This window comes from Peromyscus maniculatus, chromosome 2, assembly GCF_049852395.1.
Source record: "Peromyscus maniculatus bairdii isolate BWxNUB_F1_BW_parent chromosome 2, HU_Pman_BW_mat_3.1, whole genome shotgun sequence".
Lineage (NCBI taxonomy): Eukaryota > Metazoa > Chordata > Mammalia > Rodentia > Cricetidae > Peromyscus > Peromyscus maniculatus.
In genome coordinates this window covers 173408032-173660881 of record NC_134853.1, presented here as the reverse complement: position 1 = coordinate 173660881, position 252850 = coordinate 173408032, and the positions used below count along the sequence as shown (strand labels likewise).

The 252850-nt window shown below is 46.4% G+C and overlaps 9 protein-coding genes, 2 long non-coding RNA genes and 1 pseudogene across 49 annotated transcripts; 7 read left to right on the top strand and 5 right to left on the bottom strand.

Annotated features, from left to right (window-relative positions):
- The first annotated feature begins 18095 nt into the window (after positions 1-18095).
- On the top strand, positions 18096-37454 carry Samd11 (sterile alpha motif domain containing 11). Of its 8 annotated transcripts, none has more exons than XR_001576026.3 (14): positions 18098-19121; positions 20152-20243; positions 23213-23394; positions 23995-24045; positions 27747-27871; positions 32397-32486; positions 32653-32787; positions 34267-34426; positions 35276-35391; positions 35508-35586; positions 35663-36171; positions 36331-36439; positions 36605-36715; positions 36834-37454. XR_001576026.3 is itself a non-coding variant. In XM_006992327.4 (14 exons), the coding sequence occupies exons 1-14, from the start codon at positions 18605-18607 to the stop codon at positions 37074-37076; spliced, it is 2529 nt and encodes an 842-aa protein (XP_006992389.1). In that variant the 5' UTR covers positions 18098-18604; the 3' UTR covers positions 37077-37454. The 8 variants fall into 8 exon arrangements, 7 of the variants coding, with proteins under 7 accessions (XP_076422058.1, XP_006992389.1, XP_076422057.1 ...); XM_006992327.4 differs by having other exon boundaries at positions 36331-36449; XM_015985994.3 differs by having other exon boundaries at positions 18116-19121; positions 27780-27871; positions 36331-36449.
- Positions 37176-51059, bottom strand: Noc2l (NOC2 like nucleolar associated transcriptional repressor). Of its 2 annotated transcripts, XM_006992330.4 has the most exons (19): positions 50923-51059; positions 50657-50815; positions 49558-49732; positions 49347-49475; positions 45808-45928; positions 45630-45720; positions 45339-45417; positions 44944-45054; positions 44558-44671; positions 43498-43686; positions 43195-43334; positions 42319-42430; positions 41242-41355; positions 40730-40831; positions 39452-39595; positions 39219-39332; positions 38804-38942; positions 37858-37947; positions 37176-37606 (listed from the first exon to the last, which is right to left on the bottom strand). In XM_006992330.4, exons 1-19 carry the CDS (start codon positions 50946-50948, stop codon positions 37506-37508), a joined length of 2250 nt encoding a protein of 749 aa, XP_006992392.1. In that variant the 5' UTR covers positions 50949-51059; the 3' UTR covers positions 37176-37505. The 2 variants fall into 2 exon arrangements, with proteins under 2 accessions (XP_006992392.1, XP_076422059.1); XM_076565944.1 differs by lacking the exon at positions 49558-49732 and having other exon boundaries at positions 50923-50982.
- A 1875-nt stretch (positions 51060-52934) lies between these two features.
- On the top strand, positions 52935-58476 carry Klhl17 (kelch like family member 17). 3 transcript variants are annotated; one of them, XM_006992331.4, is made up of 12 exons: positions 52935-53173; positions 53744-54003; positions 54092-54213; positions 54360-54581; positions 55060-55176; positions 55406-55619; positions 55852-55996; positions 56081-56248; positions 56643-56731; positions 56846-56919; positions 57132-57313; positions 57555-58476. In XM_006992331.4, the coding sequence occupies exons 1-12, from the start codon at positions 53073-53075 to the stop codon at positions 57781-57783; spliced, it is 1923 nt and encodes a 640-aa protein (XP_006992393.1). In that variant the 5' UTR covers positions 52935-53072; the 3' UTR covers positions 57784-58476. The 3 variants fall into 3 exon arrangements, with proteins under 3 accessions (XP_006992393.1, XP_042128308.1, XP_042128309.1); XM_042272374.2 differs by having other exon boundaries at positions 55030-55176; XM_042272375.2 differs by having other exon boundaries at positions 55030-55176; positions 57132-57336; positions 57555-57780.
- A 150-nt stretch (positions 58477-58626) lies between these two features.
- Positions 58627-66340, top strand: Plekhn1 (pleckstrin homology domain containing N1). 6 transcript variants are annotated; one of them, XM_015986004.3, is made up of 16 exons: positions 58627-59448; positions 59541-59640; positions 62358-62504; positions 62607-62687; positions 62768-62840; positions 62993-63120; positions 63201-63314; positions 63421-63501; positions 64105-64180; positions 64329-64477; positions 64598-64738; positions 64951-65097; positions 65254-65394; positions 65547-65759; positions 65986-66034; positions 66119-66340. In XM_015986004.3, exons 1-16 carry the CDS (start codon positions 59366-59368, stop codon positions 66220-66222), a joined length of 1827 nt encoding a protein of 608 aa, XP_015841490.1. In that variant the 5' UTR covers positions 58627-59365; the 3' UTR covers positions 66223-66340. The 6 variants fall into 6 exon arrangements, with proteins under 6 accessions (XP_015841490.1, XP_042128312.1, XP_076422054.1 ...); XM_042272378.2 differs by having other exon boundaries at positions 65544-65759; XM_076565939.1 differs by lacking the exon at positions 64598-64738.
- A 397-nt stretch (positions 66341-66737) lies between these two features.
- Positions 66738-72958, bottom strand: Perm1 (PPARGC1 and ESRR induced regulator, muscle 1). Its single transcript, XM_006992333.4, has 4 exons — positions 72194-72958; positions 68951-71377; positions 68237-68362; positions 66738-67998 (listed from the first exon to the last, which is right to left on the bottom strand). Exons 2-4 carry the CDS (start codon positions 71091-71093, stop codon positions 67886-67888), a joined length of 2382 nt encoding a protein of 793 aa, XP_006992395.3. The 5' UTR covers positions 71094-71377; positions 72194-72958; the 3' UTR covers positions 66738-67885.
- Positions 72959-106509: 33551 nt separating this feature from the next.
- Positions 106510-107821, top strand: Isg15 (ISG15 ubiquitin like modifier). Its single transcript, XM_006992334.4, has 2 exons — positions 106510-106636; positions 107280-107821. Exons 1-2 carry the CDS (start codon positions 106634-106636, stop codon positions 107769-107771), a joined length of 495 nt encoding a protein of 164 aa, XP_006992396.1. The 5' UTR covers positions 106510-106633; the 3' UTR covers positions 107772-107821.
- Positions 107822-109356: 1535 nt separating this feature from the next.
- On the top strand, positions 109357-142275 carry Agrn (agrin). 10 transcript variants are annotated; one of them, XM_015985985.3, is made up of 39 exons: positions 109357-109894; positions 111693-111954; positions 122060-122107; positions 127563-127778; positions 127854-128078; positions 128172-128396; positions 128564-128770; positions 129755-129973; positions 130046-130240; positions 130325-130525; positions 130608-130756; positions 130842-130947; positions 131956-132072; positions 132154-132318; positions 132447-132590; positions 132680-132804; positions 132882-132987; positions 133075-133407; positions 133512-133649; positions 134078-134205; positions 134320-134434; positions 134514-134633; positions 134747-135070; positions 135169-135361; positions 135540-135755; positions 136145-136374; positions 136465-136599; positions 136768-136867; positions 136952-137116; positions 137294-137405; positions 137619-137630; positions 137856-137972; positions 138088-138280; positions 138364-138451; positions 138636-138659; positions 139398-139430; positions 139705-139929; positions 140204-140307; positions 140580-142275. In XM_015985985.3, exons 1-39 carry the CDS (start codon positions 109688-109690, stop codon positions 140735-140737), a joined length of 6180 nt encoding a protein of 2059 aa, XP_015841471.1. In that variant the 5' UTR covers positions 109357-109687; the 3' UTR covers positions 140738-142275. The 10 variants fall into 10 exon arrangements, with proteins under 10 accessions (XP_015841471.1, XP_042128300.1, XP_042128301.1 ...); XM_042272366.2 differs by lacking the exon at positions 137619-137630 and having other exon boundaries at positions 109607-109894; XM_042272367.2 differs by lacking the exon at positions 138636-138659 and having other exon boundaries at positions 109607-109894.
- LOC107399410 (uncharacterized) lies at positions 116447-121147 on the bottom strand. The gene is made up of 3 exons (XR_006069765.2): positions 120884-121147; positions 117199-117413; positions 116447-116777 (listed from the first exon to the last, which is right to left on the bottom strand). It is a non-coding gene; the product is annotated as an uncharacterized LOC107399410 (long non-coding RNA).
- Positions 142276-142465: 190 nt separating the features above from the next.
- Positions 142466-146527, top strand: LOC143272086 (single-stranded DNA-binding protein 2 pseudogene; annotated as a pseudogene). Its single transcript, XR_013049537.1, has one exon. The product of XR_013049537.1 is annotated as a single-stranded DNA-binding protein 2 pseudogene (transcript).
- Positions 146528-161305: 14778 nt separating this feature from the next.
- Positions 161306-162946, bottom strand: Rnf223 (ring finger protein 223). Its single transcript, XM_076565930.1, has one exon. The coding sequence runs from the start codon at positions 162944-162946 to the stop codon at positions 162179-162181; it is 768 nt and encodes a 255-aa protein (XP_076422045.1). The 3' UTR covers positions 161306-162178.
- A 5-nt stretch (positions 162947-162951) lies between these two features.
- LOC143272085 (uncharacterized) lies at positions 162952-174322 on the top strand. Its single transcript, XR_013049536.1, has 2 exons — positions 162952-164322; positions 171976-174322. It is a non-coding gene; the product is annotated as an uncharacterized LOC143272085 (long non-coding RNA).
- On the bottom strand, positions 169415-192530 carry C2H1orf159 (chromosome 2 C1orf159 homolog). Of its 14 annotated transcripts, none has more exons than XM_076565932.1 (13): positions 192384-192494; positions 183434-183545; positions 183034-183169; positions 182809-182911; positions 182177-182275; positions 180359-180452; positions 178024-178099; positions 174051-174146; positions 173665-173730; positions 171959-172093; positions 171596-171621; positions 171474-171504; positions 169415-170153 (listed from the first exon to the last, which is right to left on the bottom strand). In XM_076565932.1, the coding sequence occupies exons 5-13, from the start codon at positions 182209-182211 to the stop codon at positions 170056-170058; spliced, it is 657 nt and encodes a 218-aa protein (XP_076422047.1). In that variant the 5' UTR covers positions 182212-182275; positions 182809-182911; positions 183034-183169; positions 183434-183545; positions 192384-192494; the 3' UTR covers positions 169415-170055. The 14 variants fall into 14 exon arrangements, with proteins under 14 accessions (XP_076422047.1, XP_076422046.1, XP_042128292.1 ...); XM_076565931.1 differs by lacking the exon at positions 192384-192494 and adding an exon at positions 192201-192290; XM_042272358.2 differs by lacking the exon at positions 183034-183169.
- Between the last annotated feature and the right edge of the window lie 60320 nt (positions 192531-252850).

The window sequence follows — 252850 nt, the reverse complement described above, 5'->3', positions numbered from 1 at the left end:
AAATTAACTGAATAAACAGGAAGCTTCAAACAGAAGAAATATGTAGTAATATTGGCCAGAGTCACAAACTTATGATTTTCTGAATCAAAACTCCACAAATAGGTTCATAATTCTAGAAGGATATAACTATAGAAATTTGGTCTTGACCCATGCTCCAAACCCCTACCTCCTATTCAAAGAAGAGGACTTGTAGGCCTATAGACCTACAGTACAAAGTACAGATCTGGTCGTTTGTGGCTGTCTGATGACCTGCTTAGTTCTCAAGACCCAGTTATGCTGGGGAGAGCAGTAATGAATGAAGTGGGGCCTTTGGTATCAGCCACTTCTCTTCCTTGCTTGTTCAATGGCACAAAGCGTAGGCCCAGCCTTTCCAGGCTGCCTTGTAATACTCTGCACTGGTGTGAATCTTGTTCCAGTCCCTTCTCACCAGTAAACAGCACCTTTAAAAGACTACAAATGATGGAGAGAAACACAGAAAAATGTTAGGTACTTTACCACATCAATTGGAATTAAAACCACAATCTTAGGCCAGAGACCTAATTCCAGAGTTTATAACATTGTCAGAACTGGCCACTCACCAACAAAACAAGAATAATATTGAAAAGTTGGGAAAGAATTTTAATCAACATAGCAATGTTGAAAGGTATCTTAGGGTTTCTTTTGCTGTGAAGAAACACTATGACCATGGCAACTCTTATAAAGAAAAAACATTTAATTGGGGTGGCTTACATTTTCAGAGGTTTAGTCCATTATCATCATGGTGCAACATGGTGGCATGCAGGCAGACATGGTGCTGGAGAAGGAGCTGAGTGTCCTACATCTTGACTTGCAGGAAACAGGAAGTGGTCTGACTCATAGAGGGTGGCTTCGGCATATATGAGACTTCAAAGCCCACTTCCAAAGTGACCCACTTCCTCCAACAAGACCACACCTATTCCAGCTAGGCCCCACCTTCTAATAGTGACACTCCCTTTGGGGGTCATTTCCTTTCAAATCACCACAAAAGGATAAACATTTTAGCACATCTTCAGAATGCTTTATGTTTAAATAGAAGAAATGGGACAGGGGACAAAGGGTATGCATAATTAAGCAGTCTTGGTCCATATATGATCTGGTTGACCATTATGTCAGTTCTGCTTTTGCAGAGGTTTAAACGTCTTTATTTCTTATTTTTTTCTTTTATTTTTATTTGATTGATTGATTGATTGAGTTTGCTTTTTGAGACAGGGTTTCTCTGTGTAGCCTAGGCTATCCTAGAACTCAATCTAGAGACCATTCTGGCCTCAAACTCAGAGATCCACTTGCCCTTGCCTCCAAGTCCTGGGACTAAAGGCATACACCACCACCACCCAGCTAGAATTTCTTTATTTCTTAAGAGAACAATAAGTTCCTGAGAGATGCTTTTTTGTTCATGTTGGGGAGTGGTCTTATCATGGGGTGATCTGTGAGGTTGTGCTATTTCTGGAATTCAGAGTGACTCCAGGTTTGAGACATGACTAAAAACTTTCAGGTAGGTGCCTTTTAGGAGTCATTGTAAAGAAATATATTGTAAAACCTGACAGTAAGATGCTTCAGTTAGTCTTTTCTTTATGTCTACAGCCTTGAAAGGGAGTGAGAGTGATTAGTTACCAATGATTTTTAGATAGATATTCCTGGAGTGATTAACATGCCTATGTACAGAGTTACATAGGCGTGAGACCCAATTGAAAGGCGACAGACACAAATCGAAGGCAAAGATATTGGCCTTTTATCCTGCTCTCAGTCACCTTTTGGATCCCAGGGAGGAGTCATCGCTTTTTTGCAAAAGCAGTGGCTTTTTTGGTGGTGTATTGAGAGTCTCATGTACCACAGACTGGCCTCAAATCAAATCAAAGATGGCTTCAATCTTCTTATCTTCCTGCTTCTACCTCTGGACTTTTAGGATTACAGGCAAGCAGATCTGGTCTGCCTGATTTTATGCCATATTGGTGTAAGTGTAAACTTTCTACTAACACAAATGGGTATAATTAAAAAGGAAAATAATGGGTGTTGATGAGAGTATGGAGAAGTTTGAACCTCATACTGATACAATTGTAAAATATGACAAAGGCAGATCTTCAAAATATTAAACACAGAATAATCACCCAACCCAGAAATTCTACTCCTAAACATCTGTCCTAAAAGAATTGGAAAATAATATTAAACAGATGCCTGTTCATAAATGTTTGTTGCAACACACATACCAGAAGCCAGAAAGAGGAAACAGCCCAAATGATAAAGTCACAGCACAGCCACACAATGGTATCTGTGGCACACGCCTTTAATCCTAGTGCTCTGGAGGCAGAGGCAAGCAGATCTCTGTGAGAGGCCACAGAGCTAGTTTGAGGACAGCCAGAGCTATACAAAGAAATCCTATCTCAAAGAAAAAGAAAGGAGGGAGGGAGAGAGGGAGGGAGGGAGGGAGGGAGGGAGGGAGGGAGGGAGAGAGAGAGAGAGAGAGAGAGAGAGAGAGAGAGAGAGAGAGAGAGAGAGAGAGAGAGAAGTTTTGACATACTCTACAACATGAATAAACCCTGAAAAAAAGACCCTGTTGGCTGTCTTCACATCAGACCATGCATCTTAGGTTGTTGCAAATGATTTTCCAACCCCTTCACCTACAGTCTCCTAACATTCCTGTCCAGGATTTCCTATCACCTCATGTGTCTTCACCCAGATGCCACCTATAACAACCACAGCACCACCACCCCAACTCCATCTCCTACACATCAAGCACCACTTCCTAAATACATACTGTGACTTTAGTTACTTTGCATCACACTGAACCATTAATAGGAAACCCCAGACAATCCAGGCAGTACTCTTGTGAGTACTTTTGTCTTTGGCCTGATGTTACTGGGCCCTCCTCTCATCTAAGGCTGTTTTGGGCAACCCATATGAATCTTCATTCCCTACATCTAAAGCAAACTCTCAGTCCTAGAACATGTTTAGTTTCTACACAGTGAGGCTAGATACCAATTTTCCCAAGCCCAAACTTTTTCTCTACTTTGGCTCCCTGACTTTTTGGTCAGACCTCCAGGGACAGCAGCTGTTAAATGCATGAATCCTATGTCTTCTCTAGGAGTATATTCCATGAAGCCTTCTGCTTCAGTAGACCCCTCCTGAACAAAACACTCTTGCTAGTTCTAGGAATGACCTGCAGCAGTATAGCATGTCCCCAGTAATCTGACCTTTTTACAGGCTTGATATAAAGCCTGGACAATGACAACAGCTGTTCTGCAAAGCCTATCAAGATTGAGTGCCAGTGAAGGGGTCAATCCCAAGGCTCAGAAGTTCTAGCACAGACTTCAAGTACCTGCCTGGTTGTCTCCATTAATATGTCAGGGTATTGAGTGCTTAGCTTCAGTTCCTGGCCTCAGGGCAAATGCCTGGCCTTGGCTGAGGATTTGGCCCTATTTAGATCTTGGGCTGTGGTGGTATTGTGTTCCCCACAATATTGTGCACCCTAATAAACTTATCTGGGGTCAGAAACAGAACAGCCACTAGTTACAAAGGTGTCACTCACACCTTTAATCCTAGCATTCCAGAGGTAGAAATCCCTCTGGATCTCTGTGACTTCAAGGCCACATTTGAAACAGCCAGGCATGGTGACACACGCCTTTAATTCCAAGAAGTGAGCCTTTAATCCCAGGGAGTGATGGCAAAAACAGAAAGATATATAAGGCGTGGAGACCAGAAACTAGAAGCATTTTGGCTGGTTAAGCTTTTAGGCTTTGAGCAACACAGTTCAGCTGAGATTCAGACTGGAAGCTTCTCAGAGGCTTCCAGTCTGAGGAAACAGGATCAGCTGAGGAACTGGTGAGGTGAGGTGGCTGTAGCCTGTTCTGTCTCTCTGATCTTCCAGCGTTCATCCCAATAACTGGCTCAGGTTTTTATTTTATTAATAAGACCATTTAAGATTCCTGCTACATTGGGCTATCTGCTCTACTTTTCACTGTGCTGTCTCCTGTGGCAGAAGGTGGTTGTATTCAACACAAATGCTCACTGCATTCAACAGCCTGTTTATCATCCTGTTCTTTAACTAAAACAGGGGTCCTTAGGTCAACAATCCCTATCCTTCAACTGAGATGGCCTCTGGGATCAGACAGAGATAGTTGGGAACACACTGGAAATGTAGCTTAGTTCTTAACTTCACACCCCAGCCATCACCTAACTGCAATGCACAGGAATATGGAATGGTATGAGGTTGTCTTACAGAGAGCTATAGTAAGACCACAAGAGTCCACAAGAATCTTTGCCTTGCCCTGCAGACAATACCGGTGCTGAACTCTCTCCAGTGCAGATGAAATAGCCAGTGTCAGAGTGGAAGCCACAGTCTATCACACATGCTTCAGTCCCTGACACCTAGTCCCAAGTCTTGGAGAATCCTACATTAACACATTTTGTTTTCCCTATCCCTAGTGAAATCTGCAGCTTCAATCCAGTATAATCATGTTGTTGTTTGTTTGAGACAGGGTTTCTCTGTATAGCTCTGGCTGTCCTGGAACGAACTCTGTAGACCAGGCTGGCCTCAAACTCTGCCTTTCTCTGCCTCCAGAGTTCTGGGATTAAAGATTTGTGCCACCACTGCTCGGTTCATTATAATTGTCTTTTTAAAAAAGCTGTGCTTGGTGGCACATGCCTTTAATCTCAGCACTTGGGACAAAGAGATAGGCAAATCGCTGTAAGTTCAAAACCAGCCTGGTCTACATAGCAAGTTCCAAAACAAGAAAAAAAAAATAATTTTAAGATGCAGTTTAGGGCTGGAGAGATAGTTCAGTGGGTAGGCCAAGTCTGAATACCTGAGTTTGATCCCTGAGACTCACATGGTGGAAGGAGAGATATGACTCGGAAAGTTGTCCTCTGACTTCCATTAAATCTTGTAATACTTGTGTACACCCATGCACTCCCCTGAAATACACACATGAATAAATGTAATAAATATTATTTAGAATAATTTTTTAAAGTCTATAATTAGGGGGTTGGGGATTTAGCTCAGTGGTAGAGTGCTTGCCTAGCAAGCGGAAGGCCCTGGGTTCGGTCCTCAGCTCAAAAAAAAAAAAAAAGTCTATAATTAGAATGCTGGTCCTGGTCTGGTGTGGTGGCACATGCCTTTGATCCCAGCACTCAGGAGGCAGAGGCAGGTGGATCTGTGTGTTTGAGGCCAACCTGGTCTGCATAGAGAGTATCAGGACATCCAGGACTACATAGAGAGACCCTGTCTCAAAAATTTTTAAAAAGTTGGGGGTGCTGTGATAGTTCAGTCTGGCTTTTTAGTAGACAAGAGAAGTATGATTCACTGTGAGTCTCTCAAAGGTCCACTAAGTGCTTTGGGACATTTCTCTGGAGTTTGTGTTTGGACTTGATTCTTCACCCATGGCATCCATGATCTGCATGCTCTTTTCTGGCAATTCTAAGGTCAAGTACCTCCACAAACCAAGTCACTTCCCTGTACAATCTGCTTGGGGGAAGAGGACATTTGGGGAAGAAGCATTAACCCTGTAGCAAGAGGCAAAATATAACTAGTCTCTCTGCAAAGGCTATACCCATGTCATGACTTCTGAAGCTTCAGTGTCCTGAAATGGCAGTGGACATTGGCTTCAGTATTTGTGAAGACACCAGTGGGGAGCCCAGCCCATTAATAATTGAAGCAGAAATCAGGAGTTACCAGTTAATCATTGAATTCTTCTGCCACAATAAGAAAGGGGAAGGCCTGGCTATAGGGGAAAGGGGAGGAATGACAGTGTCCTCAATGAAAAAGACCTATGTTCCTGCAGTTTCTACAGCTGTCTCTGGCTGCAACTGTAAATAGGGTATCTGCCTGATACCCACTCAAACAACCTTCCTGCAACCAGAAGTGAATGGGTTAATCTGCTGTGGCAAAGAGGTAGCTTGGGAGAGTAACTCACTGAGGCAGGCATAGGGGCAGCTGTGGGCAGGCAGTGGCCCAGACTTCTCGGATGTGCCTGGCGCCTCAGCTGAGTCAGCAGCAGCCTCAGGGGAAGCTGCGCAGCTGCCTAGGGACAGCTCCACTCCTGTACCAGCATCCCCTTACACCACTCCCAGCCTTCTTTCTGAGACTCATCAACCAAGATGACAGTATTGTTGGCTATCAGCTCCACTGGGCACTCACCAGACACACAAGAAACAACAGAATCACTCCTGCAGGACTGAATCTGTCTGACCCTGTGACTAGCCAAGGGATCAGCTTCCTGGCTACATGGAACTGGTGTTGAAAGGCTTTACTTTGGTAGAAATGGGACTGGGGTTGGCTGACCACACCTGAGAACTTGGACTTGTTTACTAAGGGTAGGCAGGATCTACTTAATCATCTAGACCCCAGGAAACTCACAGGCCAGAAACAGATTAGAAGCTTGTTCTTTGGTTATTATGTGACCTTGAGTCTGCTTAGTCCCTTCCTGGTCACTATTGTTTGAGTCTTAGGGGACAGGCTAGCCCCCATGGCCACTGGCCATAGGTAGGTTCCCTAACTGAATAAATGGAAGAGGCTCCAGGAGCCAAATGCATCCACATCCAAAGGTTAAGGCAGATATGACAAAGTATTATATGACTTTGGCTAGTATTGATGAGATAGTGAAATAGACATTATCACATCAATTTGTGAAGAAACAGAAGAAAAAGAGACACATGTGAAAACATCCTCAAGTTTTTTGTATCTGGGCATAAAAAACACACCTGTTTGTTCCTCATCCTCTGCCTCTGGACCTTGGCCCTGGGCATATTTGTGAGACAGCCATGTCCCCTACCTAGTCAGGACCTGACTCATGACATGCCCCTCTGGGACCCTGGCAGGGAGACTAGGTCCATGTCTCTTGTCTCCCCGACTTCTAAAGCCTTCCCAAACAACATACTGAAGCTCTTTCTCCTCATCCTCCCTCTCTTGTTCCATCGTCTTCCCTCTATACAAGGCAGGGGGCCCCCTTTGAGCATCCCTCTTAAAGCAAGAGGTAGCCAGGCAATCAGCTGCTCTGGCTCCCTCATCTATCACCTTGAACTGTGTTTCATGATAAAATTACTCATACTCAGTCAGTGATAAATGAAATCAGTCTCAAGGCTACCACACAGAGTGTGAGTGGGAACTCCTCATTCAGGATCACCAGGATAAGTGAGGGAAATCCAGGTGAATTGTTTTTGTGTTAATGCACAGCCAGGGCCATATTAATGGATCTGTATACATCTGCTATGTGTCCTTTGTGTCATTGCTGGCATGTGTGTATGTTTGTGGAGGCTGGGGGTCCAACCCTGGAAGAAAAGCCATACAAGATATATAGGTATGGTAGCCATGGAGGGGCTAGTCTGTCCCTCCCATGAAAAGTGAAGTCTGAATCCATAGAGAGGAGGCTGAATCATCCAGATAAGGAGGCCAAACATCAAAGTAAGACTGACCCTCTGAGAGCCCCAGCTGATATCCAGGGAGAAAAGAAGGCAACTCTCAGGCACCTAGATGGGTGGCAGAGACCCGTGTCTTTGGTAAGAAAGAAGACAGAGGAATCCTTAACACATTCAAAAATTAACAGGACCCTTGCATTCCATCTAGAGCCTTGGGACCTAAGGAGTTCAGAGATCAGGCACCCTTGGTGACCAACAGATCTTGTGTATCACAGATCCCCTACTTCTGCTTTCAGTCAAGGAATCAGATGCAGTCCATTTGAGTGCCAATGAGCCTAGGACAAAAATGAGACTGTATTAGACTAGTGAGAAACAGCAGGGACAGAGAAGGGCTGATCAACCAGTAAACAGAGAAGACAGGAGCTCTCTCAGGAGTAGGAACTTTCTTTGACAAGCAGTAACACCTCAGAGGGGACTCCTGTATGCAGATATATAGGTCTGTGTTGATTCTATATTTGAAGACAATGACTAGAAGGCAAGGGATCCAAGGAGCCAACAAGGACTCCAAGTTACATCAGAGGTGGCTAGAGGTAGCATACCCCACATAGGCCTTCAGCTAGGAGTTTCCAGGGATCTGCTGATAGCTGGGTTAAGGATGAGTGGCTTTCATTTCCTTCTTTTTTCCCCTCTCCTCCCTGTTTTTTGTTTGTTTGTTTGTTTTTGTTTGTTTTTTTGCAATGCTTGGAATGAAACCCAGGACTTCATACATGCTAAGCAATTACTTTAGCCCTGAGCTACTGCATCCCAATCCAAACAGGTGATAACTTTAACAAGGCCATTTCCTTCAGAGACTCTATTGGAAATAGTCTTACCAGGTTAGAAATATAGCTCAATAGTAGAGTATTTGCATAACATGTGCAAAGAACTAGGTCTAACTCCCAGCGCAAGTGCATGCATGTAAGCATCCACACACAAACACGAAGTCACTCCACAGATGCCTGTCCACTGATGGCTTTGGGTGCAAGCTGCCTATCAAACTGAAGAAACAATGTAGGAGCTCAAGACTCAGGAGCATCTCACACTCCTGCATTCTGCCTGCCTCTGTCCCTACATCTGGCTCTTGGATGCCCCATTCCTGACCTTCTGCTTGTCTATCTATACAACTGGGAGCAAAAGCCAGAATCCAGCTGAAGGTCCCAATCTCATTCCAGCCTGTACACCTGAGTACTTCTTTACCAAAGGGATACCATAGAAATCCTAGATCCTCCAATACCAGCAGTAACCTTCATTGTCACCACAGGCAATGTTTCAGTTTCCAGAGACAAACCACTCACCAGGTCTTATGTGCAGCTAGCTGTATGCCCTTCTGTAGCACACATGGATGTTCAGTCTCAAAAGCTTCCCTGTAGCCTACAGAGACCCCACTTCTAGGGGAAATATAGATCCAGCATCAGCAGGCTTCATGCCCTATGAGGACATTTCTAAGATTATCTTCTCACAATGGGACACTAGTAATTGAATGGAAAAAAAAAGAAATAAAAAAGAAAGGACATGACTGCTCCTAGGTATGATGGAGGAGAAAGTTTATTATAGATATGTGGGAGAGTATAGCCAGAGGCAGGGATATCTGGGAAAGTCCACAGTGAGAATGACCAGACTGAGCTGTGCCTTGTGAGGGGAGGGGGTAGGAGAGAGGGGAGAGAGGAGAACCAGGTACAGCAGCCAGGTTGGCTGGTTTGGCCAGAGGCCCAAACAGAGTAGACAAAAAGGACCAGGTAATCAAAATGGTTGAATTATATAGGGAAGGGCGAATAGGAGAGGGCAGCCCAGCCCCTAGGCTTGAGAAGTTTAGGGTAGGAGTGGGGTATGCCAGCCAGGAGGGCCCTGTAACAGTTAGAGACTGAGAAATGAAGGGATAACCTGACAGCCAGCATCCACTTTGATATGTTAAATAGACACTTCAGCCATTGGTCCCAGTTTGAAACCCAACAGTAATGAGTCCTTTTCAAGGACAGGACCCTGGTCCAGGGCCAACACGAGTCTGCTGCTTTCATTATGAAGCAGTCTCACCCCCAATCACAGTTAGTATGCTTCAGCAAACTTGTTCCTCCTAGTTCTGCAATAAACCCTAACCCTTCATGTACATCAGGGTCAGCCTGAGGTCCTGTAGATAGGGAACAGTGCCAAGCTGAGGCACTGCAGGTGCTGGAGCTGGCAGTGGAGTCCCTCTGACACACTCCTTGGGTGAGACTTAGGTAAGATTTGCCTAACCAAGAGAAAACTAGACAGCTGATGAGTCAGTGATCTGCTGCACTACACATTGCAGGAACCATAGGGACTATCCATGTAGTACAACCCAGACACATTCAGAAAAGACTTTCAAGAAGCTCCTTTGTGCCAGGTTGTACTCCTAGTGTACAGTGACACTAGAAATACCAGTCAGGAAGAACAAGGAGCCTAAGTAGTGATACAAATGTTGAGCCCTGACTCAAGAGTCTCCAGGTTATAGTACCAAAAGAAAGACCCAGAGTAGTTTGGAAGGTCTCTCAAGGGGTAAGAGACAGAACTGGGAGTCCTACTACCATCAGCAAGCCAAGATCAGAGATGGCAATACTGAAGGGCCAGAGACAATCAAACATAAGGATAAAAGAGAGTCCTGTCAGGAACTATGGAGCTTCCACAGACAATGTATAGAACTTTAGCCCACAAAAAGGACAAAGCAGGGCCTTAACACAGCGATATAGGACAGAGTTCAACCTAGATGAAATGCTCTTCTGGTCTCCCAGCAAGGCTTCAAAAGCAAAACACAACAGGACCAAATGGTTTACAAGTGACTTCTTAATATCCAGAGTAAACTGAAAAAAAATTTTTTTAAATAGTACACATTAAACAAAATCCACTGTTCTTATTCCCAATCAAAACTCACCAGGTAGATGAGGCAACAGGCAAACACAAATCAAAAAGAGAAGGAAAACCAGTCAATTGGAGATGAACCAGAAACAATAAAAAACGGTAAGATCATAGACACACAAGTTACAGTACTTGTTCTTGCCACCGCATTCAGATGGTTAGGTACTTGGTGAGGGCTTGATGGGATGTGGCAAGTAGGAACATTCTGAAACTGTGCTGTGAGAAATGGGAAATCATGTGACCCAGAGGGTATGTGCTGGGCTGTCTACACACCATGGCATATCTGGAACCTGTACACCTCACCAAACACCAGTTTTGCCTCCTTTAATACTTAGTCCCATTTTACAGATAGAACTGAAGGGTAGGGTTGAATGCCTTTCCAAAGCCACACAGCCAGAAAGTGATAGACAAACAGCCCTGGGCATCTTAGCTCCAGGCCTCTGTGCCATACAACATTGGCCACCAGATAACACCATCCTTACAAATGCAAGGCAGTCCTCACACCAGGAATAAAAGGCTGAAACAGAGAGGAGTTTAGGTCTAACAATATTCCCTGGCAGGAAGCAGAGGCTATCACTACCCTTCCTTCTTTCCATACCTACTTCTAGCTTTCCAACCTTGTTGGAAACTTCCATAGTTTGAAGGTGGAAACAAAGATTTGCCCCAGGCAGGCTAGGATCCTGCCCTGCCATACTTTTGTCATGCCCTAAGGCTAGAGCTCTCTTATCTGTAGCCTTTGAGTTCAACCATCTACCTCAGCCATCTCAGCCCCTGCATCTCAGAATGCAAACAAAAAGCCTAAGAACAGAACTCTTGAAAGATACCAAGGGGTTGGGGATTTAGCTCAGTGGTAGAGTGCTTGCCTAGCAAGCACAAGGCCCTGGGCTCTGTCCTTAGATCCGGAACAAAAAAAAAAAAAAAAAAGATACCAGAACCACAGAAGGCTCCTGTTAAACCCGCTCTTCATGGGTAACCAAGGCCTCCAAATAGCACCAATCCCAGAGTGGGGCACTTTACTCAATGCCCCCAGACCAGGAGCTGGTCCAGGAAGACAGACAGACATTCCCTGCAGATATGGAAAAGCAAATACAGGTGCTCTGAGCCACCACCAAGCCATGCCTCCCTGCGCTCCCCCCCCCCCCCCCCCCCCCCGCACGCCGCCAGCATGAAGACACAAGGCTAGACAACTTGGACACGAGTGGTCTGTGAGATTCTGTAATGAGAACATAGTGACGAAAAAAACTGTCTTTTACTGAGCAGGTGTGTGCCTGGGCTTTGGGCTTTACAAATGGAGGGTTTGTTTTCACTCAGCAAGGGTTGGAGGTTCAGGGAACAAAAAACAAAGCCACACCCTATAGTAGCCGCAGCTCTAACTCTGGGGTCACAGACTGAGGCACTAAGATGTTGGTTGGAGTGACAAAGGGCACCATCCAGAGATTCCAGGACTAGCAGTTGCTCAAAGCAGATTCTCAGTAGGACCTCTCCCAACCCCCATCAGACCTTGGCAGCATGAGCTATAGCAGCCCAAGCGATAAGAAACTAATAATTTATGTTTCCAGCTTCCACTGCTGGCGCCAAGGGACGGCTGAGCCACAGCCTCCCCCTCACTGGAACAGCCTCAATCCTTTATTGCACAAATTATTAACGACCAGAAAATGAATGATTGTAATCAGATCAGGGCTGCCAGCACTCTCTATTTCATTTATTTGTATAAATCCTGAAGTCGAGGTCTGCCCTAAGCTCAAAGACCCGGCCTCCTAATGGCTAGGCACCCATGACAGGACCCTCTCTACAACCCTCCCCTAGTGGTGGAGGGCATAAAAAGACTAGGGAGCTAACCTGAACCCACAGCAACCTCATTTGAAGATGAACCCTGAGGATCCAAACCACGTTCAAGCCTGATCTCTAAGCTAGAACTACCAGTAGTGGGGTGGTATGGGGCCAAAAGGATGGGCTTCCCATCCCAGAGTGATAGATCACCTCAGCACCATTATCATCTTCATCTTCAACGTGAATGGTTATCATCCTAAACAGGGGATGGTCTAGGCCAGCTCTCCTCCTGTTTATCCTTTTCTGTACATACTTCTCCAACAGAGTCTCACCTGTCCTTCCCACTGTCTTTCTGCTGGGCCATCACTCCCTTGGAGCAAGAATCAGGATGTGAGGATTTCTGTGCAGCATTACTCTGAGCGAGCCTTCAATGGTCCTCTTACAAGTCCACTTTCAATCTCATTGACCTCTTGTTATACTATGGTGTGTAAATTTAGATTTGGAGATCTTATGTTCCATCATAAATTGGGCTGGCAGACTTCCGATCAACAAGATAAAGCTGTCTCCTTTGAGGTGAGTATTTTATTAGTCTTAACCTCACTTCTGCAGCAGGGTTTGGGTGGGGAATGGAATCTCTGCTCTGGAGTCCTCCTGCATTGTAAGGGACTAAATGGTGCTCAGAATAAAAGGGAACTGGGCTACTGGACTCAGGGTTAGGGTTACCCAAAAACTTCATCTCAGTATCAGAGAAACCTTGCTCTCCATGAAAGCAGCCATGCTCCAGGTTGAGAACCCAAGGGATCCCCATGGGCAATGGTCTTAATTTAAAACCCATGTACTTGTAGACACCTGAGTATGTGCTGTGAACATGTATGCCTTTCTGCCCATAGTAAACTGGTGGAAACCAGACCACAGGCTTTTGTGTACATTTTGTGCAGGGCCTCCACACACTCCTTTCTGGGGTTGCAGTGCATGACTCCAGAGTTACATTGCACAGACTTTCTTTCCATTGATATACAACAGTATCAAAGGATAGCCTATTGTGGCCCCTTGGCACAACTCAGGAAAAAGAGATGAACCCTGGTGGCTTGGTCCTGACACCCAGGTATTCCTCACAGGATATCAAGACATCAGTGCACTCCAAAAGCACCCACCAGAGAATGGGGCCCATTGGCAATGGGAGCCCACCAGTAGCCCTAGATATTTCCACCATCATGCCAAGTATTATATGTAAGGTAGTGTGCTCTATGTCATGCCATGTTACATGTCCTGACTCTATTACTATTCTGCAACACGCTTTTTCCAAACACTACTGTTCTATATCATATGACTGAATCTTGCCCTGTGACCACAATAGGGCAAGGGCATATGACACACATGGTGATCTTGGTTGTTCTGGAATCTGCCCCTGGGATATTGCACCTTGATCATTATATCAGGCTCTCTTGAGCTTGTACTGCCTTCCTGCAAGTGGCCATTAGTTTCTTCCTGCTCAGTGGACATTACTCAGCCAATGCTGTTACCAGTTAACTCTAGCTTGTTTTATTTGTCTTGAGGTTCCATTCTAGAGACCCAGAAAGCAAAACTGCCACAAAAATTTACTGCACACAGGAAGCCTGTGGTAGATGAAACTTAGTCAGCATCAAGAGACCTCAGTCAAACACCTAGAACTTGGAATGCAGGATCTTACACCAACCTGATTTGCCCTTAGTCATGTTCTTGAATGCTTATGTACCACCGTGTCAGGCCCTCAGATAAGAGTACCACACATATCCCACACACCCCTGGACTACCAATCTAGGCAGTGTCTGCTAATGGCAATAATGTCAACCCTGACTATGCCAGAATTTTCTCCAAGGTATGTCTTTTTTTTTATGAAGAGGGTAACTGTAACCAAACTCTTAATAATATTCTGAAGACAAGAAGGTATGTAAATTCTCACCAGGACAAGTGGCAGAAGGGATCAGGTAGGCAATGGGGCAACCACAACACTGGGAAAGCTGCCATAAGGCAGTGACTAACCCATCCCTATGGTGGCCAGGTATCCCTGCCATGCTCAAAGGAAAGGGTTGAGCATGCAGACCAAATAGTAAGAGTAGATTCCAGCCAATGATACCAGATCAGAATCTAGGTGTTGTGTTGGGGTCACTGCATGTGTTAGCATACATGAACATGGTCAGTGAATGTCAATGCACAGTTTGGGACTGCATGCCCCTGTAGGCACCTACTGGAGTGCATCTAGTAAACAGTGCTGCCCATGCATCCATAGGAGTGGTACCAGTCTGAACTCAGGCTCATCTCCATTTCTTTAGTGAAAAAGGTGAAAGTCAGTAGACAGCCCAGTCTCAGAAATATCCTCCTTCCTCCTGAGAGACATAACATGCCCTATAGCCAGCTCATAACAAGTCCCAAGTCAGGCATGTCCCAGCAGGGCAGCTCCTCTCAATCTGACCAGGACCAGAAGCAGATACATTCCTAGAGGGTCTGGTCCTTTGGAAAAAAATGTCTGAGGGAGCCCTAGATAATTTACCACAAACCTCTGACCTTGAAAGTTAACTCTACCTTTCAGTCCAACAGCACTACCAACTAGACACTTGGACCAAACATGCTGTCCTAGCAGAAGAACATGTGGAACAGAGTCTATCTAGTAGTAGTGACTGCAGGTCTGGTATTTTGTGTACAGGTTTTAGCATACCTGTGATTTGTCTGTGATGTTTGTGGTGAAACAGCCTGCTTTGTGTGAACATTGGAGGGGATGCCTATGCATTGTGCACCATCCTGCACATTCAAGTTCAGGAACTTTAGAAGCAATAATGTAGATGAAGGCTGTGACCCACCTATGTTTACTTTGTGCTTTGAGCATGCATACATTTGCTAGTGGTTAAACAGGAGTGCTTCCTCACAGCTCTATGTCCACTGAAGATTGAGCCTACATTTGTAAGCCTATATATCTGAACTTGTCTGTCTCTATACTCTGGGAGGGAAGAGGCCTGAATGGCATACAGCCCATTACCATAAGCAGGCAGACAGCCTAAGGGGTGGACTAAGACTTTGTTCACAGTACCTCCTCTGATCACATCTGTGGTCTCACACATTTCTCTTCCAAAGGATTCTACCACATCTGGGCTTAGTAAACAGGTAAGTGATAGACAGAATAAAGGGGCTCTAAGAGGAGGCAATCTTAAATTGACAGGCAAGCCTGCTTGGGACAGAGGGGTCTGACCAGACCAGCCCCTCCTATATATCTCAGGTCACAGCTACTAGGGTTATTTATGACTCTCCTCCCCCTCCTGCAGTGGCACTCTAGCCTCAGCCTGAAGCAGAGGGCCCCCAAACAGGGGGCCCAGGAGCAGCGACCAGGCCATGCCAAAGCCAGAGGGTGGGGCCTCCTGGGTGGAGGAGGGGTTGTACTGTATGTGTAGGCAGCCTGGATGATTCTAGTGCAAAACTGCTTCCCTCTAGCTTCTGTTCCATTCTAAGGAGTACAGCGGAAGGTATGGCCAAGGTGTTGCAGCCTAGGATACAGGTATAGCAAGTATAATGTCCCCAAAGAGGAAGCATCGCCCCCCCGCCCCCCGACAGTGATCTTCATCTCAGGAAAAGGAGTAAGTATAGTGGAACTTCCTTGCCAAGCCCTGGAATGGCACAATGGACAAAGGGAAGAGTCTTCCAGCCTTGGACCTAAGCCAGAGTCTTTCTTTTCAGGAAAAGATCCTAGTACTCCAGGTGTGACAAGACTGGCATGAGGTTAGGTTGGGTATTTTGGGTAGCCCTCTATTCTTTCTGATCAGTGGCCTTGACCTCTTCTGAATGGTTTCTATGAATAAGCATGATAAGATATGGTAAGCAGGGCTAGAAGAGAAGAATGGATAAACACACACACACACACACACACACACACACACACACACACACACACACTAAATAGTGGTCTTCTCAGATCTAAGCCTGTGCTTTTCAATTCCTCAGAAGGCCTTGAAGCCAAAAACTCTACACACACACAGGTGCAGATTAACATGAGAAGCTCTAGGCTGAGGGGATGTCTTTAGAAGCAAGATTGGGGGTTATGTTCAGGCAGTGAACACATGAGTTCCAACTCTTGGTCTTAATCAGAAGCCCTAATGGTCTCTCCATGTGTGCCACAACTACTCATTAACATTATGGCCTCTCTAAGGCAAAGAATCACAGGCAGCACCTATATGCATTAGACATGGAAGCATCATACCTTAGACAAGATACAGGCCATAGAGAGAGAGAAGAGGAAGGGTTATTGTCTGTCAGGGACATACTAGTGTCCAGGAGCCAGGCAAGGTAATGGAGCCAAAGTTGGTAAAGAAAGGAGTGGTCGGGGCTGGAAAGATGGCTCAGTGGTTAAGAGCACTGACTGCTCTTCCAAAGGACCTGGGTTCAATTCCCAGCACTCAAATGACAGCTCACAACTATCTGTAACTCCAGGATCCAGCACCTTCACACAGATATACATGCAGCCAAAAACACCAATGCACACAAAATAAAAATAAATAAATTATGAAAGAAAGGAAGGAAGGAAGGAAGGAAGGAAGGAAGGAAGGAAGGAGTGGTCACCTACTTCCATCTATCCCCCGAGGCACCAACAGACCATTATATGAAGAATAGTATTATTAGAAAGAGTGCAAGAGGCTGGGCTGTGGTAGCGCATGCCTTTAATCCCAGCACTTGGGAGGCAGAGACAGACAGATCTCTGAGTTTGAGGCCAGGCTGGTCTACAGAGCAAGTTCCAGGACAACTAGAGCTACCCACAGAGAAATCCTGTCTAAAAAAAAAAAAAAAAAAACCAAACAAACAAAAAAAAAAGAAAGAAAGAAAGAAAAAGAAAGAAAAAGAATAGAGTGCAAGGGCTTTCCAGACTCCTAGCACATGCCTCATGTGAGCAGAGCATGTACAGATCTCACTCTCCAAGACAACTTGGGAATGGATGAAGCAGGCCCATGGTTGGTGAGAAAAGAAGACTTGCCCCAGTTACAAGCTTCATACCAGTTGGTGCTGGGTCACTAGAGGAGGTGGCAAGAGGCAGGTTCACTCCAGGCCCTACCTTGAAGAAGGTTATTTGTACAGAAAAGCTTGTGACCCATCTCAGACCCACAGGACAAAGTCAGAGGATGCCAGGTGCATTTCAGAAGACAGAGAGGAAAAATGGGCCACTTTCTAGTGTATTCAACAGATATGCCTCTCTCACAAACTAATACCAATGCCACAAGCTATCTCAGTTTCTCTTCATGCTGATCTTGATTCCACACAAACATGAAGGAGAGAGAGTCAGGAACCAGTCATCCAGCTAATCTGCTCCCTCCAAAATATCAAGGTGAACATAGATAGAGCAGGTCCCTCTTTCCCAGATTTGCAGCTCTTGAGGATAGGAATACGTTGGTGCACACATTTGCTGAGCCAACTGTCACCATCCCCTACTCCCACCCCGATTCTATTAATGCCTCCTTGTCCCATTCCATGACTCTGACTCTGCTTGCCCTGGAGGTAGGCATCATAAACAGCTGTGTGTCATTCAAAAACTGCTTAACCTATCTCAAGTTCTCATCTGCAAAATGAGAATATGCAATAAGTGATCCAGTGTACCAACTTGGTGAGAAACCGTAGTGAAAGAAAACTGACAGAAAAGTGATGTTCTTACTTATGAACAGAACTCAAACACTCCACAATCCAGCCCCTGCAGATACATAGAGGTAGTCTAAGGGGAAGGGGAGCAAGCTCACACTCAAGGGAAAATGGGACCATCCCAGCTCCATTTTCAGCAGAAGCCCACTCACCTATCCTGCAGGTTACTCTACTTTCCCTTAGGCCAGAGCTGGGGTCTTGCACTCAGTACCCACACCCCAGGGTCTCCTTTCATCCTCCCCACTGGGGAGAAGCCAGTGGCTGCAGCCCTGTCCCGCGACGTCCATGTCATCGGAGTCCAGTCGGCCTTCACGCACCCCCCGCCGGAGCCCGCGCCTGCCCGCCGCGCCAGGGCGGTTTAAATGGGCCAAGTTGTGGCGGCGGCGGCGGCGGCGGCGGCGGCGGCGGCGGCGGCGGCGGCGGCGGCGGCGGCGGGTCTTCCAAGTCCTCCAGTGAACGCCGTGTGCGGCGGGGCAGCTGGGGGGCGGGGGAAGGCGGGGCTGAGGCTAAGAACCCCTAGCTGGACTACGAGCAGGACTGGCGATTCCGCAACTTCTCACTGCCCGGCTCAGCATAGCTCTGGCTAGTGTTGAGGCAAGGACTGGCCCTGGGCATGAGTGCAGTTGGACTTGTGACGCTCTGCAGAACCTAGGACCAAGGAGCTGTGGCCAAGATCTTAGGCAGTTCCAGGAGCACCATGCCTCAGGCGATCGAGGCCCAGCTAACCATCCAGACAACTGTCCAGGGAAACCCGGCGGCCAGCAAGGCGGCTGCATCAGCGGCGAGCACTGAGGCACAGTAGCCCGACGAGTGAGTGCGTAGTCAGGCTCTATCTAGGGCTTCCCGGTCCAAGACTCAACTCCAACCAAAATAAATTGAGCAGGCAACAGAAAACCTCCATCTGAGTGCCATGCCAGCAGTGAAAAAGGAGCTCCAGGGCCGCGAGGACCTGGCCCTGGCCCTGGCTACCTTCCACCCGACCCTGGCCGCGCTGCCGCTACCACCACTGCCCGCCTACTTGGCGCCACTGCCCGCTGCAGCAGCCCTGCCCCCGGCCGCCTCGCTGCCCGCCTCAGCTTTGGGCTACGAGGCACTGCTGGCTCCTTCACTCCGCCCCCCGCGCGCTTACCTTAACCTGCACGAGGCCGCGCCTCGCCTCTACTTGGCCAGAGACCCGCTGGCCTTGGAGCGCTTCTCAGCTACTGCAGCCGCAGCACCGGATTTCCAGCCGCTGCTAGACAACGGTGAGCCGTGTATCGAGGTGGAGTGCGGCGCTAACCGCGCACTGCTCTACGTACGCAAACTCTGCCAGGGCAGCAAGGGCCCGTCTATCCGCCACCGGGGCGAGTGGCTCACACCGAACGAGTTCCAGTTCGTCAGCGGCCGCGAGACGGCCAAAGACTGGAAGCGCAGCATCCGCCACAAAGGTGCGGCCGCGGTGGGGGCTCCAGGCGCCGCTGTCCCTCTTCTTCGGTTCCCCAGGTTCCTCATTCTGCCACTTGGGACACCTAGCGTTAGCCTAGAGGGGGCGCTGCCGCTCCAGGGCTAGTGCTAGAGATACCCTTCTTCCACCCCACCCTAAGCTCCGTCAGTCCACCCACCCACGCACGGGCGACACAGCAGTGGTTTCTCAGCCTCCTGGATCCCTTCAGCCCAGGCCAAAGCGCTCTAGGGTTCCGGGTCTGCGAGGCCTGAAGGCAAGGGAAGTTTACCGGAACTCGGGAGAGGCCAACGGGAGGGATGCCTCTTCTCCCTAGGCGCCTAGCCAGCGGTTCCTAACAGGAGTGGTGGGGCGCACTTGCCGCAAGGGTAGGAGTGCGCACTAGTGGAGGTTGTGTGGGCAGGTGGGGGCAACGGAACCTAACAACGCTGGCGATACTGTCAGCCACTGCCTGTTTGGATCGTGGGTCCAAAGGTGCGATGTGGAGGCTCCTGAACCGGGTTCAGTAAGCGCTAGCGCTGCACCAGGAGTTAAAAAGTTAGGGACCTGAATGCGTTCCGTTTAGGGAGTCACGCCCCCTGTGAAGGCTGCCTCTTCCAGGGAGGTAGGAAGAAGCAGGCCAGATCCCCTTCTCACCTCTCACCTCATCAGGGCTCAACCTACCTAGCCTCTGCCATGAGTTCCCTTGGGACCAGTTTGAAGAGGGTGGAGTGCTGGAGGAGGGCCACGGGGGAGGGGGGAGTAATCCCTTGGTCAGGCAGGGGCACTCGCTCAGAATTTGAGTTTCAGAGTCCCCTCATTTCTCAAACAGCTGCTGCAAGGGTAAGACAGAATTCCAGATGAGAGGTTGGACACGGTGGATTTGAAAGATCATTGTGAATTTCGTGCACAGTTTGCGGGGGGGGGGGGGGGGGGGGAGGAGGGAGATCTGGCCTTGCAGCTATGCCCCTGAAAAGCATGCAAATGCTATCTGCACCTGGCCTCTCTCTCAAGTGTTCTGCTTGGTCTCCTGGCAGGGAAAAGTCTGAAGACGCTTATGTCCAAGGGGATCCTGCAAGTGCACCCCCCGATCTGCGATTGTCCAGGCTGTAGAATATCCTCGCCCGTGGTGAGATATGAGATAAGCTGGAGCTTGTTGGGCAGAAGGGCTGGGTTTCTGCTTCAAAACTGGTGACTATGTTGTCTGGGAATGAAAATCCTAACCTCAACCCTGCTGATGTGCTAGAGGAATCTGAGAAAAGTAAATAGGCCACTGGGTTACTTGGCACTCTCCCAGACTGTACCTGGGAAAGAGAAGGAATCCCAGGTACAGAAGTCATTTCCAGGTTGGATACAGGGTGAGTTGTTGTTGTTTTATGTGTATGTCTGTTTCATGCATGTCTGGTGCCTATGAAGCCAGAGAGGGAGTCAGAAGCCCTGGAACTAGAGTTAAGGATGGCATTAAGTTGCCATGTGGATACTTAGAACCAAACCCAGGTCCTCTGCAAGAGCAGCAAGTGTTGTTGTGGTGGTGGTTTGGGTTTTTGTTTTTTGTTTTTGTTTTTTTGAGACAAGCTTTCTCTGTGTAACCACCTTGGCCATCCTGGAACTCACTCTGTAGAGCAGGCTGACCTCGAATTCGAAGCAAGTGTTCTTAAACACTGAGTTACTTCTTTCCAGTTCTTCCACCCTTGGAACTGTTTCTACTCAAATCATGGGAATGGTCCATAGTCTTTTTCCTGGATCATGTCATTCCACTTGGGCTTTGGGACTCTCTTTGGACCAGATCTGGAGGTCACCAAATCCTCTGGCACACATGAGAGTGATGGTGATTGTGGGGTTGGGCTCATTCTGAGGCATGACAGTACTGATTTGCTTTGACTGTGATCTGGGGTAGTCCCAGGCTGGAGGGTGAGCAACCTGTGTCTCTGGGGTGCTGAGTTGGAATCCTGCCCAGCATGTGCCTAAATGTCTGAGTGTCCTGATGGAATAGGACAGGTCAGGGCAGTCTGTATAGGTATCTAGTAAGCTGAAGTTGGGGACTGGTTAGAGAATCCCACCAAAGGTAGACAATGTTTTGAAAACATGAAGAACAGGAGAGTTTAGGAATCAAACATGCATGCCTTTATGAAACAAGAGTTTGAGGGATTCATTTGAAAAGGAGATTACCTCAGGAGAGCCCCTGGGGGAGGGCAATAAGGATCTTGATGTTGAACTAGGGCTGGACCTGTCTTTACCCAGCATCCCTTCTGCAGGGGATTGAGTGAGGCAGAGATGCCATGATAGGACCCAATTGGCCACCTTAAGTTTGTTTTATTTGGGCTAGTGGTCAGGCATCCTTATGGGCCCTGAGGGGCATGCTGAGAAACCACAAACTTGTGAATGTGGGGCAGGTGAAGGGGAGCCACATGCCTACCCTGCCAGATCTAATACAGGCCAAAAGCCTCAGGCTAACACACATACTAGCTTCACAAAACATGTAGGTGAATACAGACATCATTAGCTGCTGGAACCAGAGGCCAAAGTCTCTCCACTGCTGCACCCTGCAGGTAGCTGGTGCGAGAGGGGTCCTCATTAGGTTTATAGGGCTCTATTTTCTGTTTGGATAGGAGGAATCATGCTTACAAACCAATGCCTGTTGAGTAACCCTACAAGACTGGGGAACAAGTAGCCATGTGCCTCTCTCACTTCAAGTGGGAAATATCAGCTCAGAGAGGGATGGGCCTGCTGTTTGTCTGGGGCTCCCAATCCCTACCATGGGTAGGAGACAACTCAGACCTGAGGCCAACTTTCCTAAGCCTGGTTCCTTCTTAGAAAGACCTTCTCACCTTTCCCATACTGGAGCTGTCTCCTGTACCCCACAATCAGGACCACAAGTATGTATCAGTATCATAGATATTCTAGTAGTTGAATACAATGTGCACATAAATCAGAGGCCCTGAACAATGGCACCCCTCCCGCTATATGAAGAGGGCTAGATCTTGGTTAGGTTTTCAGATATGTTTTCAAGTTTTCAGATATGTTAAGCAGCAGGGCTGGCTGACATTTCCAGTACATAAAGGACTGTACTATATTCTCAGTCCTTGGGTATGATCAAGATAGCCATCTGAGTCCTTGGTACCATTTCTCATGGGTCATCCCCCAGCTACCACCCAAGATCCAATCCGTGGTACCCTCAGAGTGTGGAAGGTGCAAGTAGGTCACTTTTCCCAGCTGTATATGTCATGGGGTTGAGGCTGGCAATAGCCAACTGGCTCTGGCTCCTTTCCAAGTGACAGTCTCATGGCCCTTGTGCCCCTTTCTTCCCATTGTATGGGAGAAAAAAATTGTTTCTTTCTGTTATTGAGAGAAAAGCAAGAGCTCATAGAAATGATTTCCCAAGCCTGTGGAATGACAGAGGCCTGGGACACCAACTTGGTAGGTATAGTGTCTGTAGGATAAATCCCATACATAATGAATGGTTTCCCCCTCTGCAGCCTTACCTTCACTCTGCTGTTCCTAGAACAGTGCAGAATAAAAGTCAAGAAGATCTTAAAGGGGGGCATAAAAATAACCCTCTTGTCCTGAGGCCAGCCCTCAGGCCATAGTGATTCACACCACTGACTTGGTACTACAGGGTCCATGTCACCTACTCTGGAAAGTAACCAAATTCAGGCCCCAAAAGACTCCTGAGGGCAGATGCAGCAGAGACTGTGGCTCACAGAGCCCAGAGTGGTACACTGTTTAGACAGCAGAACACTTGCCTAGCATGCCCAGTATCTCAGAAATGGGGGTGGGGTGGGGTGGAGAGAAAGAAATAAAAGAAAAATAACTGCTGATTGATGTTTCTGTTTGACAATGAATAGAGAGAATGGGAATAGAACCCTGCCCCAGGTTGCATACATATCCCAGCAGATTCCAGACCCTTGAAAGGAAATGGTGTTAAAAGGCATTGTATGGTGAGCCATCACTGAGGCTGAGCCTACAGAGAAGAATTGGACTGGAGCCTGTGGGTTCCCACTATCATCCTTGTGTGCTGGTCTACAGCAATGGGGCTTCTGTACCTTTGGCCCAGGCCCTGGACACTGAAGGCCTGACCTCCTCTTCCCACCTTCTTAGAACCGGGGACGGCTGGCTGACAAGAGAACAGTCACTTTGCCCCCTACACATGCCCTAAAGAAAGAAAGAACCACCAGTTTCTCAGCCAGCGATGGTGACAGTGATGGAACTGGCCCAGCCTGTAGGCAGCAGCCAGGCCTGAAGCAGGAGGATGATCCACATGTACATATCATGAAGAGAAGGTACTTGTTCCATGGCCAGGCCAGGAGGCTACCTTGGGGGTGGGGTATCAAAGTCAAGGGTCTGCAAACACTGTGAGTTAGGTACAGGCAGGAACCTTTCTTGACATTCAAGCACTTTACTTCTGTGCAGGGGTCATTTTAGGGAATGGGTTGGTGACAGTTGGGGCCCAGAAGCCTGTACCAACCTGGGCTGATGCTCCAAGTCTCCTTCAGGTGGCTGCTATGAGGTTTCTCCTTGGTGTGATCTCACACTGGGTAAAACACCTCCAGCAACTAGAAATTTGATTTCAGTAGAATAAGCATCATGTAGAGGAAGCCTCAGTACATTGTATTCCCTCTCCAACTATGCAGCCAGGCTACTTTAGGTGCCCAAAGTGAAGAGAGGTCAGGACTGTTGTCCTCATTCATTTCTGGTAAATACAGAAGCTGACTCTGGACTGGCCAGTGGGAACTGAAGCACATTTAACTTGGCATGGGGCACTGCCTCTTAGCCGCTGCCCTAACTACTGGTACAGCAGATGCTAGAATCAGATTCATGTATACCCTTCTGTCCAGGTGTATTCCTGGAGCCATGCTGACCCTCTGTTTTTCCCTTTTCAGAATCCACACACACTGGGATGTGAATATTTCCTTCAGAGAAACATCCTGCAGGTAGGAGTCCAACTTTGTGAGGCTTATACACACATCACAGGCAACAAGGAGTTTTATTGCTGTGCCTGATTATAAGTTCTATGCTGCCTGCCTTTTCTCTCTCCTCTGTCTATAGACTCCTGTCTTATTCATTATTCTGACCAATATGAACCAACGTGATCTGAGTGTCCACCAGGTTTTCTATGTGTTTTGCACAACCTGGGAGGTGGGTGGCAGGATCCCACCTTAGCCAAGCACATCCCATATACCAAGTAGCACAGGCAGAGGTTCTGAGCAGAGCACACCTAGACCTTGAGTATATGCTGTCCCTGATGGACTGTCCATTTGTATCCATCTGCTCAAAGATGAGACTGTAATATTCTCTGCTTACCTTCCCAGAAATGGATCAGAAGGTGAGAATGGTGATATGTGAATGGTGTCTTGAAGAAAGTATGAGAATTCACTGGGGCAAAGGGGTTCTGCAAAGTTGTGTTAGAATGAGGGAAGAAGATATGAGGGCAGGTTTGGCCAGATGGAGGCTAAAGATCTGGGCCTTGAATGCTAGACCTATTAGGTTTTGTCTTCAAGAAAGAAGGCACAGAAAGCTTTTCACCAAGGAAGCATGTTTTGAAAGGGTCCTTTCAGAGAAACCCCCACCTATCAGGTCGGGTGTTTTCTTAGGAACACATGGATTTGTGATATGGAAGCATGGTGGGGGCTGCAAATGCAGGATGTAGCAAGAAGATGAAAATGAAGTCACCAGATAAGGAAGCTCCAGTGTTAGGAAGATCCAGTCTCCCAGTTCCTGATGAGTATGCCCAGCTGTGGCTTCTGGCTAGTGGGGTCCAGTCTTACCCCAGGGCCTACAAGGGGGATACATCAGGAAAAGTACAACAGTGAGTTGTGGTCTCAGGACTAGCCTCCTGTGGCCAGAGCTGTGGTAGCCAGGCCCCAGGCCAGTCACATTTAAATGCCTATTCTGGTGTCTTTCAGATGTATTATTATTTGTGTGATTGACAACACCTGCATTCTGGGGTTGTATTACAATAAAAGCATCTTTAAAACTTATTTCCAGCCGGGCGTTGGTGGCGCACGCCTTTAATCCCAGCACTCGGGAGGCAGAGGCAGGCGGATCTCTGTGAGTTCGAGGCCAGCCTGGGCTACCAAGTGAGCTCCAGGAAAGGCGCAAAGCTACACAGAGAAACCCTGTCTCAAAAAACAAAAAAAAACAAAACAAAAAAAAAAAAAAAAAACAAAAAAAAAAAAACAAAAAAAAAAAACTTATTTCCATCTAATTTTGGAGTTGCCAGCTCAGTTGATCATTTTTTATGAATCATCATGAATACTGATGACATTTTATGAGCCTTTTACTTTACATGCTGCAGGATAAATTTATCAGCAAGGCCAGTAGGGAAGTCGGTGGCCATGCCTCTCCTCCAGGAGCAGTTCTTACCTTCTGTGGTCCTCCTCACATTCACAAGGCTTTAGGGAGGATGTGCCCATATAAGTTTGTCACAGTGTCAACAACTGCAGCCTGGTGCCCCTCAAGAAGCCCCTCAGTCCCAAGAGCCAGGATTCTATTGAAACGGAGAAGACAGAAGGCCAGGAGTACTGACAGCCTTTAGCTTACCTACTGGTGGATCCAGCGTCTAGAAAGGAAGGGCTGCAGGTGGCCAAGACCAGCTTCCTTGTGCCATCCCCACCTGGCTCTTTGTTTTGCCTTGTTGGCCTGTCTACTCATTCTTCTGTCTCTAGTTTCCTGTCTATGAACCCATCCTTGTGTGTCACTCTCCACTTGTTTGTTCACGTGTTCCACTGATCCGTCTGTCCATTGTCTTTGATCCTCCGACAAACCTTGCAGTGAACCACCTGCCTGCTTGGATCAAGCAAGAGTCATAACTCCCCCTTATGTCTGTGAAGCCTTGGGCAGCATAGCCTCTGGCCCCTCATTATCCCTAAACTGACAGAGAGGGGAACAAGTCTTTATTTCATGATAACAACAAAGGAACAGGGTGGAGACCCCAGAAGGCATACAAGGCCAATCTTTTTCTCTTTTTGGCCTCCTCATGATCCTCCCCCTGCAGCATTCTGATTCTTCCATGACCATCTGTCTCTTCATCCATGCCTCAACCTCCTGAGATACTCCCGGGCTTGGTCCATAACATGTAGTAGGATGCAGTGGGAAGCTGAGGGTGAGTTGTGGCTTCAAGAACCTCATGCCATAATGCTAAGGGCGTAATTAATATATTTTAGCCATGTATGTGTGGAATTTTTTCAGATCTGTATAAAATGAGCATAATTTGTTCAGTGAATGACCAAGCTATAGGAACACATTTTCAGAATGGGTCACCTTTGGGAACACAGAACAAACTACCAAGGCTGAATGGGAGGTGGATGCTAAATTCAAGTCCTGTTCTGACCAGATATCACTCCATGGAATCATGCTATCCAGTGCCTAGTGACTCTGATTTTTGTCACCAGGCTTTTTCAGATACAGGTGCAGGTGCATTTTCCAGATGCAGGAGACCTCACTTTCCTTCTGTGGGCCAGGCTGTATTCACAGAGAACAGACTTTCTGCCCATTCCCTGGAGTCTCTAGAAACTGGTTCACTTCCTAACTAGAAGGAAATCCCCATGGGAACCACTCTGTAGCTGTTTCAACCTGTGCCTAGCCAGCCCTCAACCCCCTCCTCATGCTGAGATAGCAGTTCTCTCTGACACCCCCACACTGATGAGGATGCAGGGGATGAGCCTCATGCCAATTAATCCTATAACATACTTACACCCCCACCTGCCCTCTGGGCCTACAGTGCTGGGATGGGAAGAACACATCTGGGCCTCTAGGCTGGGGCCCTCTGGGATGTCTGCTGATGAAACTGATCTGCTTAGGTGCCAGCCCTGGATTAGCCCAGCTCCAGTCACCCTGGTCAGGGGCTGGGAGCTATTTAATGAGGTTCAGAGTTGATTCCTAGGTCACTTCATAGAGGCTCTGCCAGAATCTGAGGCTGCTCTGTCACAGGTGGGCCATGGAGGGCACGTGCTGAGCACTGGGAACCACTGCTCCTGCCCTGGCTTTGGCTTCCTGTTTCTTTCTTCTCTACTGATGTGGGGGTGCTTACAGAACTCCAGGGTAAGGTATTCCTACTTACACATCCTCTCCTCTATGGGGCTCTGTGGATGAGGATTCAGCTGACTCAGCAGGAGAGAGAAACACAGAAAACAAGCTAAATGCTGTTATACCAAGTCCCAGACCCACCCCGGCTGGTGTGTCACCTACGCCTGGTGGCACTCTGCTAATGAGCATGAGTTTTGTCAGTTATAGAGCTCTGGTCAGAACTTCAGTTTCCTTATTTAAAAGAGCTAGACACTAAGGAGTATGTGCCATGTTCTTGCTGCCAGAGCTGGCAGTATATATGACAGCTTACCCTCTCTTCAGGCTGCCCTCCAGGGCAGGTAGGGGTACACTTTTCTCTGCAAAGAAGTATAGCTGGAGGGGCTGCCCTAGAACTGCAATTGGGTCTAAGTGCCAGGTCCTGGCTTCTCCTTGGTCTGTTTAGAGGGCATACACATGTGTACTGTTAGTGGTCTCACACAGAGGTGTGCAGCTGGGTTTGTATACTTGGTGCATACTGTTCACAAGTCATGTACCCTCATACTGACAATGTGCCAGACTTCCAACCCATGAGGCAGCTCATGGCTTGGTCTGTATTGCTCTGCTGCAGCCAGGACAACAACCTCCCCACCCTTATATCCAGCGTACATCGAAGCCACCACCTCGTTATGCCTGAGCATCCAAGCCACTGTGACTTCCAGAGAGGCAACGTGGAGATTGGCCTTGGACCTGCAGGTGAGAAATCCAAGAGATCCCAAGGGTAGAGTGGGGCTCTGGGCCACAGCTATCCTGACTGAAGAATGTCCTCCCCAAGTCTCTAATCAGCAGCTCTGGGCACTGAGCACTTTGGCTGGCAGCCAGAGGCCAGCAGAGTTGGGGGGAGGGGAAGGCTGGTTTTCCCCTGGGGCTACATGTGATGGTAATTGTGTTAATCCCAGACAGCCAGGCAGACAGGGCTACAGCAGAGACTGCTCCATTGTGGCTTTTGGTGGAGTGTGTTTAAAATGGCTGAGACCCTCCAACCCTTCATCAAAGGGGCAGATACCATGTAAGCCTCTCCTAAACTCAGAACTGCCCGATGCAGAATGGTTCATGTAGCAGAAGCGTGCTCACTCCTCCTACCCACAGAACATGTGCAGCCTGGGTTCTGCCTTCCTGAGGTCCTGAACCGGAGCAAGGTTCCCAGAACCACCAAGGAAGCTGACTGATGAAAGTCACAGGAGTTCAGAGAGGCAGCCTGAAGAGATCATGGCACCCCTCAGTAAAGCGGGCCATAAGGCTGAAGTGAGGGTGCACCTGAGTTTCGGGAGCCTTAAGGGACCTTTCTCTCTTGGGCTTCTAGGAATGTTTCTGGTAGTAGCTGCAGTGCTTGGAAAGACTTGGGTGTGGTACACCACAGTGGACATCTTTAGCAAAGCCCCATCTGCTTGAATGGCTTTGTGGGCTAGTAGGGGGCTGCTTCTGGAACAGCTAGGGACCTGATGGAGGCCTAGCTGGGTGGAAGCAGCTGAGCAAGTGGCTGATAAAATCTAATTGCCCCATTGATCGGGTAGATCCAAGGGAATCTATAATGATTGAGATGTTCTGAGCTCACAGGCCCTCCCCTGTTCTTGCACATGGAGAGAGACCTCCTTGGATACACATGTGTGTGTGTGTGTGTGTGTGTGTGTGTGTGTGTGTGTGTGTGTGTGTACTTCCTCCCAACCAGGGCCATCATAATGCTTGCCATGATGTCTGTGTACTACACATACATATCTCTCTGTGATGTTTAGTCATCTGTCTGGCCACTCCTCCCTTTGCACTGCATGCAGGGGTTCATAGAGTGCACAACTATGGGAGTGTGTATTGTGCCCAGGTTTCACTTATGCATTCTCTTAGGGTCCTGTCCCTACTTCCTAGGGGCTTTCAGTTTCTGTAGAGGTTCAGTCTTTCACTGTGCCACTGCTCCCTTTGTGCATCTCCCCACAGTTACACTGCCTGCCTGCTGTTAGCAGCACCCTGGTGTGCTGAGAGTGAATGTGGCTTCATTAAGTCTGCCACAGGACTAGGTCTTATTTGAGGTGCCTCTACTCCATGATTATCTCCACCAGGTTGTTACCCTAACTCCAGAAATTGAATCAATCTCAATCTCTCTCTCTCTCTCTCTCTCTCTCTCTCTCTCTCTCAGCTTGCAGGTACCCACTATTAAAGTAGGGACAGACTGCTGTGAAAAGCACCCTTGCCTAACCCTTAAGGGGATGTGTGGGTTGGGATAAGAACAACAGGTACAGAGTGAGTGAGACCAGTCCAAACAGACCTAAGGGACCCTCCTCCCTGCCTAGATCAGCTGCTGTCCCTCCTGCCCACTGGTCTCTGATACACTATTGGTGGCCCCAGGTGCAGCCAGATACCCTTCATCAGTCTGCTGGATCCATCTGTCTTGAGATATTATGGGTGAAACTCTTGTCCAAACAGTGGGTGCTGTCCCTCTCTTTGGAAGAGGAAGAGGCTGAGATGGCCAGGTAGACCAGTGGCAGTGAAGTAGTTGAGATCAGTAAGTTATTAGCACCATTCTGTCAGCCATAATGTGGAGATTGATTGGCATTTTTGTTGCCACACTTCCCCAGTTTGATAAAAATGGCAGATTAAGGAAATTTTTAAAAAATGAAATTCAGCTTTGGTGCTGGTGGTAGAGCTTTGGTGGACACACCTTCTGGTGGACACACCTGTGAAAACAGCACTTGCTGGGCATCATGGAGATTTTGGATCCCCCAAGGAATTGTTCTTTCACACTCCCCTAGCTGCTGAGGATAAGGAGGGCAAAGACAGCAACATTTAGCCTGGAATCATGATGGCATGGGCTGTTCAGCAAATACCCCAGCCTCATGGCAGGAGCTCAGGAGGAAGCTGGGTAGCAGTGTTTAGAGGTTTGGCATGTGGGGTATGATCTTTGGGTCCTACAGGGGATATTGGAAGCTGAGGCTGGGCCTAGCCTGATGCAGACATAGCACATATAGGCTATGCACTATGGGGTGAATTGTTCAGGAGTCCCCTCAAGGGCCTAGAGCCTGGATGAGCAAGTGGGCAGATACTGCCAAGGAGACAAGGGCTTCCTTTCTGTGTCACAAGTGTAGCAGAAAGTCTACTCGGGGAAGAACTTGAGCTCCTGGTGGCAGGGTTGGATCTTGTATAATATTAAAAGGACCAGCCTTAATATTATACTTCCCAGGGCTCAGAAAACTATGAACAGCGAGAATTATTTGGTAAATGAATCTAAGTACACCAAGCTCTTTGTCTGTCTACTTGATTCCTCTGAGATAAAATCCCATCTACACAGCTTCAGTTCTGTTCTCGTGCCTAGCTCCTTTCTTGCCTGATTTCTCTCTTCCTTTATCTACTGTTCCCTCTAAGTTCTATCTTAATTCTCTCGTCTTAATTCTGCCTCATCTAGGTCCTTCTCATCTTGTTCTTACCTATCTAGTACTTTCCTGTCTGGCTCTTCCTCATCTTCCATCCTGACCTCCAGTTCTCTAGTCAAAAATTCTCTCCAGCCAAAATCCTCACTATCCTCTCTTCATTCTCCTTATACCTCTAGCCCCTTCTCTGAAAATAAAACTGCCTTTTTTATCTCTTTGACCCTTATCTCTCCAAGCTATCTTTGCTCCTGCCATTTCTGGCAAGTATGCTCCGTCTAGGCAACTTGGCTAGGCAACCTCTGTCACAGCTAGATGTACCTGTAAGTTGGAACCCTTTAGTTCTGAGTTAATTGGTTTTTTTTTTGTTGTTGTTGTTTGTTTGTTTTTTTTGTTTGAGACAGGGTTTCTCTGTGTAGCTTTGTGCCTTTCCTGGATCTCGCTCTGTAGACCAGGCTGGCCTTGAACTCTGAGTTAATTGTTAAGGGTGGATATACAACTAGAGATAAGACTTTGGAAAGGAGAAAGTTAAGCTTAATTGGCACATCCACCAGGCGTTCTCAAACAGGCAGTCTGGATGCTTAAGTCTGTTCTAGAGAGTACAGAGGTATCTCTGATATGGTACTTTCCTCTGTCTGGGGATGGACCTGGCCAGATTGCCAATGATGATAATTACAGGGAGGCTTGAACCGGAGTTCTAGCTGTGCATAGCTGTCAGTGCAGAAGGTTATCTAAATATTCCTAGAAGTGGCCAGGTAAGGAGTTAGAGGTCTATAAAGTTAGTAAGGCTGTAAGAGAAGGAGGGTCCCCATGGGAGACCTTGCCTTGGAGCGGGTGGGAATGAGGGGTGGATCGTGGGGGAGGACTGGCGGATGGGAGAAGGGAGGACAGGGGAATCTGTGGTTGGTATGTAAAATCAATAGAAAATATCTTAATAATTTTTTTTGTTTAAAAAAAAAAGAAAAGAAAAGGAGGGTCCAAGCTAAATTGTGCAAAGCTATTACTTAAGGTCCACCTGACCTAGGCGGTGTTTCCATGTGGAATTTACCTTAATTTCAGGAGACTTATTATGTGGTGATTTGAACTGTTATTCCTGTTAGTCCTTGAATGTGGCTAAGGGAGGTATCTGATTCCAGCACTAAAAGGATAAGAAACGGATGGGCCTGAGGGAAGCAAGTCTTCCCTGAGGTTGTTCTCCAAATACCTCAAACATATATGTCCAAATAGCAATTAGTCCACACTGTTAGTAATTCTTAGGAAAAAAGCAATTGGGAAAGCTATGAAGGCACACATGATTTTCATAACAGAAGACAGCTGATATATAACAAGCCAAATAACTCCAAATGCTCCCTTGGAATTTGGCTTCCTCTGAAGGAATTCCTTGATCCCTTCAGGTAGTGGTTTTGCTATAACCAGCTGAGTTCTTATAATATATTCCTGTGGCCTATAGCAGTTCGGAAGATCCAAAATGAAGTAGGCTGGGATTTTAAGTATGCCTTCTGGACTTGCCTCCCCCACATCTGCACAGTAGCCTATCCTAGGAGACAAAGGCAAGCCATTCAATTCCTCCAAAGTGGGGCTGGGGATGCACATGAACTTACAGGAGACTGCCTGGTGAAACACTGGTGTGAACTTCTCATTACTTCTATTTACATGCCCAGGGCCAGCATCAGGATTGCTTTGTGTCCTTGTAATGTGCACATCCACCTGTCATGGTGTCCTCTGGCCTGGAATACCAGGTTGGGCAAGGCCTTAACTGCCAGGGAGAACATGGTGGTGGTGGTTGGGGTTCCAAGCTGAGCTAAGGTAGAGGTAGCTTTTCCTCCAACCCATGAAGCACTGGGTGGGGCTCACTCCATTCTCTACAGGTGACCTGTTGGGCAAGAGACTGGGCTGCTCCTCCTACATTACCAGTGACTGCTCTTCAGAGAAGAAGGTTCGAAGCAAGTCCCCCCAAGGTGAGTGCTTGACCAAGGAAAGGGAGGCAGGTCATAGGAAAGGGGAGGGAGCAATGAGTTCCTGCATCTTGAAAGGTTCTTCAGACCTTGGGTAGAAACCATAAGAGAGGCCTTGACTTTTCCTTGGCACTATCCAGACGCACTTACCATGTGCTCCTTCCAATAGAGACTCTGCTGCTGCCAGAGCTGGAGTCTACAATGGCTCCTGAGGACCACTATCATCGGCTCATGTCAGCCTTAAGTGAGGCTGGCCCTTTTGAGGAAACTCAACGTCTCTACCAACTGGGCATCCCCAGCCATGGTATGTGCTACCACCACCTTCAGCACTCCCACCTCAGATGTGCCGACCCTCTGTTATCTTTCCGTCCTGTGTACTAGGGTTACAAGAAAAGGACCTAGATGTTTGGAGGTCAACACCAAGACCAGTACTGGATACCTAGGAGGGCCTCCAGATAGTGATATAGCCTAGCTACCTCAGTCCTCCACTGCTCATCCCTGAGTGGGAGAGGAGAGCACAGGTGAGGGTGAGACACAGGAGAGATGTGGGTTCTGTGGCCTATGCTAGATTCTCCTCACTCCCAGAGCAGTGCAATACCACAAATCTGTGGTCATGCTGATACTATGTCAGACCTTTCCAAGGTTTCTGTTGTTGGGGGGCAGACAAGGCAGGAAGGCAGCCCAGAAAAAGGAAGCTGTACCACAGGTGGGATGTGGCTACTAGTTCCTCAGGTTGCTTGAAAGAAGCTCAGCCTGAGGCACTACTCTTGCTACCTAGGAATAGTAAGACACCCTGTGCAGCTGCAACATTGGAGAATCTTGTCTTTTCTGGCAGAAGGGAAGGGAGTAGAATTTTCGATTCTTACAGAAGGCACTGTCCCCCAGGGAAGCTCAGGCACCAAGAACCTGAATAATTCAGTAAACGTTAATAATTTAAAAATCCCTCTTTTTAATTGCTTTCCCAGCTCTACTGGTCTGTGTAGAAGAGGGTGTACAGGCAAGCTGGTTGTCAATCACCATTGCACAGAGCATGGCTGGTGTGGGGTGGGGGTGGGCCTGGCTTCAAGCCCTGGTCAGACCAACCTCCCCTTTTTTAGGCTATTAATTTATAAACAGGCAGCAGTGGAGCAGTAGAAAAGTAGAGCTTGAACTAGGGGGACTAAAGGGGCTACAAGTGTCCCTCCCACCCCCATCCTGAGTGTAATGGGGCACATATCACAATCATGCTGGACTGTGACCATGTGTTACTGCTAGTTAAGTGTCTGCTATCATGGCCATGTGTACTATGTATTGCTTAATGAGTGACTAGTTCATACTACCTGTTGTCTCCTATCTATAAAGAAGTCACCTAGGCAGCTTTCTATTTGAGGTCCCCTCCTAACTTTTGTCCCACTGACCTCCCAGAAAAGCGCTGTGCCCTTACACTCTGACTTTTGCACAGCCCATCTTTGTGAAGGTTCCAGCCTCTATCACATCAACACCAATACGCAAAACACCAAGTTATCTACCTGGAGCCCTTCCCTCCCAGCTCGTTTTGATTACTGACCTACTCATACCCCTTTCCAAGTTCACTTGCCCAGGTGTACCTGTAGGTCCTATTGCAAACTGTCTCCCCTGCTGATCCTCCTCCAGCCCCAGTGACACAAAACAGGGCTCAGGACATGTGAAAGTCTCCTCCTCCCATTCTGTCCTTGGCTTCACTGGGTCAATGCCCCACAACCTAGAAAGGGGAAATCCTAGGGGAGCTTAACATCTGGGTCACTGTTGTTGCCTCCATTCCCAGATCTGATAAGGGTCCGGCAAGAAGTGGCAACTGCAACTTTGAGGAGTCCAAGCAGCTTGGAAGTACACCTGCCCTCATCTACAGCAGGTCGACGGAAGCAAGGCTTATTTCAGCACCGGGAGGGAACAGTTCCAGCTGCTACCCCATCCTTCTCTGAAAGGTACTAAGGTGGTAGTGTTTCAGCAAGGCCCCATATTCTTTGTGCTTGTAACTTGAGAAGGTCAAGGCCACATCCTGGACCTTTCCCTTGAGTCCCCTATCACATATGTGTGGGTACTGCATGCACTGAGTTCAAGGTCCACTGCAAGAGGGTGGTAACACCAGCTGTTCTGAGCAAGAAAATGTTTCTGGGAAAGAATATGCAGGAATGCCCACCCTTGGCAGGAGTGGCAAGGACCATTCCACTTCCCTTGTTGAGCAATTGGGGACCAGCCTAGCAGAGGTGCCCTGAGATAGTAGTGGTGGTGTGTTGAGGAAGGCAAGGAGTAAGCAATTTACTGTCTGGAATTTGAAGAGTTGAGTACAGAAGGGGCCGGGACTACAACTCTGTAGAGACTGTCTCCACAGCGGACTATTGGAACCAAGGAAAGCTCTGGGCAGGGGCCCCAGGTTTCCTAAACACTCCCCATTCCATCCCACTGGCCACAGACCGCAGCATCTACAGCTGCCTGCCACCATCTCCAGACTGTGGCTAATTACCCCATCGTGTGCCCCTCCCCGCCTGCCCAGGATGGCTCAGGATGAGAGGTGCCCCCCCTCCCCCAGTAATTACCGCTGCAGCCGCCTCCACCCACAGGGTCAGCGCCTCCGCGCCGCCGGGGAGATTAATTGGCGCCGCCAGCTTGGACAGGGGCAGTGCACGACCCGAAGCCATAACCAGCGACTCAACGACCGCCTGTGGGGTCGGCAATTAGAGGCGGCGGCAGGGGGTGCACCCGGAGGCGGTTACAGGAAAGCGGGGGGTGCACAAATAGAACTGGTCATGTGTTCACTGTTCTGCTGTCCACAGGGAGCTGTCACAGCCACCGCCTTTGCTGTCACCCCAGAATGCCCCCCACATCGCCCTGGGCTCCCACCTCCGACCTCCATTTTTTGGGGTGCCCACAGCTCTGTGTCAGACCCCAGGTGAGAAACAGGCGGGTATGTAAGCCCTTTGTGTCCTTGTAGGCCCTCTTTAGGAGCAGAAGGCAGATAGATAAAGGAAGCGCTGAGGGTCCAGCTTGAATGTTCTTTTCTCCCAGGCTACAGCTTCCTGCCCGCTGCCCAGGCTGAGATGTTAGCTCGGCAGCAGGAGCTTCTTCGGAAGCAGAGCTTAGCTCGGTAAGCACCAGGAGTCCAGTGGGAGTCATTTTAAGAATGCCCAGGCTGACTCCCGCTGTCTGCCCTTTTGGTCCAGGCTGGAGATGTCGGAGTTGCTTAGGCAGAAAGAACTGAGCAGCACTCACCGCCCACAGCTACTGGCACCAGAAGTGGCCTTGCGTATCCCTGAGGGCCCAGATGAGCTCCAGCGACGCGGCTCCATGCTGGTTTTGAAACACAGCTCAGCACCACTACTGGCACTGCCACCCCAGGGACCCCCAGGCCCAGGACCCCCTATCCCACCCAAGGAGTCTGCCCGAAGCCGGCCCCAAAAGGGGAGTCTTGGTGCTGCCTCAGGCCGGCCAAGCGAATCTAAGGAGACGACAGGAACTGGCCTCTGGGCTCAAGAGGTCTCTGAGGAACCATCCAAGGACTCAGATGGAGAGGACCCTGAGATAGCAGCTGTGAGGGGCGGGGCCTCCACTCCCAGCCAAGCCTCAGCAGGAGGGACCAGAGAAGGAAAGGGGCCTCTCTCAGGGTCAACAATGCCCCCTCCACTGCCCCTGGGATTCCCCTGTGGGGCAGTCAGCCCCTACTTCCACACAGGTGGGCAACCCTAGCAGCCCACTGACGGGTTCCATGGGGAGAAAAATTCTTTGTCATTGAACCAAGAACTTTAAACAATTAAAAGGAAGGCCATCCCATGGGGAAGGATGCTTAGGAATAGAAAAGTCCAAGCCCTAGTGACATACTTTCCATCTCTAGGCACCATGGGGGGACTCTTCACTGATGAAACCACAGCCCCTGAGGATGTCAACAAATGGACTGTAGAGGATGTCTGCAACTTCGTGGGGGGCCTGTCTGGCTGTGGCGAGTATGCCAGGGTGAGGGGAGTGGCAGGTCCCTGGGGCTAGGCTGGGAGGTCCTGTTCTGAGCAACTTCCCAGTCTCCATACTCAACATAAAGGGCCATTCCTTTTGCTGAATCATTTTTCATGGAAGACATACAACTCTATTCTGTGGGCATATCTTGTCCCCAGGTATTCAGAGAACAAGGAATAGATGGAGAGACTTTGCCTCTACTTACAGAAGAGCACCTTCTGAATACTATGGGACTGAAGCTAGGGCCTGCCCTCAAGATCAGAGCACAAGTAAGTATGGCCATTGCTTTCATCAATCTAGAGAGGGCATAAAGGCTCTTTGTGACTGGAGATGGTCTCCCAGTCCACTTTATCTGGCAGGTATTCACCCAGCTTCATCTCTTTGTAGGTGGCCAAGCGCCTGGGCCGTGTCTTCTATATGGCCAGCTTCCCTGTGGCCCTGCCACTGCAGCCACCAAACCTGCAAGCCCCTGAGCTCAGCCCAGGACAGCAACTCCTGTCCCCTGCAACCACCACCTCCCCATATGAGGGGGCCCACCTGCCCACAGGCAGAGCCTCACCCAAGCAGGAGAATGGGTCAGGGACCATAGCTCTGCTCCCAGGAGCCTCAGATCCTTCCCAGCTTCTCTAATGATCTAGCAGGCAACATCACACTCCCTGATACCCATGAAATTGTCCATATCCTGGAGTATTTTTCCTTTTGGTTTTAGATGCAAAAAAACACCAAGAATATTTTAAAAGGAAAGCATGTGGCTTAAGAGGAAAGTAATGAATTTACAAAAAACGTTCTAGGGGTAACCGCAGAGGTCTGCAGACAAACCAAAGACAGACAAAGTGGAGAGGCTGTGGAGCCACCATCCCCGCTGTGAACTGGGACTACTCTGTAGGTCAGGGTTAGCCTCCTGCTGGGGTAACAGAAGGCTATGCAGAACCAGTTCCCTTTCAGGGCAAAATGGCTCTTAGTACACTTGTTCTGTTGTGCTGTAACAATAAAGCCCTGTCTATTGCCCTCTTGCTGCACGTTGTTGGCCTCGAGCCTCCAAGACCTGTAAGGAGACCCTCAGTCCTCTTCTGAGAGCTGAAGATCCTCCAGCTCATCCTGTGGCCCCTGAGCCAGCTGCCACAGTTCACTTGGGTCCACCCCTGTGTCTGGGTCTTCATCTACAGAGAAAAAAGAAGCTACATAAATTCTGCTATATCATGAAGAAGCTAGCCTTAGCAGTTATTCATCACTAATTAATCACAGCATTAATTAAATTTATCAATGCGCTATAGCTGGCTGCTAGAGTCTTTGAGTATATAGTAGCTGGTACCCCAGGGAGGGGCACAGACCTGGGTTAGAGCTGTCTTCTCATGGCCTCACCTCCACACAGACTCCAGGGCCAGTCTATTTCACAACATAAACAACTTACCCTCTGAATTGCTGGCACCCTCTTCTTCATTATCTTCCTCCTGGTCTTCCTCTTTCACTCCTTGGTGAGCTTCCAGGAGCCCAGGTATTCCTGCAGATGAAGAACCACGTGCTTCACACGGACATAAACACACACACACAACACCAGATGCAGCAGCAAGGCAACAGCTACACGGGAGAGTTGGCTAGCCCTGTAGCCCTGTCTGGACAGCCACCAGGGCCACAGGTCTCAGCAGCAGCAAGGGACCACTAACCCTTTCTGCCACCTATATGGAGGTCCCAGCATGGTGACAACTACCAATAATGAATCTCCAGCTCAAAAAGGATGGCACCAATGAGTGGTATAAGAAATAGGTCTGGAGAGCCAGACAGTGGAGCTGTACATCTTTAATAACAGCACTTGAGAGGCAGATGCAGGAGGATCTCTGTGAGTTGGAGGCCAGCCTGGTCTATCGAGCGATTTCCAGGACTACACAGAGAAACTCTGACTAAAAGAAGAAAAAAAAAAGGGTCTGGAGGCTAGAGAGCTCATTGGTTTAAGGACCTGGGTTTGACTCTCAGCACCTACATAGTGGCTCGCAACTGTCTCTAACTCCAGTCCCAAAGGATCTGACATTCTTTTCTGACCTCTGTGGGCACCAGGCACACATGTGATACACATACATGTAGGTAAAACAGACATAAAAATGTAAAAACAAAGCCGGTCGGTGGTGGCACATGCCTTTAATCCCAGCACTTGGGAGGCAGAGGCAGGAGGATCTCTGTGAGTTCAAGGCCAGCCTGGGCTACAGAAAGAGTTCCAGGACAGGCTCCAAAGTTACACGGAGAAACCCTGACTCGAAAAAAAAATGTATTAAAAACAAAACACAACACAGGTCTGCCCACCAGCCAGACATAAAACACCTCCCCTGATACACAGCTCCTAACCACTCCCACCTCAGGCTCACCTCTCTGGGAGAAGTCTGTGCTGTCCTCTCCCTCAGAACTGTCCAACTCAAATAGGTCTTTTAATTCCTTTCTGTCTTCATCCTTCCTGTCTTCTTCCACTTTCCGCCTTTTGATCTCAGGGAAGTTCAGGTCTTCTAGCTTCAGGGATCAGAAACAGAAAAACAGATGGGGGTAGGGAGAGGCCAAGAGAACTGAGTTGAGCTTAGTTTAGCACAGCCCTACCTCAGGTACCACCTACAGCCATACATGGAACTCAGATGCCCTGGAGGTAAACAGCAGTTTTACAGGCTTCACTCATTCCTTTTTCCCTCCTGCTGTTGTTTCCTTTTCCAACTTCACTCCAACCCAGACCCCTTTACAAGTAATCTGCTTCCCCGCTTTCTACTAGGTCACCTTCCCAGATCCCAGCCATACCCGTTCTTTGCCACTGATCTCCAGCTGGATCTCACGGTCCCTCAGCTTCCTCCAGTGGCTGTAGTACCTGGTGAGAGGGGTCCCCTCTTCTCGGACCTGCTTCTCCCAAGCATCCTAAGGATTGGGTAAATTCAAGACCATGCTCACCCCAGAAAACCCTCAAACATCTATCACACCCTAACTGGTGACTTCAGGCAGTATCATTCCAGTCCAGATGCCAAGTCCCAACCCACCACTGCCACTTGGTCAGAAACGCTGAAGGTCACTCTCTGGCGAAGGCTCTGGATATGTTCTGCGTTCTCCTGCACCTTCTCCAGTAGCTGGCGCACCTGCCGGCAGTAGTTAGCTACTTTGCACTCGCGGAGAAAAGATTTCAGCTGCAGAAAAGAAGGATGCAGTATAGCTCCAGTGACAGGACTACTCCCCACCTCACAGGGGGTCCAGGCAGTGAAAAGCCATGTGGCAATCACAAGGAGACACAAGGGCCTACTATCAATCTGTTAATTAGGTCTCACAGGCATAAGGCTCCTTTACTCATGTGCTTCTCTGAGTGCTCCTGCAGCAGCCTGAGAGGTAAGCAGCTGAAGAGCTGTGAGGAGCCACAAAACCATAAACTTTTTTTGCTATTTGGATCTTAACTGAAAAACATCTGCTGACCCCTATTCTAGACCTACACATCCATCTACTTGGACCTTTAGCAAAAAAGTAAATGTGTCCCAATTACCTGACATCATCAGCTAAGAAGACATAGGGGGAGGCCACTGCCACATTATACAACCAACAGGGACCAAGCACATGTGCACAGCTGTGTATGTAACTCCTGCCTTCACACATATACCTGTGTCTATATGAGCCTGAGCCAGGTATAGCTCAGGTATGAGCAGTGCCCCCACCCCAACAAGCCCATGGGTAATAGAGTTAATTCCCTACCAGTACCAGACTGGGACAGCAATAGTCCCCTCCTATGAGAAGTGCCTAAGATGGGAAATAGTTGAGTTGAGCAAACAGACTCTCATGAAGGGCACAGAAAGAGCTGAAAAGAGGGAGAACTACACTTCACCCCCAGGACCACCTAGGAAAGTAGAATGGGCATCAGACCAACCCAAGCTTTAGACTTCCACAGGTAGCCCTAAACCACAGAAGGCTCCAGCCAGCCTGGGGAAAGGCCTATAAATTCTTGAGATCCTGGTTAAGTTACTGAGGCCTGACCCAACTTTGTCAGTGGCTGATAATCCTTCACAAGTTAACTCCACAGTCCCCAGAGAGAAGCTCTTCAAGCTACCAAGCCAAATGATCACTCTCCCCCTGCAATGGCCCCAATGGATCTGGCTGCTAGGCAGTTGGATAAGCATGGCTTTGCTACTGGACTTGTAGGACTAGATTAAGGAAGCTTCCCCTTTGTTCCTTTACACAAGGGGAAGACAAACCTACTAAAAGATTGTTCAACTTAGCCACAAAGAGGCTATCAAGGGGTCTGGCCAGGGAAGGGGAGTGAAGTGTTGAGCACATACCTGTAGGACAGTGGGCAGCACCAACTCTGGGAAGGCAATGCAATGGGCCTGGGTGTGCAAGTATTCCAGGATAAGGTCATACAGCTGCTCCAAAAGGCCATCCTGAAGGGGCAGGCCCAAACTCATCAGATGGTGAAGCCCAGGAGTTCATGATCTTATATTTCACCCTAACTCTGCTCAATCTCCAAGATGGGGGCTATAACACAGTACTTACAGCCTCCCCAAGCAATACCCAGATTCACAGGGCCTAGAATTACAGAGTCATTTGGCCTATGATGACAGAAACCCCTTGAACCCAGCACTTGAGAGGTAGATCTCTGTGAGTTCAAGGCCAGTCTGATCTACACAACAACTTCCAGGACAGCCAGGGCTACGTAATTGAGATCCTGTCTCAAAAGAAACCACAAATGTTGCACAATGCCAATCCCTCTCTTATACCTCAATAGCCTCTGAAGTCCTTGTGAGCCAACTAAAACAAGGCCCTTTTCCAGAAGGCCTTAAGCCAGCCTTACCCGGTATGCCTTTTCCTGCAGGTTGGTACTGGACAGTTTCAAGATCACAGAGAAGTTGATGGGTCTGGAGCTCATGCGGCCTGGACGCCTATTGAAGTCCACCTGTTGGAAAATCTACCCACAGGGTGTCAGCCCAACACAATGAGATCCCTCAAGACAAGGCTGTACAACTAAAGACAGCCTCAAAGCCCACAGAGCCTCCAGATGTTGACCACCTTCCAGAGCTCTGAGCCTCTTGACAGGCAACCATAGGACTTCTGTGTACATTGAACCACCTTTGGAGATAGTGGGTATATGGGCCTGGGCCTGAAATAGCTGCATCCCAGGCATTGTGGGTACAACTAGCAACAAAGAAATACAGAGAAGAGAGAGACAGGTCTCAGAGGAGGGACTGTTTCCCATACCTCACTAGTCTTTGCAGGCTATGCACTTTGGCCTTCCCAAGAAAAGAGGGTAGTGGGAGCCTAGCCTGATCCAAGGATACCTCCCCAACTACTAGGAGACCCCACACATAGAGCAGGTAAACCAAGAAGGTACAATGTACATACATGAAGAAGCATAGAGAGGGAAGGTTCTATAGGAAAGCCCCTGACAAGAGAATTCACGTAGCAGAATACTGCTGGCAGCTGAACTAGCTATGATTAATGACAAACTGGGGGTGGAAAACGTTCTTTCTCTAGTCTGAGCAAAAGATGCTAACTAGTATATTGGGCTGATCTCAATACCCCCTTTTACCCTACTCATAAGTTAAAGAATGGGCAGTGACCCCCTGTCAGCAGAGAGCTTGATTTCAACCTTTGTGGGTCATTTTCTCAGGAAACCTGCACCTGGTTTGAACAGCCCAAAGCCAGGAACAGTGAACCAAAGTAGAGGTCAGAATGAAGGCTATCCAGGAAAACAAGAAAGGTGTCATATTAAGTGTAAGATTAAATGCAGGAGATCTGCAAGATGTGCCTAGACAAAGGGGCCACAGGGTTACAGTCAAAACCTATACTGGCACCACTGACAGACACAGAGAAGATGTGGTTTCCAAATGACATTTGTGAGTCCAACCCAAGTTGTACCTAGCACAGTTACCTCGAGAATGAAGGGCAGAACAGGGATGAAGGTGCTGATGGTCTGGGACAGCAGCGTCAGGGCACGCACACAATGCATGCGCAATGGATAAAAGCGGGCAGTGGGCAACAACCTGAAGCAGGAAAGAGCAGAGCCTAGTCAGGTAGCCAGCCCACTGCCTCTGACCCCTCCCTATTCACAAGCTCCAACTACAGGAGGGTCCTAGTCACTCCTACAGGGTAAGTACTCAGGGTAGCACTAATGGGAAATAGTAATTTAATAGTTACCATACATAACAAAATGCTTGGACTTAGGTACTGCCCCACTGCTCAGCTGAGGGACTGAGAGACACCATCCAGCTTTAATTTGGTTTCATTCACTCCTACCTCCCTTTCTTCTCCACCTTCTGCTTTTGGGTTTTCTTGTACCATCTGCCCTTTTCCCTTCCTTCAGTCTTCAGTGTCAGAAGAAAGCTCAAAAGGACATAGAAGCCAAGGCCCCCTCCTGGCAGAGGTATACAGCACATTCACAGCATACCAAAAGTTCTAAGAACCCTTCAACTGCATAAGAGCCCAAGCAGGCCTCAGAACACATGGGTGTTGCATTGTGGGCAGCTAACCTACTTACCTAAGTGGAGGCTGACTGCAAAGCCCATCTGCCTAAAATCTACAACCAGTTCATCTTCTCAGACCCTTTGGCAGAAACCTCCAAAACCCAGACACAAAAGCTCTAATATTTAAGGTGTGCCCACCCAAGAAAATTCTTTGTACAACGTGGCCCACTAAAGCTGACAGATTAGAAACTTCTGCCCTATACCAAGAGTACTGCCAATATCCCGAGGAACTCACTGCCCCCAACCCCCAGGACAATCTAACACAGACCTGCCCTTGAACTCACTTGATGCAGCCAATGATGATCTGTGAGAGAGGGTAGAGCAGGGGCTGTAGAACCTCACTGGAACCAAGTGTCCTCAGGACTCGGCACCACAAGTAGAGGCAGTGCACATACTGCCAGTTGTACACAGACTGGTACGTCTCCTGGTGAAAGTGGAGTCCACTCCTAAGGCTCACCCTTCCCTGCCAGAATCACCCAAAGCTTCTCCCCAGAGTGTGAGCTATTTCCCCCATAGAAGGTGGCATCCAGCATGCCCAAGGCTCCAGCTGGGTGGGGCTACTTGTTTGGAAGGGTCTGACTGTGTACCTTCTTGCCTGTGGTCATGGCATTACGCAGGTGGACTGCAAGCTGGCGGATGTAGAGGAAGGCATGTTGATAGGAGATGCTGAGGTCCAAGGCAAGTAGTTCAGTCAGTGTCCGCTGCATGAAGCTTATGAGGGGTAGGGTACTGGGAGAGGTGAACTTGCAGTTTCTCACATACATGATGTACATTTGCTGACAGACAAACCAAAGTTAAGAGCCACCTGAGCAACCACTACTCCATTCCAAGCCACCTGCCACTACCTAGGACTTTCCACCATAACTGCTATTCCAAACAGCCTGACCACACAGCTGCAGACTCCTTTCTTGTATGGTTCCCAGCACTCCAAGACTGATCTTTCTCAGCTAACATACTTCCACCCACCAGCCTCAGGCATATAAAAGATATGCAGAAGAGAGGAAGGTGTATGATAAGAGAGAGGTAAGCTGAGGAATAGGCAAGGACAGGACTAAAGAACTAGGAAGTAAAAGATATGTTCTGCTTCATGCTAATGCTGTACAGTAGGGACTCCAGGGGATCTCCATGTGCAGAAGGGCCACCCTGGGCTTGGAGCTGGACAGCAGGGTCTGATCCTGGTTGTGGCCTGAGACCTAATCCTATTTTCTAGATATAACATTCTTTTTTTGAGGGGTGGGGGTGGGGGGTGTTCAAGACAGGGTTTCTCGACAGGGTTTCTCTGGGTGGTTTTGGTGCCTGTCCTGGATCTTGCTCTGTAGACCAGGCTGGCCTTGAACTCACAGAGATCCTAAGTGCTGGGATTAAAGGTGTGTGCCACCACTGCCCGGCTAGATATAACATTCTTATCCCTAGGGGAAAAGAGCCCCCTTGTCCCTCCCAAAACTCCTAGTTAGTGTATCAGAGCCCAGGTAGAACCCAGAAGAGCATGGATTCGTATTTCCATCACCACCCTATTTTCTAGTAAGAAAACTGATCTATGGGCCCATCAGCCCAGAGTTTGGTGTCAGCTCTACACACACTGTCTGCCAGGCACTCAGGCTGATTCCCAACACAGATCTTAATGAACAGATAGAAAATCCACATTACCTTCAGGATGGGACCAAGGAAGGATTCCTTCTTGTGCCGACAGACTCTAATGAGTACCAAGAAGGCCAGGACCCGCAGAGATTCTTCACCCGTGCTCCACAGAACCACCATCCTCTGAGAAAGAGATCCATCATTGCTTTTCCTGGCCTAGAACCCTCCATGGCTAGCTGGCATGCCTCAGTGGAGCCTAGTCTCACATTACTAAGCTATGCTGCCCTGAAAGGACAGAGAGCTTCCTGAGACTGGGACCCTTGGTGGGGTATAGAGAAAACAGCAGGACCAAATATAGTCATAAATGCTGCCTCTGCCCTAGCCAAGAGCAGGACAAGAAAGGCAACCATATGCATTATCTAGCTACAACAACAGAGAAGGATGGGCTAACACACCTTGAGTAACATTCGGCACTGCTTAGGGAAAGTCAGGTAGTAAGGAACCAAGCTGCTGACATGCTTCAGGACAGCTGCAGACACTGTGGCTTCAGCCAGACAGGTTACCAGCTAAAGAAGCAGAAGAGAACAATAAGGCTCAAACTCATTCAAGTCTGGAGTAAAAGAGAGCACCAGACTACCAGACATGACCAAGCCTCCTAGGATTTTTTTCTTTCAGTTTTTCGAGGCAGGGTTTCTCTGTGTAGCCTTGGCTATCCTGGAACTCGTTCTGTAGACCAGGCTGGACTCAAACTCAGAGATCCACCTGCCTCTACCTCCCAAGCGCTGGGATTAAAAGCATGCACCACCACCACCTACCTCCTCCTGGGATTCTTTATCCACCAAAACAGTACCTGTACAACTGCACTCAGGTATGTCTTCACATCCACACGGAGCTTCCCCCAGAGTGGGCTACTAGATGGCAGCAGCATCCTGCAGGAACCACACCCACCCCATTCCTGCAATTCAGACACAAGTCTACCCAGGCACAAGGGCATATAATCTGGTCCCATACACAAAAGCTAAGGGGCCCCTTATAGCTGGTTGATACAGAGGCTTATCAGGACCTTCTTGAGCACAGCTCAGACAGACACCTGCAAGCAACACCCGCCCCTTACATAGGTCACCAGCTTTCATCCCCTCACCTGCTGGTATCCTTTAGTGCCTTTCCAAACAGCAGCTTCTGAAGGCAACCAAAGAGATCTCTAATGCAGAAAGTAACCAGAGCATTGAACACTGTAAGAAACAAAAGTGTCATTCACCCATCTAACAAACGTACATATCACAATGGAGCCCAACACAGGTATCCTGGCCCCAGCTTACCAGCACTATCTGTGACTTGGAACCTGCAAATCTCAGCAGCTTCTTGGTCTCCTTGGGTGGTGGCTACAGCTGCTCGGAATGCCTGCACAACTTCATGGAACAGCTTGGGAGTAAGGTGGTGCTGAAGGGGCAAGAGATCGAGATCACTAGGAGAGTAGTACACAGTACCTGGCTCCAGGAACCTGCTCCAAGTTGAAAAGGTGTTCCTTAATCACGATCTCAAGCCCAGGGCAATAGTGGGACTAAGATCACTGGACCACAGCCAACAACAAAAAGGAATTGAGCCTTTAACCCACTTGAATAGGAAGTCTGCCTCAGGAGTCGGAGGAGGAAGGGGTGAGAATCATATATTACAGATATGCTCCAGAAAGTATATGGAAATTCTCCCTTTTCACTCCCTTCATTGGAGAAACCAATGTAAGAGCTAAGCATGATAGCTGATGTCTATACCAGCATTGGAAAAGCAAAGCATGAAGACTGCTATAAGTTTAAGACCAAACTGCTCTACACAGAGTTCAAGGTCAGCCACTAGGGTTACATAATGATATCCTGTTGCCAGAAGAATGGATGGAAAAAATGTGGTACATATACACAATGGAGTACTACTCAGCAGAGAAAAACAATGAAAGCATGAAGTTTGCAGGATGGAACTAGAAAAAAATCATCCTGAGTGAGGTAACCCAAACCCAGAAAGACAGTCATGGTATGTACTCACTCATAAGTGGATTCTAGATATAAAATAAAGAACAATCAGACCACAGCCCATAGAACCATAGAGGCTATATATATAGTATGGAGGTCCCTAGGATGACTGTGGCTTATAATGAATTTCGGTTTTACTCAATTATTGAAAAAAAATAGCCAAATGAATGGAAACACATGAACTATGAACCAAAGGCTGAGGGGCCCCCAGCTGGATCAGGCCCTCTGAATAGGTGAGACAGTTGAATGGCTTGATCAGTTTGGGAGGCAACTAGGCAGTGGGACCAAGTCCTCTGCTCATTGTATGAGCTGGCTGTTTGAAACCTGGAGCTTATGCAGGGATACTTAGCTCACTCTGGGAGGAAGGGACTGGACCTGCCTGGACTGAGTCTACCAGGTTGATTGCAGTCCTCGGGGGAGGATTTGCCCTGGAGGAGGTGGGAATGGGGGGTAGGCTGGGGGTAAGGGGAGGGTGTGGGAGGGGGGAGAATAGGAGAACCCGTGGCTGATATGTAGAACTGAATGGTATTATAAAATAAAATTTAAAAAAAAAATGATATCCTGTTGCAAAAATCTCAAAAGCAGGGGCTGGAGAGATGGCTCAGAGGTTAAGAGCACGACTGCTCTTCCAGAGGTCCTGAGTTCAATTCCCAGCAACCACATGGTGGCTCACAACCATCTGTAATGAGATTTGGCACCCTCTTCTGTATACATAATAAATAAATAAACCTTAAAAAAAAAAAAAAAGAAAACCAGTCTGTTTAAATATATATATATTAAAAAAAAAAATCTCGCCGGGCAGTGGTGGCGCATGCCTTTAATCCCAGCACTCGGGAGGCAGAGCCAGGTGGATCTCTGTGAGTTCGAGGACAGCCTGGTCTACAGAGCGAGATCCAGGAAAGGTGCAAAGCTACACAGAGAAACCCTGTCTCGAAAAACAACAAACAAAAAACAAAAACAAAAAAAAACAAAAAAAAAATCTCAAAAGCTCTAAATTAAATATGAAGTTGTTGAAAGGACACTGACTTCATTTCTCACTCCTCAGTGAACAAATAATGCTAAAAGTCTGACTATGTCCCTAAAAGCTTATGTAGTAGAAATCCAATATCTAAATTTATATGGTGGTATTTGGAAATAGAGTCTTTGGAAAGCAATCAAGATTACAAGAAATGAGGAGGTTCAGGATCCCATGAGGGCATTAACAGACTTTTAAGACAAATATATGGGACAAGTGTGGTGGTGTACACCTTTAATCCCAGCACTCAGGAGGTAGAGACAGGTCTACATAGCTCCAGGATAGCCAGAACTACATAACGACACCCTGCCTCAAAAACAAAACAACAAAAAAAGACAGAAGCCAGGAGTGGTGGCGCACGCCTTTAATCCCAGCACTCAGGAGACAGAGCCAGGTGGATCTCTGTGAGTTCAAGGTCAGCCTGGGCTACAGAGTGAGTTCCAGGACAGCCAGGGGTATTACACAGAGAAACCCTGTCTCTAAAAACAAACAAACAACAGACATAGGGCTCAGGATAGCACACTTGCCTAGAATGTACAAGTTCCTAGGTTTGATATCTAACAACCCAAAAGAGAGAGATCTGAAGAAGTATCACGACACAAGGCCTTTACTAAAGACCATCACCATACTCTTAGATCTGTCAACCTCTAGCAATGTGAGTCAATTAAGTTCCCTTACAAATTACCCAGTCTAGGGCTGGAGAGATGGCTTGGCAGTTAAGAGTACTGATTGAGGCCGGGCGGTGGTGGCACACCTTTAATCCCAGCACTCGGGAGGCAGAGGCAGGTGGATCTTTGTGAGTTCCAGGCCAGCCTGGTCTACAGAGTGAGATCCAGGAAAGGCGCAAAGCTACACAGAAAAACCCTGTCTCGAGAGAAAAAAAAAAGTACTGATTGTTCTTCCACATGACCCAAGTTTAATTTCCAGTACCCACATGGTAGTTCACAACCATCTATGCATGTGGTACACCTACATACATACAGGTGAAATGCTGTGGGATGTTCTGTATGTCCTGTGGGAGCCCGTTCTCGGGTTCCTCGTGGCTTTACCCAGCAGGTCCACATAGAGGATGATTAGAACCACGGGCCTGAGTGCAGGTGTCTGAGATGGTCTGCACTTGGCTGTGCTGTGGGATGGTCTGTATGTCAAGTTGCTCTGATTGGTCAATAAATAAAACACTAATTGGCCTGTGGCTAGGCAGGAAGTATAGGCAGGACTAACAGAGAGGAGAAATAAAAGAATAGGAAGGCAGAAGGAGTCACTGCCAGCCGCCACCCTGACAAGCAGCATGAAAAGATGCCGGTAAGCCACGAGCCCCGTGGCAAGATATAGATTTGTGGAAATGGATTAATTTAAGCTATAAGAACAGTTAGCAAGAAGCCTGCCACAGCCATACAGTTTGTAAGCAATACAAGTCTCTGTGTTTACTTGGTTGGGTCTGAGCGGCTGTGGGACTGGCAGGTGTGAGTGATTTGTCTTGACTGTGGGCCAGGCAGGAAAACTCTAGCTACAGTGAAACACAATAAGTAAGTAAAAATTAAAACAATAACAACAAAAACTGCCCAGTGTGTGGTATCCCATTACAGCAACAGAAAAGGAAACAAATGCCCAACCCTAACCCTAATAGATTGAGAAGAAGAAATTGGGCAGGACTATGCACTGTAACTAAGGAGATGCAGTTGGAAGACGCTGGCACTCAGAACGACCCTTATCGTGCACTTCCCAGAAACACACTCTTCCTACACAGTGATGCCTCAAATGAGGTAAGGACAGAGATTCCTGCCTGTGGAGATCCAGCCACCCAGCTTATATTGCCTCTCACCATTGCCCCCTGTTTCCATCTCTCCATCATAGTAAGGGTAACTGGTACAGGCTCATTCTTCTTCCTTTGTAATCCTCTGGGGAATGTGTCACTGTCCTCTCCTCCATCCTCCTCAGTCTCACTTGCTTCCTGTACCAGATACAAGAGGACAAATTTGGGGCAGGGTATAGAGATCACAGGTACCCCACTGCTCAGGTCTGCCAGTTTTCACCTCCAGCATGTCTGGCAGGGAGTGGAATTGCTCTTCCTCCTCCTCAGAGCTGTCAGAGTCACTGAAGTCTAGTAGGCTCTGGTCATTCTCCTGCAGGAACTTGTAGAACTCAGGGTCTCTGTCCTTCAGTCGAGAGAGCTGGTCTTTGTGCTCAGAAGCACATCCCTTATGTGGGCTGAGAATGTGGGTGTCAGTAAGGCCAGTGAAAAACCAAAAGGGAAGGAGTTCCTTGTCCTTCCACACAGCCAGCTTGCTTGTTGCCTCAATGAGGCCGTGATATTACTATGTTCCCTTCGCAGTAGGTACCAATGACCAAACAGGAAGATTTTCCATAGATAAATCATCAGGCTCATCTGTCTTCCATACTAACACACACAGCACCTCTGATATTGTTTCAACATAATCATTTCAAATGTAACATATAATCAGGGTTCTTCCAGACCAGCCATGCACCCACCATGTTCACCCCATTGTTGTAAAGTTATTAGCTCTCCTACAGCAACACTTCCAAACTATGTGTGAGCTTCCCCCTCAAAACTCTCCATTTCCAACCTTGCAACTCACAACTCTTCCAATTACAATCATCTGAGACACCCCCACCCCCGTTACCTAATGTCGTTTTACTGCTCAACCCTGGGACAGCTTCCCATTTTACCAAGAGATCTTACAGAATCAGGCTCCCTCATTGTAACTCATCGCTTGCTACTTTCCTGGGTCTGTTGTTCCGCCACAGCCACACTCTAATTCTAAAGGCTGTTCACTTTAAGTACTTTGCAGTTCCCGCTCAAGTTGCCATCATTTAATATCAAGCCCTGCCCCCACCTCTGCATCCCACCCAGAGACGTTCTGCAAACACGTCCTCCGGTATCCGGTTTTCCCTTCCACCCATAGCACGTTTCCTCCAACACATGCCAACCACTGATTTATCCAGGACCAAGTGCGTTTCTTGGTTTAAGAAACAAAACAAAAAGCCTTCTACACTGCGGGTCTCGGCGCAAAGACGGCTGACCCACGGTTCTGTGCAACAGCGCGGGACCAAAGAACTACTGGAAGTAGATCGCCGTGCGGCGAAGCCGGGGATAGTAGTGCAGGCTCTCACCTGGGTGAGGTGCGCGTGCCCGGTTGCTCCGGGCTAGGGAAGACTCTTCGCCTTTTTTTCTCCCGCGCCGCAACCTCCACGACGTCCTCCAGCTCCGATTCGGACTCGGACTCAAAGCCGGAAGCCAAGAACTCGTCCACTGTCAGCTCCGCAAGTCGCCTGAGGGTTATATCAGGTCACAACCTCTGTCAGCCCTCTAGCCTTAGAAACAGAACCCTGGGAGGGACTGCCTGCCAGGGATCCGGCAGTTCACTTATTCAACTCACCTCCTGGGAGCACGAGACACGGCCATGATGTCCAAAACAGCGTGCGCTACGCTTCCGGGCCCAGAATGCCGCGCGCCGCCACACTTCCTCTCGAGAGCCCCGCCCGTCCTACCATGCTGGTGGCTTTAGGGTTCTCGAATGGTACTGCTGGCGTCCCCAGGCGGGAGGGCACCTTCGTCCTATTGGCTCAGCAGACGTGCTAAGCAGTGACTTCTGCACGAATTCACTTGCGCTCACAGCTCAATGCCTTCATAAAATGCAGTAACAACGGTTCCACCCGGGAAACACAAGGCTGGAAATCCGGACAGCCCTACCTTCAGCTCATCTGTACTGTGTGTGCAGTGCAGTGCCTATGACAGCTGATCCTCCTATACAAACAGTGCTTACAAACCAATAACGTAAGAAGTGGCTCTAGTGAGAAAAACAAAAAACAAAAGAGGGCCTAAACGGCAACACAGACGCTGGCAGTTAATAAAAAATCAGAAGAGGGGCTGGAGAGATGGCTCAGCAGTTAAGAGCACTTGCTACTTTTGCCGAGGACCCAGGCTCTATTTCCAGCACCCACAAGGTGGCTCACAGCTATCTGTAACTCTGGTTTAAAGAGATTGAATAATGTCCTCTTCTGGCTTCCATGAGTACTGCAGAGGAATGATGCATTTAGAGTAAAAAACTCTCTCTCTCTCTCTCTCTCTCTCTCTCTCTCTCTCTCTCTCTCTCTCTCTTTCTACACACACACACACACACACGAATAAATATTTGTTTTGTTTTCTAGACAGTGTTTCTCTGTGTAGTCCAATCCCCCCAACCCAAAATTATTTTTTAATTTTAAACCAGGGGCTGGCTGGGCTGTGGGAGCCCATTTTCAGGTTCCTAGTGGCTTTACCCGGCAGGTCCGCATAGAGAGGATGATTAGACCACTGGCATGAGTGCAGGTGTCTGAGATGGTCTGCACTTGGCTGTGCTGGGGGCAGGTCTTTTGCTTCACTCCTTGGCATTTCTATGAATACCCTAGGGCAGAGACAGTCAGGGCCCATTGGAATAGGTTCCAGGCCCTCTCGAGGCTATCCTGTATTTTCTGTTTATCTCCATACTCTAAATCCTTCTAATATTTCCTGCTGCTTGAACTCAAGAAAACTCTGGGGAACTGTGGGGTTGGTGGGTAAATGCCCCGCACTGGGCAATGGTGCTGCACGCCTTTAATCTCAGCACTCGGGAGGCAGAAGCAGGCAAGTCTTTGAATTCGAGACCATCCTGGTCTACAGAGTGAGTTTTAGGACAGCCAGAGCCACACAGAGAGACTCTGTCTCTAATAAATAAACAAACAAACCAGGGACTGGAGAGATGGCTCAGGCTTAAGAACACTAGCTGCCCTTTCAGAGGATCCGGATCCAATTCCCAGCATCCACAGGGTGATTCACAACTGTCTGTAACTTCAGTCCCAGATCTGATGCTCTCTTCTGTAAGCACTGCATGCACATAGATTACATAATATACAATAGGCAAAACACCCATACACATAAAATAAATTTATTGTTGTTGTTGTTGTTGTTATTATTATTATTATTATTATTATTATTATTATTATTATTATTATTTTAGTCAGAGGACACCTTATTTCTTGGTGAGCCTAGGTGTGACAAGAAAGAATGCTGTTTCCATCTCGATGGATAACACAACATCTGGCAGACCCTAGCAGCTCCCATCCATCTAATGCTCAAACATGTATGTGTAGGAACGCTGAACCAGCGTTTCACACGCTTGTGAAAGGGAGGCCTAAGAAGACTCGAGGGCTTGCACCCAGCGCGACCCCAGTGCAATAGAGCTTTGTCAGTCACAGCAATATCTAGCTGGTGAGTGCTGGGATACCAGAACTTAGAGCTAACATAGACGCTATAGGCCGCTTGGGACCTTCTTGGAGTGGGGCTCCCTAGTCCTCAGTGGTTAGCTGCGCAATGCTGACATCTACTGGGGGGTTTGGGGGGTGGGGCAGGTCCTGCAACCTTGTTTGAAGCAGGGCGGGCGGCGCCGAGAAACAGGGGCTGCGGAGACGGGCCGGTGCCTGAGTGGACGCTGCGGCCAAGCAGTCTTCCTGCTGTCCGAATCAGTCACACTGCGTTCCGTTGTTTGCCGCGGGTTTGACTGCTAAAGTTATGCAGCCCCGTGGGGAGCGGCCTGCTGGCAGGACGCAGAGTCCAGAGCACAGCAGCCCGGGGCCCGGGCCTGAGGCGCCCCCGCCGCCCCAGCCTCCGGCGTGAGTCGGGTGGAGGGTTGGAGGGAGGGATGGCGACCGGCAAGCAGTGGTGCAGGGTCTTAGCCCTTTGGTGCTCCGGCCGTGCTTGAACTGATCTGCAGAATGGGGCAGAAGGGGCTGCTCCCAGGGCCGGGTGAGGTGAGTGGGATCCGGGGATTCACTTCAGAGGGATAGCGTTGGCCAACTACTCTCCAGCGCCTACTGCGCTCACAATGACTGCTAAGGACAACTGCTCTCTGGGAAATACCTGCTTCTCCTGGGGCACTAGAAGAGGAGCATGGAGCCCTAGGAGAAGTAGTGAGCAGAGGAAGGGGGCAAGCCCCAGTTGGGAGCAGGCTTAGGTTTAGGAAAGAATCTGCACTGGCTCTAGGGAGGTTCCTTGACAGGAGCGAGAACTTGAGCCTTGGAAAGTGTCAATGAGTGACAGGATGGTCCTTGATAGGCTATTGGTCCCAGGTGACTGAACTGCTCAGGATAGACTGCAGCTGCCTTGGCTGTGCCAGAGTTCTCAAGGGTGGGTGAGTGGTTCCCTACAGTGTATAAACACTGACCTAGCCCTGCGGCCTGCAGCCCTGAGGCAGAGCGAGCTCGGCCCAGGCAGGCCCGGCCTGCAGCCCCCATGGAAGGTGCGATGCAACTGCTGAGCCGAGAGGGTCACAGTGTGGCACACAACTCGAAGCGGCACTACCACGACGCTTTTGTGGCTATGAGCCGCATGCGGCAGCGTGGCCTCCTGTGTGACATCGTCCTGCATGTGGCAGCCAAGGAAATTCGTGCTCATAAGGTGGTGTTGGCCTCCTGCAGCCCCTACTTCCACGCTATGTTCACAAGCAAGTACCACATACCTCAGTCTGGGCAGCCTTAGGGGGCTCTCTGCACATCTCCCAGGGCAGGCAGCCTGATCCACTGTCCTCACAGATGAGATGAGTGAGAGCCGACAGACACATGTGACGCTGCATGACATTGACCCGCAGGCCTTAGACCAACTGGTGCAGTTTGCATACACAGCTGAGATCGTGGTGGGCGAGGGCAACGTACAGGTGAGGCATGCCATTCCCACACCCATACGCCTCTGGGGTCTCCAGCCCTAGATCTGTGTAGCCTGGCCTCCCCATGCCTCTCCTCAATCTCCAGTTACTCTGTGCTCCTCTGGCCCCCTCCTGCCTCACCCATCTTCGTGCCTCAGACTCTACTCCCAGCTGCCAGCCTTCTACAGTTGAATGGTGTCCGAGATGCCTGCTGCAAGTTCCTCCTGAGCCAGCTTGACCCTTCCAACTGCCTGGGCATCCGAGGATTTGCAGACACACACTCATGCAGTGACCTGCTCAAGGCAGCACACAGGTACGTGCTGCAGCACTTCGTGGATGTGGCCAAGACTGAGGAGTTCATGCTGTTGCCACTGAAGCAGGTAACCACTGAAGCAGGTAACATGCCAGTTTGGGCCCAGCCCATACCCTACATTGCCCCAGCCCAGATCCTAGCAGCCAGTGTTCTGCAATCCTCATTCTCAAGTTTCTGGTGCAAGATTCATCCTATGATCCATTCCCTGCCCATCTCCCCCCAACCCTGTCCACATCTTCTGACTCCACCCAATCATTTGCTTTAGATTCCTGTCTTTACCACACTCCAGGACCATGATTCCCAGTCCCTGATTCCATGTACCTAAGGCTACTCAGGGCCTAGGACACCCCTCCTTTATCCATCACCACCATTACTGGAACCAAAAATCTGCATGACCCTGCTTGGTCCTTTGCTCTAAGAACATTAAGTGTGTGTGTTTGTGCATGCACATGCACATGCCCTTTATCTGATACTCTCAGACACCTTCATGGTTTTCTGGGCCCTCCCCTACCCAGATGTCAGGTCTGAGGACCTCTCACCCCCAGGTACTGGAATTGGTCTCTAGTGATAGCCTGAACGTGCCCTCAGAGGAAGATGTCTATCGTGCAGTCCTGAGCTGGGTCAAACATGATGTAGACACTCGGAGGCAACATGTACCAAGGGTGAGGCCAGGTCCTGGAGCTCCCATGGTGTCTTGGAGGGAATGCAGGGGCCTAAGGTGTAATCATACTTCTTGGAGTCCTTAGCATTTTCCATTCAGGAACTATTTTGGGGTGATATAGGTGCCTGTCTCAAGAACTAATCATACAAGTGCTATAGGCACCTAGTGGGTCTTAGTCCTGGGACAAGTATCCCCTAGGGTCTTGCCTTACCTGGCACCTCCTACCCTAGCTGATGAAGTGTGTACGGCTGCCTCTGCTGAGCCGAGACTTCCTATTGGGCCACGTCGATGCTGAAAGCCTTGTGAGGCATCATCCTGACTGCAAGGATCTGCTCATTGAGGCTCTTAAGTTCCACCTGCTGCCTGAGCAGAGGGGTGTTCTGGGTACTAGCCGCACAAGACCCCGTCGCTGTGAGGGTGCTGGTCCTGTGCTCTTTGCTGTTGGTATGCTGAACCCCTTCTCCTTCCCATTCTTGCCCTAGGCCATCTACCCAAACTCAGAATACACTTATGACCTGTGTATTTCAAAGACCCTATTGCATGGGTTCCACCAGGGTGACCCAGTCCCCATTTCTTCCCACCCCTGGAGCCTTCATGTCTTTGCACTTGGGTTGTACTAGAGGCTCCTGCCCTGCCTTTCTGAAACCCTTTACTTACTTGGTCACCCACCTCTCAGGTGGTGGGAGCCTGTTTGCCATCCATGGAGACTGTGAAGCGTATGACACTCGAACTGACCGCTGGCATGTGGTGGCCTCCATGTCTACACGTCGGGCCCGTGTAGGAGTCGCTGCTATTGGGAACCGACTGTATGCTGTGGGCGGGTAAGCATAGGAGCTGGACATGGGTCAAGGGTTTGTCATATGCCTGCCAGGCCATCCTTGATCAGTAATGGACTCTTCTCCTAGCTATGATGGAACCTCAGACCTGGCAACGGTGGAGTCCTATGACCCTGTGACAAATACCTGGCAGCCCGAGGTGTCCATGGGCACAAGGCGAAGCTGCCTGGGTGTAGCTGCCCTGCATGGGCTTCTGTATGCAGCCGGCGGCTATGATGGGGCTTCCTGCCTCAACAGGTAGTAGTTTGGGTTAGGGCCCCAGTGGCCTTGCAGGGTTGGCTCAGCAGCAGCAGATGAGGCTGGCTTCACTGTGAAGTCACATCTGGCCAAGAGAATGAGGTCCTGCCTAATCCTGGCTACCAGGTCCCCAAGGTCTATTCACCTCAGGCCACAGCATCAGTGGGGCCTTGGTACCATTCTGTTCCTTTTTCTCTCTGGGTCCCTCCTTCCAGTCCAAGCAGCCAGTAGCCTGTGCCCACCCAGTACACCTTGCTATCTATTTATAGTCTGTGATGCCCAGAACAGGATTTCAACCACAGCCTTGCCTTGGGGTAGGGGGTTGGGGGCAGGTCCTGGGAAAGGGTCACTTGACTGTTGTAGTTGAACATCAGTATCATTCTGGTGTCCACAGTGCTGAACGATACGACCCACTGACAGGAACATGGACATCCATTGCTGCCATGAGCACCCGGAGGCGATATGTGCGTGTGGCCACACTTGGTGGGTGACAGGACCTGCTTCCTGTGGTATCTGTTTTCATGCCTGTCCACTTCCCACCTACCCCAAAGCCCCTACACCCTGTAGGAGCTCCATGGGTATATTGCCTTCCCACAGATGGGAACCTGTACGCCGTGGGTGGTTATGACAGCTCATCACACCTGGCCACCGTGGAGAAGTATGAGCCCCAGGTGCATAACGCACCCCTATCACAATTTTCTCTCAAATGCTAGGTGGAGTGGGGGCATAATCCCATCTTCTGGCCGCCTGTGCTATCCAAGGGGTCTGCTTTCTATATCCCACCCCTGACCCTCAGATACCCAGCCAAGGGTAGAGTCTATGTTGGGGCAGGGGTGGGTGCTTTGTTGGGTCTGCCTTCTAGCCTGTTCCCTTGTCTCTACAGGTGAATTCGTGGACTCCCGTGGCCTCCATGCTGAGCCGACGCAGCTCAGCAGGAGTAGCAGTGCTCGAGGGTGCTCTGTATGTGGCAGGGGGCAACGATGGCACAAGCTGCCTCAACTCAGTGGAGAGATATAGCACCAAGGCTGGTGCCTGGGAGAGTGTGGCACCCATGAATATCCGCAGGTGTATAAGGCCAGGGGTGGGTGGTGAGTGGTTCTGCCACTACATCTGGTTTACTCCAGGAGCCTTGCTCCAGGGGTTGTGTACACAGCACCTCAGCAGTGCAGCAGGTCCTTGGGTTCCTCCTGGGCACCTGGGGCTCCTTTCCTAGCCCTGTCCCTGTGGTCCTTCCTCCTGTGCCCCACTCATTTGACTTGTCTCTTGACTTGCCCCTTGGGCTTACTCTTGCCTACCCAACCCCCAGGAGCACACATGACCTGGTGGCCATGGACGGCTGGCTCTACGCTGTGGGGGGCAATGATGGCAGCTCCAGCCTCAACTCCATAGAGAAGTACAACCCAAGGACCAACAAGTGGGTGGCAGCATCCTGCATGTTCACGAGACGCAGCAGTGTGGGTGTGGCAGTGCTGGAGCTGCTCAACTTCCCACCACCTTCCTCACCCACGCTGTCTGTGTCCTCTACCAGCCTCTGACACATGTCAGACTGCACAGAGGCCCTGCAGCCTCCCACATGCCTTAAACCCTATGGGGTGACCCTTCCACCTCTGTCTCTTCCACCAAGTGTTAGGGCAGATCACATACCCCACCAGGGATTTCTTGTTCCTTCTGTCTTGGTCTCTGTATTCATTTGTCCTGGTTCATTTATTTGTGTGCTGTTTGTTTACTCACTTATTTATTGATTCACTATTTATTGATGGATGAGAAGTGCTGCAGCTACCAGTTCACACATTTACTCACAAGTGTCAACTCTCCTGCATGTAGGGGACCAAAGAGCCCTTCAGAGTGTCCTCTTGCCTGGCTCCCTTCATGGAGCATCAGGGAATGCTGGGGATGGACACCCACTGAAGGAGGATGAACAACACAGCTGGGCTTTGCAAACAGTAGGGGGCAGAGCAACTGTAACCACAGGAGAAGAGGCAAGGGCATTCTAAGAAGATGCAGCCCCTAGCCAGCGCTTTGCACATAGCACTTATCTGTCTCTACCAGGCACTGTCCCTGAAGGGAACAAAGCAGACTTCTTTCCTATGTCTTGTGTATACATTGTGATGTCTTTTCTGAATCTTCTATGGAGCTGGGCACACAACATGCACTTAGATCCTACACAGCAATATGAGCCAACTTGAACAATAAACATGTTTCTTGGGCTCCATGGGCCTGAGGCTGAATGTACATCTCTGGCCCCTTTTGTACCCTCTGCTTGTGGGCCTACAGCACACCTTTGACTCCTGTCTGGACAGCAAAGTGAAGGTCTATGGGCTAGTGTGCAGCCAGACTCAGATGCTACATTAATGTCTGGGGCTGCAAAACAGCACTTTTGCATCCAAATGGAACAGAGACTGGTATATCTGTTGACCAACAGAGACTGGCTGTTACCCTAGTCCTGAGGCTCCTATGGTCTGGGACTATGTGGTGCATGAGAAAGATAGGTCCCCTACTTTATCATTACTGTATTAGGAACCTGGGAGGCCTGTGGCATCTTTCCTGCATTTGGTTAAGCCTTGGGAACCCTGACTTGGGTCTGGGTGGAGGTTGGCCCCCGCAGGAGAGAAGATGGGGGAGGGTTCTGGCCTCCCTTTATATGGTGTTGCACTTCTTGAGTCACTGACAGTGAGCACACTCCCCCTACAGTCATCAGTGACTCAGACCAGCTGGGATTCATGTGGAAACAGGATGTGTGTGCCCTGGCAGGGGAGGGGCAACTGGGAGGAAGGATCTCTGTGCTCATAGAATTCCATCACCCAAGCGCTTCTAGTATGAACACAGGTAGACAGAGTGTATACAGACCAGGTCCTACTGACTCCTGAAGTTAGGGTCCTGGTCCAATCAGGAAATGTCTGCCCTACCCCAATCTGCTTAGGGTCTAAGAAAACCTGGGCCCTCAGTGGAAGGTTTCCCTCAGAAAGGGGCCAATCCGGGCCCAAAGAGAAGACTCCTCCAGCCCCAGGGTAGGGGCAGGACTTCTTATGGTCACGCCCACTGGCGGGAGGTGGTAGCAGACGGGCCCAAGGACCCAGACCTGTCGATCTGCCCAGCCCAAGCTAGCAGCTGCCATCCATGGGGAACAGCCACTGCGTCCCTCAGACCCCCAGGAGGCTACGGGCCTCCTTTTCCAGAAAGCCCTCGCTCAAGGGAAACAGGTGAGGGGTGTGGCCTGGCCTCAAGGGAACAGGGTCTCCCTGGACCTGCTACCTGTGCCAGGCCTTGAGCCTCCGGTTTCCCTTGTTCCCAGAGAGGACAGCGCCAGGAAGCTGGCTGGCCTGTTTGGCACCGAGGCTAGGCCTGATGGGGACACCGCGGCTAACAAGATCTTCCACTACATCCCTGGGACGGTGAGCGGAGGGGCGTGTCTGGCTGGAGTGGTGTGGCACTGGGCCTGGAGTCTGAGTACAATTTTGTGCTTCTCTTGTATGATTGTGTATGCCACAGTGTGAGTGATAATGTGGGAATTGCATCTTCTAGCAGCTCAGGGTCATCCCTGGCCAGCTTGAAGGGATTCAAATACAAAACAAGATAAGGAAGTTGACACTGCCCCTCCCTGGGGAGCTCACCAAAAGTCTAGGTTGAGAGTGAAACCAAGACCAGCCCGCCTGGTCTGTTACACACACAGGGGGACAGTGGCCACCCTCAACCTCCACTCCCCCAACAACTGAGGGGGGTGTGGAGCTCCTGGCAAATAGCATACTGAAGGCCTCAGTCCCCAAGTGTTACCCACCCCCAGCTGTTTCTGGTTATCTGCAGCCCACAGCTACCATGTTGCCATATAGGCAGGCACCCATCCCCATACAGCAAGCAGTCAGCTGCAGAGTACCTATAGACCTCCTGTCATGAGATATCAGAGGGCTAACCATTCTGTGGGTCTAATCTCTAGTTGAGAGAAAAGATACCTTTCCCCTCCCCTTTTCCTAACTCTCTGGCAATACTTGGGAGGAGCCTGGGCTGCAGGTCTGACAGGAACACCTCCTACTGTGCTGTTCTTGGAGAACCACACCCACCCCAGTAGACTAGGCTCTGTTATATGTACAGCCTCTACCAGGGCTGGGGCAAGGCTCCCATCTTGTATTCTTGGGTGCCGCAGCTGATGTAAACTCCCAAAGTATACCTTTCTCACAGTCTCCCAGGAAGCTAGAAAAAATTGTATCACAGTCTCTCCTGGTTTCTGAGGTCCCAGGGCTCTCTGCAGGCAGATATCGCTTTCAGAAACCTTGCTGCCTCAAAGAAGTCAAAAGGAAGACGGAGCCTGAAGTGACCAAGGGTGGCATCCCTCTCTGTGGCCACATCTCAGACCCTGACTCCCTCTAGTCAGGCCCAGGATGTAATTCTGGGAGGGAGTCCCAAAGCTCTTGGGTAGTTAACCCTAGCCAGAACTGGAAAGGGCAAAACATGACCCTCAGAAAGTGGACTAAGGGGGAGGGACCCAGGCCAGGCATGGAACCAGTCCTGTGCACTGTACCTAGGCTATGGACTCTAGGTAGATTCTGCACCTGAGCTAGAACTAACCCAGCCACAGCTCCAAGCTAAGCCCTCATGGGGACAGAGCTCCAAGGCTATTTGGCCACCAGGACCAGCTTCATAGCCCTTCCTATTCATGGCCTATTTTTCAGTGTCATACAACATCAGTTTCCACAGTGGGTGTAGGTGCAGGAGGCCCCACCCAGAGTCAGTAAGGATGGAAGTTGTTTGTGTCTGTTCACATTCCTAGGCCTGCACTAGAAGTAGTTCAACTTGGCCAGTGCACAGCAGCCCTTGCAGGTGGTCCTGGGCAGCTCCCAAAGGCAACATAATCCCTCTCCTAAGCCTGTGGCTCACAGCTTACTCCAGGCTATCATTACCCATTCCTACCTGATCTCTAATATGATATAGAGGACTCTTCCAAGACTGGCTAAGAATTGTGTAGATGTTGAGTCTACTTCTCCCCCTGCCTCGCAGTACATCCCAGGTCATGTCATAGGCTATGTGGAATCAGCAGTAAACAAAATACACCACGATTCCTGTTCTCACCTTCTTCCATTCCTGTGTCAAAGTCAAGACAAACAAGAGAAGATAAAATAAGCCAGACTAAGTGAAATCAAAGGCTGAAATTTTAGGGCATCCAGAAAGCAGGTAAAATCTGAGCAAAGCCCTGAAGGGGGTGAAATGAGGAGTTAAGGTTGAGTGGTCACAGCAGAGAATTACACATGCAAAGGTCAGACATGTATGTGCCTTATGTAATAGAAAAAGGGAGGAGAGGACTGGGCCCCAAGTTCAGTCATAATGACTCCTCATGCTGCTGCTAATGCTTTACCTTCTACTGTAAGATAGGTACTGTGTACATTGTAAGCTGGGGCATCAGCATAGACTCACAAAAGCTGGCTCTTTCTCTTTCCAGTTCCAAGTTCACAGACATCACATTGGTAACTCAATTTGGGCAGTGTTGGGAATATTTACACCAAAGAAATTAGCAAATATTACAAGCTAGAACTCTGGTTTGTTTGTTTGTTTGTTTGTTTTTTTATAGAACCAGGTAAGAAACCAATGCCAGCTGCCACTGGACACTTGAGAAGGCTTTGAGCATTATCTCATCCTCATAATATACCTCAGAACTCTTTGACAAATCTAGGGATGTTGAATGACCAAAGCCAAGTTGCATAGCATGGGAGGTAATGAAGATAAGGTTTGAACCCACTATGTACCAACCTGAGTCTGCACCACAGAGCAGATAGCTCTGACTGTGAGGAGTCATATGTTTATGTATGGTGTATACATATTCCACTTTTCATGTGAAGAGGCTTAGGTGTGTGTGAGGTATGCATGTATGTGTATGTTCTTGATGAATGATAGCTCTGACTGTGAGGAGTCATATGTTTATGTATGGTGTATACATATTCCACTTTTCATGTGAAGAGGCTTAGGTGTGTGTGAGGTATGCATGTATGTGTATGTTCTTGATGAATGTATTCTGTGACCATGGACATGGCATGGACAGATCAGAACTGTATGCAGCAACTGTGTGTATATTGCCTGGGGATCTGGCCCCATCTGGTCCCTCTCCTGAGCCCTGCTCCTCCAGGACATCCCAGGCCCGGAAAATCAGCCAGAAAATCTGGAACAGCCATTTCTGAGTGTATTCAAAAAGGGGTGGCGGAGGACACCTGTGAGGAACCTAGGAAAGGTTGTGCACTATTCCAAGGTCCAGCTGCGGTTCCAGAACAGCCAGGTAGGAGCCACAACAGGTTAGAGAATACTTGGGGACCAATATCCATGCTACTCCAGGGCTGTCCCCCCAGCCTCTGAGACTAGTGGCCCTGCTCTCTCCTAGGACATCAGTGACTGCTACCTAGAGCTGTTCCCCTCCCACCTGTACTTCCAAGCCCATGGTTCTGAAGGACTTACATTCCAAGTGAGTGGTATAGACAGAGGGAGGGAGGGACTCTGCTCCTAAGGAGTCCCTGCAGCCCCTCCTATACTTTCCTCTGGCAGGGGCTGCTACCACTGACAGAATTGAGCATCTGCACGATTGATGGGTCCAGAGAGCATGCCTTTCAGATTACAGGTGTGTGGAGAGTGCTGGCTGGCCACCACTGGACCAGAACCCCTGGACCTGGCCTTGGAGGTCTACTTTGAGCCCTTGGAGAGGAGACTTTCCTGTGGGCTTCTGGGAGCTCTTAGCTTTTCTCCTAGCCCACTTGACTCTTCTGCCCCCAGGCCCACTGCCTGCCCCGCTCCTTGTTCTCTGCCACAGTGAAGCTGAGCTCAGTCACTGGATTTACCACCTGGAGAAGCAAATGGCTCTCTTGGGGGGTCTGCAACGCTGCCACTCAGCACCCCCACAGGTCAGTAGCAGGAACCTGCAAGCCTTTCCCCCATCCAGACTCTCTGGCCTGACTTTGACCTACTTCTTCTTCCTTCCCAGGGTCCACTGGGGAATGAACTCCCCTGGACACGGCTATGGAGAGCATCCAGGTGTGAATCCATGGGCAATGCAATCTGTGCCTCAAGGGTCAAGCTGCAGCATCTGCCCTCTCAGGTGGGTGGGAAAAGCCATGAGGTGCAATGAGATAGGGAAGGATACAGGGGCAGGTAAGGCTGGACTCTGGGTGCCCAACCCCACTCTATCCTTTGACCCCTTACAGGAGCAGTGGGACCGGATTCTGGTACTATACCCAGCATCCCTGGCCATCTTCTCTGAGGAGCCAGATGGGCTTAGCTTTAAGGTTGGCCTTCTCCACATATACCTGTCCTAGGTGTCCTTTGTGGGGTGGGAATGGAAACTCAGAAACCTGTATTTCAGGGCTTGTTGGGACAGAGCACAGGGCTCCACCCATCTGGCCCCACTGCCCCGGTCAATCTGGTCTCTGCTCTGGCATAGAAGAGGAGTCTCCACCCTCTACAACTCCTCTCATCCTGGAGGGACATCACTAGCCCTGGAGTGGGTGGAATGGAATAAGCTACTTCTTGGAATCCCTGGTGCATTGTCTCTGAGCATGCATCATGTCTATGTGTGGGGGTGGGGGTGAGGAACCAGAGCATGATACTGGTGTGTACTCACTGTCACTTAAAAACATACCAAGGGAGCTTCCCTGACAAGGACTAATCCCTATAAGCATCATCTGTCTACAACTGGCATCGGCTGGAGAAAAACCAACAGGAAGTAAAGTGGGAATGTCCCAGAACAAAGCTGCCTTGCCTTTCCCGGAGTGTCATCCTCAGTGCTAGGGTGGCCTGAGTTTTCAGCCCAGCTCTGGAGGGCAGGATGGAAGGTAGGGCCAGGAAGAGGATGAGATGACACAGATAAATACCTAGTCCTCACTCTACAGGGGGAGCTTCCACTAAGTGCCATTCACATCAACCTAGAAGAGAAGGAAAAGGAGATCCGCTCTTTTCTCATCGAAGGTAGGGTCCTACCCAGAATCTACCCACTGTCTGATTGGGCTTCTACTAAGGGTTAGTATGGTAGATGCTCAAAATCTTTGCTGGGGTCTCTGTGGGGTAAGGAATGTACCTGTCCTGCCAGACCTTAGTTCACATGTCTGTGTGCTAGGCTGCCTCATCAACACCATCCGTGTGGTATGTGCCAGTTATGAGGATTACAGTCAATGGCTGCTGTGCCTCCGGACTGTCTCTCATAGGGATGGGGCCCACCTGCTGCCTGGCCCAGAGAATTTCCCAGGACTACATGGACCCACACAGGTGAGGGGTCAGTGAGGTCCCTATAACTCAGGTGGTACAAACTAGGGAGCAAAATGGTAGGTCCAAGCAGGGATAGACAAGGAGACAGATCTAGCCACTCACCTTACCTCTGCTGCTTAGGTTGTGGGTAGAGGCCGAGGCTCACTCTCTTCCAATGGACGAACCAGCTGGAAATTAGAGTGTCCAGTGCTCCCCACCAGCCAATCCCTCCCTGAATCCTCAGTGCCAACCACTATAGGCTTCCTTGCCCAGCCTGTACCTGTAAGTACCTAAAGGAATGACATGGGAGGGGGATAAGAAAACACAGGACTTCTGTATTCTGGGGAGACTAGGTCCCACTGTCCCACAGTGACCCTGGACCATAGTTCGCCAGGGAGGCCACTTGAACTGAAGGGACCTTCATACAGCCTCATAGAAGAGTGTGTGGGAAAGAAACCCTGGAGATCTTTCTGGGTGGTTCTTGGTGTCCACAGAACCAGACCAACTCTAACTGTGCCAGCACTGTCCAAAAGAAGATAGAGCTGAGGCACGGTGGCAGTAGCCAGTCTCCCAGGGGCAAAGCTCGAAGGGAAGTATCTGGCTCAGCTGTCCCATTGCCCCTGCACCTGGACCTGACCAAGGTGAGCCCACCACATACCCTGACCCCAGGCCACTATCCCTTCTGCTTCTACTTTCTTGCTTGTCTAGATGGAACACACAGAGACCTCAAGTACTGAGCACAGAAGGTTCTTGTTGCATCTAACTAAGGGAACCCATGCATCTCCTTCTTCTTGTAGATAAGTGCAATGGACCTAGACAGTGGTCCAGAGGCTCAGGACCACTCTTTGGATATTCCACACTCTCCACTCTATGCTGATCCCTACACACCACCAGCTACATCCCACCGCAAGATTACAGACCTCCAAGGCCTAGATGAGGTCAGTGTCCTACTAGGTGGATATGCTACAGTGAGATCAGGAGATGTCAGAAGCCTGAAAACTATGAAGGGAGGGTGCTTCTGGGCAAGGGATTCCTAGGCTTCATAGTGGTCCCAGACCAGGGCTTCAGGTAACTCACATTTTTCCAGCAGTTCCTCTGTGCGATGCAGACATCACCTGGACCTGAGCTATCAAGCCCGTTCCCTTCAGTCTCCGTGTCTGTGCCTGTCTCTGACTCCAGCTCCCCTATGCCTCTGGGCTCCCACTTGCTATCCAAGAAAGGTGCCCTGCAGTCCAGAGCTTCCCAGAGACACCGGGGTTCCATCAAGAACAGAGGGCCACGGCCTTCAGACTTCCCTCAGCTTGTAAGTCGCATCCTCCACTCTGGTGTGGAGGCTTCAGGATCAGGGGATGTTGGGTAGAGGGTTCCAGGATGCCAAGGAGAAAAGCAAAAAATGGGACAGGGAGAAACCAGGGATAGAGACAGTTCAGTAGGACAGGAAGCTAGATGTTAAAGAAAGTGGCAAGAGACTGGCAAATCAAGGAGACTGATTTGTGCTGGCTTTAAGACTTGTGTTTTGGGGCTCCCAGGTCACCCCTACCAGAGAAAGTACACCCAGTTCCCTGCCACCTCCCCCAGGTGAGTGAGGGTCTCCTCTCCTTCAGGGAAGGGGTGCTATTTCCTAAAGGCTGGTGTTTGACTTGTCTATGACATCCCTACTAGATGAGGAGGCTCCTATCTGGAACAAGACTTCCTCTCCCTCCCACCAGAAGTGGACACAGCTCAGGAAGACTCCAGTGGATATGGGACTCATCCAGTGGATCTAATGGGCCCCAGGTGGGCTGCTTCTCAGAAACACAACCAACCAGTATCAACCTGGATAAGAGTATGCAGCCATACCAGCCCTGTGACCTACATTAAATCCACCAGGGCTAACTAATCCCAGCCAGTTAAGGGTGTGTAGAACTCTGAGGATAGAAGCACCTCTCACCAGGCTCTAGCTCCTCAGCTTTAGCAACTAGAGCAACTAAGAGGAGGTGACTCTTCCTAGGAACAAACCAGTGAGGTAAATCAGTGAGATCCTGGATATCCCCAGGGGTTATACCTCTAGGGAAGAAAGAATGAAAAGTGCTAGAGCAGGTATTTACTTAGAAGTGGGGAACAGCATGAATGTGAAATACAAAGCACTGAAAAAAAGTCAGGTCATCAAACTCAGCATGTGAAGACAGAGGACATGAGGTCAGAGGTCAGTAGGTTGAGAACTATCACAAGAAACAGGAGTATGGGAAGATCCAGTACTGTTAGGTGCATAGGGTAAGGCTGGTCAGAAAGACTAACACCATAAACAAGAAAGAGATTTTATTGGTGCTGTGTCCCTGTGTTCCCCTCTGAGCAGCCAGAGTACCCCACCATCCTGAGGACCTTCGTTTGCTGTCTTCACAATGCCACCTCAGTCCCTTCACCTACCTTCCCACTCACAACTTCTCTCAGCCTTGGCTTCACTCAAGCTCCCTATAGTATCAGGAGACAATCCTTCCATAGGATGCTATCAGATTCTATGTATATCCTGTCCAGAGCTCTTGGAGAAGACCCAGCCCTGCCCCACAGATGCCATATTGCAGGGGCCTCAGAAGCCATTCCCGGAGATATCTCCTAGAACAGTGGTTCTTAACCTGTGGGTTGCAACACCCTTGGCAAGCCTCTAGCTCCAAAAATAGTTACATTACAATCCATAACAGTAGCAAAATTACAGTTACGAAGTTGCAACAAAAATAATTTTATGTTAGGGGTCACCACAACATGAGGAACTATATCAAAAGGTTGCAGCATTAGGAAGGTTAAGAACCACTGTCCTAGAACCTACTCATTGACTCAGGCCAGGCCTAGGCAAGTTGTGGCTGTGGTGCCTTAGGGATCAGGACCTTGGAGGCCCTTGACAGCCAAGCCTGCCTTTCAGTAGAGCAGAGTTCTTGGACTGCCTCCCTCTAGCTTTGAAGGCACCTAGTAGCCCCTTGGCCCAGACCCAGAGGGGCCTTTTTGCTTTTAGACTTACTGTAGAGTTCTCTTCTGCTGCTCATCCTTTATTTATGACTAGACAAAAGGCAGGGTGCCCAATTAAGTTGGATTTCAGATAATAACAAATAATTTCTTCATACAAGTACATCTCAAGTACTTCATGTAAATTCAAATATAGCTATGTACCCTGTGGTTTTTACTTGCAAATCTGATGCCCTATTACCTAGCTCTTGGCTCAGGGTCCACTCACCCACAATCCTGAATCTCTACCCTCTCACGTATGGAAAATGGCCTTGGTCTTAGCCACTGGCTGGACCCTTAGTTTGAGTCCAAGTAAGTCAGCACCCACAGATACTGGCTCCTTCCTAGGTGCCTCAGAAGTCAGGGATCAAAGGGTGGAGAGAAGAGCAAGATCTTGTCCTTGTCACCTGGGTTCATCCCTGTGCCCCATGCCTCACCAGGCCAGCCTGGCTCCTAGCTGCTTGGGCTTGAGTTGGAACTTGGTCTTGGTCTGCCATTACGCCCTCTTCCAACCTGACGGCGGAAATAGCGGATAGCAGAGATGGTGCCAATGTTGGCCAGCAAGACTGTAAGAGAGACAGAAGATACCCTGAGTGCCAGCTCTGGCTTCTTACTACCTTCTGCCTATATAACCCAGCCTTCAAAGGACAGTATGTTGGAAGTAGGTTAGTAATGACAAAAGCAAGGTCAAAGAGAGGCTGAACCTCCCATGTACCCTTCATCCCTGCTGGCCCAGCAGATGTAAATAACTATAGCCACTAGGGCTTCTAAGCATAACACCCTCTGTCCCCAGGACCTCCAAACCTGTTTTCCAAGCATCTGGGGCATGTAGATCAGAGGTTCTCACAGCCCAAGTGGCAAAGGCAACAAATACCAGGCACATGTCATTCTGGCTGAATGTAAATGAAGTAAGGGGACTCCGTAGCTCCTCTAGGAAAGAAAAGTACATTAGATGCTCTTCTCTGAAATATGCCTGACATAAAATCCCATCTGTCCTAGAGAAATGTGTTGAGTCAGATCTTCCACATGACTTCTCTTCCTTAAGACACTGGATAACATGTATCATAGTTGAGTCAGAACAATTTGGGTGATTTGCCTTTAGGGTCTTCTGTTCTCTGGTCTGTGAAATAGTTTCCAGAGGGGAGAGGAGATATTTTTCCACAGTGCCTCAATCAGCATGGACTGAGTGGGAATGTGTGCCTAGTACCTATCCCCCTAGGAGCTGGAGGAAAGTTCCTGATGGCATCTGGGACTGGACTTAGGACAATGATCAGTGTCAAAGTCAAAACCCTGGTGTTTGGCCTGAGCTGCCCCATCTTGACTGTGTCCTGGGGTAGCTTAGGAACTTACCCTTCCCTTTGTGTAGATCCCAGAGCATGCAAGAGCACACATACAAACACATCCATACAGGCAGATGATCAGAATCCTTCCTGCCCCTCTCCCATATCCTCTTGGCCTAACTCCCTGGACAGTATGTTCCCAGGACTTGGATAGGGCTGGGTCTTGATCAACACCTACCTGCCTCTCTGATTGTCAAGCTAAGATGTTCTGCTGTAGCTGGAACAGGCTTGGAGTATGCCTCAGGCCCTACTTCCCTGAAGAGCTCCGAGGTTTGCAGTTGGATATGGGTGGCTGGTGGCTGTCTGTTCCCAAATTCTTCCTCAGTAAAGAAGTGTTCATAGACCTCAGGGATGGAGATAGGCACTAAATCTCCAGGGGGAACAGGTGCCACAGCCTCTGCTTTTGGGGGTGGGACTGTGGAGTGTCCCCTCTGACAACTTGACCTTTGGGCTCTGCTGTCCCTAAAAAAGAACTCGCATGTGTCAGGCCACTGGACTTCATCCAGGGCTTGGCTGGCTGCTGCCTCATCCTCTACATCTTCATCTTCCTCCTCAATGGTGTCACAGAAGAAGAACTCATAGGCCTCAGGGAGAGTCACTGCATAGCAGCTTCCAGGCTCAGGCTCTGCTGAGACAGAGGATATAGGAGGAGGCAGGTGCTTGAGGATCCGAGGCTGGGGGAGTCGGGGCCCAACAGCCACAGCATCCCAGGCTGCAGATCCCCCACGGCTCCCTGCTACTGTCCTAGGAGCTGGGGGCCGGTCTGAGGCTAGGAAGGGTGGACCTGTAGGTTCACCTGATCCTGATTCTTCATGGCTGGGTACAGCCATGGAGAATCGTACTTTCTTCTTCTTGGAGGCTTGAACAGGACCTGGACAAGGCTCCCCTAAGGAGTATCCTGAAGACCCTGCTGAGAGCTGCCCTAATGGCTTCTCCAAGTATCCCCCAGGAGGCACAGTCACATCTGTATTCACTCTGGCAGCTTCAGCCTGGGAAACAGGGGACAAGGGAGGCATAGCAGGTATAGACATACTCTCTTCAGACTCAGTCTTTGAAACAGAATGAGGCGGATCTGTACAAAGCATAACCACTGGGGCAGGCATAGAGGGATAAACTTCTGACTTGATCTCGGAGCCTACTACAGATAGGTCCTCATGCAGTCCAGGTATGCAAGCAGGTGCAAATTCAGCTTTGTCCAGTTGAGACATGGTGGCAGGTGTAGACAAAGCCATGTCAGGATCAGAGGCAGGTGTAGACTGATTTGTATTGGGTTGACATTTGAAGGCAAGTGTGGAAAAAGTCATGTCAGATGTGGAGACATGTGGAGACAAATCTATGTCAGACTGAGGCTTGGAGGCAGGTTTAGACAAAGCCGTGTAAGGTTGAGACTTGGAGGCATGTGTAGAGAGAGACACATTTGGTGTGGCTGTGGAGACATCTGGATGAGCTTCCTGGACAGGTTTGGATATCATGTGTAGCACAGCTCTGGGTGTCTTTCTGATCTGGTCTGTATCTTGTTCAGTTGTTAGAACAGGTGTAGACAGATCCAAGTCTGACTCTTGTTTGGTCATATGTTCAGGGATACTAGAGCCATGTTCAGAAGCACCTGCAGAGTCTGACTGTGGCTTACCCTGCTGGGCTTTTGCCATTAATGTCCCAGACATAAGAACCTCCTTGGGCCTTGTCTCCATAAGTTGTGGGGAGCTCATCTGGACAGCGGCAGAGCCCAGAGATCCAGAGCACTTGGCCCCCTTGGCGGCCATAGCACGCCTCTTCTTACGACCAGGGTTCCGCAGTGGAGCTTCAAGGTTGTCAGGAGGACTCTGAGGGATGGCATTGTGGCCAGGGGACTCAGGACTTTGAGAGGGCTCACCAGGAGAGCTGGGAGCAGGGCCCTGCAAAAGCCTCTGCATCTTGTCCCTGAAAGTTGCTGACCCTTGGAAGGACAAGGCCTGGCCAGGACAGACGCTGTCTGGGCTGAGGAACAGAGCTTCTGACTGTGTGGACGTGCCGGCTACCTGATGACTGGCCTCCAGAGCCAGGACAGGCTCACACTGAGACCTGCTGACCAGCTGCTGAGTAGCCACGTCCTCCAACTCAGAGCCCTGTTGTCTCCTCCCCTGGGGAGCCAGTTGCCCAGTGAAGAGGGGTGGGGGCCCAGGGGGGCTGCTTCCACTGCTGTCCCCTTGGTCAATGTCACTGGACAAGAGCTCGTCACCAGAGGCCAGGCCAGCCTGCAAGAGGCCACACTCATCAGCAGTGGCTGAGAACTCAGCCCACTCTCGATCACTGAGCTGGACACTATACTGGAAGTTGTCCATTGCACATCAGCAGAGGTGCTGGAGTGACAGCAAGACTTTGGGCCAGGCAGGGTCTTCACAAATCCAGGCTCCATACACTAAGTAGTACACACTGCTACCACCCTGCCTGACCTCGTAGCACCTGCCCCCTCTCTGGCGGTTCATTTCCATCTAGAGGAACCACAGAACAGTCTCTGCTTCTTCCAGATTCTTCTAATTCATTCTTCTGAGTAAGAAATCTACTTCAGTTTCCCCTATTTTCAGTTCAATTCCAAATAACTTTACCATGACATATTGTCACAGTCCTAAAATGAAATATGATTTTATTATATATTATTATATTATTATTAAATATGCTATATATTTAATATATATTAGTGAAGTAAACTAAAGACCAGTGTTTGTCATGTTTGAATGGTGTTCCCTCACATCTCTGAGATCTTTTGATGGGATTGACTTCCCTTCTCAACCTCTGTACACAATGGTCTGCATCAAAGACCACCCAATCAGAGATCAATTCCCTCTGATGGTCATCCCTAGCCTCCCCAGCCACCACCAGATAACCATAGAAGAGGATCTATAGTAACCATGAGTGACTAGCCTCCTCATGATGACCTTCCACCAGTCTTGGCTGGAACAGGTTTTCTGAGTGTACCAAGGTCATGCTAGTACTGGTCAGAGCCTGCTCAAAAGTTTGTAAGAAGAGCCTAGGCCAGAGGTTACAGAACTTAGATGAGCTTCCCTGAGCCCCAGCAATCTGCTCTGGCTGTCCTCAGTGTCTGTACCCCCATCTAGTGCTGCCTGACTATCCAAAGCCCCATTTTGCCCTATCTCAGTGAACCAAGATAACCAGAGCTAGCCAAGGCCTCCAGCCGCTGTCTCCTAAAGGGGCTACTCTTGAGGCCTTGGCCAGCTATGTCTAGAATGAGGAGACTAGGAGGTCACTATGACTGAAACAATCCTGAATGAGAAAAGCCACTGGGGGCTTCCAAATGAGAAAAGCCACTGGGGGCTTCCTAACTTCCAGCCCTTTCCCCCTCTCTAGACCCTGGAGAGACCATGGTAAAGCTTTCCTGCCATTAGGACCCCTAGACAGAAGCAAGGGGCTAAGTGTATCCTACCTGATTCTCAGCAGCCAGCTTGGGCAGTGGAGGTATGCATCTAGAGGCCTGTCCCCAGGCAGCATGGTCTAGGCTTCTTAATGCAAGCTCCGCCCCTACTGCCAAAAATATCCTGTCCCTGGGATCACTTATGACTCGTGCCAGTCACAGAGCCAAGCCACAAATAGATGGCATTTGAGGGGCCTCCAACAATATGAAGGACATTTTCCTGGTGTAGGGCCGGTGCTGGGGGCTGACATCAGCTAAGGTCACATCAGATTCCAACTAGAGAAGACTGCCCTATGATCAGCACCATGCAGGTCCCCCTTCCCAAGAAGAAGACCTGTTCTTCCAGCTCATTGTGAAACTCCAGTCCCATCCCACCTACTACCTAAATGTCTCTAGCCCAACTTTGCAGACAATATTGCCAACCTAGATCTGACATCCAAGGCTCATGGGAGCCTCCTGGGCGTTGCTAAACCTGCCAGTGGAACTAGTGGAAAGTGGGTGCATTTATTGCTCTTGTGAAGGGCTATCCAGACTGGCATGGACCCTGGGCCTCAAAAAAGGATTGATCAGGGTCAAGGGAACAAAGTGTAGTCAGTGGAGGGAAAAGTGTATTTGGTGGGTAGTCCTAAGACAGGGTGGCCGCTTTACCTCAAGAAGACGTTGCTGTGGGATGTTCTGTATGTCCTGTGGGAGCCCTTCTTGGGTTCTTTGTGGCGTTACCCAGCAGGTCCGCATAGAGGATGATTAGGACCATGGGCCTGAGTGCAGGTGTCTGAGATGGTCTGCACTTGGCTGTGCTGGGGGATGGTCTGTATGTCAAGTTGTTCTGATTGATCAATAAATAAAACCTGATCGGCTGTGGCTAGGCAGGAAGGATAGGCGGGACTAACAGAGAGGAGAAATAAAAGGACAGGAAGGCAGAAGGACTGACTGCCAGATGCCGCCATGACCAGCAGCATGTGAAGATGCCGGTGGGCCACCAGCCACGTGGCAAGGTATAGATTTATGGAAATGGACTAATTTAAGCTATAAGCACAGTTAGCAAGAAGCCTGCCACGGCCATACAGTTTGTAAGCAATATAAGTCTCTGTGTGTTTACTTGGTTGGGTCTGAGCGGCTGTGGGACTGGCAGGTGACAGAGATTTGTCCTGACTGTGGGCAAGGCCGGAAAACTCTAGCTACAAGACGTGGGCAGAGCAACCAGCATCTGTGCTGGGCTCCTTGGTGGGCTGCTGAGCACCTTGCTGTAAGCTCATCCATCCCAAGACAGACACTAGAAGACCCTTTTTTTCTGAAGGGCATGAGACAGAGAGGGTAACTGCTACATAGCTAACGCATAACAGAACAGGGTCCTTAAGCTCTGTTTGTTTTTTAACACTGTCCTAACTGACCTCAAACTTGTTTTGCAGCAAGGCTAGCATCAAATTTGCAATTTGCATTTTTTGCTTTTTTTTTGAGACAGGTTTGTGTGTGTGTGTGTGTGTGTGTGTGTGTGTGTGTGTGTGTGTGTAGCCTTGGCTGTCCTGGAACTAGCTCTGTAGACTAGGCTGGCCTTGAACTCACAGAGATCCACCTGCCTCTCCCTCCTGAGTGCTGGGATTAAAGACTTAAACTTGCAATTCTTTTATATCAGCTTCCAAAGCTCTAGAATCACAAGCATGTGCTATTATTCCATGATACCTCTTATCCTCTTAAAAAAATTATTATTCTAGCCAGGCATGGTGGCACACACCTTTAATCCCAGCACTCCAGAGGCAGAGGCAGGCAGATCTCTGTGAATTAGAGGCCAGCCTGGTCTACAAGGTGAGTTCTAGGACAGCCAGAGCTGTTACACAGAGAACCCCTTTCTTGAAAAACCAAAATAAAACAATAATAATTTTTATTATTATTAAAATAAAATATTGCCGTAGACATGATTGTGCATACCAGCAATCCTACTTGGGAGATAGAAACAGAAAGGTTATGATTTCAAGGGCATCCTCAATAATGTAACAACTTCTAGGCCAACTTGAGCTACATAAGATCCTATTTATAAAAAAAAAAAAAAAGGAAAGATTTCTTTGCCTGCTTCAAAATCCATGAAAATATTCTTTACTTTCCCTAGCTGCTCAGTATTGGTGGGTCATAGCACACTGTTTTGTTCCCATATGAGACTAGGACCCCCAGCATCATATCCTGAAAAGATAACAGTGTTACCTCAGAGTAGCTTGGGAGATGTACATGTGGGTCTGTATCCAGAGAAATGGCAGCCAAGCATTTCATGGACTTCATGAGATAAGACAACTCGGGAAGTCTGGCACAGACTATGATCTGACACAGGCTTTTAGCCATGTAAGAGTACAGGATCAGCAAAAGGAAGTAGGGGTAGGAGGACTAGGAGAGAAAACTGTGGGGCCAGGAGAACAGGCTTTGTGGAAACAAGCTTCCCTAGACTTGGCTCAGCTTTCAGAGAAAAGCCCATTCTTCCACTCACATCTAACTACAAACCTTCTTGGTGAGAAGGTGGGAGCAGATGTTTGTCAAAAGGAAAGGATGTGTAACTCTTCTCATGCTAGGCAGGAAGATGACATGTTCATAACATAGTTATCATGTAGACATGTTCATATCATAGTTATTATATATATAGTAACAGAAGCCTGCTCAGTAGGCACAACAGGTGAGTTGGTGAAAGCAAGGATGGCCTTCAGGGTCTTGGGTCAGGAAGAAAAAGGCGCCCTGCAGAAGACTAAGCAGAAAAAGACAAAGCTTTGCCTGAAATGCCCCTGAGAGCCACGAGAGGGCACCAAAATTCTACTGTGAGCCAGGCAGAAGGTTCCAGCTAGCCTCATAGGTTGAGGGTCCCCAGTGTGTTTCCCACTATCCCAAGACAGAACAGAGTAGGATAGGGGTTTCTCGGGAGTTTTCTAAAAGGCCTTTTTTGTGAAGCTATATAGCTCCTTTCAAGCCACTGACTAGAAGACAGGTCTCAAAAGTAAGGGCTGGATCAGCAAGATGGTTCAAGAAGTACTTGTTACCAAGCTTTACAACCCAAGTTTGATTCCTGGGACCCCCATGTCAAAGGAAAAAAATCAACTCTTTCCTGCAAGTTGTCCTCTTGCCTACACACACACACACACACACACACACACACACACACACGCACGCACGCACGCACGCACGCACGCACGCACGCACGCACGCACACACGCGCACGCACGCACGCACGCACGCACATAAAGAGATAAATAAATAAAGGTTTTTTTTTTTTTTTTTATGTGAATGTTCCCGTAAAGGCCAAAAGAGGTCACTGGCTCCTTTGGAGCTGGAGTTACAGGCCTGTCTGCATGGGTTCTGCTAGGTCCTCTGGAAGAGCACTGAGTCATCTCTCCAGTCTCCGCTGCTGTTGTTTTGGTTTCGCTTGAATTTTTTGTTTCACTATTTTGTTTGTTTGTTTGTTTGTTTGTTTGTTTTCAGACAGGGTCTCTATGTAGTCCTTCCTGTCCTCGACATTAGACCAGGTTGGCCTTGAACTCAGAGATCCACTTGTGTCTATCCACAGAATTTTGAGATTAAAGATACCAGATGGGCTTCAAGACTGTACAAGCAAAGACATCTGCCTTTCTTTTTTAAATAGACTTATTTGAATGTGTTTAATCCCAGCACTCAGGAGGCAGAGACAGGTGGATCTCTATGAGTTTGAGGTCAGCTTGGTCTATATAGCTAGTTTCAGGCCAGCCAAGGCTGTACAATAAGGTCCTGTCTCAAAAAAATTTTTAATTAAATTTTTTAAAAATTACATTACATAATAAATTAAATAAAATAGTCTTACTGAGCTTAACACAGGATAAACTGCAAATGTTTAAAGTATACACAGTTAGATTTTGACACAGGTATTTAGCTAGGATATCAATCTCCAGAGAGCCAACAGCCTGTTTGTTACCCAGAGCCAATTTCTGCCCTGGTGATTCTTTCCTCCCCTCCCCTCGAGGCACCATTGCCTGATTTCTGTCACTATGAAGTGGGTCACCTTGTCCAGAATTTTATGTAAATGAATCATGTGTTGTGGCAATCTTTCTGGAATAAGCACTCTGACATCAATAAAAGTAGAAGAGAGATGTATTCACCAGTAGACTGAAGCCTGCTAGCTCCTGGAAAGCATTGTATCAGGTCCAGTTTGCATTCTCATTTTGTACTCTAAACCTACAACATAGGGCAAGCAAAATTTTGTTTTGTTTGGTTTTTTGTTTTTTTTTTTTTTTTTGAGATAGGGTTTCTCTATGTGGCTTTGGAGCCTGTCCTAGAACTTGCTCTGTAAACCCGGCTGCATTCAAACTCACAGAGATCCACCTGCCTCTGCCTCCCAAGTACTGGAATTAAAGGCATGTACCACCACCACCTGGCCGGACACAAGCAGGATTTTACAGAAGCATACTGACAGAAGGCTGTTAAGGGCAACAATCCATTGCTTCAGCTATTTCTCCAAGTTATTCTGTTCCAAGTAGCAAGTGAAGTCATTCTTGGCAAACAGGCAGTACAAGCAGTACTTTAAGTAAATCACTAAATAAATCAATAAATTAGTATAGAATAACTGGTCTTTTCTGTTGTGTGATATTTTGTTTGTGTTCTGACAAATAAAGCTTGCTTGGAGTCAGAAGGCAGAGCTAGTCACTAGTTAACCACAGAGGTCTGGAAGTCTGTACAGGCAGAAACAGGAAGTGATAAGGCAGGGCAGAGACAGAATCTCACCTCTTTCAGTCAGAGGATTAGGAGAGGTAGGAAGTGATTGTGGCTTCTCTCTTGCTTCTCCAATCTTTCAGGTTTTACCCTGATCTCTGACTCCTGGTTTTTATTGATAAGATTAGTTAGATTTATGCTTCATCTGGTGTCCAACTTTTGGGGCACAAATTCACAAAAAAGCAGCTTGCCAGTGACTTTTCAACCACCAGCACATACTGGAGCTGCATTCAGGAACTACCCCCAGCTGAGTCATCAAGCCACTGCCTGGCTTTTCCTTTTCTTCCCCAAGCCCTCTGAGTGAGTCTGGGATTTTTCTGTTGCAGCCTCTCTACAGCAAACTCCACAGGCTCCAAACACCACTGGAATTAGCTCCTCACCACCAGCCAGCTCTGCCTTCAGGCAGTTCTGTGCTTTCACTTCCTGCTGATTACACATACTGCTTTTGAATGTCCCCTGTGCAGACAGCTGGCTCTTTGGCTCCTTTTCCCCCATGGATTGTGGGCTTTCCCTGGACCCCCTCCTCAGGCTGCTGACATGCAATCAGTGGCAGCTGTCCTCAGCCAGGCTGTGAACCACTTGTGTTCTCTGCTCAGACATGCTACACAGTAGCAGTCAGCCTCACACTTCACCATCATCAGATTTGGTGAGACAATTGGGAATTTTTAAAGGGGGGGATTAGATTTGAGAGAGAGAGAGAGAGAGAGAGAGAGAGAGAGAGAGAGAGAGAGAGAGAGAGAGAGAGAGTTAGTTTCCCCCACATTAAAAAAAATGGGAAACACAGCCAGGTGGTGGTGGCACATGCCTTTAATTCTAGCATTCAGGAGGCAGAGGCAGGTGGAACTCTGTGAGTTTGAGGCCAGCCTGATCTACAGAGTTCCAGAACTGCCAAGGCTACACAAAGAAACACTGTCTTTAAAAAAAAAGTGAAAGGAGAAACACTATTACAGTGGAGGGTTAGGTCTCTGTATCTCTGTATGATTACACAATGGATGGTTTAAAAATGAAACAATTAAATTAACTTAGATGAGATTTTTGTGATGTCCATTATAAACATTATTGGTTTACTAATTCTTGTTTTATCCCTTAAAAACTTGCTTGATATGAGTGCCAGGATACAGGCCTTAGAAAAACTTATTAAAACAGATAATAGAGGCAGGGCAGTGGTGGCACACACCTTTAATCCCAGCACTCGGAGGCAGAGCCAGGCCGATCTCTGTGAGTTTGAGGCCAGCCTGGTCTATAGAGTGAGTTCCAGGACAGGCACCAAAACTACACAGAGAAACCCTGTATTGAAAAACCAAAACCAAACCAAACCAAAACAAACAAACAAACAAACAAAAACAGATAATAGAGATATTCAGACACAGACAGAGGAATTTAAAGGAGAATCAACCTCACCATTACATTATAAAATTAGAGAGGAACAGCTCAAGGGTATCAAACAAACAACCTTAATTTATCCAGTCTCCCTATGGGAACAACTGTCAAATGACCGATAACCCCAAGGATAAGTAAGAGCTCACTGGATTCCTATGGAAATTTTAGATTTGAGGAGATTTAAGGAAGTGATAGTCTCATATGGTATGCATTCATCTTTTAAGGGCAAAAGATTTATATGATCTGAAGAGAAACCAGAGTATGCCTTCACCTTTTGTGAAGCAGATGTTAAATCATGGTCAATTAGTAATGAAATTGTCCCAGAAGACTGGAAAGACTTGGTTACAGGAGTATTGGAACCTGGTCCTCAATTACAGTGGAGGGCCTGGTGGAAAGATGAGACTAAGACCATTGAACAATGAAGTAGGGCTAGAGGTATTGAAATTTCCCAAGACCAACTTCTTGGAGAGGGCGATTATGCTGATTTACAAAGACAGCCTCTATGTGATGACCACACCCTGGCTCTATGCCATGCAGCAGCTTTGAATGCTTGGTACAGAATTGAAGAAGTCAGAAAAAGAACTGAGTCATTTACTAAAGTTATACAGGGCCCAAGAGAAACCTTCACTGATTTTTTTTTTTTTTTACAAAGATTGACTACAGTTGTAAATAGAATGATACCAAATTCAGGAGCTAGACAAGTAATAATTGAATCTTTGGCTTTTGAAAATGCTAATTCACAATGCAAAATGGTAATTAGGCCTTTAAAGGCAAGATCAGCACCCATAAAGGAATGGATCCAAGAAACAGTCAATACTGAATCTCATAACCATGATAATGTTTCAATAGGAGAGGTAATTTCCATAGGCTTGAAGAAAATTCAAAATGTCAGGTGTTTTAATTGTGGCAAACAAAATCACCTAAAATAGGATTATAGGCAGGGCATTCCTAGAAGCAATTTTTTTTCTAGGAATAATTCAAAGTGAAGGCCCCTACCTTCTGGATTATGCAGAAGGTGTGGCAAAGGGTGACATTGGATCAATGAATACAGATTAACAAGGGACAGACAAGGTAACCCTTTGCCATTGGGAAATGCCTTTGTGGGGGGCTCTCACAGGCCCCCATGTCAAACTTGGTTCTGTCCCCTTGGGGGAAACTCCTCCCCAGAGCAATTAAAGGACCTAATGCCTATTGTAAAAAACAAACAAACAAACAAACAAACAAACAAACCATACTTCTCTGGATGATAGAACAGCTTTAGAAGATAAAACAAACATTTTAGGAGAAACCATAAAGCAAATGTTTTGGCAAGCTTCTATAAATGATCAAAGACCAAAGAAAAAAATACAAATAAATGACACTGTAATCTAAGGTCTTACAGACATAGGAGCAGATGTAACAATAATTGCACCAAGATCTTGGCATCCAAATTGGCCTCTTCAGGAGAAAAATGTTCAGCTTTTAGGGATTGAAACTTTATCTCAGGTAAAACAAAGCATGAGATGGGCCAGAAAGACAGAGAGAAAATTAAAGCATATGTGACTAATTTAGCAATGAATTTGTGGGTGTGTGATTTGTTACAGCAATGGAATACCCAGATTAACATTCCTCCAATCTCAGAAATAAACCATAATCTAACCTATGTTTCTGGGAAAAATATTAAATGGTATTATAAAGAACAGTCACTGACCATTCAAGTTGCATAAAAACAGGGCATAACAGCTGCTGATCTTTCAAAGGTACCAACAGCCCTACCTTTATAATGGTTAACTGAGAAACCTATCTGAGTGGAACAATGGCTTTTGACATCAGAAAATTTATAGGCCTTAGAACAGCTGGTACAGGAGCAGTTAAATGCTCAACATATTGAAGAACTGACCAGTCCTTTGAATTCTCCTGTATTTGTTATCAAGAAGAAATCTGGAAAATGGAGAATGTTGACAGATTTGAGAGCCATAAATAAAGGAATTTAGCCAATGGATTCTTGCTGAGAGCTGTTAGTAACAATGGCTTTACCAGAGGCTGTGGGAGTGTACAGCAGGTGACAACAAGGATTCAACAGGTTAACCTACCAGATGAGTAACTCTCTGATGGGGAGCCCCCCTTGGCAGTGGAGTTACTGACTGTAAATGATCAGTTGCCTCTGTCTGTAATTTTTTCTCATGTGCCACTACATTTCTTCCCTAATAACAGGTGTGGGCATTTTCCCCACTGCTTGTGTGTTTATCTTGTGAAAATATTCCATCTTTGGGCACACATACAGCTGTGGATGGTCATGAAGATGATTTCTGCTTAAGTTGTATAATTCTGATGAATAGGAATAATACTAAAATATTTTTCATAACTGACACAGGAAAGTAACAGTATTCTCAGGCACAAAGACAGCTAATTTTAGACTTCAGAACAAATTCAAAACAGAGTAGCTGCCCCTGCAAATAATAATACTCAAGGATAAATTCCTAAGTGTCTGTTAAACCAAAGTCAGACTGACAGCATTAAGTCATAACCCCCTGCAGTATTTGACTTTCTGCACATAGTCCCAGCCTCAGTTTATGTTATAGGCTCAAGGTTCAGCCAACTAACTGTTTACTTTGTCTGAGAACCCTAGTCATTTAGGCTACATGCATGGCCAAGCATTATTCACTAGCCAGTCAATGTGACCTCCCTAGCCTGAGAAAAACTGTGTGACTTATCATGTTTTTGAGAATGGGTTGGACCCCAAAAATGTAATATATAACTGTCCAGAGTTAGCTGTTGAAGTGTGTGTGTGCTGAGTGAGGGATGTAGCTGAACAGGTAGAGAGAAAAGTGTGAGAGATGAAGAAGAGGCATGAGAGAAGTGTGAGAGAGTGAGTGAAAGAATGAGTAAAGAGTGAGTAAATGATGTAGAAGATGTGTGTGAAAGAAAGAGAGAGAGAGCTGTGTTAAGGAACAGCTGCTATGTAGAGTAGCTGTGTGAAGGAACTGTGTAAAGAGCTGTATGGTGAGAGAGCTATGTAAATGAGATGTATAGCTGTGGCTGTGTGGAGATTTGTAACTGTGTGGAGACAAGGAAGATGAAGCTGTATAGAAAAGAGATGTAAAAGAGAAATGTATGTAAAAGAAAGATGTGTAGCCATGTGAAAATAGATGTAACTGTGTATAGAGATGTATGGCTGTGTAGGAGAGAGATACATGTATGTAAAGAGAGATATATAGCTGTATGTAAAGAATGTAACTGTGTGAAGACAGAATTTTTCAAGATGCAGTAATAAAGAAAGTTATCTTCAGAAGGTGTGAGTTTTTTCCCTAAAGACTTTTAGACAGATACGAGTTTTTTTTCCTAAGCCTCACTACTCTGCTGGCATTTCTCTTTGCTATCCCAGCGCTGTTCTGGGAGCTGGCCTCTCAGGCTGTGTTAGGCTCTCTACAGCCTGGAATTCCCCTGCCTTCTCTATTACCTAAAGGATGGTCTATTATAGTTACTGATTTAAAGGACTGTTTCTTCTCTATACCTTTACAAGAAAAGTATAGAAAAAAGTTTGCCTTCATGGTGCCTACTTATAATAATTCTCACCCTGTCAAGAGATATCAATAGAAGATTCTCCCACAAAGGATGTTAAACAACCCTACTCTGTGCCAATATTTTGTATGACAGCCATTGGAAATGATTCATGTACAGTTTCCTCAATCTATAATTTACCATTACATGAATAATATATTACTAGCTGATTCAAATGTAGATACTTTAGAGAAAATGTTTGAAGAAGTAAAGACAATTTTGCCTTGTTTGGGATCACAAATTGCTCCTGAAAAAATACAAAGAGGAGATTCTATTAATTACCTAGGATATAAAATAGGTTAAAAAATTCAACCCCAAAAGGTACAAATCAGGATAGATGAACTGTGGACTCTCAATGACTTTCAAAAATTACTGGGAGACATCAACTGGCTATGACCCACAACTGGATTAACAACTCAAGAACTGAGTAATTTGTTTCAAACCCTGTAAGGTGACAAGGACTTAAATACTCCAAGAAAATTATCAGCTGAAGCTGAGAGAGAATTGGCTTTGGCAGAAAAGAAATTACAGGATGTACACATGGATTGTTTGGACCCACAGCTTTATTGCATTCTGGTTATTTTGCCTTCTACACACTCCCCTACAGGGATTTTAATGCAGAGGGAAGATAAAATCTTAGAATGGGTATTTTTACCGCACAAAGAGAGTAAAAAATTAAAGACCTATGTAGAAAATTTTCCAAGTTGATTCTAAAAAGAAAACTGAGACTTCATCAATTAGCAGGAAAAGACCCAGCAGAAATTGTAGTACCTTTTACTAATGCTGAATTTTCCTCTTAATGGGCAGAAAAATGAACATTGGCAAAGAGCCTGCAGTAATTTTTTGGGAGAAATTAGCAACAAATATTCCAAAAGCAAGAGAATGCAATTTATAAAGAAAACTAATTGGATCCTTCCTCACATTGTATGGGAAACACCAATTTCTGGAGCCCCTACATTATATGCTGATGCAAACAAATCAGGAAAGGCAGATTATAAAACAAGAAATTTGAATAAAGTGGCTCAAAGTTCTTATGATTCTGTTCAAAAGTCAGAATTATATGCTATATTCTTTGTCTGACACAGCTCTTGTTATAGCTCTGTTCAGTCTTTGTAAAAAATCAGTGAAGGGTTCATGCGGTCCCTGAAATATCTTTGTGTATACCTCAGTTGGTTTTCCAGGTTCTGGAATTTTTTCCCAAGCATTTAGAGCTGCTGTACGGCATAGGGATATTGTATGCTCATCATAAGTGGCTTGTACATTCCTGTCAGCGAAACATCCCTCACCAAGTATTTGATCTTGGGAGATCACAAAACCTCTGATTTTACCTTGTTGTTCTAAATTTTTTGCCTCTTCTCTCAACCAGCTTTTCCACTGTAACTGCTGACTATATTCTAGAACAGCTGAAATTAACTGATGCCAGTCATCTGGAATGATTCTATGTGAGGTAGACCACGAATTTAACATCTGTTTTACATATGTGGATTGTATCCCATACGTAACTACTGCTTCCTTTATATTTTTAAAGTCCCTTGTTGAAATTGGTTGTAATGTATATGTCATATATGGCTCGGGGTGTGTGTCATCTGCTGGCTTCTCATGGACAATAACAGGATAAGCCATTGTATGAGAGCCATTTGGAGATGTTACAACCTCTATGGTCTTGACCTTCTGCTTATTAGTTCCCTTGTCATGTTTACTGAGAGTTTCTTCTAGGGCTTGCAAACGAGCACCTAGGGTCTGTTCTAGGGAGTGAATCTCCTCTCTTGCAAGGGACTCCATATTTCTCATGGAATCATAGAAGTTTTTATGTTCCTCAGAAACACATGATTCCATGGACCTTATCCTATCAATTAACGATAATCTTTCTTCCTTATAATACTGTCTGAGTAGCCACAACTTCACTTTGGAGAGTTAGTGTTCTATCCATTAAATATTCATATTTATTATCAATAAAATCAATTTTGGGTACAAGCCTGTTTTGTAAATCCTGATTAGCAGATTCTAGAGAAAGAATCTTTTTCTCTAAGCCTTCATTGCTATCTTTTAAAGCAGATTCCAGAGAGAGAATCTTTTTCTCTAAGCCTTCATTGCTATCTTTGAAAGCAGATTCCAGAGAGAGAATCTTTTTCTCTAAGCCTTCATTGCTATCTTTGAAAGCAGATTCCAGAGAGAGAATCTTTTTCTGTACCTTCATTGCTATCTTTTAAAGCCTGTATCAGTCCCAATAATGACTCATCTTTGTTCTTAAACCAGTGTTTGAACACTGTGTGAATTATTATGATGAATGCCAAAATGGTATAGCCCAGATATGCCTTAGGAATGTCGTATATTTCCAGGAAGATGTCATTCATCATACAGGCAAAAAGGTTTTTAAATTCTTGTGAGGTAATGTTGTCGGCCATATTACACGAATTTCTCAAAATTTGTTAGTCAATTTTAAGGTGTAAAATTATCAAGTACCTTTACTTGAAACAATATGCTTACCTTTCGTGGGATTGGGGGCGTGTAGTAGCACTTTTCAGCCAGCAGGTGGCGTTGGTACAGCTCCGAAACAGGGCCTGCTGGCAATCTTGGCTGGAGTCGGAGGGAGATGGCGGAAATGGCGGAGATGGCGGAAATTGGAGCTAGCACTCTCCTGCCTCTTTCGCTGGTCTGGGGCTAAGCTATGGAATTGAGATCGGACTAGCTGCTCCCTTTTTCGGGAATGGAACCGTGTAGGTGTTCCCTGGTTATATGGAACTTTGCAGGCGGGTTTAGGTACCCGCCAGCTAGGGAGGAGACGGCGGGAGCCGCCCAGGCCTTTGGAGTTTGCCCCACGTGAGCGCCAGATATTGGAGAAATTATTTTGGCCACTCCACGTAGTTAAAAGGATATTTATTTAATGGCGTAACTCACAAATTAAGTAATGGGTAGGTCGCAGGGTCTGGGGAAGGTGTAATGCAGTCCAGCGGTGTTCTCCGGAGCTCTGCACAGTCAATCTGCACCGGTCAGCGTCCCGGCACCGAGAGAGCGCCCCGAGCAAGCGCTCGCCCATCCAGCTCTAGGGTCCCCAGGCGCCTCCCCTCGCCCCGCCTCGTAGGCGTGACAGTTGCCAGAGTCTCAATGGGGGTTGGAACTTCCAGAACCAAGCTGGAATGGCTACCCACTACAGACACATAATGCAAATGATCTTTTTTTTTTTTAGTCCCAGTTCAACTAAAAATTAAAACTGGCTTTGGATTTGGAGCGTGGCTCTCTCCTTCTCTAAACCCAAGCATACTTGTTAAAAGGAAAATCCAAAATCTCTGTCTCATGTCAGAAGAGCTGCTTGATATGGGATAGAAGAAAAACCAAAATTAAGAGGCTATTGTCACTAATTTCATAATCCTTTGGTTTTATTTTGACTCTTTAAAAACTTTTCTTAAGGTATAAATATTATCTCAAAATGTATTTTATATATATATATATATATATATATATATGATATTAATGGTCATATAGAGAACTAATTCTAGAAAAATGCTTCATCTAATTTCCTGTACATGCTTTCAAGTTTGAGTCTCTATCAGGTAACTAGGAATTAAGTTTTTGTACTCCGGATGTATGGTCCTTTAACTTCTGAGATCTGCTGCATATGACCATAGCTGAGAGATTTCTCCAGTCCTGCCCAGGCCATGCAGTTGGGATGAATCTCTCCCACCTGCATTGTGCAGCTGCTTGGTCTCAAATAAATACACAAAGGCTTATATTATTTACAAACTGTATAGTCTATGGTAGGCCTCTTGCTAGCTAGCTCTTATATCTCAAATTAACCTATAACTATTAATCTATGTATCACCACGTATTCCGTGGCTTTACCTGCATCCTATTATATGTTGCTCCTTGGTGGCTGGCTCATATCTATTCCCTTCTGCCTTTCTTCTTCCTGTCTATCTCCAGTTGGAATGTACTGCCTAACCTTATTTTGCTTCACCATTGGCCAAACAGCTGTATTTATCAACCAATCAGAGCAACACATATTCACAGCATACAGAAAGATATCTCACAGCACTTCCCTTTTTTTGTCTAATCAAAAAGGAAGGTTTTAACTTTAACATGTAAAAATTACATATAACAAAACAGTTATCAAGCAAGAATTACAGTTATAATATCTAGTCTATATTTTGCAAATTCAAAGAAAATATTCTGTTTATCCTTTACTTGTGAGTCTAAGGTTTCATATCTAACTTATCTTTTATCATAACCAAGGAAAATTATAATTATATCTAGTATTCAACTACATCAAAGACCTCAGAAGAATATACTATTATCTAAGAAAACAGGAAATGCATTGTAAGCAACTTCCAAAATTCTGGAAATGACAGAGAGAGCTGCCTGCCTGAACAGTCATCCAAAGTTCCTCTGTAATGTTGAGGCATCCATCTTCAGCCAATAGGCCTAGAGTTTTTTTAGTTGCTTCTTCCTGTGTGTCCTGTAGAATATTTGGCAGTCTCCTCTGCAAAGCAGGAACCTGAAGAACCATTTTGTCTTGCAAAGTTAAGTAGTCACCTTCTTATGGGTCCTGCTTGTCCAGTTTATATAGCATATTATCAGCAGTCCAGGCAAGAGCAGTTTCTTGCCCAAATGGCTATTTTTGTCAAGAAGAAGATAAACTCCATATAGAGTGTCTTTGATGTCCATCTTTCTCTTTAAAGTAAATTGGTGCTGCCAGGAGCAGACATGTCTCAATGTCCAGAAAAGTCAAAGGTTTTTTTTGTTTTGGTTTGGTTTCTCTGTATAGCTTTGTGCCTTTCCTGGAACTCACTCTATAGACCAGGCTGGCCTCAAACTCACAGAGATCCACCTGCCTCTGCCTCCCGAGTGCTGGGATTAAAGGCATGAGCCACCACCACCCAGCCAAAAGTCAAAGTTCTTAAAACATTTTTTTAAATTTTATTTTTTGTTTTTTTTCGAGACAGGTTTTCTCTGTGTAGCTTTGCGCCTTTCCTGGAACTCACTTGGTAGCCCAGGCTGGCCTCAAACTCACAGAGATTCGCCTGGCTCTGCCTCCTGAGTGCTGGGATTAAAGGCATGCGCCACCACCGCCTGGCTATTATAACATTTTAAATGTCATATTCTATAAGTCTTTGAAGTGTTTGAAGATTACCTACCTAATTGAAATATATCTACGTATACCTAGAAAACTTAACTAACATGACTATAAGTTTGATTATTGTGGATGACTAATTATTAATCTGTATTTCTTAATTATAAACTAGAGTTTCAAATGAGCTACACAAACATAATACCTTAAACAAGAGTAGAAATATGCATACAGTATAACAAAATTAACTTTAAATTTGTATCAAAAAACTGAAATCCATAGCAATGTAAAACATTTAAAATAAGTTGTTGCTCTTTAAAACTAGATTCAATAATCTATCCTTTCATCCTATCAAATCTAATCCTGTTTTCTTCTTTAAAAAGAGATTGTATTTATAATCAATCTCCTTTAAATAAAAATAAACATTTATAAACAATCTTTTGGGAATTTGGACGTAGCTTCTCATACTACTTCCTGCTGGTCGAGGGCTCTGGCAATCTTATGGGGATCCTGAGAAAATTAAGAATTATGGTCAAGTCCTGACTGGAATAGTCTGTGATGTTGTATTATCTGAGCCTGTTGCCTTGAAGCTGTTCTGAATGTTAGATCATCTGGAGACCTCTCAGGCGGTCTTGGCTGATCAAACCATATTAGCCTAGAAGCAATCCATAGGTTCTCATCTTCTGTGGAATTAAAAGCAGAACCTCTTTTCCAAAGCAATATGTTCTTAGACACAAATTTTGAAGTCAAAATATCTTTAAAATATATATTTTGGTTTAACTCAGCAGCCTTTACAATCAAATGTCTTTCTGAAGTTAAAAATCCTAAAGACAGGGCTGGAGAGATGGCTCAGAGGTTAAGAGCACTGACTACTCTTCCAGAGGTCCTGAGTTCAATTCCCAGCACCCACATGGTGGCTCACAACCATCTGTAATGAGATCTGGTGCCCTCTTCTGTGTACATAATAAATAAATAAAATAAAAAAAATCCCAAAGACAGCCGGACGATGGTAGGGCACGCCTTTAATCCAAGCACTCAGGAGACAGAGCCAGGTGGATCTCTGTGAGCTCGAGGTCAGCCTGGTCTACAGAGCAAGATCCAGAATGGGCACCAAAACTACACAGAAAAACCCTATCTCAAAAAAAAAAATCCCAAAGACAATATAATCCAGACTTTGTGTGTGATTTCCATCTTTACGTGGCTTATTTTTTTATTTTATTTATTTATTTATTTATTTATTTATTTTTATTTTTATTTTTTTTTGGTTTTTCAAGACAGGGTTTCTCTATGTAGCTTTGCGCCTTTCCTGGAACTCACTTGGTAGCCCAGGCTGGCCTCGAACTCACAGAGATCCGCCTGCCTCTGCCTCCCAAGTGCTGGGATTAAAGGCGTGCGCCATCACCGCCCGGCTGGCTTATTTTTCTTATATTACTTTTACTGTCTCTTTAAAAGACTTTACTTTTTAATTTACTTTTTAAATTTATTTAATTTTTGGTTTTTCTGAGACAAGGTTTCTCTGTGTTGTTGTTGCTGGGATTAAAGGCATGTACCACCACGGCCCAGCAAGACTTTATTTTTTAAAACTATTTATTTATATAACTGCATATATTCCTTTTCCTCTCTCTTCCAAGCCTACGTACATTTTTACATGTAATGTAAACCATTTAGAGTTTTGTTTCATCTGAATCTGACTTATTGTGAATCTATAATCCTTCTTTGACCTGGAGAGATTTAAACTGCCAAACTGTTTGTATGTTCAGGACTGAAGCGGCAGCCTTGGCTGTGGACTCTACCTTGACACTTTTCAACATGGTGGAGGTAATTCAACTCCAGCTCTGGGAGTCATGCTCTTGAGTAACTCTGGGAGGCAGTGGGTCCATGCCTCCAACCAGCAGTGTGTAGCCCAGAAACCTTTTTCTTTTTTTCTTTTTCTTTCTTTCTTTTTTTTTTTTTTTTTTTTTTACTAGCAAAAGCTAAATCCACCATGCAGCATATTGCGTGGCTTGGAGACAGCTTTGTGTACCGTGGTGGGAATCTGCCATGCTACAGGTCAAGCCCACATGCCATGAACCCACCATAGTGTAGCTCAAGCCTGCAGGCCATGGCTGGCCTGAGAGACACACTAGGAAGCTGTTTTTAGCTCCAGTTTTAGAATCTTTTTTTAAGTTCTCTCAAGTTTTAGGTGGAAAGTTGAACCAACACATTGGGCAGCCAAATGTAGCTGGAAGATTTCCCTGGCCCTGCCCAGGCCCTGTGGTCGGAATGAATCTCTCCCAACCATGTCCTGTAGCTGCTTGGTCTTATATTATTTACAAACTGTGTAGTCTATGGCAGGCCTTGCTAGCTAACTCTTATATCTTTTTTTTTCATTTTCCTTTATTAAGAAATTTTCTACTTATTCTACATACCACTCACAGATCCCATCTCCTCCATCCTCCCACCCCTAACTCTTATATCTTAAATTAACCCATAACTATTAATCTATGTATTGCCACATGGTCCATGGTTTTACCTGCATCCCATTACATATGACACTTAAAATGTTTATGTTTTCTGCAGTGAACCATGACCATGCCTAACAATAACCTTTGAAGTCTCCAAAAGGAGGATGGGGCCCCACAGCGATGATACCACCAGGACTATGATAACACCTCTAAGCTGAAAAACACCACCTAAAGATTGGCTTTGGATTACAAACTGCTCAGGACAATTTCAAAATGGCTAGCTGAGATGGTCCAGCTTCACAGACTACTCTAGCCAGGCAGGATTTGACATAAACCCTGCACTTTCCCATTACACAGAGACTGGACAACAAATGATACAGCTAGCTCTCCCAGGACTTTACAATTATCCCATTTTTTTTCAGGGTCCCCTAAAGATTCCATCACCCCCAGACAGCAGGAAGTAATTTTAAGAATACAATGTTCATATTCCCAAGAGGTGGGATGGGCAGTTTTGGTCGTTCAGTGGGTTATAGATATTTGTCTTAGTTTAGGGGGTTGGTTACAAGTTGTTATTGGTAACGGTCAGGAAAAAAAGCTCAACAAGGAGATTAGATGCAGGGATCTCATTCTAAAAAGAAAAAGGGGGGCTATAGAAACAGGATAAAAGGGTAGATTATTGAATCTACTTTTAAACCAAAAAAAGCAAATACCAGTCTTAAATTTTTACATTGATATGGATTTTTGTATATTGATACAAATTTAAGGTTATTTTGTTAGAACATACTGTACATATGTTTCTACTCTTGTTCAAGGTATTGTACCTATACAGTTTAACAATGTAATGTAAATTTCTAGTCCTTGAAAGTTATTATTATAAACTATTTAGGAGAATAAAGAAATGCAGGTTAGTAGTTAGTCACCTATTACAATTAAACCAATCAGTGTTTTATTTATTGACCAATCAGAGTATTTGACATACAGACCATCCCACAGCAAAGATGTTTTAATAACATAAGGTTCTTTTTTGTTTTTTATGACAATGAAACATGTCTGCTCCTGGCAGCACCAATCTACTTCAGAGAAGATGATGGGCATCAAAGAAACTCCATATGAAGTTTACTTTCTTTGTGGAAAATTTAGCCACTGGGCAAGAAAGTGTCCTTGACTCAACTGCTGACAGTATGCCGTCCAAATTGGACAAGCAGGACAGAAAAGAAAGTGACTGCCAAACTTTGCCAAGACAGGGTAGGACAGCCCTTTAAAAATCCTTCTTCACAGAAGAGTCTGTCAGATATTCTAGGCCTTTAGGCCGAAGATGAATGCCTCAACATTGCAGAGGAACTGTGGGTAACTGTCCAGGCAGCCAGCTGTTTCTATCATTTCTTAATTTTGGAAGTTGCACTTCCTGTTTACTCAGGTAATATTATATCCTTCTCAAGTCTCTGTTGGAGTTGAAGACAGTTATAGTTTTCCTTGTTACTAAATTCAGAAAAGAAACTCACAGAAAGGTGTAAAGTGTATAAGGTTGAGAGACATAAAAAGATAGTTTGGGGTTAGTAATGCAAGTTAAGATAGAAAGTGAATTAGGTACAACACTTTGGACTCACATGAAGCACAAATCCTAATTGGTCTTAATAATAAAAACCCAGAGCCAGATATTGGGGTAAATGCTGAAAGATCAGAGAAGCAGAGCAAGCCACCACCTCTTACCTCACTAACTCCTCAGCCTGTGAGCTCCTGTCTCCTTCCACCTTATATTCCTCTCTCCACCCAGCCATATCACTTCCTGTCTCCACCTCTTTAATGCTGGGATTAAAAGTGTGAGATCCTAAGTGCTGGGATCAAAGGTGTGAGCCACCACTGCCTGGCTCTGTTTCTCTTTTAGACTGGATAATTCTTGTGTAGCCCAGGGTGGCCTTGAACTCACAGAGATCCATCAGCCTCGGCCTCTGGAGTGCTGGGATTAAAGGTGTATGCCACCACTGCCTGACCTCTGTGGCTAGTGGCTTATCTCTGCACTCTGATCTTTAGGCAAGATTTATTTGTTAGACCACAAACAAAATATCACCACACTCATCAAGATAGGATAGATAATGGAGTGTTTTCTCTGAATTTGTCAACTGCTGATGGACTAGATATTGTTAATATAATTACTGCCTTATTTATATTTGTATATAGTTATTATATTTATTGTATATATTTTTTCTATGTTAATTAAAACCTCTTTTTATTTATACAAAAATGGGGAAATGTGTGATATTTTGTATGTGTTCTAACAAATAAAGTTTGCTTGGAGTCAGAGGGCAGAGCTAGCCACTAGTTAATTATAGAGGTCTGGAGGTCTGTACAGAGAGGAGCAGGAAGTGATAAGGCAGCGCAGAGACAGGATGTCATCCCTTTTGGTTGGGGGATTTGGAGATGTAGGAAGTGACTGTGGCTGCTTCCTTGCTTCCCTGATCTTTCAGGTTTTAACCCAATATCTGACTCCCGGTTTTTATTGATAAGATGTATTAGATTTATTTACACTTCACTTTTCTACCTTATTCTACTTCATACACAGTCTATATGTGTTTGTACTGTGTGAAAGAGCAGTTGTTTGTTTTTTTTTTTTTTAGATTCATCCACACTATTGCAATTATCAAATTTGGTTTTTGAGACAAGGTCTCACATTGTGGACCACAATGGCCTCAAACTCAAGGGAATCTTGCTGCCTTAGACTCTTAAGTTCTGAGATTACAAATGTGAATCCCCACAGTTGGTTTACATTTATTATGTTTAAAAATTGGGGACCAAGTGTGGTGACCCAGCACTCAGAAGGCAGAGGCAGGCAGATCTCTGTGATTTTTGAAGCCTGCCTGATCTACATAACAAGTTCCAAGCCAGCCTATAAAGTGACCCCCCTTTCTAAAAAAAAAAAAAGTCCTTTTTTTATTATTTCCTAATTTTATTTTATGTTCATTGGTATTTTGCCTGCATGTATGTCTGTGTGAGGGTATCAGAAGCCTTGGAACTGGAGTTACAGACAGGTGTGAGCTGCTATGTGGGTGCTGGGAATTGAACCCAGACTCTCTGGAAGAGCAACCAGTGCTCTTAACCACGGAGCCATCTCTCCAGCCCCAAATTCTATAGTTTCTAAAGACAGAGTCTGAGACTGGCAAATTCAGAGATCTGCCTGCCTTTGCCTTCAAAATGCTGAGATTAAAGGTATATATTACCATTGTTCTGGCTGGTCTTATGTCAACTTGACACACAAACTAGAGTTATCTGCAAGGATGGAAACTTGATTGATTGATTGATTTATAAGATGCAGCATTTTCATAAGGCATTTTCCTAATTAGTTATTGATAAGGGAGGGCCCATCCCATATGGGTGGCTCCATCCCTTGGCTGGTAGTCCTGGGTTCTATAAGAAAGAAGACTGAGTGCTCCCTCTGGCAGCACATATGCAAAAAATGAAAGCAAAAGAAAAAAGAAAGCAGTCTGAGAAGCCAATAAGCAGCACCCATCCATGGCCTCTGCATCAGCTCCTGCCTCCAGGATTCTGCCCTATTTGAGTTCCTGTCTGACTTCCTTCATTGATGAAGTGCTTTGGAAGTGTAAGCTAAATAAACCCTGTTCCCCACAACTTGCTTTTGGTCATGGTGTTTTGTCACAGCAATAGACACCCTAACTAAGACAACCATGCCCACCAGTTTTTATGCTTACTTATTTTGTATGTATATGTGGGCATGCACATACCATGGCATGCATGTATAGGTCAGAGGACAACTTGTGGGAAATGGATGTCAGGAATGAAACTCAGGTGATCAGGCTTGGAAGCAATCACTCTTACCCACTGAGCTAACTCACTGGCTGTTGTATGACAAAACTCTTCCTGGGGAGACACAACATTTACACTCCTATTCACCCTAGACAGGGAACCCATGATAGACCAAAGTACAGATACCACTAAAGTCCAACTTGGTAAATCAATGAGCTTTATTGGGGTCACTTATGGGAATATGGGTGAGGGGTTACTTATAGGAGCAGAAATGACTCAAAGACAGCTAGCTGCATCACCAAAGCCCACCCCCAGCACGGATGACAGCTCACAAAGCTAGCAACCTGGAGCACACTGCACAGCCGGCAGCCAGTTCAACAGGTTGGAGAGAATCTTTTCCAGGTGCCTCAGATGGTCTAAATTTCTTCCAAACAGCTTGACTGGTTTCTGCTGCTTCTCAGAGTCACTGCAGCTTGGCTCATCTGGATCTTCTCTACAACGAGAGACTTCTTTTGCAGCTCAGCTTGCGGAGCATCTTATTTGCAGCTTGGCTCTGCCACCTCTGAGGAAGACTCAGCTTTGATTGCTTACTCTGGCCTACTAAATCTGATCAGTTTCAGAGACTTCCTGAAGCTATTTTGAGTTGCTTAACTTCCTGTTTAAAGGTCTTCCCTGAATAACCAAGAATGTTTTGATCTAGAAGGAAACTGTTACACAATAGTGGCCCACTCTTAAAGGTTTCACTACCTTTTGGTAGTGCCAGTCAGGGGGATACAGTCAACACAGGTAAAAGAGACTTTAGAACATATTTCAGACCTAAACTATAACACCATATATGTGGTTTGCAATTTTTTTCCTAGTCTATAGTTTATCTTTCATTTTTTAAAAATATATTTTTGAAAGCAGATTTATTTGTTTGTTTGTTTGTTTGTTTATTCAGAGTCAAGGTCCGCTATATGGTCAAAGCTAGCCTCAGAACTGAGTGTCTCCTGCACTCCTAAGTACTAGGATTACAAATGTGTGCCATTAAGTACAAGTGTTGTGCATACCTTTCTTAGCGCCTGGGAGATAGAGGCAGGAAGTGAAGGGAAGTCCTGCACTGGGGGAGACTCCCTTCTAGACCTCTGATTAGGCACAAACCACACCCAAACACCTATTTTCACAGAGTGATCCTTTATTAAGCAGAAAAGAAAGGTTGAAGTGGCTGCTTTCTGACTCAGGCAGAAAAAACAACAGCAAACGACCTTGCAGGTGTCATTTTTAAGAGGAGGAGAAGAGGAAGGCTGTGTTAGGATGGGCTAGAATGTGGTGGTAAAGGAGATAGGGCACGAGGGAGAAGAGGAAAGGGACAAGGGCAAGGGGGAAGGGGACAAAGAACTGCCTCTGGATAGAGGGGAAATGGATGCGGCACACAGGCAAATGACAGTTTATAAACTGGGAAACTCCAAGTTAGGATGAGGTGTTTAATTTTTGTTTTGTTTTGTTTTCCGAGACAGGATTTCTCTGTGAAGCAGTTCTGGCTCTCTTGGACTCCCTCTGTAGACCAGGCTGGCCTCGAACTCACAGAGATCCATCTGCCTCTGCCTCCTGAGTGTTGTGATTAAAGGTGTGCACTACCAGCAAGGTGTTGAATTTTTAACTGGGCATGTTAATTAGCTGAGCCAAAGCGGGCTTCTGATTGCTGGACTTTGGTAGTCAGCCTCAGGAAGAAGTGGCCAAATAAGGAAATAGACTTTTTTGGCTAGCTTTAGGGGTGTAATCTAATGGTTTTTAGCAAAGCAGCGGGAATGGGGAAGAAGGACATGGCCTGCCAGAGCCACATGCTCAAGTGGGCTAGTGTCTCTTCAGGATGACCTCTGTGAGTTTGAAGCCAGCCTGGTCTACATAGTGAGTTCCAGAAAAGCCAGAGCTACATAGTGAGACCCTGTCTCAAAAAAGCCAAGTTAAACAAACAAGTGTGTGTGCTACCACCCATAGTTGTAGCTCTTACTGTCTTCCTCCTCCTCCTCTTCTTAGACACAGTTTCACAATATAGCTCAGGCTAGCCTGGAACTCAATAAGTGGTCTAGGTTTACAGAGATCCACCTGCCTCCACCTCCCAAGTGCTAGAATTAAATGTGTGTCCCAGCACGCTCAGCTAAAACTCCTACTCTTTTGTTTGTTTCTTTGAAACAGGGCCTCTCTATGTAGTCCTGCCTGTCTTGGAGCTCACTATATAGACCAGGCTGGCCTCAAACTCACAGAGATCTTCCTGCCTCTTCCTTTCAAGTGCTGGGATCAAAGGTGTGCATCATACCTGATTAAAACTCTTTTTTTTTTTTTTTTTGGTTTTGTTTGGTTTTTTGTTTTGGGGGCATTTGTTTGTTTGTTGTTGCTGTTTTAGTTTTTTGAGACAAGGTTTCTCTGTGTAGCCCTGGAAGTCCTGGACCTCCCTTTGTAGACCAGGCTGGCCTCGAACTCTCAGAGATCCACCTGCCTCCCCCTCCTGAGTGCTGGGATTAAAGGGTAAAGGCATGTACTACCACCACCTGGCCTGAAACACCTTCTTTTGATAAAACCAGTATGTCCATTTTCCTTTTCTACAAATGGTGGATGGGAAGCTTCCTGTTTACTGAGGTGTGTACTTCATCCTGTGAGTGTTTAGCAAGGTGTGATAAGGATGAAGCATAGGACTTCAAGCATCCAGTTGTCACCCTCTCACCTCCATGCTCAGACATCAGGCCCTCTGCTGACAGCAACCCTAAAATTACATCTGAACCACCAGCTATGTGTTCAAGTCAGTCTGGAGGCCACAAACATCTCTGGGGTAACTATAGACACAGAAAGTGTTCATCCTCCTATCATTGAGTGGTCCCTTCATCCTTATTCTATAATTACCACAGATAGAGGAGTTATTACCAGATATTCAACCCCTCTGACTTCTTTCGTACCCCATGACCTCTGGGTGATCTTAGGCCTGTGATACAGCCTCAAGGACTATATTGATGTTTAGAGCTTCTGTTCTTTGCATTTTCTGAATGAATTATGTAGAAATTATCTTCATTGCTACATAACAAAAATTAAGTCACTAGAAATAGAAAACACTTATGATCTTGCAGTTCCTGATGGGAACTATCAAAGAGTGGCTCAGCTGACAGTTTTATTGTTGGTGTTTTTTGTTTGTTTGTTTGTTTGTTTGTTTTTAGAGACAGAGTTTCTCTTTAACAGCCCTGGCTGTCCTGGAACTCACTTTGTAGAACAGGCTGGACTCAAATTCAGAGATCTGCCTCTGCCTCTGCCCCTCTGCCCCCTCTGCCCTCTCTGCCCCCTCCTCCTCCTCCGCCTCCGCCTCTGCGGTGCTGGGATTAAAGGCATGTAGCACCATACCTGGCTCAGCCAACAGTTCTTACTCAGAGTCTTTCAGGACAGGAACACCAGGTATGGCTTCAGTTTATATTCATTGTCATTGATATTGACAGGAGGCCTCTGGCCTGTTCTGTAAAAAGAAGTTCTGGGATCAAAGGAGTGGGTCACCCCTTTGTTGTTGTGAGGTATCTATCAGAGAGGACTACTAAAACACATGTTGAAGCCAATAGAAAGCCTTTAATAGCTGGCCTATAACTACACTGGGTGTTCAGGACCCCAGTGCACTCCCAACTCCCAAGCCTTTTTCTTTTTCCTTTTTTTTTTTTAACCTCACTCTGTAGACCAGGCTGGACTTGAACTCACATAGATTTGCCTGCCTCTGCCTCCAGAGTGCTGGGACTAAAAGTATACCGCCACCCAGCCCCAAATCTTTCTCATATTGAGCTTTTAAGCACAAAAACCACACCTGAGGTTAGCATATCTTAGTTGGCCAGAAGCAGAACTACAGAAGCCAAAAGGCAAGGTTAGTAGTTAGGGACTTTCCCATAGCTATGGACTTTGATGGGTGAGGTTTTTGCTTTCATTTTTGACAGGTAGTAATGCCGACACGCTGGGTTTCACAGCCTAAATGGTACTTTCATCATGGCATCAGCTGTGCTAAGATCTGGAGGCCTGTTACCACCATGCCCAGCGTCAGCTGATCCCTTTGGTAAGCGTATCCTGAACAAACTACAGAGGACAGGAAGTAGGGCAGGAAGGCTAGGGTCTGATTAGGAGAATTACTGCTCTTTCCAGAATTCTCTTCTTCTGGAAGGGGGCCAATTAGAGCAATATGACCTCCTATTGCCCTCTCGGTGACACTTCTTCCCCTGGTCACACAGAGAAGTACTCCCCGACAATGTAGATTTATTTCTAAACAGTCTTATTAAATAAGAAACATGGAGCCAGATATAGGGGTAAAAGCCTGGCAGAGATCAAGGAAATAGGTAAATCCACAGCTAACCTCACCTCACCAACTTGGCAGCTTCCAAAATGCCAGTTACTTCCTGTCTACCCATGCCTATATGCCTTGCTGTTCTGCCATCTGATTTGCTCTCTCAACCCAGCTACATCACTTCCTCTTCCTGCCCAGCTCTGTCACTTCCTGTCTATCTGTACAGACCTCCAAACCTCCATGTTTAACTAGTGTTGGAATTTAAAGTCTGTGCCACCGCACCTGGCTCTGTTTCCACTATGGCCTTGAACACACAGAGATCCTGCCTGCCAAGTGATAGGATTAAAGGTGTGTGCTAACATTGCATGACTTCTGTGTTCTGTGGCTGGCTTTTTCCTCTGATCTCCAGTCAAGCACAAATAAAATATCACCACATTTCAGCACAAATAAAATATCACCACATTCCCCCCACTTTTTTGTCCAATAAAAAAAATAAAAATGAATAACTGGAGAGAGATATTTGATTATAAAGGCTGCTAAGCTAAACCAATATATGTATTTTAAAGTCATCTTGACTTCAAAATTTGGATCTAAGGATATGTTGCTCTGGAAAGGAAGCTCTGCTTTTGTTTTCACAGGAAGCAAGAGGCTATAGTTTTGTTCCAGGTTAAGATACATCAGGTTTGATCAGCCAAGACCCCCTGAAAGGTCTCTGATGACACCGTGGCCCAGATGATCCAACATCCAGATAGCTTCAAGGCAACTGGCTCAGACAATGTAGCCTCACAGACTGTTCCAGTCAGTACTTGACCATAATTCTTAATTTTCTCAGGATCCCCTAAAGATGCCTTTGCACTCAACCAGCAGAAAGTAGTATGAGAAGCTATGCCCCAGTTCCCAAAATATTGTTTATAAATGTTTATTTTTATTTAAAGGAGGTTGATTATAAATGCAATCTCTTTCTAAAGAAGAAAAGAGGATATGGATATGATGGGATGAAAGGGTCGATTACTGAATCTACTTTTTTTTTGGTTTTTCGAGACAGGGTTTCTCTGTGTAGCTTTGCTCCTTTCCTGGGACTCACTTGGTAGCCCAGGCTGGCCTCGAACTCATAGAGATCCGCCTGGCTCTGCGTCCCGAGTGCTGGGATTAAAGGTGTGCGCCACCACCGCCCGGCTTGAATCTACTTTTAAAGAACAACTTGTTTTGCATTGCTATGGATTTTGGTTTATTGATGCAAATTTAAGGTTAATTTTGTTATACTGTATGTATAGTTCTACTCTTGTTTAAGGTATTATGTTTGTACAACTCATTTGAAATTGTAATGTATAATTAAGAAATATAGATTAATAGTCATCTATGATAATCAAGCATAGTCATTTCAGTTAAGTTTTCTAGGTATACATAGATATATTTCAGATAGATAGGTAATCTTCAAACACTTCAAAGACCTACAGAATATGGTATTTAAAGTGATTTAAAAACTTAGACTTTTCTGGACAATGAGACGTCTGCTCTGGTGGCACCAATCACTTCAAAGAAGATGACAGGCATCAAAGACACTCTATATATGGAGTTTGCTTTCCTTATGGCAAAAAATAGCCATTTGGGCAAGAGACTGTTCTTGCCTGGACTGCTTGACAAAATGTTATATAAACTGAACAAGCAGAACCCATAGGAAGGTAACCACTGAACTTTGCAAGATGAAATGGTCCTTCAGGTTCCTGCTTTGCAGAAGACTGCCAAATATTCTACAGGACACAGAAAAATGTGACTGAGAGACTAGGCCTACAGGCTAAAAATCGATGCCCCAGTGTTGCAGAGGAATTTTGGATGACTGTCCAGGTAGCCAGCTGTCTCTTTCAGTCTAGATTTTTGGAAGTTGCTTACAATGCTCTTCCTGTATACTTAGGTAATATTATATCCTCCTGGGGTCTTTGATGTAGCTGAAGACTAGATAGTTATAATTAAAATTTTCCTTGATTATGATAAAAGATAAATTAGATATTAAACTTTAGACTCACAAATATAGGATAGATAGAATATTTTCTTTAATTTTGCCAAATACAAATAGACTAGATAATATAACTAATTATTGCTTGATAACTGTTCTATTATATGTAATTTTACTATGTTAAAATTAAAACCTTCCTTTTTGTTTAGACAGAAAAGGGGAAATGCTGAGGGATAATGATTTTGTGCACTGGTTTAATAAAATGCTGATTGGCCAGTAGCCAGGCAGGAAGTATAGGCAGGGCAAGCAGACTAAAGGAATGCTGGGAAGAGGAAGAGCAGAGTCAGGAGATGCCAGTCGGCCATCCAGGGAGCAGCATGTAATGGCACATAGGTAAAGCCACAGAACATGTGGCAACATATAGATTAACAAAAATGGGCTGAGTTTAAGTGTAAGAGCTAGTCGGTAATAAGCCTGAGCTAATGGCCAAGCAGTTACAATTAATATAAGCCTCTGTGTGTTTATTTAGGTCTGAGCAGCTGTAGGACCAGCAGGGACACAGGAAAAACCTCTGACTACACCACAAGGTGAGGCCTTGATCCAAGCAGGCCCTCACCTCCCCCTTCCCTTCTGTACTGAGCAGTTCCCACCTCCCACACTGACTTTTCTGCCAAGAAGATCTTTCACTTAGTTCCTTAGTACCATTGTCCCCCTTCACTCAGGTCTGAAGGGTACAACACCTATTCCACATGGTACCTACTGTTCAGGATCACTGGCTCCAACCCATAGAAATTCAGGAAGATGGAAAGCAGTAGGGCAAACAGGGGTGACAAGGTGAGCAAAGACTTAGCGATTTCTCCCAGGTTTGTACAGTTCGTCACAAGAAGATCCAGAGAGAGCCTATTGGAGGAGCTGGTAGATCAACCTGTAGTAGTTACTTGCCTTACTTCATGGTAGCCTGGATGCAGCTCCCATGTGGCCCACAAGATACTCTGCAGGTTGAACTTGTGATGGGAGCCATCCCCTTACACAAGGAAATCATAGCACTCAGTAATAACTCTGAGGGCAGAAGAGGCACAAACAGTAGAATGGTGAATTTGTGAAGTAAGGGTGAGTTTACAATGCATTCTAGCCTTGGTGCCTCTTAGCCTCAGTAGCATCCAGATGCCATTGATCAGGATAACGCAGAGAAGAACCCCAATCCTTTTCCACTAGGTGTGCAGCAAGTCCTTAACACCCCAAGAGTCTCTCTTGAGTCTAGGAATGAGGTGTCCTTGACAGGCTGTCATGCCAGGGATCCCTACCTGTGTTGCAGAAAGGGGAACTTAAGCTGGGTGAAGGGGAGCTCAACCTGGTTAGAAGCTGGTGTCTCTGTGCTTAACCATGGAAATGAAACAGAATCCAAATAGCCAAAATTGAGGTTTCAAGGCAGAAGAGGTCAACCCTCCCCCAAGTGCAGCACAACTTCACACAGATCACCTTCCAGGGTCTAGAGAAGAGTGAAAAAGTTACTCTTTTTTTTTTTTTTTTTTTTTTTTTCTTAAAAGACAGGTCTCACTGTGTATCCCTGGCTGGCCTGGAACTCCCTGACCTAAAACTCACTATGTAGACTAAGCTGGCCTGAAAATCATATCTGCCTCTGCCTCCCAAGCATGGATTAAAAGCATGTGCCACCATGTCCAGTAGTACCAGGGCTAAGGAGATGGTTCAGTAAGAGTGCTTGTTCTACAAGCAAGGGGAACTGAATTCAAACTCCTAACACCCATGTAAAAAGCCAGACATTACTACACTGCCTGGAACCCCAGCCTGGGGATTGGGGACAGGGATTGATATATTCTGAGAGCTCAAAGGCCAGACAGCCTAGCAAAGAGGACCACCTTTCAGTTCAATGAGAGATCCTGTCTTAAGGCAATAATCCAGAGAACCATAGAAGACATCCAATGTCTTACTCTGTCTTCTGCATGTGTGCCCATGGCTACATACTAGTACACTCACATGCATAACACACACACACACACACACACACACACACACACACACTTTTTTTTTTTAATTAGGAAAAAAACCCTCTCCCTAATCACCTTCCCTCACTGAGATACATTCTGCAAAGCTTGGTAACTGTCACCTTCCTGGCTGCCCCTCTTGGAGCACCTATTATATCTGAAGGGGTGTTGCAGACTACACCACTGAACAAAGCAAAACTAACCCTGGAATACCAGGGGTCCGTTCATACATGCCCAAGCTCGATGAAGGTCAGTTTTGCAGTGAGTGGGGCTTGAGAAATGAACTGGGTCAGGGCTGCTGGAACTAGGAAGTGGTACTACTGAACACACTGTTCACAAGATGAAACAAAATAAACCCACAACACAACTCTGTAAATATTCTCGGGTACAGTCTAGGTGTCAGGCCTGCATGCAGCCCTAGGTCAGACCACACTTCATCCCCACCACAACCTCCAGGATCGGTCATAGCCCTGAGGACCTGCAACAGGAGGTTACCAGAGTTAGCAGCAGGGAGCCACCTAACCCTAACCCTAACCTTAGGCTCCTCAGCTTCTGAGGCTGGGAACAGCAATTCTGCACTAGGCCTGAGTTCCAGCTAGTGCAGGCAGGCCACCAGGTGGCCAAGTAAGTGGGGGCACACGCCCGCTGGGACACCCTCACAGCCAGCCAGGAAAAAGTTCATCTCAAAGAGGCATTTTTTCAAACAGCCCAGTACTTGCCCAGGATCTCAGGGTCGGCGCAGTGCCGCTGCTGCAGCACCAAAAGCGGGAATCAGATCTTGCCGTGGTGATTTTACACACCTTTCACCTCCACATAGTGTCACCCACACCCCACCTGTCACTGGGCCATGTAGGTTCTGAAGATGTCTCACGGTCATCTCCAGGATGTCAGCTGTCTCTAGTTTTGTGTGCTGGGAGCTCTGGAGACAGGAACGCAGGATGGGTGGCAAGCCAGAGGTATCCTATATTCTGGATCTTAGGATCTGAGGGCCACAGAAGCCCTGTGAACTGGAGACCCTTCGAGTGCTTCATCCCAGTCCGGCTCACATCCTTCCCGTGTGCCTTCAGGATGACAGTCTGGAGCCGACACTTCTCCGTGACCAGCTAGGAGGACTATTTGGTGGAGCAGCGGCTGGTGTTTCATTGTCCCTCACTCAACCTTGCAGTTTTCGGATGTGTTGTCCGACTTGTCTGGGGTCCAGCCTGGGCTGGTCAGAGCTCCTATGAGTGGTGAAGTGCTCGGCTTCCCTGAAATGTCCACCGGCAAAATGCACCAGGCGGTCTAGTGAGTGCAGAGTCGGTGCACTCCTACAAACTTGAACCTCGAGCCTGTGCTTTGAGGGCTTTAAAAAAGCAGTGGGGCGGTGGGGCCTGTGAATCCTACTTGGCTTCTGTTCCCACACTCCTCTCAGCCAATGGGAGGGCCAGCCTCCGGCCTGGCCTGCGGGCCCGCCCTCTCTTGCTGTTCCGTGCAGCCACCTCTCCCCCCCCTCCCCCTCCTCCCCCTCCGCTGTCTGACCAGTGACAAAAGTGAACCCGATGCCAAAGTCCACTACCGTGAGGGCAGAGCACCAAAAGGAGCCCTCTAGTTAGGGGAGCGAAGTAGTGAGCTGGGTGGAGGCTTCTGGCTTATTTCTCTTTGGAGAGGAAGTACGGTGGGATGGGATGCAGTTCATAATCACCTCGTAGGAAGTCCAGAAGGAAATTTCTCCAAAGGCTAAAAGACAAATTCTCAGGACTGCGAAGCCTGGACCCATTGTGTCTCCTCGAGGTCCCACCCAAGGCTCGAGCGGTTTCAAGTCTGCCCCTTGTCTGTTCAACTGAACACCATTTGCTCATGAGCCATGCAGTTTCCAACAAGGAGCCTGAAACACAGAGGCCTAGGAACAAACTTTGGTAGAAAGATGAAGCAATACCAGCCACTGAGACTAGTGGGAGGTCAGCTGGTCCCTGTCAGCTGTCTGATAATGCAGGGCAAGTGGAAGGACAACTTCATGCAATGTAAGGATAAAGATGTCTGTCAGTGGTGACAAACCAGATGTCATGGAGTTAATGATATATTCTGGATCAGCCCATTGGTAACTAAGTCCAGCAAAGAACTCAAAAAAAAAAAAAAAAAAAATGAGGACAAGCTGGGTATAGTTGCATGTGCCTTTAATCCCAGCTCTCAGGAAACAGAGGCAAGCAGATTTCTGTGAGTCCAAGGCCAGCCTGGTCTACAGAGTGAGTTGTAGGACAGCCAGAGCTACATGGTGAGTGAGATACTGCCTCAAAACACACACACCCCAAAAAATTAAAAAATTTAAAATCTTTGTGGTTTTTTTTGTTTGTTTGTTTTTTTGTTTTTCCAAAGGAGAACAAGAAAAACAGGGCCATTATTGTTTTCATGGTGGCTATTGTTTTTATTCTGAGTTACATTGCAGGGCATATAGACATTACAAAACTCAGGTTCCCAATCACAGCATAGCCTGGCAGCTGCCTGCATATATTCATTCAATGGTGGTGGCCGAAGACCACAGGGGGCTGGACACCCTACTTCTGTTTCAAATCTGTCTTAGCAAGCCACAGAAAGTAAGTGACTAGTTTGTTGGGTTAGAGAAAATGCCACTTCTTTTTTTTTTTTTTTTTTGGTTTTTCGAGACAGGGTTTCTCTTGTGTAGCTTTGCGCCTCTCCTGGAACTCACTTGGTAGACCAGGCTGGCCTCGAACTCACAGAGATCCGACTGCCTCTGCCTCCCGAGTGCTGGGATTAAAGGCGTGGGCCACCACCGCCCGGCTAGAAAATGCCACTTCTATTAGGTGGTTCCAAAGCCTTCAACAATTGGTTCTTCAGAGAGAAGGAAGCTTTCAAGAGGCCAGGTAGAGGGAATGGCACTCCCAGAGTATTCTAGAAAGGGAACACAGTGAAGAAGAGAAGGAAGGGAATGTAAACTCTAGGGATTGCAGGACAGGGCCCTTGAGGAGCTTTTCTGGATAACAGAGTAAGCCAGCTGGTGCTGGGGAAAAAAAAGTTTTCATCCACCTAGTGTGTGAAGTTGATAACTGGAAGGTGGTCTCTAACCAATGCCTGTTCCAAAATCCTTGAAAAAGACCATAACTAGGTACCTTCTCAGAAGCTATCTTTCTTTCTCTGAGGCCAATCTTAGGTCTGGTCCTAGTTTATACCTAAAAGAATTCTTCTTCTCAGCTCTAGGAAGCCCTTTTATGATCCCAGTGTTGAACTATACCTCGAAAGCCACTCTTACTAGGACTGGAGATGGGTGGCAAACAGATGTCCAACATGCCGACCCCCACCTCCCCACACATACCCATTCCTTGGGTTGACAGCAAGGCTGGGCTGTCACATTCTTAGCTGTAGGCTTATGCTGAGCCTTAGGAAGGAGTCTATCTGGAATCCCCCTGACCTCTGCCTCCTGCAGAGACCAGACAAGTGGGGGGACATAGAAGAAGGAGGCCTCAGGAACCCCATTCCCTCTCTGGTTGCCAAACTGATGGTTAAAGTTTACTTGTGAAATGGGTTGTCTTTGTTCATATAGTCATTAGAAAGAAAAATAAGATCCTACTCCTTTAAAAATGATATTGGGCGGGGAGATGACTATGTAGAAAATGATTGAAGAAGACACTGAACATTAATCTCTGACCTCTACATGTACAAGCACATATATTCATACATATATGCAAAATAAATACATAAACAATATTTATATATCCGATTCCTTCTTCTCTAGACTCCAAGGGCACCTGTACTCACATATGTGTAGCAGGAATCCCCCCCCCCCCCCCCCCCCCCCCCCCCCCGCTTATAAGAGTTTGTAGCAGGAATCTTAACAGGTCTTATTAATAAAGAACAAACACAGGGCCAGGTATTGGGGTGAATGCTGGAAGATCAGAGAAGCAGAACAAGCCACAGCTTCCTCACCTCACCAGTTCCTCAGCTGATCCTGTTTCCTCAGTCTGGATGGCTCTCAGCTGAACTGTGATGCTCAAAAGCCTAAAAGCTTAACCAACTCTAGTTTCTGGTCCTCACAACTTATATACCTTTCTGCCTCCTGCCATCACTTCCTGGGATTAAAGGCCTGTGTCACCATGCCTGGCTATTTCCAGTATGGCTTTAAACTCACAGAGATCCAGATGGATCTCTGCCTCTAGAAGGCTAGGATTAAAGGCGTGTGCTACCACTGCCTAGCCTCTATGTTTAATATTACGGCTGTTCTGTTCTCTGACCCCAGATAAGTTTATTAGGGTGCACAATATTTTAGGGAACACAATATCACCACACATATGCACATACAAACCCCCACCCCATATCCACATAATTAAAAATAAACCTTAAAAAAATCTGAGGACTAAGTATATATAACTCAGTTGTTCAAGTACTTACTTAGCATGCATGAAGTTCTGGGTTCCATCCCCAGCACTGCAGAAATCGGCACAGATAATGCATGACTGTGATCTCAGAATCTGGGCAGGAAAGACAGGAGGATCAATTTAAGGCCAGTTTCATAGTGAGTTTGAAGACAGCATGGACTGCACAGCAAGACTATCTCAAAAAAAACCCATCTGACTCAATCAATGGGACCTCTTTATGTAAGCAATAAGGTCTTAATAAACTGATCTAGGATAGAAATACTTCCTATTAGCCATGTGGTGGTGGCTGTGGCACATGCCTTTAATCCCAGCACTCAGGAGGCAGATCTCTGTGAGTCTGAGGCCAGCATGGTCTACAGAGCAAGTTCCAGGACAGCCAGGGCAACATAGAGAAACCCTGTCTGAAAACAACAACAAAAACAACAAAATGCTTCCCATAACCCCCACCTTCTGCCCAATAACTATTGTCCTAAACTAATAACTGTCTTTGGGCAGGTCTGATTGCCATTACTTTGTGCAACTTCTGAATTAATTACTGTGACTTTTTCCAAGATAACTAATTTTCAAGCTGATAAATGAAAAATAAGTTTCCTATTATTAGTTCCTGTTATGACTTCTACATGATTTGTAAAGGACCCGAAATGCTGAATATTTAGGGAGTACACAGGCCTTGTTGTGGCCTTGACCCCTGAGAGCCAGTCTCTTTCCTTCCCAGCTAGTTTCTTTTCATTCAGTTTTGTTTTTCTCACTCATTGAATGTATGCCTTGGGAAAAGGAAACTGAAACAGAAGGCAGCTCTGACTTCTGGAGACTCCGCCTCTTGATACCCACAGCTCACACACTTAAAAGAGCTGACCCAGCCTCTGGCTGTGAGAGAGAGCAGCTAGAAGCTGAGACAAGCAAACTTCCTCAGTTCCTGCAGGGGACCTAGTGCTAAAGCCTACAGCCATGGTGAGTCCAATTTGGGGCAGAGGCAGATGGATTCCATTCTAGCTGACTTTCCTCCATTCCTTGATAGGGCCTTCCAGATGCAGAATAGTCACAGTGTGGAAACAGAATACAGCTGCTCAAAGATCACTACTAGGGAGGGACTAGGTTCCTTGTTTGCTCAGCTACCAGCCCTAGATCCCTTAGGGCTGGACCCAGAAGGGTATCTTGGTGGGTGAACTGAAACAACATGATGGTTGTAGGAGGCTGGCCCTTTAGAACTGACTCCTCTGTATCATCCCCATATCTGGATGGTCCCCTTTGATGGAGGAGAGGGTGGGGGTGGGGTATGGGAACTGGTCCTATGACCAGTGCTTTGGATGGAGTAACTCCCAGTAACGGTGCCAGAAAAGTCTCTAAACTAATAGTTCTCACCTGTGGATCGAGACTCCAATTGGGGTCAAACAGCCCTTTCACAGGAATTGCATATCAGAGATCCTGCATATCAGATATTCACACTACGACTCATAACAGTAGCAAAATTAGTTATGAAGCAGCAATGAAAATAATTTTGTGGTTGGGGGTCACCACACCATGAGAACTGTATTAAAGGGCCACAGCGTTAGAAAGGTTGAGAACCACTGCTAAACCCATGTGATGCCTGCAGACCCGACACCTGAAGGTGAAGATGCTGGGGGGTGAAGAGTTCCTGGTGTCCCTGACTAACTCCATGACGGTGTCAGAACTGAAGAGGCAGATTGCCCAGAAGACTGGTGTGCCAGCTTTCCAGCACCGCCTGGTCCACCCAAGTGGTGAGATGCTACAAGAGGGCGTTACCCTCATCAGCCAGGGCCTGTGCCCTGGCAGCACAGTCATGCTGATAGTACAGAATTGCAACAACCCTCTGAACATCCTGGTGAGGAATGAAAGGGGCCGCAGCAGTATCTATGAAGTTCGGCTGACACAGACGGTGGCAGAGCTTAAGAGGCAGGTGTCCCAGCAGGAGCAAGTACAGGAAGACCAATTTTGGCTGAGCTTTGAGGGAAGGCGCATGGAAGACAACCAACCACTGGGGGAGTATGGCCTAATGCCCCAGTGCACAGTGTTCATGAATTTGCACCTCCGGGGTGGGGGTGGGGAGTGGATATGCTATGCCTAAGGCCTCTATCCAGAGCCAATGTTGGTAATAAAAGGTTGATCCAATGAAAATCTCTGCCTCCTGTCTGCTTGTCAGAAATGTCCATCTGTTGCCTTCTCTTCTACATCTCTACTGAGGTCAGGTGCAAGAACCCAGGTCCATCTATTGTGACAAGGCCTTGGGTTGCCAAGTTAAGGGACAGGATTTCACAGAGCCTAGTGAGAGAATTCCCCTTTGAAATCCTTTGGTAACTCACTTCTAGAGAAAGACTTTTTTTTTTTTTTTTTTTTTTCTGGGACCCAGTTCTGAGCCTCAGCCAGCCTCTCAACAACTGGTCCCCATCTCTATATCTGACTTAGGGACAAGTCAAGGTTAGGTCCTACCAGTAACAGAATGAGGCTCCTAATGGGACCAGTTGCTTCCCAGATCCTTTGGAAATAGTGAAGGAATGTTCTTGGACCTGCCTGGGTGGGCTGTGGAGGGTGGTGTATTCTTCTGTGGGTGTTCCTAGTCTCACCTACACTAGTCCTCAGAAGGGCAGGACAGGGCCTCTCTACTCACATCAGTCATTTGCTGTTTAGGACATGGTGGTTAGCAAATACACCTCATCAGAGCTATAAAGAGGCCATTATTGGCAGGTAAGGGGGCACCTGGAATTGGGGGCTCACCTGTCCACAAAGGAAATCATATCGCAGACAGGAGGCACCCAATTTGGAAAAGCTTCATCCCCTTCCTGCCTGATATTTCTCTTATCTTTTCCTCCTGTATGTACTTACTAAGGCTTTGAGGCAGCCTAAGGCACAAGCAAGTCAGGACAAGTACCTCAATGGCCCTGGGGGCCTTACACTTCAACCTTTAGACCTTTAAAGAGAATTTGAGTGGAGACTCAGAAGCCCCCATTTCTGGTTGGTGTGCTTGTGCATATCTGGGTAAGGTGACCCTAGATCTAGCAATGCTGGTGTCCACTGTGTAGATGTGACCTCAAACCTTCACGGACCACCCCCCTCCCTGAAGCCTTCCAGGGTCCTGATGGTAGAGTCTTTCTCAGGAGGAAGAGCTTCTGCCACCCACACTTTACTCTAGCTTCTGGTTCAAAGGCACAGCAACCCTGGTCTTGTGAAAACAAAGGAGTCTTTTCTTTTTTTCTTCAACCTTCTGCAGACCAGCGTTCCCCGAGCCTCAGTTTATACCCTGTACCTAGCCAGGCCAAGTTGGAGAAGCGCTAGTCCACAGAGGGGGAGGGAAAGGAAGCGGGGTCGTGGTAGGTTCCGCAGCAAGACAAGAGAAGGTAGCCATAGGTCGACAAGGGACATCCCATTGCCCTACCCAGCCAGAGGGCAGGTAGGCGGGTCTGAGCGTAATTCAGAATAATCACCGCGGAAAGGCCACCGGCAGGGGGCGTAGCGCTACTAGACCGCCTTAGAGCCTACTGTGGGCCCCGTACTGGTGCGGGAGCTCTGTGAGCAATCCCGCTGTGGGGGCCGATTCAAGGGGAACCGGAGGTCCAGCTCCGGTAGTCTTTCCTACCCAGAGAGCCCTGCCACTCCCGGCGCCCCGGCACGTCGCTCCTAGATTATATATTAACCTGATTTCAGCTGCATTTCCTGGTGGGTGGGCAGTCTGGGCGGCCGGGGGAGGGGCGCCCGGCGCCCCACCTTCCCCTCCCCCAAGGCGGCCCGCCACCCACCCGGCCGGGGCCCCCGCCTCAGCTCGGCGCCGCAGTCTCCGGGCTTTGTTCCCTGCCCGCGCGGGTCGTAGGGAGCGGAGGCGGGCTGAGCTCCCAGGGGGAGGGGCGGTGTTGCTCAGTTCCCGCCCCTGGCCCGCCCCCACGCCGTCCGCCCTCCCACCTCCTCCGCTGCGGTCCAGTTCTGTCCTGCCCCCTGAACGGTCCATCCCGCGCGCTCTCCCGGCCGCCTTCCGCCGTTCTAGGCTGCGCCATGGCCAGCCTGCGGCTATGTTGCCCGGCCCCGCTGCTACCACTGCTGCTGCTCTTGGTGGTGGCCGAGCGCACCCTGCCCGGCGCCAGCGGGACGTGCCCGGAGCGCGCCCTGGAGCGGCGCGAGGAGGAGGCGAATGTGGTGCTCACCGGCACGGTGGAGGAGATCCTCAACGTGGACCCGGTGCAGCACACGTACTCGTGCAAGGTGGGCCCCGGCAAGACCCCACGAGACCCCAGCCCTCTGGAATCCCAGCCGGGGGCCCTTTCCCCGTGGTTCCCGTCCGGAGGCCCGCCCTTCGCGTGCCGGCCGCCCTGCTGGGACCCCGGCCCCAAGCCGTGGGAACGAGACCGGAACGCTTCTGTAGCCCCAGCTCGAGCTCCCTTGGCGACCGCCAAGCCTGCGGGTGGGGCACCAGGTCCCGGAAAACTCTGCAGTTCAGGGCGAAAGTTACTGCGGGGCCGCTGTGGTTCTTCTCACGGTGCCCAGGCCCCAGTTGCAGTAGTGGCTGCCCCCCCTCCACCCTTGTCCAAAGCCCCTCTTGTTGGAAACAAGTGTACACCCTCGCCAAAGGAAAGGAATAGAGTTTGGGGAGGTGTGAGGTGGGGATGGACTCGGACTGTGATGAGGCCTCTACCAGGGCGAGAAGGGGTGGTCCGCAGAGAGGAAGGGGTGCGTAGTCTAATCTACAAGTCCGAGGAACCTGCGTAAGGTGCTGCAATGACTGGGTTTCGGTGGAGCAAGAGCGGAGAGATGGGCTATGGTTGAGTTTCCCGTGCACAAGGAGCAGGGGCAGGTGCTCCGTTGTGGAAGAACTGGGTTTCCCTTACAATACAGGAGAAGAGTCAGCTCTGCTTCAACTAAAGCTGGATTTGAGAGCACCTTGGAATAGGTATAGTGGGTACCCTCAGAATCTTTGCTGGTTCTCCTAGCTCCTCAAATCACTTAACTAGAAATAGGATCGTTCTTGCTCTTTGGGGATGGGAAGGACGGTGACTTCTTTCAGAGTAGCGTGTCTTCATGGGTTCCCCCGGCTGGGCCCCCTCCTCTCACTGCCAAGGCACTTTGCCAAGTCCCTGCAGGATTTTCCCGACTTCCTCCCCGCTGCTCCTGGGTGTGGCTGGGGTGGGGGAGGTGTGAAAACTGTGAGTTCCCCTACCCCTACCCCGTTTGCAATATCTCCCTCAATAGTTTACTGCAGGGGGGAGGGACAGGTAAATGAGGTTCTTCAAGTCCTGTAGGTGCTGCGATTCTGAGGTGCCTAACAGGAGCTAGGCAGGTGGACAAACTGCCCATTGTCTTTTTGCTCCCTCCATTCCAAGAGCCTAAACCCCCAGAGCACCTGAAGAAGGGGTGCTAGAACTCCTTTCCAAAAAGTGTCTGGGCTCCTGGACTTGTCCTGTGGGTGCTGCAGGCTACATCCTTCAGCCATGTCTGTCAGAGGGGTGCCCTCAGGGCCCCAAAGGAGAAGGTGGAGGGTGGGGCCGACTTGCATTGCCCAAACTTGACTTTGTGGTTCAGAGCTGCCTTGGCTGTAGACTCAGGCAGACTGCGGAGCAAAGAAGTGGGTCTTTACTTCCTGGGGGAGGTGTCAGCCCACACACAGGGTTGTGAAGATCCCAGCTGGGATCTTGCTCTTAAGTCCCTTCATCTGAAGTGTCTGGTAGTGAGCTAGAGGGTCTAGAATGTTGGCACTGCATGCCAGATAAGCCCTGACTGAGATGGACCCTTGTAGTTAGACTTGGGCCGGTTAGACCTAGGGTGGGAGTATGGTTAGGTGGTATGCCTTCTTATGTGTCACCCCCTATCCAGTAGGTGTCTACTTCCCTGCAGCATTTGCTGAGAGGCTGAGTCACAGAACTTTGAACATCTCTGCCCAAGGCTGGAGTCCACTGTGGACACTGGCTTGAGCAAGTGAGAACAGAGGAGGGGAAAGGGCCCAGGTATCCAATCTGGCACCCTATCCTTTTAGGACCAATACACTTTTACCTTCCTGTCCACTCAGGTTCGAGTGTGGCGGTACTTGAAAGGCAAAGATGTGGTGGCCCAGGAGAGTTTGTTGGATGGTGGCAACAAGGTGGTGATTGGTGGCTTCGGAGACCCCCTTATCTGTGACAACCAGGTGTCCACTGGAGACACTAGAATCTTTTTTGTGAACCCAGCACCACCCTACCTGTGGCCAGCCCACAAGAATGAACTGATGCTCAACTCCAGCCTTATGCGGATCACTTTGCGGAACCTGGAAGAGGTGGAGTTCTGTGTAGAAGGTGCGTGCATGGTGAGGGTATTCCTTTGAGGGCCAGTGCCTTGCTGATAGTAACAGAAATTTCATGGGATCTGAGGGAGGGGGCAGGCTACAGAGGAGAGCTTGCTATGGGGCAGGAGAGTAACCATCCTGCTACCTACCTGTGATGCAACATTATTATTCCTGGCTACATCTCTAGCTATACAGATTAGAGACCCTCACCTCTTATATTAGCTGTCTTTGGTCTTGGAGCCATAAACAAGCTGCTGCCCTGGCTAGAGACAGGTATCTCTGTTCTCTCTCCCTTTCCCTCAGCACTCACATTTCCCCTTTGAAAGGCACTTTGCTATGGAACAAGCTGGGACCCACCTGTCTTATCCTTACAGAAGTCCAAACATCTGTCTTGATCCATACATTTGAGTACACACCTGTGGCTAGGCACAGGGGTTTGGACGGTGGGGGACTGGCCTGTGTGTTCCAGAGGCCCACAGTTTGTAGAAGAACAGCTCTGTGGGATTGGGCTGCCATCCTCTAGAAGGTAACCATTCAGGTATCCCCTCTCTCCTCCTCAGGACAGCCCCATTTGGTGACTGAGACTTTTGAGGGGAAATGTGTTAAAGAATGCTTTTTTTCTCTTGCTGCTGCTACTACATCCTGTCTGTTCCCTTATGGCTGGGGACAGAAACTTCCTTCTCAGAGCAGTGGCAAGGGTTATGACTTCCAGTCCTCTGATATGATGTGTTTGCCAGCCCTGAAGACTTATCTCCTGTCTTTCTGCTTTGATGCTAGCTGGGCTCTTGAGGGGTGTCTCTAGAACCCTGTCTCCATGCTGACCTTGGGTGTAGGAGGGTCAGGTCCAGAATGTAAACTCTGTGGCCTCTCAGCCAGATATGGTCAGCTCCTGGGTTCTTGCCATGGGGAACCTATCTAGACAAGAACCAGAGATTCTAGCACTGCTATGGAAGTTTGTGCTTTGGGAAATTGGGGGGCAGGAAAGGCAGGGGAGGACGTATATGTGAGGCCAAAGATAGATAGATATGTCAACTTGGAGTTGAGTAGGGGGCTGAGAAGGATCAAGATCAAGAGGGTGAATCATTAATAGCTGGGTGGATCTAGTAGTCTGAGGGTCCATGACTCAGTAACTGAGGACTTCTGAGATCAGAGGTCATGGTAGGGAGTAACAGAACAAGATTTAACATCTCACCAAAGCCAGCTAGGCCCACACTACACTCTGGCTTTGGTCCGGTAGAGCCCAATTTGGAGCAGTACAGCTAGGAAGAATCATGGAAAGAAGGCCTCCCTTCCTGTGCACTTGTATATGGCTGACACGTAGGGATACTTACTTCTGAAGACTCAAAGACTAGCATTTTACCAGAGAAGAGTCCAGGAGTAGCTGTGTGTGTGTGTGTGTGTGTGTGTGTGTATGTGTGTGTATGTGTGTGTGTGTGTGTGTGTGTGTGTTGAGGGGGGCAGATATGGGACTAAAGACTCAGAGATATAGCTGTGTGTGTGTGTGTGTGTGTGTGTGTGTGTGTGTGTGTGTGTATATGTGTGTATGTGTGTGTGTGTGTGTGTTGAGGGGGGCAGATATGGGACTAAAGACTCAGAGATAGAGCCAAGGAGGCTGAAGAGATGTTTTAAGGTATGTAGAAGGTGGGGTGGGGCAGAACAAGGAGCCGGGGTACTACTGTAAGAAGCTTGAAGAAATGGTGTCTTGGATCTGTTTTGGAAGCAGACCAGAGTACAGTGGGTAAATTGGGTTCTAAGGCAAGGTCAGAACACCCAAGGAGCCATTAGGGCTTACGATCTAGGATGGAAATGAAATATCTTCTTGCCCACCCCTCCAAAGCTGGGTCTATTTTCTGACCTGTAGGTGATGAGGCTTTTGAGCCTTATCCTAGGTCCTCACACTTGGAAACAAGCCCATCCCTCTAATCTGATTTCCCAATCTGCCTCCAGGTCCCCTATACCTGCACCACCCCACACTGGGAACTGGGTGAAATCTGGGCTACTTCTGACCTCTTGTTCACTCTTGGAACACCCCCAGCCAGCTAGCACCTCCCCCACCTCCCAGAAAGGCTCCTCTGGTCCTCTGCTTGGGAAGCCACATTCCTGGCATAACTGGGGCAGGTATGTGCCCCTCCCTTTGCATCACCTTTGGGCAAGAGTGGCTGCTGCTCCTTCTGGAAAGGGACCTCTCACTCTGACAAAGCTTTGTCAAGGAAGTGGAGAATCCTCTTCACTGACAATTAAGGGCACAGAGCATAGGCCCACCACTGTCCTCACCCTGTTTCTAGAGAAGATTGGATTGGCACCTCCCTGAAGCCCCCAGGAGAGACACAGCCTGGCTGGGGACCTGCACTTCCCTACTATAAATCAGGAGCAGAGAAAGGAAGTGTTGTCTGTTCCAGCCAGCACCTGGCACAAGGACAGGGAAGGGGGCCCAGGTTGAGTGAGCCTGGCACCTGACCAGCCTGGCCCTTCTCAATTCTGAAGCTGGGGTCTTGGTGACTCCCTTGTTCTGGGCTGGCCAGATTGGTTCTGCCCTTTGTCTCTGGTAGGTCAGCTATCCAGAGCTTTCAGGAAGAGTAGAAGAGCTCTAGGTCCCAAAGTGGTGGATAGGAGCAGCCTGACCCTCTAAGGCTGGCTTCTGGTACTGGGGTTGCCTAGGATATTGTGACGGTTCCTAGACGGTTGGGAGGACTGCCTTCTAGGCTAGGCTTAGACTCCCATTGCCATTTTCCTTCCCCTCACCTCCCCCACATTCCTTCTGCTGAGGGGGGAGGTGGCTCTCCCTTTGGACTTCAGGTTCTCTACCACTCTACAACCCCACCCACAGTCCTATGAGGGCCCCTCCCCCAGGCATGTCCAGGCTGGAGGCTGCTAGAGCTGGAGGCTACTGGCGGTCCCCACTGCTTTTTGCCCAGAGAGAAGGGCCTGCCCAAGTAAGGAAGGGCCTCCTCTTTTCCATGTCGGAGTTCTAGTAAGAAGTTGGCTGCAGAAATGGACTTGTCTCATCTTTGGGCTCACTGAGGCAGCCTTGGGGGTGGGCTTTGCTTGCTGGAATCAATGAATGCTTCTAGGTGGGTGACAGGCAGGATACTATTAGTTCTGTGGAGATGGCCTCCCATTGGGCAGGCCAATAGGCAAGATGGAGCTAGTGGAAGTAACTTTTGGCTTTTTCCAGACCCATCCTGCTCTCCCATCCCTACCCAGAGAAGATGCCCCCCATCACCCCTGTCAATTAGAAATGGGGAGGGATGTTTTAAAACCACTTCTGTTACTTGGATCTTTCTGGACAAAGCAAATTCTGTTTCCACCCGCTTGAGCCCTCATAGCAATCCTGCAGACATGGGATCCCCATTGCAGACCAGACAAACTGGGACACCTACACACTGACCCAGGTCTAAGGCTACTGTCAACCCAGTTCAGGTCGGTAGTTACTCGTTAGTTCCTACAAGCTACAGTAGGATAGTATAGGGTAGAGTTACTCAGAGAGTAGGTCGAGGACATACCCAGGACCACAGGTTCAGGAGGGTCCTGTATCACTGATTTATAAGGACCCTCTATTGTTTCCTAGGCCTGGTTGCTATGCACAAGAGGCAGAAGTCACAAAAGGGTAGAAAACAGCTAACTTTTTTCTCCTGTGATTCTCAGGTCAGCTGTTTACCTCAGAGTGGAGATAGAGCACTAAACCATTGATGCCCTGGTGGGTTGGACTAGGGGCTACCACAACAGTTGTCATAGTAATCCTGCTCATTTGGGGCAGTTACCAGCTAGAAGAAGAGGGCTCTATGCCCCCTATACCTCCTGGGGTTCAGGAGTAGGCCATGTGTGACCCTTGTTGGAAGCTGGGAGAGCTGATAAGGTCAGTGGTGGAGGACCAGGGATCAAGGGATCTTACCCCTCCCACCCTCAGCACAGATCCTGAGAATTTCCTCTGAGGAAGGCCCCCTGCAGGGACAATTTACCAGGGAATAGAGATGGCCCCTCCCTGGCCTGGAGGCAGGGAAGATAGGGAGGCTCTGTCTTTACAGGCTGGGCTGTTTCCAGCTGTGTGAACTTTATGTAGATATGTATGCCTAGGCCTGCAATTGGGGGGAGGCGTAGTTGTCACTATCTTGGTTTTTCTGGGTTTATGTCTAAGTGGTCAGGTCCTGGTTGCTGACTTCACGTGTATGTGAATCTCAGCATCTGTTTGCTATTGGTTCTGTTGGGTCCAGTTGTGCTGGAGAGTCAGGGGCACCTTTTGTGAGCTCTGCCTCTAGGAGTGACTGAGGTGTATTGGAAACATTTAAAATGAGGGATGTGTTTGGTGAGCTGCTGTGAGGACAGGAGACCAGGGAATTTAGTCACTGACCTTTACAAGCCTGTCAGACCCTGAGGCTGACGCAACCCCCTTCCTTCCTCCCCTCTGCCCTTGCTAGCCCAAGGTAAGTTGGTAAGTTTGAGAGTGCTCTTGACCACCACATCCTAGATCCCAGAAAATGTAGGCTAGCATTATGCCAGTTCAGGCTCCTGTACCCACAAGTGAGGTTCCAGCACATATGGAAGAACAGAGCACAAACACCATATTGGTAGAACGGTTGAGATACCTGTCTCCTACTGTGGAAAAGAAGCCATCAGGTATAATAAGTGGCTTGTGGTGTCTTCCATCATTAAATCCATCAGTTCCTTCTTGCCCATGTCCAATCACCATTCTACAACCATTCCCTGTGGGGTTCGTGGGGCATCTGCTGTTGCTGGTACCCTCAACAGAGTCCTGCTGGTAGTTTTAGTGGCTTTCCAAGGAGCAGTGAGTTTGGATAAAGGTGAATGAAAGGAATAGTGGGTGGTTGCTGCTACCTGGGAAAGAGTAGATAAGATGCTGTGAGTGTGAGGAAAGGAGAGTACTATTCTCCAACATCCTGTCCCCTGGCTGAGAGAGCAAGCTAATCTCTTTCTGGGATGGCCTTCCTGCCTATCTGCTGATCCCAAGTAGGAATCTGCTGATTCTGCAGTAGGAAAGTTCTTCCTTGCTTGCCCCAGCCTCCTTCCTCTCTGGATCTGTCTCTGCTCCTCCTTCTTGCACCTCTAGTCCTCTGTCCCCGCTACTGCCTTTCCTTCTCATCCTAATAACTGGCTGCCCACCACCTCCATGAAGCCCTCTGGAACCATTGGGCCATAGGACCCCTGCTGTGTTTACCCCTCTCCTGTATCTGATATCTCTAACTTAACTCAGCACAGCTGGAGTATTAAGCAGGGATACCAAGGTCTCCTGACTCACCAAGCACTCACTGATCACAGGTGGGTGTCACCTAGCTCCTTCCTTTTCCTCCTGGAGATAAGTAGGGACTGGCAAAGCTGGGTTTGGGTAAACCTAAGGAACAAGAGGGATAGCATGAATGTCCTACCTTCACTGCCTTTTCATCAGTACCTGCTCAGCTGGCTGTTCTTGATCATTCTGGAAAATGCCCAGGTCCATGTTGGAGTTCCCCAAATCTGAAAGGTTGAGGATCTGCATTAAAGACTCTGACCCTGTGACAGCTGTGGCCCCACTCATCACTTGGTCAATGTGCAGATTTCACTTCACCCATCTGACCTCCATTTGAAACTGCCATGATGTCTTCCGGAAGCCAGACAGACACACTTAACTTCTTAGAGAGGTGTAAACGAGCTGATAAGTTTGTCAGAACAGCCCCATGTTGAGGAGCCTAGCCAGCCAAGGAATAGAGAAGGGGCAATCTGGCAGCATATTGGCTACCCTAAAAGACATCCCTATTGTATCCCAAATTTTAATTTTATCCAACCACTCTGTAGAACAGGATAACTGTCCAGGTGGGTGGGTGGGTGAGTACAGATCTGACCTAGGCCTGGAGGCTCCCTCATGCTGGCAATTGACCAGGGCCGAGTGCCTCTGTCCTGCTACGAAGTGCCTGTTGTCCTCTGAGGTGAGGAGGGAACAGAGAAAAGTCAAGGTACAGTTTGAGGCCAGACACCGGAGGTGTAAGATAGTACTGCCCTGCCCCCACCATGGCAGCCAGAACTGAGTCCATCCAGTACCTCTATTAACCTGAGCGATGCATGCCTAGAAATCCCCACCACCAAAGAGAGCAGGTGAGCCTCACCCTGGCCTGACCAGAGGTCAGAGGGTGGGGCATGTCTACTTGCTGGGTGAGACCTATGCATTGGGAAATGAGTGTGTGCTGAGTGTCCAGATAGGCAGCTTTTTCCATGGACTCCTCTCAGTCATCGAACCCCTAACTCTTTACCTTCTTTTGTAAGGGAGCCGAAGGCTATCTAGAAAGGGAGAAGGACTCTGTACCCTCTCCAGGCCCCATCCTTCAACCTCCTCTGGTCCTGAGAAGTACCAGAGCATAGGGCCACACCTATTATGCCTGGGAATGAGGGACAAGCTTTGTGCTACACAAAGAATGTCTAGTGTGTATGTTGGCAGGTGGGGGATACAATTCCTGCAAGCTTGAGTGACTGCTGGAAAGCAGGAGTACTTAGTGTCTTGGCTCATATATGTGGTTGCATGTTGGTAGGGTGTGAGCCCAGAGGGGTAAGCCTAGATCAGCATCCTGTTCATTCCTGGGCATGAGCCTGCTGGGCAGTCTAGGCTGAATGATTTTGTCTAAAGATCCCAAAATAACTCCAGTAGCCTGTGCTCCCCTCCCCCCACTGGCCTAAAGCCTCAAAGGCTCTTTGTTTTTTGAAGGCATCCTGCCCCTGCAGGGGGCTCAGACACTGACTGGGGTTTGGTGGGGCCAGGCTGCCTGCCTAGTTCCCTTTCCCATGGCTAGGCCCAGTAGACCTCAAGCCCCATTCCAGTGTTGCCCAGGACTGACAAGAACCCCATATGAGCACTGAAAAAAAATTATTGAGACCTCTTCAGTGGCTCTTCTCAGGGTTTCTGCTTGGTGAAAGGGGGTAAGCAAAGTTTATGGCAAATTTCCCAAGATCACTTGAGGCTTCTTCTGCTAGCTCTTGCCTGGAGTTTCTACTACTAGTGGGACCCAGCCCTCCAAGACCCTGGTTCCTGCGCTTCCTGTAGAGAGCACACTGGGACACTCCAGGGCTGAAACAACATATCCAATAGTACCGTGTAGCCTGCTGGGTACTTGTTCTCTGGCACTTTCTATGGGGCAGCGAAGCAAACATATATGAGCGGTGCCGCACTCTCCAATTGTAAGTTCTCTTGACTTTCTAGGAGCTAAGAACTCAGACCCTGTTTCTGGTACTGGGGGAGCTAGCATCACAGAAACTACTTCTGTGTCACTGGCATTGCCAAGGTCCAATAGGAGGCACTCAGGGCCAGAGCTCCCCTGAGGAAAAGGTGAGGCCATCTAGAAGTGGAGTTTCCCAGTAGTTAGATCTGATGCTGTCCTAGACTGCATGCATAGGGCTCATAAACCCAGCTTTATTTCAGAGTTTCCTGCAAAATTTCATTAGAAGATTTGAGTTTGGGGCCACAAAAGATGGAAAACCTCTTATCATGGGTGGCGAATGAATGACCCAGCAGGATTGCATTTTGTGCCTGGCCAGAGGATGGAAAGGCTTGGAAACAGAGAAGATATGGTGTTATCAACTGGGGTAGAGAAATTGTCTGACAGATAAAAGGGAGTGGGCACACTGGGGGTGCCAAGTATCTGACCAGAGGGGTCTTAGAGAGGTTTCAACTGTAGATAATATGGAAATGGAGCCATTTCCAGTCAACATGCAGTGAATGTAGGGTCTTAGTGCCCCAAGCAGGGTTGGTTGAAGGATGGAATAGAGGAGCCCCACAGACAGAGATGTGGTTTTCTCAAGATGAACTGAGATGAGGTTTGAAAGTAGCCATAGTTGGCTGAAAAATGGGGCCTGCTGACAGCAGATGCAGAAGCCTGACTAGAGTCTTGAGTTGTGGATACCATGTACCTGTTAGTATAACCCAAGTGTGTAGTATGGGGGCTGTTAGTGTGATTTCAGCTGAGATGAACACTTAGCAGGAGGGTGGCTGTGTCAAGTGTAGATAGTGCAGAACCTGCATACTCCCCAAGCTTGTGGACAGCTGGGGGATCTTTCCCCACAGAGACCAGGAAAGGAGCTCCCTCACAGAACCTAGGTGGGCTGTGCCTCTATCCCAAACCCTTTGCCCCAAATGGTCCTGTTGGAGTCTGCAAAGTAGCTTGGGGTGGGGGTATGCTCCAGAGTCAGGCTCTAGGGATGGCCAGAGTTCAACAACTATTTGTATGGGCTTATATGCATGTTTTCTCATTGCTGGGGAGTTGAGTGAATGGGTGGCTTAAGATGTTATATTCAATTACAAGGGGAAGGGTAGGTGGGATGATTTCTGAACTCATCACCTCATCCACCTGAGCACCTTACATGCTACTTGGGGACCCCCGCCTCGATGCCAAGGCAGAGCCTACCGGATCAGAAACAGCAGGCACTGGCATACTGCATGCATAAGCACAAGCAGACCAAATCCCAGAGCTCAGTCCTTCCTACAGGCTCAAGCCCCTTATGGTGTGACTCCCAGCCAGGCATTAAGAGTGATAACGGAGTACTGCCTCTGCCCACACAGCAACCTCAGCCTCATTTGGCTGCCTCCTGCCCAGCTTCCTCAGTAGCTTTCATGGGGTGGGGGCCAAGCAATTGTCTCCTCTCCAGGCCCAGCCTCTGCTCCCCTATAAACACTTAGCCCACTCCTACTTCTCCCCCGTTCTCCAATTTCCAGACCCATTGCCCTCCCATCACTTGTCCCTCCCTTGGTCCCTGTCCTCCTACCAGCACCAACCCTCCCCAAGCTTCTACCTCTACCCAGAGCTGATCTGTCCCTTTTGTACATTTTGCATCCTGATCTTAATCCACCCCAGCCTCTATGCTCCCAACTGCGACTCCCTGTGGACGCTAGAGTCCCCAGAGACATCTTCCTTTGTCTCTGCTCACCGCCCCCGCCCCCTTGGCTTCCCTCGCCCCTCACTCACTGCCCCAGCCCAGCGAGGACAAGAAGAGCTGCACTGCCTGCCGCCGCTGTTGCTGCCGCCGCCGCCGCCACTGCCACTGGAGGTGGGCAGGCGCCTCCGCGATTCTTTATTCTCTCTCCAAAGCCAAGCCCGTTGCTCCTCCCGCTGCTGCCATCGTGCTCCCGCCTCTGCTAGGCAGGAGCAGACAGGCCCTGCACCGGCGCCCCTGGTCTCTGGGGCCTTCCCTGCATTTCAGACTCCAGGAGCTACAGAGGACAGCACTGGCTAGTGGGCGGAAGAATTGTAGCCAACAGGGGTTGCCTTGGCTCTCCATCATCGTTTGCCTGCTTCTGAGCTCACATTTGGGATTTCTACTTGGAGAGAATTCTGCTTATCTCCCACCATGATCCTGGAGGGCTGGGGAGGGCCCAGTGCTCCCCCAGCCATAACTGGCTAAACTTTGAGATCACAGCTGCCATCTGCTGCTCCAGGGTACCCAGCATGGGGGGAGTAGCTCCGAAGAGGCCCAAGGGCACTCCATAAGAACCCCCACACCCAAGAAGTGGGCTAGAGCTGTATCATGCCTCCTCTGCCACTGGAACACAGGCCCAGGCAGCAGCCTGGTGCCTCCTTGCTGGTTCGGTACTTCATGATCCCCTGCAACATCTGCTTGATCCTGTTGGCTACTTCCACGCTGGGCTTTGCGGTGCTGCTTTTCCTCAGCAACTGTACGTGGCTGCTGGGTGTACCCTTGTTCTGCTCAGTGAGCCCCTCATCTCAGTTATCAAGGGTTTCAGGGCAGACAGGGTCATATCAAATCCAGGGGTTGTTGTAGATGGGGCACCTTTTCCTTCTGGTTATTGGATAGGTCACACTAAATTCCTGGGCTTCTTAAACCTATTCTTAGACTTCTAATGGTGCAGACCTTCAACCTGAGCTGCAGAAAACTCTGTGGGAATTGGCAAGGGTAGGTACATCAGTGCTGTGATTGGGAGCAGGGGCAAGAGATGGACTTATCCAGAGAAAGCAGGTGGCTGTGAAGTTCAAGAGGCAGAGAAGGACCAGGGCCTCCTCTGTCTGTTCTGCATTTGTCAGTGACCTTCCCAGCCTTGCTGATTATAACTGGAGCCTTAAGGAGTGGTTGTGAGTGGGCAATATACATGCTCAAAGGAACCTAACTTTTTTCCCCTCCTCTAGACAAACCTGGAACCCACTTCACAGCAGCGCCTCCTATGCCTCCTGATGGTGAGTGGCGGTGGTTGGGGCAGGTGGTTGGCACACTGATAATGGGGTGTGGGGGGGAATGGACAGGGTTACTAGGATTAGGACTGTTTTGTAATATGTACACCAGGTGTATTTGGAGTAGGAAGCTGGGCAAGGGAGCCTGGATCCCTTCCAGGGAGTCCATAGGGGCCTTTAGGTACTGGTCAATATTCTGAGCAGGATCAGTCTTAGAACCTACAAATTGAGAGATAATGTCAGAGGATTTGTGTGAGGTTTGGATGGACCACTGAAGTCAGTCTGTTTGTGGAGGGATTCCTTTTCTTTGTCTTTTTCTCTATTCAGGAAAGGGTGGGGCTGGAAACAGACAGAAGGGAAAGTGGATTGGGTAGTGGGGGAGGGCTCAGTAAAGCTAGTGACAGCTGCTAGAGGGCCTAGGTCTGACCCTGGAGTGGGGGAGGGAGCAAATGATGGAGGGGGCAGGCTGACCTTTTTTATGGCATTGTGGGCTGGGGCCAGCTCTCCCAGAGCGGCTGCTAATGTGTAGGCTTCTGTAACTAAGTTAATGAAGACGAGGAGCTGACCAGTGTTAGGAAAAAAAAAAAAAAAAAGCAGAGACTAGTAGGAATAGACTGTATCTCAGTTAGCCCAGCCTGGCTCCTTACAGCAAGAGGGGTACAGTTCCCAGCCCTGTCCTTGGTACCTACTACCCCATCAACTCTGCTGCCTGGGCACCTGACTAGTTTTGTAGAAATCATATGTCTTGTGTTAACTTACATGTGGCAGAGCCATGGTTTCTGGTGTTTTTGGTTTGAGGTCAAGGGTTGAGACAGGGTCTCTATATAGCACTGGCTGTCCTAGGATTTACTATGTAGATCAGGCTAGCCTCAAACACACAGAGGTCCTCCTGCCTATGCCTCTCAAGTGCTGGGATTAAAGGCGCATGCCACCATGCCCAGCCATGGTTTCTGTTTTGATCAGGATATGGGTTGTGGGGACTTCAGGAAATCCTAGGATTGAGGTTGTGGGTGTCATTATGAGAATCGACCCTGTTGTTTTCTTTCTAGAAAGCAGCCCTGGGTTACATAGATAGTCGGGGTTATTTTCTGGGTCTTTAGAGTAGAGGAAAGTATCCTGGCACTGATAAGGCCTCCCTCCTTCTGTTCTAAACTAGGAAGTCAGGATTAAGGTAGGACTCTCTGGGGGCCTCAGCAGTCTGTAAAACCAGGGAGTTTCCTTGGGAATGGGGAGCCCAGACATCTAAGAGTGGGAACTTGATTCAGATGCAGGATATCAGAGGGTCTCTCCTACCTTTTGATGGTCAAATGGAGAAAGAAAGGTGTCTGTAACCAACTGCCCTTCCTTTATTCCCTGAGTCTATAATGTTAGCAAGCTGGCAGTGTGTTTTTTGACTCACTTGGCCAATAGGCTTTTGGTCCCAAGGACTGCTAGTTGGGCAGTGTTGGGGTATAGTGGGAATGGAGGCTGATAGTGAGTGATATAGGTGCTTCTGACCTAACCCTAGGCTCTGGTTTTATGGCCCTAAGTCTTCATCCCTGACACCAGTGTCCTTCCTGAGCAGCTGCTCCCCCAAGATCTGAAAGGCCCTTTAGAGTCCCAAGCCCAGACTGGGTTGTGGTAAGCTCTGCCTGGGAAGTTATTATCAAGGCAGTAGGATACCACTGTGTGCTCTATGACCTTCACTATTACTAGAGTTGCAGAGACTATTGACTGAGTTGATGGATGAGTACGCAATCTGCCTGTTGGGATGGGAAGCGGGAGGAAGTGACTCTCACTTCTCCACATTTTTAAAAAAGGGACTAAATCACTCCCAGTGAGGTGGGATGTTAGTAGGTGGAATGTGCCCTTCAGTGTGGTGCATGAGGTTGGGGCTGAGTGTTTACAGACTAGGGGCAAGAAGCCTAGAGCTGTCTACATTCAAGGTAGGCTCAGGAGGGAAGAGATCTTCCAGATGTCTTCTATTCTTTATACACACTGCATTCCCCACAATTGTACATGCAAGCCCCTTATTGATATCCAGCACTTGCTTTATACACTTTAGACATAGGCCATGGCCCATGGGCAACCATCTGTTCCATCTCCAACCTACCAAAGACAAGTAAAGAAGTTAAATATACTCTCTACTACCATGGTAGATATAAAAAGTACAGGACATCTCCAACATCATATGGAAAGATTGCCTGTATAGGAAACTAGGAGACCATGGAGAAGTTCCACAGGGACTAAGGAGGACACTTAGTGGGCGACACAGATATGATCCATTAGAGACTGTTGAATCATAGGTGCCCAGGTGTGCCACCTGTGTTTATGAGAGGCAGTGTGGGGAAGTGACCAGGAGCATAGATGGGAACTGAGCTAACCTCTGGTGTTTATTAGGGATATGGCTTTGTCAGGAAACCTCACTAAGCCTCTACTTTCTTTCCTGATATGTGGGCATTGCATGATGATACTTGAGTGGTGCCTGAGGTTCAGAGCTATTACAACAGCTCTGCCTGCAATGTGCATGCATGTAATTACTTCATCCATACCTGTCTTCAGGTGGTCTCAGATTGGGCCTGTTCTAACATTTAGTTAAGAAACTTGTCTTGGGAGCTGTGAGGTGGTGGCTCACACCTTTTAATCCCTGCACTCTGGAGGCAGAGACAGGCATATCTCTGAGTTCAAGGCCAGCCTGGTCTACAGAGAGAATTCCAGGACAGCCAAGATTACAAAGAAACCTTGTCTCAAAAAAACAAAACAAAACAAAACACAGAAACTTGTCGTGACCATGGATGGTAGTGTGCACTTTTTTTTGTTTGTTTGTTTTGTTTTTCGAGACAGTTTTTCTGTGTGACAGTCCTGGCTGTCCTGGAACTTGCTCTGTAGACCAGGCTAGCCTCTAACTCACAGAGGTCCTCCTGCCTCTGCCTCCAAGCACTGGGATTAGGTGGTGTGCATTTTTAACCCCAGCACTCAGGAGGCAAAGGCAGGTGGATCACTGAGTGTGAGACCATCCTGATCTACAGAGCAAGTTCCAGGACAGCCAGGGCTATAGAGAGAAACCCTGTCTCAAAAAAAAAAAGAAAAAAAAAAAAAAAGAAAAGAAAAGAAAAAAAGAAAGAAAGAAAAGAAAAGAAAAGAAAAAGAAAAAAGAAAAGAAAATTGTCTTGAGCTTTTATGATCTCTTGGTCCTGTGGGTAAGGGATACACTTAAACTTCAATAAAGCAGGTATCACCGTGGGTTAAGGGATAATTCTTCTTTCTTGTTGTTTTGTTGAGATAGAATCTTACATTTGTAGAGCTATATGTGGGTCTTGGTGGGTGAAGAAATGAATAGCTGCCCTTGGCTGTGGGTTTGAGACCTGGGAGAGATTGGCTAGGCCAGGTAATCCAATAGAGAGGCCCAAGAAGTATAGACACTATCAGTCAGCCAAAGACCTGGGTGCCAGGCACAGACCCAGAGATTGGACCTAGGGACACCTTGGTCAGCAGCTAAAGAGTGCAGCCATCGAGCATCAGCTCAGCCTCAGAAAGTACTTATTGAATTTGGTATGAGACCTTGAGGTGACTTAAGTAAGAGAAGGCCAAATTTGAGGATGGTACAATAGAGAGAGAGGTGTTGGCCAGGCATGAAAAGAGACCACTGGTGAACGAAATATATGTTTATTTTGAGCCAAGACAGGGAAGGCTGTTGGTACTGACAACCCTGCTATCATATGCTCTTCTCAGTACTTGTTGGGGCCCCTTCTCTTACGTTTTGCAGACATTGGCAAATCATAGCTCTGGGAGTAGGTACTTACTGTCCCCATCTACAGAAAGGGAAGGGGCCACCAAGGCACAGTGTGGGAACGACTGGCTCTAAGCTGAGGAGGGTAAGCACAAACACAAAAAGCCATAGTGAAGGCAGGCAGAGGTTCCTATGATTTTACCCTTCCCTGGTGGAGGCAAGGCTACACAACAAGGGAGGCTGGGTAGCACATTGCTGTGGCTGTCCACATGCACCCTGTCCTCCTCAGAGATATCCAAGACTGCTTCTGGTTAATTTCTGAGCGTGATATGAGGTGGTGACAATTACACCTGATTCAACACTTAGTAGATCTAGGTAGCTGTAGCCCCTAAGAGGCCTGCCCACCTCATGGTTCATCTTCTCAGAGGGTTTCAGCCCCAATGCTGTGCTTAGGAAGGCTTCCCCAATGGGTATCTGAACTTTGAATGTACCAGTGTCCACTTTACTTGTGGGATTAATGAACAACACCTGGCCCTTCCCCGAGCCAGTTAGGCTGCTGAAGAGGTTCAGCAACAATGCGTGGGCTGGACATTTGTAACACTGAGACTACAATGTTAGAAAACTCTTGTGTGAATGGGTGTGTGGGGCTGAATATAGGAGGCAGTTGCACTAGGACAAGATTCAGGACTTGAATGAGGACATTTTCTGAAGTAAGGGCCCAGAAGGACAAAAGGGAGGTACCTGTGTGATCCCAAAGAGACCTGTGACACTGCCAACTTGAGTCTGGGTGGTAAGTATTAAAGGATTATAAATGGGAGAAGCTGACTGTGGGGGCCTTGGAAGGTGAGGGGAGTAAACAGAGACAAAGAGTTTGAGGGAGAAAAGAGTAGAAACAGTACAGATTGGGGCAGGGCAGGACATTGTACTTGTGCAGGTGAGAAAGAACTTTAGAGAGGTGGTGGGGAAGGAGCAAAGAAAGAAGAAAAAGGTGCATGTGGAAGGTGATTCCAGACTCCTAGTAGTACATTGTGCCCATTAGACCCTGAGGAAAGTGAATGAGGTTGGGGGTTCTCAGAAGGTTGTGGAGGTGGTCCTTACTGGGAGGTAGCAGGAGTCAGCTGGAGACAGAAGCAACCCTCAAGAAAGAAACCCAAGATGAGGTTAGTCTGAGTTTTGTGAAGTAAAAACAGACAGATCTAACACCCATAGCCAGCTTCCTTCATTCACACCTCTCAATCTCCTCAAGTTAGCAGTAGCAAGGCTCTCTGAGATTTCATAGACACCTCAGTATATGCCCTCACCCAGATCCTTCAAGGTCCTTCCAGCTCAACCTCAGGAACCCACCCACACTGGAACTGAGCACTGAGGCTTATGTGAATGAAGCTAAGGTATTCATAGCTGGGGCCCTTCCGCTGTGTGTTAGAGTCCATGGAGGTGTGCTGGGAGTGAATGCTTTGTCCTACTGTTGGGACATGAACTCTCTACAGTGGTAGAGTATAAGGTGAGGGAAGCTGCTCTCCCATGAGGGAAGGTTCCAGAAGCCTTCCAGAGTGGGGTTGAGCATGTGCATTGATGGCTATCAGTTGTAGGATGTAGGTGCTTATGTGTTTGAGGTGAACTCAGTCATGTGAATACTTAAATAGGGATCTTCCTATGAGATTTGGGCACAAACAGAATGTGATGGGTGTGTGCACCTAGGAACAATTCCTGGCCAGCCTGCTTCTGAATACCCTTCTTCTGGTCTAAACTCAGTATGCAGGGGAATGTTATGTGGCTTTGGTGCTGTATGTGAACCCAGTGTTGAGGATCCAAGCCAGGCCTCCTGTGTGTGCAAGAAGAATGTCTGCCCTGCTACTGTGGCTCCTGTGTGTGGTTCGGATGCCTCTACCTATAGCAACGAGTGTGAGCTACAGCGTGCACAGTGCAACCAGCAACGGCGTATCCGCCTACTTCGCCAAGGACCATGTGGTAAGTGAGTATGGGCTGTGTGTGTTGGGGGGTTGGGCGTGGAAAATCAGCATGACCTCACCTGTATACCCACAGGGTCCCGGGACCCCTGTGCCAATGTGACCTGCAGTTTTGGCAGCACCTGTGTACCCTCAGCCGATGGACAGACTGCCTCATGCCTGTGCCCTGCTACCTGCTTTGGGGCCCCTGATGGCACTGTGTGTGGCAGTGATGGTATTGACTATCCTAGTGAGTGCCAGCTGCTGCGTCATGCCTGTGCCCGCCAGGAGCACATCTTCAAGAAGTTTGACGGCCCTTGTGGTAAGCAAAGCACTCACTATATTTTGCTTCTCCCATACAAGACTCTTCTATGTGCACTGGTGACAGCCCTTAATTTCTACTCTCGGACTCTAGACCCCTGCCAGGGCAGCGTGTCGGACCTGAACCACATCTGCCGTGTGAACCCACGTACACGGCACCCAGAGATGCTTCTGCGGCCAGAGAACTGCCCTGCCAAGCACACACCTGTCTGTGGAGATGATGGGGTCACCTATGAAAATGACTGTGTCATGGGCCGTACTGGTGCAACCCGTGGCCTGCTTCTCCAGAAAGTACGCTCTGGCCAGTGCCAGCCTCGAGGTTGGTGCTCCCAGAGGACTGAGCCAGCCCTGCCACTGTGGCTCATTAGGTCCCACTTCTGTATACCTCATGTTCCTACTCACCATGTCAGGTACCCATGAGTACTCTGTACATGATAGACAGTTGGTGTGATACTCTGCCTATCTGATCTGCTTGCCTGCTCCCAGACCAGTGCCAGGAGACTTGCCAGTTCAACTCTGTGTGCCTATCCCGCCGTGGCCGTCCCCACTGCTCCTGCGATCGTGTCATCTGTGATGGTGCTTACAGGCCTGTGTGTGCCCAGGATGGGCACACATATGACAATGACTGCTGGCGCCAACAGGCTGAGTGTCGGCAACAGCTTGCCATTTCTCCCAAGCACCAGGGCCCGTGTGGTGAGCAACTTGGGATCCAGCTGGGAATAGCTGGTCTTGCATCATTCCTTGTCCCTATCATACACCATTTCCATTCCTTGTCATGTACCTCCCAGAGTCCTGGGCTGGGGTCACTTGGGGAAGGTGCTGGTATGTGGAGGCTATGAGGAGGGGAACTGGGGAACCTAGGAGATGGGACAAAGGCAGTGTGCACTTGGCCTTGCTACACCAGCAGGTCCTCTGGTTCATCATCAGTCTCCGTACTGTTCAGGGCACAGACTACTTGGGTGGGCAGGAATGGATATGGTCCTGGAGATTCCTTGCTCTGGGAACACAGTGCAGTCCCAAGCCTCTTAGAGGTAGATTGTAATTTGGGATTTGAGGGACCAGTGGAGAGGGTGGAGGAAATTGGGCAGTGGCCAGCAGGTCCCTTTGGGGCTGTGGGCCTCTTGGCCCTGCCTACCTCTGCTGTCTGTCTTGGTCAGTCCTCTGTCGATCTTTCTTTCTGCATCTGTCTCTTCTTGGTCCTTCCTTCCCTCTCGGCTCCGACTCTTGTGTCTTCCAGCCTGATCTGCTGGCAGGATGATGGGACGCGCCTGCCCGTCAGGAGCCCACAGCCCGAGGTCTGCCCCCGGCGCGGCTGCGGGGAGTGGCTTGCTACTGCCTGGCCTTCTGGTCCTCAGAGCAAGTTGACAGACACCCTCTTCCCTGTGTAGTCTGTGATTGTGGGGTATAGGGTTTTCCCACTCATGGGGGAAAAGTTTCAACCCCCATGTGCATATTATCCTAGGGCTGCTGGTGGTCCAGGGTCAGTGACCTGCTATGGACAGTCAGAAACTCATATGTCCCCATCCACCTCTGTTGTGTGTCTGTCCCTTTCTCTGCTGTGTCCTGTGCATCTAGGTCTTCCTCCACCATTCCCACCCTGGAGAGGGGCTGTTGCGTGGGAGTGGGCTTTGTCCACATCTGGAGGAGAATGTGGACTGAGTGCCACATCCTCTCCAGACCAGACCCCATCCCCATGCCATGGAGTGCAGTGTGCATTTGGGGCAATATGCACAGTGAAGAATGGGGAAGCTGTGTGTGAGTGCCAGCAGGTGTGCTCGGGTATCTACGATCCTGTGTGCGGCAATGATGGTGTCACTTATGGCAGTGTATGCGAGCTGGAATCCATGGCCTGTGCCCTCAAGCGGGAAATCCGGGTGGCCCGCAGAGGACCCTGTGGTCAGTGGTGGGCAAGTGGGTTGGGTTGGGAGGAGGCTTTTGGTCAACATGGTGATAGAGCTTCCTCCCCAGACCGATGTGGCCAGTGCCGTTTTGGATCCCTGTGCGAGATGGAGACTGGACGCTGTGTGTGCCCCTCTGAATGTGTGGCTTCAGCCCAGCCTGTATGTGGCTCTGATGGGCGCACATATGCTAGTGAATGCGAGCTGCATGTCCATGCCTGTACACACCAGATCAGCCTACATGTGGCCTCAGCTGGACACTGCCGTGAGTGGGACCAAACGGGATAGGCTTCCATGATTCCTCAATCAGGGAATCACACTTACTCCTGCTTTTTACCATCTCCTATAGAGACCTGTGGAGACACAGTTTGTGCCTTTGGGGCTGTGTGCTCAGCTGGACAGTGTGTATGTCCCCGTTGTGAGCACCCCCCACCTGGCCCTGTGTGTGGCAGTGATGGTGTTACCTACCTTAGTGCCTGTGAGCTACGAGAAGCTGCGTGTCAGCAGCAGGTACAAATTGAGGAGACCCGTGCAGGGCCATGTGAGCAGGGTAAGCTCAGGTAACTGGTGTGAGGCCCTAGACCTCAGTCTCTGATGGAGACCTCATAGATGACTGCTCTCTTTTCCTGCAGCTGAGTGTGGCTCTGGGGGCTCTGGTTCTGGGGAAGACAATGAGTGTGAGCAGGATCTATGCCGGCAGCATGGTGGTATCTGGGATGAGGACTCAGAGGATGGGCCATGTGTGTGCGACTTCAGCTGCCAGAGTGTCCTTAGAAGCCCAGTGAGTACAGAAGCTTTCTCATGGCTCCAGGATGGGTGCACTGGGGAGGGGGTCAAGGCAGTCCACATTGATCCCCTTCCTCTAGGTGTGTGGCTCAGATGGGATCACCTATAACACTGAGTGTGACCTGAAGAAGGCCAGATGTGAATCACAGCAAGAACTATATGTTGCTGCTCAGGGAGTCTGCCGTGGTGAGTGGCTGTACAAAACATACCAGCATGTGGTGGCATGTTCTATACATTTGTGCTTCTGTTTCACTGTGTGTGCTTGTTCTATGGTTCATGATAGAGATATAAGCTATGGGCATGCGCGTGTGCTTTGGTGACTTGTATTGTTGTTGATGATAATGATGGTAGCTTTGTCTTTTGTTTTCAAATTTTATTTATTTTGGTTTTCTTTTTGTTATTGTTATTATTATTTATTTATTTTGAGACAGAGTCTCTCTACATAGTCCTGGCTGGAACTAGCTATGTAGACAAGGCTGGCCTTGAATTCTTAGATCTACCTGCTTCCTGCTCCTTGGGTACTAGAATTAAAGGTGTGCACTAAACACTCAGTTTCTATGAGCCAGACTAGGTTTCCAAATGGAGGCCATAGGGAACAGGAGGGGGACCCACTAGGCACTTTAGCTCTTGTAGAAAAGAGATTGATGACAGGCTGGGAATGGTGGTACATGCCTTTAATCTCAGAGGTAGGCAGATTTCTGAGTTCCAGGCCAGCCTACAGAGTGAATTCCAGGACAGTCAGGGCTACACAGAGAAACCCTATCTCCAAGGAAGGAAGGGAGGGAGGGAAGAAGGAAGGAGACTGTGCTGATTTATGTTTGTGCATGTACACAGATGTATACGCACAGGAATAAATAATATTTAAGAGGAATGTGAATGAATGCATATGAATGTGTCTTCGTTTATGTGTACATTTATATCTGTATGTATGTTTGTGACTCCAGTAATATATATGTACATGGGGATGTGTATGTGGCTTCTTATATTTGTAGGTTTTGGGTTCTACATTTACTATATGTCTTTATATGTGATATGTTGGTTTCATCTATGACAGCCCTAGATTTTCGGTTCTCAGTGGAAATTGATGTCAAAAGGGATGAGTCATGTGGCAGAAATCACTGAGGCAGAATAACTGGGTTTAGGGTAAACATCCAGCATTACATCAAATCTGAATTCCTATGCACCTTTCCTCAGGCCCTACCTTGGCTCCATTGCTACCTATGGCCCTCCCCCACTGTGCCCAAACTCCCTATGGCTGCTGCCAAGACAATGTCACTGCTGCCCAGGGTGTAGGCTTTGCTGGCTGTCCAAGTGAGTATCTGAACCCAGCCCTGACCATGGTCTGACAGAGCTATATAAGCTCCTGTGACAAGTGCTTTCTCCTCTTGCCAGGCACCTGCCATTGCAACCCACACGGCTCCTATAGTGGCACCTGTGACCCAGCTACAGGCCAGTGCTCCTGCCGACCAGGTGTGGGAGGCCTCAGGTGTGATCGCTGTGAGCCTGGCTTCTGGAACTTCCGTGGCATTGTCACTGATGGTCATAGTGGTTGCACTCGTGAGTAACAAAGCTCCTGCCTGTCCACCCCATCACTGCTCATGTCTTGGCTTGACCAATACCTGGTAGGGTTCTGGGGCACGAGGGAGCCTATCTAAAGTATAGATTCTTCCCTCCCACTCCCCCAGCCTGTAGCTGTGACCCTCGAGGTGCCGTGAGAGATGACTGTGAGCAGATGACTGGACTGTGTTCCTGTAGACCTGGTGTGGCTGGTCCCAAGTGTGGGCAGTGTCCAGATGGTCAAGCCCTAGGCCAAATGGGCTGTGAAGCAGGTAAGGGCAGGGACTGGTGCTGACCCCAGGACTCCCATTGCTGAGGGTGGGAGTACCTGAGTTGGAAGGGATCTTTCATGCCTACCCAGATTCCATGACACCTGTGACTTGTATGGAGATACACTGTGAGTTTGGTGCCTCCTGCGTAGAGGAGGCTGGTTTTGCCCACTGTGTCTGCCCAGCTCTCACATGTCCAGAGGCTAACTCTACCAAGGTAAGGAGTGAAATATATATATGGAGAGTGATGGGGGTGAGGAGGCCTTTCCCAAGCATCCTTTTCCTGTACCCCAGGTCTGTGGATCAGATGGTGTCACATATGGCAATGAATGCCAGCTGAAGACTATTGCCTGTCGCCAAGGCCTAGACATCTCCATTCAGAGTCTTGGCCCATGCCAGGGTAAGGACCTGGAACAACTACCTAGAACAAACCAGAAGGACTTGATTCTGTCCTGGCTCCAGCCCCTAACATCCCTCTTTTTTGCAGAGATTGTTGTTCCTGGAGCTTCCCCAGCATCTGCATCTATGACCACCCCAAGGCATGTTCTGAGCAAGGCACTACCATCCCCCAACAGTGGCCTTCCTCTGGCTCCCAGTAGTACCATCCATGATTGGCCCACCCCACTACCCACATCACGACCTCAGACTACAGTCAGCATCCCCAGGAGCACTGCATGGCCTGTACTGACTGTGCCTCCAACAGCACCCACTGATGTAACCAGTCTTGCCACATCAATCTTCAGCGAATCTGGCAGCACCAATGGGAGTGGCGACGAGGAGCTGAGCGGAGATGAGGAGGCCAGTGGGGGCGGGTCTGGGGGTGAGCAGGGCCTCAGGGGCATGTGGGCAGGTCTGAGGGTGATGTGGGGGTAGAGCCCAAGAGTGGCTCCTACCCAGGGCTGTGCTTAGACTCCATTTCCCCAGGACTGGAGCCCCCTGTGGGCAGCATTGTGGTGACCCATGGGCCACCCATTGAGAGGGCTTCCTGCTACAACTCACCTTTGGGCTGCTGTTCAGATGGCAAGACACCCTCACTGGACTCAGAAGGCTCCAACTGTCCTGGTAAGTGGACAGTGGGGAAGGGTGTGAGCTTGAGGAACAGCGTAGATGCACCAGGAGTAGTACTGTCTTCATCTTGTGGCAGCAGGTTGGTATAAGGTTATAATATTCTGGCTCCAGCACTGGAGAGTGTCAGGGTTTGGAGATTTGGCACACACATGCACTCTGGTCTCAGCCATTGAATATGCGTTTGTGCCAAGGACCCTATACCTAACCCATCTTTCTCCTTGCAAGCCAGCTTGGGGCACCTGCTCCTAGGAATTGCCTGGTAACTGACACCAGCCCTACCCTGGGGTCCCCACTCACTAACCCCATGGTCATCTGACTAACATCCCTGCTCTGTACCCCACATGGCTTGCTGTGGGGCTTGCTTCTGTGGCTGCTAGGAGGCGAGATGATATTGGCAGGGCCTCACTGCCCCTCCCCCACAGCTACCAAGGCATTCCAGGGAGTGCTGGAGCTTGAGGGGGTCGAGGGACAGGAGCTGTTCTACACACCTGAGATGGCTGACCCCAAGTCAGAGTTGTTTGGGGAGACTGCAAGGAGCATTGAAAGCACGGTATGAGGGTTTGTGGAGTGCCCATCAGGACAGACCCAGATGACTGGCTCAAGTGAACCAATCTTAACTGGGTTTAGACAGTACCTACTGCCCTCACTCAACACCTACCCACAGCTGGACGACCTATTCCGGAATTCAGATGTCAAGAAGGACTTCTGGAGTGTCCACCTACGGGACCTGGGGCCTGGCAAATTAGTCCGTGCCATTGTGGATGTTCACTTTGACCCTAGTAAGCCCATTTCCCTTATGGGAGATATGGATATGGACTGTATGGAACCAGGTCATACTCAGGACTCTCTCCTCCTTAGCCACAGCCTTCCAGGCACCAGATGTAGGCCGGGCCCTGCTCCGACAGATCCAGGTATCCAGACCATGGGCCCTGGTGGTGAGAAGGCCTCTGCAGGAGCATGTGCGATTCTTGGACTTTGGTGAGTGCCAGGTTAGACCTCATCTTGCCTGTCCTCTCTAGCCTCCATACCTCAACAATACTTTGCATGTCCTGTGCCCTTCATATGTACCTAACAGTTATCTTTCTCTGCAGACTGGTTCCCCACTTTCTTTACGGGAGCTGCCACAGCCAGAGCCACCACTGTGAGCCGACTGCTAGCCTCTGCTGTCACTCCACGAGTCTACCCCAGTCACACCAGCTGGCCTATTGGCAGAACCACAGCACCACTAACCACACGCCGGCCACCTACAACTGCCCCTAGCACTGACCAGCCTCAGACCCCAGGCCCTCAACAGCCCCCAAAGTCCTGTGATTCCCAACCTTGCCTCCATGGAGGCACCTGCCAGGACCAGGATTCTGGCAAGGGCTTCACCTGCAGCTGCACTGTAGGCAGGGGTGGCACTGTCTGTGAGGAGGGTAAGGTTACTCAATGCTGGAGGGCTTAGGGATAATGGCCAGAGGGTGAAGCAGAGTCTCAGGCACTCCTCTAGCTTAGCTCTATCTGTTCCCTGCAGTACAATTCCCCTCTGTGCCAGCTTTTGAGGGCCACTCCTTCTTGGCATTCCCCACCCTCCGGGCCTACCACACACTACGTCTGGCATTGGAATTCCGGGCACTGGAGACTAAGGGACTACTACTCTACAATGGAAATGCACATGGCAAAGACTTCCTGGCTCTGGCTCTGCTGGATGGACATGTACAGTTCAGGTGGGCATGGTGGATGGGTAGTCCATGGGCATGGCTTCTGTAGGTCAGATGGACTGTATGGTGGCAGAGACCAATCCAGACCTTCTAAATCTACAGGGGTAAAGTCTTGGGTGAGATGATGTAGCCCAGGCTTATGGTAGGCCTGGACAACATCCTAAACACCTGCTCTCATGTCCAGGTTTGACACAGGCTCAGGGCCGGCAATACTAACGAGCTCAGTGCCGGTGGAACCAGGACGATGGCACCGCCTAGAATTGTCACGGCATTGGCGGCAGGGCACACTTTCTGTGGATGGCGAGACTCCTGTTTTGGGTGAAAGTCCCAGTGGCACTGATGGCCTCAACTTGGACACAAATCTCTTTGTGGGTGGTGTCCCAGAAGAACAGGCTGCCATGTGAGCAGGAATAAGCTGGGGGCTGGCTGGGCCCCTGGTCTCTGACTTTGGGTAACAAATGATGGGTGACAGGCATGAGTGTGGATGGTAGCTATGACTTTGACCTCAACCCAGCCTCTGACCCTCCACCAGTTCCTACTGTGCTATCTGTGGTAGCAAGCCTTTGATGGGACCTCTGAAGATGGCTAGCCCTGACCTTCAGCCCTGACCCTTGACCCTCAACCCTTCCTCCTGATTCTGTCTTGTTTATGGATCTGGCCACCCTGTGAACACAATAAAGAGAGTAGGCATAGGGGCGCCCATGATCCCTAGCCCTAGTTTATGGGGCATGTTAGTATTACAACTGATTGGTAAAGGATGCCTCTGACTCTGACCTCTCCTGGTGTTAGGGTGCTTGATCGGACCTCTGTGGGCATCGGCCTGAAAGGATGCATTCGTATGCTGGACATCAACAACCAGCAGCTGGAGCTTAGCAACTGGAAGGGCGCTGTGGTCCTAAGCTCTGGTGTGGGAGAATGTGGAAACCACCCCTGCTTGCCTAGCCCCTGCCATGGTGGGGCCCTGTGCCAGGCACTGGAGGCTGGCATGTTCCTTTGTCAGTGCCCACCTGGCCGATTTGGTGAGAACTAGCCTGGTGCCTGGGAAGGTATTTAGGTGTTGTGGGAAGAGTCTTATGTTTCTCTGGAACCCCTACCCAATCTTCCCTCAGGCCCGACTTGTGCAGATGAAAAGAGCCCCTGCCAGCCAAATCCCTGCCATGGGGCAGCCCCCTGCCGTGTGCTTTCCAGGGGTGGGGCCAAGTGTGAGTGCCCCCTGGGACGAAGAGGTGCCTTCTGCCAGATAGGTAAGGTCAAAGAGATGCGGGGGAAAGATGAGGGGTTATGGTCAAATTCCTGGGTTGATTTGGGGTCTGGTGTACCATCTAGTTAGGGTTGAATTACAATCACTTAGACACAGCAATAGGGAAACCAGAGACTGCAATTTTGTTTGACGTCTGTTTGGCCCTTCCTAGTCCTAGAGACTGGTGCTGGCTCCCGGCCCTTCCTGGCTGACTTTAGTGGCTTCTCCTACCTGGAACTAAAAGGCCTGCACACCTTCGAGAGAGACCTGGGGTTAGTAGGGCAGGAGGATTAAGGGAAGGGAGCCAGCCTGATGAGGAGACAGTGATACACTCCCACAACCCCACATGACACCAGGGAGAAGATGGCACTGGAGATGGTGTTCTTGGCTCGTGGGGCCAGTGGCTTACTCCTCTACAATGGGCAAAAGACAGATGGCAAGGGGGACTTTGTGTCCCTGGCCCTGCATAACCAGCACCTGGAGTTCCGCTATGACCTTGGCAAGGGGGCTGCAGTCATCAGGTGGGCATATGGGAACTAGACTGGGCATTACCCAGGGTTGTCTCTGGACCATCTGCACAGATCACAAGGAGGACCTAAAGGATTGTCCTGAGGTTGGGATGTCAGTACATATACCAGGAATATATGACTTGGGCCCTGGGTGAACAGAGCCCACAACCTACTCCTACCTTTTTGCAGGAGCAAGGAGCCCATAGCCCTGGGCACCTGGATCAAGGTATCCCTGGAACGAAATGGCCGCAAAGGTGCCCTTCAAGTAGGCGATGGGCCCCGAGTGCTAGGGGAGTCTCCGGTGAGTGTCCAGGGCATGAGGAAGGCCCAGATATCCCACACCCTATTCCCACCACTTCCCTTCCTCCTCTCTGGTGGCTTTATAGCCCCCCGATAGGCACCTCTCACATAACTGTTTTCTCTGTCTGCCCTGTGCCTCGGTCTCTCTCCTTTCTGCCCCCACTGCTCTCTGGCTCTTGCTCTGCAACCCCCCCACCTGCTCTCCGGATGTCAGAAATCCCGCAAGGTATTGTTGGCCTCTTACCCAACTCATCATCTCTTGTACCCATTCCTAGAGTAGCCCTTTCCCACTAAGGTCCACGTCTGCCATTTCTGTGTGATTAATGCTGCCTCCTAGATAGTGAGGGGTAGATGTGGGGCATCAAGCAATTGGGCATATTGACCTGGGACTTGGCCTACTCTGGTCCAGTGGGTGGATCATACATGACCTTTTGTCCCATGCCTCCTATAGGTGCCTCACACAATGCTCAACCTCAAGGAGCCCCTCTATGTTGGAGGAGCTCCTGACTTCAGCAAGCTGGCCCGGGGAGCTGCAGTGTCTTCTGGCTTTGATGGTGCCATCCAGCTGGTATGGGGGCGGGTACCAGCCAGGGTTCTCCACAGTGGGATGGAGAAGGGCCATTGTATGTCTCGTCAGAGAAGGTAGCAGATATGACAAAGACACTCCCTTCTCTCCTCTTCAGGTGTCTCTAAGCGGCCACCAGCTGCTGACTCAGGAGCATGTATTGCGGGCAGTGGACATCTCACCTTTTGCAGACCACCCTTGTACCCAGGCCTCAGGCAACCCCTGCCTTAATGGGGGTTCATGTATCCCAAGGGAAGCCACTTATGAATGCCTGTGTCCTGGGGGCTTCTCTGGGCTGCACTGCGAGAAGGGTGAGCACTGGCAGCCCAGGGCTGAGACTTGACATGGCCTGGAGATCTCATCTGAGGCCCATTTCATCCCATCTGTCTCCCAGGGCTAGTTGAGAAGTCAGTGGGGGACCTAGAAACACTGGCCTTTGATGGGCGGACCTACATCGAATACCTCAATGCTGTGATTGAGAGGTAACGTGCAGTCAGGAGCCAGGCACTCCCTCCACTCTCAGCTGTCTTGTCTGGTCCTGTCTGTGCATGCCATTCAGGGTAGAGGTGTTAGATTCTCCATACCCTCTCAGCTCTGGCCAGGAGGGAAGGCCTAGAATCTACCCTACCCCTTCGTTCTCACTATCTCTGTCTCTTTGTTTGCAAGCGAGCTGACCAATGAGATTCCACCGTAAGTAGGCCCTTGGCTCTACTCATACCTTGGCATTCATTCATGTCCATGCTTTGCTCCTAGCATTACGATCTTGAGCCCCACTAAAGGTGGAATTTCTACCGTGGATGGAGGATGGGGTTGAGGCCTGTTTACATACTGTCAGGCCCAGCTTCCTACCTTGGAAATGGTCAGTCCTCTTCCCAGGTTATACCTGCCAAGGGCCATCACCCACCACTGAGGCCCAGTGCAAGTGTGATTTTTGTGCTTGTGTATACACGTATACATGTTTCTATGTGTAGTACTTGGGTATGTATCTGATTTGTGGGTATATATATGTGTACTGTATCTACCTACATATGCCCATATGTGCATGCAACATACACGTGTGAATGTGAGTTTGTGCAGATGTGTGTACATGTATGCAAATATGTGGTGTGTGTGTGTTTGTGTGCGCGTGCGTGCACAGACACAGTCATGTATGTGCTAGGGCATCTCCACGGCTGCTGCCATCAGAAGAGCCTTTGTGTCCATTCCATGTCACCAATGCCTCACTCCTTGAATTACCCACTAGGGCATGTGCCCAACATATGCATTACATAAAGGTCACTGCCAAGGCCGTTTGTGGGAAGGGCCATTGATACCCTGGAGTTATGCTTGCTCTTCCTCTCATCTGCACATGTTGACAAAAGGAATTTTGGCCTACATTCAGCCTGTCTTGTCTCCTGCTTACCGCTTCCCTCTCTTCCTGCTTCTAAGCCCTGAAACTCTGGATTCCGGGGCCCTTTTCAGGTAAGCACATGGCAGGACCTGAGAGACCTAGCACATTACCTTGCCATGTGCCTGCCTCTTGTCTGCCACCTCTCCGATCAACTTTGTCTAGTTGACCATGTCTTCCCTCTCTCCTTTGTCCCCCTGCCCACCCAGCTGCCTGGGTCTGATCACCAGCTTTTGATTTCTGTGGCAATAGCTTAAGCTTTTGTGCTGTAACTAACACCTACACCTACCCCACTTCCATCACCTACCACCCTTCTGGAAGCCCTTGACCCATCCTTTCACTTTTCAGTGAGAAGGCACTACAGAGCAACCACTTTGAACTGAGCTTGCGCACTGAGGCCACTCAGGGGCTAGTACTGTGGAGTGGCAAAGCCACAGAACGTGCAGACTATGTGGCTCTGGCCATTGTGGATGGACACCTGCAGCTGAGCTATGACTTAGGTTCCCAACCAGTTGTGCTGCGCTCCACTGTGAAGGTCAATACCAACCGCTGGCTTCGAGTCAGGGCTCACAGGTCAGTGGAGCCCACTGAGAATAACAGCTGAACTTGCTTAGCTGGGTCATACCCAGTCACTCATGGTCACTAGCAGCTCAAGGTATTTTGTGAGAAGGGGAGGAGGAAGCAACAAAAAGACAGGAGAAGCAATCAACCACTGGCCCCCGGGAGAACATGGAGTGTCATTCCCAGGGTGTTGTATCTGCAAGGCATGTGATAGAGAAAATGTGGGGCATAGGTCCTAGATGAGGGAGGGGGAGCTCTTGACAGCTTTGCCCTACCCATCCCCTAGGGAACAGAGGGAAGGTTCTCTTCAGGTGGGCAATGAAGCCCCTGTGACTGGCTCTTCCCCGTTGGGTGCCACACAACTGGACACAGATGGAGCCCTGTGGCTTGGTGAGTGTTTGGAGGTGGCCGGGGAGGAGATACCCAAGGTTCCCAAAACCACCTGAGGGATAGACTGTCCTAGAGCCGACACTCAGATCAACTCCATCTGGATAACAGATGGACTAGCCAGGGCAGGGCAGCACCCTCTTCTTCGTTAACCCTTCAGATCTTAGGCCACAGAGATCTGTGTTCATGTGTAGTTGTAGTATCCCACTGGTATTCAGGTGCTGGTGCGCCTCATGTTGGCATTACTGCCTGCTGATCTACTGTCTGTCCTGTAGGAGGCCTGCAGAAGCTGCCAGTGGGGCAGGCTCTACCCAAGGCCTATGGCACAGGTTTTGTGGGCTGTCTGCGGGATGTGGTAGTGGGCCATCGCCGGCTGCACCTGCTGGAGGACGCTGTCACCAAACCAGAGCTAAGGCCCTGCCCCACTCCCTGAGCTACTACCACCAGAGCTCCCACCCTCCCTACTGTAATTATTTTTTATTTTTGTAAACTTGTTGCTTTTTTATATGATTTTCTTGCCTGCACGTTGGCCAGAAGGACTGTTGGCCTGGCCTCCTTTCCGTCCAGGCAGCTGTGCTGCAGAAACAAAGTGGTGCTGAAGGACTCATAAGTAGATCGTGGCAACCTAGAACCCTTGACTTTGAAGGCAGCCTTAGGACACACTCCTCTGCCTAAGGTACCATGCCTCAGTCCTTTGCACTGTACGTCCCTACCTGCCCATTTGTATTGGTCTTTTGGGTCTCCTGGCCCATTGGCAAGCCCTATTCCCATGTTATTAATGCTTTATTGGATGAGAACTGTGTCCCTGAGCAGGAGGGAGCTGTTGGAGCTAAAGAGGCTCTTCGTTAGAGCAAGTACCATTGGGTCCTTTGTAGGTTTCTACTTAAGCTGCTCTCCTGCATATGCTGAGGACCAGCCTCATCCCAGGCTATCCTGGACCCCTAGTGCTCCCTGTACCAATACTGTGATTTAGAAAAGTTATTAATATCGGGGCATCATTTTACTTCCCCAAATGTGTCTGCCTATCCCAGGGTGCTGGAAACAAGCCAGGCTTCATCTAAGTTGTCTTGACTGGCCCTCAGCTGGCCCTACCCACCTACCCAGCCACTGTGGACACAGCCATCCTTTCTCTAAACACCAGGCCACTTAGGAGTCACTAAGAGGGAGTGGGTAACTATGGGATGTGGTTGACCTCCATTGCCTACCTGCCTGAGCAGTCAGCTGCATCTGTCTCTCAAAAGATATCTAAGCCAGACTTCTAACCATATTCTTTAAGCATTGATTTTACTTGATTTCTGATCTGGAAGTGTTGTCATTCCTGTTTTAACTCACAGCAACCATTAATTGGTCTGATGTGAGGGCAACCCTCAGTTGGTCCATTGTAAGGGTAGTTATCCTTGTCTGAATGACAGTTATCTGCCCAATGTCCAGCCAAGGGCAAGTACAGGGGTAGCAGAGGTGGCTATAGAGCCAAAAATGCCTTAAACTACAGCAACCATCTGTTTCTCCACTCCCTGTCCTTAATGTCCGGCACAGTCATTTTGGGAGAAAGACCAGACAGATCTGGGTTGGGGGCAGCCTGACATTTTTCTTGCTGTGGTGGTCCAAGGCTGGAGGGAGCTGCATGGTATCTTGTTACTAACTCCAGTATGTGTCTATGTCAAATACCATAAAATAAAGTGTGAAAACTTTAAAACAGGGACTGTGTTCATACTTAACAGCCTGATGGCTTCTTGCTTAGATTCATGAGGCACAGACTTCAAACTCTCCTGTCTCTGGATGGAGAAAGTAGAACCTGAACTGGGAATCCACAGCTCATTTTGGCTGAGGTGCCTTATATGGTTAATGGGGATATAGCCAGACATAGTGCCTTTAATTCCATAGACGGGAAGAGCTCTGTGAGTTCAAGGTAAGGCTGGGTCTACATAGTGAGTTCCAGTACAGCCAGAACTACATAATGAGACCTTATTTTTTTTTTTTTTTTTTTTTTTTTTTTTTTTTTTTTTTTGGTTTTTTCGAGACAGGGTTTCTCTGTGTAGCTTTGCGCCTTTCCTGGAGCTCACTTGGTAGCCCAGGCTGGCCTCGAACTCACAGAGATCCGCCTGGCTCTGCCTCCCAAGTGCTGGGATTAAAGGCGTGCGCCACCACGCCCGGCGAGACCTTATTAAAAAAAAAAAAAAAAAAATAGGGGGTAGGTGGAAAGATGGATCAATGGTTAAGAGCACTTGCTGTTCTTCCAGAGGACTGGAGTCTGGTAACAGCACCCATGTCAGAGGGCTCATAGCTGCCTGTAACTACAGCACCAAAGGACATCTATTAGCAGCACCTACACACACACTATAAAACATTCAAACTTTTAAAAGTCCCACAGTCTTTAAAAGTTCCATCTCTAAATTTCCCAAATCCCTGTAAAACTAAAACTTTTTTAAAAAAAATCTTTCTTTAATCCTAGCACTCAGGAGGCCAGCCTGGTCTACGGATGAGTTCCAGGACAGCCAAGGCTACACAGAGAAACACTGTCTCAACACCCCACCCCCACCCCACCCAAAAAAAGAAAATCTTTAAAAGCTCCAAGTCTAGCAAGGTGGAGGTAGCACATGCACTTGGGGCAGGGGGCAGAGGGAGGTGGATCTCTGTGAGTTTGAGACCCACCTGGTCTACAAAGTGAGTTCCAGGACAGCCAAGGCTACACAAAGAAACCCTGTCTCGAAAGCAAAAACAAAACAAAACAAACAAACAAAAAAAAAAACCCCAACACCTCATTCTCTCAACTGTGGGTCTGTGGGTGTCAGTAGTGTAAAGAGTTAAGTGCTTGACATCTGGGTCCCACTCATGATTCTCTGGGCTCCAAGGGACCTGAGCAGCTGCTCCACCTCTCAGGCCTGCTATCTGCAGCACATCAGCTCCACTTCATGCCTGCTACTGTCCTTGGTGGACATCCCAGAGTACTGGCATCTCCAAAATGTCAGGGTTTTCTGCTGCAACTGGGCTGTACTTTGACCAATAGCCTCTCATACCCTCTCTTCAGGGACTCCAGCCCTGACACACAATGCCAAGCCTCTACTGATCTCCATGGTCCCTTCATGCCTTCAAAACCAATACCACCTTGAAGACTCTTATACATTACCAGCATAAGATACAGCTTTGGCTGCCTCTGGACCACAGTCTCTGTATGCTGACTCTGAGGATACACTTCCCAGAAAATTCAGCCTCAGTGATGATGTCTTGTTAATCATAGTTGGTTCTTCAGTCCCAGCTGACCAGCATCCATTGTCCCAGCAAAGCAAAGATTTTTACTCCAGTGGTGTTGGTCTCTTATTAATCGCAGCTGATTCTTCAGTCCCACCTGACTAGAACCACAAATTCTTAATTCAAAATATCACTTGACAGATCTCCATGACTACTGTCAGCATTTTCTAAGTTCCCACAACAGCTCATTGAGTTCTAAACACTTAATGGCCTTTCTGGAAGTCACAATCTTCCCCAAAACATGATCAGGTCTATCACAGCAATAAACCACAATTCTGATACCAATTTCTGCCTTAGAGTTTCTATTGCTATGATTAAACACCATTATTGCGGCCAGCATACCCATGAGCATCAAAGGGACCTGGAGAGGTAATGGTAGACAGACATAGGACTCTGGGTTAACATCAAGAATGAACAAGGGTAGGCTGTGATGGTTTGACAGGTGAGTGACAGTGGGAGCTGCTTTTTGCCCAAGCGTGTACAGCCAAGACAAAGATGACACTGGTGCCATCCCATCCAACAGCCAGGCCTGGGAGAAGTTAGCACTTATACTGATATTTATATGTGTGTGTGAATATCTGCTCCATGTAGCAGCTCAGAGATAAGATGGGGGGGGGGGCGGACATCACATTGAGGGAACCAACAGGAATATTATTACATTCTTGGTGGTTTGTAAGTTGGGATCTCTATTTATGCAGCTCCAGAGACTGCTGTGAGGACTCAAGCAAAGCAAAAGTCTTGTGTGATTATAGTGCTAGAACAGTTCCCCATGCTAAGAAACTTGTCTCCAGGAGATGTCATACTAGTAGGTCATCTTGGTATCCTGGAGGTCCAAGGCCCCCTTTGAGTGTACTTAATCAGGTACTTGGAGGTATCCCAGGAAGTCAGCCATTACTCCCCAGCAGAATGGATCCACATGACAAGGACATCCAAACATAGGTGGGCCAATGCAGAGAATGACTCCTCTAAGAAGAATGATGCCTTTAGGACTACAGAACAATGGAGATGTGATGAGACCAACTGAATACTTTAAGGTGGCCCTGGAATGCATGGAATGAACATGGGTCCAGATGGTGGTAGACCTTGGCCAAACCCAACAAATGCCAATTTAATACCATATTCCTCAGTGTCTCTTGGGAATTAAGTAGGTCTTCCAGAATGTAGAGGGCCACCAGGAACACCCATCATACCTAGCACAGAAAAACCAACCAATTCTAGAGATAATGTGTATACTTTAATGAATGCAGTACCTTCTGGGGCTAACAGACTAATTTTCCAATAGGCCCTGAGTGAGATGATCCCATGGATTAGAAGGATAGAGACCTATCACATGAATGGCTCTTTAGGCTCAGGAAATATGGAGAATATTTCCAAGAATTCTCCCAATAATATGAGCCTGAGTAACCAGCTGACCAATCCAAGGCATGACAGTAAAATGGGAACAGGAAATTTCTTAAATCATTTTCAGAGTAAGAGTTACTCCTCCAGTATAGCATGAGTGTGTGATACATTACCAAATCTCGAGAAAACTACTGAGTCAATCCTTCACAGAACTACTACAGAAGAAAACTACTCATCAGTGTATAGTTAAAAAGGGAATCTCAGTCACACCAAACCAACCTTTTTAGTTCCTGCTCTCTCTCCTATTTTGTGAAGAAAGCAGATCCAAATGTGATTCAAATAACTGAACAGAGTGATGGTGTGTGACATTTTGTTTGTGTTCTGACAAATAAAGCTTGCCTGGAGATCAGAGGGTGAAGCTAGCCACTACTTAACCATAGAGGCCAGGCAGTGGTGGCTCACACCTTAAATCCCAGCACTTGGGAGGCTCGCCTTTAATTAGGAGGTGGAGTCAGGATCTTGGACCCATTTGGTCTAAGGATTCATAGAGGTAAGTCTCTAGTGGCTGCTGCTCTGCTTCTCTTATTTTTCAGGTTATTACCCCAATATCTGACTCTTGGTTTTAATTGATAAGACTAATTAGGATCACACTTCAGAGTGGCACATTAGAATTGTCCTAAATCAAACTGCAAATAATTTTCTGTGTATGTACATGAGTGGGAAAGAATGTATCATATATGTAGACCATGCACATATTCATATGCATGCATCAACCCACAGGGCATTGTAAGATGCTACATGACATTTTTGTTTGTTTTTTCAAGACAGGATCTCACTATGTAGCCTTGACTGTCCTGGAATTCACTGTAGACCAAGCTAGCCTGTCTCTGCCTCCCAATTTCTGGGATTAAAGGCATCCACCACTATGCTTGGTGCCTGGCTACATAACATTTTAAGTAGAAGTAAATTGGACATTTTACTCCATCCTTTTTTTTTTAATTTTTAATAACATTTTATTTTATTTTAAAATACTATTCAGTTTTACATAGCAGCCACAGATTCCCTTGTTCTCCCCCTTCCTGCCCCTCCATACTCCATCCTTTTATTTCACATTTCCATTTTGATTATTAAAGGTTACTCCTGCAACTTGCTGAACTATTTTGTGCTGTGTATATCACTGCTTTATATGTTTTTTGTTTTTGTTTTTGTTTTTGTTTTGTTTTTCAAGACAGAGTTTCTCTATATAGCTCTGGCTGTCCTGGAACTTACTCTTTAGACCAGGATGGCCTCAAACTCAGAGATCCACCTACCTCTGCCTCCCGAGTGCTGGGATTAGAGGCATGTACCATTATCCATGGAGTGGTCCACTTCAGTGTTTCACTGTGCCCCTGCTTACATTATTAATGCATTGCGTAATGTGACCAAAAAAAAATACATGAAATATGGTATAGGGTGCTAGAGTAATGAAAAGTTTGGTAAATGGGGTGAGAATAAGAAATGATATGAAGAGCCAGATGGTGATAGCACACACCTTTTAATACCAGAACTTGGGAGACAGAGGCAGGCAGATCTCTATGAGTTCAAGGCCAGCCTGATCTACAGAGTTCCAGGACAGCCAGGGTTACACAGAGAAACTCTGTCATGGGGGGGAGGGGTGGACAGGGCAGGGCGGAGGGAGTGATATGAAGTTTACATGTGGTTGGAATTCAGGAAGGTGTCCCTCTTTTGTTGTATTCTGGCTTCAGTTCACAGTATGGCTTTACCAGTCCTGTTAAGATCCAGAAAAAGCCTTTAAGAGAAAGCACAGGTGTCTAGGCTCCAATTTATGAAGGGGATGGGACCTAGACATTGGCTAGGTATTTGAATGAGTTTAAATAAAACCATCAGGTTGGATAAAACTTCTTGTTTCTTGCTCTTCTTCTTCTTCTTCTTCTTCTTCTTCTTCTTCTTCTTCTTCTTCTTCTTCTTCTTCTTCCTTCTTCATCTTCATCTTCATCTTCTTCCTGCTCTTCCTCCTCCCCTCCTCCTCCACAACTCCTCCTCCTGCTTCTTTTGTAAAGGGTTAGTAAAATACAATCTTTAAGCCAGTAACAACAGCATGGTAGTTTTGAGTTTGCTTTTTCATTGAAATCTGTTTGTGAGTTTACGTATCTCAGTAGGAAGCCTGTAGATGGAAGTTTCTGTCCCTCCAGCAACTCCCAAATACCCGGCAGCCACTTCTCAAATAATTGATGCAGGGGCTTATATTAATTGTAAATGTTTGGCTGGTAACTCAGGCTTATTACTAACTAGCTCTTACACTTAAATTAACCCATAATTGTTGCTAGAGTTTTCCTGCCTTGCCCACAGTCACCCACCAGTCCCACAGCACTCAGACCCAACCAAGTAAACACAGAGACTTATATTGCTTACAAACTGTATGGCCATGGTAGGCTTCTTGCTAACTGTTCTTATAACTTAAATTAATCCATTACATAAATCTATACCTTGCCACGTGGCTCGTGGCTTACCTGCATCTTCACATGTTGCTTGTCATGGCAGCGGCTGGCAGTGACTCCTTCCACCTTCCTGTTCTTTCTTTTCTCCTCTCTGTTAGTCCCGCCTATACTTCCTGCTTAGCCACTGGCCAATCAGTGTTTTATTTATTGACCAATCAGAGTAACTTGACATACAGACCATCCCACAGCACATAATTCTTATCTATGTTTAACCACATGGCTTGGTACCTTTTCTCAGTACAGCATTCTCATCTTGCTTCCTTTGCATCTGCCTGGCAACTCCTGACTCCACCCTTCTTCCCAGCATTCTTAGTTTTTTCACCCCGCCTTCACTTCCTGCCTGGCTACTGGTCAATCAGTATTTTATTAAACAAATTTGAGTGACAAATCTTTACAGTGTACAAGAGGATTCTAGAGCATCCCCCCCTTTTGTCTAATTAAAAAGGAAGGTTTTAACTTTAATATAGCAAGATTATATACAACAAAAACAGTTATTAAGTAATGATTATAGTTACAATATCTAGTCCATTTGTATTTGACAAAATTAGAAAAATTTTATTATCTATCTTATCTTGGTGAGTCTAAAGTTTCACATCTAATTTACCTTTTTATCATAACTAAGAAAACCTATAATTATAACTATCAAGTCTTCAACTCCATCATAGACCCCAGAAGGGTAAAATATTACCTAACAACAGGGACATCTCTCTGCCTGGACAGTTACCCAAAGTTCCTCTGCAGTATTGGGGCAATCCAACTCTGGCCTCTGTGAAGCAGGGAATTTTGAAGGACTTTCCTATCTTGTTTTGGCAAGGTTCAGCAGTCCTTTCTTTTGTGTCCTGCTTGTCCATTTTGGACAGCATACTGTCAGCAGTGAAGGCAAGGGCACTTTCTTGCCCAGTGGCTAACTTTTGCCACAAAGAAAGTAAACTCCATATGGAGTTTCTTCAATGCCCATCATCCTCTTTGAAGTAATTGGTGCTGCCAGGAGCAGATATGGCTCACTGTCAAGAAAAGTCTTGCTCATATAATCCCTCCTCTCTCTCGCCTATTGGAAAATGGAAATATTTATTAAAAGGGAAAAAAAAGAAAAGTCTAAGTTCTTAAAACATTTTAAATATCATATTCTGTAGGTCTTTGAAGCATTTGAAGATTACCTATCTGTCTGAAATATATCTCTGTATGACCTTGAAAACCTAACTAACATGACTACAAGTTCGATTTTAATAGATGACTAACTACTAACTTGCATTTCTTTATTATCTTAAATAGTTTGTGATAATAACTTTCAAGGATTAGAAATTTGCATTACATTGTTAAATGAGTTGTACAGGTACAATACCTTGAACAAGAGTAGAAATGTATGTATAGTATGTTCTAACAAAAATAATCTCAAATTTGTCAATATACAAAGATTCATATCAATGTAAAATATTTAAAACAAGTAATCGGTTTGTAAAAGTAGAGTTAATAATCTACCCTTTTATCCTAAAATATCTATATCCCCCTTTTTTCTTTTCAGAGTAGATTTAATAATCTACCCTTTATCCTATAATATCTATATCCTCCTTTTTTCTTTTCAGAGTAGATTTAATAATCTACCCTTTATCCTATAATATCTATATTCCCCTTTTTTTCTTTTCAGAGTAGATTCAATAATCTACCTTTTTATCCTATCATTTCTATATCCCTTTTTTCCTTCAAAACAAGAAACCTCAATCTGATCTCCTCTGTTGAGCCTTTTGTTTTTTTAACCATTACCAATAACAACTTGTAACCAATCACCCTAAACAATGACACATATCCATAACCCACTGAAAGACCAAAAACCACCCACCCCACCTCTTGGGAATATGAGCATCATGTTCTTAAATTTACTTCCTGCTGTCTGGGGATGATGGCATCTTTAGGAGATATGAAAAGAAAAAATTGGGTTAACTGTCAAGTCCTGGGAGAGGTAACTCCATCATTTATTGTCCATTCTCTGCATAATGGATAAGTGCAGGGCTTGTCTCAAGTCCTGGCTAGAGTAGTCTGTGAGGGTGTATCATCTCAGCTAGCCACCTCAAAATGGTCCTGAGCAGTTTGTAGTTCAAAGCTGATCGTTTGGTGGTGTTTTTCAGCTGAGTGGTGTTATCATAGTCCTGGTGTAGTTGTTGTAGGGCCCTATCATCCTTTTGGAGACTTCAGTGGTCACTGTTAGGCATGGTCATGGTTCACTGCAGAAAATTTAGACATTTTAAATGTCATATGCAGCGATCTTGAAGAGGTTAAAGGATCGATATTTGTTATGTACATCCAGAGTACAAAAACTTAATTCCTAGTTACCTGATAGAGACTCAAACCTGAAATCATGTACAGGAAGCTAGATAAAGCCTTTTTCTAGAATTAGTGAGTACTCTATATGACCATTAATATGTCAAAAAGTTTAACACACACACACACACACACACACACATATATATCTTATAAATTTTGAGATAATATTCTGAAGATGAATTGCTAAATGGTCTTATTAATAAAAAACAAAACCTGGAGCCAGATTTTGGGCTTAAAACCTGAGAGATCAGAAGAATAGGAAAAGCCACAGCCAACCTCATCTTCCCAACCTCCCTCAATCAGATAATGACCCTGAATTCACTTCTCAAGCCTCTCAAACTCTAGATAAAGCCCTTAATATCCCATGGAGTTTCCATATCCCCTACCATCCCCAGTCTTCAGGCAAAGTTGAAGGAACTAATTGTTCCCTCAAAAACATTCTTACCAAACTCTCCCAAGAGCTTCATACTGATTGGATAAAACTCCTACCATTGGCTCTCCTGCGATTAAGGGTCCTTCCAAAAAAAACCCTCCTCATCTCCCCTTTTGAGCTCATGTATGGATGGCCGATTATGCCTCCTAGTCTCACGTCTCAACCATCACCTCTCCCTGATCATCTCCTTATCCCTTTGTTACACTATCTCTGCACCTTTCTTTGGAAATTCTCCCAGCATCATTTGCCTCAGCCTTTCCCAGGTCCTCTTCCCTCTCCAATTAACATTGGGGACTTGGTTCTCCTCTCTCCTCTAGGACACAATTCCCGTGCTCTTGTTCCAAAATGGACAGGCCCCTTCAGGGTAATCCTTACTACCCCAACTGCTGCTAAGCTTAAGGGTATCCCTCACTGGATTCACCTTTCCCATCTGAAGCTGTTTATACCACCAACTCAAGATGATCTTTTGATCCCAACAGGACCTAGCCCTCTTAAGTTTCAGAGGATACCAAATTCAAACAGCCTGCCTCCAATCTTAGAAGAATGAGACCACACTCATCTGTTAAGATTCAAGACCAACCCTATCAGGTCATGCCCTACCTCTTCTTATTCTATTTCTTTCTACTCACCCAGTGCTTGGATTAAAGGCTTGTGTCACCATGCCTGGCTCTGTTCCCCAATGTGGCCTTGAACTCACAGAGATCCAGATAAATCTCTGCCTCTAGAATGCTAAGATTAAAGGCATGTGCTATCATTGCCTGACTTCTATGTTTAATATAGTGGCTGGCTTTTTCCTCTGATCCTCAGATAAGCTTTATTGGGGTGCACAATATATTGGGGGACACAATATATCACCACAATATTCATACCTTATGCAAAAGTTTTAAAGAGTCAAAATAAAACAGAAGGATTATGAAATTAGTGGTAATAAATAGTCCCTACACTTTTGTTTTTCTTCTGTCCCATATCAAAGCCTATTAATGCTAGGAAAAGGCAAGACCTGAGTTTTACATTTGAAACATTTAGAGGCCTTATCAGAATTTGTATTTTTATTACTGAAAGAAATAAAGTGGTAGCAATCTATTTATTATTCTGTCTTTTTTAGTTTATTGTAGAAAATTAATGAAGTCCATAAAGGTCTCTGTAGGTTTATTGTCTGTTAGTGAAAAAAGCTCCTAACTGTATCTTAAAATCAGGGGCTTTTATTTTTTTTTATTTATTTATTTACTTACTTACTTAAAGCCTTGTGGCAGTTAATGAGACTGTTGGTAGGCTCCATTGTTTGTTTGTTGTTTATTAACCAATTGAGGGCTGGCAGCTTATTGAGCCTCAAGTTTTGAGACTTTTTTATTTAAGAGACTTGGGTTATTAAACTTTTAAAGCTCTTAAATGTATATCATCAGCAAGCAACACGTTCATCCTTTGTATCCAAAGGTACTCCCAGAATGTTCTTAAAGTAAAAGCAAACTTTCCCCACCCCTTCCACTATAGAAGGAATGGCCAGGCAGCTTTCTGGGAGCAGCTGGTAGTGGGAGCTTATTTGCTGCTGCTGCTGCTGCTACTGCAGCAGGTGGCGGGGCGCTGAATTGTCTGCCGTAGAGCAAGGAGGCCCCACGTGAATTGTGCATACAAAGAGATGAAAATTTACAAGCTTTTTGTTTGTTTGTTAGTTTGTTTTGTTTTGTTTTTCAAGACAAGGTTTCTCTGTGTGTAGCAATGGCTGTCCTGGATCTCACTCTGTAGATCAGGCTGGCCGCCACCTGGCAAAAATTTACAAGCTTGTTGTAAGGGAGATAGTTTGTAGTCTCTGGGCACTCCTGTGAAGTCTGATTTAACCTTTCCTTAGAATGACCTTATTTCAGCTGTTCTCTGGACTTCAGAAATATTTCAGCCAGGTGGTGGTGGCAGCGGCACACGCCTTAAATCTCAGCACTCGAGAGGCAGAGCCAGGTGGATCTCTGTGAGTTCAAGGCCAGCTTGGTGTAGGGAGCGAGACCCAGAATAGGCATCAAAACTTCACGGAGAAACCCTGTCTTGAAAAACAAAACAAAACAAAACAAAAAAATCTTTTTTTTTTTATCTTGGTCACTTTTTTCTGAACTAAAGACTTCATGCTGGGCTGCTGAGGGAGGACAAGGAATTTTAATTTTCCCAGCAGTTTGTTGGTCCCTGGAGAGCATCTTAGATTTATCTCACAGGGCCTCCAAACCATCAGCATTCCAAATTATAAACAATTTTACAGGAATCATTCATCTTGCTCATGTTTTCATTTTATAGTAAACCATGGATTATGCTCAACAGTAGTGTCTATGTATTGATCTAAATCATCTTTATTCATTTTAACTCCTCTTATCTTCAACATATGATTAAGAAGCTGGTGTGATGGTGCACAACTTTAGTTCCAGCATTTGGGAGGCAGAGGCAGCAGGATTTCCACAAGTTCAGCCTGGTCTAAATAGGGAGCTCCAGTACAGCAGGGAGACACCCTATCTCATACAAAAACAAAAATATGATTAAGTAAAAAGATATTTCCAAACACTTTCTGAATTCCCCTTGTTCTCAAGTACTTACTCGTTTTAAGTTCATGTGTAAGTGTCCTGGTAGTATATGGAGACCTTTTTTCTTGGTCATCCAGTTCCTAGTGAAGAAAGGTAAGGTCAACTTGGGTCAATGTGGAAAACAAGGACTGGCCCCTTTAAGAAGGACTGCTCCTTGCTCTTAGGGTTATCCACAACCCCCATATTGCAACACCGGTGCAACAGAGAAGCAGTTGAAGTGAGATGGGGGAACTTTGTGCATATGCCCAGGATGACACTGAGCCCTTGGGTTAGTAGAAGCTAGTGGTCTGTTAAATTAATAGATTCTTTTTTTTTTTTTTTTTTTTTTTTGGTTTTTCGAGACAGGGTTTCTCTGTGTAGCTTTGCGCCTTTCCTGGAACTCGCTTTGGAGACCAGGCTGGCCTCGAACTCACAGAGATCCGCCTGCCTCTGCCTCCCGAGTGCTGGGATTAAAGGCGTGAGCCACCACCGCCCGGCCAAATTAATAGATTCTAAAGTTGTTTGTTTGTTTCTTGAGACAGGGTTTCTTTGTGTAGCCCTGACTGACCTGGACCTAGCTCTGTAGACCAGGCTGGCCTTGAACTCACAGAGATCTGCCTACCTCTGCCTCCCAATTGCTAGGATTAAAGGCGTGCACCACCACTGCCCAGCTCTAAAAGTTTTTATCTATTAGTCACATGATGTTAGTTCCCAAGCAGAAATGGGCAAGAAATTGTATCATGAACCTTAAAAGGTCTTATTAATAAAAAAAAACTCGGAGCCAGATATTGGGGTGAAGGCTGAAAGATCAGAGAAGTAGAACAAACTACAGCCAACCTCACCTCACCAACTCCTCAGCTAATCCTGTTTCCACGAATCTTCAGACTGAATCCCTCTGAGACCTTACCCCTAAGGGTCTCAGTTGAACTGCTACTTAGTTCCTATCTCCTCGTGACTTATATACCCTTCTCCACCCAGCTGTCACTTTCTGGGATTAAAGGCGTGTGTGCTTTCCAAGCAAAGGCATGAGATCTCAAGTGCTGGGATTAAAGGCATGTGACACCACTGCCTGACTCTGTTCCCAGTGTGGCCTTGAACTCACAGAGATCCATCTGGATCTCCCAAGTGATAGAATTAAGTGTGTGTGCCCCCACTGTCTGGCCTCTATGCCTAATCTAGTGGCTGGCTCTGTCCTCTGATCCCCATGTAAGTTTATTAGGATACACAATATATCACCACATTTCCCCTTTTTTGTCTAAAATAAAAAAGGTTATAACTAATATAAGAAAAACTATATACAATAAGTATATACAATATATACAATCAAGAGATACATTAACAATGCCTAGTCCATTAACATTTGACAGATTCAGACAAAAAAACCTCCATTATTTATCCTATTTTGATGAGTCCAAAATGTACCTAATTCACTTTCTATCCTAACTTGTATTACCAACTGAAAACTATCTTTTGATGTTTTTCAAACTTATACACTTTACACCTCTTTAGTGAGTTTCTGTTGTAGATGTAACTGTCTTATTAAAATAGAAACACAGAGCCAAATGCAGAGTTGAGAGCCCAAGAGGTCAGAGCAACAGCTAAGAGTTAAAAACCCTTTCTTACCCTTCACTGCTACTGCTGTCCTTCCCCCCAGCAAGAGAGCTACTTCCTGTGTATCTGTCTTTTTATTGACTTTCTGTTCTGCTTTCTCATTGGTTGTAAACCCAACCACATGACCTCCTCGTCATTGCTTGTCTATACAGACCTCCAGGTCTTCTATGGTTGGTATTGAGATTAAAGCCATGTGTCTCCATGCTGGCTGTATCCTTGAACACACAGAGATCTGCCTGTCATGTGATCTGGATTAAAGGTGTGCACTAACATCACTGCTCGGCTTCTGCTATGGCTTGCTATTAGCTCTGACCCCCAGGCAACTTTATTAATAAATACAAATAAAATCACATTTCAGTTCAAATAAAATATCACCATATCCTGTTCTGAATTTGTTAACAAGGAAAACTATATCTAATCTTCAACTCCCTCAGAGACCCGAGAAGGAAATAATATTAACTGAGTAAGGAGGAAGTGCAAACAAGCAACTTCCAAAAAATGTGAGAAATGACAGAAATAGCCTGGACATTCACCCAAGGTTCCTCTGCAAAGTTGTGTCATTCATCTTTGGCCTACAGGCCTAGAATATCTGAGAGACTCATCTGTGAAGCAGGATTTTCTAAAGAGCTGTCCTACCTTATCTTGGCAAGGTTCAGCAGTCCTTTCTTTGTGTTCTGCCTGTCCATTTTGGACAGCATACTGTCAACAGTCAAGGCAAGGGCACTTTCTTGCCCAGTGGCTAACTTTTGCCACAATGAAAGTAAACTCCATATGGAATTTCTTCAATGCCCATTACCTTCTCTGAAGTAGATTGGTGCTGCCAGGAGCAGACATGCCTCATAGTCATAAAAAAAAAATCTGTTATTAAAACATCTTAAGTGCCACATTCTGTAGATCTCTGCAGTGTTTGAAGATGACCTGTCTATCTAAAATATATATCTGCTCTACCTTGAAAACATACTTAACATGACCACAATGACTAACTACTAACTTACATTTCTTTTATCCTAAATAGCTGGTAATAACTTTCAAGGATTAGTAAATTGCATTACACTGTTAAATGAACTATATAGGTACAATATCTTGAACAAGATTAGAAATATATGCACAGTATTTTTTAACAAAAATCAATCTCAAATTTGTATCAATATACATAATTTGTATACAATATACAAAAATCCAATCCAATGTAAAATATTTAAAATTAGTAGTTGCCTTTTCAATAATCTACCTTTTTATCTTATCAAGGAATGGCTGTTCCAGAGAACTAGAAGCAGCCCAAGACAAAGTAATTAGTCTCCGGACCTGTAACATTCCAGTTTCTTCACAGTACTGCAGTTTTAATTCATCAATCAGTCTCTGTGGATACAGCTTCTTTCTAGAAGTTCTCATTCACAGCTACTACTTGTCCTGGCCATTGCAGCAGTGAGCAGTACAGGGACCCGGAAAGGAGAGTAATGGTAGACAGAGACACAGGACTCAGAGTTCACCTCAGGAATTGACAATTTTAATTTTTCCCATCCGTATGCAGGATGTTGTCCAGGCTCTTCCTAGCTTTCACAGTCTCTCTCTGCTAGCCTCGTAAGGCCATGAGGTATGAGGGAGCTGCATCAGCCTAAGGACCCTAGTGGGAAGGCTCCATGGGGCTTCTGAGAAAAACTGGAGATAGTCTTTCATCAGTGCCCACCTTGGACTCTTATCCTCTGGGGTTGTGACAGGGGACCAAGGATGTTGGATAAGAAGAGATGTGTTGTGGGAATTCATTCCACCAATAGCTTTGGGGTACAAGCATTGGGGTGTGGCTTCTGGTCTGCAAATGTGACCACTTAAGAGAAGAGAGAGGGGTCATGCTGTCTCTTGGGGTGAGGAGATTGGGCATTGGAAAGCAGATTGCAGTTGGTCCCCTGCTGTGGATATCGTTCTGTATAAAGAAAACACTGATTGGCCAGTGGCCAGGCAGGAAGTATAGGCGGGACAAACAGAGAAGAGAATTCTGGGAAGCAGAAGGCTAGGAAGGGAGACACTGCCAGCCACCGCCATGACAAGCAGCATGTGAAGATGCTGGTAAGCCACGAGCCACGTGGCAAGGTATAGATTTATAGAAATGGATTAATATAAGATATAAGAACAGTTAGCAAGAAGCCTGCCATGGCCATACAGTCTGTAAGTAATATAAGTCTCTGTGTGTTTACTTGGTTGGGTCTGAGCAGCTGCAGGACTGGCAGGTTGGAGAGATTTGTCCTGACTGTGGGCCAGGCAGGACCAGAAAAACTCTAGCTACAGTCCCCATCAGCCTTGAAAACAGAAGCTGGATCAGCAGTGGATCTGCAGCACATCTTGCTTTGTATTAGTAAGTATGTTTCCCCATCACACCCCTTAATAAATTGATATATATCTATGGGCTCTAGCCTCAGAAATGAGACATCAGTGCAGCCATGCTGAAGATTCCATCTGTTCAGACAGACACTATGGCAGCAAGAATGCCAACTCCTTTACTCCTTGCTTCTAGGGATAAAAGAGGGCCCTGAGAAATGGGTGACTATGTATGTGTGTAGCTCATAGAACATATGGGCAAGCTGATGTAAAGCACTGTCTCCTAGAACAAGTGCTTCCAATAATGGCCAGAACTGTAACTTGCAGTTGAAGGGGGATGTGCAACATGGCTGAGTACCAGATCCAGAGCTCAGAAGGAACTGAGGTATAGTGATGACCAAGTAAGCCTGGTGGGTAACAGTTATAGGTCAGTGTGGTTAGAGTCCTCAAGTCTATGCTGAGCATGGGGAAGCCCTAAGCTAAGAGTCCCCAATCCAACTCTACTGGATTTGGTGGCTTCCATGTCTCTTAACATATTTTGCACACTGTAAGCCTAGGCTCTTCTCAGTTCAAAAAGCCATGTGTTCTGGTTTCTTTCTTTCTCTCTCTCTGTCTGTCTCTCTCTCTCTGTGTCTCTCTCTGTCTCTCTGTCTCTGTCTCTCTCTGTCTGTCTGTCTGTCTCTCTCTTTCTCTTTCTGTCAATTGACACAAGCTGAAAGGACCAAGCAGATGCCAAAACAGGCTGCTCAGTCTTCTCTCAGAGATCAGACCTCAATTTCAGTTTCCTGAGACTTGAGCAAGCAGTTTCTGAGAGGGCATGAACAAAAGACATAGTCCTTGCAGTAGCTCCCTTTCTGCATGTACTCTGACTGCTCAAGGTTCAGCCAATTGTTTACTGTCTGGGACCCCTCACCAACTTAGAGCTACATGCATGGGTCAATGTGAAAGCTTGGGCCACTGAGTCAGCTCCCACAGTCAGTACATGCTAGGCCAGCCAGCCTCCATGGCAGCTCAAGGCAAAGCCTGGGACTTGTTCAGGCATGCCCAAAAATGGATAACCCCAACTAACCCTAGCCAATTAAAAGTTACTAACATGTTTGCCATTCACATAAACCAATCCTGAGTCTGTTCCTATGCAGTTCGTAGACCCCAAGCCCCCCTTGCTTTAAAAACCCTGCCCCATTGCTACTTGGGGTCTCTCCTGCTCTGCTGCTGTGCCAGATGGATGGAGGGTCCTGAATTAACGAGTAACAATACAAAGACTCTTTGCTTTTGCATCGGATTCGGTCTCTTGGTGGTCTTTCAGGGACTCTGGGTACAACAAAGCTACATTCATTTGGCAAGAGAGAACCTCAATTGAATAAATGCCCCTGTAGTGTTATAGCTCTGAGGAGAAAGCTTTATTGAGAAGGAAAAACATAGGAGAGTGGCTGCCTCTGCTCCAGTGAGAAGCAGCAGAGAACTGAGCAGAAGATGGGCTTTATATAGGGTTTCTGTGGGGAGGGCAGAGCTTTCCAGGGTATCCTGGGATTGGTGGGATTTTTGTGGCCTGATCTTGGGGCAAGCTCAGGAATTGGTGGGATTCTTTTTCTTGACCCTGTTCTTGGCTTGGGGTCAAGTCAAGGTCAAGATGTTCTTTCCTTGGCCCTTTTAGCCTACAGCTCCCCACCAGATTCACCAGTAGGTAAGTCTGTGTGAGCATTTTTCTGATTGATGTGGAAGGGCCTAGGCCACTGTGAGTAGTGCTGTTCCTGGACAGGTGGTCCTGGGTGACATAAAAAAAAAACAAGCTGACAGTCTAGCGGTGGTGGTGTATGCCTGTAATCCCAGCACTCGGGAGACAGAGTCAGGTGGATCCCTGTGAGTTCAAGGCCAGCCTGGTCTACAAAGCTAGTTCCAGAACAGTCAGAGCTGTTACACAGAGAAACCCTGTGTCAAAAACAACAACAAAAAACCCAAAATGAATGAACAAGAGAGAGAGAGAGAGAGAGAGAGAGAGAGAGAGAGAGAGAGAGAGAGAGAAAGAATGGAAGGAAGGAAGGAAGGAAGGAGGGAGGGAGGGAGGGAGGAGGGAGGGAGGGAGGGAGGGAGGGAGGGAGGAAGGAAGGAAGGAAGGAAGGAAGGAAGGAAGGAAGGAAGGAAGGAAGGAAGGAAGGAAGGAAGTTGAGCAAGCCATAGGGAACAAGCCAGTAAGCAGCATTCCTGCATGGTCTGTGCTGTTCCTGCCACCAGGTTCCTGCCCTGACTTCCCTTCATAATACACCATAAGCTGCAAACTAAAATAAACCCTTTCCTCCCCAAGTTGCTTTTTGTCGTGATGTTTGATCACATAAATAGAAGCCAAAATAAGACACCATGTTCTCAACTTCAGACCTAGATCTGCCCAGCTCCAGAGCAGTTTCACTTACACTCCCACTCATGGCCTTCCTGACCCAAATTAGCTTTGGTATCTTTTTGTATTCAGTGTTACCTATTTCCTTCCCAGGCACAGATTCTCTCCTCCTGCAGCAAGGGTGGAAGCAGTGAAAAGTGTATGTCCTCAGAAGTCCCTAAGAGTGGCTTTTCCCAAATGCAACTCAATGTTACCAATCTTGCCCTCCCTTTCCTTCCCTGGGTACCTAAAACACTTGGGGTCTCGGTCCCACTCCAAGAATTTCCCTGCCTCTCCTGTTTGACTCTGATCCTGAATCATCAGTCCCTCCAAGTGATCACTTTTTGCTCATCTCTGTGTCCACCCTTGAGGGTCCCAGCAATGCGTGTTTCTCATCCGTGAACTCCACAACTGAGAAGGGGCTCCAGCTCATTGCCCTGGTACTAGGAAGCACTGGCAGTAGAGCTTCAGCGGGCTCCACTGAAGAAGTCCCGCGGGATCCTGGGGACATCCTAAGTTTCCTGAAGGAGATGAGCTTGGTTCAGAGGCAAGTCAAAGCCAGTAGTGTGTAGTGTATTTCAAGTGTGACTGGAATGGGCCACAGGGATCCATATAGGTCTAACAAGCCACCAGTGGCCCTCATAGGACTGGTATCGGACGTACCAACAGTACATAATGTTCTGGTTGACTACATACGCAGACTCGGGAACCATACAACGCAAACCCCACTAAGCAGAGGCCTCTCACCTCTTCCACTCTACGAATCCACCTCCAGACTCACCTTTGCCCGCTGGCCACTCCCGCAAAGAGCCACCCTCCTCTCTGGGTTCCGCCTCCTCCCTGACCCCACCCTGGCATCCAGTCCCTCTTTGCCTCCCTTTGGGTCCCACTGATCAGCGCCTCCCCACTTAGGCCACGCCCACCTAGCCTGCCACCCCACCCCACCCCCAGCTCTCTGGTCCCCAGGGTTGGACTGAGACACTTGACTTCTGGAATAAGGTGCCGAGCAACGACCATCTCCACCAGTAGCTCGGGAGCCGGCCACCTTTCAGATTGAGGCTGACTGAGGAAGACTTGCATCCTGATGCGGCGTCGGTAATCCAAGGCCAGAAGCCGCGACTGCGCTAACGGGTGGAGAGGGGAGGCGCCAGAGTGCAAAGGTGAACTGGCACCAGGTCTCTTCCCCAGAGTGAACACTGGGAGGAGCAAGAGTATTTGAATGGTGCCTTTTGAAATGTGGTTCCAGGACTGTGACAAGTGACTACATGTGGACCTGTGCGAGTCGACCTGTGCATGCCACAATTCCAGACACTGTGTAGTCTTGTGTGTGGCCTTAGTGACAAGGATAGGATAGTTTGAGCTTGAAATGACCTGTACTTTAGCCCAGCTTCCTGTGATCTGTCCTTTAACCCTACATGCTTCAGTGTGTCTGGGATCTGGTGCTTGCGATGATTCAGCATTGTTTTGGTCACAGTGGATAAGGCTTGTGGAATGATGGCACATGTGAGATGCTCATGTGACCATATAGGCATTCTCACATGCCTGGCCCTCCCAAGGACATGGGTGTGGCTCCACCTGTGTGCATCACTATGTGTGACAAGATGCAGTGTCACTAGCCCATGGGACATGGAAGAACCTTTCCCCATCACAGGTCGTCTGTGGCTTTGTGGCACCTCCAGTAAAGTTCTCAGTTCTGTATCTATTGGCACTGGAGCCAGGGGTGTGTTGGGGTCCCCCCATCCTCACAGCTGGACCCAGATTCTCTAGGACCTCTCTAAACCTCCTCCCTGTCCTAGCCAAAGGCACAGCTGGTAAGAAAGGGAAGTACCTGGGCCTTGGGGTCAGAGATGAGGAGGCTGAGACCTGCCCAAGCTGGAACTGGCCTGGGCTCCCCTGGCCACACTCAACCTGGTAGTACAGGATTCCCAGGGCTAATGGCAGAACCTGGGTGGTTGTGAGGTGGGCAGGGCTCTCCCTGATCCTCATATTAAACTTTGCTATTTCAGTATCCAGGCTAGCCCAAAAAAGGCTGGGGGCAGGGTGTCTGCTAGAAGTCCTATGGCCTATAGGGTTTCATGCCACCTACTAGTTCTCAGCTTTATGGTGTTGGGTAGCAGCCAAGTCAAGAGTTGTCCTCACCCTTCTGAAGCCAGGAAAGATTGAGTGTTGGTTCCTGCCCCACCCCCACCCTGTCCCCGACTTTGGTCCTACTGTGATCCAATCAGGTCACCTGGGTGGAGGCTGAGTTGTGGGGATGTGGAATGGGAGACTTTCTAACAGGACAAACTGAATGGTGAGGGATGGAGAGGGAGTACACAGAGAAACAATATTCATACAAAATAATTTATTTTAAAATGTACCATTTATAATGGCCAGAGACAGCTGGCAAGTTCCTGCTGTGGCATGGGCAGAGGTGTCCTGCCTTTTCATTTTCACTCTTATTAAGAGAACTAGCTGCTCAGCATCCCCACTGAGTGGAAGGGTCCAGCCCTTCCCAGAGAAAGGAACTAGGAAGGACCCTGGCAAAATGTCTTAAGAAAGGATGGGGAGCCAGGCGGTGGTGGCGCATGCCTTTAATCCCAGCCCTCGGGAGGCAGAGGCAGGCGGATCTTTGTGAGTTTGAGGCCAGCCTGGTCTACAGAGCAAGATCCAGGAAAGGCACAAAGCTGCACAGAGAAACCCTGTCTCAAAAAACAAAAACAAAAACAAAAACAAAAAAACAAAAGAGAGAGAGAGAGAGAGAGAGAGAGAGAGAGAGAGAGAGAGAGAGAGAGAGAGAAAGGATGGGGGGAGGAGGGGTGGGAGGAGAGGAGGGATGGAAACTTCAGTCAGGATGTAAAATAAATGAATAAACTTAATTAATTTTAAAAAAGGAAGGAAGGATGGCAAACTCCTGCTTTTTTTTTTTGGCAATTCAGTATGTTTAGGAAGGTCAGGAACCTAACCAGACATTCCTGGGTTCCTTTCCCCATCTGTATGACAGGGTCAGAGGGCAGTTTCTGGGCCCCTTAGAAGCCTGTATTTCTTAGAGACTTTGAGGACTTTTTTGTCCCCATTGGCACATAACCCTAGAGACTGAGGGACACATATGTGTCCTTGGTTCTGGAGGACCAACTTCCAAAGCTGCTGTGTTCTTGACCTATGTAAGTCAGGATCCATCCATGGAGCAAGTGGGATAGCTGGCCTGGATCAAGTGTTGACCCTAGTTGTTGGCTAGGGGCCCAAGAAAGCGGGCATCGGTAGTAGGAGTGAGAGTGGCAGTGGCTGCAGGTGGCCGGTTAATGCAGCGCAGATTTCCAGTTTTGAGTGCGCACTGCACCGGCCAGAGCACCACACAAAATAGCACCAGCAACAGCACAGAAACCAGTGCTACACGACGCCAGTCTCCAAATCGTGCCCAACAGCGGGCCAGACAACCTTGGTTGGGTGCAGGGTCCTGGACAGGCGCAGGTAGGGTGGGCTCAGCTGGTTTGCTCAGGCCTACATCCACACACACAACGCCACTGGCCTCTTGGCCAGAAGTGGTGGGCAAAGGGCGGCAACATAGTTTGGTACCCTCAAGCCACACAGACTCCTCCCTCTGTAGGTGCACTGGCATCTTGGCCTGTAGCTGACGACTGGTGCGTAGTGCAGGAGCCCCAGCGGCAGGTACAGTTGTGGGCTGCCGGCAGAACGGGCAGGGTACAGCTTCTCTGCCAGGACGGCCTGCAGGTTGGGCAGCTGCTAGCCTAGCCAAACACTCAAGGCAGAAGACATGAGTACAGGAGAGCTCCTTGGGTGTCTTGAAGATGTTGTCATAGCCTGAGAAGCAGATGGAACACTCTAGTGGGGAGGCCACCTTCTCTGAGCCAGGAGTACTGGGGGATCTGGGGCTGCCAACTGGGCCAGGAGACCTGGGCACTGTGGCTGTGGAGCTGCTCTGGTGGTGGGGTAGCATAGCTGTATGCCATACCCGCTGGCCTGATGACATGATTCTGAGCTGTGGAACAGAGACAGGCCATCATGAGCTGCCCTTTTCCTAGAAAGTCAGCCTGTCACACCTCCTCTTCTTTTATCCAGCATCAGATCCAAAGATTCTAATGAAGGACACTATCCACCTGTAGGTACCTCCAAAATCCCACCCATGGCCAAACTGTAACCTATCCTCTTCCATTCATTACAAGGTCAACAATCCCATGGTACCTCAAGCATGGACAATCTAGACAGGGTTCAAGAATAGAAGCCATGTGCTAGGGGTTGTCAACATGATGGCTGGACACCTGTTGCCCATCCTTACTGCTGCTGATAATGAAAGTGGTCCACTGCAGCTACTATTTATGTCTGTGCTCTGCAAGGCTGAACCCATGCTACAGAATACTAACAGTTCCATCCGGAGAAGGCAGTTCCAAGGTGGAGTGACTTAGCTAGGGTCTTCTGGACCTGAACCAATTGGAAGTGGGCTCTGGCAGGCTCATGAACTACCTGTGGCTCTGGATCAGGTGGAACGGGTTTGAACTTGGTCCCAGTGTGGGTCCCTGATTTGTATGGTATACATCTGAGTTGCCAGCACATATATAAGGATTCTAGGGTCTCTGGGAGAACAGCTGGGCCCATAAATCTCTGGGAAACAGGGAGGGTCTTAATAGGGGCCTGAGAAGTTTTTAAACAGCTGCAGCCTGGACTCTGGGGCCAGATTGTTTGGTAGGGATAGAGACTAGTGCCAGAGACCAGGGGTTTAAAATGCTCCTTAGCCAGCCAATGGCCAGAGGAGTGAGGCTGCCTCAGACATGCCCATGCGCAAACTTGAGCAGAAAGACAAACACACACATACAGATATACACACACCTGCCCTGTTCTGCCAATATCAGAGTCATAGTTGCCTGTCAAGGAGAAGGTGGGATGTAGAAGATCCAGGCCTTCTTTGGCAGCTCACCCTACTTCCCTGAGAGGAATCCTAGAAATGCACCGACTGCTTAGTACTGTTCACTAACCTCTCCTGGGCCGGATGTTACTTCAGGAGCCATAGGCGTCCTGACCAGAAAAGGGTATTTCACTACAAAAGCCTTGGCTTTATAACCCATGGAACCCAGCAGCCACAGCAGAGATGACCCCTCTCCCTGCCTCACTGGTCAACCCCAAGTGGGTGAGTAAGTAAAATGGCCCAAGGATTGCTGAATCATCACTGGATCTATGTGAATCATCTGACATCACTGTGACATCATGGGGGCCCCAACCTTCTGGCATTTGATGTCACTACTTCCTGGATGCAGCAGTGATCTTGACAAGGGCTATCCTCCCCCGACCTGTACTGCTCATAGGACTGGTTCCTTGGCCCTAAGCCTCACCCCAAGACTGCATAGGTGAAAGGTGAGTACAGGCTGAGCTGGCCTTACCTGGTAGCTGGGAGTCAGCAGTTCCTGGGCATGATCCTCTTCACTGGCCACAGCAAAGCTCTGTGCCTCTAGGCTGACCAGCTCTAGCAGAGCGTGTTCCCCCTCCTTCAGGTTCGGCTCAGCCTCTGCTCCACTTGGCAGGTGTTCCTCCACAGGCCTACAGCCAACAGCCTTCTTGCAGTACCGGTTTAGCTGGCGCACCTCTTCTGTGTGTATGTGGGAATGGGAGGTAGGATGTGTGTGTTCATCCAAGAGCTGGCTGACTGAGACAGGTGTGAATTCTCAGGCCATGAGCTTTGAAGCAGGTTTATTTATACCCTCCAGATAATGGCAGCTGGGGGTGTGGCCCTCAACACCCTGAACACCAGAGATTGGCTGGTCTCTCCCTGGCAGGCTCAGAATGGGTGGGGAGCCAGGAGAAGGGTTAGAGTCGGGATGGGTCTAGGATCAGCACAGGCCTCTGGTCTTAGGACTCCAGACTGAAAGTAGATGCTCAGTACTCAGACAAAGCCCCTATCCTTTGGAAAGCAAGTGTGCCCACCTAGTCCCAAGTATACTCAGAAACCCTTCACTGAGCTTAGCACATACTCAGACACAGCCCAATTTTCACTTTTCTGCCCCATCTACCTGTGCCCACCAATGTCCTCTGCTGCTTCAGCACCCTACTGCCTTTGGGGAACTCCTTGTCCTGGAGTCGAGGAAGTAGGGGTGAGAGATCAGGGCTAGGCAGGACTGGGCAACAGCCTAGATGGTGGGCCAAGCTAAGAATATTAAAGATGATGGGTTGAGGTGGTGCACACCTTTAATCCCTTAATTTAAACTCAGAAGGCAGAGATGGAACTCTGTGAGTTTGAGGCCAACCTTGTCTACAGAGCAAGTTCCAGGACAGCCAGGGCTACACAAAGAAACCCTGTCTCAAAATACCAATAAATAAATAAGTAAAATAAAATAATAATAGGGACCCAGGCTGGCTACAATAGATTGTGGATACTGCTTGGGCACCGTTTGTCCCATACTTCAGGAAGGAAGCCTCTAGCCTTCAGGTGTTCTTGGAAAGATGGGATCTCAAGAAGCTTTGACCAGGTGACACAATAGAAGAAAGTGTTGGTTGAAGAGTTGGTGGGCAAGGAGCATCTAGGGTTGGGGCAGGAAGTGCCACACTGGAATGGGATGGACTAGAGACTGAGCAGTCGTATAGGCAGCCTCTGGCCTGCCCCAGGTCCATTGGGCTGAGATCTTCTTGATGACCAGACTCAATAACCCCAGTGGTCTTTTCTCTTCTCCACCCACTTTGGTCAGGCCAGGTTCTTCCCTATCCTGAGGTTTAGTTGTCTTCTGGCCAAGCACAGTGGATTGTGAGGTCCTGAGATAGGCCTATGGGGAGGGTATGTTGCTGGGAGGAATCTCATCATGGTGGAAGGAATGGTTGCTCTTAGGTACTCAACCAAAAGTACCCACTGAGCACCCAATGGTCCAGATCCCCAGAAGCTACCACAATTTTGCTCCTAGATGTCTTTATGATCAAGGCTAACTTCAAAAGGAGCTAAGATATGGGGGATTGTGGGAACCTGGGGACAATGTCTTATCAGAAGAAGGGAGCCTAAACTCTGGAAGGATTGAGGCTCTCCTGACTAATTCTATAAGTACTAGTAATCAAAAATGGGGCTCAGGGAATTAGGGGCTCAAGGGAAAATGGAGGTCCAGAGAGGATGTGGGTACCTAAGGAGGGAGATGGAGCCCTTTGGAGGGTCCAGGATTGTAAAGGGCATGAGTGTGCTGAGGGAGAGCTGCTAAGGGCCCAGCCCAAGTGTTCTGTATAGAGTATGACTCTGTGTCACATGCTGCCTCTAGGAAGCTGGAGTCTCAGATGTTCTGGGAACAATCTTCAGAGGGATCCTGGGGATATCTAAGCTCTGAGGTCACCAAGGCTACCCAGTGAACAGTCAATGTCCAGAGGCAAATATGCTGTGAGGCCTTAGGAATCTATCAGGTTTCTCATAGCCTTGGCCTTCTCCCAGGCCTGACCTCAGGGGAGTCAACTCCCTGCTGACAGAGGGACCAGGTCTTGGAGGAGTTCCAGCCAATATAGTAAGAACTCAGACTACACTGTCAAGGGCAGTAAGTGGGGTCCATCTTGACCCTATCCTAACCAGCAGGCAAGTGACAGAAATCACCAACCAAGTCAATGTGTGTGTGTGTGTGCACATCAATATACTACTACCATTAAGCACATGTATGCATTTGTTTTAGCATGTGTCCATAAGGCCAACCTTATTTCCTATCTCCTCACTCTGGGCCCCACAGTTCTAGGGCTTCCCTCTCTGGGTGAGGCCCTTAATGACCTCATCCTTGTACCAAAGTGGTCATAGCTTCTGAGTAGTGCCCCCAAACCTACCCCGAGGACAGTCCTCACCACCAAGTCTATGGACCTGGCTGAAAGTGCCTCATGATGCACTGTTGGGAGACAAGGTATGGCTAGTGCATGAGGTCTTTTAAGACTAGGACTTTTTTTTAGATTCTCAGTTTTGGGCTCACCCCTCATCTCTGCCTGCCTGGTACTCATCATCTTTGCAAACCCCAAACAATTGATATGGGAGGCTGGCTGCATATTCTCATTTGGTACTGGCTGCCCTACGACCAGAATTCCTCCTAAGGCCTCAGCTGCTAGCTGAGTAGAAACTGGTTTCCCCAGAAGTAGGTATACATGGGTGCTGACATGGAACAGGCAGATTCTGGGGTAGGGAGTACCATTGTTTTTGGCATTTTGCCCCATCTTTTAGAGCTGGATGTAGACCTGGTCTCATATTGTTTGGATATAAGATGGTCTGACCAATGGTGTCCTTCTGCACCCAGCAATGAGGACAAGATCCCCAAAGACCTATCTGAAAGCCTCTTGCTTAGTACTGACCATCTGGAGGTTCGTCCTATGTCAGTTCTTCCAGTGCTTGTGACCATGCAGGACCAACCCTGTCCTATTACTCTTAGGGTCTCTGGCCTGGCCTACCTCCTAATGCTGTTGTAGGTCCTTTCTTGTCCCACCCATCCTAATGGGCTGACTTTGGAACACTTCCAGTGCTGCCCAGTAAAAATCATTGAGTAAATGAAGGAAAGAGGGTGTGCGGATCAGAAAGAGGAGAGGTGGGGAGCAGGTGATACATGAAGGTGGCTGGAATAATCTGAGGTTTCCATTTTGGAGTGCTTGGGCACTGGCTACTTAGGATGAGCTGGGAGAGGAGCCATCTGTGGCCCTAGGGAGCCAGACTGGCAGCCACTTTCTCATGCTGCCTTCCCTGGTTGCTGCCAACATCCTTTTCCAATTCTCATTAGAAATCATTCTGGGGTTGGAAAAAAGAAAAAAAAGAAAGAAAGAAAGAAAGAAATCATACTGGGGAACCTTAGGCCTTAAGGTACTTATGTTGACTAGAACACCCAACCCTGCTTTAGGCCCTAGGGTGTCAAGCTGTTGAAAAAAAAATGATGCTGGGTCAGACTCCATCCTGTTGCTTACACTACTTCACATCCTGTCCCCAGAGCAAGGTCTTTGGTTTCAGAACAAAGGATCTGAGTCTGGACACCCATACCTTAGCCTGATAGGATCTTACTCCTCAGTACTTTTCTGAAATACGGCCAAGGGCAGAGGGATGCTCTTTGGATGCCAAACTCATTTCAGGTTTCAGCAGATGTCTTGGGCCACAGCCCTCTAACCAATGTATAAAGATAGCTACAGAAGTTAGAAAGCAAGGGCAGTGTCTTAGTCAGTGTTCTATTGCTGTGAAGAGACACCATAACCTCAGCAACTCTTATTAAGGAAAGCATTTAATTGGGACTTGCTTACTGTTTCAAAGGTTTAGTCCATTACCAGCATGGCTAGAAACATGGTGGCACACAGACAGACATGGTGCTAGAGAAGGAGCTCAGAGTTCTATATCCAGATCCACAGGCAGCAGCAGGAAGAGAAAGTCACTGGGCCTGGCTAGAGCTTTTAAAACCCCAAAGCCCACCTCCAGTGACATACCTCCTCCAACAAGGCCACACCTCCTAATCCCTCTCAAGTAGTGCCACTCCCTGATGACTAAGCATTCAAGTATGTAAGCCCATGCGAAAGCATCCTTATTCAAACCACCATAGGCAGGACTTCTAGAATCCCTATGCTCTAATTATCTAGATCCTCCACTAGTCAGCAGAGAAACATCTCCACATCTACCCATGGGCTTTAAATGGGACCACCAAGCTGGACTCAAGTGGCCAACATAGAGGGTCCTGCTTTCCCTAAGGGTGACTTAGATTCATAAACTGTCAGTGGCCCCCACAAAGCCTAGTGAAATATCTGTTGTGGTGGTAATCTAATTGTACTGAAATGTGATTTTGAATGTATGTTAATAAATAAAGTTGCCCGGGGGTCAGAGCTATTAGAGCCATAGCAAGAGTGTGGTGGTGGTGGTGGTGGTGGTGGTGGTGGTGGTGGTGGTGGTGGTGGTGGTGGTGGTGGCACACACCTTTAATCCCATAGATCTCTGTGTGTTCAGGGATATGGGAAGAGTATATGTGGAACAGGCCAAGGCCACATGTGGGGATGGACTGTGCTGTACTCAGTCCCACCAGACAACAGATGGCAGGTTTTGGATCCTGCTGAGGGTATCCTCTTTGTATCCCTGACTCCCTGTCCCCTGAACATGGCAATGGGGCAGTTGGCCCCCACACACTGAATAGATGACCCTTGGGATAATAAGGCTAGAGGAGAGAAAATCTAGTCTAGTTTAAATGGTCCAACTTTAAATCACTGCTGCTATCTTGGCCACTGGTTCAAGTATTGGAAAGTAAGCTCATAACACTGTTATTAAGATCAGATGTGGGCCAGATGTTGAAGAAGATGCTAGGCACCCTTGGCCCATAGAGGGAGGGTGGCATTGGTTAACAGGGCACCTTCTTCCACAGGAGCTACTGGCCAATGCCACCAGCCACACTGGTAGCTCACAGGCACTGCTTCTGGAGGCTTGCAATAGCAAAGACAGGACCACTGACCAGCATGCTCTCACAAGCCCAATGACACAAGTGACCTACAAGTGTTCAGGTATGGAAGCCTTATGGTTAAACATTTTACTTTGAGTACTCAGCCTGAAAGGTAGTTGGCTGGGAGTCTGTCCCTGGGAGACTAGGTTCTGCTGGTCTCTGGAATCAGGAAACCCAGGACACTCAATTCTGCAACTTTCAGAAATCTATGCCTTGGAGGTCAGCAGATAAATTAGCAGGCCAGTACTGGAGCAACCTATCTCTGGTACCAGTTTCCAGGTTGTTTTCTCCATTGTCTAGGCCTTGGTTTCATTCTTCTTAGCTTGGTGGTGATGGAAAGAGTCCTTTCTAACATGGGTTCCACTGGGTGGCCTCCAGAAGTTTTGACCATTTGGATCAGGACTGTATTGTAGCTGTTACAGATGCTGGAACTTTGCTGTGATTCCTGAGGGGCCCAGACTCCATATGACTTGCTCTTGAGTCTCAGATCTCACAAACAGATGGTTACTCCTGTTAAACCACACAGTAAGGGTGGGACAGAAGATCTCATGGCATGGAGGTTAGCTCCCCTTAGCATTTGTATATATCTGTCACTGGGAGCCAATTCTGGCCTATCTTAAGCCCGAGGCCCTTTGTGTGTTGGGAGGGAGCCTTGGGTCTCCAATGCTGTGCTGTAAAGTATCAGGTGACTTCCAGGTCAGACGTTGCTGATGTGGGCCTCCACTGTGGAGAAGGCAGAAGGATCCCTATTCTTGTCTGGGTGCTGCTCACGTCTGATGTATCTTGGCTTCCTCACTGAAAAGGGGTCAGAGATAAAGCTGAGTCAGAAATAGGTGAAGTTCAGGTCTTTGACAGCACCATAGGCTCTCAGGAGCATAGTGAACAGCCACAGGGCACAAAGCCCATGTGTGGTGTTTATTCTAACAAGGAAATGATGCTCATTAGGCTCCACTTGTGCAAAGGCAGTTTCTTCTGATGGAAGTGCCCATGAGCTCAGCTGTTTCCTATCAGAACCCCAGATCCCACACCCTAGTACCTGGGCCTGGATCAGAGCCCAGCTCTTCCTTAAGACAGAAGCATAGACTACACCTGCATTATGCTCCACAGGGAGTTAGCTAGCATCCTCTGAAAACAGGAGATCACCCTGAGTTTTGAAGCTTATGAACATAACCCTAATTTGAAAAAAGGTCTGTGCAGATGTGATTCTATTAGGATAGGTAAGATCATCCTAGACTAACCAGGTGGGCTCTGAATCCAATCAATGACTATTATTTTCTTCAGAGGGAAAGAGAGACATGGATGATGTGATCACAAAGCCACAGGAGGTATGAGACACTAGGAGTTGGAAGAGACATGAGGGATTTCCCATCCACCAGGCCTTAGAATGCAGGTCTCTCACCCCAACATCTTGATTTCTAACTTCGGTCTCCAAGAACTATCAAGGGATATGCTTTCCTTGAAGTGGCTAGTGTGTGTATTTTGCTGTATGGTGGTACAGGTCACTGACAACACCTGTAAGGTTCTCAGGAAGAAGGGCTGCTTTGAAGAACTTGAGACAGATATTAATTGGAACAAGGTAGGGTTCATCAAGGAACTACTTTATCTTCAAAACACTGTCACTGGTCCTCCATTCTAGACCTCTGCACAGTGAGGACAATGAGATGGGGAGAGAAGTTAAGTAAATCTGCTCTGGGCTTATGGTTGTGTAACCATGGGCCAGTCAACCCCTGTGCTCATGGCCTCTTCTGTACAGTGGGTTACAACTGCTCAGATAGGCCTGGCAGGAAAAGGCTCAAGAATTGACATGTTCCTTGCAGCTCTCAAGCAGAACTAAATTTAGACATGACTGAAGAAGAAGCAGGGAGTCTGGCCCTATGCTGAGGAAGGGAGACAGCATAGAAACCATATGGGTTGATAGGGAGAAGAAAAGTAATGCCTGCTGAGCACCTGTCCTTGTCCTTGCTTTATGGAACAGTCTACTTAGAATGTGTGAAGGCAGGTCAGGCCCCAAAGAAAGACCTTTATATCTGGGGATAAAACCATAGAATAGGCTTTGAAGACTGGTCCACAGTAGGGCCCTTCCACCCAACTCCCATAACATGCTGCAGCCTGTACCTGAAGATTGTGGCAGGGGGACCATCGCAGCCTTGAAAAGAGAAAGGCAAAGTGAGACTTGGATGGCCTGGCACAGGTACACACAGCCGAGGTTGCTCAGCCTAGTTGAGTAGGTTACTTACTGTTTCACCAGGCTGCAGGACAGGGGCTAGGGAAAAAAATAGCATGTCACTCTGATGCCCAGCAGCTGCCTCAGCTCTGAGTGCCCTGAGCACCTGGAGCCAGGACAGCTGCTCAGCCATATTTCTTACCCTGGGGACTCTAAGCAGCAGGGCCCAGCCTCATATTCTCAGCTATAAGAGCATCCAAAGTCACTCTGTGTGGGTGAGTGTGAGCACAGGAGTCTGGACACAGTGGAGTCCCTGCGCCTGCTCTGTACCCTGTACCTTGCTCTGTACTGGGGACTACCTATGCCCTGTGGGGACAGGCTCTGGACAGTATCCCTGAGGCTAGGCAGGCAGAAACTCAGCCACAAAAGGAATTACCTCTGTCTTTCCTGTAGAAAACCTCAGGAAGTTTACTGGAGCGCTTGAGGTAGAAGAACCCAGCCACAGAGAGGATGAGGCCTGTGCTGATGAAGAGTGTCCCCAGGAAGAGGGAAGCTGCCACATGAGGAGCCCCTGCAGGCAAACCAACAGCTGCCAGGAGAGCCAGGTCTTGGGGGATGGATGACCAGTGTGCCTTGCTTAACCTCTGGGCTCCACCATTTCCTAAACATACCTGAGCACCATACTAGGCACCAGCCACATGTCAGAGCAAGCCACATGTCAGGCTCCTCCATAAGCCCAACACACCTAGCCACAAGACCAGGGACATTATACTGCCCACCCTCTCCTGGCCCTGGCTAATTCCAGGCTCCTCTCTCTATTAGATTGGCCTCAGCCTCTTGGAGTGAGAACCAAAGCCTCCAGCCTTGGCAGCAGGTACTTCTGCTGCACCTCACTTCTGATACATGCAGTTGCCTCCTACTTAGCTCCATTTGTTTGTGGTCAGGACATGCTAGGGGTCTAGTAGTTTGACGGACAGTGTAACTGCCAGCTATGGGAAGTATCCTCTTTTTTGTTTGTTTTTTGAGACAGGGTTTCTCTGTATAACAGTCCTAGCTATCCTAGAACTCGCTTTGTAGGCCAGGCTGGCCATGAACTCAGAGATCCACCTGCCTCTGCCTCCGGAGTGCTGGGATAAAGGTGTGTGCCATCACCACTCAGCCTTGGAAAGTATCTTTCTTACTGAGACTCCATGGATCTTGCTCTGTCTCATTAGCACTGTGCAAAAGATGTGCCTAAGGTCCTGTCTATACTACCCCTACCCTAAACACCACTGTTCTGTGCAGCGGACTTCCACTGTTGAGGCTAGCACCTTCAAGTGCAATTTCTGGTTGAGAGGAGGGATGGGTTCTAAGACCCATGGGAAGGACTGAGTCCTCTCAGAATAGGACTCCAAGCCTAAGATCCATCACTGTTGAAGGATAAGGGTCAGGATGATATGTCCCTAAAGTGATTGGGTCACCTCAGAAGAGGCAGTCTTGTACTGGAGTTCAGTCTAGCTCCCTAATCTATGTGGCTCCTCTGACTTGGGTATATTCTCTCTACTAGCACCACCCCAGTCCTCATTCTTGCTTGCCTAGCCACACTGCTACCCCACATTTTCTTCCACTCTTTACTCCCCAGGCCTTCATTTAAGGTGGGCTTAAAGACTCTGGAGATATGGACATCATGTAAATAGGGCCTGTCCCTTCCTTGAAAACATATCAGGAGGTATGGCCCACGTGTTTGCAGTCTCATCAGCAGCCTATATCCTATGAGAGCAAGTTGGGAAGGAGCAATGCAATCCCCAGGGCCTGGGGGTCAGAGTGGACATGGAATGAGGCAAAGGCTAAGCATAAGTGGGTAGTAGTGAGGGCTGCTATTAACTAAAGCTCTTTGGAGACCATGAAATATCTTCATTCTATGGAATCCCAACATGTATCCACACCCAAGCCAAATGACCCCAGCCCCAAAGGATGCTGGACTCTCTCCAGACCTTTTCTTTGACCACAGCTCCTTGCAAAAAATACTTTACCATGGATATGTCTGCTGTGGCCTCAGTGGCTCAGGATTGGCACTAGTACCAATACCAGCTCTGATGATGAGCCCCAGCACCAGGTCATAAGCAGAGGCACAATTCTGGACTTATGAGCTAAGAGACTTACCAAAATGTGGCTGTCCAGGTGTCCCTGTGCTTCTGTTCATGGGAAACTGCATGCCCCGGCCAGTGACTATGGGAGAGCAGAACTGAGGGGAGGCCTGAGCCATGCCCAGGACCCTACTGAGGCCTCCACATATAGTCCTAAAGGGACATCTCAGTTTAGAGATGAGAAAGCAAGGAGCAGTTCTCACCCACAGCTGTCCTCAGTGAACAGAACACTCAGGGAGAGATCCAAGGGGCTGCTCACTGATAGACAAGACTCCTGGGCAAGGTAGGTACTGCCGTTGGAGAGGACAAATACAGTGGTTCCCTTGGTTTCTCCCCAAATTGGACATGAGGACCCTTGTGAAGTATAGGGGAACTGGGGTAGATAGCTTGGAGAAGACATACGAATTCTGCACTCAGAGCCATTGTATGTGGGGAGGGTCCCATTCCAGCACCGGACACAGCTAGCACTCCCATCTGCATTCCAGAGCCTGTAGCAACCTGCATGAGGAGAAGAGAGAGTTTTTCAGCCAAAGTAAGTCAAAGTCATCTCACTGTCTTCTTCAAGCTTTTCTGCATTATGAATTGGCAATTTTCAACTCAGGAACATTAACATGATGTGGAAAACTGGGCACAGGCTCCAATTCCAGAAAAAGAAATAAACTCAACAGAAAGCATACAGCTCTCAACCAAATTCCTGTGGATACCTATCACTAAGGCAGTCATTTCTTTTACTGGATGCCTGAGGAGACTATTCAGAGGTGCTTAGGACAGAAAGCTAAAATTAATAGATACTATGCAAAGGTCTAGCCTTATCCACCAGAACCTCCAGGATACAAGGTAGCTGCCTATATACAGCAGTGTACCCTCACTTGGGCCTCTACATCAGGGCAGGTACACATAGGTTTGTTTGTGTCCCTGTGCTATTTCCCAGGGTCTATGTAGCAGGATCAAGCCAAATTCTACCCAAGATTGGCACTGACCAAAGCCATACCTTCAATTCTGAGAGTGACCCAGTATAGCATGAATCTTAAAAGTTCTTATTAGCCGGGCGGTGGTGGCGCACGCCTTTAATCCCAGCACTTGGGAGGCAGAGGCAGGCGGATCTCTGTGAGTTCGAGGCCAGCCTGGACTACCAAGTGAGTCCCAGGAAAGGCGCAAAGCTACACAGAGAAACCCTATCTCGAAAAACCAAAAAAAAAAAAAAAAAAGTTCTTATTAATAAAATCAAACCTGGTAGAACTGAATGGTATTGTAAAATAAAAAATATATATCACAAAAAAAAAAGATTCTTGGCTAAATATAAAAAATAAAAATAAAAAAAAAAATAAAATCAAACCTGGAGCCAGATATTGTGGTGAATGCTGGGAAGATCAGAGAAGCAGAACAAGCCACAGCTACCTCACCTCGCCAGTTCCTCAGCTGGTCCTGTTTCCTCAGACTGGAAGCTTCTGTGTTCTCATCCCAATGGCTCTCAGCTGAACTGTGCTGCTCAAAGCCTAAAAGCTTAACCAACCAAATGCTGCTAGTTTTTGGTCTTCACGCCTTATATATCTTTCTATTTTTGCCATCACTCCCTGGGAATAAAGGCTCACTTCTTGGGATTAAAGGTGTGAGTCACCATGCCTGGCTGTTTCCAATTGGCTTTGAACTCACAGAGATCCAGAGGGATTTCTGCCTCTGGAGTGCTAGGATTAAAGGTGTGAGTGCCACCATTTTCTAGCCTCTGTATCTAGTGGCTGTTCTGTCTCTGACCCAGCTAAGTTTATTAGGGTACACAATATTTTGGGGAACACAATACCACCACAACCCAGCCTGTACTGGCTAGTAATTTGTGGACAGCTGTTTCCCCTCTGGTCAGGGCATCCTGGAGGCCATCTTATACCTTTACTTCTAACATCCCCAACACAGAAGATGGGCATACATGTTCCATAAATGTTGATGGGGTTCTAGAAGCCAAAGCTGGATATTGGGCAGCATGTCGAGCTAAACCATGGGTCACTGGACCTTAATAATGAAGGTTATAATGTCTGATCTGAACAGATGAGTTGTGAGACAGAAGCCTTTCTGTGATGGCAAAGACAGTATCAACAGCAATGGGCAAATGGTCTAAGAGGGACATCAGCCCATTCCAGCTCTGCCAATGCTGTGGGCAAACAATCACACAGGAACAAAGTCCAAATGCTCAGTTCTACTTGGGTGGACGATTCCTGCTCAAAGTAAGTCTCCTACAGTGGCCTAGCTTTATTCCTCTTATCAATTCAAGGCATGAGTAGATCTCATGAGAGGCATGTGTGTCTACTAAAGGCAAAACCAAGGAACATAGAGTCCCCAGTACAAAACCTAGCACCAAGAGTGATAATCTCAGTGAGACTATCAGAGTGAAATCCAGGCCAGCCAGAGCTACATAGTGATTCTCCCCAGAATCATCCCTTTCACTATCATTTCCTGTGTTGAGACACATTTGACTCTATCATGGGCTTCTGCTGGGTTGCTAAATTATATGCAGGGAAAGAGTGTGGCCAGAGAGACATGTGGTAGCCCTGAAGGCCTATGGGGCTCCTATGTCTCCCTACACAAACATGGTTATCTACATCCCTGTACCTGTTCCCAGAGCCACCTTGGATTATAGATTCTGACTTGGCATCTTTCCTTATTCCAGCCTCTCTGTGGCATAGTAGCCTGCACCCAATGAGCCATTTATGGACAGTTTATAATCCATGAGATGCCAGGTCCCACGCACTCCTGTTGATGTGAAAGAATCCAGGAAAGTTCAACTTCCAGAACTTCAGGTTAGAAGGCTGAAGGCCCTTTGGCATCTGTAGTAGTTTGAAAGAAAATGGCTCCCAAAGGAAACGGCATTACTAAGAGGTGTGGCTTTGTTGGAGGAATGTGTCACTGTGGGGATGGGCTTTGAGGTCTCCTGTGTTCATGCTACCCTCAGTGTGGCACAGTTCACTTCCTGTTGCTTGCAGATTAAGATGTAGAACTCTCAGCAACTTCCCCAGCACCATGTCTGGCTGCATGCTGCCATGTCTCACCATGATGAAAATGGACTAAACCTCTGAAACTGTAAGCCAGCCCCAATTAAATGTTTTCTTTTTTAAGAGTTGCCATGGTCACAGTGTCTCTTCACAGCAATAGAAACCCTAAGATAGCACCCTCATATTTTCTCTGCTCACTACAGAACAATGCCCTCTTCCTATGTCACTACACTCATCTTTGATCCCGACCTCCCTTCCAGCCTCAAAATCTTGTCCATGTCCTCTTCCCATTGCACCGAATCAATGTTTTGGAGTACCTGCTTTCCTGAGCAGTTGTCTTGTAATGGAACTCAGAACAGGTGCCAAGGGCTGCCTCTTGACAAAGCAAGAGACAGCTCTGGGCCAGTCTAGTCTAAAATAAACAGCAGCCTAGAGTCACACCCTCAAGACTGACCACCTTTTTATCACAATTTCTTCTTGCCTCAGGACAGCTAAGACAGTGGGTGGCCCTGGCATCATCTCACTTGGGTCTTCCTCTTCTAGATGTTCCTATTTGCCTTCTCTCAGCAACCCTAATCTCTGTTAGCTGCCTCCAGAAAGTCCTATCTTCATAGCCTCCTAGAACCTTTTGTGGGACATGCTGCCATTGGGGCTGGATTATCCTCTGTGGTGGAGTCATCTTGTGTACTGAGGCTAGTGAATAGCACCCTGGCCTCCACCTCCAGATGCTAGAAGCATTCTCCTCAACTCATTTAGCACCAGCTGTGATGACCAAAAATGCCTCCAGACATTGCTGGATATTCCAGGGTTAAAATTCCCTCCAGAGGTACTAGAGAGATGACTCAGCAGTTAAGTGCACTTGCTATTCTTGAAGAAGACCTGGGTTTGGTTCCCAGAACCCACACCGAAGCTCACAATCATTCAAAACTTCAGTTCTAGAGGATCTGATACCCTCTTCTGGCCTCTGAGGGTACCTGGTGTGCATGTGGTCCACATGCACACCTACAGTCAAACACTCACACATAAAATAAAAATAAATAAATCTTTTAAAAAAGGATACCCCAAGAGCTGTTAAGTTCCTGGAAGTGCTATCCTGGCTTAGTCTCCTTCTGAACCCTGTGCCGCCTCCTCCTCTTCTGAACCTCTTTCTCCCTGTGCCTCAACCCTTTACAGAACATCCCCCACAGGGTCCTGCCTAGACCAGACAAGGGTGTGGTTAGGTTGCTCAAGAAGGAAACCCAGGTAGGCCTCCTTTGCACAATGCCAGTCTGTGCTGCCCCAAGTTCCTCCATTCCCTCAGCTGTCTTGTCACTAAAGAATAAAAGATATCTAGGAATGCTGGGGAGGGGGGGGGCGTGACTAGTCTCCTATCTACTTGCAACAATGATGCTTACCTGGGCCACACAGGCCTGTGCCTGGGCAGGTAGCATTGAAGTCTACCACATCCATGCAACACTCAGGTTGCTGGGCCTAGAGGAGAGACATCAGTGAGACAGGTTGGTAAGTACCTAGCTCATGCCAAGGATAGCATTGGTCATAACAGGGCCCTATCTTTCTCATTAACCATAGCTCCAAAACTCTCTAGGGTCAAGTGACATCCCTTCAATAAGTGAGTATTCCTACTCCACTCCTACTGCAGTTCATATTGGCAAAGCACAGGAAAAACTCCAGCCCTAAACATAGAGACCAAACCTGGAAGTTACTGGTAGAGTTGGGGCTATCTCCCTTTGGGGCTATTTCTACAAGCACCTGGACTATACTACTGTCACATCACATGACTCACTAATCAATAGGTCCTTTTCCCACTGGCTCCAAGTCTAGACTATGCAGAGCCTGTGACCAGTGAATATTTGATGACTGAATAAGTCACCAAGTATAAGGCTAGAATCTGGCTAAGTGTGTCCAACACCAGATACCCAGAAAGGCCAGGAAGGGTAAGAACTAATGAATTAGTGTGAATTAGCCTGGGGCCTAGGCCTTGGACAGCCTGGCATGGTGTGGCACAGAACAAACTGCCCTAAAATAGAATACTTTTGACACTGGAGAGAGCTCAAAGGAAGTCTTTGACTATCTCCTGCCCTTTACCTGCAAGGAAAGGCTAAGTAAGGTCCTCATAGAGCAGTGCCTCCCTGTATTGAAAGGGTAGGCCCTTGTCTCTGAAGCCATAGGGACAAAACTCTGAATAGCAGTCTGGCTAGGTCCCTAGTTAATGACCATCAGATCACACCTTCTGTCCAATCACACTTCCTTAAAAATATCCCTTTTCTCCCAAACCCTAACATTAATATACAGGTGCCCTCATTTCTTTATAAAAGCAGTCAAGAAATGTAAAACTTATATTAAGTTTGTCTTTTCTCTGTTTTTAATTTCTAAATTTTATTTATTATTATTTTTGCTTTATTCTGAGACAGGGTTTCGTTATGTAGTTTTGGCTGGCCTGAAACTCACTGTGTAGGCCAGGGTGGTGTCAAACTCATAGAGATCCACCTGCCTCTGCCTACCAAGTGCTGGGATTAAAGGCAAGTGCCATGACACTCAGCTTTATTTATTTATTATTATTGTGTGTATATATGAGTATGAGCATGTACATGGAGGTCAGAGGACAACTTTTAGGAGTCCCTCAACTGTGAGTTCCAGGGACCAAACTCAGAGTCATCAGGCTTGGTAGAATGTGCTCTTACCTGCTGAGCCATCTTGTTGACCCTGTTTATGTTTGTTTTTAAGACAGGGTTCCAGCCAGGTTGTGGCACATGCCTTTAGATCCCAGCACTCCGGATCTCTGAGTTTGAGGCTAGCCTAATCTACAAAGCAAGTTCCAGGACAGACAGAAAAACCCTATCTAAAAAAAAAAGTATCCATTATGTAGGCCAGCCTGGTCTTAAATGTACAATCCTGCCAGGCAGGGGTGGTACATGCCTTTAATCCCAGCACTTGGAAGGCAGAGACAGGTGGATCTCTGTGAGTTCAAGGCCAGCATGATCTACAGAATGAGTTCCAGAACAGCCACGGCTACAGAGAAACCTTGTCTTAAAAAAAAAACAAAAAAACAAAAAAACAAAACAAAAAAAAACCTCACAATTCTACTGCCTTAGTCTCCTGTGGGATAGGACTACAAATTTATGGTTTTTCTTGTGATCTGAGCTTGGTTAATAGTAAGGAATGTCTAAAGGATAACAGGGACAAAGGGGAGTATCATACCACCTTGGGAAAGATGAAGGCCCAGTGCATAAGCCATCCCTTTCATTACCCTTGGCCAAGTTAGTAAGGGATTACCCATACCATCACTCCCAACCAGTGAGGCTCCCATCCTGCCTGGATTGGAGAGAATAATGTCACCCCAATTCCAGATATCAAAGCTCAACCCCTGGAGTGTCACTGCCTTTGTTCAACTACTTCTGATGGGAGCCAGGATGCCTGACCATGTGTTCATTAATTCTCCTGAGTAAGCAACAACTGAGCAGGTAGTTCTGGAGGGTGATTCTGCAGAGATTCTAGGTCAGCTATAGCAATAAGTAGGTCTGGCAGAGAAACTTCTAGAAAGCAGAACAAAATAGATGATGGGCAGAGTGTAGGCATTTCCAACACTAGCAGTAGACTCCAAGGGGATTCTACCAAGGATAGGCTAACATCAGTGAACCTTAAGTTCAAAGACTGAAATTCTTATGGGGCGAGGATCCATTGCCTTTGAGGAGGCTTCAATTTCTCACCAGTGGGCACAGGATTACCCACCTTGCTTTCTGTAGACTTGCTCATGCCTCCCATCAAGAGGCCAGCCAGGAGTATGAGACACTGCAGTGTCATGCTGGGGAGCTGACAGGGAGATCTGTAAGACAGAACAGTGTGCAGGGAGGAGGTACTGGTAAGGTTGGGTGGGGCTAAGAGGGGGTAACTGAGAGGGCAGGACCAAGGCTGGGAGGGTAGGGCTTTAATAGAAAGGGTAGGGCAGCCTTTCAAGGAAGCAGTGATGCAGTCAAAGCACTCTTACCTGCCCCTCCAGGGAGACCTACAGACATCAGCTCCTCACTACTTGGGGATCAGTGGTTAGCATAACTAGGACTGTAAGGAGCTCATAGGCCAGCACACTATAGTTTTAAGGCCCAAAACTCAAGAATCATGACAGGTGGGCAGAGCCTTGATTGAGAGGGATGACCTGGTGCTCCTTCCAATAACATCATGCTGTCAGGATTCTGAAAGCAAGACCACTGTACCTCTGATTTCCCAGGATGCAGACACACTGTCCCAGTGAAGCCCTAATCACATCTTAAACACTACTAACAAGATTTGGTTTCCTTGTGGGTAGCTAGGGGTTTGGGGTGGAGATGAGTTCACTGGGAATTTTCAGTGATACAGTGTTCTGCCTTAATGAACTTGGGGAAACAAGAGGCTGTAAAACCACAGTCCAGAGTAATACCCAAGCTTAAAAATGTAGTCACAAGCCAGGCATGGTGGCACACACCTTTAATCTGAGCATTCAGGAGGTAGAGGCAGGTGAATCTCTGAGTTCCAGGACAGCCAGGGCTACACAGAGAAACCCTGTCTCAAAAAAAAAAAAAAAAAGAGTAGTAACAAGAGGAAGGATCTAGAGACCAAAAAGGAGCACAAATATTGCAACAAGATTTAAACCATAGAACACCTGGTGCTTGAAAACTGCTCGCTTAGTGCTTATATGTTTCATTTTTAATATAACTAGAAGAAAACATGCATCTCCCACAGAGCCTTGAGGTAATATCATGTGTACAGTTTTTAATAATTTTTTTCCTGTTGGGGGATAAAGGTTTCATGTATCGTGATTGATTTTGATCTTGATCTGTACCAATACTAGTTTTGTTTTTTTGTTTTTTTTAACTTTTAAAAGTTTTATGTATATGAGTGTTTGTCTGCATACCAAGAGCTGCCTGGTACCTGCAGAGGCCAGAAGAGGACATCAAATCTACTGGAACTAGAGTTACAGATTCTAACAGTTACAGTTGTAAGCTGCCATGTGGGTGCTGGGAACAGAACACAGGTCCTCTGGAAGAGCAGCCAGTGCTCTTTAACTGCTGAGTCATCTCTCCATCTCTCTCATCTCTTGCCTCTACCACCGAGTGCTGTGATTACAGATGTGCAGTATCAAGCTTGACTTATGGCAGGGCTGTAGACTGAACCCAAGGCTTTGTGCACACTAGGTAGGCATTCTATCAACTGAGCTACATCCCCATCCCTTTTAATTTTTTTCAAAAATTATTTTATTTTATGTCTATGAATGTTTTAACTGTATGCATGCATGTGCATCACATGTGTGCTTGGTACCTGCAGAGTCCAGAAGAGGACATCAGATTCATGGAAATGGAGTTATAGACAATTGTGAGATGGCATGTGATTGCTAGAAACCCAAACTGGGTCCTTTGCAAAAGCAAGTACTCTTAACCACTAAGCCATCTCTCTAGTCTCCCTCTCCCTGAAATCCCTTTTACAACAAACTTATGTTAACTCATAAAGTGATACTTATAAACCAATCAAAGTCCAAAATAAGATTTGAAAAGTATTTTTTTTTTCCATAAAGGTTACCTCTTAAAAGTTAGCTGGGTGTGGTGGATCTCCATCAGTTTGAAGCCAAGTTGGTCTACCTAGTGAGTTCTAGGCCAACTAGAACTACATAGCAAGACCCTGTCTCAAAAAAATAAAAGCAGGGGAAGAGGGATTCTGTGAGCGAGGGGCATCAAGATCATGATGGGGAAACCTACAGAGACAACTGAACCAAGCTAGTGGGAATTCATGAACTTTAGACAAACAGTTGTGGAGCCTCCATGGGACTGAACTAGGCCCTCTGCATAATGGAGACAGTTGTGTAGCTTGATCTGCTTAACAGGCCCCCGGGCAGTAGGATCCATGCCTGGTGCTCAAGCTGGCTTTTTGGAGCTCATTACTTATGGTGGGATACCTTGCACAGCCTTGATGAAGGGGGAGGGGCTTGGACCTGCCTCAACTGAATGTACCAGTCTTTATTGGCTTCCCATAGGAGGCCTTAACTTTTCAGAGGAGAGAATGGGGGGGGGGGGGGTGAGTTGAGGAGGAGGCTGGGAGAGGACTGAAGGAGGGAAGAGAGGGGGATCTGTAGGTGGTATGTAAAATGAATAAAAGATTTCTTAATAAAAAAAAATAATAAAAGAAAGAAAAAAAGAAACAAACAAAAAACAGACCTGGAGAGATATTGGCTGTATTTCCAGAAGACCTAGGTTCAATTCCTATCACCCACATGGCTGTAACTCCAATTCCAGGGGATCTGGCATCCTCTTCTGGCCTCTGAGGACACATGTGGTGAACAGACATATAAGCAGGCAAAACACCCAAACACATAAAATAAAAATAAATGAATCTTTTTCTTTTTAAAGATTTATTTATTATGTAAACAGTGTTCTGCCTACATGTATGCCTGCAGGCCAGAAGAGGGCACCAAATCTCATTATAGATGGTTGTGAGCCACCTTATGGATCCTGCAACTTGAACTCAGGACCTCTGGAAGAACAGCCAGTGCTCTTAACCTCTGAGCTATCTCTTCAGCTGAAAAATAAATAAATCTTTAAACAAACAAATAATGTTGCCTCTTAAGAGACTCAGGATGCAGCTCAGTTGGTAAAGCACTTGTAGGCTTGGCATAACCTGGCATGGTGATATACACCTGTAATCCAAACATTTAGGGGCTGGAGACAAGAGGATCAAAAGTAATATAGCTACATAGTAAATTCAAGACCAATCTGAGATACCATGCGGTCCTGTCTCAAATAATAATACTAAATAAATAATAAATCAATAAATGTATGTTACCTCTATGAAGACTTTTTACTTTGCAGAGGCCACTGCAGCAATGAAAGAGCAGGCAAGCTGGGCATCTCCAGCTCTGTGCAATAGCGGCCTGAGCTTCACTTCTGAGAAGACTCTGAGAGAACACAGAGACACTTCAGTGTGAGGCTAAAAATGAGGAACTACATACACTTTCTGGCCTAGGGGTGGTGGGAAGCCCCACTTGAGGGAAAGGATTATGTGGATCTATGTGACCCATGGAGGTGAAAGTTCAGGATGACATAGGCCCCTGTCCTATCAGGAGGGAAAGTGGGAGTCTGTACCATAATTCATTTTATATTGGATTTAAGCCACGACTATCAGGAAAATGACCACACTGCAGGGGGGAGAGGTAGTGCTCAGCTTACAGGAGTCACCTGGGAAGCTGATCCAGAACCTTTCTGGCACTCATTATTAGTACATGATTTTTCTTTGTTTTAATAATGCATGCTGAGTTTCAAAATGTTCTGTGCTTGACTTAACTTCTCTTTCTAAGGTGTGAAATCTTCTTAGAGACATATTCATATCATAGTGTGGCTACCCCTTAACTATAGATTGTAATTAAATTTTAACTTTTCCGTGAATTTAAGGTTTGCTCACCAAAGACCATATTTCTCTGTCCTGGAGGAAAACTCCAAATTGTTAAGGACCCTTCTGCTCATTCTGAGAAGAGCATCCCTAGGTCCAGGTCAAGTAAAAAAAAAAAAAAAAAGAAGAAGAAGAAGCCATACATTTCAATCAACACTGCCATTTGCTACTTGGTCAACTTTATTGAAGCATAATTTGCACACAATAAACCACATCCATTTAAAATAGACAAGTCAGGGAGTTCTGGAAAACTGTGTACCTAGGAGGCCACCACTACACCAAAAAAGTTATTATCGGAGCCTTCTATGAATCCCCCCATCCTCAACCTTTATCCCCAGGCAACTAAGCTGGCCTTGTCACTGCAAAGAAGTCTATAATTTCATAAAAATGGAATATACAATATAAATGGTTCCTTTCATTCAGCACCAAGGACTTTAGATGTACTGTATTATGTGTGTTCTGTTCATTACTATGTTATTGTTATGTGGCTATACCTCATTTCCTTTACCTATCACCTGCTGACAGGTTCCTAGCTGATTCTACTATTTTGGAAATCATAGGTCCTTGAGCACACACTATGTGAACCTGTATTTCTATTTCTCATAGGTAAATAACCAAGGACTTTGTATTGCATCAGAGGTGTGTTTAACCTGTCAAACTTTTTTCCATATAGCAGTATCTCTTTACTTTCCCACCAGCAGATCAGATGAACTCAAAAGGCTTTGCATCTTCACCAGTATCTGGTAATGTACTGGTGGGCACGTAGTGGTATCTCATTGTCAGCATTTCCCTGACTAGCGTTTAGTCACATGTCAAAATTCACTATTGAAGTATCATTTCACACCTGTTTTAATTGGATTGTCTTCCAATTAGTAAGATATGGCAGTTCTTTAACATGTACTTCTTCATTCACTTTGTGTGTGTGTGCACATGAGTATGCATACATCATGAAACGCATGCTATAGCATGTATGTGGAGGTCAGAGAACAACTGTCTTCTTTCACCACGGGGTTCCAGAGATCAAACCCAGGTTGTCAGCCTTGGCTGTAAACCCCTTTATCCCATTAGCTCAGAGTTCTGTATAAACTTTTATTTGCTTATGTGATTATATACACATATACCTACTATGGCATGCATGGAAGTCAGAAGACAACTTGTGGGAATCAGTTCTCTTCTTTCACTATGTGGATCCTGAGAACTACACTCAGCTTTGTGAGGCTTGGTGGCAAGTGCCTTTAGTTACTGAGCCATCTCACTGATACTTATTCTTTTCTGTTGTGTGTGGTGTATACACGTTTAGAAGTGTATATAGGCCAGAAGTCAACATTGTCTTCTTTATTCCTGCTCCACCTTATTTTGGTGTTTTGTGTGGTGCATGTGTATATGTGCACATGTGTTCACTCACCCATGGATACACATGTGATACTCAGAGATGGATGACAGGTATCTCCTCTATCATTCTCCACCTTTTTTTTTTTTTTTCTAGATAGGGTCTCTCTATGTAGTCCTGGCTGTCATATAACTAGCTATGTAGACCAGCTGGCCTCAAACTCACAGAGATCTTCCTGCCACTGCTTTCCAGGTGCTGGGACTAAAGATATGCCACCATGCCAGGCCCTCCACCATATTTTTTGAGACAGGATATTTACTGAATCTGGACCTCATTACTTTTGCTGGATGGCCATCAAGCCCCTGAGATCTGCCTGTTTCCCCCCTACCCACCCAAATTGGGATTAGAGATACATGTCACAGCATCTGGCTTTTACATGGGTGCTGGGAATCTGAACTCAGGTTCTCAGGCTTACACAGTCACTTTACGCACTAAACCATCTAACCAGTCTTCATCCACTGTATTTTTTGAGACAGGTTCTTTCATTGAACCTGGAGCTCAATGATTTAGCTAAAGCTGACTAGTCAATGAGCTCAAGAATCCATCTGTCTTGGTCCGGCAGTGGTGTCACATGACCACTTGGGAGGCAGAGCCAGGCAGATCTCTGTGAGTTCAAGGCTAGTGCCTGATCTACAGAGCAAGATCCAGGACAGCCAGGACTGTTACAGAGAAACTGTCTCAAAAAACAAACAAACAAAAAAAAAAAAAAAAAAAGAATCCATCTGTCTCCCTTCCTCACATTTATGTGGGTGCTGTGGATACAAACTCAGATCCTTATGCTTCTTCTGCAGGCACTTTCACCTGAGCTATCTCCCCACCACCTTTTTGCTTTTTGGATTAGGGTCTCATTATGAAGTTCAGGCTATGTAGACCAGGTTGGCCTTCAACTTCAACTCCTGCCTCTGCCTCCCAAGTGCTGGAATTATAAGCATGTGCTTATTAACCACACCTAGCACTGTGTGTGTGTGTGTGTGTGTGGTCTTATGTATTTCAGGCTGGCCTCAAACTCTTTAAGTATTACATTATGACTTTTAAACTGATTTTCTTTTGAATTGAGGCCATTGAGGATAGATCCCTCTGTTGTGGAATATTTATTTACACTGTGAAGATGTGTCTTTGCCAAGGTGCCTTCTGATTGATTTGATAAAGAGTTGGCCTACAGCTAGGCAGGAAGAGGTTAGGTGGAATTTCGAGGGACAGAGAGGACTCTGGGAAGAAGAAAGGCAGAGTAGCCAGCCAGATGCAGAGGAAGCAGGATGTGCAAGAGGAGAGGTAATAGCCATGAGCTACATGGCAGGACATAGATTAATAGAACTGGGTTAATCTAAGTTATAAGAGCTAGTTAGAAACAAGCCTAAGCCTAAGCTGAGCTTTCATAATTAATAAGCCTCCATGTCATTATTGGGGAGCCAACGATGCCGACAAAAAATACAAAAAAATACATATGGCATTCAACATGGGGGGAAGTATTTCCACATAGGACTTGAGAAAGCTTAAAAAAAAAAAAAAGTTCCAACACACAAATTTGGAGCCAGACACAGCTTCCTAGTCCCACAGTCTCTCAGGCAAGCCATGGCCTACAAAGACACGGCTCCTGGCCACAGTGCCATGTGCAGAGCTGCAAGGCAGGTTTAAGACTTGGCTCATGTGGTCAGAGAAGGCTGCAGATGCACAGTAAAGCTGTCCAAACCGATAAAACCTTTAAACTGATACAGTGAAAAAACAGGTATAGACAGTCATAGAAAAAAAGTTTAAAAATAACAAAGTAAAGTCTTTAAAGAAAGAGTAAAGTAATATAACAAGAATAAGCCACATAGAATGGAAAATGCACAGGCACCTGGACCCTGTATGGTGCTTTGTTAATTTTAAATTTTTTGAATTCCAATGAACAGAGAACAGCTGCTGCTGAGAGACAGTGGATTGTGGAATGGACTGCTGAATTAAACCAACCTATACATTTTAAGACTGTCTTAACTTCAAAATGGAAGTCAGAAAATATGTTGCGTTGAAGGAGATGTTATGTCTTTGTTTCTACAGGAAACAAAAAGTTATGGTTCAAAGTTAATAGAGATCAGGTTTGATTGGGGGTGACCTCCTGAGGTTCTTGGCTACAGACATGGGGGAGGAAGCCAAAAAAAAAGACTATAGGACAGGTGACATGTAAGCTGATCCCTCTGCGTGGGAACAGCTCTGAAACTGGATGAGACATGATAAATCTTGTTGGCTATAGAGTCCTCCTAACAGTTTGGTTATATAGTCCAAATGGACTTAGAAAGTTGACAGATGTCTTTTACTTGCTCAAACATAAAACAAATCATCTTTAGCTGACTTGTACACACTGCACATTCCATACTTGTGTTAATACAGATATGTATTAACCTTTAAAAGTTTGTTTTCAGAACAAAAGGACCAGACACAAATAAAGACAAGTAGCCCAAATGTTCCGGCTTCTCAGAATGCCTCAGTTACAGTTTCCTCAAAAATCTACACCCAGATTTCAAAGCTGCCAGCTCAGATGGTCCAGCCTCAAAGACTATTCCAGCCAAGACTTCAGATAAGCTCTACATTTTCCTATCACAAGGAGACTAAACAAAAAATAATACAGCTGTCTCTCCCAGGACTTGACCATTATCACAATTTTCTAAGGGTCCTCTAGAAATGCTGTCACCTCCAGACAACAAGAAGCAGTCTAGAGAAGTGGTGTGGGTGGGTTTTGGTCATTCAGTGATTTATGAAGGGTTTGTCATTGTTTAGGGGGGTTGGTTACAAATTAATTTTGGTCACAGTCAGAAAAAAAAACTGAACAAAGGAGATTAGAGTCAGAAATCTTTCTGAAGAGAAAAAGGGGAGATACAGAAATGATAGGATAAAAGGGTAGATTATTGAATCTACTTTCAAACTTAAAAAAAAAAACTACTAGTCTCAAAAACTTTCACATAGGTATGGATTTTTGTATACAGATACAAATTTAAGGTTACTTTTGTTAGAACATACTGTATATGTTTCTACTCTTAAGTTATTGTACATATGCAGCTCATTTTAAAATGTAATATAAAGTTCTAGTCCTTAAAGGCTATTATTAGAAACTGTCTAAGATAATTAAGAAATGTAGGTTAGTGGTTAATCATCTGTAACAATCAAGTTTATGGCCATGTTAGGTATGTTTTCAAGGTCAAACAGAGATATATTTTAGATAGACAGATGGTCTTCAAACACTTCAGAGATCTACAAAATATCACATTTAAGATGTTATAATGCCATAAGGCTTTTTATGACAATGAGACACAAACTGCTCCTGGTAGCACCAATCTACTTCAGAAAAGACGGTGGGTATCAAAGAAACTCCCTATGGAGTTTGCTTTCATTGTGGCAAAGTTATCCACTGGGAAGAAACTGCTCTTGCCTTGGCTACTGACAGTATACTGTCCAAATTGGACAAACGGTACAAAAAAAGGTGACTGCAGAACTTTGCCGAGACAAGGTAGCACAGTCCTTCAAAATTCCTGTTTCACAAAAAAAAATCTGTCATATATTTTAGGCCTATAGGCTGAAGATGGATGCCCCAACGTTGCAGAGAAACCTTGGTTGACTGTCCAGACAGCCAGATGTCTCTGTCGTTTCTATAGTTTTGGAAGTTGTTTGCTCTGCACTTCCTGCTTACTCAGGTAATAGTATATCCTTCTCAGGCCTCTGATGGGATTGAAGACTAACAGTTATAGTTACAGTTTTCCTTGTTACCAAATTCAGAAAAGAAACTCACAAAAGAGGTGTAAAGTGCATAAGGGTGAGAAACATAAAAGCTTAAGTTGTTTATATAAAAAGATGTTTAAGGGCTAAATGATATTTTTAGGGTGGTAATACAAGTTATGATAGAAAGTGGTTTAGGTATAAAACATTGGATTCATCAAGATAGAATAGATTAGAGTATTTTCTCCAAAATTGCCAAGTACAAATGGACTGGACTTTGTAAACGTAATTCTTACCTGAGAACTGTTATTATATATAGTTTTACTATGTTACAAGTTACACCTATTCCTTTTTATTTAGACAAAAAAGTGAGAAATGTTATTATAAAATATTTGTTTATACTGTGAAGATGTATCTTTGCCAAGGCATCTTCTGATTGGTTTAATAAAGAGCTGAATGGCCTATAGCTAGGCAGGAAGAGGTTAGATGGGACTTCTGGGGACAGAGAGGACTCTGGGAAGAAGAAAAGTGGAGTCACCAGCCAGATGCAGAAGCAGGATGTACAGGAGAGGTAACAGACACAAGCCACGTGGCAGGATGTAGATTAATAGAAATGAGTTAATTTAAGTTATAAGAACTAGTTAGAAATAAGCATAAGCTATAGGCCAAACTCTGGTAGCTCAAAGGAAAGTCCGACTACACTCCATTTCCCTGGTAATACCAGAAAGGAAAATAAAATATCCTGTCCCTCCTTAGGCATCCAGATCAAAAGAATAGAATACATCTGGCCCAGGGTAGTGACATAACATTCTGACATATGCCAAAGATTAAAATGTCACACACTATTGTATTCTCCTTTAAAAGATAATCTAGGCCAGGTATAGTGGTACACACCTTTAATCCCAGTACTTGGGAGGCAAAGGCAGGAAGATCTCTGTGAGTTCAAGGCCAGATCCTGTCTCAATAAATAAATAGATAAATAAATAAGTAAAAAGATAACTTAGCTGGTGGTTGAAGAACTGAGAATAAGTATGCTCAGCCCTAAATAGGACATCTATTTCAACCCTCCCCTCTCCAAGGCTCAGGGAAGACTGTGGAAGAGAGGACAGAAAGAATTTAAAAGCTGGAGGATGGAGAATAAAGTTGTAAATTGCTGTCTTCTGGACATGATACAATTATTGCACACATGAACTCACTGAAACTATGACTACTTGTATAAGATCAAGCCAACAACAAGATCAGTTAAAATTCCAACAGGCAGCATTAATTGAATGCAGTGAGCCCACAAAAATAAAAAATGAAGAAGTACGAAGAGTGGTGGTACAGGCCTTTAATCCCACTCTGGAGGCAGAGGTAGGTGGATTTCTGGGTTTGAGAACAGCCTGGTCTACTCATGGGTGACTGGTACCTGCAGAGGGCCAGAGGGTACCAGATCCCCTGGAACTGGAGTTACAGATGATTGTAGGCACTATGTAGGTGTTTAGGAACTCATCCTTGGTCTTCTGCAAGAGCAGCAAGTGCTCTTAGTTTCTGAGCCATCTTCTCCAGCATATAGTTTCTTAAAGATATTTTGATTACATAATTATATGTATATATATTTATAAACATAAATGCAGGTGTTAATGGAGGCCAGAAGGAGTTGGATCCTCTGAAGTTGAAGTTACAGGCGGTTGTGAGCTCCTAGACATGGGTGCTAGAACTAGAACTCACATTTTTTGCTGAATACTTATTCTTAACCACTAAGCCATTTCTCCAGCCCCTAAGCAATACTTAGCAGCAGCAGCAGCATTATTATTTTGGTTTTTCAAGACAGGGTTTTTCTGTGTAGCCCTGGCTGTCTTGGGGCTTGGAACTCAGAGATGTGCCTGCCTCTGTCTCCTGACTGATAGGATTAAAGGTGTATGCCACCACTGCCTGGTAGCAATGTTCTTTAAACGAGTTATCTTATAGATCCAAATTAACATGGAGAATAGATGCAAGCCAGTTCTGAGAGGTGTTTGTGACAGATGCTGCCAGTGGACAAACGAGCTTGCCTAAGATGAACTTAAGTTCATCAAGATATGTGCTTGCTTTGCATTGGGAAAGACTATTAAGGCCAGGATATGTAAGTCAAGAAAAGAAACTATCTGCATAATCCAGATCTGTAGTTCCTTCTACAAGCTTCAGGGTCAGTAAAAAAATAAATAAATAAATAAATAAATAAATAAATAAATAAATAAATAAATAAATAAATAAAAAATAAAAAGTACTCAAAGTATTGTGTGACTCTTAAGTGTACCCACCATCACACTATTTTTGTGACCTAGATCAACCAGGGGAAGCCAAGCCATGGATTTCTGCAGGATGATAGAGAAAAAGCAGGGGCTGAACAGCAAGGGCCTAAAGTGTGAGAGGCCCTGTTTTCAGCTCCCTACCCACATCCTCCAGCCCCACACCCACCACCAGCACTGAGGTGGGGAAAAATGAAATGATCTCTGTTCTGCCTTGTCTGTACACTGTAGTAATACTAAGAAACACAAGATTATGGGCCAATAGAAGCAGGATGATGCCAAGTTTTAGGTTTGCAGGGGCTACATGGCCCTGTCTCAAAACAACAAAAACAAAATACTGGGCCAAGTTTGATGCCTTTAAATTTAACATGCCTACTGAGTTGAGAATTAACTAAGAATAAAGTTGGAGGGAGAAACTGCAAAGGCCAAAGGACGGAATGCAGTAGGAAATTTATCACGCTGATTAACTGGTACGCACAGCAAAGTCCTCAAGAAGACCACATCCTGTGGCAGGACCTCGACCGTTTCCTGACACCGACAGACCAACGAAGTCCCACACCTCCCACATCCTGCTCTGCTCCAGCGCACCGCCGTGCTGCCGGCGGTTTATTTTTCCCTCACAACTTCCCCTCCCTCATCTGTCCATTCGCACAACCACCACGCTCCGCTCCCGGCTCCTCCCGTACCGCTGCACCACTGACAACATGGCAGCGAGACGGTGGTCACTGTCCCGCTGGACCATGAGCGACTCGGAGCCGGGCGGCCTTTATCGCGTAGTTGCAGACTCAGCCTTAGTCGGACCAGGGCCCTCACTCACCATGCACTAGGCGGGTTCCTCTTTCGTACAGGCCGCCTAGCGCACGCCGCCAGCGCTCCCTGGGACTTGTAGTCTCTGGTCCACCCCCGCTACCTCCGCCCCCCCTCACCCTCCGCCCTCCGCCCCCCCAGGCGTAGGCGGGTGTCTTAGAAGAAAAACTACAACTCCTAGCGACCAGCTCACCCCATTGCGTTCGTCCAGGATTTTCTCCAGGCAGCTGGGTTGTGCTTGGAGCCCTGACTGGGAAATATAGTCTGAGACGACTTAGACTGGGGGGAGGTGGGGGAAGGGGAGCACACAACACCCCGACTACATTCCCCAATGCCCCTAGCGGCGGCCAATCGGTGCTTGGTCTGACTCTAGGCAGGTTGGGTAGGAGTTGTGACCTCTGAGTGAGTGCCTTGCCAACTCGCCCTAGAATCTGAAAAGATCTCAGATCTTCCACTCAAGGCCAAGGTAGCTTCTGAAATATTTAACTGGCCCTAGTTTGTTATTGAGATAGGGGCAGGTGTAGGGAAAAAGGGCCAGCCAAAAAAACACACCCTGACCCTGAAACCAGAACCAAAGAAACACACTTTGGCCCTAAAGCCAGAGACAGTGAAAGAAAAATACCCTGGCCCTGAAATTAGAGCCAAAAAGTTAAAAAGACCAGTGAAAGAAACACACTTTGGCCCTGAAACCAGAGCCAAAGGGTCACTCTGTGACCAGCACAGCACAGAAACCAACCAATCCCTGAACACAAAATCCAGCCAATCTTTGAGCTTGTCCAAGCTCAGGGATTGAAATTCAACCAATTCCCACGCTGAAAATCAAACTCTGCCCCTCAGAAGCCCTGTGCCTGTTCAGTTCGCTGCAGCCTTTTTCCACCCTGGCAGAAGCAGCCCCTGGACTCCTCCCTCCCAATAAATCTCTTGAATGAGGTTTGGCCGAGGACAGGACTGTAACATTTTCCTTGGGGAAAACTTCCACTGGAGAAACCCTCCCCTGCCAGGGCACAGTTGTTACATTGGGGAAACCTTTCCCTGGAGCAGAACTATACGCTAATGTGCTGACAGTGACTTTGTGGTATTCCTTGGCTCTCAATTGCCGGAATACTTTTCCATACAAGCTACAACACAAATGCATTTCAAACTCACTCAAAACATATGATTTGATTGGCTAGCCCCATTTCAAAGTGAACACTTACAAAGTTCAAATTAAGTTTTTTTGTAAAAATCTGGGTTTTCTAATTTGTCTTGGATATCTGCTCAGAGATTTGGACTCCAGTTCCTCTCAAGTGGGAGGCCACACCCATGATGAACTAAGCATGGAGTATCGGAGGTCACTGAGTGGAACACTTAGGAATCTATCTCTGGGCTACCTGGTCTCCCCGTCATTCTCACTTTGCAGGCCTCAAGCAGCTGGACTTCTTAATAGAAGCAATTCTAAAACTCCTTGGGCATGCCACCTTGACCCAAGGAAGAGGAGATACGCTTTTTGCAGTCCGTCAGGTTACATTTTCTCTGAAGTGGGGTTGGACTATTAGGCAGTACCTGGAGAGAGCACGGGGTGTACACCAAGGCCGTGTTTTAAATAAAGGTTAGAGTGTGTCAGGCTTTGTTCTGTGCATGCATCAAGACTGGTTTTTCACCCTGGTCTGGATCTGCCTCTAGTACAGTGTCACAGCCAAACCCTAGCTCTCCACCAGGCCTCCCTCACTTCCTGGATACTGACCTGACCTCAGTTTCTCTGATCTGGTAGAGCCGGTCAGACAACTCAGCATTCTTTGTGCCACCTCTGTTTTCTCTTCCCTGGAACTCTACACTAAGGCTCAGCAGCTCTAAGAATTCAGAGTGTTGGAGCTGTGGCACAGGGTGATGGGACTGTGGTAAAATGGGCTGTATTTTTCCCAGATGAGTAACATCAGGACAGGCAGAATTTCTGCTTGCATTGTTTTGTATTCTTCCTCTGGGCTACCCCAGGACCTCTAGTATTTCTTGCAAATATTTGTAAAGGACAGATGTCTTTGAAATGTATGTTCACTAGAGTTGACATCCACTGAGAGCTGACTATGGAAGAGGCAAGTGCTAGGTAAAAGAATTATAAAGGGTATAAGGCTTGTGGCTCTGGGGTGTGTGTGTGTGTGTGTGTGTGTGTGTGTGTGTGACATACAGAGAGAGAGAGAGAGAGAGAGAGAGAGAGAGAGAGAGAGAGAGAGAGAGATTTTTCAAGACAAGGTTGCTCTGTGTAATAATAGTCTTGGCTGTCCTTGTAAGGATTTGGTCCTTAATTACGTCATCAGCCTTTGACGGCATACCAGCCTAAAAAGCAGGTGGGCCCTCTGTGCCCTCTCTGTCCCCTTTCCTTTCTGCTCCTTCCTCCTGTAGGCGCCCCCTCTCCCTCCCCCCTCTGTGTCTCTCTCTGTCTCTGTCTCTCTCTCCCCCTCTCCCCCCAACCCCAATAAAGCCCTAAAAAGGTAACCATGGCTATGATTCTTTTAATCAACATGCTCCTCCACCGGCATGGCCACCGCGGGTGGCGACCAGCCATGAGGGGCAGTGCCGTAGCATAACTAACATTGGTGCTGTTCAGACTCGGATACACCACCAAGTACCAAGGACCTGCTGAGACTACTGCCGCCTCTTCCCCCATCCAAAGAGACTGTGAGACCTCAAGCATGCACGCGTCCCTCACCGCCTCTGCTGGACCCCCACACCACTACTGCCATGATTTTTCACCACAGTAAGTCCGCTGTTCTCTCAGCTGTAGTCTGAACTATATTCTTTGCAAGGGACACCCCGGGGGTTGTCCTCAGGCTGTACGGGCAATGGCACATTTTCGTTTCTGACGAGAAAGTAAGTGGGGGTGGACCAACTGCAGTACAGCTGCAGCCCTCACAAGATCCCTTGACGAAGAGAACTCGTGACCTGAGCTGATTCATGGATCTCTCTCCACTCTTTGGGGACGCCCAAGATTGTAGTCTGATCCTGGTTTGTTATTTTAATTTTTTATTTTTTCTCTCGGCTACAGTCATGGGACAAAGGGGCGGATACATTGGCAGATAGGGGCGGGCACCAGTAAACCTGGCCACATAACAGAGTTGCGGGAACTTCTGCCAGTGAACGGGCAACTAAGAGTTACTTTATCTCCAAGCTTTCTGCTAAAGTTCTAAACCCTTCTCCTTCCCCACTTTCTGCATCAGCCACGTGCAACCTTTTCTGTCTGACTTTTGCTGGTGGTGGGCGGGCTCAAATGGGCAGGCTTGGAGGGCTTCTATGACTCGCCCTAACTCACCTTAACTCCACCCACTCTCAAACTGCCTTGAGAAACACAGAGGAGTCTGGAAGTGGCTAAGATCCATACAAATAAGTTTACAATAATCAGGATAGGTCTTCAGCCAAAAAAAATCAGCTTATAGCCTACTGACAGATCTTCCAAAAGCTGTCCTTAAGCCATCAATCATCAGGGGGAAAAAAATTCAGGGCTTGGAGTAAAATTCATCTCTTGTTCCCCAGACCTCCCCGACTAAAACTTAAGCATCTGGAGAGCAAGGCTCCTGACCCCACAGGCAAAAGAGTCATCTGTGGCATTTAAGGTGTGCCAGGGAAGAGATAAAAGCCCAAAAACAGAATTGCCAAGTGCTGGCACTTGCTGACTCCCAAAAGCTGTTGGGTCCCTGTTTCAAGTGAGGAAAAGGCCACGGGCTAGCGAATGCCCTGCCAGGCCATCAATAGCCTTGTTAAAAGTGCTGCCTAGAAAGACAGAATCAGCTGACTGCCCCCAGGCACCAAGATGCATGGGTACATCAAGCTAAGACCTCCAGCAGACCTAGGCTTGGCTACAGACATGGCAGAGAACCCAGAACGCAGCAGGGAAGCGATCCGTTTCTTTCCTTCTGGACACCAGAGCCACTGACTCAGTCCTGGGAGTTGTGGGATGCCACCTCTCCTTTATTGTTGGGTACAGAGGACAGCCTTACCACCTCTGGAAAGATTTAATTGCACTTTCAGAGTTACTTAATGAAAAAAGATTTTCACCTAAAATAAGAGCTCATTGCTTCACTCCAGATCCACTGCCTGTGTTTCTCACGTGCATACAGACAGGGCCCTGATCTTTGCCTTGTCCCTAATTCCAAAATAAATAAATAAATAAATAAATAAATAAATAAATAAATAAATAAATAAATAAATAAATAAATATGCACCACAAGCTTTTCTCTTCCCAGTTCCCTGTTCTAACTCACTGTTCAGCTAATGGTACAGGACCACCACAGAACTGGAGTCCAGAGATCATCAAATAAGAAACTGTAACAGCTAAAAGGTATTTACACCTCCAGACCCAAAAGTGTCTGGGCGCTACAAAAGACTTTAATGTAAACATCTATTACTATGAGATACTTTTAACAATTGATCACCTGTCTCCTAGATGCTGAACTAGTAAAGGAAACAGGTGCTTTAAAATAATCTGTTTCTGATAAAGCTTAACATGTTTCAAAATCCATAGGGACAGGCCAGATCTACCTCAGATAAATGTCAACATAAAATAATAATGACTCTTTTATCTCTCTAAGTTTTTTTCTGTGTCACCAGCATCTTGTCAAACAGAAAGTTCCCAGCCACAGCCAAGAGGGATATATGTCTCCAGAGTAAATGGATAACAGACAGCATCCCTCAACACCTGTCTACCTCGGAAAACTCCCCTTCTCCATTCCCTCCAAAGCCAACCAAAGTCCAAAAGTCAGCTGGAAGCAGTTTTTGTGAGGAATGACGCCCCTACTCCCATCTACCTGCTTTTTTATAATAAGGGAAAGTCTGGGATGTAAGGATTTGGTCCTTAATTACATCATCAGCCTTCGATAGCATACCAGCCTAAAAAGCAGGTGCACTCTCTGTCCCCTTTCCTTTCTGCTCCTTCCTCCCGTTGGCCCCCTCTCTCCCTCCCCCCCGTGTCTCTCTCTGTCTCTGTCTCTGTCTCTCTCCCCCCCACACCCCAATAAAGCTCTAAAAAGGTAACCATGGCTATGATTCTTTTAATCAGCACGCTCCTCCGCCAGCATGGCCGCTGCGGGTGGCAACCAGCCATGAGGGGCAGTGCCATAGCATAACCAACAGTGCTGGATCTAGTTCTGTAGATCAAACTGGCCTGCAACTCACAGAGATCCGTCTGCCTCGTCTCTCTGTGCTAGGATTAAAGGCAAGTGCCCCACACCCAGTATGGATCTATATTTTTAAGTCCATGCTTTTTCCTCCTCTCAGTAGCTACCTCTGTTCTCAGAAGTGCTTTTTCTTTCTTAATAAACTACCTCTATTTCTAACCATGTATGGCTGGTCCAGTTCTTTGCTCTTGGTTTTACAAGTGCCTCAACACTTCATTGGGTTCTCTGGGATTCAGAACTGTGCCTACAATACTGCTAGTCCCACAATACAATAGATTATATATTAACATGTTTCTTGATATCACATGGTGGTGATTTTGTTTTTCGTGTGTAATGTTTTGAATTTTGTCTTTCTGTACACTGTGAATATGTGTTGCTCTCATTGGTTGATAAATAAAGCCGTTTGGTCAATGGCAAGGCAGCTTAGAGGCAGGTGGGAAATTCAAATAGGAAGAAGAAAAGAGAGAGTCAGGAGTCGCCAGCCAGACACAGAGAAAGCAAGATGACAAGGCAGAACTGAGAAAAGGTACCAAGCCACGTGGTTAAACATAAGTTAAAATTTTGGGTTAATTTAAGTGTAAGAGCTAGTCAGTAACAAGCCTGAGCTAATGGCCAAGAAGTTATAATTAATATAAGCTTCTGAGTGATTATTTTATAAGTGGGCCACAGGACTGCAGGGGCCTGGTGGAACTGGAGAAAACTTCTGACTACACACGCCAACTAAATGTTTTCTTTATAAGAACTGCCATGGTCATGGTGTCTCTTCATAGCAATAAAACCTTAACTAAGACAGAAGTGTAAGCCAAATAAACCCTATCCTCCCCAAGTTGCTTTGGTCATGGTGTTTCAGCAACAGTAACCATAACTAAGACACTGAGCAAGGCTGACAGCATGAGGGGGAAGGAAAGGACCAACTCCACACAGTTGTCCTCTGACCTCCACATATATGTTGTGATACACATAACTTTTATCTTTGGCACAGTGGCTATGCTTTAATCTACTGCTATTTCAGCCAGCAATTGTGACTCCATAGTTACCAGTCTGCTTCTCTGGCAGTGGCCCAGCCACTCAGGCTGTAGCCTGGCAGGAATTATGTTCCCGAAGGTACTGGCTCTGTCGCTGCTGCTAAAGCTAACTTTAACTAAATCTCTATGTTTCTATTTATAAATACGACTTGAGATTCAAAGGCTCTGATGAAAGCCTGCTAGCTCAGAGAGGCTGAGTAGAAACTACCTAACCTTCTCTTCTTGCTGATGTCTCCCAAAAAGCCCATCCTTCAGCGCTGTCAAAACCTAAAAAAGCCCATGCCACTCAAACTCTCTTCCTGCTACTCCAGTGAGTTCATCTCTTCCAGATGCTCAGTGATGCTCTATGATTACTTTCTGTCAACTAGTTGATAACTCAGCCTCCTGACTAAAGGTTAATTTTACTTAACCAATGCAAATGCTAACTTGGGGTTCACAGTGTGACTGAATATCCCCAAACACACAAACCCTCACCATACAAATATGATGTATAGTTACTCAAAATAATTGCTTTAAAAACTTTTTAAAATGCACTAAGTTTGGTGTAAAACAAAGACATCTCCTAGGGTCCCAACAAGTTGTAAAAGTATGTCTAGACATTGTGAAGGTAAGTTCCCAGAAAGAAACTGAATCCTTACATTGAACCTACTACAAGGCTGATTGTGGAGAGGTCAGACTGTCTTTAGTCTCTTAATAGCCATTACTTGCCCACCTCTGTATCTGACCTAACATCCTTGTGACTAACAGATAAAACATTTTGGCTTAGATAAAACCAAAAGATTAATGATGCCTTCAAATAGTATTTGAGGCCTATAGCTGAGATTCCCCCCACACACACACTTTGCTATAACCCACACACCTGATGTTTCCACCAATGTATTTGAAAAGTATTTTTGTTTGTTTTTGAGATGTTCTCTGTGTAGCCCTGGCTGTCCTGGAACTCATTCTGTAGACAAAGCTGGCCTTGAACTCAGAGATCCACTTACCTCTGACTCCCGAGTGCTGGGTTTAAAGGTATGTGCCACCGTAGACCACTGAAAACTATTTTTTTTGTTTCTGTAATAATTTCATGAAATTGTTCCCTCATTGGAACATGGAATTGGGATAAATTGAATCTGTGTTCCCAGGCCATTGTTTGACTCCAAAATAAACTCTTATTTCCTTTGGGGTGAGAGTTGTGTTTTTTATGTTGACAACTTAAACAGAAAATATGTTTACTATTTTGTATTGTCATTATTTTATTTATGTGTGTGTGCCTGTATCTGTGTGCCTGTATCTGTGTGTGTGTGTGTGTGTGTATATATATATATATATATATATATATATATATATATATATATGCAAACATGTTTGTGCAGGCACCCAAAGAGGTCAAAAGAGAGTGTCAGATCCCTTGGAACTGGAGTTAGAGGCTTTTATGAGCCAACCTGGATGGAGGGATTTAAACTCCTGGTCTTTATGGTTGAGCAGCAAATACTCTTAACCACTGAACCACCTCTCTAGCCACAGTGTTTACTGTCTTAAAGACAACATATATACAAGATACCAGATGGGAGATACAAAGTCCAAATCACAGAGGAACATTGTAGAAAGATTTTAGATTCAGTATAGGGGAGAATAGGGAACTAAATAGTCATACATTAACAGGCTGTATTAAATAAAATCGTGTCTATGTTATACTTATGATATTTAAAAGAAACTATCCTATGAGAGAGACAGCTTGGCTTTGAATCACTTTTTGAAAAAAGGATATCACTTAGACAGCATGATCTTAGGATAAAATCTTACTAAAATTTCATAGTCTTGGAAATCTAAAGGAGTTTTACAAGTGGATATATATATACTTTGTTTAGGGAAAGAGAGCTCATTTAATTGGGAGATCCTGTTATTCAAAGTATTTGAAAAGAAGGACTGGGAATGTTGCTCAACTGATAGAGTGCTTTCGTGGCATGCACAAAGCCATGGGCTCAATCATCAACCTGTATAAAACAGGCATGATGGTACGGGCAAGATTCAAGAGGTAGAGGCAAGAAGATCAGAAGTTCAAAGTCACTCAGCTATAGAGGGAGTTTGAGGGCAGTCTAGTGCAGTGGAATAATCCTTTTGTACACTGTGAATATGTATTACTCTCATTGGTTTGATAAAGAACCAACTGGCTAATAGCTAGGCAGGAAGAGGTTTGGTAGGAGAGCCAGACTGAAAGAACACTGGGAAGAAAAAAGGTGGAGTCACCAGCCAGATGCAGAGGAAGCAGGAGATGAACATGCCATGCTAAAAAAAAGGTACTGCCATGTGATAGCGTGTAGATAAAAAAATATGGGTTAATTTAAGTTGAAAGAGCTAGTTAGTAACAAGCCTAAGCTATCAGCTGAGCATTTATAATTAATAATAAGTTTCAGTGTGGTTATTTGGGAGTGGACTGGTGGGACAGAAAAGTCTGCCAAAAGTCTAGGATACACAAGACATAAACAGTATTTAAAAGAATATAAAGTATTAGTGTTTATTTATTTTGAGACAGGATTTCTGCAACCTTGGCTGGCCTGGAATTTTCTATGTGTAAGAATGTAATGTTAGAATCTAGCCTCTGTAGACAAGGTCTCTTTGGACCTCCAGTCTTGTGGGCCACAAGAATATATCACAGAGATTCAGCTGTGTATTAAAGCTGAACTTTGACCGGCCAAGGGTCTGTCAAAAGGTAAGCCATTTATTATGAATATTTGGTGTTACCCAGTCTTTAATATTTCAGCTGTCTTCTGCTATGAAATCCTTGTGTGCCCAGACCAATTGGTAACAGTTCAGCTCCCCTGACCTGCTAAACCTACTAAGTTACCAACTGCCCTGCTGAGTTTAGGAGACAAGCTGGCAGGAGACGCCTAGCTTTGTTTCCTGTGCTAATGAAGCTCAGACCATCCCCAGCTAGTGGTTCTCCAGAGCACTTTGACTGAGAACAAAAGAGGTTTTTACATATCAAGGTGAGAGATAAAACAACATTCCTGAGGAGGCAGGGAACCATCTGCCCAAGGAAAGAAAAGGCAGGTATTTTCTGTAGACACAGAGAGAACAGCATGAAGAGAAAAGAGAATGGAAGAACTAGACGGGTAAGAACTTGAGAGGAACAAACTGAGATGGGGAAGAATAGATTGAAGGGCTAGAAGAGAGTACTAGAGGAATGAGATGGGAGATGAGGAAGAACCAGATGGAAAAGAACAAGATGAGGAAGAGCTAGATAGATGAGAGAGAAGGAGATGGGAGAGGAGCTGATAGGGGAAAGAACTAGATGGATGAGAACCTAGAAGGGACAGAACTACATGAAGGATTTAAGATAGAACTTGGAGGGGACAGTAGATAAATATAGAGAGAAATCAGGCAAGAAAGGAGCTAGACATGAGAGCAGAATAGAAGCTGTGTAGAGAAAAAACTATCACAGAATAATAAAGTGTATGAACTAAGGAGTTCTGTGTACATAGATTTATTTCTTTTTATCAAAGATTAATTATCAGCTGGTTGTAGATTCTTCTCAGACCCTGGGAGGGGACTATCGAGGGGCTGGACCCCCATAGTCCCCAATACTCCAGTTCCCAAATAGTGACATGGAAACTTCTTATTAAGTATGAAAGCTTGGCCTTCGCTTAGGCTTGTTCCCAACTAGCTCACAAAACTTAAATTAACCCATTCATATTAATCTACATTGTATCAAGTCTTTCTCTGTCCCAACAGCCAGCTCTCAAATCATGACACAGCGACTTATTAATATGAAAACTCAGGAATAGTTCAGGCTTGTTTCTAACTAGCTCTTATAACTTAAATTAACCCATTTCTATTCATTTACATGCTGCCACGTGGCTCATGGCTTATTACCTCATCTCCTACACATCATGTTTCCTCCAAGTCTCCTCGCTACTCTGCCTTCTTCCCAGCTTTCTCTCTGCCCTGAAAATCCTGCCTAACTATTGGTCATTTAGCTTTTTATTAAACCAATCACAGTGACATATCTTCACACAGTGTAAAGGAATATTTCACAACACTACATTCTGCCATGTGGCTCATTACGTCTCCTTAGTACTGTACATCTGACTTCCTCCTCATCTTGCTGGAGGATCCCTACCTCTCAGATTCTTTCCCTGAGTTCCTTCTCTCCCCAGAAGTCCTGCCTATCTATCCTCTCCTGCGTAGCTATTGACCATTCAGCTTTTATTTAAACCAATCAGAAGGTGGCTTAGGCCGGGTGGTAGTGGCACATGCCTTTAATCTCAGCACTCGGGAGGCAGAGGTAGGCGGATCTCTGTGAGTTCAAGGCCATCCTGGTCTACAGAGCGAGATCCAGGACAGGCACCAAAACAACACAGAGAAACCCTGTCTGGGGGGGGGGGGAGAGAGAGAGAGAGAGAGAGAGAGAGAGAGAGAGAGAGAGGAGAAGGAGGAGGAGGAGGAGGAGGAGGAGGAGGAGGAGGAGGAGGAGGAGGAGGAGGAGAATGTGCCTTAGGCAGATGAGGTAAAACAGACACAGTGTAATCAAATATCCTGCCACAAGCTTCTGCTCAGGCCACAATATCTGCAAAAGCCTCCTTTTTTCCTTTCACAGATAAGACACCATACAGAGACATCTGTGAGTCTCTAGTTAAAAGACAATCTAGGTATCAGAATTTCTCACCTTGGAGATGAGTTAACATCAAAGTGGGTATTGGCGCATCCTGTCCCCTGTAGCATGAATCTTAAACAGTCTTATTAATTAAAAAAATAAAAATAAAAATAAAAAAACAAAAAAACCTCAAGGCCAGATATTGGGGTGAATGCTGAAAGATCAGAGAAGCAGAACAAGCCACAGCCACCTCACATTGCCAATTCCTCAGCTGATCCTGTTTCCTCAGACTGGAAGCTTCTGAGTCCTAATCCAGAATGAATCTCAGCTGAACTGCTGCTCAAAAGCCTAAAAGCTTAACCAGCTCTAGTTCATGCCTTATATACCTTTCTGCTTTCTGCCATCCCTTTCTGGGATTAAAGGCTCACTTCCTGGGATTAAAGGCATGAGTCACCATGCCTAGCTGTTTCCTGTGGCTGGAGAATTTCTCTCCAGCTCCCACCAAGCCCCGGCAGTCTGACAGCCCACTTATAATATAAACACACAGATGCTTATATTATTTACAAACTGTATGGCCATGGCAGGCTTCTTGCTAACTGTTCTTATAGCTTAAATCAATCCATTTTCATAAATCTATACCTTGCCACATGGCTCGTGGCTTATGGACGTCTTCACATGCTGCTTGTCATGGTGGCGGCTGGCAGTGACTCCATCCGCCTTCCTGTTTTCTCTGTTCTCCTCTCTGTTAGTCCCGCCTATACTTTCTGCCTGGCCACTGGCCAATCAGTGTTTTATTTATTGACCAATCAGAGCAATTTGACATACAGACCATCCCACAGCAGTTTCCAGTGTGGCTTTAAACTCACACAGATCCGAATGGATCTCTGCTTCCCAAGTGATAGGATTAAAGGCGTGTGTGCCACTATTTTCTGGTCTCTATGTCTATCTAGTGGCTGTTCTGTTCTCTGACCCCAGAGAAGTTTATTAGGGTGTAGATGTAACCAACCGTCTTATTAAAATAAAAAACACAGAACCAATGTAAAAAAGAAAGCCGAGAAGTCAGAGCTCAGAGCTAAAATCTTACCTCCTGCAGTGCTCCTACCTCCCCAAAAGAGCTACTTCCTGTGTATATAACTTTAAATAGTCTTTCTGTTCTGCCTTCTCATTGGTTGTAAACCCAAACACATGACTGCCTCGTCACTGCCTGTAAGTACAGCCCTCCAGGTCTTAAAGGCGTATGTCTCCAATGCTGGCTGTATCCCTGAACACACAGAGATCTACCTATCTCTTCTACCAAGTGCTGGGATTAAAGGCGTGCGCTGCTGCTGCTGCCGCTGCCGCTGCCTCCGCTGCCGCCGCCGCCACCAGGCTCTTGCTATGGCTCTAATAGCTCTGACCCCCAGGCAACTTTATTTATTAACATACAATGAAAATCACATTTTAGTACAAATAAAATACCACCATATTAGGGTACACAATATTTTGGGGAACACAATACCACCACAGTCCCCCATCCGGTTCCATACTCCCTGCCTAAGTATCACAGCTCCTGCTGTGAACCCATGAGATTAGAAAGAGAGTTATTCATTTATGTGTTTTTCATCGTTGTATTGGCAAGAGCATTAAGGCCTTTAAGGTCTCTAATAATGCACTTATCTGGAAATTTGTTACTGAGAATAAAAGTGTAACATTGTCCTCTTAGCATTACAAAGACCCCACCTCTTTTCTCCCTTGAGACAGGGTCTTTCTATACAGTCCTGGCTATCTTGGAACTCACTATGTAGACCAGGCCAGCCTCAAACTCACAAAGATCTGCTTGTTTCCACCTCTTGGGTGCTAGGATTAAAGGTGTGTGATGCCACACTATGCCTGACTGTAGGAGGCATAGAGGTCCTTGTACTCACAGATAAGCATTAGGGAAACTTAGAATGTTAGCACCAGGGTTGTTCCTTCAAGGTAAGGAATGTATAACCTGTTATCTGCCCAAAAGGCTGGTAGTGGACATGCATTCTAGCTTGGTGACCTTTGCACTATCTGTGTGGCCAGAGACCACACTGGATCCTCCTCCAGTCTCTTATCATAAACTTGTTTTTCTCAGTCAGTCTCTAGAATCTATCTTTATGAAAGGTGTCACATGTACTTTATAAAGAGTTTCAAAGCAGTCACATCTGATCTTTACATAGCTTACTTTGTTCTTCAAGGAGATTTATGTATGCTTTATTGTGCACATGACATTGAGTTAGTTATCACTAGAAAAGTTTTCACCAATTGTGCTATGCTTAAATATGACTTAAATAAACTAATTGGAGTTAGACTCCTAAAGTTTGAACCAACACTGGATACTTAGTCATGCTGAACCAAACTGCCTTCCGTGGATCATTACTGAATGAAAATGAGAACATGACCACTTCAAAGTATAGTTGTGGAGGTTTTTATGTAGATATGAAAGAGAGAACAGCCAGAAGCATCTAGAAGAGTCCAGACTGAACCTGGCCATGAGAAGGGAGGGGGCAGGGCAAAGCACAAGAGGAAGAGAAGAGAGAGAGAGAGAAGAGGAGAGAGGGCAAGTGGACCAAGGGAGGAGAGAAGAACCAAGAGAGTACATGGATAAAACGGCAGGTTTATATAGGAATAACCTGGGGGAAGGAAAGGGGAGCCCATCCCCTGGGATGGAAACATTTAGGGTAGAGGGCAGGGTGAGAAGAACTGAGAGAAGCCATAGGCTCTGAGTAAGCCTTGTCCCAGGTTTCTTTGGGACCTAACATTCCAGCCTTTTTGTTGATGATGAGGAGCAATGTAATCTCTTCTGTAATTACTTCTTAGCTCTATCTGGGGCATCTTTGTTGGGGGTGTCAGGAAGACTGGAACATTGGTCAAAACTGTGAATGCAGAGAAGTACAGGCTAGGGAACATCTGTTTCATTTGCTGCCCAGGTTCCAAAGAACCACCTGGGGCTGCCTTTGAGCAACCTGGGATGCAGAGACTCAGGCTGATCAAAAATTCTTTCAGAAGCACCTAGGGCTGGTGCTTTGGAGACAGTTTTGGAGCAGTTTGCAGTATGGAGTTTTTTGGAATTTTCCTAGACAGATATAGACTAGAGACAGAAGGTAAAGTTAAGGAGTTTAGGAGAAAATCTTTATTTTGGGTGTACACTTGAAACTTCCAGGCTGATGATCCTGGTAGTTGAGGGAGGGGAAGAGTCCCAAGACTAGGGGAAAGTGGGGTCCACCCTCAGGGATAGGCAATAGGGTGGAAAACTTAGACTGTTGATTGACAGGAGTCATTCAAGTTGAGATTCCCTGAAGCTTACATAAATTTTTAAGTTTATAAAAAGAGATAAAAGTTTTAGATATACTTTTGCATAGATTTTTAAATTATCAACTTTTTGTTACAAGTTGGGGTTTTTGTTGTTTTATTGTTTGTTTGTTTGTTTGTTTTCAAGACAGGATTTCTCCTGTAGCCTGGGTGTCCTGAAACTCACTCTGTAGACCAGGCTAACCTTGAACTCACAGAGATCTACCTGCCTCTGCCTTCCGAGTGCTGGGATTAAAGATGCCCAGCTTTTTGTTACAAATTTTACAGATTCTTTAACCACACCCAACAAATTTACAAATCCTGAGATAAAGAGTGCTTGCACAGTAGTCTTAGAAGATTTCTAGAGAACAGAGTGCAGAGAAACATAGAGACAAAAGATTTGAAGAGTGGAAAGTAGAAGAGCTTAGAGATTAAAAAAAAAAGGGGAGTGGTGGCGCACGCCTTTAATCCCACACTTGGGCAGCAGAGCCAGGCAGATCTCTGTGAGTTCGAGGCCAGCCTGGTCTACAGAGCGAGAGCCAGGAAAGGCACAAAGCTACACAGAGAAACCCTGTCTCAAAAAAACAAAAAAAAAAAAACAAAAAAAAAAAAAAGAAAAAGAAAAAGAAAAAAGAAAAGCTTAGAGATAAAAAAAATTTGGGAGTGTAGAGCACAGAAAGCTTAGGTATAAGAAATTTGAGATCATTTGTTTGTGCAGTGGCAGAAGTTGAAAATCAAGTGGGCCATCTTTGGCCATTGAGCTGTACTGAGGCCAAGTTGTTTGTAGTAACATAATGAGGCTTTAATGAAATCTCTGAGTCCAAGGAGGAAACTGAGTCTGAGGATAAAAGAAGAATAACAAAATGAACTCTGCAACACAGATGGTTCCAATTAACTCCTAGAGGGAGCTGAGAGACAGAAACTGTAGCCATGAGGGACAGGGTAACAAGCAGGAACACCACCCAGGGGAGGATTCCAGTATCACATAGGCCTGGAGGGTGCAGAGAAGCTGCAGGACTGAAGCCTAGTGGTGGGCAAGGAAGGAGTTGAGAACAAAAGGAGCAGAGACAGCAAATGTAGCGGTGGAAGAATTTCAATTTGGGGCATCCCCAGGCGAACTGAAAGACTTGTCAGAGAGAAGTCCCAAATCTCAGAGAAGAGGCTTCCCCTTCCACATGACAGGGGCCCAGCAGGGTGAGAGGAGCTTTCTAGCACATTGGTGTGGCCTTAAAGTCACAGATGGAATTTATTCTTAAGTCTCCATTCTGTTGAGGACTCAGACATCCCTCTCCATTCCTAGCCACTCCCCAGATACATGACCACATATGCACTGTCCAGTAGCCAGGCAAGATGGTTAGTCATTCTAGGGCCTTACCTCATACGTAATCCTAATCCATGTGTATGCATGGCATAGCTATGTAAGCCCATATGCACATGTGCGGGGTGGGAGGGGAGACCTATAAAAGCAGGCTCCAGCTATTCCTTCTCTCTCTGCACAATTATTCCATAGGCCTATGCACACCCTTCCTGTGGGCGCCATGGGCCCTGGCCCCTGACTGTGAGTGGCTGCGGCCTTGCTTGCTGACCTTGATCAGATGTCCTCCCTATTCAGATTCCCTGCCGGTATCCACCCTTCTGAATGCTTAAGGGAAGTTCCTTGTTTGTGTATCCTGCATTTTGGGCGTTAACAACTTAGATGCAAGAATGTAGAACATTGGGTCTGGAATGTAGACTATTGGTAGGGAACTTCTGCCCTCTGGGGGTTCCTCCATTTGTGTTGTAAGCCTGTATTTAAGGTTTCTTCCCTCTTTCAATAAACGGCATTCGGCATTCAGTCGTGGCGAATGACTCGCTGTCTCTTGTCTCTATTTTTAATCCGCAGCCCTTCGCTCGGACATGGTGAACCGGTATCGGTAAGGCGGGCGTTACTGCTACACCTTCCTATTCCCATCTCTTAATAAACTCTTATAGTGGGTTTTATTGTGTCTCATGGCTTCTCTCCCATTGGTGCCCAGATAAGGTAGACCCTCCTGGTGCCCTGTGCCCAGGATCCTGTACCAAGGTTTGCTCTACCTACAACTGCCCACTTTTCCATCTGCCTGGCCACCGGAACACTCTGCACAGCATCAGCTGCTTCGATTGGCAAGTTTACCCTTTACCAGCCAGTGTAAACAGTTCCCTAAGACCCGTGGGAATGACCATCAATCTTCTGCAATCCCTCTGGTGTCCTTGGGACTGGGAGAGCCCTCATCCATGGCCTTCATTGGCTACGGTTGGCCCCAGTCGCAGGCTTAAATCTTTAGCCATTCTCCAGGATTGTGATCTGAGATATCGTTCTCCCTGTCAGACCCTCACCCTTGGGCTACATATGCCTCAGACCTCATTCTCTAGCTTTATAAAGCATTGAATGATTTGTGCCAATCGCCGATCCTCGCTTGATCTTGGGATCTTGGATACTCCTGAGATTGTAGTCTTGGATCACGTTTATCTTTTTTTTTCTCTCTGCCACAGCCATGGGAAACATGGCTTCCAGCCCCATTAGTCCCACCTCTCCTCTGGGATGTCTTCTAAAAACTCAAGCCTTTCAGCTTAATGTCTTACTTAAAAATCTCTAAGCTTGTCCGCCTATGCACTAAAAAATGGCCTAAATATCCCTTAGATAACAATAAAAAAATGGCTACCTAATGGCTCACTGGACCCTGATATTTTACAAGAATTATATAACTTCTAACCTTACATTCAAGCTTTTTTTTTTTTCTTTTTTGGTTTTTCGAGACAAGCTTTTTTTTTTTTTAACCTTAGCTCTAAACCCTCTCTTCTTGACTCTTATTCTCCTGCTGGTGTGCTCCTAGCTATGCAACCTGAACCTGAGGAATCTCTCACTACTGCTCTGAATCCTGCTAATGAACCTCTGCCTATCCAACCGCCCACCCCGACTCCTCAGGTGTCAGCCCCTTTGGCTCCTCCACTAACCCCTCCTCCTCTCCGATATCCGGCCGCTCCAACCTCCCAACTCTGGCTCCCAGCTTCACTCCTCCTGTCACTAAGGGATTCAACTCCAGCCATGCTAATCCAGCAACCATTCTCCCTTTGTGAGAGGTGGCCCTGGCGAATGAACTGGTTAAGGTTCACGTCCCTTTCTTCCTCACGGAACTTTCTCAGATAGAGAAAAAACTGGTTTCTTATATCTCTAATTCTACTTCCTTTATTAAACAATTCCAGTATATTACCCAATCTTATAGTCTCACCTTTCATGATATATACATGATCCTTTCTAATAACCTACTTTCTGGGGAGCACAGACAGGTTTGGGACAGGCTTGGATACATGCAGACCAGCTTCATCAAACTAATGCTGCCCATCCACCCAGGGCTGAGGCAGTTCCCGATAAGGACCCATGGTAGGATTATAATACCCTGGGTGGCTCTCTACAATTTCTTGGCTCTTGGCTCTCAAAAAAAAAAAAAAATCTTTTAAGACTGTGGTGGTATTGTGTTCCCCAAAATATTGTGTATCCTAATAAACTTATCTGGGGTCAGAGAACAGAACAGCCACTAGATATAGAGGCCAGAAAATGGTGGCGCACACGCCTTTAATCCTATCACTTGGGAGGCAGAGATCCATCCAGATCTCTGTGAGTTCAAGGCCACACTGGAAACAGCCAGGTATGGTGACTCACACCTTTAATCCCAAGAAGTGAGCCTTTAATCCCAGGAAGTGAGGGCAGAAAGCAGAATGGTATATAAGGCGTGAAAACCAGGAACTAGGCTGGTTAAGCTTTCAGGCTTTCGAGAAGCAGTTCAGCTGAGATCCATTTGGATGAGGACTCAGAAGCTTCCAGTCTGAGGAAACAGGATCAGCTGAGGAATTGGCAAGGTGAGGTGGCTGTGGCTTGTTCTGCTTCTCTGATCTTTCAGCATTTAACCCAATACCTGGCCCTGGGTTTGTTTTTATTAATAAGATCTTCTAACAAATCTTTTAAAAAATGGTTTCATGGAACTGGAAAACTATATGGCAAAACAGAATGGAGTCTGAGAAAAGTAGAAATAGAGATGCAGCAGCAGAGACAGGTATGGGTGTGTGATAAAGGAGCATGTTGTTGCCAAGTAGGACCACTCTTCAGGCTGCCCAGAGGTTCATATTAACAGCCAACCCCCTTGCATGTCACCACCTGCTAAGACCACAGGCCTGACCTACAACATGGAGCCACAGCTGCTGCTGCTGTTCATTCTGCTCACCCTGCTTGGGGGGAGAGCACAGGGTGGTGGTGCTGTCCTCAGGCTGCAAACATAATGGTTGTGCCCAGGATACTGACAGGGCATCTGACACCAAGGGCAGGGTGGTGTACAGAGTTGGGAGCTCAAGCAGGTCCTACCCCTAGACACACTGTCCAACTGCATGATCACCCTGACTCTGAACAACAACAACAACATATCTAAGATGAAAAATCATTCATTTTTTTGGATTAAACCTCCTTGAAAGACTTCTGTGTTTCATGTTGCTGCTGGAAGTCATGTTGATGTCCATGGTCTATAATGCTGCCAAAGACCCTGTTGATGTCCACAATCAGAGCTACCACCAGAGATGTTGATGTTCATGGTTTGTGCTGCCACCGAAGGACATGTTGATGTCAGTGATCCATACTGCTACCTGGGACCAGGTTGATGTCCAAGTGGTCTGGGTTGCCACCAGAAACCATGTGGAAATCCATGATCAGTGATGCTGCCAACTGTTATACTCAAGAAAGCTTCTTTTGCAGTGGTATCAATGACTGCAGACTCATGACTGAGAATGAGAGACATTGAAGGCTTCTACTATAAGAAGAAACCAAACTGAAGCCATTATGGATAGAACTTCCATTTTGAATAAAGTTTAAGCTCCCAAGACCTCCCCAGACCTCCCTGGGTAACTGACATCCTGATTGGCAAGTTGAGACATGAATGCTAGGCAAGTTACCTCACCACAATTGAGTAAGCCAACCAATGAGGACAAGAAAAGTGTACCACAAGGAGATGTTCCTAGGAAAATACCCTATCCCTGAATCCTGATTGGTGAAAAATGTAACTGTAACTTGGTACAGATGTTTTTGGTTTTTCTGCTTAAATACTTGCCCAAATGAACATTTGGAGACACAGTCAGCTCCCAAATCTGTATTGTTGTCCCTTATTGGTCAGTTTTTGCTATCCAATTCAATAAAGATCTTGCTTTGTGTGGACTCTTGTGCCTACTTGGGTTGATTTGGAGCCTTGGACACCTCAACTCTATGACAAACCCCCTTTACCCCCCCCCCAAAAAAAAGGAATAGTCCAGACAGGAAAGAGAGTCCTTAAAAATATGATAAAGATGCTGAAGCATAGCTCTTCACAAATGGCTTCTGGCAGGTGGAGTGGGGTGGGGGAGATGGGGAAGGACTTAATTTTCTTTAAGGGGCTGGCCATTAGGAGTTTGACCATGCTCCAGTGAGTACATGGGCAACACAAATGGGGTGGGGGAGATGGGGAAGGACTTAATTTTCTTTAAGGGGCTGGCCATTAGGAGTTTGACCATGCTCCAGTGAGTACATGGGCAACACAAATTGGACCTGATGGTTTTGTTGGTTGGTTGTTTGATTGGTTTTGGAGGGTGCCAAGGAAGAGGGAGAATGAATATGGGAGGAATGGGAAGTAAGTGTGACCAGTGTGCATTGTGTGAAATTCCCAAGTAATTAATAAAAATATTGTGTTAGAGGAAAAAGAAAAAATGACAGCTGGAAAAAGATAATTTGCTATAGCATGTTATATGTGATTCAGCTCTTGTTTAGGAAAATAGATGTTTTTCAATAGCAACCCTGTGGCTCTCCTCCATCTTGGATAATGGCCTCATGAGGATGGAAGCAACCTTGTTGCTGGCAACCACCTTTACTACGGTTAAAAACAAAGTACATGCTCCAGGTAGTGGTAGCACACACCTTTAATCCCAGCACTCAGGAAGCAGAAGCAGGTAGTGCTGTATGAGTTTGAGGCTGTCTTGGTCTACAGAGCTAGTTTCTGGACAGCCAAGGCTACACAAAGAAACCATGTCTCAACCCCCTGTCCTCCCCACAAAAAAAAGTTTCAAAAAGTACATGCAATGTAACTTCACCACAGTCTTGATTAAGATGACCATGTGGTATAAACCAACTGAGGCAACAACCATAAAACTTCTTAGACCTACTGAACCCTCTGCTTATTTTGTATGAGGACAAATTCCTAAGGTTATAAAGGAATACTCAGGTTAACAGAACAGAAACTGACTTAGAGATGTATGTTTAACCACTTATGTCTTTGATAACTGTTCAACTCCAGGCTTCTAGAAATTTTTAAATAATAAACAATATATGTTTGACAAAGTTTATAAATTCACAAGATATACTGAGGTTAACAGTAACTGACTGAAAGATAAGTGTCTATCCTCTTTGTCTTTGCCCACTTTGCTGAGCTTTAGCTACTTAGACAAACTGAATCATATAAGAAACTGATATTCTGTAATGGTGCATTATTAAAAGAATCAGGAGCTGGGTGGTGGTGGTGCATGCCTTTAATTCCAGAACTTGGGAGACAGAGGCAGGCAGTTCTCTGAGTTCAAGACCAGCCTGGTCTACAAGGTGAGTTCCAGTATAGCCAGGGCTACACAGAAAAACTCTGTCTGGAAAAACCAAAACAAAAACAAAAGGATCAGGAAAGTTCCCAGTCTCCCTATGGACTGTATTTATGATTTAAAGTTTTATGCTAAAGTGCTATGGGCCACAGGAAAATATCATAAGAACTCAGCTGGTTATGGCAAAACCACTACCTGAAGGGATCAAGGAATTCTTTCAGAGGAAACCAAATTCCAAGGAGCTTTTGGTGTTATTGGCTTGTTATATATCAGCTGTCCTCTGTTATGAAAAATGTGTGCCTTCATAGTTTTCCAAATTGATTTTTCCCTAAGTGCAAACAGGGACTGGAGAGATGGCTTAGAGGTTAAGAGCATCAACTGCTCTTTCAGAGGTCCTGAGTTCAATTCCCAGCGCCCACATAGTGGCTCACTACCATCTGTAATGAGATCTGGCACCCTCTTCTGTGTACATAATAAATAAATAAATCTTTAAAAACAAAAAAGAAGAAGTGCAAACAGTATGGACTGATCACTCTCTGGACATATACATTCAAGGTATTTGGAGAACAGTCCCAGGAAAGGCTTTCTTCCCCTAACCCATCCGTTTCTCCCCTTTTAGCACTGGAATCAGATATCTCTCTTAGCTACATTCTAGAACTAACAGAAATAAAAGTCCAGATCATAACACGCTAGTCTCCTGATTTAAGGTAAATCCCATAAGGAGATACCGTCTAGCTCAGGTGGACCTTAAGTAATAGTTTTATACAATTTATCTCAGACCCTCCTTTCTTACAGCCTTACTAACTTTATAGACCCCTAACTTTTTATATAACCACTCCTAGGAATATAGATTGAGCACATAAATTCCCTTTTTGATCTACTAACTGATATTAGCTCTCAGCTGACCTCCTCCCTTAACCACTCCATTTTTAGGTCATATAAGAAAGCCTGGTGGGCCGGGCGGTGGTGGCGCACGCCTTTAATCCCAGCACTCGGGAGGCAGAGCCAGGTGGATCTCTGTGAGTTCGAGGCCAGCCTGGACTACCAAGTGAGTCCCAGGAAAGGCGCAAAGCTACACAGAGAAACCCTGTCTCGAAAAACCAAAAAAAAAAAAAAAAAAAAAAAAGAAAGCCTGGTGGTCACTACCGGAGGAAAATTCTTACCTACCTTTATGACCCCATGGAATTCAAGCCTGGTGACCTTGCTTGAACAGGGGATTGCTATTGCTTGGGTTTATAACTGGACTCCGGAGAGACTTAGGGGGAACTGGGAGAACTTAGAGATGGAGAACAAAGAGGGATAAGGAGGATTTTGACCAGAGAGAACGTGTGGATAAGATGGAAGATGAGGAAGAGTCAGATGGGGAAGTACAATCTGGGTAAGAACGAGATGAGAAGGACCTAGACGAGGCAGAAGACAAGAGAATTAAGATAGAACTTAGAGGGAGCAGTAGATAAAGGTAGAGAGAAATCAGGCAAGAAAGGAGCTAGGCACAAGACCATAACTGAAGCTGTGTAAATAAGGTATTATCCCAGAGGAATTAAAGCAAGTAGACTATAGAGCTTGGTGTGCTGAGATTCTATTTCCCAAGAATAGTCCTCGCTGTTCATAGTTCTCCTTCCTGAGCCCCTGGGATGTATAATATTAAGGCTGGTCCTTCTAATATTATACAAGACTAAAGAATCTTCAATTCAGATTTTTAAGGCTCAAACTTGATAGGGATAAAAATCCTAATCTTGTGGAAGAATCTGTAAAATCTTAATCTTATGGAAGTTACAAACTTGTAAACTGTTAAAGATAATTAAAATAAAATTATTTAATGCGTTCAGAACTATGCTCATAGTCATGATAAGTAAAAATATAATTCATTTACAATGACAAGCTTTATTTAGCCTCCTCTGTGTATTTCAAGGTTAAGCCTAAAGCAAGTAACTAAAAGTAAATAAAGTTTCTTTAAAATCCTCCTTCTTTAAAAGATTTAAAAATCTTTAAAAGCAGGTATGCTGACTTAGTTAGGGTTTCAATTGCTGTGAAGATACACCATGAGCACAGTAACTTTTATAAAGAAAACATTTAATTTGTGTGGCTTACAGTTTCAGAAGTTTAGTTCATTACCATCATGGAGGGAAACATAGTGGCATGCAGGAAGGCATGGTGTTGGAGAAGTTGATGAGAGTTCTACATCTTGATCTGCAAACAACAGAAATGAACCGTGTGCCACACTGGGCATAGCTTGAGCATAGGAAACCTCAAAGCCCATCCCCACAGTGACACTCTTCTTCCAACAAGGCCACACCTCCTTATAATGACACATTCGTTTGGGGGGGGCATTTCCTTTCAAACCACCACATATGTTTAATAGATAATGATCCTCAGACTCTTCAGAGAGCTGCTGAATATGTCATTTAAAGTGTTTAATGAAAAAAGCTCCCCGAAATAGAAATAGATCCCAGTGGTGACCCCAAGGTCTCTAGGAAGGTGATTGGGCATAGATGACTCCATCTGGATTGTGCTAATGCTAACCAATGGACAAAGAACTGCTTTATGCCTCACTCATTGCCAGGGCCCTGACAAAACCATGGACACGGTTGGGTTGACTGCCCTGTTCTGCCTCATCAAAGTATGTCAGTTTCCCCAAGTTCCTCCAACATGGGAAAATCTCACAGACCTCCTGGCAGCTAAAGGCCAATGCTGCCCTGTGCAGCAGCTGAAGATTTAATGGTATCCTATGTAAGAGCTGAAGTAACTACTTCTGCCCTCCAGCAAAGCCATGGAGACCATGGGAGTCTTGGGCAATTGTCCAGGTAGTCAGTAAGTCTCTGTCATTTTCATTGATACAGAGGCTGAAGGAGACCTCCCACACACACACTGTGGTGGGTCTCTCCTGGACCCCAGATTAGGCACAAACCACACCCAAATGTCTGTTTTCACAGAGAGATCCTTTATTAAGTGGGGAAGAAAAGTTAAAGCGACTGCTTTCTGATTCAGGCAGAAAAACAGCAGCAAATGACCTTGCAGGTGTAAAAATAAGAAGAGAAGAAAGGGGAGATCTGTGTTGGAATGGGCTAGGATTTGATGGTGTAGTTTGATTGGGCATGTTAATTAGGTAAACCAAAGGAGGTTTTTGATTGCTAGACCTTGATGCTTTGATAGCTGGACCTTGGTAGTCAGCCGCAGAAGGAGGAAGTGGCCAAATAAGGGAATAGCCCTTGATGGGTAGCCTTAGGAATGTAATCGAACAGTTTTTAGCAAGGCAGAGGAAATGGGAGAGAAGGGCAAGGCCTGCCAGAGCCATGCTCACCACACTCAAGCCAGCCAGAGTCCCTCCAGAGGTCATTTGGATTACACTTCCCGCTATACTTCATCATTCTCAGATCACTGACAGTGTAGCTAACTGTAGCTTTGTCATTTCAGCAGCAGGGGCATCCAGCTCTTCCCCACAGTTGCAGTTCTTTTCATAGGTAAAACCAGGCCTCACTTTTCTAGAGCTACTAGGCCTCCTCCTGAGAAAGCCAGCTGCAAACACAGTTTACCTTGCTGGCAGGCTGCACACTAAAAGATAAACTCACAAAACAGGTTTCAGTGTAACTTTTAACTATTCCTTTATCTAAAGGAATTTGCTTTGCAATGAGGGTTCTCGGTAATCAACCACCTTTGTCTCAAGGTAAATGACTGGATGGAAATAAAAAGTTTGAAATTTACATAAATTATGAAGGTCTAAGAAAGTGATTTAAGATGTGTAAAAGTAATCTATAAAGAACTTAGAAAGTGATTTAAGGTATGTGAAAAATAAGAATGTTTCAGATATCTTTCTCTCCCTGTTATTGTTATATTAAGACTTCAAAAGTTCAGAGTTTTAATACTAATTAGTGAAGTTCTTTTAAGTTATTGATCTAGCTCTGGTAAAGCACTGACTACTCCTATCATATCACAAGCTCAAGATTTTTTTGTTTTTGTGGGTCAGTTTTTTTGGGGAGGGCCACCAACCAACTTCCAAATCATGACACAAATACTTATTAGTTTTGAATGCTCAGCCTAGCTTAGGCTCATTTCTAGCTAGCTCTTTTAACTTAACTTGTTTCTTTTTTATCAACCTTTTGCCTTGGGGCTTTTTACTTTTCTTTCCTTCTGTATATCTTACTTTCTCTGTTTCTCATGTGTGTCTGTCTGGTGGCTGCCAGAATTGGGGTAAATGCTGAAAGATCAGAGAGACAAAGGAACAAGCCACAGCCACTACCACTTACCTCACCAACTCCTCAGCCTGAAAAAGCCTCTCACTGAAAAGGACACTTCTGTCGAAAAGCCTTTAGTTCCTATTTCCCCATGTTTTATATACCTTTCTCTGCCCAGCCATCACTTCCTGGGAGTAAGGTGTGTGCCACCACTGCCTGGCCCCTATGTAGGACCAATAACAACTTGTAACCAACCCTACATCCCAAACAATGACAAACATCCATAATCCATTGAATAACCAAAACCCACCCATATCCCATCTCTTGGGAATGTGGGCATCATTCTCTAGACTACTTCCTGTTGTTATCTTTGGGGGAACTTTGAGAAAATCAGGATAATTGTTAAATCTTGACCAGAGTAGTTTGTGAGGTTGGACCATCTCAGTCTTGAAGCTGTTCTGGATGCTGGATCACCTGGGCCATCCATTTTCAATCGTGTCTGGTCCCCTTGCTCTGAAAATATATAAACTTTTAAAGGTAACATACATGTGTGTATCAATATAAATATAGACTGTGTGTTGTACACAAATTAGCCAAAGATGATCTTTTGTTTTATGTTTGAGCAGGTAAAATATACATTACATGTTTTGTAGTTTTTCTAGGTTTATTTCTTTATGTCTATAGCCAGGATTTTCAGGGGGTCTTCCTTGATCAAACTGGATCCATATCAACCTGGAATGAATCTACAACCTCTCATTTCCTGTGGAAATAAAAGCATAACCTCCTCCCCAATGTAACATATCTTTTGACTTCCATTTTGAAGTAAAGACACTTTTAAAATATGTAGGTTGGTTTTATCCAACAGTTTTCATAATTTGGTGTGTGTTAGCAGCTGTTGTTGATTCATTAGCAATCAGAAAATGTAAAGATAATACAATAACATACAGGCCCCAGACTCTCTGTGTATTTACCATCTTTGTGTGGCTTATTGTATTTTTTATTACTTTATTCCTTGTTTTTAATCTGTGATTGTATATAACTTTTCTCTTCTCTCCAAAGCCTATGTATATTTGTAAACACACTGTAACCCATGTAGAGAGGTTTTCTTTCCATCTGGATCTGTCTTTACTGAGCATCTGTATTGGTCTTTGATTGCATGAGACAAATCTTAAACTGCTGTGTCAGCTGCCAGCACTGCTCAGCTTAGTGCATGGTGGTAGCACATGGTGGTTGGTAGCTAGCTCCATTCCACAGGCAGCTGCTGGGAGATGCATTTCCATACTGTGGCTGGCATGAGAGACATGAGACTAGGAAGCCACATTTGGCTTCATTTTTGTGTGTTTAGAACCTTTTTAAAAAGTTTTTTCAGGTTTTATGTGGATGTGGATGCCAGACATTTGGCACTATTTGTAGGTGGACTTTTCTGTTCCACCAACCACTCCCCCAAAAACCACACAGAGACTTAATATTAATTATGAATGCTCAGCTGATAGCTTAAGCTTGTTTCTAGCTAGCTCTTATAACTTAAATTAACCCATTTCTATTAATCTATGTGCTGCCCAGAGGCTCGTTTACATCATAAACATACTTTTTATCCAACTCACTCTGCACCTCATGGCATCTCCTCAGACTCCTCCCTTCTTTTTCCCAGTGTCCTCCTAATCTGGCTCTCCCACCCAATCTCTTCCTGCCCAATATATAGGCCATTCAGCTCTTTATTAAGCAATGAGAGTAATATATATTTACAGTGTTCAAAGATTGTTCCACACCAACATGCCTATTAAAGGATTAACCCAGTACTTGGGAGACAGAGGCAGGTAGATCTCTGAGTTTGAGGCCAGCCTGGTCTACAAATCAGAGTTCCAGGACAACCAGGGCTGTTATACAGAGAAACCCTGTTTTAAAAAAAAAAATGCTTTTCATCATGCTAAAAACATCTCTATCCAATCTTTATATTCAAACATCTGGACAGAGGAAAGAGTGTTCATACTTTTAACCCAAAGCTGTAGCTTTTGCTGTGACTCAAAGGCATGAGTCTACTTCTTTTTCTACAATGTGGATTTCAGTGCAGATTACAATAGTGGTAATGCTAATATGGCACTCGGGAGGCAGAGGCAGATGGATCTTTGTGAGTTCTAAGCCAGCCTGGTCTATTCTAGGACAGCCAGAGCTACACAGAGAAACTCTGTCTTGAAAAACCAAAAATGAAAGAAAAGAATGAAGAAAGAAAGAAAGAAAGAAAGAAAGAGAGAGAGAGAGAGAGAGAGAGAGAGAGAGAGAGAGAGAGAGAAGGAAGGAAGGAAGGAAGGAAGGAAGGAAGGAAGGAAGGAAGGAAGGAAGGAAGGAAGGAAGAAAAAAGAAGAGGGAGGTGTACCTAACACCCATAGGTGGTGCTGTTGCTCTGGGAGCATGTAGAAACTGGAAAGGAGAATGTGACATTGGCACCATTTTGTCCCACCTGAGAAAGAGATGAGTTGAAATCAGATAGATCTGTGAATAGTGAATAGGATGAGGGGGCTTCTGGGCCTGCCAGAGGAGTTAGTTACTCCCTGTCTAGGAGAATAGCTCTTTTTACCTAAATTGTTTCCCATCTTGGCTTTGTGCGAGTTAAACTATCAGTAAGTATCTCAGCCCCTAGTGCCCCATAATGGAGGTTTCTTGCCCTCTGATTTCCAATGCTTTATCCATCTCCAACCAATTCCCTCATGGGACATTGTCCTACGTTTGGTGATTCTTAGAAAGAAGTTTATCAGAAAGCCACCAAGGATACATACAGAGTTCTGGATCAGGACTTCATATTTGCTTTGTGTCAGTGACAGTTATTCACTAGAGTACTTTGCCATTCTTTGCCTTTTTCTACCTTGGTCACATGCACAAGAGATTTCTTTCTACCCTGGGATCTTTTCCAAGCTCCCAAATTGTTGTAAAAGAATAATCTTAGTGTCTCACAAAGGAACCCATGAATAAAGCAAAAGTAACCCAGCATGGTAATCTCTGTGCATCAGGGCGACACCAGGCTAATGAGTTCCGTAAGAAATATCCAACATGAGTCTCTTCTATCAAATACTATAAAACTTGTGTTTAGGACAAGGAATGAAATCTACTTTGTGAGACTTCTATGCAAATGTTTTAATCCTCCCCACCCAGCAAAGCCTTTGCTTACACAAAGGCCCACTGCTCCATTCTAGGAATTCTAGGAATTTGATGACCTGGAACAGTGACCCTTTTCTCCCAGGAGCAGCAATTCCTTTCCCTTCCTTCATTTCCTGTGTACCAATTCTTTCCAGGCTAGTCAACTGAGTAAAATTGTAACTCCAGCCAATGGGGGAAGAAAAGATACAACCACCACCTGAGTTAAAATAAAAGCCAAATGCACTTCCTAGTTCCTGTCTTGATGTGTGTTTACTCTTTCTGAGCACACCTTCTTGATCAGGAGTGAAGTTTGCCTTGTCCAGACACCAGTTAGAATGGCAGTCTCTTTTTTTGTGATCTAGAACTTATTTCTAACATGCACCCAAAGCCAAGACAGCCTCTGTCTTTTATCCCTAACATAGAAGGTGACTCTGTCTCACCCCATAAATTGAAAGTAAGAAACTGCATGTCCAATTTGATGTGACTGGCTAATCAGTGTGAAGGAGAAGGGGGAGACTCAAGTAATGTGGGTCTCTATCAGGCTAATAACCTTGAGGGGATTTAAAAAAAGTTTTCTCATAAATATCATTGCCATTTAGAGATGTACATCTTGCACACCAGTCAGAAGGGATAAAATTAAAAACAATTGTACCTGTTGCCAAGAACTCCCACACATTGCTGATGGGGTATGATAGTGTGTTGCCCTGGAAAATTGACAGCCCCTTCTTGAACATACACTTACTACGTGGTCCAGAACCATGTCTCAAAAGAATAAAAATTTACTTCCCACAAACCCCTGTGTAGTGTTTATAGCAGTTTTAGTTGTATGAACCCAAACCTGAAAACATTCACAATGTCCCTTGATTGGGGCAGTCACCTGAGACCATCACAGTATAAAGGTGAACCAGCCATCCATATCCACTACGACTTGAATGCTACCTTGTACCAAACATCCCTGAAACGTTAGACAATGGAAGTGGAGCAGTTGATGGGGAAGGGATGGTGACAGTGGAGGGGAGATCACCCTTCATGGTGACAAAACCATATCACTTCTGAAAGGTTTCAAATGGAGGGCTCAAGGGGGACTAGCAAAGGTTACTAGAGAGTTTACTGGAAAAGTTATTAACACCATAGACAGACAGAGTGAGAGGCAACAACATGGCGGGGCTCCAAAGAGAGTTCAGGCCCCAGCACCAGAGACAAACAGCAAGGAGGAGTCTCCAAAGAAAGGAATCAACCCATATAGCACAAATGAGGCCTGCTCTTAAACCTTCCTGAGGATGGGGGAGGTTTCACAGCAGGAGCTTGCAGCCAGGCTCTCCAATTCCTAGGCAGGAATCAGGGAAGGTGATACAAAATGTTATCCTGAGAAATACTCAGTTTGAAGTAAACTTACTTTTGAGGTGTGGGATCCTGGCACCAGGAAGTCTGTTAAAAATAGACTTGTTGTCTCAGTAAGATGCCATCAGTATGTGTGAAAGGAGGAAAGTTACTGCAAAATACTGGGGCCTGAGCAGCAAAGAGATTTTAACATTACATTTTTACAACTTTCTCCTGCATGGAGAGATGAAATGAAACATACTGGTGCCACATCAGTTTCTGGGTAGTAATTGTACTCTGCAAGATATGCCACTGTGGGGTCCAGAGCTCAGCAAACATCCAAGAGGCTGTCTGATTCAGCTGGTGTGGCTTCTATCCTTTTCTCTACAAAGAGGTGGTTTGGACAGAATTCATAGTCCCTGAAATATGTGCCACATCAAAGAGGGGGGGCAGCCAAGGCTGTCGAGAGGGCTCAATGGTTAAGAGCATGTACTGTTCTTCTAGAGGACCAGACTTTTATTCCTATTATGTGGGGTGGCTCACAACCGCTCAAAATTTCAGCTGCAGGGTTTCTGAAACCTCTGACCTCCTTGGACACCTGAGCTCATGTGCACATACTCATACATAGGCACACATAATTAAAAATAACACAAGTAAACCTTTAAAAAGGACAACCAAGGCAGAGCTCCTGACAGCTCTATGGACTCTTCTGAAGGCTGCAGAGCATGGCTCAGCTAAGTGGCCAGCTCAGCAGTTTCTTTAGGGGTGCTTGGAGACAGCAGCAGAGTTCATTGTGTTGTGTCACATCAGGAAGGAAGGTCCCTGGGGTAGACATGCCCAGGCTTGCTGGTTCTGTGTATCTCACAAGGAAGCAATTATCCCCTTGTTGTTCCCAGAGGCTTGTTCTTCCTGGTCCTCACTGGCTCTTAGATCCTGTCTCCAGGACAAGGTTATGTAGCTTCTTGGGAAAGTGTCTCAGGGTTGACCTGATAGGCTGAAGCTGATGGTGCCTAGGGCCCTATAGAGAACAAGGAGTCCTTGGCCCACCCCTAGAATTCCCCAACTATATGCAAGTCTGAAGCACCTTGTCCACCTCCACCATCAGCAAAGCCCCGAAGCCCCTTACCCACATGGGAGGAATGAACAGGTAAGAATCCTCAGTGCTTCCTTCCCAAACAGCTGGAGCTGAGGGAGGCTCAGTTAACAGGCTACATAATCCATGTAATAGAAGGAGGCTCTAATTGCTGTGTTTACCTCCCACCTTCTCTAACCAGGCCCTAGGCTGGTGGCTATAGACTTGAACATCTTATGTGGAATCCTTTGAGGGAGGACACAGAAGGAAGTAGGCTAAGTGGGCTATGATAACTAACAAGCCCTCCTCCTGCAGCCCAGACAGTCCTACAAACTACATATGCTGCCTATTGGTAACCAGCAGGGCTAGGTGGGGATGAGAATATCTCTAAATGGCACTTGCTTTACAGATAGAGCTAAGGGATATAGCTGAGCCTCAGTCAGAGCTGAACGGACTTGAGACAGATACAGTCTTCCTGGATAGGTGCTGTGTTTGCATGGGTAAGGAGAGTATATGAGGTGGGCTGTGCAAGATGGATAATTAGCTCAGGTTTGGGAGGGAAGGGCTTTGAGGCACTGTATAGAAGGGAGTGCCAGCCTTATAGCTAGCCACTTTTTAGGTTGTGCTACTGACTCCACAAATCCCACTAACCCTCAAAGCCAACCAAAACAATCAACATGGCTAGAACCTTGGATCTAGAAGAGCTTGGCCATACGTAAGTGTCCTAGCTCCCGTGAGAGTTGGCATTGTTGTTGTCAGCAAGGCTTAGCCACAGTGGATGACCTCATTCTCACGGCAGGTTGAGAGGATTGCTCATGGTTGCCTCTGGACTCCACTGGTTAGAGGAAGGACACTGTCATCATACTCACCCAGCTTTTGCTATGTTACCTACACAGGACTGATCCTCCTCTTTGGCCTCAAATGGGCTTTGCATTCCAGTTGGAAACTCTGACTCAGGTGCTTCAAGGCCATGGGACAAAAGTTAAGAGCATCTGGGAGCAATGGATTCCTGAGCTGCCCTGCAGGTGGCATCCCTCTCCAGCAGCTGTCCACCAAGACTAGGCCAACAGTGCCAGTCACATTGCTACTCCAACTCTACCCATTTGGACTAAGGAAGAAAGGGCAGAGTATAGCCTGAGCCCTTTCCAGAAGGTTCTCAGGATCTGAACATTGACCCCACACTCCACAAACCAAAGAACATGAAGGTGGCCTGAGGGTTGATGCTAAAGCTGCCTCAACCCCTGGGCCAAGTTGGCTTTGGAGGAAAAGCAGAAAGTGAACCTGTCATCATCTCTTCTTCTATTCTTCTTCCAGGAAAAGCTTATACCACCAGCCCCTACAGCCTCAAATTATGGCTTCCTGGTGTCCCCAAACCTCATTAGCCACCCAGAGTACAGCTTCCAGACTTCTAGAGCTTCACTTACCTCCTCTTATTGTTAATACAACACATTGCTGAGTATGTTGGTGCATACCTATAATCTAGCACTTGGGAGGCATAGGCAGGATCTGGAATCCAAAGTCATCATCAACTACATAGGGAGTTCTACACAAGAGATCCTGTCTCAAAAAACAAAAACAGGGCATAGCAGTGCATGCCTTTAATTCTAGCACTCTGGAGGCAGAGGAAGGGGGATCTCTGTGAGTTCCAGGACAGTCAAGGCCACCTAGTGAGCCTACTGTTATAAAAACAAAACAAAACAAAATTCTACAATTTTCAAAGGAGGCGGCTTCTTTAGTACCTGGAGGACTTTTCTGAGAGCACAGGGTGCTGCTCTGCCCTCAAGAACTCAAATCAGGCCAGTCAATGTGGCTCATTCATTTAATCCCAGCACTCTAGAGGCATAGACAGGCAGATCTCTGAGTTCCAGGCCAGCCTGGTCTACAGAGTGAGTTCCAGAACAGTCAGGACAGCACAGAGAAACCCTGTCTTGAAAAAAAGAACAACAAAAAAGAACTCAAATCAGAACACTTTGTGTACCATGAGCATTCTATACCCCACCTCCACTCCAGGCCTGAAAGTTCTGTTTTTTCTGTGGCCTATGCAGGACCTCCATCACCAATGTGTGTCACTCTGAAATGTATAGATGGCTTGTGTTTGTTGTAATATGTCAGTGGTGTCACGGGGCTTTGGTGCTGAGAGGATGTGGTTTAAACTAAATAAGCCATAAACACATTAAGTAAATGCAAAACTTGAGCTATTTTTACAGAAATTAAATGAAACTATTTGCAAAAATCAGATGAAAGGCAGGTGTGGTGCCACATAGTGAGTTCCAGTACAGCCAGGGCTATGTAGAGAAATGTCTAAAAAAAACCAAAACATAAATAAATACATACATATATGTATATATACATACATACATAAATGAGTACATAAAAAATAAAAAGAAAGAAAAGACCAGATAAAGACAACATATACCACAATTTGAAGCTACACTAGTGGGTAATAGGCCTCTGAATGTATCATCCCTGTAGTCTGCTCCCCAGGCCCCACAACAGGTGCATATGTGCTGTGTATTTGCATATTTAAGTTAAAATAAAATGTGGGCCTTTTCAAAAGTCCTCTGACTTTATACTATTAACCAAATAACTGATAGTACATCAGCAAGTACAGACAAATCCATAAATAAGATGATTGGCTTCCAGGATAAAAACCAAAGCAAGCAAAGCTGGTGGGCCAAGATTCTGAACAGCAGCTGTCCTAAATCCAGGACAGTTAATTGTGGCACCCTCCTCATACCCCACATCTACCCAGTGTCTCTCTAAATACACTTGATGGTTTGCTTTTGGACAAACAAAAGAGACAGGTACCACATACAAGATTGGGTGATAGAAATCCTGCAGCTTCATCTTGGTGTGTGTGTGTGTGTATGTGTGTGTGTGTGTGCAAGTTACTGGATATTTAACTGGAGGCCTCAGGTATGGTGGACAATCACTCTACCACTAAGGAATATCTTCATCTTATTGTTTTGGTTTTTTTTAAATTACACTTATTGATTGATTGGTTAATTGTGTATATATGTATACATGTGCATGTGTACCAGCATGGCTTACTTGTAGAGGAGAACTTACAGGAGTTGGTTTACTCCATATATCATGTGAATCCTGAGAAGTGAACTCAGGTCATCAGGTTTAGTTGGTAAGTACCGTTACCCCACTAAGCCATCTCACTGGTCCCCCACCCTGTTTTTGCCTTCTATTTTGGTAGATCTTAAACATTTGATTCTTCTGCCTCAGCATCCCAAGTAATTGGGATTACAGGCCTGTACCACCAGCCCTGGCTATCTTGGGTATTTTTTTTTTCTAGGATGGCTTTCTCTGAATAGCCAGTCCTTGCAGGTAACCCAACAGTAAGGTCCATGGAGCCAGATGTGGTGGTCCATACCTATAATCCCAACACTTGGTGGGAGAAAGAAGGAAGATCAGGAGCTCAAATTCAGCCTTAGCTACAAATCAAGTTCCATATCAACCTAGCCTACATAAGACCCTGTCTTAAAACAGAAACAAAAAATCACATGGAATGAACATGTATGAAGACCAACTACCACTGAACTTTGGGATTATGGCAACCCTGTCCCCATATAGTCCAATCTCCAGTTACATTGGCTTCACTGGTTCCTAAGCTATAGTCCAGAATGATAAATATATGTTCCCAGCCATCAGGTTTGAAGATACTTGTTACACAGCAGTAACTGATGAAGGACGCCATATGAATTTAGAGTAGAGTGGCTAATATGGCTCCTGTTCCTTGAACCTTTCCCAGGTTTACCTTGGTGATCTCTGATGTTTATGATGGCCTCCCATGAACCCCGCATTTCTCAAGTTTTCCCTGGCCTTCAACCTTCCTTTGGGAACTCATGGATCTGGGTTCTGTGTCCAGGCAGATTGGTTCTGCCTTCAGGAGTCTTTGTGCCTGGTGTCAGTAAACACAGGCTACTTTAAAGGCCAGAGAAGTGCAAGTTAGGTCAGCTTTCTACCATGTTCTCTCACCCCGGAGCCTCTGTGGTGCTGCCCATTTAATACTCAACCCTGAGCATCAAGCCCCACCCTGTGCAAATATTTATTTGGCAAATAATGGCTCACCAGGATGAAGGCCACAGCCATTGCAGCACAGAAATAAACTAGTGTCAGAATGTACCAGGAAGGTTTGTTGAGTATGAGGAGAAGGAAGCAGGAGAAACGGGCAAGAAGAGGTGTCTGAGGCCACTCAGCCACAGAGGGAGCTAAGACAGGCCTCAATGTTGTAGAGATACAAAGCAAAGATGTCCCATCTGGCAGGAAACAGGAATGGGGAACCTTAGATCACATTCCTTCTACAAAGGACATGAGGAACTCTGGGTTCTAGAGGTTGGGCTGGTGGTTCAGACCAGCACAGGATAGATCCCAATGTCCCTTTCATCTACCAGCCTGGTCCCTGTGTTCTGATGAGGCGATAACGGAAAGATAGATCATTAAGGAGCTCAGAAAGGTGTGCTGTCAGTGTATGAGGGCTATGATCTGGAAAGATGCCTGAGGGCAGTTTATAAGAAGATAGGTGGGGGAGCCTTGGCCCAGAATTAGCAGGCACCAGAAGTTCTTTATTATTGTTGTTGTTGTTGTTGTTGTGTTAATTATTTTTTTTACAACCCAACTGCTGTTTCCCTTCCTCCCTCTCCTCCCAGTCACTTCACTCTCCTCTCCTTCGACCCCCTCACCAAGAAGTTCTTTAACATTGTGGTAACTGTAGGAGCACAGCAAGTCTGCTCACTTCAGAAGTGGATCCTATGGCCAGGCACTGTAGCATACTCCTGTAATCCCAACACTCAGGAGGCAGTGGAAAAAGGATTGACACAAGTCAAAATCTAGTCTGGTCTACATAGGGAGTTCCAGTCAGGACAGAGATACACTGTGAGAGCTTGTTTCAATCTCCATTCCCCAACCTCTCCAACTTCCCACCCCTACACCCTGCCAAAAGTGAACCCTAGAATTCTGAATACTGTGAAGTGTGATGTGTCTACTTCAGGCTTTCCTAGTACCTCTACCTGTAGGTCTTGATAGGTCTGCAGTAATCAAGATACATCCTTAAAGCGTGCTGAAGTCAGAAAGGGGACTGCCTCTGATCACATCTGAGTACCCCTTCCCTGACTCCAGAGAAGTGACTAGTGGAACTGGGCCATCATGTGCAGTGTTTGTTAGGCACCCTGGGACTGCCTGGATTGATTAATGTTCAGCTTTGGTATGAGCCTGAATTTAACAAAAGTCAGTGTCCCTTCCTCTCCCCTGCATTTCCTCAGGCAAGAAGTCAGCCAAGCCTGAGGCTGAAAGTATCCTTGGTTCACACTCTGACCTTGAGCCCACCACTTGAAGGTCTGGAAATCTGGAACTCACAGTTTTGGAGGGGGTTGGGTGCTGCACCAGCTCCAGTCTGACCCAAGCTCTTCCCAGGGTCAAAAGGAAGCATCTCCAGGTAGGGAGGGGCCTGTTTCCAGTGTTGGTATCTCCCTGATAGAGAAAACCCCCAATTCACTGGTGCTAATTGGAAGTACATCAGCTTTCTGGTAAGCAAGAATCTGTCCACAGACATTACTGGCTTCTTAAGTGCATGAAGTTCCAAAACACCTACTGTCAGTTTGGGAATTTTGGGAGGGCAGAACACAGGCCATCCTCCCTGAAAAGTTCAAATAACTATAGAATCCATCAGGTAGACATTGAGTGCTGCTGTGCAACTAGTATAGCTCTTTACTGCCCTGTGTTCAGAGAAAACAGCAGCAGTTGAAGGGATTTGCAGTTCCTTTGTGGGGCATACACTACTGCTTGTAAATCAAGGTGAAACACCATAGATGAATAGTTGTGACCATCACCAGCTCTGAATGTTGGGCTATGACCTTATCCTTGGATTTCTAACTTGGAAATGGGATGAGATATTTACCCAGAAGCCAACATAAGCAAACTTTCTGATGGATATGTAGCAGCACCACAACACCCAGAGGTTAAACAGTCTGGTAAACATGTCACGGTATAGTGGAAGACTCTGCCCACCTTGAATATCAAGAGTAGAAGGGACTATTTATTTCTGCCGGTGCACAGAACAAAGTTTGTAGGAAACCTATTAAACTGTATCCCTTCCACTGGGGGGGGGGGGAGGGAAGTATTACATAAACCCTGTAGTTTTTTGAAGTTGCAGAAACTCAGAGTGTCCTATAGACCTTGAAGCCTTCTCCATCCTGTCAGTCTATGTTTTGTGCCTGAGCCTCACACTTTCCTGCTTAGCTTCTAAACTTGTAAGTGGGCTGGGGCCTTGTGGGGAGACACCTGGTATGGCTGCCTTTGGGAATTTGGATTCAGCTGGTTCTGATCTCTGGCTGACCCTAGCTTCCCAACACATCATATAACCTGAGCCAGGAGCCAGACAGCATCCTCTGCAGTCAAAGGACTAGAATTAGACTTGGCCAAGTGTCATCTGGCCCACCAGGCCCTGGGTGTCCTTTGTTGTTGTTGTTTTTTGAGACAGAGTCTCTCTATTTAGCCTTGGCTGTCCTGAAACTTGCTATGTAGACCAGACTGACCTCTGTAGCATGAATCACTAAGCAATTTTATTAATAAAAATAAAACCCAGAGCCAGATATGGGGGTGAAAGCTGAAAGGTCAGAGAAACAGAACAGGCCAGCCATGTTCTTACCTCTACAAAATCCTCAGCCTCAAGGGCGAGACTTCCTGTTTACTCACACCTTATATACCTTTCTGTGCCCTGCCATCTTCCTTCCTTCCTAGTGCAGGGATTAAAGGTATGTGTCACCATGCCTGGCTCTGTTCCCAGTATGGCCTTGAACTCACAGAGTTCTGGTTGGATCTCTGCCTCCCAAATGCGAGGATTAAAGGCATATGCTACCACTGCCTGACTTCTATGTTTAATATAGTGGTTGGCTTTGTCCTCTGATCCCAGGGCAAGCTTTATTGGGGTATACAATATGTCACCACATTTTCCCCTTTTTTGTCTAAAATAATAAAAGAAGGTTATAACTAATATAAGAAAAACTATATACAATAAGTACAATAACTATATACAATATATACAGGCAATAAATACATCAACAATGTCTAGTCCATTTGCATATGACAAATTCAGTGAAAATACTCCATTATCTATTTTGGTGAATCCAAAATGTACCTAATTCACTTTCTATCCTAACTTGTATTACCAACCGAAAACTATCTTTTGGTGTTTTTCAAACTTATACACTTTACACCTCTTTAGTGAGTTTCTGTTCTGAATTTGTTTTTTTTTGTTTTGTTTTGTTTTTTTGGGTTTTTTTTGGTTTTTTTTTTTTTGGTTTTTCAAGACAGGGTTTCTCTGTGTAGCTTTGCGCCTTTCCTGGAACTCACTTGGTAGCCCAGGCTGGCCTTGAACTCACAAAGATCCGCCTGCCTCTGCCTCCCGAGTGCTGGGATTAAAGGCGTGCGCCACTACCGCCCGGCCCTGTTCTGAATTTGTTAACAAGGAAACTATAACTATAACTATCTAATCTTCAACTCCCTGAGAAACCTGAGAAGGAAATAATATTAACTGAGTAAGAAGGAAGTACAAACAAGCAACTTCCAAAAAAAAATGACAGAAATAGCCTGGACAGTCACTCAAGGTTCCTCTGCAATGTTGGGACATCCATCTTTAGCCTACAGACCTAGAATATCTGACAGACTCATCTGTGAAGCAGGACTTTCTAAAGAGCCTTCCTACCTTGTCTTGGCAAGGTCTGGCAGTCCTTTGTTTTGTGTCCTGCTTGTCCATTTTGGACACCATGCTGTCAGCAGTCAAGGCAAGGGCACTTTCTTACCCAGTAACTAACTTTTGCCACAATGAACATAAACTCCATATGGAGTTTCTTCAATGCCCATCATCTTCTCCGAAGTAAGTTGGTGCTGCCAGGAGCAGACAAGTCTCATTGTAATAAAAAAAGAAAAAAAAAAACCCTGTTATTAAAATATCTTAAATGCCATATTCTATAGATCTCTGAAGTGTTTGAAGATGATCTGTATATCTAAGATATATCTCTGTTTGATCTTGAAAACATACCTAACATAATTACAAGTTTAATTGTAATGACTAACTACTAACTTTCATTTCTTTCCTTTTTAAACCCTTACTATTGACATGATTTTTTTTTTATAAAATTCTGAGGCCTCTAGCACATTTCCTATCAATAGTTTATCGATCTTGTCCTTACCACGTGCTAGACGCCTGGCAGACCTGTATGGGATCAGATGTGAGTTATATATAAGGGATGATTCCTATTCCTGATTATTTCTTGTAACTGAATAACAAAGTAAATTCTGACTCATCAGGGATAAATTCAGTGATTTCAATATGTAATACCACTCTTTCAACATACTGAGAGTCAGTAACTATGTTGAGAGGTTCTAAAAAAAATCCATTAATACCATCAGAATGGTATATAATTCTGATTTTTGGATAGAATTATAAAGATTTTGAACCATTTTACTTAAATTTTCTGATTTGTAACCTGCCTTTCCTTGTTCTGTATAAAATGTAGGGGCTCCAGATGTGGGGCATACATGGGCTGCAAAGAGGGTGCCAAAAGAAATTCAGATAAATAGAGCTTAAGCTTTAAGCTGTTTACGCAGAGAGTGGATACAAATGGTACCAGAGGGAGTTAGTTTAAGCGTTTGTGCAGAGAATAGATACAAAGGATGGCTAAAAGGAAGTTAGCTTGAGATGTTTGTACGGAGATTAGAGACAAATGGTGAGGAAGGAAGTTAGCTCAAGTTATTTATGCTAAGATAAGATACTAAAAACAAGAGATGATGTCAGAGCATAAACAACTTGTAAATAGGGTGACCTTTAAAATGATTCTTTGGTTCTTTCACACACACACCCCCCCCCCCCCAGGGTTCTGAGGTTTTCTGGCATAAAAGAGACTTACTGCCCATCAATAAAGGAGTTCTTGCTTGACTTGACTCCCTGCTGCATCTGATTGTCTCCGGGTAAGAGGGAGGCTGGGGAACGGGCAAGCAGTACTTACCTTTCCTCGGTTCCAGGCCACCTCTTCACAGGTGACCTAAGTTCCCAGTGGGGCAGGTCCCCACATCCAGATATGGGTATTTCTCATACAATGTGAGGCAGAATCCAATCAACTCTTTTTATAAGTTTAATTCTATCACTTTTGGGATATTTGTTGTTAATCTCTCCAAAAAAATTACTGTAAGCTCTTTGCCAATATTCACTTTCTGCCCATAATTTGTTAATTTCATCATTAGTTAAAAGTACGACAATTTCTGCTGGGTCTATTCCTGCTAATTGGCAAAGTATCAATTTTCCTTTTAAAGTCAATTCAGAGATCTTTTCCATATAAGTTTTCAATTTTGTACTCTGTTTATTTGGTAGAAATATCCATTCTAATATAATATCTTCCATTTGCATTAAAAATCCTATAGGAGAATGCTTAGAGGGTAAAATACCAAAATGCAGCCGGGCGGTGGTGGCGCACGCCTTTAATCCCAGCACTCGGGAGGCAGAGGCAGGCGGATCTCTGTGAGTTCAAGGCCAGCCTGGGCTACCAAGTGAGTTCCAGGAAAAGGCGCAAAGCTACACAGAGAAACCCTGTCTCGAAAAAAAACCAAAAAAAAAAAAAAAAAAAAATACCAAAATGCAATCAAGCTTTGGATCTACACGATCCACATGTGCATCCTGTATTTTCTTTCCCACTAAAGCCATTTCTCTCTCAGCTTCAGCTGACAATTCTCTTGGACTATTTAAGTCCTTGTCACCATCTAAGTAAGGTGTTGAACAAATTACTCATTTCATCATTTTTTACCCCATTGGCAATCCATAGATAGGAAATGTCTCCGAATAATCTTTGAAAGTCATTAAAAGTCCATAGTCGATCTCTCCTAATTTGCACCTTTTGGCGTCTAATTTTTTTTTGCAGACCTATTTTATATCCTAAATAATTAAGAGAATCTCCTCTTTGGATCTTTTCAGGAGCAATTTGTAATCCCCAACAAGGCAAAATTTTCTTTACTTACTCAAACATTCTTTCTAAGGTATCTGCACTTGAATCAGCTAGTAAAATATTGTCCATGTAACGAAAAATTATAGATTTAGGAATTTTTTATGTATTATTTCTAATGACTGTTGTACAAAATATTGGCACAGGGATGGGCTATTTAACAATCTCTGTGGGATGTCTCTTGACTGGCTGAGAATTATTATAAGTAGGTACTGGGAAAGCAAATTATTCTCTGTCTTTTTCTTGTAAGGATATTGAGAAGAAACAGTCTTTTAAATAAATAATTATAAGAGGCCATCCTTTAGGTAACAGAGTAGGCAAAGGAATTCCAAATTGTAGAGAGCCCATTGGTTGAATTACCTTGTTAATTGCTCTTAGAGCTGTTACCATCCTCCACTTACCAGATTTCTTTTTAATAACAAATACAGGAGAATTCCAAAGGCTGGTTGATTCTTCAATATGCTGAGCATTTAACTGCTCTTGTACCAGTTCTTCTAAAGCCTGGAGTTTCTCTGTTGTTAAAAGCCATTGCTGAATCCATACAGGCTTGTCTGTTAACCATAATAAAGATAGAGCTGTTGGTGTCTTTGAAAGATCAGCAATTGTGCTCTGTTCCCTTATAATCTGGATGGTCAGTGACTATTCTTTATAATAATATCTCCTAATATTTTTCTCAGAAACGTATGTTAGTTTATGGTTTGTTTCTGAGATTGGAGAAATGTTAATCTGGGTATTCCATTGTAACAGATCACGGCCCCAGAGATTCATAGCTATATTAGCCACATATGACTATTTTTCCTCTCTGTCCTTCTGGCCCTATACATTCTACCCATTTTGCTCTCTGTTTCAGTTGAAATAATGTTCCAATCCCTAACAGCTGAATAGCTGAAGAGGCCAATTTGGATGCCAAAATTCTGGTACAATTATTGTTATATCCACACCTGCATCTACAAGACCTTCAATGAGAACATCATTTATTCATATTTTTAATTTTAGTCTTTGTTCATTTACAGAAATTTGACAAAAAATTTGCTTTATGGTTTCTCCTGAATTTTTTGTTCTATCTGCTATAGCTGTTCTATCACCCTAAGCAGTATGGTTTTTTACAAAAGTATTTGGTTATTTAATTGCTCTGGGAAGGGGTTTCTTCTATGATGACAGGAAAGAACTGAACTGAATTTGCCATGGGGGCCTGTGAGAGGCCCTCAGGGAGTTTCCCAATGGCAAAGGCAAAAGATTACCTTGTCTGTTCCTTGTAGATCTATATCCATTAGTCCAATGTTTGCCTTTACATATTCCAGAATGGAAGAGTGGTCTGTTGCCATTGTTCCTTGAAAAAACATTGTTTCTAGGAATGCCCTATTTACAGTCCCTTTTTTAGTGACCTTGTTTACCACAATTGAAACACCTGACATTACTATTTTTCTTCAAACCTCTGGAAATCACCTTTTCTATCCAAGTATCATCATGGTCACGAGATTCAATATTAATTGTATCTTGGATCCATTCTTCCAAGGGTGCTGATCTTGCCTTTAACAGCCTAATTATCATTTTGCATTGTGCATTAGCATTTTTTAAAAGTCAAAGATTCAATTATTATCTGTCTAGCTTCTGAATTTGGTATCATTCTATTACTTCTAAAGACAGTCTTTGTAAGAAATCAGTGAAGGTTTCTTTTGGACCCTGTATAACTTTTGTAAATGACTCAATTTTCTTTCCTACTTCTTCAGTTCTATTCCAAGTATTCAAGGTTACCATTCAGCATAAAATTAGGGTGTGGTCATCATATAAAGATTGTCTTTGCCCACAGCATTTTAAAGCATTCTCTTTTATTTATTTATATATGTATGTGCATGTTTGTTCATATGTGTATGCATGCATTGTGTGTGTGTGTGTGTGTGTGTGTGTGTGCACGTATACATTCCACAATAGTCATATGGATGTCAGAGGACAATTTTCAAGAGTCAGGTCTCTCCTTCCTTCATGTGGGCCCTGGGATTGAACTCAGATCCTCAGGTTTGGGCTGCAGGTGCCTTTATAGGCTGAGCCATTTTAAAGAGCCAATAGAACTCTCATTTCACAATAGCAACTCCCGTAGTCACCATGTAGTCTACATTTCAGTAGCCCCTCAAGTTCCTAGGGCTTCATGATAATTGCTCTCAAGAAGGACCAAGCTACCTGCTGCACCCCTCTGGACTGCAAGGAAGTTGCTCTCATAAATCACTATGGACAAATGGGTTGTGTCCTAGGAATGTGTCTCAGGGTTTCTATTGCTACAATGAAACACCATGACCCAAAAGCAAGCCAGGGAGAAAAGGGTTTATTAGGCTTACACTTCAGCATTGCTGTTCATCACCGAAGGAAGTCAGGACAGGAACTCAAACAGGGCAGGATAGTGGAGGCAGGAGCTGATGCAGAGGGCATGGAGAGGAGCTGCTTTCTGACTTGCTTCCCCTGGCCCGCTCAGCCAATCATTTTATAGAACCCAGGACCACCTGCCCAGGGAAGGTACCACACACATTGAGGTTGGGCTCTCCCTCAATGATCACTAAGTGAGAAAATGCCTTATAGCTGGATCTGATCAAGGCATTTCCTCAACTGAGGCTCATTCCTCTCTGATGACTCTAACTTGTGTCAAGTTGACACACAAAACCAGCCAGTACAGAATGAAAGAATGTCTCAACAACTTAGTGAAGAAACTGATTATCTCAACTGATGCAGAAAAAGCTTTGAATAAGGACTAGAGAGATGGCTCAGTGGTTAAAAGTGTATACTGCTTTTGCAGAGGATCAAAGTTTGATTCCCAGTACCTATATTGAATAGCTCACAACTGTCTATAACTTCAGCTCTAGGGGTATCCAATTCCTCTGGCCCCTGAGGGCACCAGCATTCACATGCACATACCAACACACAAACACATAAAAGTGAAAATAAATTTCAAAAAAAGTTTTAAATAACTTTTGAACCAGATTGGGGTGTGAATCAACTGGTAGAGTGCTTGCCTAGTACAAAGTCCTGGATTTTGTCTTTCTCCAGCAGCACACAAACCAAGCATGATAACAGACTGTGATCCCAGCACTCTGGAGATGGAGAAGAGATTAATAAGGAGTTCAAGGCCAAAACCTGCTACATGAGATCTTGTCCAAAAAAGGAGGAGGTGGAGGAGGAAAGAAAGCAAATGTTAAATAGACCAGAGATAGAAGAAAAGTTTACTAAAACGGTAAAGCTTACAAACTAAGCCCCATAGCACACTAACACCAAATCCAGTGCATTTTCTTGGAAGTCTAGGTCAGGTACTAAGTCCCCACTTACATCAGCAGTGGCTACTCCACACAGCACTGGGTGCTACTGCCCACACAACAGGGAAGGAAAGCACGTGAGAGGTGTGAACATCATAAGTGCATACATGATTTAATGCTATTTGCATAAGGCTTATTCCTCTTTGCAGAAAAAACACATAAATGATGAGGAAGCTGTTATATAAAGATTGCTATATAGAAGACCGACCTACACAAGCTGGCAGTGCAGCTTAAAGCATGTGTTTGGCACACGCAAGGTTCTAGGTTTAATATTTATCACAAAGAAACAAAACAAAACCCTGCAACAATAAAAATAACAGAACAAATCAACAAAAATCAATAATATTACCTTGAAAAACATCAACATTGAAATGGGCCCAACACAAAAGGGTCAGTCCTTATGATCCACAGGCATGCAGTCTCTAGAACAATATTCAATGTGGAGGTGCTCAATGATAATGGCTGCAGAAGAGGTGAGTGTGCTTAATGCTGTGTTTAAAATATCTACTAAAATAGTTTAATTTGAAAAGGAGGGGGAAAGTTTAAATTGTACATTTTTTTTTTTTTTTTTTTTTTTTTTGGTTTTTCGAGACAGGGTTTCTCTGTGTAGCTTTGCGCCTTTCCTGGATGCTCTGTAGACCAGGCTGGCCTCGAACTCACAGAGATCCACCTGGCTCTGCCTCCCGAGTGCTGGGATTAAAGGCGTGCGCCACCACCGCCCGGCTGTACATTCTTTTTATATACATTTTACCATGATAAAAAAAAAAAACAACAATATTAAAGAAGCCAAACATACTGCTAGGTGTGATAGCGCATGCCTTTAATCCCAGCCCACTGGAGGCAGAGACAGGGGAATCTCTGTATGTTTAAGGCCAGCTTAGTTTGCATAATGAGCTCCATGCTAGCCAATTCTACACAGTAAGACCCTGTCTCAAAGAAGAGAAAGAGGAGGAAGAAAGAAGGAGGAGGAGGAGGAGGAGGAAGAAGAAGAAGAAAAAGAAGAAGAAACAGCCACCACCAGATATAAAATGTTTCATAGTGTTATTCCATTTATGTAAAATGTCTAGACCTAGTAAATCTATAGAAACAAGAAGCACATGGGAGCTAGACCCAGTCAGTATAAGTTCTCCTTTGTGATGGTAACATGTTTTGATGATAAGATAAAATGGTGGTTCCCAGGCTGGTGAATGTACTAAACACCACTGAAATGTATACTCTAAAATGGTTAGTTTTCTGTAAATTTCACATCCTCTTTTATAAAATTCATTTTTTTGAGAGAGGGTCTTAATCTATATACCAGGCTGGCCTTGGATTGTCTATCCTTGTCTTCAGCCTCTCAAATGCAGGGACTACAGGCCTATGCCCCCAAACTCAATCTTACCTCAATTTTTTAATGAAAAAAAAAACCCACAACAATAAAAATGGATAGTATTGTTCAACACCAGCATTAACCAATTAGAAAAAAATAGAATTCACAATAGAATTAATACTGTAAAGTATCTATCTAGTAATTAACTTACATGGGTGCATACCACATATATCCAAATCTTAAAAATTCAAAGAACTCAAGCCTATGCAGAGGTGTCTCCAGTCTCTAGAAAGATGAAACATCATTAGAAACCCAGATCCTACAACTCAATGTGACATCTACAAACTCTACTCCAAATAGCACTGGAATTTTTCAGGAGCTAAATAAACTTACCCTAAAAAATTATGAAATTTATGAAATAAGAAGGTGTAAATAAAGCCAGACATGGTGGCACATGCCTTTATTCTAGCACTTGGGAGGCAGAGGCAGGCAAATCTCTGAGTTTGAGGAACAGCCAGGGCTACACAAAGAAACACTATCTCAAAAAACAAACAAAAAAAAGGGTGAATAAATAAGTAATCCTTAAGAGTGAAAGAACAGAGAGAGTTAGGTCCTCCAGATGTTAAGGGCATATGAAAAAGCAGTTGCCACATTTCTACTTAGTACAAGAGCAAATGGTGTGTGGGCAGAGGCTTCCTACAATGTACACTAACACAACTCCACAAGCCAAGGGGATGAGTTTGTCAGTGCTGGGGAAACAAGTACATAATGGGGAAGAAAATGGAATTCATCTCCCCTCAGCAACTACTCACCTCTGGGGTCTGAGGTGGGGTGGAGAAGGGTGCCAGGCCTTAACTTCTCATCAATATCATGTTTAAATGTGATTAGGGATTGGCACTAAGCCTGATGACCAGGAAATAGTACAAATGGAGAACTAACTACATTCTGCAAGTTGTCCTCTGACTTCCACATGCTCATCATGGCACATACATACTAAACACACACACACACACACACACACACACACACACACACACACACACACGATCAATCAATCAATCAATGTAAGAAAATTTAAATGTGATTGGAGTTGGCTGTCTAGGACCAATAAGAGTTCTACAATTCCATAGCAAAGAGGAAAAACCAGCAAGAGGCCATGAGTAGCATTTTCATGAAAGGGTGCCCTGAACTTGGGGCTGTAATGAATAGAGGCCCAGAGTCAGTAGTTGGAGACATGAAAATAAAAGGCTGAGAAGGGCTTAGATCACCCATCAATTGGCAAGGCCAAGCACTGGTGCTTGTCTGGGATATGGGGATCATGAGCAATGTAGACAGGGAAGTCTGACAGAGACCCAATGTAACAGGTTAAGTACCCCTACAGAGCCTTGTGCTGGACAGTGTCCCAGCACATGAATTGGCAGTAGTATCTCAGAGGTCGCATGGATGAATCTTACAACTGATGCTAGGTGACCAAAGGGAGGACGGAAGGGAAACAGGGTTAGTGTCCATACCTAAAACAATCCTTGTTGGACAGTCCACAGGGAATAGGGCACAGGAGTAGAAGAGCAGGCAAGCAAATCCCCTCCCAACGTAGAACAAAGACTTTGAGGACTCCTGGCTCTCTGCAGCTTGGTGGGTCTACACTTGTCCCAGATGGACCATACCCACGGACTCCTTCCCCATGCAAGTGGCCACAGGGTCCACGGCAGCCACATGCAGTCTCCTACTTGACTAGTTGCAAAGTCCCGAGGTCATCATCACTTTAGACTCCCACCAGGGCAGAGCAAGAGGGGCTTAGATCAATATATGGCTCAGGGCCTTAGCAGGTGGGTAAGGCATGGCCTGGAGGCAGGGTACAAGCTTGAACAATGGGTAAGAAGGGAACTAACCTTCCTGGAGTAGACCCTTGAGTGCCCACCACTGAGACTGAGGGTAGTGGCTGTAAAGGCTGGCTAAAGAGTGCAGAGTGGTTCTCGGCAGGGCAATTTCTGTAATACAAAGATCTTTAAAAGTCACAGGACATCTCACTGGGTTAGGGGCCAGATGGGGTGAATGACCACAGAACCAGTAGTGCATGCAGAAATGTGTGGAGGAGGGTGTTTCCACTCCTACCAGGAAACACAAACCTATTCTGGAAAAGGGAGTTGTCCCCTACCCCCACAATGTTCTCAGTTTTTCTCCAAGGAGAGCTGTTGCCCTTGAATCACAAGTGGCCAGGGTTCAGCAACCAGGGCTAGATACTAGCAGGGTATGTAAGCCCCCAGGATTGCTTTCTTCTGATATTTTTTATTGTTCATTTTCCTGTTTCTCCAAGACAACCTTTCTTCATTATTACAAAGTCTTCAGTTTTCAATGAAAGCCCCTTGGCATTCCTGTGTCAATGAACATTATACACAAACCCTGTTTTTTTCTCAGAGCAGAAGTTAAAAATTATTCAACGCAAAATTCCTGGGCTGTGGAGCAGCAGCAGTTGTACCAGGCAAAGGTTTTCACCACATTCCGTCCAGCCAGGCTGTGATAAGACAGCCCTGCTAGCCCACAAGGCACCTGAAGCCGCAGGGACCAGGTAGGACTGAGGCTCCACCAGAGTCTGTGGGGTTTGGGGAACAATTATCTGTGGATTGTAGTTACCTCTGTGCTTCTGAACAGTACCAAGGCTCTGCCCTGAAAGCTTTTCTTCCTGGCCCTGTATGCAGATGTCAGTGTCTTGGGAGAGTGTTTTCTAAGGCATGTTAATTTGGACACTCAGATACCAACATGGACTCAAGTCCATGTGAGATGAGGCACCTTCTGCAGAGGGCAGTGGGGGTCTTCTAGAAAGCTACAACCACTTTCAGTGTGAGTTGGGAGGTGGGATGAGGATCAGACTGTGATCTTGGATTATTTGGAAACAGCCTGGATAGCTGGACAGTAACGGACTATGTATGTCTCTCTCACTCAAACCCATGGCCTAAGAAAATTTTATAGAAAAACCGTGAGGTAACCCTTTAGTACCTAGAAGAAGTTAGGAGTCTTGAACCGCTTGATGTTTTATGGATCTTAAACTTCCCATGAAAAAAGATGGTGAAGATTCTAACTTGGTCTAACTGCATCCAGCCTATGTCTAGTACTCAGAGGGGAGTGCTTATGATCTATTCCACTAATCAAGTCACACATGTACTTAACTTGCCCTTTAATTGTAGGATCTGGAGTAAGCTAGGGTAAGATTGGGTGTCCCAGGTTTCCTCTATTAAAGCTGAAATTCAGTCTAATGGGGATCCAAAAGTCCAGAGTATTACAAGAGCAGGCCTGCTCTTGGCCTCACATGCAAGGCTTTTGGGCACTGTGCCAGAAAGAAGACATAGGGAGGTCAATGAATATGGGAAACTGGACCTCCTGAGGACATGCCATAATGGGAAAATCTAGACAATATCAACCATCAAGACAAGATGAAGTGTAAAATGTGAAGTGCCTATTGTCAAAGAGTAGGGAAGGTGATTTAGAGACACATCCTTAGAAATAAGGACAGATGTTCTCAGCCAAGTTCCAGCAGGCCTTTAGTTATAGGTTGTGAAAGCATTATTTCACCACTCTCAGGCCTCACAGAGAGTTCACCAATATAACTTTTACTTTCATTTTCTATTAGCATTGTATTTGCATGTTGTTTGAGACAAATATTCTATAAGAATTAGACAAACCCTTTCTCAGCCACACTCTGTGCCTGCCCCAACTCTAGTGGGATTCACCACCACTCCCTCTGACAGGACTAAAAGCTGCTACTACTGACCTCACCTGGGTGGGAGCGTGTTTGTCTTTCTCTTACCTCCTGTCTTGGCACTGAATACTTGCATTTTCTAATCTTTCCCGTAGTTATTCTAGGAGTTCAGTTAAACTGTTTTGTGACAACAAGATCTACATTCAAGGAGCCTATGACTCCTGATACTTGTTCTAACCTGAACTCTTGTGCTATTTCCCATAGGGTTAATAATTGCCTTTCTCTTCCTTGCTTGCTTAGTTTTCTCTGATCAAATTACTAATTCATCTGCACTGGACCTTTCTGGGGAGGCTTTTGGCATGATTCTCCTGTGCCTGGGGTGGAGCTGGCATCTTGAGATGGCCTCAAATCTTCATCCTGAAGATCCCCCTTATCTCCCTCATCAGACTCCCTGGATCTGGAGCTCATATTTCTTGGGTTGCTCTTTGTCAAAGTGCTACAAAGTCTTTCTGTGGCCACTTAAAAGTAAGACAAAGGAAATGTATGGCTTTGAAGGTGCTATTCCATGATGTTACTAGGATGGTAGTTGAGCTGGATCATTTTGTGGCTGTGAACATCCTCCTAGTGTTTTCCAGGGCCTCTGTGGACATAGGCAATAACATTTTAATCCCTGGTTTTTATATAAAATTTAATTTTTGTTTTTTCTCTCGAGTTTCTGGGGACTTTTCTTTTGTCTGTATGGTTCTGACATTTCACAAATATGAACCTTCACTTGGGTTTACTCTCTCTTCCCTTCTGCTAGTTGTCCAGTGGCCCTTCCAGTTTGGAATTTCCTATTCCTCAGTTTCAGGGATTTGCATTTTCTTTGTTGTTATTTGCTTTTATTTTTTTAAACATTTATTTGTTTGTTTATTTGTGAGTGTATATGTGTGGGCATGCATGTGGAAAACAAAGGACACTGCAGGAGTATGTTCTTTCCTTCCACCATTCAGAATATCAGTCTTGGTGCCACCCTTTACCTGATGTGCCATCTTGCCAGTTCTCTGTTTGTTGGGGAGTGGGACATCGAGAGTCTCACATAACCCAGGCTGGCCTTGAATTAAATATATAGCCAACACTAGTCTTGAATTTGTGATCCTCCTGTCTACCTCCCAAATGCTGGAATGACAAGCTCACACTACCATACCTGGCTTAGAGGGGTTTCAATTCCTGAAGAAGCAGAAGGGCCAACCTGCCCCAAAGTTGTGAACCTTGGGAATCAGGGCTGGTCCTATTGAGAGGAGCCCAGAACACCTCATTTCATTTTTGATGTATCTTCTGACCAAAAGGAGAAAGAGCAAAGCAGTTTTTGCTGGAAATCCTAAGTGTATAGCCTTTGCTCAGGAAGTTCATCTGGTTTATCAGCCAAGAGTTGAGTGTTTGTAAACCTCAGTGTAGATCTTGGCTCTACCAGATGCTACCATGGTTGTCCTAGTAAAGTTTCCCAGGTCTGAGGAAGGTGGCTAGACACCATGTGAACATCCCTGTAGCTTCCTATAATGTCTGGTAGGAAGATGAGTGAGTGCCTTCAGGACTGGTTTGGGTATGTCTTAGCTGAAGCTGCCATAATAAAACACTACATACCGGGGACTTAAGCAATAGTAGGTTGTTTCCTCATAGTCCTGGGGGCTATAAGCTGAGACCAAAATGCAGACAAGGCTCTTTTCTAGGCCTCTCTTCCTGGTACATTTTCAAGTGTATTCACATGGTTTTCTTTTCTGTACATGCCTTTCTCTGGTGTTTGAGTGGATGTTTTAACCTCTTTGAGGATCCCAGTCAGACTGGCCAAGGGCTACTCTGAGACCTCATCCTCCAAGATCCACCTCACATTCAGAGGTCCTGGGACTGTGGGTAGGGCTGCTCAGTCTGCTAACCCTGATGTATTCTTTCCAGTAGACAGTTCCTCATGGATGGATGTCACCTTTGCTGGCTAGCCACTTCAAGGCACCTGTCCAGCCTTATAGATATCTATCTTCTCCAGTGTTAGCTTTCCTGTGAAGGCAAGCCACCTCTAATCTTGTATTTTTAATATTTCCCTTCCTCCCTCATATGATTAAGCTATGGCCTTGAACCTAGCTACACAAAGTAGCCTGGCTGCCTGGGGGTAAGGGAAGTGCTAGACCTTTCTTCCAAGGATAGCAAGAGCTTTGGAGCACACACACAATTCAATCTATTAATAGTTAGCACCTGAAAATCCTTGGAGTTTGCCCCTGTGGGTGGGGAAAGGTATATCCTAGAAGGTAGAATCTGGTTTTTGTTTTATGTATAACCCTGGCTGGCCTGTAATTCACAATGTAGACCAGGTTGGTTTGGAACTCACAGAAATCTACCTGTCTCTGCAATTGTTGGGCTTAAAGGTGTGAGCTACTGCCCCAAGTTGTCTTTCTTGGAAAAAGTGTTTGATTAACTTGTTCTGCTTACTGAGTACTTGACACTAGTGTCAGGGAAACTAAAATTTTCTTCCAAGAAACAATGTAAATAGTAATGTGTGAAATGTCAGAGTCTCTTGCCCATCTGCCCTGATGTTCCAAACCGTTTATCTCCTCATCCCCTATCCCACTGAACATATCAGAACAGACCTCGACACTGTGCTCCTTCAAAATACTTTTTGCTGTCCTATGAGGACAATGAATTTGTCCCTCAGACACTAGAAGAGACTACCTTAAAGGGCATAACTCTCAGCAGGTGCAGTGCCTTGTGGGGCCATTTGTGTGGTGGTACAGCATTATAGTCCCCACAATCCCTCAGTGTAGCTATGTAACACAGGAACTAGAACTCCACAAAGGGTCCTAGTGGAAATTAATTTTACAGTCAAAAGCCATGTGGAACAGATACAGGAAAGACCCCAGGGTCCCCCATAGGTGCCTAAAACCAGACCACATGGAGCAGCTGGAAAGAGACATTCAAAGAGGACCACTTGAGAGGCAGTATTCACAACAGGTGTCTAGATTTGTTTGGACAGAAACAGCTCCAGGAAGGATTGTTAGAAGTGGATGGTGAATGAAGGCAAGGTGGAGAGGACATTGGGTGGGAAGGGGTCTTCTGAGACTTGGAAGAACAGGATGAAAAGTGGGAGTTTGCTTTAGTAGTCTATGGCTGGTGGTAACTGTAGCTGGGAAATTTACTGCAGAACTCTTAGCTGATCAGTGTAGCAGAGGCCTGACCTCTGAAGGATTCCCTGAAGCCCCAAGACCTCATGGCACAGCCTAATTATTCCTGTCTAGTCACTGCTATCTTGGACTCCTCAACTGCCTCATCTTTACATAACCCTGGGTTATCTGGGTAGCCCCCAGATCCTCCTGCTTTTGTCACTGGGGGTCCTCTCACAAGCTAGCTACCATCTTCAACAGATAGAACCACCACTGCATCCATGAATCCCCAGGATCTACACATGCACATTCTTTGCTCAGTGGTCCTGATTGACTGAACAAGTTTGTGTGGGTACAATACCCTGAGTTCTATGTTCCTGTGCTCCTTGTTCCATGTTATCACCCTGGGCTCCAGGGTAGCCTTGCCCCATCTCCAGCCCCTTCCAAATCAACTGCATCAAGGCAACATATGAAGCCACCACCCACTCATATAGAAGACACCCATGAGGAACATGGCCTCTTTAACAGGTTCCCATAAGACCCAAGTAACTGGCTTTTTGGAGTTCCCTCTTAAATCAATGACTTCTCTCCCTGGCTGACCTGTATCTTAGCTTCAGAAGACTTCAGTCTTTAATACTAGGTGCCATCAAATCATCTACTTGGTTGTCCTACTTCCCAAAGTGGACTTCCCACAAGAGCCTCTACCCTCCCGAGGTCCCTTCCTCTCCACCTGACTATTCTGTTGACTAGGCCAGAGGCTGCTGGCATTCTGAGGTGGTAAGTGCTTTGGACCTGAATTACATACACACATACACATATATCTATTTCCTGGCCAGGACCAGGAGGTCTTACCACCTCCCCAGGGAATAGGGTTTGGGGTGGTCCCAAAAGTGCTGACAGACCACAAATTTTCATAGTGCAGGTTCTTATACTAGGCTCTTCTTGATCAGGCCACTGTCAATGTCTCATGGGTCAAGGCCTTCTGGAACCTTCTAACCATGAAATGTGAGATTATTGGTTATTTTTCATCTCTACCCATACCATATCTGTTGGCAGCTGTCATCGATGTGGACACTGCACAAGGATCACGCTGCTCAAAGGCCTGGCCTATAGAAATTTGGGTTTTACATTTTTTAAAAAAATCCCATCCCTTTGTTGTTGTTCTTTGTTTTGTTTTGTTTTGTTTTGGCAGTGTTAAGGATTGGATCCAGTGCTAGGCAAGCACTCTACCAGAGCTCCAGTCCTCAGTTTTGAATTATAAAATTAGAAATGGTTACCTCCATTCAGGGGTCTGAGACCAGGTCAGAGAGGAGGTACTAGTGTTGTGTATTTGGCCTCTGGCTGCCTGATAAGCTGAATGTCCAATATTAGTTGAGCATTCCTTGTTCTTGCAGACAGCCAGCAAGACCAAGGGCAGCCAGTTTCCACTAGTCTTTTAGCACCCTGGGGGACTGGTGGGTAGGAGGGGCTGCTCGACTCTCTGCCTATGGAGCAGCAGAGTCAGCTGGTACACACAGAAACCTGCCTGAAGAGTAGGGTCTTGAATCTTAAAATTCTCCAAGGTGAGAGGCAAAGAGCGCCAGCTGCTGGGTCAGGCGCCTGCGTGGCTGAAGGATCTGGCCACTCCCTGGGGTGGATTCTTATTTTGGTTGCACTCACTCAATCCAGTTTGCCTTCATTTGTCCGAGTTAATTGGACACAGGTGGGGATCTCAAGCAAACAAAGGCGCGGTCTCCTGGCTACGGAACCCTCACTCGCTGGCGCGGACAGAACCTGGTTGGCAGCCAGGAGACAGTCTAGAAACCCACCAGTCCTCGTCCAAGACTTGGCCACTCCTCATCTGTGGAGACCCCACAACCCTGTGCACAGCATTGAAAGAGCAGGCAGTTGAGCGCAGGGCCCAGAAGGGATAGGGTGGCTAGAGTAGAGGCCCCTGGGCCTCCTTATTCGGTCAGGGTGCACCTGTTCATGCCTCCCTAGCTCCGCCCAATCCTCAGTTTGCTGCTGATAATGGGTGGGGGTGCTCGGTAGCGCGGTCCCCTTCCGCTCCTCTGAGTTAAATTCGAGTTGGCTGGGAGCCATCTTCGCAGGAGGAAACCAGAAACGCCAGGTGCGCGCGACTGAGACTGCCCCGCCTGCGGGCCATGGCTGGTCTCTGTTCCGGGCAAGCCCTGGAGGGAGGGGCCATGTCCTCCGGGATGCACAGAGACTCTCACAAAAGTCTTCCCTGTTCGGGAAGAGACTATCGAGGAGTCTTGGATCCCCGGCAGGAACGAGGGGCTGTCCTCCTGGAACTTGAAAGCCAAGCAAGCTCAACCCTAGGAGCACCCGGGCATAGGGTGGTGCTTTACCAGAGGACTCCCCCTCGCTTCACTATGGTTCCCATGGATGGGGCCCACAGCCCTCCCAGCTTCTCAGATAGCGGTCGACCGCTGAGCTATTGTGGGGACTCCCCAAACAGAGGAAAAGGCTTGGGGTGGGAGCTTCATGAAGAGCAGGTTCCACACCACTTCACCTACCTCATGGCACATCCTTAGAGTGGCACCACCTGTGACCTTAGGTTTATGCTCCTGCCACCTTTTCAGGGGTGGGAGTCGCCCCAACTAGCTCCTGACCTGGAGGGAGGAGGGGCTCATGACTGAGGGTCCTCAAGGGAACAGAAAGGCATGCTCCCTTTTCTGGGGACTCCTCCAGTCCTTTTTCTTATTCTGTGCATTAGCCACTGGGCTCCTCCTGTACATGTTCACAAAACACATGTACACATGCATACATAATCATACATACTCAGACATAAACCCCCTCCCTATGGTGAGCATGTATGTGATCTGCAGTCTGAGAACAGTGACAACTTAAAAGTTCTCTGCCTCAGCAAAGGTTCTTACAACCCACTTCCTGGTGCACCCTCCTTTGTGGGCTTTCTGCCTCCTGGTGGCCTGGGGCAAAGTCCTTGGAGCCCAGGAAAAGACTAGGACAGCCACACAAACAAAGATCCAAGGGACAAGACTTCTTTTCCCGTGGTCTCTATAGGTCTGGGGCTCTCTTGACCTGCCATTAACCTGTTCTAGTTGGAGGATTTACCAAAGTTTTCTCATTTCAACAGCTTCACTTTCTCTAACATGGGCAGGCAGGTTAGTGGAAACCCCTGGCAAGCCCCCATTCCTCCAGGAAGCCCCCTAGATTGCTTTCTGTACACCCAGGCACTGAATTTTACCAATTTTATTCATTTCTGAGGACACAGAGGAACTAGGGCGGGATAGGAAGGGAAGAGGGAGGCAGGTCAGCAAGAAGCTGCTGGAGGCCTTGGACAAAAGTGCTGTAGCTCTGCATGTAAGAAGCCCTTCCAGCCAGCCTGGTCTACAGAGGGAGTTCCAGGACAGCCAGGGCTACACAGAGAAAACACTGTCTTGGAGGGAAAAAAGGCCCTCCCAGGAAAAAAAAAAAAAAAAAGCCCTCCAAGGAACACAGAAAACCTATAGCTAGCTCTCAGATATGTAGGTATGGTTTCCAGGGTCTATGGGATGTAGAAAACTTTGCAGCAATTCAAAGGAAGATCATTGTCCTGACAGTCTTTGTGTTCTTCCCAAGCCCTGGTGGGAAGGGCCATGTCCTTCTGGATGCACAGCAACCCTCACAAAGGTCTCCAGAGCATGTGGCTCTGTTGAGGAAGGGTAGAGACTAGCTAGGGGCCTTGGATCCCCAACAGGAATGAGGTGCAGCCTTCTGGAATTTGAAACAAGCCCCTGTTGGTTCTGAAGTCACCTCAACCCTAGGAGCAGTTTCTGGGCATAGGTGCTTTGCCAGGGGACTCGCCCTCGCTTCACTGTGGCTTCCATGAGTGAGGCCCACAGCCCTCCCAGCTTACTGGCTAGTTGGTTTGGTCAGACCACTGAACTATATATAATAGGGACTCCCACACAGAGGGAAAGGCTTCTAGTTCTGGGCTAGTTAGTGTTGAAATGTCATCTAAAACAGCTGGGAATGAAGGTCAATGCTAGAAATTCTTGATAAACCCTAGGCCCTGGGTTCCATCCCCACACCCAAAGATATCCTTTGCTGTTAGTAGATGGTGACATTTTGTGTTTGATGTGTATAGTGTATGTATGTTTTTGTGTGGTTGCGTGTACGTGTGTGCGCACGCATGTGCACATGTGGAAACCAGAGGTTGACGTTGGATCTCTTCTTCAATTGTACTCTCAACAAACATCATAGTCTCACTCATTTAACTAAGTTGATGATATCTAGGCATCCTCTTGTTTCTGCCTCCCCAAGTTATGCCTCGGTTTTTATATGGGAATCGAAGATCTATCATCACAGTTGTATGGCAAATACTTTATTGAGCTATCTTTCCAATCCTGATTATTGCATTTGTAATGTGTTTTCTGGCAAATAAATACATGCCAGTTCAAATCTAGAAATAGCTGAGCATTTGTAGATTTCTGGTACATGCCTTTAATGCCATTAATCCCAGTCCTTGAAAGTCAGAAATAAGACTATCTCTGTGAGTTCCAGGCCAGCCTGATCTACATAGTAACTTCCAGACCAGTCAGGGCTACATAGTAAGACCCTGTCTCAAAACAAAACTGAGGTGGTATTGTGTTCCCCAAAATATTATGCACCCTAATAAACTTATCTGGGGTCAGAGACAGAACAGCCACAATATTAAACATAGAGGATAGGCAGTGATAGCATACACCTTTAATCCTACCATTCCAGAGGCAGAAATCCATCTGTTCAAGGATGCAGCCAAGCATGGTGACTCACGCCTTTAATCCCAGGGAGTGATAGTAGAAAGCAGAAAGGTATATAAGGCATGAGGACCAGAAACTAGAAGCATTTAGCTGGTTAAGCTTCAGGCTTTCGAGCAGCAGTTCAGCTGAGAGCCATTGGAATGAGGACACAGAAGCTTCCAGTCTGAGGAAGCAAGACCAGCTGAGAAGTTGGCCAGGTGAGGTTAGCTGTGGCTTGTTCTGGTTCTCTGATCTTCCAGTTCACCCCAATACCTGGCTCATGTTTGATTTTATTAATAAGAACTTTTAAGATTCATGCTACACAAAACAGTAACAACAAAAATCCAGAAACAATAAGTTTGTGTCTAGATCTTGGACAGCTTGCAAGCTCACATGCTCACCGCCCCCCCTCGCCCCACCACATATATATGTGCATGTGTTATTGTTGTTGTTTGATGGTAGGTACCAAACTAAAGGTTTTGCATATGTTAGGCAAGTAGCAAGTCCTCTGCTACAAAGCTACACCATCAATTCCTGGTCTGTGGTTTTGAGAGAAGGGGCAAACAATGGCTTAAACTGTGTTCAGTGCAATGTGGTGAGCATCAGAAACCCGGAGGGCAAGAGGAAGCCCTGCTTGAGTCTCTGGATCAGAAACTTATTTGCTCTGTGTTGAGGTGTGTCCCATTTCTGTTCCCAGATGGTGCAATCAGAGAACATCTTTGATCTGAGCTATCCTGTTGAAAGCAAGATTTACCAAAGCCTTGTTTAGAAATTTGTGTTAAAGGGACATTTTAACTTTGGATACCTGCTGCTTCAATTGCTCAGAGTAGCTTTTTGCTTCTTGCTTCCTACCTTAGCTAGAGATTTCTCTTAGAAAAGGAAGAAGAAAGGAGAAAAGTATGAGTACCCTATATGGCCCCTTCAGAAGCCTATATCTAGGTGTTTTCTTGATATAGAAGGGGAACTGAGGCTTGGCCAAGATAGTCCAGGTAGGAAAAGATGGACTAATTATCTTTAGTGGCATGATTCCCTCGTGGTTCAGGGGTTCTGGGTTCAGCACATACATTGTGACCTCTTTGTTTTTTCTTTGCAAGATTAAAAATATGTCATACAGCTTTCTAAATCTATGTTCCTGTCTCCCTTTGTAACTCTGAGGCTTTGATGGGTACCATATTTGGTGAATCATCTGAAATTTAAGTGTAGTTTTATTCTTCTGGTACACACTTTTGTTTGTTTGAGACAGGGTCTCTCTACATAGCCCTGGCTGTCCTGGAACTCACTATGTAGACCAGTCTGCCCTGGAACTTACAGAGATCCACCTGCTCTACTTCCCAAGTACTAGGATCAAAAGGTGTGAGCCACCACATTCACTTTTTTTTTAAGTTATGGTACACACTTTTAAAAGTATTTTTATTATTATTTATTTATATGTACATGTGTGTATGTCTGTATATGTGTATATGTACTTGAGGTTAGGGCCATTCCCTGGAGCTGGAGTTACAAGCAGTTGTAAGCTGCCTGATGTGGGTGCTGGGAATTGGACTTGGGTCCTCTGTATGAACAATACATGTTGTTAACCACTGAGCCATTTCTCTAGCCTCTTGTACACACTATTTATCCACAGATTTTTTTTTCTTGAGACTTCCTCTTTCCCATGTAAAAACTCCTAAATAGTGGGTCCTCATGCTGTATCCCTTAGGCTGCCAGGCCTCCTCATACCATTATCCCACTTTCTATTTGTAAGGTTCCCACTGGGGCAGATATCCTCTCTGTTGATGTCTGCATTGCTTAGCAGAACTGTGTAGGCCCTTCATGGTAGGTGCACAAACATGCTTGTTGGTTCCTTAAAGTGGGCAAGTGGGCACTTTGCCTTGAGAATGAATAGTGTCACTTTGTGGGGGACACAGTTTGCTGTGGATCTCACTCTGTATAAATAAAATGCTGATTGGCCATTAACCAGGAAGGAAGTATAGGCAGGACAGAGAAAAGAATTGTGGGAAGAGGAAGGCTGAGTCAGGAGATACCAGCCTGCCGTCCAGGGAGCGAGCATGTAACAGGCACACAGGTAAAGCCATGGAATACGTGGCAACATCAAGATTAACAGAAATGGGCTGAGTTTAAGTGTAAGAGCTAGTTAGTGGTAGGCCTGAACTAATGGCCAAGCAGTTTTAAATAATATTAGCCTGTGTGTGTTTATTTGGGTCTGAGCGGCTGCAGAAACACAAGGACACAGGAGCCGGGTGGACACAGGAAAACTTCAACTACAACAGTTTTCTTCCAGAAGCCTCCCAGACTATTGCCCTAGGGCAGTGGTTCTCAATCTTCCTAATGCTGCAACCCTTTAATACAGTTCCTCATGCTGTGATGACTCCTAACCATAAAATTATTTTAATTGCTACTTCATTACTGTAATTTTGCTACTGTTATGAATCATAATGTAAATATCTGTATTTTCCAATGGTCTTAGGTGACCCCTGTGAAAGGATTGTTCAACCTCAAAGGTGTCAAGATCCACAAGTTGGGAGCCACTGCCCTAGGGTGAGCTTTGTTCTACCCTGGGTTTAGTCCACTCTATTTGGGAATATGCTTTAAGGCTCTACCTCATGCTCTTTCCAGGGAACCTTTTATGGCACACCCCAGAACTGTTTCTACTGACTGCTGAATTCTATGAACCCAGAATTCCTCCTCAGACACTAAGCTCTTCCTGGACAAGTATGGTGATTACTTTCAAGTGGTTGATGGTTATTCCAGGCCCTGGGAAAAAGAGCACAGAAAGTATCACTTTGTTAAAGATAAAACCTGGAGGTCAGCAAGTGGACCCACCACTATCTTCTGCCTTTCATAATCCTGTTCCTCTTTCTCTGTTTTATCTAACAATAAAAGGAAGTAGCAGGCACAACTAATGTGTAGGCACTGTACACACACATAGGTGTGGCTGCCTGTGTAAAAACATAAGGATATATGTCTTCATATTTGCCAGTGTGTACACAGTCATGTTCTCATGTTCATATTCTAGCACATACACACATTCACCCACAAACCTGTTTGCACACTCGAGTACCTGCCTTCATGCAAACATCTACACATGTGTAGCTATATGCTGGCCCATATGTACACAGCCATGTTCATATGCTCAAATGTATACATCTTCTCACACAAGCCTGTTTGCACACACATGCTTACAACCTATATGTGCAGCTTCCTTCCTGCTGCTGGGTACTGTCCCAGGATGCCAGATGTTCCATGATCATGGGTAGGCAGGACCTCAAGAAGTCACTGAGAGAGAGTCCAGATTTATGGTACTATGAGTAGTACTTGAGGAAAGTTTAGGGATCTTTAGGATGAGATTTGGGAGAAATCTAGTACATGGGTCCCTGAGCTAGAATGCAGTCGTGTTTGGAGGGGTAGAGTCCTGGAACCCAACCTCACTTTGTTCTAGGCAGCACCATTACCAGTAGTGGGCAGTTAGTTTAACATTGGCCCCTTTACACAGGAGTCCTGGAGGTGGGACAGATTGTCTTATTTTTGTGGCATCTGTCAGGAGGAAAGATGAGGATACCTATCACTATGAGTAAACTCTCATGTCTTACATCAGACCAGAGTTCCACATCCCCTCAGGGCCAGCCTGCTCCATTATGGCCTGGGCTTAAAAGGAAAGATGGCCCCTGGGGTCTGATCTAGCCAAGACGCTACATTGTTATGGCCTTCTCCTGGAATCATTTTCCTGCCCCTGGCCCTTCTCTCTCCAACCTCTTGTTTCTACAGCTGACTATAACAACAGGAGACATCCTGCTCTCCTTGCAATTGAGGCTTCTAGGACACAGTCTTGCCTCCTGAGTGCCTGCTATTGCCATTTTTGAGGTCTGTCTCTACCTACTTTCCCTGGGGTGCATACCAGGTTGCCATGACTTGGATCCCATGTTCTGTCTTTTCTTGTGTCCTCAAACTTCAAATGAGACCTTCTTCTACTCGGTGACTGTAAAGTCACTGCCTCTCTTCCTGTTTCTCCCTCTCTATTGGACTCACCGTCTGATGCCCCATGTTCATACATAGTTTGAACAAAGGTGGCCTCATGATAGGGGATCAGAGGGTCCTTCTCACTACATATACTGGTTTCATAATAAAATATTTACTCCCAGATTCTTTCCC

Excerpts from the sequence above, each read along its gene's own strand:
- Samd11 (XM_006992327.4), top strand. The coding sequence starts at position 18,605 with ATGCCAGCAGTGAAAAAGGAGCTCCAGGGCCGCGAGGACCTGGCCCTG. Across the intron at positions 27,872-32,396 it reads GATTGGCCTTGGACCTGCAG|GTGACCTGTTGGGCAAGAGA; the intron begins GTGAGAAATCCA and ends CATTCTCTACAG. Across the intron at positions 36,450-36,604 it reads GCTGTGGCGAGTATGCCAGG|GTATTCAGAGAACAAGGAAT; the intron begins GTGAGGGGAGTG and ends TCTTGTCCCCAG.
- Noc2l (XM_006992330.4), bottom strand. The coding sequence starts at position 50,948 with ATGGCCGTGTCTCGTGCTCCCAGGAG. Across the intron at positions 49,476-49,557 it reads CCCTGCCAGACATGCTGGAG|GAAGCAAGTGAGACTGAGGA; the intron begins GTGAAAACTGGC and ends TATCTGGTACAG. Across the intron at positions 45,418-45,629 it reads GCACTAAAGGATACCAGCAG|GATGCTGCTGCCATCTAGTA; the intron begins GTGAGGGGATGA and ends TGGTTCCTGCAG.
- Klhl17 (XM_042272374.2), top strand. The coding sequence starts at position 53,073 with ATGCAGCCCCGTGGGGAGCGGCCTGCTGGCAGGACGCAGAGTCCAGAG. Across the intron at positions 54,582-55,029 it reads TGCTGTTGCCACTGAAGCAG|ATGTCAGGTCTGAGGACCTC; the intron begins GTAACCACTGAA and ends TCCCCTACCCAG. Across the intron at positions 57,314-57,554 it reads GCACCCATGAATATCCGCAG|GAGCACACATGACCTGGTGG; the intron begins GTGTATAAGGCC and ends CCCAACCCCCAG.
- Plekhn1 (XM_042272378.2), top strand. The coding sequence starts at position 59,366 with ATGGGGAACAGCCACTGCGTCCCTCAGACCCCCAGGAGGCTACGGGCC. Across the intron at positions 59,449-59,540 it reads CCCTCGCTCAAGGGAAACAG|AGAGGACAGCGCCAGGAAGC; the intron begins GTGAGGGGTGTG and ends CCTTGTTCCCAG. Across the intron at positions 59,641-62,357 it reads TCCACTACATCCCTGGGACG|GACATCCCAGGCCCGGAAAA; the intron begins GTGAGCGGAGGG and ends CTGCTCCTCCAG.
- Perm1 (XM_006992333.4), bottom strand. The coding sequence starts at position 71,093 with ATGGACAACTTCCAGTATAGTGTCCAGCTCAGTGATCGAGAGTGGGCT. Across the intron at positions 68,363-68,950 it reads CTTGACAATCAGAGAGGCAG|AGGAGCTACGGAGTCCCCTT; the intron begins GTAGGTGTTGAT and ends TTTCTTTCCTAG. Across the intron at positions 67,999-68,236 it reads CCCAGATGCTTGGAAAACAG|TCTTGCTGGCCAACATTGGC; the intron begins GTTTGGAGGTCC and ends TCTCTCTTACAG.
- Agrn (XM_015985985.3), top strand. The coding sequence starts at position 109,688 with ATGGCCAGCCTGCGGCTATGTTGCCCGGCCCCGCTGCTACCACTGCTG. Across the intron at positions 130,757-130,841 it reads AGAGTGTCCTTAGAAGCCCA|GTGTGTGGCTCAGATGGGAT; the intron begins GTGAGTACAGAA and ends CCCTTCCTCTAG. Across the intron at positions 133,408-133,511 it reads CAGTGGGGGCGGGTCTGGGG|GACTGGAGCCCCCTGTGGGC; the intron begins GTGAGCAGGGCC and ends CCATTTCCCCAG.
- Rnf223 (XM_076565930.1), bottom strand. The coding sequence starts at position 162,946 with ATGTCATCAGGCCAGCGGGTATGGCATACAGCTATGCTACCCCACCAC.
- C2H1orf159 (XM_076565932.1), bottom strand. The coding sequence starts at position 182,211 with ATGGAGATCCACCACACCCAGCTAACTTTTAAGAG. Across the intron at positions 174,147-178,023 it reads CACAGGCCTGTGTGGCCCAG|GTTGCTACAGGCTCTGGAAT; the intron begins GTAAGCATCATT and ends CTCCTCATGCAG. Across the intron at positions 172,094-173,664 it reads ACCTGGACAGCCACATTTTG|GGGCTCCTCATGTGGCAGCT; the intron begins GTAAGTCTCTTA and ends GTTTGCCTGCAG.